This window comes from Dendrobates tinctorius, unplaced genomic scaffold (genome assembly GCF_039654945.1).
Source record: "Dendrobates tinctorius isolate UK_male_01 unplaced genomic scaffold, ASM3965494v1 ptg000038l, whole genome shotgun sequence".
Taxonomy (NCBI): domain Eukaryota; kingdom Metazoa; phylum Chordata; class Amphibia; order Anura; family Dendrobatidae; genus Dendrobates; species Dendrobates tinctorius.
The window spans coordinates 20,612,662-20,901,019 of NW_027361706.1; the positions used below are offsets into that span (position 1 = coordinate 20,612,662).

General features: G+C 44.9%; 1 long non-coding RNA gene across 1 annotated transcript; it reads right to left on the minus strand.

Moving 5' to 3' along the window:
- Positions 1–48,024: 48,024 nt before the first annotated feature.
- LOC141088367 (uncharacterized) lies at positions 48,025–49,095 on the minus strand. The gene is made up of 3 exons (XR_012231929.1): positions 48,960–49,095; positions 48,696–48,812; positions 48,025–48,210 (listed from the first exon to the last, which is right to left on the minus strand). It is a non-coding gene; the product is annotated as an uncharacterized lncRNA (long non-coding RNA).
- Between the last annotated feature and the right edge of the window lie 239,263 nt (positions 49,096–288,358).

The window sequence follows — 288,358 nt, forward strand, 5'->3', positions numbered from 1 at the left end:
TTAGCAAAATTAGTATTATTTAGTCTAGAAAAAAGACGACTGAGGGGCGATCTAATAACCATGTATAAGTATATAAGGGGACAATACAAATATCTCTCCGAGGATCTGTTTATACCAAGGAAGGTGACGGTCGCAAGGGGGCATTCTCTGCGTCTGGAGGAGAGAAGATTTTTCCACCAACATAGAAGAGGATTCTTTACTGTTAGGGCAGTGAGAATCTGGAATTCCCTGCCTGAGGAGGTGGTGATGGCGAACTCAGTCGAAGGGTTCAAGAGAGGCCTGGATGTCTTCCTGGAGCGTAACAATATTGTATCTTACAGTTATTGTTAGGTTCTTTAGAAGGACGTAGATTTGGGGATTTATTCTGACAGAATTTTATAGGCTGAACTGGATGGACTAATGTCTTTTTTCGGCCTTACTAACTATGTTACAAAATAACCGTTAATCGACATCGATCTGGGGCACCATGGAAAATCTCACCTTGTGGGGTATCGTTAATCATGAGGAAGGTGAGAGATCAGCCTAAAACTACACAGGGGGAACTTGCTATTGATCTCAAGGCAGCTGGGACCACAGTCACCAAGAAAACCATTGGTAACACATTACGCCGTAAAGGTTTAAAATCCTGCAGTGTGGGCAATGTCCCCCTGCTCGAGAAAGAGAAAATGGAAAACGATCTTAGGAGCACAGGAAAGAGACTCAGACAAGAGATGTGTTTAAACCACAACGCGTTTCGACGGAGGATCGGTCTTCATCAGGTGGAAGTTTATCACTGATTCTTATTCACTTAGAATCATAGAATCGTAGAGTTGGAAGGGACCTCCTGGGCCATCTGGTCCAACCCCCTGCTCAGGATTCTCTAAATCATCCCAGACAGATGTCTGTCCAGCCTCTGATTGAAGACTTCCATTGAAGGAGAACTCACCACTTCTCGTGGCAGCCTGTTCCACTCATTGATCATTCTAAAGGGCCTGTCACACTAAGTGATATTGCTAGCAATATCGCTATAACGTCACTGGTCTTTGTGACGTAGCAGCGATATTGCTAGCGATATCGCTATGTCTGATACTTACCTCCGACCGCTTCCCCGCTGGTTATCGCTGATTGCGCGAGAACGTCCTGGACCCTTTCTCGTCATCAGCTTCCTGCTGGGCTTCCTGCTGTGGAGATGAGCAAAGCGTGGACGCGGGCGGGAGGACGTCAGGATCGCCTCGTCTGACAGGTAAGTAGTGACCACCGACCCCTGCGATGTCGCTGGTGAGATCTGCCTGTGTGGCAGCTCACTAGCGACCACTTAGAGATGCACCAGCGATCCTGACCGCGTCATATCGCTGGTCGGGATCGCTGGTGCATCGCTAAGTGTGACAGTACCTTAACTGTCAAAAAGTTTTTTTCTAATATCTAATCTGTGTCTCCTCCCATTCAGTTTCATCCCATTGCTTCTAGTCTTTCCTTGTGCAAATGAGAATAAAGATGATCCTTCTACAATGTGACAGCCCATGAGATATTTGTAGACAGCTATTAAGTCTCCTCTCAGTCTTCTCTTTTGCAAGCTAAACACTCCCAAATCATGCAGCCTTTCCTTATAAGACAGGGTTTCCAGACCGGTCACCATTCTGGTCGCTCTTTTCTGAACTTGCCCCAGTTTGTTGATGTCTTTTTTAAAATGTGGCTCCCAAAACTGGACACAATATTCCAGATGAGGTCTGACCAAAGAGAAGAGGGCAATAATGACTTCACGTGATCTAGACTGTATGCTTCTGTTAATACATCCTAGAATTGCATTTGCCTTTTTTGCTGGTGCATCACACTGTTGACTCATATTCAGTCTGTGATCTATTAGTATACCCAAGTCTTTTTCACATGTGCTGCTGCTTAGCCCTATTCCTCCCATTCTGTATATGCCTTTTTAATTTTGACACCACTTGGTGTTACATAGGATAAGGTCACAGTCATGTGACTGATAACGTGAGCTGGGAGGGCTTCTGTTCTGGAGTGTGCTGTGCATAGTGGGAATTGTATGGTGATCGGTACACAACCCCTTCTGAAATGACAGGTGGACGTGGTGGCTGATTTGCAGTGCAGGAAAACTACAATCCCGGCCGGGATAGCGGGTGGGAGTGTCAAAATTGGGACTGTCCCGCCGGATCCAAGACAGTTGGGAGCCCTGCTGTGTTATCTGCAGTGTTAAAATAAAAATTAAGAGGGGGGTTGGGGGACAACTCTTTGTCTTGGGGCTTGGGCCCCCCAATCTTTTCTGACCCTAGCAACGCTCCTGTGTAATGCTAATAGAGGCAGACCCGTTGGCTGATATAAGGCCCCTGAATATAGGGGCCACAGTGCCAGCACAGACCCCTCTGCCACCTGTATCCACATCCTGCTCATGTAATGTAACCTAAATGTGTGATTTTACAATGTTAGCATTTGGGGCCCCACTTTAAACTTTTGCCTAGGGCCCCACTTTGTCTAAAACCGGCCCTGCTCCTGACATGTGTGCAAACCTCATCATCAACTACAAAAAACGTCTGACTGCTGTGCTTGCCAACTAGGGTTTTGCCACCAAGTATTAAGTCTTGTTTGCCAAAGGGATCAAATACTTATTTCTCACTGCAAATTGCATATAAATTTATATAATTTATACAATATTTTCTGGATTTATCTCTCAATGCTAAAATTAACCTAAAAATTATAGTCTGTTCATGTCTTTGTGATTGGGCAAACTTACAAAATCAGCAAGGGATCAAATACTTATTTCCCCCACTGTAGACATCATATGGCGGTATTATCCTTGCTGGTCTTTGTATAGTGGTTTTTTTAGTAGTAGTAGGGTCATCTACTGAGGTTCTCCTACATCTACTATTATTGTACGCCACCATAGTTGTAATCAGGGTTACCTGGTTAGGGGCAACCTCCGAAGTTTCTCCCCCCATGAACCAAACCCCTAGCTACGTCTCTGGTTTAAACTGATAGTATTCCTTAGAGTACTAGTATAATTTGCCTAAAAGGCAAAACAAAAGCTGTTTAGTAGCCGTTGGATAATTAAATGCTGATCACTTGGTTGTTGCTCAGTCCCAGTCTGGCACCAGCCCTCCTATTGGCCCGGCAGAGGTTGGCATTTCCTTTCCTTTACGCCAATAAAAGAACTAAAAGAAAACCATCAAGGCTATCATGTGATATCAATAATAGTACACCGTTCTACAGCCAAATTGGTTCAGAGGCAATAGGTGAACCTAATTTTGTACTGCTGAAAACGAATATGATGCTTAAATGTACTGATTGACTGTAATTTCCAAGATCCAGAGGAGATTGTAATTACTTATGACATCTTTCATGCAGGCTTATTGAAGAATTGCATCTTTATTCTTTCATCATCATTATTGCATTGTTAGTAACTCGTCTATCACATCATCTACTTAGTCTATTGCGCATTCAATATTCTATCATCTTAGGGTGACCTATCAAAAACGCCAACTCAGCTCTGATGACATAATCCTAATCACAGTTCCATCACCTACTTTTATAAATGCTCTCTGTGTAAGGTATACAGTTTTATGATTTCTTAGCTCAGTTTCTTAGCATATTGACATGTTTCTATGTGTTTTTTTTCAGATATGCCTTGTTCTTGGATTAACAAAGCAGATAGTCTTTCCCACATATGGGGAGAAGTCACTTTTGTGTCACACAGACGAAACTTGACTGCCATGATATGAAAGCAGAATAGATTTAGACAAGTGTTGGGCTCCACACTCCATGCTGCAATAGATGTATGTGGGTAGAGGCAATCTATGCCTTTTGCAATTCTAATGATCTGGAGAGAGGCAACCGATCACACTACCAATTGCTATTTCTGCTTGGTGTCCTCCATTAGGAAATCAGTTTCAAGGAAGAAGACATGGACTTCACAGTATAATGGCAATGCACTAGGTCCAATTCCAGTTGGTTGTGCAGTCCATATGAAATAAACCTATGACCACATGAAACAGCTGATGAGGTGCCTGAGCTATGACCAGCATTTGTGGCTCCTCTGTGATGACATAAAGTTGATTGCCCTCTTAGGCTAGTTTCACACTAGCGTTTAAACGACGCGCGCACGGCGCCGCTAAGCCACGCCCCCTGCCGGCTCCCTGCCCGCCCCTTCCTGTTATCTCCTCCTCAGAGGGCTGCATGCGTTATGCGCACCCTATCTTTAGCATAGGGTGCGCAGGCCGTGAGCAACTATGAATATAGCGTGCGCTGCGCATTTTTGGAGGTGCGCCGTGCGCGCCGAACGCAGCATGTTGCATTTTGGCGCGCACGGCGCACATTCAAAAATGCGCAGCGCACGCTATATTCATAGTTGCGCACGGCCTGCGCACCCTATGCTAAAGATAGGGTGCGCATAACGCATGCAGCCCTCTGCGCTCGGAGGAGGCGATAACAGGAAGGGGCGGGCAGGGAGCCGGCAGGGGGCGTGGCTTAGCGGCGCCGTGCGCGCATCGTTTAAACGCTAGTGTGAAACTAGCCTTACTTGGTTTCCAGGGTGGATACACAAAGTACTGCTGCTTTCTGTGTGAGTGGGATAGTCGTACAACCGAATATGCTTTGGCACAAATGGGGGCGGCGCGGCGCACGTGTGTCTGGAGCCAGGAATGCGCTGATTCTGTTGTGACAGCGCATTCTGTGGGCAGAGAGAGCACACTCTGCTGTCCTGCTCGTGACCATGGTGACGTTGCAGCGGCGGCCCTGGTGACGCTGTAGCCGCAGCCCTGTTGACGCTGCAGCCATGGCCCAGCCAGAGCAGCAGGTAACAAGGCGAGTGTCTTTCTTTTTTGTAAATCAAACAGTATTATGTAGGGGACAACAGGTGGGGCCAGTGTTCTGTATGGGGCATGACATGTGCGGCCAGTGTAATGTATGGGGGATGATATGTGGGGTCAGTGTACTGTATGGGGCATGACATGTGGGGCCAGTGTACTGTATGGGGCATGACATGTGGGGCCAGTGTACTGTATGGAGGATGACATGTGGGGCCAGTGTACTGTATGGATGATGACATGTGGGGCCAGTGTACTGTATGGGGCATGACATGTGGGGCCAGTGTACTGTATGGAGGATGACCTGTGGGGTCAGTGTACTGTATGGGGGATGACATGTGGGGCCAGTGTATTGTATGGGGGATGACATGTGGGGCCAGTGTACTGTATGGGGCATGACATGTGGGGCCAGTGTACTGTACGGGGATGACATGTGGGGCCTGTGTACTGTATGGGGCACGACATGTGGGGCCAGTGTACTGTATGGGGGATGACATTTGGGGCCAGTGTACTGTATGGAGGATGACATGTGGGGTCAGTGTACTGTATGTGATGGTGTCTCCGCGGCTTGTGTTTTGCATATATTTACATATTTTCCATAAGGGTGGGGGCATTGCCCTACAATCACTGCGTTGAGAAACATGTGATGGTGTCTCCGCAGTGTTGGATGTTGATCTCCATGAGTTCATTCATCCTCATTTTCACAGTCTTCTACTAGGCATTGCTCCTACTGGCCAGATTCCTACTCCACACTGATGAGGGGCAATACCCCGAAACAGCTGTCTGTGGATGGATACCATGTTTTGGCATAGGTGGTTTCCTTCATTGGAGACTGCCCTTCCCGTGGTTGTTCCTTCCCGGGGAAAGACCTGGCTAGTCATTGCTTGCTTTGAGAAACATGTGATGGTGTCTCCGCGGCTTGTTTTGCATATATTTACATATTTCCCATAAGGGTGGGGTCATTGCCCTAGAATCACTGCGCTGAGAAACATGTGATGGAGTCTCCGCAGTGTTGGATGTTGATCTCCATGAGTTCATTCATCCTCATTTTCACAGTCTTCTACTAGGCATTGCTCCTACTGGCCAGATTCCTACTCCACACTGATGAGGGGCAATACCCCGAAACAGCTGTCTGTGGATGGATACCATGTTTTGGCATAGGTGGTTTCCTTCATTGGAGACTGCTCTTCCTGTGGTTGTTCCTTCCCGGGGAAAGACCTGGCTAGTCATTGCTTGCATTGAGAAACATGTGATGGTGTCTCCGCGGCTTGTGTTTTGCATATATTTACATATTTACCATAAGGGTGGGGCCATTGCCCTAGAATCACTGCGTTGAGAAACATGTGATGGTGTCTCCGCAGTGTTGGATGTTGATCTCCATGAGTTCATTCATCCTCATTTTCACAGTCTTCTACTAGGCATTGCTCCTACTGCCCAGATTCCTACTCCACACTGATGAGGGGCAATACCCCGAAACAGCTGTCTGCGGATGGATACCATGTTTTGGCATAGATGGTTTCCTTCATTGGAGACTGCCCTTCCCGTGGTTGTTCCTTCCCGGGGAAAGACCTGGCTAGTCATTGCTTGCTTTGAGAAACATGTGATGGTGTCTCCGCGGCTTGTTTTGCATATATTTACATATTTCCCATAAGGGTGGGGTCATTGCCCTAGAATCACTGCGCTGAGAAACATGTGATGGAGTCTCCGCAGTGTTGGATGTTGATCTCCATGAGTTCATTCATCCTCATTTTCACAGTCTTCTACTAGGCATTGCTCCTACTGGCCAGATTCCTACTCCACACTGATGAGGGGCAATACCCCGAAACAGCTGTCTGTGGATGGATACCATGTTTTGGCATAGGTGGTTTCCTTCATTGGAGACTGCTCTTCCTGTGGTTGTTCCTTCCCGGGGAAAGACCTGGCTAGTCATTGCTTGCATTGAGAAACATGTGATGGTGTCTCCGCGGCTTGTGTTTTGCATATATTTACATATTTACCATAAGGGTGGGGCCATTGCCCTAGAATCACTGCGTTGAGAAACATGTGATGGTGTCTCCGCAGTGTTGGATGTTGATCTCCATGAGTTCATTCATCCTCATTTTCACAGTCTTCTACTAGGCATTGCTCCTACTGCCCAGATTCCTACTCCACACTGATGAGGGGCAATACCCCGAAACAGCTGTCTGCGGATGGATACCATGTTTTGGCATAGATGGTTTCCTTCATTGGAGACTGCCCTTCCCGTGGTTGTTCCTTCCCGGGGAAAGACCTGGCTAGTCATTGCTTGCGTTGAGAAACATGTGATGGTGTCTCCGCGGCTTGTGTTTTGCATATATTTACATATTTCCCATAAGGGTGGGGGCATTGCCCTAGAATCACTGCATTGAGAAACGTGATCGTGTCTCCGCAGTGTTGGATGTTGATCTCCATGAGTTCATTCATCCTCATTTTCACAGTGTACTGTATGGGGCATGACATGCGGGGCCAGTGTACTGTATGGGGATGACATGTGAGGCCAGTGTACTGTATGGGGCATGACATGTGGGGCCAGCGTACTGTGTGGGGCATGACATGTGGGGCCAGCGTACTGTATGGGGCATGACATGTGGGCCCAGTGTACTGTATGGGGGATGACATGTGGGGCTAGTGTACTATTTGGCGGATGACACAGGTGGGGCCAGTGTACTATATGGGGGATGACACAGGTGGAGCCAGTGTACTGTATGGTGGATGACACAGGTGGGGCCAGTGTACTATATGGGGGATGATGCAGGTGGGGCCAGTGTATTATTTGGTAGATGACACAGTTGAGGCCAATGTACTATATGGGGGATGGCACAGGTGGGGCCAGCGTACTATATGGGGGATGACACAATTGGGGCCAGCGTACTATATGGGGGATGACAGGTGGGGCCAATGTACTACATGGGTGACTACAGGGGTCAGCTTACTATATGCCACAATCTGCAGCAATCTGGGTCACTGGATAAGTTAGGATTCTATCCCATCCCAGAGACAAATTTGGTAAATATAAAGAGAATGTCCACTATTTTAACATTGACAATCTGGCCAGACTGAACCATATGGGGGGGATTATGAAAAGGGGATTTTTTGGGATATGCAGATGGGATTGGAGATTTATATACAGGCTTTTGGACTATGGTCAAAGAGGCGGTAAAAGGTGGTGGCTATGTTATTTTGTAGAAACCCAGTCACCGATTCCCTTTAACCAGCATTTTGTGCACTGGGATGCGGGGCCAGTCGAAACAATTGTGGAAAATCTTACATGAAGCCGATAGGTGGTCATTTAACAGCTGCGGTCAGTCCAAGTAAATGGGCCCTAAGAAACTACTGTCCGGTTATCAGCAAGAATCTCCCAGCTGTTTGGTCAGGTTATATTGCTATTCGCGTCATTGCCTGATATGCCGTTGCCAAGAGGAAATCGCCCTAAAATGGCCCTATAATGTTTACTGTTGTGTGTCACGCATATAAAATCTATTAATATGTAACCATTTCATTTTCTTTTGACAACAGTACACCCCGGCCATAGGAATATTTTGTAAATTCTACTCCCATTATTGCTGAAACACTGTAGTTGTGGGAGAACCAGCCTCTTACCGGACACATTTATTATATGCTCTGCTTTAAAGGTCTCGTTGATGACACAATGGTCTCCGTCACTGTCCAGTCTCCAATTACGCTTTATGAGATTTTTTTATTTTTATTTCATTTTTTTGTTTTACTATGTTTCGTGTGAGCAAGTCATTCTGCAAGGCTGTACAAGAAGATATTGACAGTGTAATTTAATTCAGGAACATGCTGGATGATTCATGGGATAATGCATTGCATTAACAAGACTGCAAGGAAAAATCTGAGGTTGAAGACAAGATTGCTGCAGGCTATGCAATGCTTATGTAGGACGTTTAAAGAAGTTTTCCAGTTTCAGACAGCCTAAAAAAAAATTCTTTATTCACCCTCCCGGGGTCCAAATGCTGAGTCTCTTCCTTTGCTTCTGTTCTCTGTTATTGCCTGCGGCAGTGATGTTACATTGCCAGCACTGCAGCGCCTCTGCCCAACAAGACAGCACAAGCCGTTCAGAGGCGCTGAGCTCACTCATTGGTGGCAGTGCTGCCAATGTGACATCACTGCTGCAAACAAATACCGAGCAGTGATAGAGAGACGATGCTGGACCTGGGGAGGGTGAGTAAGCTTCAAGGTTTGTTTTTTAAAAACAAGCTGTGTTTGAGGACATAGGATTTCTGAAAGCAGAAAACGTGTTTAGGCCGTGTTCCCACAATGAGCTTTTGGTGCGTTTTTGATGCTGCATATTTTTGATGCATCAAAACCGCAGCGTCTTACAGTTCCACAAAGTGGATGGGATTTATACAGCTCTCTTACCCAATGCGCTTCTTTTTTTTTTTTACTTAGCGTAAACTGATCTACGGTGCATGTTTCAAATCCGCAACATGTCAGTTTCTCTTACTGGTATCTTTTTGTACGGATTTTACAGATTCTTGCTGGAGTTTTCTGTGCGGATTTTACCCATAGACTTGCATAGAGGCATAAAATCCGAAGGTAAAAAAATGCAAATGCGTTTTTAGCGAGTTTCCGTGGCGGAAACATACAAAAAATGCATGTCATCCTAAGTATATCAGTAAAGTTTTATTAAAGCCAAATACCAAGAAGAATCAAAAACAAAGCAGCTTTATTTATAGATTGACACACCAACAAGAGACAAAAAACGCATAGTAAAAAAAAAAAATATGTTAAAATAGACACACACAAAACGCAATAAACAATGGCAAGTAACCTAATTTAAAGAATAGGTGTCAGGTCCGCTGGGCGGGGCTTATTCACCTGCTCCCCCTCCCTGTCTTGCTCTACGCATTTCTTCTTGTATAGAGCAAGACAGCGAGGGGGGGAGCAGGTGAATAAGCCCCGCCCATTGGACCGGACCGTGGCAGTTTACATACATCTGAACCGATATAAAAAAGGTATTTATGCATGAAAGGTGCTGGGTCAGGGGGAAGCAAAAGTACTAAGAGAATCCTTATGTGACACACAATTGAATGATATCATTATATGATATCTCAAAAAAGGGGTGACAGATTCCCTTTAACTTGCATTTTTACTCAACTCGTTTCTCTTCTTCAGGAAACAACCACACACCTATACCGCACACATAGGTATGTGGTTGTTTCCTGAAGCAGTAACTGTCACTTTGAATGGCGTTGATCCTAATAATCATTGGTTTTGACAACCCATGGATCCGCAACAGCTGAACATCAACTTAATTAAAACGCTTAATACTACGGATCAGGTCTGCACAATCTGATCAAAATTCTTATAATGTTTGTGGCATAAGACCCTACTTGGGCTACTCTCACCCTAGTGTTTTATCTTGCATTGCAATCACTGCCCGAAATACATTTTCTGGCATAGTTTTTAATTTGGTCCATTTTAAGACTAACATGTGACTTTTTTAAGGTTTTGCTCCTTTTGAAGCTAAAAGTCGCAAAAAAAGTTAAAGATAAAAATAAAGAGCATTTTTGATTTTACACCAAAAAAGTCAACAAATGCCACAAGAGACAAAAAAGAGAAATGACTACAATAAATCGCAAATGATCAATCGGGGACATAAAGTCCTGCCAGTTTCCCTTTCAGCCTCATATATGGTGGTCAGACAGTCATGGCATATGTATACTCTAATGAATGTTAAAGAAGCTGTAAAGCACATTGCATCAATATAAAAGAATATATTAAAATAAAATGAAAGTCGCGTTCTCTATTACAGTTGCTAACAATTTTATTTAGTCATTTCTTTGGCGACATTCATACAATGCATATGTACAGGACAGTCTTTTGCCGTATATGCTTATGTGTCCATAGGCAAACAAATGCTAATGGTGGTCTTAAGCCCCCGTTACACACTGCAATATCGCTAGCAATATCGCTGTAAAGTCACCAATTTTGTGACGTTGCAGCGATATTACTAGCGATATCGCTGCATGTGATACTTACCTCCGACCGGCTCCCCCGCTGGTTATCGCTGATCGCGCGAGAAGCTGCTGGACCATTCCTCGTCGTCCACTTCCTGCGGCGCTTCCTGCTGTGACGACAAGCGACGCGTGGAGCCGGGCGGGAGGACGCAGGATCGCCGCGTCTGACAGGTAAGTAGCGATCCCCGTCCCCTGCGATGTCGCTGGTGAGATCTGCCTGTGTGGCAGCTCACTAGCCACCACTTAGCGATGTACCAGCGATCCTGACCGCGTCATATCGCTGGTCGGGATCGCTGGTCAGTCGCTAGGTGTAACGGTACCCTTAGTCTTGAATGCCAAACCTGACTGTTGAAAAAGTACTACAGACAAAAAGATGACCTCATTCTTTCCTACGAAGTTGATGGGAAAATGTCACTTTGTTTGGCTCAGTTCACATTGTCGGGGGCCCAGTTTGGAGCCCCATCATTGTTCCCTTCGGATTTGATGCCTAAAGGAAAAAAAAAAGTTAAATCATCAGTTGTATATAGTAAATTATATCACTAAATAATATTTTTATTTAATCTCCAATCCTCTTAAAATCACTCCATAAAAGTAGTTTAGCTTCCAATTCTGTCTTTGACACAGGACAGTATTTCCAGCAGCAGTGTGTGAAGGGGGCTGTCTGTCTGCATGTTTTATTTGCTAAACCAGCCCCATTCCTGGCTTAAAGTGGAATCTGTCAACAGGTTTTTGCTGCTCCATATGAGAGCAGCATAATGTAGGGCCAGAGACCCTGATTCCTCCAATGTGTCACTTACTTTACCAGAGCCTGTAGTTTAGATTAAAAACCATTTTATCTGCTGCAGATCTATCAATTATATGACTGCTGAGCTCTGTATAACCCCGCCCACACCACTGATTGACAGTTTTCCATGTGCACTCTGCAAAGGCCAAAAGCTGCCAAATTAGCGATGGGGGCGGGGTTGGACTACCTGGCAGCAGGTTGGCTAGTCTTCTAGTAATAATCTCCTGCTGACAAAACAATTATTTTATAAATCTACAGCAAGCAGCACAGAAAGTGACACATCGATGGAATCAGGGTGTCTGCCCCAACATTTTACTGTTCTCAGATAAGGTAGCAAAATCCTCACGAGAGATTCCCTTTAACAAACTGTAAAGGTCATATACAAATATAGAGACTGCAGTGGTGAGAGGAAGCTGTTACATGAGAATCAGGGTAAGTGGTCTGGCAGGGAGGAGTCTGGCAGTGGCTCTCTCAAAGAGAACATAGGAGAGCTCGGCTCATGGTCTTTAGATGTCTCTGCCAAAGGGAGTTAATTCCAATGCCCATTACCACTGATGCCGCCGCCACCACACAGGCGCAACGAGATTACATCTATAGCTTTATAGGATATCGGCAATTGCATAATACACTGCAATACTTCTGTATCGCAGTGTATTGTATAAGCGACCAAGTGATCTCAGGTTCGATTTCCCTAAAGAGACCATTAAAAAATGTAAAAAACATTAAAAAAAAACTATAAAAAATCCCCAAAAATATAAATGTTTAAATCACTCCTTTTCCTCAAAACATAAATAGCAAAATCTCTATATATAAAAGTGAATGTATGTATGTATGTGTGTATCACCAACCAATCACAAAGCATCTTTCATTTTACCAGAGCTGTTCAAAAGAAGCTGAGCTGTGATTGGTTGCTATGAGCAACAGTTCTCCTTGCAACCAATCACTAAGCATCTCTCATTTCACCAGAGCTGGTTAAAAGTAGCTGAGCTGTGATTGGTTGCTATGAGCAAGTTGTCCCATGTGGCGCCCCTGAGGCTCAGTCGCCACAGAGGTACTCCACCTTCTCCTAAGGTGTAGTGCCCCACCATCCAGGTAAGGTGGGAACTCCTTTCCGCGCTCCAACACTCGCACCCCACACAACAGGGTAGTTCTGCACAACCACATTGCGGCTCAGTGCTTAGAGAGTAGCAGAGCACCTCTGGTGGTTCCCTGCTTGGAACTCTGGATGTGCTGGGAGGTGGGTGGAGTTGAGATATATAAAAGAGTGGGAAAGTGTAGGATTACAGGTTCAGTCTGACAAGGTCAGTGAGGAAAGAAGCCACTCGGGAGGAGTGGGGATCCCTGGAAGAAGGGATGGAGGAAGGAGTGCTGCAGCTGCCTCAGTGATCTGAGCCAGCTGGCACGGGAAAGGAACAAGGGGAAAGACGTAGAACTGCAACCTAAGCTTCCATAAGAGAGAGAAGGATCAGTACGGAATGAAGGAGTAGGAGAACAGAGAGGAGACGTGGGTTGGAAGAGGAATCCTGCCTATAGGTTCTCAGCGCAAGGCCGGGGCCCGGTCCCCGAGGTTGTATGGACACTTATGGTTCTGCAGCAGACACCGGTGGAGTAGTTGGCTGTAAATGCACTACTCCCAACTAAGACTTAGGGCACAACATCAACTGAATAGAGAGCCAGGACTCCGGAGAAGGGAGTCTCCGAGAGAGGCTACAGCTGTCTGCCATACGAGTAGAATTGTTAGGAACATCTGACAGGAGGAACTTCAGAGTACCACGGTACTGGAGATCTTCACACCTTAAGGTGCAATAGAGGAGTCGTTCAGGAAAGGTACATATTGGCGGAGTGTTGGAGAGGAGTTTTCCATCTGTCCTGGAGGTTGGCTGAGTCTCTGACCCGGAGGACACGGCCCGGAGGTAGTCACCCTTGTGTACTGCAGACTGTGAGCAAAGCTTTGGAACTGCAAGCCTCGGTGTCCTCCATTCACTCTTGCGCCAACCCATTCAGCACTGCTACATCTGGGTATCATCCTTTACACTGCCTGCGCCTTTCCACAACCATTACAACTATGCCCTGGGACATCAGCCCTGCCTGTGGAGGGCTATACCATCACTGCTGCATCCTGCCATCTGTCCCAGAGGATCTGTCTGCAGCGTCGGCTTGACACCTCCCTTGCCGGACTGTAAAATGGACATTAGAAATGGCCGCTGGCGCAGAGAAGAAGGGCGTGAAGAGATAGGAGGTCCTAGGAAAAGACCGCGAAGAGTCTTGGGCCTCCCCTGCCTGAATTACTATGTGACAGCGACATGGCCCACCCCCCGTGGGGTTCGTGTACTGGCTTGGTATGAAGGCGCTGGAAGAAGACGCCGCCCCCGGAAGGAGGGGCAGAAGAAGCCAGTGGCGGGAAAGGGGCCGAGGCAGGAGGAAGAACGCCAGAACGCCATTTTGGAGAGTGAGGGAAGGAGGCCTGCGGAGCACGGGGAAACAGATCTCCCTGGCGCCATGGCTGAAGGCTTCGACCCGATCACAGAGATGAACCGCCAGCCGCTGGGGGACGAAATCACCCGGCTGACGTGCCGCCTGCGACTGAGGCAGGAGGCCTTATGGAGGCTGAGCAGGCCGCACGCCCAGGAGGGACCTACATCTGCGGTGAATGCCGCCGCTGCACCGGAGCAGAGACCACACCGCCAGGAGGCCCCAGGTACGTCTGATGTCCTGACAACTGGGAAGGCCCTGGGGTGCACCACGGTCGCAGCGGCTGGCCAGGTCGTGCTAGATCTGGTCTGGGACCGGGATATTAGTCCCTGGGGGGAACACTGGAACCCATGAAGGTGGTGCCGCAGTACCATACCAGCCTGGATCGGTCCCGTGAACTGCGGGAGGAAGAGGAGAACTGGGCCCAATGTCAAGCCACTATCCAGCAACTGGCAGACTTCCTATTGAACTAAGGGATCATGAACTTGGAGTGATCCAAAAACTTTTATTGTAAATAGTTGCACCTCTTTAGGTGCCCTCTCTTGGTTTTACATAAAAGACACTTTGCGAAGATGATGTCAAGATTTTATATAAGGACATTTTGCGAAGATGATGTCTACCTCAAAGGACACTGCAAGAGATCCCGTCTGGGAGCGGTGTCCAGCACTTACAAGAATAATTGTTGAATGTTTGACTGTAAAGTATTTGATAATGTGTTTTATAAGAGTATTAGTAATTGAGAAATGGCTTTTAGATAGAGTGAGAAATGTTTTGATAGAGGATTAAGAATAAAGAATTGAACATGACAGGTGACGGACCAGGTACTTGCGGTCAGCGTCTTGCGTCTAGAAGAGAGAAAAATGATAAAGAAACGTGTACTAGACAAGGAAAGCTGAATAATACTGAAGTGATAGTGAGTCACAGATAATGGCACTTAGAACTTTTTGACTTGAAATTTAGATAGTTAAATAAGAATTGTTTGTAACGTTCAAGAATAAGTACCTCCTATACTAGGAAGTTTAGTATAAGAATTGTTTATACAGCCTTATAAAAATTTTTGTATGTTCCAGTACTGTCAACTTTGTTGTCTTGCAGCCTGCGGACATGCTGTGTTTAACGGGGGGCGTCACGAACTATTCCATTCCACTTAATCTACATCACATTCCGCCATTGACTTGGGCACCCAGGGCCACGGACCGGGTCACCGCTGCTGTGACACATTCCCCTGACACCGGCCCGGTACCGAGTACCCCACAGCCCTGGGAGGGCGACCCACCCACTTGACAACACCTCAGCAGACAGTGACATGGTGGGAGAAATCTAGCATCCCTGGGAACATAAGCTCCCAGCCATTGTCTGCCCCCCCAGAAAGGAGCAGAGAGCACATGACAGAAATGAATCCCCCTCCCTGCCCATATCCCCATCACACATCCTCCATCCCGTAGTCACATCTTCTCTCTTAAAGGGATCATTGGTATGGAAGTCAGAGCAAATCCATCCAGGGCTTTGGTTTTGACCCCATGCCTCTCTTAAAGGGATCCCTGGTATGGAAGTTAGGACCATTCCACTCAGCTCTGTGGTTCTGACCCCAGGGTCTCTTAAAGGGATCATTGGTATGGAAGTTAGGGCAAATCCACTCTGCGCTTTGGTACTGACCCCAGGTCTTTCCTAAAGGGATCTCTGGTATGGAAGTTAGGGCAAATCCACTCTGCGCTTTGGAACTGACCCCAGGTCTTTCCTAATGGGATCTCTGGTATGGAAGTCAGGGCAAATCCATCCAGCGCTTTGGTTCTGACCCCAGGCTCTCTTAAAGGGATCTCATGTATGGAAGTTAGGGCAAATCCCTCAATGCTCTGATTCTGACCCCAGGGTTCTATTAATGGGATTATTGGTATGCAAGTCATGGCAAATCCACTTAGCGCTCTGATCCCAGTCACTCTTAAAGGGATCCCTGGTATGGAAGTGAGGTCAAATCCACTCTGTGCTTGGGCACTGACCCCAGGCCTCTCTTAAAGGGATCTCCGGTAAGGAAGTTAGGGTAAATATCTCAACTCTCTGATTCTCACCCCAGACTTCTATTAAAGGGATCATTGGTATGGAAGTCAGGACAAATCCACTCAGCGCTCTGGTTCTGACCCCAGGCCTCTCTTAAAGGGATCTCCGGTATGGAAGTTAGGACCATTCCACTCAGCGCTCTGGTCCTGAACCCAGGCTGATGGGATGATGTGGGATATTAGGGGTAGTAGTCTGTTGGCTCTGGCTGACGGAATGATGTGGGCTATTAGGGGTAGTAGTCCAGCGGCTGTGACGGGATGATGTGGGATATTAGGGGGAGTAGTCTGGTGGCTCTGGCTGATGTGGTATATTAGTGGTTGTAGTCCGGTGGCTCAGGCTGATGGGATGATGTGGGATATTAGTGGTTGTAGTCCGCTGGCTCTGGCTGACGGGATGATGTGGGATATTAGGGGGAGTAGTCCAGCGTCTGTGATGGGATGATGAGGGATATTAGTGGTAGTGGACTGGGGGCCCTGGTTGACGGGATGATGTGGCATATTAGGGGTAGTAGTCCTGTGGCTTTGACAGGATGATGTGGGGTATTAGGGGTAGTAGTCCGGTGGCTCTGGCTGACGGGAAGATGTGGGATATTAGGGGTAGTAGTCCGGTAGCTCTGGCTGACGGGATGATGTGGGATTTTCAGGGTAGTAGTCCGGTGGCTCTGACGGGATGATGTGGGATATTATAGTGAATGTGGTTATGCGGAGTGGGCGTGGCTCTACACTCAGCTTTATATATATATATATATATATATATAGATATAATCATTATAACTTGTTATAACTAACCGTAGTTAGTTACTATGCCCGGGCAGCGCCGGGCTCTTCAGCTAGTCTAAAATAAAAAAAATGAACATATTAGGTATCACTGAGTGTGTAATTGTCTGAACAAAACATCAAATATTTATCCCATACAGAGAATGCTGAAATGGAAAAAGGATCGAAATGGACATTTTTTTTTTTTAAAGATCAGAAAGTTGTTTTAATCCCAAATTTGCAGCTCACCCTTCCCCCCCCAAAACCCCAATCCTTTATACTGCTCTACCAACTGAAAAATAAAAACATTTTTATGGTTCTAAGAATATTGCTGCTGAAGCAAATTTTTTCTTGAAGTTTTTTTTTTACATTTTTTAAGAAGCTAAAAAAAAATCTTTATATATTTGCTGTCACGATAACCATACTGACCAGCAGAACAAAGATTTATTTTTAATTTCATTGCTCTAATTGCACTCATGTGGAGAATCATGATGGCAGGTGATTTTTTTTCCCCGACACATTGAAAACCATGAAAACAGAACCCCAAAAAACAATTGTGGAATTACATTTTTTTTTGTCAATTTCACCCAATTTTTTCCTATTTTACAGGACAGTGAATGGTGTCATTAAAGCTTTCATATGGTTCTTAACCCCTTCATGACCCAGCCTATTTTGACCTTAATGACCTGGCCATTTTTTGCAATTCTGACCAATGTCCCTTTATGAGGTAATAACTCAGGAACGCTTCAACGCATCCTAGCGATTCCGAGATTGTTTTTTCGTAACATATTGGGCTTCATGATAGTGGTAAATTTAGGTCGATAATTTTTGCGTTTATTTGTGAAAAAAATGGAAATTTGGCGAAAATTTTGAAAATTTTGCAATTTTCAAATTTTGAATTTTTATTCTGTTAAACCAGAGAGTTATGTGACACAAAATAGTTAATAAATAACATTTCCCACATGTCTACTTTACATCAGCACAATTTTGGAAACAACATTTTTTTTCGTTAGGAAGTTATAAGGGTTAAAAGTTGACCAGCAATTTCTCATTTTTACAACAAAATTTACAAAACCATTTTTTTTAGGGACCACCTCACATTTGAAGTCACTTTGAGGGGTCTAAATGGCAGAAAATACCCAAAAGTGTCACCATTCTAAAAACTGAACCCCTCAAGCTACTCAAAACTACATTCAAGAAGATTATTAACCCTTCAGGTGCTTCACAGGAACTAAAGCAACATGGAATGAAAAAATGGACATTTTAATTTTTCCAACCAAAATTTTATTTTAGCATCAGTTTTTTCATTTTTACATGGGTAACAGGATAAAATGTATCCTAAAATTTGTTGGGCAATTTCTCCTGAGTACACTGATACCTCATATGTGGTCATAAACCACTGTTTGGGCGCACGGCAGGGCTCAGAAGGCAAGGAGCGCCATTTTACTTTTTGAATGTAAAATATGCTTGAATGTTTAGCGGTTGCCATGTCTTGTTTTAAGAGTACCTGTGTGCCTAAACATTGGAGCTCCCCCACAAGAGAGCCCATTTTGGAAACTAGACCCTCCAAGGAACTTATCTAGATGCATAGTATGCACTTTGAACCCCCAGGTGCTTCACAAATTGATCTGTAAAAAAAAAAGTACTTTTTTTTTTTTTCACAAAAATTTTATTTAGCCTCAGTTTTTTCATTTTCACATGGGCAACAGGATAAAATGGATCCTAAAATTTGTTGAGCAATTTCTCCTGAGTACATCAATATCTCATATGTGGTCATAAACCACTGTTTGGGCGCACCGCAAGGCCCGGAAGGGAAGGAGCGCCATGTGACTTTTTGATTGGAAAATTAGCTCCAATCGTTAGCGGACACCATGTCGCATTTGGAGAGCCCCTGTGTGCCTAAACATTGGAGCTCCCCCACAAGTGACCCCATTTTGGAAACTAGACCCCCGAAGGAACTTATCTAGATGTGTGGTGAGCACTTTGAACCCCCAAGTGCTTCACAGAAGTTTATAACGCAGAGCAGTGAAAATAAAAAAATAATTTTTTTTCCTCAAAAATGAATTTTTAGCCTGCTATTTTTTATTTTCACAAAGGTAACAGGATAAATTGGACCCCAAAAGTTGTTGTCCAGCTTGTCCTGAGTACGCTGGTACCACATATGTGGGGGGGACCACTGTTTGGGCACACGTTGGGGCTCAGAAGGGAAGTAGTGACGTTTTGAAATGCCGACTTGATGGAATGGTCTGTGGGCGTCATGTTATGTTTGCAGAGCCCCTGATGTACCTAAACAGTGGAAACCCCCCACAAATGACCCCATTTTGGAAACTAGATCACCCAAGAAACTAATATAGATGTGTGGTGAGCACTTTGAACCCCCAAGTGCTTCACAGAAGTTTATAACGCAGAGCCGTGAAAATAAAAAAATATTTTTTTTTTTCCTCAAAAAATTATTTTTAGTCCACTATTTTTTATTTTCACAAGGGTAACAGGATAAATTGGACCCCAAAAGTTGTTGTCCAGTGTGTCCTGAGTACGCTGGTACCCCATAAGTGGGGGGGGGACCACTGTTTGGGCACACGTTGGGGCTCGGAAGGGAAGTAGTGACGCTTTGAAATGAAGACTTGATGGAATGGTCTGTGGGCGTCATGCTACATTTGCAGAGCCTCTGATGTACCTAAACAGTGGAAACCCCCCACAAGTGACCCCATTTTGGAAACTATATCACCTAAGGAACTAATCTAGATGTGAGGTCAGCACTTTGAACCCCCAAGGGCTTCACAGAAGTTTATAACGCAGAGCTGTGAAAATAAAAAAATATTTTTTTTTCCTCAAAAAGTGATTTTTAGCCCACTATTTTTTATTTTCACAAGGGTAACAGGATAAATTGGACCCCAAAAGTTGTTGTCCAGTTTGTCCTGAGTACGCTGGTACCCCATATATGGGGGGGACCACTGTTCGGGGACACGTTGGGGCTCGGAATGGAAGTAGTGACGTTTTGAAATGCCGACTTGATGGAATGGTCTGCAGGCGTCATGTTACGTTTGCAGAGCCCCTGATGTACCTAAACAGTGGAAACCCCCCACAAGTGACCCCATTTTGGAAACTAGACCCCCAAGGAACTTATTTAGATGTGTGGTGAGCATGTTGAACCCCCAAGTGCTTCACAGAAGTTTATAACGCAGAACCGTGAAAATAAAAAAATCTTTTTTTTCCACAAAAATAATTATTTTAGCCCCCATTTTTTTATTTTCCCAAGGGTAACAGGAGAAATTAGACCCCCAAAGTTGTTGTGCAATTTTTCCTGAGTACCCTGATACCCCATAAGTGGGGGTACACCACTGCTTGGGCACACATGGGGGCTCGAAATGGAGGGAGCACCGTTTGACTTTTTGAACGCAAAATTGGCTGGAATAAATGGTGGCTCCATGTCGCGTTTGGAGAGCCCCTGATGTGCCTAAACAGTGGAAACCCCTCAATTCTATCTCCAACCCTAACCCCAACACACCCCTAACCCTAATCCCAACCCTAATCATAACCCTAACCACAACCCTAATCCCAACACACCCCTAACGAAATCCCAACTCTAACCCTAACCACAAGCCTAACCGTAATCCCAACCCCAACCCAACCCTAATCCCAATTCCAACCCTAACCCTAAATTCAACCCTAACCCTAAGTTCAACCCTAACCCTTAGTCCAACCCTAACCCCTAGTCCAACCCTAACCCTTAGTCCAACCCTAACCCTTAGTCCAACCCTAACCCTTAGTCCAACCCTAACCCTAGCCCTAACCCTAGCCCTAGCCCTGGACGTAACCCTAATGGAAAAAAAAAATATATATTTTATTATTTGTCCCTACCTATGGGGGTGATAAAGGGGGCGGTGATTTACTTTTTATTTATTTTGATCACTATGAGTTTATCATAGTGATCAAAATAAATGAATGAATCTGCAGCGTTGCAGATTCGATTCGGCGCACTGCGCATGCGCCCGCCATCTTGCAAGATGGCGGCGCCCATGACGCTGGACGGCAGGACACCGGGATGGATAGTGGGAGGTCGGAGGCACAAAGGAGGGTGAGAGTGGGTGATCGGAGGGGCGATCGGAGGGCTGGGGGGGCGGAGGAAAGGCGGAGGGGCAGATCATGACGGCGGCTGCCGATCGGTGCCGTCAGACGGTGGCGGCAGCCGATCGGTGCCGTCAGTCGGTGTGGGGGGGTCGGGTCTCGGTGTCCAGCCATGTCCGATGCTATTTCAGCATCGGCCATGGCTGGATTGTAATATTTCACCAATTTTCATTGGTGAAATATTACAATCGCTCTGATTGGCAGTTTCCCTTCTAACAGCCAATCAGAGCGATCGTAGGCATGTGGGGGCTAAGCCACACCCCCAGGTGTTACCTCTGAAGGGTCCTTTGTGTGCGGGTCGGGTGACCTTTCAGTGACCCCGGTCACCCGACCCGCAGGGGGGCTATTTATAGCATGACGCCTACGTAGGCGTCATAGGTCGTTTGGGCACTGCTTTTCATGACGCCTACGTAGGCGTCATAGGTCGTGAAGGGGTTAAAAGGCGAGTAGGAAAAAAAAAAAAAAATTAAAATTCCAGGGGGGTTAAACATACTGACAATTTAATTTAATTGTGAATTCACGCCTTAAAAAAGTACTCTAAAGTGGCAAGAAATGGGCAATGGTGCTGTCATAAAAAAAGAGCAAAAAGTTTTTAGTTTAAAAAATATGCAAAAGCAATAAATATGTCTTTGTGTTATATTTTAGATTGCATGATCCAAAAAATACGGCCGAGCCAGTGTTAGAATTCAGACCTTTATACAAACATCATTAAAGAATAGATGTTTTGCCATGCCAAGGAATGTTCTCAAAATATGAGATTTTACAATTAAAAATTGTTGTGGTACGTGGCTTCTTAACCTGCAAACATATTATAGAATGAAACAATCCCCAGGGGACGCATCAAACTTTTCCTGCTACCATAAAAAACACGGAAACATTGCAAATACAAGAAACTGGATATGTTTTGCAGAGAGGATGTTATCTTAGAATGAGGGTGATATGTATTTTGGCAAATTAATCATTTTTTTTTTTTTTTAATTGCAGCAAGAAAAATTGCAAAATTGAAAACTCCGTCTGATCCTCACGTATTCGCTTAAGTAAGGATCTTTCTTCATTTCTGCTAGATTTCTTTGGCTTTCAGAGTGCTGTGCAACAACTACATTTTGGGGGTGAATTTGTGGGTTTATGATTGTCAATATTTTTCTCCGGGTTAGTATTATTATAGTGATACCAAACTTGTATAGTATTGTTTTTATTTTTGCAAAATCAGAACTTTGTAACAATTAAAAAAAAATTAGTTGGGGGCGTGGCCTGCTTGCTAATGGCACCGGTCACTTAGCTGCTGAGCTCCAGCCACTTCGACTCCTAATCGGCTCATTGCGGCTCGCCAGCGGCACCAATCTCTCTGCACACGGGGGGGGAGTGCTGCGGAGGTATCCAGGATCGTAGCATGCCAAGGGGAAAATCCCAGAGGAAGCCGTCCCCGGCGAAAGTTACAGACTTCTTCTCCAGCACGGGGCGAGGGAAAATGGCGGCAGCATCCTCCTCCACAGGTTCCTCACGCTCATCCAGGAGGGGATCCACAGCAGGCCCAGACTTGGACACAGACGCTGCAGATATACCGCTTACCAAAGGTACAATGCAGAAACTGCTCAGTGCCCTCCGCTCATCACTGCAGCAGGATTGGAAAGATATGGTGGCTGAGCTGAGGGGAGATATCACTGCCATAGGCAGCCGTACAGCACATATTGAATCTAAAATGGGGGAGCTGACAAAGTCACACAATAGCCTCATTGATGCCAATGCAGCACTGGAGGAACAAGTGCAAAAGCTCCATACCAAGGTCTTGGATTTAGAGGACAGGTCCCGCCGAAATAATATAAGAATCAGAGGAATTCCAGAGGCCATACCAGACAAGGGGCTGCAGAGTTTTCTGGGCTCCTTGCTGCAGGAGCTGCTCCCAGACCTGACTGCAACTGATTTCCTGGTGGACAGAATACACAGAGTCCCTAAGCCTAAATCCCTCAGTGCTGATGTCCCTCGGGACACTTTAGCTCGCCTGCACTTTTACAAGACCAAAGAAGCCCTGCTGCAAGCCCTGAGAAAGAGACCCCCTCTGTCTGAGCAATTCCGGCACCTGTCCATTTTTCCAGATCTGTCTGCAGGAACCCTGGCAAAAAGGAGGGAATTTGCTCCTTATACCAAAGTTCTCAGGGATGAAGCTATATCCTATAGATGGGGTTTCCCTGTAAAGATCCTGCTTTTCCGAGCAGGAAATACCCACGCCTGCCATTCCCCACAGCAGTTGGCAAAGCTCCTATCCTCATGGAACTTGGCAACTCTCCCGGCCAGATCTTCAAGAGCTACAGGGTCATCCCAACAGGATAAAGTGAATGAAGATTGGTCCGTCGTGTGAGTTATGTGATATGTTTGAGTCGCGGCTGAGACTTAGTTGCTACTTTTAAGGTCCGCTGGTTCTGTTCAACCAGGACCCTGAACCCCCATGGCGGTAAATTTCCACCATACCGCAGGCCCCTTTTTTGGGCTTTTTTCTTTGTGGACTGATGCTCCCTACATCAGTAATGTTAGTGATGTCAATATTGTTAGTGTTATCTCTTTCCTGCCTAACCTTCCTTTTCCCCCTGCAGCTCTAGGCAAGAGACTTTTTTTTCATGTACAATGGTACTGAACTGTATGTCTATAAATGTTAGGGGTCTGAACTCGCCAGCCAAGAGATCCATGTTTTGGCGGGAAGTGGTTAAATCCAAATGTGATGTAATATGTGGTCAGGAGTCTCATCTCCTCCAAGGGGACTCGCACAGGTTAAATAATGCTAAATTTCCTTTCATACTGCTGGCTTGTGGAAAAAAAAAAAGGCTGGAGTATTCATTTGTGTAAAAAATACTGTTGCGTTCACACTACATTCACAACATTTAGACCCTGACGGTAGATACGCCATTATTAATTGCTCCATAAATGGATCTAAGTATACTATTGCAACCGTTTACGCCCCCAACTCTGGTCAGATCAGCTTTTTGCGGAGGTTTCTTTCCAAGCTTTCATCCGTTAAAGAGGGTAAGCAAATAATCTGCGGGGATTTTAACATGGTAATGTCCAGCACTCTGGATTGCTCCAATACTGCTGTAAAGAGGAAGGAGATGAGCACAATAATTTCAGAAAGGCATCTCCATGATATATGGAGATACCAACATGCAAATGAGAGGGACTACACATTCTTCTCGCCTCGGTTCACCTCTTACAGCAGATTGGACTACTTTCTGGTTGATAGCTCACTTATTATGGATTGCTCAGATTCAAAAATTGGACTTATAGCTTGGTCGGACCACGCCCCCATATTCCTGACAGTTCAGGAGCAAAACCGCGCGCCTGTTTTTGCCCGGTGGCGCATGAATGACTCCCTCCTAGCCTGTAGACAAATCTCTGAGGAGTTGCAGGCCGACCTCGCAGAGTTTTTTAACTTTAATGATAACAAGGAGGTGACAGAGGAAACGCTTTGGTCTGCACACAAGGCCTATATTAGGGGGTCATTCATCAAAATTGCCACTAGGGAGAAAAGGAGGCGTCAGGCAACTTACAAAGCTCTACTGTCCCACATAGTACTTTTGGAAGCCCACAATAAATCTGCCCCAAACTTGTCGACATCTGACGAACTCAGGAAACTAAGAACACAGCTCCGCCAGGTGTTGATGGCAGACTATGAGAAAAACTTAAGATCCCTCAAACAGCGGTACTATGTGATGGGTGACAGGGCGGGTGCCTTACTAGCCAGGAGGGTTAAAAAACGAGAAATGCAAAATAAAATTGAATACCTCGTGACGGGTTCTAATGCCACAATACGCAACCCAACGGAAATAGCCAACGCATTCGCTGACTTTTACCAGTCTCTCTACAACCTTAAAAATGACCCCACTGCCCCAAAGCCTACCCAAACGGCAATTAATTCCTTCTTAAACAATATTAATCTTCCTCGGTTATCTGCAGTACAGCTGGAGCAACTAAATTCCCCTTTTTCTCTGGAAGAGGTTCGCCAGGCGGTGACCACAGCCAAAAGAAATTCAGCTCCAGGCCCAGACGGCCTCACTAACTCCTATTATAGGCAATTCACTGAAACCCTGTCTCCTTTCCTCCTGAGACTTTTCTCCTCTTGGCGAGCCACAGCAGATATTTCACCAAATAATCTAGAGGCCATTATAACTACCCTGCCAAAACCAGGAAAACCCCCTATTTCACCAGGAAACTTCAGGCCAATATCCCTCCTAAACTGCGACTTAAAATTGTACGCCAAAATAATCTCAGCTAGAATACATAAAGTTCTTCCATCACTGATTTCCCCGGATCAAGTGGGGTTTGTGGCGGGGAGGCAGGCGAAAGATGGGACGAGACGTATGCTGGATCTGATTGCGGTGGCTGAGGGGAGGAAAATCCCCAGTGTATTCCTGTCCCTGGACGCAGAGAAGGCGTTCGACAGGGTGCACTGGGGATATCTGAAATCTGTTCTGGCCAAGTTTGGTTTCAAAGGCCCCATACTTAATGCCATAATGACGCTGTACTCTAACCCTAACGCCAAAGTTCTGGCATCCGGATTTATATCTCGGAGTTTTGAATTAACCAATGGGACACGCCAGGGGTGTCCGCTCTCCCCTATCATCTATGCCCTTGCTATAGAGCCTCTGGCGCAGACTATCCGTGAATGCCCTCGGATCTCGGGGATTCGAGTGGGGAGTATAAATCATGTGGTCAGTCTATATGCAGATGACGTGATTTTATCTTGCACTAATGTAGAGGTGTCCCTACAACACGTAATGGAGATCCTGTCCTCCTTCGCTCAAGTCTCGTATTACAAGCTTAATATTACCAAGTCCTTAATTTTTCCGCTCTTCTTGCCAGCCTCTACCAGAGCCACTCTTTCTCATCTTTACCCTTTCAAATGGGAAGACGAGGGAATCCCCTACCTGGGTATTATACTGGCCCCGCTACACTCCGTGATCCGGAAAAATCTGCTGACCCTGGATAAAGAACTTACTCGCCTTTCTCTTCTCCCGCTCTCTTGGGTGGCGAGAATGCAGACTTTTAAAATGATCTGTCTCCCAAAAATTATCTACTTACTTCGGTGCCTGCCCCTAACAATTCCGCAACGGTATCTCATCAAAATTCATTCGCTAATGAGTAAATTTATATGGGCTGGGAAAAAACCTAGAATAGCCCTGAGATGTATGCATGCCCCGTTCAGTGGTGGAGGAATGGGTATTCCTAATATTCTAACATATCACAGAGCTGCTATCCTGGAACCGGCTCGAGATTGGTGGAAGAATGATTCAGACTTGAGATGGTTACAGATTGAGTACACCTGGGCACAGGCCCACTCCCCTAAACAATTCATAGACTCCCTGCTCCTAACCCCTTCGCCCCCCGGCGATCTTCTACCCACCACAGCAGCTCTAAAGAAAGCTTGGTCCTTATGGAGCAAGCCAGTGTCACAGGCTCTAGGTCCCAGCCTTCCCCTTAGATCGCTGGAAGCCTTCATTCCGAATTTGAATCTTGCCGCCTGGACACGTGGAGGTCCAATTACCCTAGCAGATCTCTATAGAGAAGGCGTCCTACTCCCGTACTCAGAAATGTGTGTTAAATTTAACCTCCCCCGACACAGTTTATTCCAGTTTTTTCAAATACGTCACTTCCTTCAGTCCGCTCCTCACCTACCGGTTCCCACAACAGCCGACCACGCCGCAATTAAAAAATTCTTTCAAAATAGCAAAATCAAAGGCCTTTCATACATCCATAACCTGCTAAACTCCCCGGAACCGGACAAACAATTGCCGTATATGCTCAAATGGGAAAAAGATCTAGCCTCTCAGCTTCCGTCGCAAGAATGGTTCGCGGCCTCAAAATGGATCCACAAATTCTCTTCATGTCTCAATCACATAGAGCAATTAAAAAAGGTTCATCTGTGGTGGTACAACTCCCCTACTAAACTGGCTTCTTTTTCCCCACATATGTCACCTTTGTGCTGGAGGGGATGCAACCACAGGGGCACCTTGTGTCATATGTGGTGGTTTTGCCCTAAGTTATCTAACTTCTGGCAGGAGGTGTTCAATCTAATCCATGAGGTTACTAGTCTCCGTCTTTCCCCAAACCCAACCTTAGCGGTGCTACACATTGGCCTAGATGGGATCCCGGATCTTTTAAAAAATATCATTTCTCACATTCTCATAGCCGGCAGGTACTGTGTGGCATACAAGTGGAGGTCGGTGAGCCCCCCTACAAAAACAGAACTAATTGAGAGGACCAACCTACACTGGCTATACGAAACCAACTTGACCCCCAATCTAGAGAAGAGAACGGTGAGACTTAAACAATGGCATCCGTGGGCCACTTCCCTTTATGCAACGGCCCTCCCCCAGATACAGACACCTACACCATAAATAAATTGATTGTGCCTAAGAATGCCATGCATGTAGAGCTGCTTCCCCTTCCCCCTCCCCCCCCCCTCTCCCCGCTTCTATGTTCAAGTTGTTGTTGGAAGGGGTATTTAATGTCCCAGATTGATATTCTAATAATGGCTCGAGGTTATTCCACCTCTTGCTACTCATTGCTCCTGTTCTTGATGTTTTTGTATGAGAAGTTTGTATTTTTTCTGAAAACTCAATAAAAACCTTTATGATAAAAAAAAAAAATTAGTTGCGCTGCCAAATTTTTTTATTATTCCTTTGAAAGAGCTGTGTGAAGATTGGCTTTTGCTGGCAAATTGTAGTTTTTGTAGGCAGTATTTCAGGGTATATACAATATTTTGCTTGCTCTTTATTGCAGTTTTTAGAGGCGGTGCGCTGACTGTAAAACAGCAATTTTAGCCAGAATTTCCATTTTTGTTTTCTTTTTTTTTTATTGCATTTACTGTACTGGATAAATAGTTTTTATGTTTTGAAAGATGAGACTTTTGTAGGCATGGAATGCCGAATACGTTGTTCTAAACAATACAGATCAAAAGTTTGGACACACCTGTTCATTCAATAGTTTTCCTTATGCTTATTGGAACTTGCACATTGTAAATTCAGACTGAAGGCAGCAAAACCACAAAGGAACTCGTTTGGAAACAAGGAGAAAAGAAACATGTCTGAAACAAACCAGAATATGTGTTTAACCTTAGATTCAAAGTTACCACCTCTTTTTACTCTAATAATGGCTAAGGCCACATTCACACATCAGTATTTGGTCAGTATTTTACATTGTATTTGTAAGCTAAAACCAGGAATGGAGCATGTGGAAGAGAAAAAGAACAGTGTGGGCCATTTATATGGATACACCTAAATAAAATGGGAATGGTTGGTGACATCAACTTCCTGCTTGTGGCACATTAGCATATGGGAGGGGGGAAACTTTTCAAGATGGGTGGTGACTATGGCGGCCATTTTGAAGTCAGACATTTTGGATCCAACTTTATTTTTTCCAATGGGACGAGGGTCATGTGACACATCAAACTTATTGAGAATTTCACAAGAAAAACAATGGTGTGCTTGGTTTTAAGGTAACTTTATTCTTTCATGAGTTATTTGCAAGTTTATGATCACTTATAAAATGTGTTCAAAGTGCTGCCCATTGTGTTGGATTGTCAATGCAACCCTCTTCTCCCACTCTTGACACACTGATAGCAACACGGCACAAGAAATGCTAGTCTAAAGGGGTCAGATTCCTTGTAGGAATGCTCGGACCTGACACCCATAATGTAGTGGTGCACCATTTTGCTAGAAAAACTCAGGTAACATGCCATCTTCAGTGCATAAAGAGGGCAACACATCATCATGTAGCAATTTCAGATATCCAGTGTCATTGAGGTTTCCATTGATGAAGAATGGCCCCACTATCTTTGTACCCCATATACCACACCATACCATCAATTATGGGTGTCAGGTCCGAGCATTCCTACATGATCAGTTTCCTGGAAAGTGGATTGTTCGTCATAGGCCAGTTGAATGGCCACCAAGGTCTCCCGATCTGACCCCCTTAGACTTTTATCTTTGGGGTCATCTGAAGGCAATTGTCTATACTGTGAAGATACGAGATGCGCAGCATCTGAAACAACGGATACTGCAAGCCTGTGCTAGCATTTCTTCTGCGGTGTTGCTATCAGTGTCTCAAGAGTGGGAGAAGAGGGTTGCATTGACAATCCAACACAATGGGCAGCACTTTGAACACATTTTATAAGTGGTAATAAACTTGTAATAACTCATGAAAGAATAAAGTTATGTTAAAACCAAGCACACCATTGTTTTTCCTGTGAAATTCTCAATAAGTCTGATGTGTCACATGACCCTCTTCCCATTGAAAAAAATAACGTTAGATCCAAAATGGCCGACTTCAAAATTGCCACCATGGTCACCACCCATCTTTAAAAGTTTCTCCCCTCCCATATACTAATGTGCCACAAACAGGAATTTGATATCACCAACCATTCCCATTTTAATTAGATGTATCCATATAAATGGCCCACCCTGTATAACAGGAATACGAGCACCACTTCTGCATTTTTGACCTACTTGATTTTGGTTTACAAGTACTGATGTGAAATACTGACCAGATACTGCCGTGTGAACATGGCCATACATATCCTTCCATTCTGTCAAGCAAAGCAGCTTTTTAAAGTAGTCACTGGGAATGGTTTTCAATGGATAGATACGCCTTGTCAAGAGTCAATTTCCTTTAGAAAGTCTTTGGGCCTATCAAGGGTGTTTCATACAGTCTTGAGCCCTATTCCAGAACTGTTCCAAGCCAGGACATGGAAGGAAGCATTCAAGTAAAGAGACCGATACTTTAAGATATGAAGGTCATTCAATGCGGAAAATTGGTGGAACCTTGAAGAAGCTTGAAGATGATCTCAAATGCAGTCATAAAAACCATTAGCTTTTGATGAAACTGGCTCTCATAAGGACTGCCCCAGGAAAGGAAGATCAAGAATTACCTCTGCTGCAGAGGATAAGTTCATCAGAGTCACCAGCCTCAGAAAACACAAATTGACAGCACGTCAGATAACAGCCCACATAAATGATGTATAGACATCAAGTAGCAGACACATCTCAACATCAGCTGTCCAGAGGAGACTACGAGAAGCAAGCCTTTATAGTCGAATTGCTGCAAAGAAGCCGCTACTGAGGACCACAAATAAGACTTGGTGCAAGCAACAGAAGGACTGTACATTAAATCAGTGAAAATCGGTACTGCTGTTCGATAAGTTAAAATTTACGATTTTTGGTACCAACCACCATATCTTTGTGAGATACAGAAAAGATGAGCAGATGGTCTCTACATGTGTAGTGCCTATTGTTAAGCATGGAGGGAGACGTGTGATGGCGTGGGGGTGCTTTGCTGATGTCACTGATGGTGATTTATTCCAAATTCAAGGATCACTCACCCAGCATGGCTACCACAGCATTCGGCGACGACATTACAATACCTCTACTTTATACTCAACAAGAACAAGATTTGTGTTGTTAGAGGACATTGACCTTGACACACCTCCAGGCTATGTAAGTGACCAAGAACAAGAGGTAAGGAGTCCTGCTATATGGCCTCCACAATCACCCGACCTCAACCCTATTGAGATGGTTTGGGATGAGTGTTGCTTCATGGTTTTGCTGCCTTCAGTCTGAATCTACAATCTGCACATTCCAATAAATACAAGAAAAACCATTGCATGGACTGGTGTGTTCAAACTTTTCAGTGGTACAGTGCAGGTTTATGCAAAACGTTATAGCTATACTATTTTTTGTTTTGTACTTGTAATTTTAAAAGATTTGCTCCTCCCCAGTAGCAATGTATCTTACACTGACAGATGAACAATGAAAAGAAGTAGCATAATGTTAGTATTTTCTCACCTCTTATAAAAGGAGAAGGGCATGAGGTTGACCCCACCAAAATGGGTCACCTACTCCCCCCCCCTTTTCCATACGACCAATTGTTTTTCCACAGACCGTTCCCACCATGACAAGCATGAATGACACCTTATGCGTGCATGTCCCGCCACACCTTGACTGCGTTTTCCAGGCCATCCCTTAAACCCAGTTCCCAGAGATGAATTTTTATAAGAGACAAATGAACCCCATTCTGTCTCAAATGCTCCCTGGATGGTGTTTCCAACTCCTGATGCCTCGTTATATTAGCCCCATTTCTAGCCAGGAAAAGGGCTACTTACCTGTTAACTTTAATGCGCGCCTTATTTAAACACTCAATAGACCGACCATGTTGCCATGCAAGCCTGCCCACAATGTCAGACCAAACAATCACCATAACCGGGTGTGAAGAAATGAGAGGCAAACAATCAAGTCTCCTTATGTCCTCACACCCATGACATGTTCCCCCAAGTGTATAATTAAAATATCTTGGGACCTGTCCAGGATTGAATGGAAATAAAATTCCGGCTTGAGTCTCGTTCACAACATACAACTAACCCCAATCCATCGGACTGTGGTCTGTTCTTTTAGAAGGCCCAGCTGAGGACTGGATGGCTTGACATCTGCCCTCAATGCTCCCCATACTACAAAAGAACGCTCCCCATTCAAGCAGATCTTTTTTGCTCTCAAAGTCTCTTATCTGCATTCCATTAACATTGTGTCTATTTTAATTCCCATGAAACTTAACCTAGTAAATAATAACTGTGTGGGTGGACGAGTAGTTAACGAAAAGCACCTCCAATGTCTATTTTAGTCAACAAGGCCCCTCTCCCCAGCCGTGGGACTCATTCCACAGCTCTATCAAAGGATACATATGATACATGAACCAACTCTGGACTTATCCCATTGTTTACTGATGACCCCTCCAGCTTCGATAAATGATGTATCATCCGGAATTTGTTAGGCTCCTTCTTGGGGACCAACCCCAAAGGAAAAAACCTCATATTTGGTAAAGGGGGTCCGTAACGTTGCCGACTTTCAATTACGTACTTCCATAGAAACTCTGTTTACCTCGGAAGGAATTCTAAAACATAACTAAAACCATCACTAAAAATACTGTCTGGCTCTCTGTCTGGGTATCTATTTAGATGATGCTGCATCCGATTTATTCTTATTGGCGCCCTCCCTTTTACTAGCAACCTCCCCAGACTTTCCATTCCCTTTTTTAAAGCATTTTACAAAACTATGGTTCCCTTCGCAACCTGAACTTTCATGCTTAAATCTACATAATTTCCATATTTTCTTTCTAACATCTTGTTTCAAGAGTGCCCAAAAGGCCCATCAAAACAAACGTAGACCTTGCCTCATACTCTATCATCCATACAAACCAAGTCAAACGTTGCGATAGATGATACCACAGGGATATCCAGCCCTGGTGGAACCACCACCTGTTACTGGAGCACTCTCTAATACCGCTGTTGTCCCCATTGACCCTAACTCTCCAGGCCCTACTGGGGAACACTCCTCTGCCACACAGCTGCCAGGGAGGACCTTGCTGCACCAATCCCATCCGCTACCTTCCATGCAGCTGTAAGAGGACAAAGCAGGTTGTCTGATGCAGTGAGTAGCCGGAGACAGAGAAGGGATAACAGTTTTTTACTAAACAGTAGTTCACAACAATACTCTTCACAGGGAGGCAATGAAATAGGGTAACAGAGATATACAAAATAAACAGTGCACTTATCGATTGAAGTTCTGGCAGGTGGAAGGCTGGAATATCTCAGGCGGCATCGCAAATGGGACACAAAGTCTCTGGCTCTGTTCCACAAGAAGGAATAGCACTGTCACCCGACAGTGTCAAAGGATGCAGTCCTCTTTGTCTTTAATGTGCTGTAGCGTGGAATCAATCCTCTGGATGAATGTCTCAGGAATGGCACCGGGCACGGGCTGCAAGCTCGTGCACAGTACACAACAGTTTGCGGTCTCTCAGAGTAGTTTCTAGGCTGTGCCGATGGTATCCTAGCCGAAACAACAGTGTCATGGTTTGAACAGGTTTCTTGCCCTGCACTCACAGGGTTAAGTGTTCGTGGCCTCTTTCTGGATCTGGGAGGGGTATTTATACTCACTCTTTACCAGGGTTCTCTGTCAGCTATACTGTTGTTCTGGTGTGTCTGACCCCTGGTGTGCGTGTATTCTGCATTGCTTGTTTGCTTCCCGTGTATGACCCGGCCTGTTTCCTCACTCTGTACTCCGTCTCTCGCTTTGGTACTACTGTCTTCTCCGGTTCTGACCTCCTGGCTTGGCTATCGTTACTCCGTTACAGTTTGTCCCTATTGTACCGTCTATTGCCCGTTCTGGTTTTCTGACCTATTGCTACGTCCTGACTATCCTTTCTGTCTAAACCCCGTGGTACTGTATTGCTATCTGGTGCTTTGACCCTGGCTTCGTCTGGTTTCTGTCTCTGTCTATGCCCCTTGGTAACATTGCCCCGTAGTTACCTTTCTAGGAGTTTCCCTGCAGCTCCTAGATCTGTGGAGCTTAGACCACGCCCCCAGCTGTCATGTGCTTCAGGTCCTGATACTCTCAAGCACGCATCGTCACCGCTGCTGCCCTGCTCCACAGGTATCTGTGAGTACTGTCTTTGTACTCAGGACACCCGCACTGGCACAGTGAGCAAGTGCAGTGCGGGGCTCCTGACATTATAGCTGACCGTTTCAGTTTTTTTTTTTCCCCCTCTGAGGAAAAAAAAAAGTGTTATCCTCATGGATCCCATACAAGCTTTGGCTGGTCAGGTCAAGCACCTGACCCAAATGTTCCACAAACTTAATGTGGAACAGCGCACGATGGCCCAGACCCAGCAACAGTTGGTGGATACGGTACAGGGGGCTGCCGCTACAGGGGATTCTTGTGCTGGGGATAGAGATGTGTCATTGGCATTCCCAGAATCTCCGGTCAAATTGCCAGACCTTTTCTCAGGGGATAAAAAGGAGTTCAGGTCTTTCAGAGAAGGATGCAAGCTGTTTTTTTCTCTGAGGCCCCGCTCTTCCGGGGATGAGTTCCAGAGGGTGGGGGTCGTCATTTCCCTACTTCGGGGGGCTCCACAGGCATGGGCTTTCTCTCTCTCTTCCTCTGCTCCTGAACGCATGTCTGTGAATTTGTTCTTTGAGGCTCTGGGGCACATTTATGATGAGCCTGATAGAGTGCGTCTGGCAGAGGATATGGTGATGAGTGTGACACAGGGAAGGAACTCTGCTGAATGGTTCTGCTCTGATTTCAGACGCTGGGCAGCGGAGGTCTCCTGGGATGACGCTGCCCTCCGGGGTTTGTTCTGTAGAGGCCTGTCCGAACGTTTGAAAGATGCCCTAGCCCTTCATCCTCCACCGGATTCTTTGGAGGACGCTATGATCCAGGCCGTCCGCATGGACCGCAGGCTGTGGGCAAGAGGGGTCATGCTGCAGGAGACCCCTTTATTCTCCAATCTGAGAGACTCTGCATCTAGTCCTGAGCCCATGGAGGTTGGTGCCACGTCATTGGAGGAAAAAGAGAGGAGACACCGAAGAAACAATCAATTGTGCTTTTACTGTGGATCCGCTGGACATTGGAGAAGGAACTGTCCTTCTTGCCCTTCTTCAGTGAAGCCGTCAGGAAAACGACTGAGTCTGGGTAACAATCGAGGAGGTTGCCCAGACTCCCAGGTACCCTTTTACTCGCTTACTAAAATTCTGCTTCCGGTGGAACTGGAACTTACAGGCGGTCCGGTTGGGACTACCGCCTTTGTTGACTGTGGTTCTTCTATTAATCTGATCGATGCCAAAGTTGTGACTTTTCATAAGATAGGGACAGTCAGGTTAAAAGATCCTGTTAAAATCGTGGCAATTGATTCTTCTCCTATCACCCAGGAGGGAATTTGTTTCATGACTGATACCTTTTCTCTGAAAGTGGGTTCCACTCACGTGGAAAAATTAAGATGTTTTGTCATAAATAATCTGCCAGCTGGACTGATACTGGGTATGCCTTGGCTTCAACGTCACAATCCTACTATTGACTGGGTCACAGGGGAGATCATTCAGTGGGGTTGTATGGCTAACGGTCTATGTTGTAACTTGACAACCCTTGTCACCCCAGTAAAATCTGTGTCAGTGTCGTCTGTCGATCTGGAAGGTATTCCGGAGTGCCTGAAAGATTTTGAAGACGTATTTTCTGAAAGTGAGGCTGAGGCGCTACCACCACATAGACCCTTTGATTGTGCCATTAATCTAGTCCCTGGAGTCAAGTTACCCAAGGCTCGCCTGTTCAATTTGTCCGGGCCCGAACGTCTAGCCATGAAGGAGTACATTACTGAGAGTCTCCGCAAAGGGCATATTAGGCCTTCTGTTTCACCTGTGGCAGCGGGCTTCTTTTTTGTTAAGAAAAAAGATGGTGGTTTGCGGCCGTGCCTCGACTTTCGGGAATTAAACAAAATTACTGTGAAAAATACATACCCTCTCCCCCTAATTCCTGATCTATGTATCCAACTCACCGGGGCCAAGTGGTTCTCTAAACTGGATTTACGTGGGGCATATAACCTTATAAGAGTCCGTGAAGGGGACGAATGGAAAACAGCATTCCTGACGACTGAAGGGCTGTTCGAAAACTTGGTTATGTCCTTTGGTCTCACCAACGCTCCTGCTGTTTTTCAGAATTTTATTAATGTAATTTTCTCTGATTTAATCGGTCGTTTTGTGGTTATCTATTTGGATGACATTCTGGTGTACTCGGTGGACAGTCAATCTCACTTGCACCATTTGCGGATGGTTCTCATGAGACTGAGGGAGAATCATTTGTATGCCAAGCTGGAAAAATGCTCATTTTTCATGCAAGAAGTATCCTTTCTGGGGTTGATTGTGTCAGGGGAGGGGTTCTGCATGGATCCTAAGAAAGTCCAGGCTGTTACGGAGTGGGTGCAACCTCATGACTTGAAAGGGTTGCAACGATTTTTGGGCTTTGCCAACTTTTATAGGAAATTTATTAAGGGCTTTTCGCAGGTGGTAAAGCCTCTAACGGACCTCACTCTCAAGGGAGCTGATGTAAAAAATTGGTCTGTAGCTGCAAAAAACTCTTTCATGACATTAAAAAAGTGCTTTTCTTCAGCCCCTGTATTGGTACAACCCGACCCGTCAAGACCTTTTGTCGTGGAGGTTGACGCCTCGGAAGTGGGGGTGGGGGCAGTTTTGTCTCAGGGTCCTCCTACCCTTACTAACCTGAGGCCTTGCGCCTTCTTCTCTAAAAAATTTTCCTCTGCCGAGAGAAATTATGATGTCGGCAATAGAGAGTTGTTGGCGGTAAAGTTGGCTTTTGAAGAATGGAGGCATTTCCTGGAGGGGTCTGTTCATCCCATTACAGTCATCACTGATCACAAAAATTTGGCCTATATCGAGTCTGCCAAGAGATTGACCCCCAGACAGGCTCGGTGGGCGCTTTTTTTTTCTCGTTTTCAGTTTACCATCACATTCCGCCCGGGATCTAAAGACATCAAGGCTGATGCCTTATCCCGAAGCTTTGATTCGGTGTCCCCTCCAGAACCTCCCTCCTCCATTCTTCAGCCAGGAGTAGTGGTGGCCGAAATCTCATCTGAGTTACAGAGAGGGATTTTGGAGGCCCAGGCTCGGGCTCCTGGTGGTAAACCCCCGGGTAAATTGTTTGTACCGGAACGTTTTCGTCTCGGACTTATGCAGGAATTTCATGATTCTGTGTTGAGTGCTCATCCTGGGATTGCAGCTACCCGGGGGGCAATTGCGAGGGATTTCTGGTGGCCCTCTATGGTAACAGATATTAAAAAGTTTGTGACTGAATGTGGGGTGTGCGCTCGTTCTAAAAGTTCTCAGGTTCGGCCGGCCGGGGAATTGGTGCCTTTGCCAATTCCGGATAGACCATGGACACATTTGTCCATGGATTTTATCACAAATCTTCCTCCTTCCAGGGGCAACTCGGTGATATGGGTGGTGGTGGATAGGTTTTCAAAACAAGCTTACTTTGTACCTCTCCCCGCGTTACCATCTGCTGAAACCCTGGCCCGCTTATTTATGCAGAATATAATTATGAATGTGGTGTCAGACAGAGGGGTACAGTTTGTAGCCAGGTTCTGGAGGGCTTTTTGCAAAAAGCTGGGGATTTCGTTGTCCTTCTCCTCTGCCTACCACCCAGAGTCTAATGGACAGACGGAGCGCACGAACCAATCGTTGGAGCAGATTCTGAGATGCTTGGCCTCTTTCAGGCAGGAGGACTGGTGTGAGGTATTGCCCATGGCAGAGTTTGCATTCAACGGTCGTGTGAGTCAGTCTACTGGGAAATCTCCTTTTCAGGTCAACTATGGCTTTAACCCACATTTTGGAGAGTTTTCCCGTATGGATTCAGGTTGTCCTGGTGCTGAGGATGTGACACAACGTCTTAGAATTCTTTGGAGGGAGGTTCAGAGGAATATTTCCAAGGCCCAGGAAAACTATAAGCGGTTTGCTGACAGGAGGAGGGGGCCAGGTCCAGCATTTGCAGTAGGGGAGAAGGTGTGGCTATCCACCCGCAATCTCAAGCTTAAGATACCTTCTATAAAGCTGGGCCCCAAGTTTATTGGCCCATACAAAGTTGTGGAGGTTGTTAACCCAGTAGCCTACCGACTGCAGCTGCCCACCTCCTTTAAAATTTCTAATGTCTTCCACAGGTCCCTGTTAAAGCCTGTGGGGACGGTGAGAGAGGATCCCTCATCAAATGCTCCGCCAGTGCTGGTAGAGGGGCAGCTGGAGTATGAAGTAGGGCGCATTGTTGACTCCCGGTGGGTGCGCCGGAGACTCCAATATCTGATACACTGGAAGGGGTACTCTCTGGAGGATCGGTCATGGGTTCCGGCCAGTTCGGTGCATGCGGATCGTCTGGTGCGGGCTTTCCACGCCAGATACCCAGACAAGCCTGGGGGTCCAGTGGCCCTCCGTTAAGAGGGGGGTACTGTCATGGTTTGAACAGGGTTCTTGCCCTGCACTCACAGGGTTAAGTGTTTGTGGCCTCTTTCTGGATCTGGGAGGGGTATTTATACTCACTCTTTACCAGGGTTCTCTGTCAGCTATACTGTTGTTCTGGTGTGTCTGACCCCTGGTGTGCGTGTATTCTGCGTTGCTTGTTTGCTTCCCGTGTATGACCCGGCCTGTTCCCTCACTCTGTACTCCGTCTCTCGCTTTGGTACTACTGTCTTCTCCGGTTCTGACCTCCTGGCTTGGCTATCGTTACTCCGTTACAGTTTGTCCCTATTGTACCGTCTATTGCCCGTTCTGGTTTTCTGACCTATTGCTACGTCCTGACTATCCTTTCTGTCTAAACCCCGTGGTACTGTATTGCTATCTGGTGCTTTGACCCTGGCTTCGTCTGGTTTCTGTCTCTGTCTATGCCCCTTGGTAACATTGCCCCGTAGTTACCTTTCTAGGAGTTTCCCTGCAGCTCCTAGATCTGTGGAGCTTAGACCACGCCCCCAGCAGTCATGTGCTTCAGGTCCTGATACTCTGAAGCACGCATCGTCACCGCTGCTGCCCTGCTCCACAGGTATCTGTGAGTACTGTCTTTGTACTCAGGACACCCGCACTGGCACAGTGAGCAAGTGCAGTGCGGGGCTCCTGACAAACAGTATCCGATGGTTTGCTCACCGACGGTAACTCAATAGCGTCAGGAGAAATCTCTAAGTCAGTACACGGATGCCTGGAAGCAGAGGAGTCATCAGTAGGAGCTGCGGAGAGGGAGTCAACCATCTCCTGTCGCCTTCCCACCAAGTCTGCCCCGTTCCTGCGCTCAGTCCCCTTAAGTACCCCGTGCCCCCTGCTGTCTGACCAGATGGTTTCTCCTGCTCAGGTGAAATCTCCCCCGCTAGATTCTGTCTTGACACATCTTTTTACACAGCAACCACACTCCCCTTGCATGCTGACGCACAGTGACCATGTTTCTTACAAGGCTGACTTTGAGGTCATCTTGGAAAAGCCGTTGCATGTGTCCCCCATGCATGCGTCTCTCCCTCTTCATCCGATGATATCAGTCCATCCTCTTCATCCAACATGTCTGATGGCTCACCCGCAACCAATGGTTCCTCAGTTCCTGTTGCGTCGTCACTGTGGTCCTCAGGTCCTGTTGAACGACATCCAGTAGCAGGGATCAGCACTTCAGCTGCACGCCTGCAACCAGCAAAACAATGATAGTCGTGTCCCCCTTCTGTGTCCCTTTTGTGTGGTATACTATGACTCCTGGAATTGTTCTTTCTAGACCTCTTCTCATTTTGCTTGCCACCCTGTCCGGGTGCAAGCGGTCTGTCATCCTCTTCCTCCCCAGGGCCAGACTTCTGCGCGCGTGATGACGTCACCATACCATCGTGTGGTGATATCAGTACGCCGTTGCATGGTGATGTCAGCGTCTCCTGATGCATGCGCACTGTCATAGAGGTGGCGAGTCTCCGATGCAGATTCCTCCCAGACCTCAACGCAACTGAGTGGCTTTCGCAATCCACTGTCGATTCCGCAGGGTCCCTATAGATCCCTCTCTCTGCTGCACCCTCGGAATCATCTCTGGGCTCAGCCGCACAGGAGGCCCGAACCTCTTAAGGTGCTTGGGAGGCCCAGTTACCTCAGCCGCCTCGCAGCCCCGCCGTTCAGCATCCTTAAATGCTGCTGGAGCCATCCTGGACCTTTTTCAGCCGCCAGAGCCTTGCAGATTTCAAGTAGCCCCTCCATTACAGCCCAGGTGTTCTAACGTGGATCCACCAACAGACTGTGACTATCCCGCCTCCGGCTCTAATATATACCTAGAGCCCCCTTCCAATCAGGTAAGCTCCCATGGGAGGACCCTCTTGTGGACCTCACCCCAAAATTACCCTGAAACCCTGCCTCACAATATCAAAAACGCCATCTTAGATTTCCCCTACATAATGTTATCCCTAAAATTAACCTTGACTGAGGCCTAGCAGGCATCCTAGTCACGTGGCCTTGCATTTTCACTTTGGGCTTGCATTATGTGCCCTTCTTTCCCTACACTTGATGGCTGATTTAATGTATGTATAGCACAGGCGATCAGATTTAAGTCTCCTAAAAGAACTATTAAATACAGTAAAAAAGAAAGTTTTTTAGAAAAATATTTAAAAAATAAAAAAGCACAAAAGTTCAAATCACTCCTTGCCCCATTACAAAAAAAATACAAATATTTGGTATTGTTACTTTCAGAAATATTCGCTCTATCAAAATATTAAAGAAATTAATCTAATTGGTAAACAGTGTAATGAGAAAAAAAATCAAACCGCCAGAATTGCGTTTTTTGGTTGTATTAAAATACAATAGAGGAGATCAAAACATCATATCTACCCCAGAATGGTATCAGTAAAAACGTCAGCTCAGGCCGCAAAAAAATAAGCCCTCACCCAGCCCCATACCCCTTGAAATGAGAATGTGACAAGTCTCTGAAAATGGCGACAAAAGCAAAAACAAAATTTTGACAAATTTCGGAATTTTTTTTCACAACTTAAATAAAAAAACCTATACATGTTTGGTATCTGCGCACTCATACTGACCTGGAGAATCATATTACCAGGTCAGTTTTTACACTGGCCAGAAAAAAATGAAGTTGACCACCCTGAATAGTAATAAGGCTTGAGGACGAAGCGGTAACTACAGCACATATGATACATATAACGGTAGAAGAGAAATGTCAGTAACCTCAGCTCTTATTCTGACCCGCTCTTGACTCGGTCATTTCTGCTGGGTTAGATATGAGAATAAGTTGGTGAGGTGACAGATTTAACCCTCCGTCAGGCGCAATATAGATTCTCCTCAGTTCATGCGCAATGTGCCTGACAAGCACAGGTCAGAAAACCACCTATAGTAGCTACATATTTCAATTTCAGGACTATAGAAGTAGTCAGTGACCTTCATAGGAATGTATTAAAAGAGATTACACCAAATCAGATGCAAAAAAACCCATTTATTAACCATAAACTTATTAAAACTAAAAGTACCACTTTTCGGTAGTACCGCCAAATAGGCTCCAGTTATCTTTACTTAACTATTGCTTAAATATAAAATTATGGAAAAAAACTTAAAGGATATTGCACTTAGATGTTACTTAATTATTTTCTACTCATCTTCAGTGGTTTCAATTGCAGCAGAAGCAGCACAGGTACACTTAGAAAAGCAAGGCTGGCAGACGAAAGTTGCATGGGAAAGGCAGATTGATTCTTTACATATTTTGCAGTCATATTTAGAAAGCCTTCTGAAACCAGATACAAATGAGCAGGTAGTACAACTGCGTCTTTTAGAAGGTGGTAGAGTCGGTGTTTGTTCTGGAACGTCCTTGGGACGTCCTTTGTATTTTTATCTTTGCCCAAATAATAAGCTAGATCTGTGTCTGTTTCCTCTGTATCAGTGTCATCACCATCCTGCTCTGTTCCAGAATCAGTGTTACATTCTGCTACCTCATCTTCAGATGAAATGTCACTAGATTCCTCTAAATCCTCAGTTACTGCTGGTTCTTCCTCATCATCTTCTAACAAAAAAATCTTCATTTCTTCTAAATGAAGGGGTTTAGATGAATCATACTGTTTTCTGGCGATTGCAGCAGAAAATCTGAAGCAAGAGAGAAAGAGTATGTGTTAGGGCGCAATGTGCCTTAGAAGCCACCCTCCTTTTGTCTAAGAAAACAGTACTTATGTACACTAACTTAGCATTAATCCTTCATAACACAAGCTAAATACACAATCGTGATGAATAAAAAAAGAAAATACTAACCTTTCAATTTGTGTTGAAATCAGGCGCAATGTGCCTGAGAAGCCAAAGTGTTGATATCTGCTCACTAGAAGGTCTGCTGAGTCACTGTGATATCAGGTTTCACAGAGCCTGTAGAGTCAGGAGATAACTAGGAGGGGTGGGGTTTTCTGATAAGTGGGCAAGGAGAGAGAAGTGAAACTAATTACTGTGTGCCTGTCAGATCTATTGCGCCTGACGGAGGGTTAAAAAAAATGGACAGATCATGACATCTAGTGGCCAGGCATAGGCATAGCATGCAGACTGGGGGACTAAGGACAACTGATGTGTGATCAATCCATGACATCTAACCCCTTTATCCCCAAGGGTGGTTTGCACGTTAATGCCCGGGCCAATTTTTGCAATTCTGACCACTGTCCCTTTATGAGGTAATAACTCTGAAACGCTTCAATGGATCCCGGTGATTCTGACATTGTTTTCTCGTGACATATTGTACTTCATGTTAGTGGTAACATTTTATTCAAATAACTTGGGTTTATTTGTGAGAAAAAAAACGGAAATTTGGCGAAAATTTTGAAAATTTAGCAATTTTCCAATTTTGAATTTTTATGCCCTTAAATCACGGAGATACGGCACACAAAAAACTTAATAAGTAACATTTCCCACATGTTTACTTTACATCAGCACAATTTTGGAACCAAAATTTTTTTTTGTTAGGAAGTTATAAGGGTTAAAAGTTGACCAACGATTTCTCATTTTTGCAACACCATTTTATTTTTACGGACCACATCACATTTGAAGTCACTTTGAGGGGTCTATATGATAGAAAATACCCAAAAATGACACCATTCTAAAAACTGCACACCTCAAGGTGCTCAAAACCACATTCAAGAAGTTTATTAACCCTTCAGGTGCGTCACAGGAATTTTTTGAATGTTTAAAAAAAATGAACATTTAACTTTTTTTCACAAAAAAATTACTTCAGGTCCAATTTTTTTTATTTTACCAAGGGTAACAGGAGAAACTGGACTGCAAAAGTTATTGTGCAATTTGTCCTGAGTATGTTGATACCTGATATGTGGAGGGGAACCACTGTTTCGGCACATGGCAGAGCTCAAAAAGGAAGGAGCGCCGTTTGACTTTTTCAATGCAAAAATGGCTGGAATTCAGATCGGAAGCCATGTCGCGTTTGAAGAGCCCCTGATGTACCAAAACAGTAGAAACCCCCACAAATGACACCATTTTGGAAACTAGACCTCCCAAGGAACTTATCTAGATGTGTGGTGAGAACATTGAACCCCCAAGGGCTTCACAGAAGTTTATAACGTACAGCCGTATAATTAAAAAATCAAATTTTTTCCACAAAAATTATCTTTTCACTTTCAATTTTTATTTTTCCAAGGGTAACAGGACCCCAAAAGTTATTGTGAAATTTGTCCTGAGTATGCTAATACCCCATATGTGGGGGGTAAACCACTATTTGGGTGCATGGCAGAGCTCGGAAGGGAAGCAGCACCATTTGACTTTATTGGCTGGAATTGGGATTGAACGCCATGCCGCGTTTGGAAAGCCCCGATGTGCCTAAACAGTGGAAACCCCCCACAAATGACACCATTTTGGAAACTAGCCCCCCCAAGGAACCTATCTAGATGTGTGATGAGCACTTTGAACCCCCAAGGGCTTCACAGAAGTTTATAATGCCCGGGCGTGAAAATAAAAAAATCATATTTTTTCCACAAACATGATCTTTTAGTCCCCTATATTTTTATTTTCCCAAGGGTAACAGGAGAAATTGGACCCCAAAAGTTGTTGTCCAATTTGTCCTGAGTAGGCTGATACCCAAAATGTGGGGGTAAAACACTGTTTGGATGCATGGCAGAGCTTGGAAGGGAAGGAGCACCGTTGGACTTTTTCAACGCAGAATTGGCTGGAATTGAGATCAAACGCCATGTTGCGTTTGGAGAGCCCCTGATGTGCCCAAACAGTGGAAACCCCCCAATTCTAACTCCAACCCTAACCCAACACACCCCTAACCCTAATCTCAGCCATAACCATAGCCCTAACCCTAATGGGAAAATGGAAATAAATACATTTTTTTATTTTATTATTTTTCCCTAACTAACTAAGGGGGTGATAACGGGGGTTTGATTTACTAATTATGACGGGTTTTTATGTTTGGCAGCTGTCATACGCTAAGGCTGTGTGCCCATGATGCGAATTTTAAGCGTTTTTGCCGCGATCGGCGCGAAAACGCTGCGAAAACATATAAAAATCGTGTACAGAACGCCCCCCATGCATTCCTATGGCATTCCGCACATGCTGTGCTAATGCTGCGCTTTTTTCCGCGGCGGAATCGCATAACGGAAAAAATCGCAGCATGGTCATTCTTTTGTGCGGGATCGCAAAGAATTGCCGCGATTCCGCACCCATAGGAATGCATGAGAATCGCTTACTTCCCGCATGTGGCTATGCCCACCATGCGGGAAGTTAAGCGTCTCATGTGCGGTTGGTACCCATGGTGTGGAGGAGAGGAGACTGCCCTCCAGGCCCTGGGTACCATACCCCTGTAAAAAAAAGAATAAAAAATCGGGGTATATTTACCTTCCGACGTCCCGCGCTGCATTCCCGGCCTAAGCGTTCCCAGTAATGCCTTGCGGCAAGGTCCTGTGATGACGTAGTCTTGCGTGACTCTAGCGGTCTCGCGAGATCGCTATAGTAACGCGAGACCAACGTCATCACAGGTCTCGCAAGGCATCGCTGGGAACGCTGAGGCCCAGGAATGCAGCGCGGGACGTCGGAAGGTAAATATACCCCGATTTTTTATTTTTTTATCATTTTATCTTTTACTATTGATGCCGCATAGGCAGCCTCAATAGTAAAAAGCTGCTCACACTCGTCAAATACTATGCTTGACGAGTGTGACCAACCTGTCAATCACTTTCCAAGCGATGCTTCAAATCGCTTGGAAAGTGCTTGAGAAAATCAGGGCAAAATCGCAAACAGAATCGCTGTGAAATCGCGCGGAAAAAAACGAGCGATTTCTGGGAAGGAGTCCAGTTTTTAGTGTGCGTTTTAACACGCAACGTGGGCACATAGCCTAAAAGACGCTTTTTATTGGAAAAATAGTTTTTGCATCACCACATTTTGAGAGCTATCATTTTTCCATATTTTGACCCACCGAGTCATGTGAGGTCTTACTTCTTGTGGGATGAGTTGACGTCTTTATTGGTACCATTTTCGGGCACGTGACTTTTTTGATCGCTTTTTATTCCGATTTTTGGGACGCAGAGTGAACAAAAACCAGCATATCAAGAGTTTGTTTTGGGGGGTGCGCTTACACCGTTCCGCGTGTGGTAAAATTGATAAAGCGGTTTTATTCCTTGGGTCAGTACGGTTACAGCGATACCTCATTTATGTCTTTTTTTATATTTTGGCGCTTTTATGCAATGAAAACAATTTTATATAAAAAATAATTAATTTTGCATCGCTTTATTCTGTGAGCTATAACTTTTTTATTTTTGCGCTGATGACACTGTCTGGCAGCTCGTTTTTTGAGGGACAAGATGACGTTTTCAGCGGTACCATGGTTACTTATATCCGTCTTTTTGATGGCGCGTTATTGCACTTTTTGTTCGGCGGTATGATAATAAAGCATTATTTTTTGCTTTGATTTTTATTTTTATTTTTTAAGGGGTTCGCTAAAGGGGTTAACTAATGGGACAGTTTTATAGGGAGGGTCACTACGGACGCGGCGATACCAAATATGTGTACTTTTATTGTTTTTTTTTTATTTCCAATAAATGAATTTATTAGTGATTTTTTTTTTTTTAATTATTTTTACACTTTTTTTTTTTTAACTTTATTACATTGTCCCAGGGAGGGAGTCAAGTATTCCCCTGAGGTGCACTGAGTCTATGCGTAACCATAGAGACAGGACATGTGGAAGCTATATTAGCTTTTAGCAGATTTGTAGAGGTGTCCCAGGACTTCCTTAATAAGCTCTCAACTTTTTTGATCCATTGGATCTTTGAGCTGGGAAGAGTCCTCAAAGGGAAGGGCTGCTAAGGCCTTTTTCAGGGAGGCCTCCTTTTATGGAGGACCAGATTCTGTATGTTCTCGTGTACAGGAAACCCCTTCTTTGGGCTTCAGCCCAACATCTCGTCCTGTACCGTGTATTTAACTTCTTCCTCCTCCACCCCTATTGTGCTCCTAACCATACTGATTAGCTCACCCATATCCTCAGAACCAAAGTAAATTTTCTTTTGTTCCCTGATTTAGGGGTGGGTGTGGAAGAGGAGCCCTCAATCTCCCGAGCGTCCTCTGAATCCGAGGACTGAATTACGCCTGAGTCTGAGTCAGATTCTATCGGAGCTTTCTTCCTCCTCCTAGAGGGAGGCGGTTGTGGCACTGGAACCTGGGAGAAGGGAGCCATGGAGATGTGAACCTCCTGTATTATGAGGGATTTGATGCTATCCAGGAGACAGGGCTGCTCGGCGCGAAGGACCTCTCTGTTCCGGACTAGCAGAGCTTTTTCCCGTATGTAGAGGGAGTCTGGCAGCACACATTTTACACTTGTGGCTGGTCCTCTTAGGGTCAGAGACCTTTTTTACCTATAAGAGAGAGAGGGAAGGTATGCTAAGCCATTTCAGGGAATAAATGCTGGATAGCCAGGGCCAACGCCTGCTACTTAAAGTAGGAGGGGTCAAAACCACAAAAAAGAGTACAAAGACCTGTATAGAATATCATAAAAATGCCAAATTTTATTAATATTACTTCATAGAAAATATATTATTTGGACAACACATAGTTCAAAAAATAAAAAGGACATGAACAGTGACAAAAAATGTGGTATAGATAGTTCATATAGGGACTGGATAAAGAAAAATCCAAGTAAAATTGTATATATGTATATTGCACAAAAATGTGTTCCGCATGTGTGCACAGCCCCCTGAGGAAGCCCAGGTGAAACGCGCGTTGGGGCTGCTTTGCGTGTGGCATATTTGGACTCATTTGGGTAAGAACTCTCCGTTGTGATCATATTATGGCACCTTAATAAGTTGGAGTTAATAATTTTGTGTATAGGTGATCACTAATAATGAACTCTTTCATATAGGCTATTCTCCTATTTTAAGTAGCCATATATGTACCGGGACACATTTTTGTGCAATATACATATATACAATTTTACTTGAATTTTTCTATACCCAGTCCCTATATGAACTATCTATACCACATTTTTTGTAACTGTTCGTGTACTTTTTATTTTTTGAACTATGTGTTGTCCAAATAATATATTTTCTATGATGTATTAATAAAATTTGGTATTTTTATGATATTCTATACAGGTCTTTGTACTCTTTCTTGTGGTTTTGATCTATCTATTCTGAGTATACCTGTTTACCTGGTATTATAGCATTTGTTTCTTGGTTGTTTTACAGTAGGAGGGGGTACGCTGGGTTCCACAGACGCAGAGAGAGAGGGCTTGTCACCATCCATGGCCATCTATAGTCAGTGTCAGACAGGTGTCTTACCTGGTGATCTCCTCACCAGGACCTTTAAAAAGATCGAGGGTCCAGCGTTGTTTGTGCACCTCCTCCCTTTGGCCCAATGGGGGGAACCACTTGAGAACACCCCAGAATGTGACCGCCGGTCCCAGGCCAGGAGCAACGCTCCCGTCGGCGCATGTGTGCGCTCCACCGTGGAACGCATAGGGACAGCCCGGTAGTGACGCACACCCCTAAGAGGCGCGCGCCCCAGTGGAACGCCCAGTAATGCCCAAAGTGGAGGAACGCCACCCCCGGCCAGCGTGAGCCCCAGGAACCGGCAGCACGGAGGAGGAAGCCGGGGAGCTACTGGAGGCCCCCAGTGCGCACATCACCACCTCGCTTTACCCCTGGAGGAGGCGCAGGAGAGGCGGGAGGGTCCCGAGTTTCACCATGCAGGCGGAGACGGGAGCAGCCATCGGAGGAGGAGAGCAAGGCCCCTGACCTCGGCTGCCCAGCATCTCACAGGAATCTCCAGCTGGTCTCCCATACTGGACGTGGGGTGCTCCCGATCGCCGGCCACAGCAGCACCATCATAGACCTCTTCATGCCCCATAGGGGACAGGAAAACACTGGTGGTTGCAGGAAGGAGAGGGGTATTTAACCTCTTTGTGTTCCTGTCCCCAATTAGGGCGGGGAAGACATCATTCGATGTAGCTGTCGTGGAAGGTGACTAGGGAAATCACATATTTACTGTCATGTGCCCGGCACTGCAGACTCTTCACAGTGGGCAGTACGCGCAATGTGAGGATTCACAAGTTTGCAGTCACATAGAGTAACTGCAGACTTGTAACCTAAGGCCGGACAATCCCTACAGAGCAACACAAGACACAGACATGGATGAAAAAGACTTTCTAGCGTAAATGCCAAGTAAGAATCACCTTCACTTTTTTACCTTCAGCCTGACAAAGAGATGAGCTTGTGCAAGGACCCAGAACGGTTCTGACATCAGTTCGATTACTGCAGAAAATCCAAACGCCAGAACCCCGGTGCCATAATGTGGGATAATCGCTGGATCGGGGACCTCCAACATACTCAGCCATATCCCCCCTAGTATTACAGACCAGCAGATGCCTAGCGGGACTCTGCAAATACAAGAGCACAATACATTCTTACCTTTAGCAAAAATTCAATTGTTACACTAGTGGCGTCAACTCGGGCGGAGCTCACCGATTGGCTGCAGCACCGTCGATATCACTTCAGTGCTGCAGACAATAGCAGAGCCTCAGCGTTGGACCTGGGGAGGGAGCTTGTTTGTAAAAAACAAACTGTAGCTGGAGGGAACAAGCATTTTAAAAAAGTGGAAACCCCTTATCATGTGTATCAGCTAGAGCCGCTGGCCAGTCCGAGCACTGCGTTGCGATCCCCGTCTGACTCTTCCCTATAACAAGCCTATATATTGCAGTGCGATGACAGACTGCAGACTGTATTCAGAAACCACGTCCCGCTGCCACAATATATACTGGAATTGTTATTCTAGCAATTTTCTAATATAAACAGATTTTTCATCAAGTCTTTAGCGCTACAAGACTGCAGCAGAGTTCTGATCCGCGCCGTCGGCAATACTTACGCCAACCAGATGAGGTGGATGGTGTGTCTCCAGCTCTGCTGTGTAGAATGGCTCAGACAGGCTTTACGGAAAGCTTCACGGGCGAGAAACACGACGGTGGTGTAAAGGAGGGTGAGACTGAGGCGAGAAAGAAGAGGAATGAGCGCAATGTATGTAGGAGCCAGGTTTCATACGGGCACTGGAATCCAAGCACAAAGCAGCTCACTCTGCATACAAGAAAATAACTATTAAAAATGGCATTTTTTTAAGTTGAGCTATACTCACCATCCCCAGGTCCAACACTGAATCACTCACAGTAGCAGTGGTTATCTCCAGTGCATCGACAGCGCTGCAGCCAATCAGTGAGCTCAGCAGCTCTAAGTAGTTTGTGATGTAATCCAGATAATAACAGACACTGGGAGGAGATTCGTCTTTGGACCTGGGGAAGGTGAGTATAGATTTTTTTAATAAACAAACTGCAGCCGGGGTAAAGGAGTTTTCCAAAACCAGAAACCCTCTTTAAAGAATACCTGCACTTTCCGATAACTTCTGGCATATCATAGAGAATTGTTCCCCTCCGAGACTGAAGAGGGGCTCAATACAAAGCCAATGGGGCTGATTCATGAAGATTGGGGTAGCACTCACCAGTCTTACTGAAGGGATGGAGTACAATGTGCCAAATTCCTTAAACGGGTTGTCCAGGTCAAAGCTACAGTTCTGCAGTTCCTCTATGTGACTGCAGACTTATGAGTAGAGATGGGCAAACCTGAACAGTAAAGCTCGGCATCCATATGAACACTTACTGTTCAGGCACAGACACCGAACACAGAATTCACCAGGAAGTCCGTGTTACTGTTCGGGTTCGGCTGCCCAAACACCGGTTGTTTGTCGCACTGTCGGGGGTTTGGCAGCACGCCAAACACCGCTTCTAATCGGAGGGAAATCATCCCTGCCGGTCAGAGAGCCACAGTTCCCACGCTGTCAAAAGAACAGGTGCACGCTCAGCTGTGATCTGAGGTGTAACGTTTACCTCCAGTCACTGGTGTCAGCTGATGGGACTACTGTTCCCATCATCCAACACCTGCAGCCAGTAATAACAGCGGGAGTAATGGATAGGTGTCATATAGACACCATTCCATTACTAAGCCGTGGGCTTGATGTCCCCTGACAAGCCAAAGGTGACATCAACCCCACAAATATGAACCCCTCTTGCCACTGCTACAGGGCAAAGGGGAAGAGCTGGACAAAGCGCGACAATTGGGGCATCTAATAGATGTGCCTTTTCTGGGCGACTGCAGGCTGCTATTTTTAGACTGGGGGGGCCAATATCCATGGACACTTACCAGCCTGAGAATACCAGCCCCCAGCTGTCTGCTTTAGCAAGGCTGGTTGTCAAAAATGAAGGGGGGAACACCACACCATTTTTTTTAAATTATTTATTGAAATAATTAAAAAATATATGGGCGAGGGGACCCCTCTATTCTTGAGAACCAGCCTTGTTGAAGCAGACAGCTGAGGGTTGCAGCCCACACCTGTGAGTTTTGTCTGGCTAGTTAGCAAAAATACAGGGGAACCCATGCCGTTTTTTTTTAAATTATTTATTTACAGCGCAGGAGCAGCGGATGAATACTCCCATCCGCCACTCCTGCTCTCACTGTAATTAGCGGCAGCAGGTGTCGAATGATGGGATCAGTAGTCCCACCACCTGACACTAGTGACTACAGGTGAGATTTATACCTCCGATCACAGCTGAGCTTCTTGCTGTCTCTTGACAGTGTGGGAACCGCGTCTCTCTTACTGGCGGGGATGATTGCACCGCCGATCAAAGGCAGTGTTTGCCTCGCTGTCATGCACATAACAGCGCAGCAAACACTGGATGTTCTGGCCCCCATTCAGGTGTATGGAGCCCGCGTTCGGGTCCTGTTCTGGTACCCAAACATCCAGGAGTCCGCCCATCTCTACTTGAGGGTACTGGTGAAATATTACAATCCAGCCATGGCCGATGCTGCAATAGCATTGGACATGGCTGGACACCGAGACCCGACCCCCCCCACACTGACTGGCGGGGGCGATCAGCCCCCACCACTGACGGACGGCGGCGATCGGTCGCCGCCGTCATCATCTGCTCCCCCTCCACTTCCCTCTGCTCCCCCCCTCCCTCCGATCCCCCCCTCACCCCCCCGGTACCTCCGATGTCCTGCTGTGGCTCCCGGGGTCCGGCCATCCCCAATCATGGGCGCCGCCATCTTGGAAAATAGCCATTTTCCAAGATGGCGGCGCCCATGAATTTGCCAGCTGCCCATTCATTTTCAGCACTGTGATAAGCTCTCACAGTGATCAAAATGAAAAAAAAAGTAAATACACCCCCCGTTTATCACCCCCATAGATAGGCACAAATAATAAAACAAAAAAAAAAAATTATTTTTCCATTAGGGTTAGAATTAAGGTTAGCTTTGGAATTAGGGTTAGGGTTGGAGATACAGTTAGGGTTTGAGATAGGGTTAGAGATAGGGTTAGGGTTAGAATTAGGGTTAGGGTTGTGATTAGGGTTAGAATTAGGGTTAGGGTAGGAATTAGGGTTAGGGTTGGAATTAGGGTTAAGATTAGGGTTAGGGTGGGTTGGGGTTGGGATTATGATTAGGGTTAGGCTTGTGGTTAGGGTTAGAGTTGGGATTAGGGTTAGGGGTGGGTTAGGGTTGTGGTTAGGGTTATGATTAGGTCTGATATAGGGGTGTGTTTGGGTTAGAGTTGGAGTTAGAATTGAGGTGTTTCGACAGTTCAGGCACATCAGGGGGTCTCCGAACGCGACATGGCGCCACGATTTATTCCAGCCAATTTTGCATTCAAAAAGTCAAACAGCGCTTCCTCCATTCCGAGCCCCGACGTGTGCCCAAACAGTGGTTTACCCACACATATGGGGTTACAGCTTACTCAGGAAAAAATGCACAACAACTTTGGGGGTCAAATTTCTCCTGTTACCCTTGGGAAAATAAAAATTGGGGGCTAAAAAAATGATTTTTGTGGAAAAAAAATGATTTTTTATCTTCATGGCTCTGCGTTATAAACTTCTGTGAAGCACTTGGGGGTTCAAAGTGCTCACCACACATCTAGATAAGTTCCTTGGGTAGTCTAGTCTCCAAAATGGGGTCACTTGTGGGGGGTTTCCACTGTTTAGGCACATCAGAGGCTCTGCAAACGTAACATGACGCCGGCAGACTATTCCATCAAGTCGGCATTTAAAAACATCACTACTTGGCTTACGAGCCCTGACGTGTGCCCAAACAGTGGCTCCCCCCACAAATGGGGTACCAGCGTACTCAGGACAAACTGAACAACAACTTTTGGGGTCCAAATTCTCCGGTTACCATTGTGAAAATAAAAAATAGCGGGCTAAAAAATCATTTTTTTTAGGAAAAAAAATATTTTTATTTTCACTGCTCTGCGTTATACACTTCTATGAAGCACCTGGGGGTTCAAAGTGCTCACTATGCATCTAGATAAGTTCCTTTGGGGGTCTAGTTTCCAAAATTGGGTCATTTGTGGAGGAGTTCCAAAGTTTAAGCACACGGGGGCGTGGTTTCCAGGGGCCAGGAGCAGTCGTGCTTTGCAGGAGCTCCTGTGGTTCCCCTAAAACAAAGCAACTTTAATCTTACAAATAAGTGGATTCCTGTGATTATCTGCTGTGGAAGACCTGTGAGAACATGCCTGGAACTAAAAAAATGAAGACTGAGAAGAATTTGATGGATAAGAAGCTTCCTGTAGCGCCGGGGGAGCAAGCGGCCTGAAGTTGCTGAGTCATCCCCCTGTCTAGCTGGAGGAAGATGGCGGCTGCAGGGAATCCTGTGGTGAAGAAGACGACCAAAGCAGTGCCGCTGGGGAAGTCTGCCGGGGCAACAATTAAGCAGCCGGAGCATCGGCAATGAACCAGGTAGAAAAGTGGTGACATCATCACCGGTTGTCAGCGGCGGGAGGAGAGGCGGCGGCATTGGTGCAGCGGCAGAGCAGAAAAGGAGTGTGGAGGCGGTGATGTCATTGCCAGCGGTCAGCGGTGGGAGAATGGGGGGTCCTGTGCAGCAGCGATGCAGAAGAGGAGCACGGAGGCAGTATCGCTGGGGAAGCCTGCCGGGAGATCTTTATCAGGCCAGAGTGTGAGGAGCAGACCAGGAGGAGAAGCGGTGACATCATCACTGAAGATCAGCAGTGGGAGGAGAGGTGGTGATACTGGTGCAGCAGTGAAACAGAAGAACGTGGAGGCAGCATCGATGGGGAAGCATACCGGGACATCTTCAGCAAGTCGGAGCGTGAGGAGTAGACCGAGGAGAGAGGAGGTGACGTCGTTGGCGGCTGTTAGCGGTGGGAGAAGAGGTGGTGGGACTGGTGTAGTGGTGGTACAAAAGAGCAACACAGAGGGAGAGTCAGTAGGGGCTTCCTGGAGCGACCAAGGTGCAGGAGGAAGGCTGAGATGCGACACGCCAGTGTTTGTGCCGAGCGCACATGCAGAAGCTAGATCGCAGTCATTGGAGGCAGTGGTGCAGGGAGCGACAGAGGAGGAGCAGGGGACTGCATTGATAGCTCACCACCTGACAGGGGTCTCTCACTGGACTGTGGGGGAATTTTCAGAAGCGCATTCTGGAAGACAGGATCTGGGGCAGAAAAATAACGCTTTATCAGGAACTGATGAGGATTGTAGGAGCCAGATATTAGCTCCGGTAAGCAAATCGCCGCTACCTGTTCTCATACCCCCTCTGGAAAAGAGATGTACCAATGCTAAGCCTTTGTTTCACGTGAATAATGGGGGACTGCATACGGGATCACTGAATGGGGGGGACTCTCCTACTGATTCGTTTAACCCTTCATTACATACTACTAATACTAATTTCAAAGATTTGAACTCCCCTCATCATACCACTATTCACCTTCAGAACGGGATATTTAAAGAGACACTCATAAGAAAATCTCAGGCTCATGAGAAGAGCTCAACTAAGAGTGTTATCCCTAACTCAAGTTCTTATAAGGCTATTGACATACCTACACAAGATTTCACTTATCCTTTGAAGGAGAGTGTCTCATCCTACAAAATCAAGGATCAGAATGTTCTTGAGGATAACAGTGATAATGAAGCTTTGACAGATCACTCCGATGGCTCTCTTAATTCACTGGAGGGTCTTGAAAGCGTACACTCAGAAGATTTATGTGATGATATGGAATCACCCGAATACAGGGAAAGTGACTTTTCCAATGATAGTTCAGAGGAGATTCTTTCTACATCCTCGTCTGCAAGTAACCCAGATACACAGGAGAATTCAGAGCATACTGAAGATTATCTATTACAAGCCGGCAAGGTTGATCTGGATCATGAGAGATCCTATATGAATCGGGGGCAGTCTTTCTCTAACCCACTATCTATACATGAGATTCCAGCATCTGATCACCTCCCTACAGAGGGGTTTATGGTGAAAATGTTAATGGCCCTTTTAAACTCAGTTGAATTTTTTGGAAAGGATGCTAAGGGAGAGGGCGATCGGGAAATACTATATACCAAAGTCCAGCTGTCTGACTCCAATCAAACAGATAAACACAAAGCTTCTGAACCTTTTATTAAGAAGCTTTTTAAGGACACATCAACAATACTGGCCGATGATACTCATTCAATTTCTTCAAACGTTCTGGGGGGCTATCCTCATGATTCAAAGATAACCAATTCAACCAAAATTAAAAGTGACATACTACAATCAAGCGACTCTCAAACGTTTTCCATGCTATCAGACTCATTGAATAAAATTAAAAAGGACATTGCCGCTTTCAACTCCACCATGGCCAACTATGAGGATTTCAGAAGGAAAAATAATGTTAAAATACGAGGGATCCCTGAATCAGTTCAAACCTTTCATTTAAAGAGCTATATATCTTCAATGATCACCTACTTGATTCCCAATACCAATGAGAATTATCTGATTGATAAAGCTTTTCGAATACGCAGGCCACTCGGCCTTCCGCAGGATTTATCAAGGGATGTTATTGTGTCGTTCCATCCAAATTGGATAAGGAGTGCGCTTCTTGGAATATCTAAAGAGCCAAAATTCAACTCTTCTCCCTACAGTCATTTATCGTTCTTCAAGGACTTGTCGAAAAATACCTTGCAAAAAAGGAAAGCATTCTCCTCTACTACATGGGAACTTCTACGCGCCGGGATACCATATTTTTGGACTCAATCTTCGACCCTCCTAGTGAAATATCCAGCAAAGTTAATTCCTATTTCTTCTCCGGACGAAGGGAATGACATTTTAGAATGTGCAGGAATTAAGACGTCCAAGATCTCCCCGGGACTCTCTTCTTCTTCGAGATCGGACGTTCACCGCAACTCAAAGGAGTCTATTTAACTGTTCTTTATTCATTTCAGGTTTCCATACTAGTTTTTATAAGTATTTTCCACTTTCATAATATTCTGGGATTGAACCGGACTTTCCCCCCAATCGGTCCCAGGGGCATCACTGGATACCCCGGACAGGGCAGGCTACTATACCTCCTATACTCTACTTTACATATGTTTACTAATTGACACATTGGAGGCAAACGAGAATAATTCTTTTTTTTTTAGGTATTAATACGAAGATTTCTAAACCATTATTATAAGCCTTTTTACTTTATTGCAGAGAAATGAAGCAACTGGATAGTAACGTTGAGTATGGAGCTTTTTCTTAGCTAACAGAGATATGCAAACATTACAGCATATTTCTGTCCACTGATTTCTATTTCTTACTGATACTCAACTTTGATGATCACTAAAAAGACTCTTTGTATTATTCAAGGTTAATATGTAAAACTTTGTGGTCTCTGATGTGTTATGTATATAGCCTGTCTATTCCCCCACTCTCTGGGGGATTTCCCTGTCTTCACAGGGAAATTTCTTTTCCCTATCCCATCCCTTTGTTTTTGTACCCTTTCTCTTCGCTCAAAAAATTCTTTAAAAATCTAACAAAGATTATTGGAAAACAAAGTTTAAGCACACAGGGGCTCAGGGGCTGGCATTTTTCAGCCTGGGGGCAATCACAAGGCAGTGGCCCTCCAGTTGCGGTGCTTTTGCCCTGCTTATCTCTGGCCGCTGCATTAAAGAAGCAGAGATAACAGGCTTTAATAACAGGCTGGTACATAGATATGGGAACAGAATGAAGCTAGCTGCATATATATGGAAACAGAACCAAGTTTGCTGCCTACGTAGATACTGTAACAGAAGCAAGCTGACTACATAGACCCAAGACCGGAACCAAGATTGCTACATAGATAAGGAAACTAACTGAAGCTTACTACAGATATATGGGGGCAGAACTGAGCTTACTACTACAGAGATATGGGAGCAGAACCGAGCTTACTTCAGAGGTATGAGAGCAGAACCGATCTTACTTCAGAGGTATGAGAGCAGAACCGAGCTTACTTCAGAGGTATGAGAGCAGAACCGAGCTTACTTCAGAGATATGGGAGCAGAACCGAGCTTACTACAGAGATATGAGAGCAGAACCGAGCTTACTTCAGAGATATGAGAGCAGAACCGATCTTACTTCAGAGATATGAGAGCAGAACCGATCTTACTACAGAGATACGGGAGCAGAACCAATCTTACTACAGAGATACGGGAGCAGAACCGAGCTTACTTCAGAGGTATGAGAGCAGAACCGAGCTTACTTCAGAGGTATGAGAGCAGAACCGAGCTTACTTCAGAGGTATGAGAGCAGAACCGAGCTTACTTCAGAGATATGAGAGCAGAACCGAGCTTACTTCAGAGGTATGAGAGCAGAACCGATCTTACTACAGAGATACGGGAGCAGAACCGAGCTTACTACAGAGATATGAGAGCAGAACCAATCTTACTACAGAGATATGAGAGCAGAACCGAGCTTACTTCAGAGATATGAGAGCAGAACCGATCTTACTACAGAGATACGGGAGCAGAACCGATCTTACTACAGAGATACGGGAGCAGAACCGATCTTACTACAGATATATGAGAGCAGAACCGAGCTTACTACAGAGATATGAGAGCAGAACCGATCTTACTACAGAGATAAGGGAGCAGAACCGATCTTACTACAGAGATAAGGGAGCAAAACCGAGCTTACTACAGAGATATGAGAGCAGAACCGAGCTTACTTCAGAGATATGAGAGCAGAACCGATCTTACTACAGAGATAAGGGAGCAGAACCGAGCTTACTTCAGAGATATGAGAGCAGAACCGAGCTTACTTCAGAGATATGAGAGCAGAACCGATCTTACTACAGAGATACGGGAGCAGAACCGAGCTTACTTCAGAGATATGAGAGCAGAACCGATCTTACTACAGAGATACGGGAGCAGAACCGATCTTACTACAGAGATACGGGAGCAGAACCGAGCTTACTTCAGAGATATGAGAGCAGATCCGATCTTACTACAGAGATATGGGAGCAGAACCGAGCTTACTACAAAGAAATGGCAGCAGAACCGAGCTTACTACAGAGATATAGGAGCAGAAATGAGCTTACTACAGAGATATGGGAGCAGAACGGAGCTTATTAGAGATATGGGAGGAGAATCAAGCTTACTACAGAGGTATAGGAGCAGAACGGATCTTACTACAGAGATATGGGAGCAGAGCCAAGTTTACTACAGAAGTATAGGAGTAGAACGGAGCTTACTAGAGATATGGGAGCAGAGCCAAGCTTACTACAGAAGTATAGGAGCAGAACGGAGCTTACTACAGAGATATGGGAGCAGAACGGAGCTTATTAGAGATATGGGAGGAGAATCAAGCTTACTACAGAGGTATAGGAGCAGAACGGATCTTACTACAGAGATATGGGAGCAGAGCCAAGTTTACTACAGAAGTATAGGAGTAGAACGGAGCTTACTAGAGATATGGGAGCAGAGCCAAGCTTACTACAGAAGTATAGGAGCAGAACGGAGCTTACTACAGAGATATGGGAACAGAACGGAGCTTACTACAGAAGTATAGGAGCAGAACGGAGCTTACTACAGAGATATGGGAACAGAACAGAGCTTACTATAGAGCTATGGGAAAACACAGAAAATTGGAGCAAAACATCCCTATATATTACACAGATCAATGTCAAGCTTATTTTTATTAGTACAAAAATCATTAAAAAGTCATCACAAAGTGTTACACACAAGGACAAAGTCATTTAACACAGGTCAGAATGCACTAGAGTAAAAAATAAAAAGCGTGCTGCACAATTGCCATCACAACAGAAAAGGTAAGGCCGGCATGTTACCGTACCCTAAGAATCCCACATATATCCAAAACAATTGCTTTGTTAATACGGCGTACAGTGACAATATCATCAGCAACCCAAGTAAATGGGAACAATATAGTGGGATCCAGTCACTCCTCCACCTTCTAAACCCCCACAGATATAGTCAATAATAGCAGCAATAGTACCCTAACAGAATATGTCCATATTTGGCCCAAAGAGGGGAATCCATAGTTAATAGAGGGTTTCAGCCATTACCCGTGCTGATGTCCATGTGCGAGCGCGTACACTAGTGGCTCAGTGGTGTATAAATATATATATATATATACACACACACACCTGCAGTGCATGCAGAGGCAGGGCCCCCTCCACCCTCCACAGTGCGTGCAGCCGGGCCCCCCTCCCTAAGGTGCAAAGTGCAGCCAGAGCCATTGTAAATGTAAAGTGCCAGGCTGCCAGCACAATGAGGGGACACATTTAACAAAAAAAATCCACCCCCAGCCGGGCTCACCGTCTCCCTGAGTGAGAGAGGCTCATGAATGTTTTCTGCTTCCTGCAATGCACGTGTGCTGCTCTCTGGCTGCCAGGAGGAGTGCCGTTCTTATGCAAATCCAGCCAGAGATTTCAGCCAACTGCTGACCAGGAAACAAGGAAAGGGGAGCTTCAAGGGGCCAGGGGGTATACGGCGGCCGACGGCCGGCGCATACATTTAATTAAAGGAGATAGTACTGTGCAGCACAGCTGCCAAACCGCAGCGGCCTCATCCATCCGGGCCCCATAGCAGCTGCGTGGTCCTCCACTATTGATGGTACGCCGCTGCTTACTATAGAGATATGGGAGTGGGTCGCCCTCCTGGTCCATTCCTGGGCAAATGGTGAACTATTTACAAAGGAAAGTTTTTGACCACACACAGTCCTGTGGTTCAGTGTCCATGAAACAAGGTAAAAACGGGAAAATTCAAAGGAAACTCTTACAGATTTCCTGTAGGCACAAAACTTGAAAACAGTTACATATATACATACAATTTCAACATTTACTTATCTATACACGATATCTGATGGGCGGTATACCTTGTGTAGTACGGGTGGACCTGCATAATACTGGTGTGACTGAAAATCTCTCTGGTTGTCCGGTGCTCACTACTGGTGTAGTGTGTAATGTACTGGATACACTACTGGTGGTTCTGTGTAGCACGGGGATACTAGATAGTCTAGGAACTCTTAGACTCACCATGGGTATAACAGATTCACCACTGGCAGGGCGAAGGTTCTCTGGCTCCACTGCTGGTGTGGCATCTGCTCCCTGATTTTCCTGATCTTCAGGATTTTCTTGAGTCACGTCTTCCTGTGCTACCAATTGGGGAAATGTCAACACTGGCACCACTATAGCATCATTTACTTTAGTCCAATTTGCAGGGAATTCTCCAAGTATAGTGCTGACCTTTTCTTCTTCTATGGGTTGGATGTTATTTTGTTCTTCCTTTCTTTCTCTTAACTGGTCAGGGCATAATTTCAAATGATACCTTGATATGGCTGCTGAGGTTTCTCCTCCGTCTTTACTAATAAGGCACACCTTGGTATTGTCGAAATTTGAGGGTAGAATGGTGTAGGGTTCAGCTTCCCATTGGTCATCCAATTTATGCAATCTTCTTTTCCTTCTTAAGACTTGTTCTCCTGGTGACAAGGGAACGGCAGGTGCATTTTGATTGTAAAGCTTTTCCTGCTTTTATCTTGCCTCTGCTAGACTCTTTTCTGTATCCCAATCAGCATCTGGTGATGTTACTTCAGGTGTCAGGACTCCCATGTCCAAATCAATAGGCAGCTTATCAGGTCTTGCTCTCATTAGGTAGGCTGGGGTACAGTTGGTGGAATTCACTGGGATATGGTTGTAGAGGTCTACCAGATCTGGCAACTTTTCTGGCCACAGATTTCTCTCCTCCAAAGGCAATGTCTTCAGTAGGTCAATCACTACCTGGTTCATCTTCTCACACATGCCATTGGTCTGTGGATGGCAAGGGGTTGTCCTGATCTTCTTGCAACCATTCAAGTTACAGAATTCCTGGAACACTTCTGCTTCAAAAGCTGGACCTTGATCTGTAAGTACTCTTTTGGGATATCCATGCGGTCTGCAAGAGTGCTGTTGGAATGCTCTGACTGCTGTCCTGGCTGTTTGATCTTTGATAGGTACAACTACCAGGAATCTTGAGTAGTGGTCCACGATAGTAAGAGCATAGATGTAGCCTGACTGGCTGGGAACCAGCTTCACATGGTCCATGGCCACCAACTCGAGTGGCTGTTTGGTTACAATTGGCTGCAGAGGAGCTCTCTGGCTGTTTCGATCCTTTCTGCGCAGGTTACATTGTCCACACTCCCGGCACCAGTTCTCAATGGCTTTTCTCATACCAGCCCAGTAGAATCTTTCCCGGAGCAAGGCTTCCAACTTCTTCCATCCGAAGTGTCCAGCTCCATTGTGCTATGCTTCCAAGACCTTTGATGCCTCTCTCTTTGGGACTATCACCTGCCAGACCAGCTCATGAGTCCGGGCATTGATACTCCTCTGACACAGCTTTCCTTCATAGATGAACAGCCGACCTCTTTCCTTCCACAACTGCTGGGTTTCTTCAGGAGCATCCGACTCTGGGCGGGAGTCAGCTTGTGACAGTAGCTCCTTCACCAGGTGAACTGCAGGGTCACTATCTTGCGTTTCTGCCCAGTCATGATGAGGCAAGGGGTTTAAGGTGACCTCTTTCAAGCCAGACCGTCTGTTTCTCACTCACTGAGCACGTTGGGCCGAAAGTGGCCAGTGGAAGGGAGGCAACTCTATTTCTTCAAGAGCCTCCGGGCCTTCTCCTGCATCTGGCAGATTAGGCATTCTGGACAACGCATCAGCATTGGCATTCTTGTGCCCTGCTCGGTACTTGATGGTGAATTCATAGTTATATAGCCGAACCATCCATCGCTGCTCCATTGCACCCAGTCTTGCAGTTTCCAGGTGAGTCAACGGGTTGTTGTCCGTGAAGATGGTAAACTTGGCTGAAGCTAGGTAATGCTTGAATCTTTCAGTGACAGCCCAGACTATGGCAAGGAACTCCAGCTTGAAGGAACTGTAGTTGTCCGGGTTCCTTTCAGTGGGACGCAGCTTCCTGCTGGCGTAGGAGATCACTCTTTCTTTCCCATTCTGTACCTGCGACAGTACTGCTCCTAGTCCCACGTTGCTGGCATCAGTGTACAACACAAAAGGCTTGTCATAATCTGGGTAGGCCAGAACTTCATCACCTGTGAGAGCCATCTTCAGTCGAGTGAATGATCTCTCCAACTCCTCGGTCCATTCAAAGGTGGAATTTGTCTGTTTGCTCTTCTTGGACTGCCCTACCAGAAGATTTTGCATAGGGGTGGTGGGTCACCCTCGCATACTCAGGGCAGCGGGGTACTCGGTACCGGGCCGGTGTCAAGGCGGGAATGTGTCACAGCAGCGGTAACCCGGTCCGTGGCCTTGGGTGCCCAATATCAATGGCGGTGATGTTAATGGTGTTAGAGTTTATATGAATAGTTCGTGATGCCACCCGTGGTGTTTGGCAAGTAAGATGGTAAGCCAACGCTGCATACAGATCCGCTGGGACTGATGGTGTGGTGCAGCAGAGATGGTATAGCTCCCCACAGGTGGAGCTGTAGTCCCAGGGCAGTGTAGGTGCAATGGATGAGGAGAGGCGCAGAATGGTATGGAGGCTGGTACCCAGGTGTAGTGGTGCTGGAATAACTGGAGGACACCAGAGTAGGCGGTTCCAAAGCTTTACTCACTGTCTGCAGTTCACACAACTGCCTGCCTCCGTACTGTGTTCTCCAGGTCAGGGCTCCAGCCAACCTCCAGGCAGGATAGGATTCTCCCTTCCACACTCCGCCAACATTTACCTTACTGAACGACTCCTCCAATGCGCCTTTAGGTGCAAAGCACTCCAGTACTTAGTTACCCTGGAATGCCTCTCTCTAGGTGTTCCTAGTCTTTACTTGTATGACAGAAAGCTGTAGCCTGCTTCGGGGACTCCTCACTGCGTCCCGGCTCTCTATTCAGTTGCTGTTGTGTCCCAAGTCTATGATGGGAGCAAGGCGTTAGCGGCTCACTACTCCTCCGGTGTCTGTTGCCGGACATAAAGATCCAATCAACCTCGGGGACCGGGCCCCGGCCTTTGCGCTCTCTGCACTGGAAAGGCTCTCTCTCTTTCTCAACCTGCTTCCCACCGTCCTTCTATTCTCCTTCGTTCCGATCTGTTCTCTCTCTCTTATGGAAGGTTAGGTTATCAATCTTATCAGTCTCTTTTTCTGGTCTTTCTCGTGCCAGCAGCCCAGATCACTGGGACCTGCTGCAGCAGGTCCCTCAGACACCCATCTTCTCTCTTCTCTCTCCTCTAACCAACTAGCCCATAACTTTCACTGTTCCCACTCTTTTGTATCATCTTACTCCACCCGCCTCCCAGCACATCTCGTGTTACGAAGCAGGGTTCCATGAGGGGTGCTCTGCTAACCCCCAGCATGAAGCTGTTAGGTGGCCCCACTGACCTATCCTGTGTGTGGAATGCAGGTGTGGAGCGTGGTCAGGAGTTCCGACCTTACCTGGATGGTGGGGCACTACACCTTAGGAGAAGGTGCAGTACCTCTGTGGCGACTGAAGCCTCAGGGGCGCCACAGTGGCTATTTCAGTAAAGCCTTTGATGAATCTTCTTTTGTAGCCTACCTGTCCAAGGAATTGGTGTACTTCATGGAGGTTGCTGGGCTTCGGCCTCATCTCGGATGACTGTGACTTTGTCCGGATCTGGCGCCACTCCTTCTGCACTCACCACATGACCGAGGTACTGTTCCTTGGGTTTCAGGAGGTGGCACTTGGAAGGTTTCACCTTCAGGCTAAAGTTGGACAAGGCTTCAAACACCTCAGCCAAGTGTTCCAGATGGTCTTCATAAGTCTTGGAGAAGACAATGACATCATCAAGGTACAACAGGACTGTCTCAAAGTTCATGTGTCCAAGGCAGCACTCCATCAGCCGTTGAAATGTTCCTGGGGCGGTGCAGAGCCCGAATGGCATATAGTTGAACTCACAGAGACCCATTGGAGTGGTAGAGGCTGTCTTTTCCTTGTCTGCCTCTGCCACGGGAACTTGCCAATACCCACTAGTGAGATCCAAGGTGGAAAAGTAGTTAGCAGTTTTAAGTGCAGCTAATGACTCCTCAATTCTAAGGGGTAGGCATCTTTATATGTAATGCTGTTAATTTTCCTGTAATCAACACACATTCTCATGGTACCATCCTTTTTCTTTACAAAAACTATGGGAGCTGCCCATGGGCTACAACTTTCTCTGATAACCCCAGCTTCCTTCATCTCTCTCAACATACTCTTAGCACATTGGTATTGTGTTGGGGGTATAGGCCAGTACCTTTCTTTAATGGGTGGATGATCTCCAGTGGGGATATGATGTTGAACCCCTTCTGCCTGCCCAAAATCTAGTGGGTGCTTACTGAATACCCGCTCATATTCTTGTGTCACTCTGTAAACCCCATTTTTCTGGTATGAAGGTGTAGAGTCAGTCCCCACCTGCAGTTGCTGGCACCACTCCTCCAGCTGCTTCACAGAGCCATTGTCCTCCACCTGATTGGATGAGACCAAGGGCTCTGCTGCCTGCAATGAGTTGTTATTAACAGTGAGCAGCTTAGCAACTGTGGCGTACCGAGGTATTGTGGCCTCCTCCTCCTCCCCACAATTCAAGAGGCGTACAGGCACTCTCCCTTTTTGTACATCAACCACCCCTCTGGCTGTCAGGACAGTGGGTCTGCTATCAGAGTATACCGGCTCTACCAATGCCTGGTAATCTTTCCCTCTGAGACCTATGGCTTCCCGACACCAAATCAACATTTCACATCTGGGGGGTATTGCAATGGGGAAAGCATCACTCACTCTGACAAAGCCAATTTCTCTGCCAGAGCGTTCTACCTGTTGTCTGTGCATCAGGGCCTTGATCTCCTTCTGCAGGACTCGTTGTTCACTGGAACCAGCAGTCTCAGCCACCTGTTGCAACAAGACAATAACCTCGGAAAGACAGTTTTCAATTACATTGGTATGAAGAGTCATCATGGGATTACATTCACGTCGATCAATATCCACAACTATCCGGCCTTAAGATTTTAACTCTACTCTATCCACTTTAACAGTAATTTCTTTACATCATACTTGGGGTAAAGACTGGCCATTACTGGCAACTACTGTCAGTTCATCAGTTGGGCCTCGGGTGAGTTCAGAGTCAGCCCAATACCGCTTGTAGAGGATATAGGGCATAGTGGTCACCTGCGAGCCAGTGTCCAGCAAAACGTTCATGGGGATGCCGTCAATCACCACTGGAAGGATTGGTCTCCCTCCAACATACTTAGCTCTCCAGTTCTTTGGGCCTGGGGATCCTATTCCTGGGGGTTGGCCCTCTGCCCCAGGGGTTGCTCGTCTAAATGACAGTACCTGGCGATGTGGCCTGGCCTGCGACAGTTACGACAAATGGGACGTCCATCCTGGCCATAGCGATCGTTGGTTCTCCCTCGGAGTGGCGGAATCCTCTTCTTCCAGAGCCACGGGACATCCTCTGGACTGGAGGCAAGCTGGATCTTCTCCTTGGAGGACACTTGCAAGGACTGCACAGTTTTAGTAAGTGCAGCCATTCCTTTGGTCAACTCCTGGACCTGGAGACGCAGCTCTTCAGTTGGATCTTTATCCAGAGTCTGTGCATCAGCTTCCACAGGGAAGGAAGGGAAAGATGTTGCTTCCTGAAGGTAGGTGATCGCTGGGCGCCTAGAGGGCGCTGGACGGTTGTCATTTGGCTCCTGCAGTACCCGAATAGCCCTGTCCTTGAAATCAGCAAAGTCCAGATCAGGGTTTTGCAGGGTTATGATGCGCAGCTGTCCTCTGTGGGTACTGGATAGGAGTCCTTCAATGAACTGCTCCTTTAACATTTTATCTTCCTCCTTCACACTGTCAGGATCCATTTGTTTAACGGCTCTCAGCGCCTCCTGCAGGTTAAGAGCATAGTCCCTTATACTGTCCTGCGCCTTCTGTTTACACCCAAAGAATCTCATCTAGATTTCAGCTGCAGTGCGGGTGTCAAAGGTGCTCCTTAGCTTGGCCAGAATCTTTGCAACAGTCTCTTTATCAATGTCCTGCCAGGCTTTCACATCTCTCTGTGCTGCACCCGTTAGCTGTCCAATAAGGATGTTCACTTTCTGGCTTTCAGACAGGGGGTATACTTCAAACAAACTGCACAGTCTCTCTTTAAATTCACTCAGGGTATGTGACTCACCTGAGTGCTGCGGTAGCCAGGCCACTCCCGGGAGGTTAGGCATAGACAGCGGCATTATGGGGACCGCTGCGGTGGGCACTACTCCTTGCGGCGCTGAGGGGTTGGCGGCAGCGTCCGCCGCTGCATTGCTGCATGGCGCAGACATTCTCTTCCCCCCCTAGTTAACATTTGCCAGGGCCGGGGGTTGAGTGAGCTTACCGGTGGCCGCTTCGCAGGCCCAATGCTCCAGGCTGTAGGCCTCAGCTCCTCCCACTTCTCGCACGCTTTTCCTCTTCCCGCGCGGGACTTCACCGCTTCGCGCTCTCGGAGGGGCCCCGCCCACGAAGGCCAGCCTCTTTGGTTTCCCGCACGCGCCAAGCAGCTCGGCAATGGCTGCAATTGGCGCCAACACAGTCTTTTACACCAACACAGTCTATGGTACACAGGACCCGGGGGTACCGGGCTCCGTAATCCTGTTCGTGATGCCAAGTTGGGTCGCCCTCCCAGGGCTGTGGGGTACTCGGTACCGGGCCGGTATCAACGGGATGTGACACAGCAGCTGTGACCCGGTCCGTGGCCCTGGACGCCCAAGTAATAGGGGAAATTCAATGGTGGAATGTAGTTAATTGAATGATAGTTTGTGACGCCACCTGTGGTGTTCAGCAAGGGAGGTGTTAAGCCGACGCTGCATGCAGATCCGCTGGGACTGGTGATATGGTGCAGCAAAGATGTAAAAGCTCCCCACAGGTGAAGCTGTAGTCCCAGGGCAGTGTAGATGTGGTTGGCATGGGGATGTAGCGGTGCCGGAAGGGTTGGAAGCAGACAAAGACACAGCGGGGTGCAGTTTCTGTACCTTTACTTGATAAATGCAGTCCAGGGTCCTGGTTACAGATGGTACCGGAGCAGGTTAGCCTGGAAGCATCTCAGGGATTCTCTCTCAGCAGATGGGCTGTGCAATCTCCTTCCTAGCGGTTGCTTGAGTTGTCTCCAGTACCGAGTTACACTGAAGATCCTCCTTATTATCGTTTCTCTGAATACCTCGTATGGCAGACAGCTGTAGCCGCTATTTCTCTCTTGGCTCACACCGTGCTGTTGTGCCTCCGAGTCTTAGGTGGGAGTCGAGTATTTACAACTTCCTACTCCTCTGGTGTCTGTTGCAGGACCATTAGTATCCATACAACCGTGGAGACCAGGCTCCAGTTCGTGCGCTCTCACTAGAGATGAGCCTTTTCTCTCTGCTCGATCTCCGTGCTTCTTCCACACGTCTGCACACCTCACCCTCCTCAGACTAACTACTTACTCCTTCCTCTTGGCCCTTAGAGAGCACTCCTCCCCTTAATTCCGGTTCAGAGTCCCCCCTGCTGACCTGGAGTGGAACTGTGTTGCATGAATAGGTTAACTGCGAGAGAGACCCTTCATTGCCTCCAAGCCTGGCATTACCCTCCCTGGAGGAAGGCAAAGCCACTGTGGCAGCCATACTCCTGGGGGCGCCACAGTAGTTTTCAGCAACACCATTCACTTTATCATATAATTAGTAATGAGCGAGCCCTAAAATTATTGGCTGCTCTTACTCGTAACAAGCTTTCCATAATGCTCGAGTGTTCGTCTCTAGTAACGAGTATAACAGAGCTTACTACAGAGATATGGGAGGAGAACCAAGCTTAATACAGAGATATAGGAGCAGAACTGAGCTTACTACAGAGATATAGGAGCAGAACCAAGCTTGCTACAAAAGTATAGGAGCAGAACGGAGCTTGCTACAGAGATATGGGAAGAGAACCAAGCTTACTTCAGAGATATGGGAGCAGAACGCAGCTTACTACAGAGATATAGAAGCAAAACGGAGCTTACTATAGAGCTATGGGAGTAGAACTAAGCTTACTACAAAATTATGGGAGCAGAACCAAGCTTACTACAGAAGTATAGGAGCAGAGCAGGACTTACTACAGAGATATGGGAACAGAACGGAGCTTACTATAGAGATATAGGATCAGAACCAAGCTTACTACAGAAGCATAGGAGCAGAACGGAGCTTACTACAGAGATATGGGAGGAGAACGGAGCTTACTACAGAGATATGGGAGCAGAACCTAGCTTACTACAGAAATATAGGAGCAGAACCGAGCTTACTATAGAGATATGGGAGCAGAACAGAGCTTACTACTGAGATATGGGAGGAGAATCAAGCTTACTACAGAGGTATAGGAGCAAAACTAAGCTTACTACAGAGATATAGGAGGAGAACCAAGCTTACTACAGAAGTATAGGAGCAGATCGGAGCTTACTACAGAGATATGGGAGGAGAACCGAGCTTACTACAGAGATATAGGAGCAGAACTGAGCTTACCACAGAGATATAGGAGCAGAACCTAGTTTACTACATAAATATAGGAGCAGAACGGAGCTTAGTACAGAGATATGGGAGGAGAACCGAGCCCTAAGAAAATAATAATGGAACCTGAGTGCCCCTATCAAAACTAATAATGTCCCCATTTACAACAAATAATGTCCTCTGAGTGCCCACAAAACTCTGAATATAAAGAATGATTGCCCTACTTACCACAAAACAAAATACGATGGTCCCGAAAGCCCTTTATTATACATTGAGGACCCCAGATCTCCCTATATATAGTAAAATGACTACATAGCCCCTATATAAAATAAGATGTTCCCATGGCCCCTAAATATAGTATGATGGTCCCTAATGACCCTATATACAGCATGAAGGACCCCCTGCCCCCTATATCTAGTATGAAGGTCCCTACTGCTCCCTGTATATAGTATGAAATCCCCACTGCCCCCTATGTATATACAGTTGAAACCAGAAGTTTACATCCATCATATACTGTATAAAAATACAAATCTGCATGTTTTTCTCTATCTGACATGAAATCAGAATAAACCTTTCCCGTTTTAGGTCATTTGTGTTTTTATATGGTGTATGGAAACTTCTGTTTTCAACTGTATAGCATGATAGCCCCACTGCCCTGTATATATAGTATAAAGGTCCCCACTACACCAAATAAATAGTTTGGTGGCCCCAGTTGCCCCGTGTATATAGTAGGATGGTCCCAGTTCCCCCATATATATAGTATGATGAACCCAGCTCCCTAATATATAAAGTACTAGCTGAATAGCCCGGCGCTGCCTGGGCATAGTAACTACAGTAGCTGTGGTTAGTTATAACAAATTATAATTATCCTCCATCCCATAGTCCCGTGCCCATATACCCATCATACATATCCACCATCCCATAGTCCCGTGCCCATATACCCATCATACATATCCTCCATCCCATAGTCGAGTGCCCATATACCCATCACACATCCTCCATCCCATAGTCCTATGCCCATATACCATCATACATATTCTCCATCCCATAGTCCCATGCCCATATACCCATCATACATATTTGCCATTCCATAGTCGAGTGCCCATATACCCATCACACATCCTTCATCTCATAGTCCCATGCCCATATACCCATCATACATAGCCTCCATCCCATAGTCCCGTGCCCATGTACCCATCATACATATCCGCCATCCCATAGTCCTGTGCCCATGTACCCATCATACATATCCGCCATCCCATAGTCCCATGCCCATATACCCATCATACATATCCTCCATCCCATAGTCCAGTGCCCATATACCCATTATGGCATCATCACCATGGCAACCGTTATGACATAACCATCACCATTGCAACCTATTAAGACATCATCATCACCATGGCAACCATTGTGACAGCATCTTCGCCATTGCAACCTATTATGACATTAGCATCGCCATGGCAACCATTATGACATCATAATGAGGGGCGGGGCTTGTAACCTATGATGACATCAGTGTCACCATGGCAACCATTATGACATCATAATGAAGGGCGGGGCTTGATGTACACACACTTTTTCCCCATTATGCAGATAGGGGCAAAATAATTTGGTGAATTGGAACACGCGGGGTTAAAATTTCGCCTCACAACATAGCCTATGACGCTCTCGGGGTCCAGACGTGTGACTGTGACAAATTTTGTGGCTGTAGCTGCGACGTTGCGGATGCCAATCCCGGACATACACACACACATACACACACATTGAGCTTTATTTATTAGATGATGGTCCCACAGCCCCATATATATAGTATGGAGGCACCAGTTCTCCCCATATATATAGTAAGATATCCCCAGCTCACCCCATATATATGATGACCCCCAGTCCCCATATATATAAATAAAGCCCTGACACATGTAGGTGAAACAGAAAAACCAGGATCCTCGGAACAGCCCACCCAAACCCAACCTGAGCAGAACACCAATCACAACAACCTGACAAAAGCCGGAATCAGGAAGATGGTAGACGAAGGCCAGGAGAGGTACGTAAGTGAGTGGAAGAACGACATCATCAGAGAACGACATCATCAGCTCACAGAAACTGACCATCTACCAGAGTCTACAGAGAGACTACAGACTGGCCCCATACCTGGAGAAACTCCCGCACCCCAGAGACCGCAAGATCCTGAGCCGGTATAGACTCAGTGCCCACAGTCTGGCCATCGAATCCGGCCGACACAGGCAGAGCTACAAGCCCAGGGAGGAAAGACTGTGCCAATACTGTGACCTGGAGGCCCTGGAGGATGAGACCCACTTCCTGCTACACTGCTCCAAATACTCAACAGGGAGGGACACTCACATCAGGAGACTCTCACATCTCTTCCCAGATTTCATCACCAGGAAGGAGGAAGAGAAAACATATATCCTGCTGGGGGAAGAAGAGAGAGCAGTGGAGATAGCAGCGCAATATGTGAGCGAATGTCATAGACTGCGAGAAAGAGAACTATGATATGCCATGGACTTCTATGGCCCCCACCCTGGATCTGCCCCATGCCCCTCATTCACCTTCCCTATGCCATGGACTTCTATAGCCCTATCCTGGATCTGCCCCTACCCAACATTCCTACAGTCCCTATCCCTATTCCCTTTTGTACACTTGCTTTGGCAAAACTAATGTGTATTTAGTCGTGCCAATAAAGCTTCTTTGAATTGAATTGAATTGATATATATATATATACACACACACAGTATATATATATATATATATATATATATATATATATATATATATATATAGTGGGGAAAAAAAGTATTTAGTCAGTCAGCAATAGTGCAAGTTCCACCACTTAAAAAGATGAGAGGCGTCTGTAATTTACATCATAGGTAGACCTCAACTATGGGAGACAAACTGAGTAAAAAAAATCCAGAAAATCACATTGTCTGTTTTTTTTTTTCATTTTATTTGCATATTATGGTGGAAAATAAGTATTTGGTCAGAAACAAAATTTCATCTCAATACTTTGTGATATATCCTTTGTTGGTAATGACAGAGGTCAAACGTTTTCTGTAAGTCTTCACAAGGTTGCCACACACTGTTGTTGGTATGTTGGCCCATTCCTCCATGCAGATCTCCTCTAGAGCAGTGATGTTTTTGGCTTTTCGCTTGGCAACACGGACTTTCAACTCCCTCCAAAGGTTTTCTATAGGGTTGAGATCTGGAGACTGGCTAGGCCACTCCAGGACCTTGAAATGCTTCTTACGAAGCCACTCCTTCGTTGCCCTGGCGGTGTGCTTTGGATCATTGTCATGTTGAAAGACCCAGCCACGTTTCATCTTCAATGCCCTTGCTGATGGAAGGAGGTTTGCACTCAAAATCTCACGATACATGGCCCCATTCATTCTTTCATGTACCCGGATCAGTCGTCCTGGCCCCTTTGCAGAGAAACAGCCCCAAAGCATGATGTTTCCACCACCATGATTTACAGTAGGTATGGTGTTTGATGGATGCAACTCCGTATTCTTTTTCCTCCAAACACGACAAGTTGTGTTTCTACCAAACAGTTCCAGTTTGGTTTCATCAGACCATAGGACATTCTCCCAAAACTCCTCTGGATCATCCAAAGGCTCTCTAGCAAACTTCAGACGGGCCCGGACATGTACAGGCTTAAGCATTGGGACACGTCTGGCACTGCAGGATCTGAGTCCATGGTGGCGTAGTGTGTTACTTATGGTAGGCCTTGTTACATTGGTCGCAGCTCTCTGCAGTTCATTCACTAGGTCCCCCCACGTGGTTCTGGGATTTTTGCTCACCGTTCTTGTGATCATTCTGACCCCACGGGGTGGGATTTTACGTGGAGCACCAGATCGAGGGACATTATCAGTGGTCTTGTATGTCTTCCATTTTCTAATTATTGCTCCCACAGTTGATTTCTTCACTCCAAGCTGGTTGGCTATTTTAGATTCAGTCTTCCCAGCCTGGTGCAGGGCTACAATTTTGTTTCTGGTGTCCTTTGACAGCTCTTTGGTCATCACCATAGTGGAGTTTGGAGTCAGACTGTTTGAGGGTGTGCACAGGTGTCTTTTTATACTGATAACAAGTTTAAACAGGTGCCATTACTACAGGTAATGAGTGGAGGAAAGAGGAGACTTTTAAAGAAGAAGTTACAGGTCTGTGAGAGCCAGAAATCTTGATTGCTTGTTTCTGACCAAATACTTATTTTCCACCATAATATGCAAATAAAATGAAAAAAAAACAGACAATGTGATTTTCTGGATTTTTTTTTCTCAGATTGTCTCCCATAGTTGAGGTCTACCTATGATGTAAATTACAGACGCCTCTCATCTTTTTAAGTGGTGGAACTTGCACTATTGCTGACTGACTAAATACTTTTTTGCCCCACTGTATATATATATATATATATATATATATATATAGTAGAATGGCTCCAGTTCCCCCATGTATATAGTGAGGTGGCCCTAGTTCTCCCATATACTGTATATAGTATGATGACCCCAGTTCCCTTATATATATATAATATGATGGCCCCAGTTCACTCATATATATAGTATGATGGCCCCAGCCCCCATATATACAGTATGGTGGTCCCAGTTCCACCCCATATACATAGAAGGAGGTCCCCAGCCCCCATATATAAAGTATGATGGCCCCTCAGCCCGTTCATATATACAGTATGATGGCCGCAGTTTCTCCCCATATATACAGTATGATGGCCGCAGTTTCTCCCCATATACAGTTGTGGCCAAAAGTATTGACACCCCTGAAATTTTGTCAGCTAATACTCAGTTTCTTCCTGAAAATGATTGCAAACACAAATTCTTTGGTATTATTATCTTCATTTAATTTGTCTTTAATGAAAAAACACAAAAGAGAATGAAGCAAAAAGCAAAACATTGATCATTTCACACAAAACTCCAAAAATGGGCCAGACAAAAGTATTGGCACCCTCAGCCCTCAGCCTAATACGTGGTTGCACAACCTTTAGCCAAAATAACTGCGACCAACCGCTTCCGGTAACCATCAATGAGTTTCTTACAATGCTCTGCTGGAATTTTAGACCATTCTTCTTTGGCAACCTGCTCCAGGTCCCTGATATTTGAAGGGTGCCTTCTCCAAACTGCCATTTTTAGATCTCTCCACAGGTGTTCTATGGGATTCAGGTCTGGACTCATTGCTGGCCACCTTAGAAGTCTCCAGTGCTTTCTCTCAAACCATTTTCTAGTGCTTTTTGAAGTGTGTTTTGGGTCATTGTCCTGCTGGAAGACCCATGACTTCTGAGGGAGACCCAGCTTTCTCACACTGGGCCCTGTATTATGCTGCAAAATTTGTTGGTAGTCTTCAGACTTCATAATGCCATGCACACGGTCAAGCAGTCCAGTGCCAGAGGCAGCAAAGCAACCCCAAAACATCAGGGAACCTCCGCCATGTTTGACTGTAGGGACCGTGTTCTTTTCTTTGAATGCCTCTTTTTTTCTCCTGCAAACTCTATGTTGATGCCTTTGCCCAAAAAGCTCTACTTTTGTCTCATCTGACCAGAGAACATTCTTCAAAAACGTTTTAGGCTTTTTCAGGTAAGTTTTGGCAAACTTCAGCCTGGCTTTTTTATGTCTCGGGGTAAGAAGTGGGGTCTTCCTGGGTCTCCTACCATACAGTCCCTTTTCATTCAGACGCCGACGGATAGTACAGGTTGACACTGTTGTACCCTCGGACTGCAGGGCAGCTTGAACTTGTTTGGATGTTAGTCGACATTCTTTATCCAACATCCGCACAACCTTGCGTTGAAATCTCTTGTCACTTTTTCTTTTCCGTCCACATCTAGGGAGGTTAGCCACAGTGCCATGGGCTTTAAACTTCTTGATGACACTGTGCACGGTAGACACAGGAACATTCAGGTCTTTGGAGATGGACTTGTAGCCTTGAGATTGCTCATGCTTCCTCACAATTTGGTTTCTCAAGTCCTCAGACAGTTCTTTGGTCTTCTTTCTTTTCTCCATGCTCAATGTGGTACACACAAGGACACAGGACAGAGGTTGAGTCAACTTTAATCCATGTCAACTGGCTGCAAGTGTGATTTAGTTATTGCCAACACCTGTTAGGTGCCACAGGTAAGTTACAGGTGCTGTTAATTACACAAATTAGAGAAGCATCACATGATTTTTCGAACAGTGCCAATACTTTTGTCCACCCTCTTTTTTATGTTTGGTGTGGAATTATATCCAATATGGCTTTAGGACAATTCTTTTTGTGTATTATATGAAGATAATAATACCAAAGAATTTGTGTTTGCAATCATTTTCAGGAAGAAACTGAGTATTATCTGACAAAATTGCAGGGGTGTCAATGCTTTTGGCCACAACTGTATACAGTATAATGGCCCCTCAGGCCTTTCATATATGCAGTATGATGGCCGCAGTTTCCCCCCCATATATACAGTAGGATGGATGCAGTTTCTCCCCATATATACAGTATGATGGCCGCAGTTTCCCCCCATATATATAGTATGATGGCCTCAGTTTCTCCCCATACACACAGTATGATGGCCGCAGTTTTCTCCCATATATGCAGTATGATGTCCTCAGCCCCCATATATGCAGTATGATGGCCTCAACCCCAAATATACAGGTGGATGGCCGCAGTTTCTCCCCATATACACAGTATGATGGTCGCATATTCTCCCCATATACACAGTGTGATGGCCCCAACCCCATATATACAGTAGGATGGCCGCAGTTTCCCCCCCATATACACAGTAGGATGGCCGCAGTTTCCCCCCCATATACACAGTATGATGGCCTTTGTTTCTCCCCATATATACAGTATGATGGCCGCAGTTTCTCCCCATATACACAGTAGGATGGCCGCAGTTTCCCCCCCCCATATACACAGTATGATGGCCTTTGTTTCTCCCCATATATACAGTATGATGGCCGCAGTTTCTCCCCATATACACAAGTAGGATGGCCGCATTTTCCCCCCATTACATATACTCAGTAGGATGGCCGCAGTTTCCCCCCTCCATATACACAGTATGATGGCCGCAGTTTCTCCTCATTTACACAGTATGATGGCAGCAGTTTTCTCCCATATATGCAGTATGATGTCCCCAGCCCCCATATATGCAGTATGATGGCCCCCGTTTTCCCCCATAAATGCAGTATGATGGCCCCAGCCCCCATATATGCAGTATGATGGCCCCCCTTTACCCCATACATGCAGTATGATGTCCTCAGCCCCCATATATGCAGTATGATGGCCCCCGTTTTCCCCCATATATGCAGTATGATGGCCTCAACCCCAAATATACAGGTGGATGGCCGCAGTTTCTCCCCATATACACAGTATGATGGTCGCAGATTCTCCCCATATACACAGTGTGATGGCCCCAACCCCATATATACAGTAGGATGGCCGCAGTTTCCCCCCCATATACACAGTATGATGGCCTTTGTTTCTCCCCATATATACAGTATGATGGCCGCAGTTTCTCCCCATATACACAGTAGGATGGCCGCAGTTTCCCCCCCCATATACACAGTATGATGGCCTTTGTTTCTCCCCATATATACAGTATGATGGCCGCAGTTTCTCCCCATATACACAAGTAGGATGGCCGCATTTTCCCCCCATTACATATACTCAGTAGGATGGCCGCAGTTTCCCCCCCCATATACACAGTATGATGGCCGCAGTTTCTCCTCATTTACACAGTATGATGGCAGCAGTTTTCTCCCATATATGCAGTATGATGTCCCCAGCCCCCATATATGCAGTATGATGGCCCCCCTTTACCCCATATATGCAGTATGATGTCCTCAGCCCCCATATATGCAGTATGATGGCCCCCGTTTTCCCCCATATATGCAGTATGATGGCCTCAACCCCAAATATACAGGTGGATGGCCGCAGTTTCTCCCCATATACACAGTATGATGGTCGCAGATTCTCCCCATATACACAGTGTGATGGCCCCAACCCCATATATACAGTAGGATGGCCGCAGTTTCCCCCCCATATACACAGTATGATGGCCTTTTTTTCTCCCCATATATACAGTATGATGGCCGCAGTTTCTCCCCATTACATATACTCAGTAGGATGGCCGCAGTTTCCCCCCCCATATACACAGTATGATGGCCGCAGTTTCTCCTCATTTACACAGTATGATGGCCGCAGTTTTCTCCCATATATGCAGTATGATGTCCCCAGCCCCCATATATGCAGTATGATGGCCCCCGTTTTCCCCTTCATATGCAGTATGATGTCTCCAGCCCCCACATATGCAGTATGATGGCCCCCGTTTTCCCCCATATATGCAGTATGATGGCCCCAACCCCATATATACAGTAGGATGGCCGCAGTTTTCTCCCATATATGCAGTAGGATGGCCGCAATTTCCCTCCCATATACACAGTAGGATGGCCGCAGTTTCCCCCCATATACAGTAGGATGGCCTCAGTTTCTCCCCATATACACAGTATGATGGCCGCATTTTCTCCCCCATATACACAGTATGATGGCCGCAGTTTCTCCCCATATATGCAGTATGATGGCAGCAGTTTCTCCCCATATATACAGTATGATGGCCGCAGTTTCCCCCCATATAAACAGTAGGATGGCCGCAGTTTCCCCCCATATATACAGTAGGATGGCCGCAGTTTCCCCCCATATACACAGAAGGATGGCTGCAGTTTCCCCCATATACACAGTAGGATGGCCAAAGTTTCTCCCCATGTACACAGTATGATGGCCGCAGTTTCCACCCATATACACAGTAGGATGGCCGCAGTTTCTTCCCACATACACAGTAGGATGGCCGCAATTTCTCCCTATATATACAGTAGGATGGCCGCAGTTTCCCCCCATATATACAGTAGGATGGCCGCAGTTTCTTCCCATATACCCAGTAGGATGGCCGCAGTTTCCCCCCATATATACAGTAGGATAGCAGCAGTTTCCCCCCCATATAAACAGTAGGATGGCAGCAGTTTTCTCCCCATATATGCAGTATGATGGCCGCAGTTTCCCCCCATATACACAGTAGGATGACCGCAGTTTCTCCCCATATATACAGTATGATGGCCACAGTTTCCCCCCATATATACAGTAGGATGGCCGCAGTTTACCCCCATATGCACCATATTTTGTATGCAGGTGAAAATGGGCCCCCAGAGTCATTGTTACTGGTGGGACGTTGGCACCTCAGTCCGACACTGCATAAGTATGTACAGTTGGCACATGCTGCTGCATTATACCCTATGAGGGGGCTGCATTATACCCTATGAGTGGGCTGAATTATACTCTGTGTCTACATTATATTCTATGTGGGGGTGCATTATACTACATTGAGAGGGCTACATTATACCCTATGAGGGGGCTCCATTATACCCTAAGAGGGGACTGCATTATATTCTATGAGGGGGCTGTATTATACCCTATGAGGGGGCTACATTATATTCTACAGGAGAGCTGCATTATACCTTATAAGTGAGCTGCACTATATTCTGTGAGGGGGGCTACATTATATTCTATGAGCCGGCTGCATTATACTATATAAGGGCTTCATTATATTCTAAGAGGGGGCTACATTATACTATATGAGGATTGCATTATATTCTATGACAAGGCTACATTATATTCTATGAGGTGGGCTACCCCAACCCCTGCTATATCATTAAGACGTGTACTACCTTATATTATACCCTGATATTGGAGTGTTCCACCCCAGAAATTGTGATCTTGTATTTATTTTTATGTATCTACATAGTGGGCCCAAGGTGTTCTAGTCTGACGCTGTGCTCATGCATCTTCCCCATGCTGTTCTCATTCCATTTGAGCACTTTTTCCATCTATTTCAGCAATTTTAATGCCCCCCAAACCTGCAGGGAAGGTCCGCCAGAAAAATGCTCGCGTTTCCCATTGACTTCAATTATACTCGTTACTAGAGACAAACACTCGAGCATTATGGAAAACTTGTTACGAGTTAGAGCAGCCAATAATTTTAGGGCTCGCTCATTACTAATTATCATTATAATTTATCATTACTAATTATATGATAAAATGAATGGTGTTGCTGATAACTACTGTGGCGCCCCCAGGAGTATGGCTGCCACAGTGGCTTTGCCTTCATCCAGGGAGCATAATGCCAGGCTTGGGAGCAATGACGGGTCTCTCTCGCAGTTAACCTATACATGCAACACAGTTCCACTCCAGGCCAGCAGGAGGGACTCTGAACTGGAATTAAGGGGAGGAGTGCTCTCTGAGGGCCAAGAGGAAGGAGTGGTCAGTGAGTCTGAGGAGGGTAAAGTGTGCAGACATGAGGAAGAAGCCCGGAGATTGAGCAGAGAGGAAAAGCTCATCTCCAGTGAGAGCGCATGAACTGGAGCCTGGTCTCCATGGTTGTATGGATACTAATGGTCCTGCAACAGACACCAGAGGAGTAAGAGGCTGTAAATGCACTACTTCCATCTAAGACTTGAGTGCACAACAGCAACATTGATAGTGAGCCGGGACTTAGGAGCAAGGAGTCCCCGAAACAGGCTACAGCTGTCTGCCGTACAAGTAGAGTTCTTGGGAACATGTCAGGAGGAACTCCAGTGTAACTCAGTACTAGGAGATTTCCCCTGCAGTTTTACACCTGCGGATTTCTATAATGGAGCAGATGTAAAACTGCATCAGAACTGCACAAAAAGAAGTGACATGCTGTAGTTTTAAATCCGCAGCATGTGCACAGCTTTTTTTGTTTTACATAGCCTTAAAGGGTACTGTACATCACTTGCAGTTCTGCTGGGCCAAATCTGCTGCAGAACTGCAGTAGAATCCGCACCGTGTGCACACACCCTTAGGCGTCAGGTTCCTGCCACTGCACAGCAGGAATACAGAGCCTTGCACTCAGTGGTCTCCTATTCTCCTTCGGCCGCAGTGGAGCCTGCTCAGCAGACTCGTCAGTCCCAGCGCTCTGCCCAGACCAGCAGTGTAGGATCGGTTGCTGCTGCCACCTCTGGTTTAGGTTTGACAATGCAGCCTGGCCAGCAGCAAAAGACTCCAGAATCTAAGTCCCTCCGTCGCTCCACTGAGCATGCTCATGGGACAATTCCCCATTGGGGATCAGGAATCACATGCTCAGGTCCTTCTCCAGTTCCGATTGGTCAATCAGGGGGATCTGGAAGGTTCTGGAAGGTCTCGGCTATAAAAGTCGCATGGCCGTTCGGCTATGCACTAGTATAGACTCTTGTTATTATGTGTGTGAGTGAAGATGGATGCATGAGACTGGTGACTGACTTATTATGATTCCCCTCCCTTGGATATTACGAATGTGGTTAGGGGATTAGTAGTCAGAGTCAGCGCCAGCAGTGGCTTAATCTATGTGCCACTGAGCACCCCGCTCTCCACATGAGCGTTAGCGTCACAGTGCCAATCAGCACAAGGCACCCTTGCACCGCACTAGCAGCCGCGTTCCTTATAGTGGCGCCGTGCACAAGTTAAGTGCTTTCCCCCACTCTAGAGGTTAGTGGCGTCCACCAAGGCGGTGCAGTGCACACCTGGTGCAATTCCTGACTCAGCAGTTGTGGTGTCGAGCACTTGTGGGTCTAGAAGGACTCTACCCAGTGTCTCAGGGGCAGATCCTGTGACCTTACACTAGTGCTCCTATAGTTGAGCTCTGTGAGCACAAACAGGCTCCGGCGTTTATGTTCAGCGGTAGTGCGGCTCTGTGAAGCAACAGAGTCCGCCCCTGTACACACCGGGTGACGTAACCCACATGTGTTTCTCTAGTATACCGCCCTATAGCGTCCGCTGTTACTGAGCAGCAGTTTACCACCCCTGCACGGTGGACCCCGGGCTGCAAACACACCTTATTACCATCTTTATTATTTGGTGCGTTCCGCCAGCCCTGACAAGTAGACTGACAAATGGGAGGAGTTGTAGGAGAGTGCAGCACTGTGGAGAGCTTTGTGGGAGAGTGCGATGACTGGTACTGAGTGGAGGCATCGGTGTAACTGCTAGACAGACATATGAGCCTGACTGCTGCATTCAGGATAATTACAAATGCATTTAGTGACAAGAAGAGCAATTAGTGACTTACAATTAGTTGTGAGTTCAAGATGAAATGGAATCCGAGCAGCAGTAGCGGCTTTTAGTTATTTTTTTAGTAATAAAGAGTGATTGTGCGCCCTTCGGGAGCGCGTAGGAATTACGAACCACGCAGTGGGGTGTAACCACGCATCAGACTGACCTCGCAATGAGGTATAACCACGCACCAGCCTGGCGTATGTGCAGACTAACAGCAAATATAAATACCTGGTGTACCTCTCCAGCCACTCCTACCTTGTGTATAAAAAAGCTCTGATGTTAATACTGTTCGGGTACAGCTATCCGATAGCGCTATCCATGAAGAAAGTGCACGGGTAGAGCTATCCCATAGCTTTATTCCTAAAGGAAATGAACGGGTAGAGCTATCCGATAGCGCTATCCATGAAGAAAGTGCACGGGTAGAGCTATCCCATAGCTTTATTCCTAAAGGAAATGAATGGGTAGAGCTATCCGATAGCGCTATCCCTCAATGTTGCTGAGCGTAAGCTATTTCACATGGTTGAGCGCACTTGGGATCTGCCCCCAAGGCCCTGCCCATGCCCAATGTTTGGTCCGTAGACCGCGGCTAGGAGTTAGTCCCGCTATTGTGTCCAGCAGTGATGGTGGATCTGCTGGGCTTCAGGGCGCTAGATGTTGAGGTTTACTGTCTTTCAGATTGTTTTAGGGCAGAAACAACCTGAAAATACTTGCGCAGCCCTGGATAATCGACGCCGGCAGGATGATAAGATCCGGCGGAGGCGGGAACCTATGAGAAGAGAAGTAAATATAATGTAAGTGATGGGACTCCATATAACATGATACTACTGTGCGGTCACTGTGGCCGGACGTCAGAGGAATCTTATCACACAGAGGTCAGAGATCATCGTCACCCATCATACATGTGACAATCCCATCAATGACAGATGTCATCTCACCCACATGAATTATTCTCACTGACTGACAGCACACAACATAGAGCTGATTCTCACACTTACGTCGTCTCTTTCCCTTTTGTTCTTCATTTTTTGAGCTTTGTTGCTCCATACTCAGATTTTTTTCCTCCTGAGCTGGAAATTCTGGTCAGAAAGTAAAAAAAGCTCAGTAACAATATATTCTTATAGGATTTGCTTTGTATCTATACTGTAAGTAAAGGGACTCGATGTTACATGATACTATTGTGCGGTCACGGTGGCCGGACGTCAGAGGAATCTTATACAGAGGTCAGGGATCATTGTCAGCCATCATACATATCCCATCACTGACAGATAACATCTGCTCCTCATGAATTATTCTCACTGACTGACATCATATAACATGGAGCTGATTATCACACTTACCTTGTCTCTTTTCAGAATTTTCTTCATTATTTGAGTTTTCTTGGTCTAAACTCAAATATATGGAAGAATCACTTTCCTCATCAGCAGGAATATCTGATCAGAAAGTAAAAAAAAACCTCTTAGTAACAATATATTCTTATAGGATCTGCTTTGTATCTATACTGTAAGTAAAGCGACGACTTATTACATGATAGTACTGTGCGGTCACTGTGGCCGGACGGCAGAGGAATCTTATACAGAGGTCAGGGATCATTGTCAGCCATCATACATATCCCATCACTGACAGATAAGTTATTCTCACTGGCTGACATCACATAACATGGTGCTGATCCTCACACCTACCTTGTCTCTTTTCCTCCATTTCTAGCTCTATACTGGAATATATTGATTTTCTTTCCTCGTCAGTTTCATTTTCTATTCAGAAAGTAAAAAATAAAACACCTCTTAGTATCAGAATATTCATTTAGGATCTGCTTTGTATCTGCTTACAGCATAAGTGTGCAAAACAAAAATTTTGTCAGGTGCCAAGGTTTTTTTAATAGATTTATGGTATTTCGAGGGTGTTGAAATAAAAAATCTCATGGCATTACATAACTTACTCCCAATACCTATACAGCGCATAAAATAATACAACTATGACACATTGACTTAGTAGCTAAAAATTGGCCACCAAAGAATTAGCCAAAACTTGAACCAATCCCCGCAGCTTGGCCAAAAGGCTCAAGGCCGTTTATCCGAGTGACTGAATGACTAACCCTAAGGCCGTGAGAAAATGAATGGCGGGGCAACACTTCTGCTAGGAAAACGCCAGAGGTCAGACAGGGACCCGTGCCGCTACCCTCTTTTATCCCACTCTCCTTCTTTACTAATACATTCACCAATCAGGGACCATTCACAGGAAAGGAAACCTTTTCTTCCCCCTGCTACGGTCCCCTGACTGGCCAGGTTTACTAGCCAACCACCTGCAAAGCTCTTGTACATATGTACCATGGCAAAAACAGAGGGAAAGATTTTTTCCCCACCATTTAACCCTTTCAGGACGGGGATATATAGAAAATAGGGCAATGCCATGTGTTCTCCTCCTGAAGGTCCATTAATCTCCATTACTGTTGCTGAATTGGTTCTAGTTTTTGAGGTGATTGTCACAAGTGTGTCACGTCCTCCTGAGATATCGGGGGTTAGAAGATCACTACGTATTGTGAATCGTAAATCTTCCATTTAACCTGTGTGTTCGTGTCCCATATTCAATGGATTTAGTTTCATCCATGAAAATAATGATTTCTCCCAAGGCGACTTGTGTGTGATAACCAATGCAATAGCTTTTGGTGTTTGGGTCGCTCTTTCGACTCTAACAGCATCTCAGGTAATGAAATATCCTATATAATTATTTTATATTTCAATTTGTAGGCTTACAGTGCCATAAAAGCGACTTTTTGAAGCCAGAATTCTATTGTGATTAATTAACTATTAAATATTTCAGAAACTAGAGGGAATCTGGCAAAACCAAAGTAATATTTATAATCAGCACCATAAACTAAATATAAAACCGTTCAGACATTGTTGGCACCAAAATCAGTTTACCAGTGCAATGTAAGTAATGGGACGCCTTATAACATGATACCACTGTGCGCGAACGGCAGAGGAATCTTATCATATAGAAGTCAGCGATCATTGTCAGCCATCATACATGTGACAATCTCATCACTGACAGATAACATCTGCTCCACATGAATGATCTGGTGACCTTGGAAAACTGTGCAAAATTAATGAAATGTATGGGCAACATAATTGGGATCCATGAAACATGGATAACATAGGGTACAAATAACAGAAAAACCATGTGGAAATATTGGAGACTTTAAGTCAACATTCTCATGTTTTGTCCCGTAGACACGTACATACCTGACAACGGGGACGAGGATGGCAAACTGGTAATGGCATCGTCACTAATAGATACAGGAAAAGATTCTTTCTGCCTGTTTGGAAGAAGAAAAACATGTAAATCACAAGTAAATCCAGTATAAAAGGGGTCGTCTCAGTAGATTAACACCAACTATAAGGCCCATTAGGACATATGACAGCTACAGTATGGAAAATAGAGCAAAAAAATACAAAGAATGGCGGGCATGTAGTAGTACATCTCTCCTACAGTGTGGGCAGCACTAACAGTGCATGACTGGCTGCAATTATGGGATGTTACCGTCAGCAGTTTCTGAAGCCAAGAGAACAATGACTACTAATATTTGATATTATGGAATTTATGTCCTATATTTGGGGTTGGGCACATATCTCAGCCTGGAGCTCCAAGTAATGACCCTATAATCTACTCACTCTTCTGAGATGTCTGTGTTGGATTCTGGGGTACAATCTGGAGGGGACTCGGGATCCTCCTTGTTCATCCTCCTGGTAGCGTTGGTACAGAGCTAAATGCAGACAACAAGAAGATATTAAATACATTTATTTTACTTTCAGAGGTATTTTTTTTTATTTATTATCTATTGTTCCCATACTTACTTTAGAAAGCCATTCAGAAGAAGATGTAAAATTTGGGTAGTTAAAGCTCTCATTGTCCTCCTCATCCTCTGAGACCAGATGTTCATGATCTACAAGACATAGGTTATAAAATATTTTTAGAGGCTCTCAATAAAACACAGTAGCCATTTATCTGTAATATTAATGACAACCACTTGTCCTGGTGTGGGATTATTGGTATCTCACCACCTGGCACCGTGTATGCCACTGGGGTTTTCTGTATCCACCACCGATAGATGTAGATTATTCCACACTGAGACTTCGGTACGTATTCTTTGCAGTAACGGGCTCAAGTTGAGTTCCCCAAACCTCGTCAGTGGAAGCACCATATGGTTCCCAAGTACTTAAATTGCTGAACTACCTTTAATTTAGTACCTGCCTCCACCTCCCCAGTACAATTGTCATCTCCATCAATCGGCAAAACACACGATTTATCACAGTTAATCATCAATCCCGAAATCAGACCAAAACCTTCAATTAATATCATTACCCTTCTTAAGGACTCCCCGGACTCTGCCAAGAAAAGCAGCAAATCGTCGCCGTACAGAGCGATCTTCTGCGCCCACATTTGCCGTAAGCTGAGGAATGTACATCGGCTTCTGACTTAGAAGGTTGTTAAAGTCTAAGTCTCTCAGGAATGGATGACTCTTGATCTCAAATGCTCCTGCTGGAAAAGACAAAACCAAAGTGTTGCGGAAATTGTCAGAGACTGTTCCATATCTGAACTGTTTAACTTAATCTGAACTAATACAATTTCTGAGCAAACATGAAGGAAAATTACTGAAAGTCATATTATGAAGAATTAGAAATGTATGAGCTGATAAAGTGCTGATTGTCATGGACATGGGCGATATGTCCGTTGTGTAATAAGCAAATTGTTACCTGTCCCAAGTCTTTGTTCAGGATTTTTTCTGAGCAGTCCTGTGATGAGGCACTGAGCATCAAAGGGATGAACGGGATCACAATCCCAACGTATGTCTCCTATTATATAGAAAATTACAGAAAATAAAACATCTTTATTGGACTGTAAGCTAAAGCAAAGGAAATAAGTAAAACAATGTAACCAATCAAAGCAAATGATTGGATTATTCCACTTACCATTGACAATATTTTTAAAAATCTCAGCGTCGGATTTCGCATAAAATGGTTCACGCCCCACAAGAAATGTATATAGTATGATCCCCATTGACCACCAGTCCACAGGTCTTCCATAGTATTTTCCCAGGATGATCTCTGGGGCCATATAAGATGGGGTGCCAGCAACCTGGAAAGCAACAGAAGAAGGAGATGAGATTGATGATACCATTATTATGACAAGTTCTCACATAAAAACACAATGACAGAAGATAAAATATCAGTGGAAAAGTTCTCTAGAAATGAAGAATGCAGAGGAGAAACAACAGTGTGATGAGATTAGTAAGAACAAGTCGCGTTTCTGTAAGTGATGCCGACCTCATGGTCCCGGAACTCTCTGCTGATGTCCTTTGCTAATCGCTTGTAGGTGTTGGTTTTTGGTGTCATGACACCAACTTTTGAAAGCCCAAAATCGGTAACTTTTATGTGTCCGGCAGATGTTATCAGGAGGCTGTGAAAGAAAAGATGGTTTTAACCTTGCAGACTATATGATAATAAATGATAACTTCCATTATGATACTACAGGGGGCACTTACTTCGCTGGCTTCAGGTCTCTGTGCACCACCCCATGGCTGTGCAAGTATTCTACAGCAGCAACCGCTTCTGCAAAGTACAAGCGGGCCAAGGGGACAGGTAAATGACCCATGGTGTCTAATAGGGTCCGACAGTCTCCACCTGTAGAAAAAAGGAAATATGACCGGTGAGGGGTTTATAAAGCAGACCACCATGATGTGTAATGAGAAGTGAGCAGAGATATTTGGCAGGAAAGACTGTGTACAGTTATAATGAATAGTGCACATAATATTAGACATAACATTAGACTAAAGTAGTGGTGAAGTGTGCTCCATGTAACTAATAACATAAAGTGACATCTTGTCTACAGCTGAGGAAACTGGAGATACTGGCTTGCTCAGTGTGGACATACGGGGGAGATCACACAGACAGTGGCGAACATAAAAATCACAGGGCCCCATAGAAAAAGTTCTAATTAGGCCCCTAAAAATAATATCTATCGAAGCCCCTTTGTGTTCTCACCAGCAATACACTTTTTATGGCCATTTCAAAGTATGATGCCCTCAAGCGTGCCCCCACCCACAAACACGGAGTATGGTATCCCCACAGTGAATCCTCCTGCCTACCGTATCACCCCACATATACAGTGTCAGTATGATGCCCCCACTTAGTATAGTGGCGCCCACAGTGCCTATACTCAGTATAACGTCCCACATAGACACACAATATAATGGTCCCAACATGTCTCCACTCAGTATAATGGCCCCTCACACATAAATTTGGACCCTAACACAGAATGAGGACCCCCACACAGAATAAAGACCCCCCCACAGCACACCACTCAGCATGAAGACCGCACCCAGTATAGGGGCATTCACAGCCGGCAAATCAGTATCGTGGTATTAGCAGGCTCCCATAGCCTCTCACACAGTACTATGTCCCCCACAGCCACCCAATCAGTATTATCACCCCTACAAATGCTGACATTAAAAAAGCACTATTCCCCTGGCCCCATTCCCACGGCACGCTGCTCTGGTCAGTACAGTGTGAGTACTGAGACTCCACACTACAGGCGGGATGCTGTGACTACTTTACACCTCCAGTGTACGGAGTCTCAGACCACAGTCTCACAACCACGGGCTGAATGGTGGATCGGGGGGCTTTTGGCTTTCTGATGCACCATTCTGTTCCTCAGTATTCTCATTCTGAGGATGCGGCTGCTCTGAAGTTGTGATGATAGGAGGAGTGATGTGGCCCAATGCCGAGTGGCGCCAAGCCTCCTCTGACTCATGGGCCCCATAGTTCCCTTGCACACTGAGCAATGGATTTCCGTGCAGCTAGGTAATATACAACCTATAGTAAATGCTCTGTGGTGATGGAACCAACCACCTGGACAAATCCTAATTATATGTGCGGTGATAAGATGTGAGCAGACATGGAGTGACTAGAATATAATGCATATGTGTCCTACCTTCCACATACTCCATGACCATACAGAGGTGAAGTTTAGTTGGAAAGGAGCAGAGCATGGAGACCACAAAGGGACAATCAGCGAATGTTAAGATGTCCCTCTCCATATAAGCCAATTCCACCTTTGTTGGAGTATTCAGGTTCTGCTTGGCCATTGTCTTCATTGCAAAGACCTGCTGCAAGTCTTTATGGCGCGCTAAGTAGACGGACCTGGAGAAAAGGACAATCCATGGTTAGTAATCAATCCTTAATAACAGTCCAGCTATAGAAATCATTATACGATCTTCTGTGCTAATTCTTGAAGTCTGTCCGTCACTGGAAATACATTTCTAGAAATTAATAAAATAGCAGCTCATAGCTCAGCTATGGAGCTGTGCACAATGCCATGTCACACAAGTCACATAGAGAGGAGAGAATCTTCTTGGGCAGATTCTCTATAATTGACCACAAGATACGATTCTGTCCAGGTAAAATTTAGTCCAAATTGAAATTCCCCCAATTGCTGTAAGAAGTTTATTCTGCTCCTCCCTAAGGCGTAATAAATGGAGGGGATGGAAGTAACCAAATAATAACCACCTGTCCGAGGCTCCCACCTGTCCATCACTGCAGGTCTCTATCCTCTGTGCCAGTCTTTGGTTGTTCTGGCGCCCCCTTCTGGTGCTGAGGCCAGTGATTGGACTCACGTGGTCATGGTGGAGGGTGTTGGGTGCAGATGTCATTGACGTCAGTATCGTGTCAGTCCTCACGTGACCATGTGTAGCCAATTACCCTTATCTGCTCCATAATGGCGCCCCCAAAAAAACAAAGTCCACTGAGGAGGAAGCTCTGGTGGAGGCGGCAACATGAGAACAGATGGGGTCTAGGACAGGTGAGTGGGATATATTACTTTAATCCCTTTCCATAAGGGGATGTGCCCATATTAAGTATTTGCAGCAGAAATTTTTACACCATATCTGCATTTCTAAGTAGAAAAACGATGCGCAGAATAGCCGCATTTTTGTCGCGTTTTTGATACGTTTTTTTCCTGCGTTTTTGTCGCAGATTTCCCCCTCATTATTATATGTGACATCTGCAGAATAAATGCTGAAAGAACTGACATGTGCAGATTTAAATGGAAAGATCAGCATCGTGTGCATGAGACTCCAGGAATCTCAGTCACTTTTCTGGCATCATGAAATCCCTCAGGTTTTGTAACAAATCGGAGCAGAAAAAACACAAAAAAGCGACAAGTCTGCAATGTGTGCACAGGTCCTTCCAGTGTCACCTGTTATGGGTCAGAATGCTCCGCTGTCTATAAATGAGCTGAATAGCGAGAATTAGATGTGGACAGTGATGTGGACTCCGATTATTTCCCTATGATAACACTGAATGGCAGAGCACAGAGGCAGAAGTGTTGTCATAGGGAACCCTGAGAAATGTGGATTATACCAACAGAAATCTCACCCAAAAGCTCCAGCGCCGATCAGTTTGGATGCTTTGAAGTCGCTTATACGCGGCTTTGTCGCTGGGATCAATGATTCGATCGCTCCCTATAAGAAAATAAGAAATGATATTCAGATAAAAAAGCTGCAAGAAAAAAGCTCCAGATACAAAAACGTCTCCCTCCAATATTATGTCCCAGCTGATATACAGCGATTGGATGTAGGGGCCGATACAAGCAGAACGCTCCGCAGACACGGATGTCATTTAACCCCTTAACAACCCGGGGTATTTCCGTCCTTGCGTTTCCGTTTATTGCTCCCCTTCCTCCCAGAGCCATAACTTTGTTACTTTTCGGTCACTATGGCCATGTGAGGGCTTGTTTTTCGCGGGACAATTTGTAGTTTTGAACGACACCATTGGTTTTCCCATAACCTGTACTGAAAAACGGGATAACTATCTAAGTGCAGTGAAATTGCAGAAAAGTGCAATTCCACAATTGTTTTTTTTACCATGTTCACTAAATGCTTAAATGCTACAACTGCCCTGCCATTATGCTTCTCCAGGTCACTACAAGTTCCTAGATACCAAACATGTCTAGGTTCTTTCTTAAGTGGTGAAAAAAAAACATCCAAAGTTTTGTATAAAAAAAATGGCGCTGTTTTCCGAGACCCGTAGCATTTCCATTTTTCGTGGTCTGGGTCGGGGTGAGGGCTCATTTTTTGTGCTGAGCTAATATTTTTATTGATACCATTATTGGATAGGTACGATGCTTTGATCGCCCGTTATTGCATTTTATTGCAATGTTGCAGCGACTAAAAAAGTGTAATTCCGGCATTTTGATTTTTTTCTCATTGCGCCATTTACAGATCGGATTTCTTCGTGTTAGACGTTGATAGATCGGGTGTTTCCGAACGCGGCGATATCGAATAGGTGTATTTTATAAATTATTTTCAATGGGGCAAAGGGGGGGGTAATTTCAACTTTTATGTTTTTTTAAATCCTTTTTTTCTACTTTTTACTTGCTTCAATAGTCTCCATGGGAGACTAGATGCTGCGATCATCCGATCGCTTGTGTTACACAAAGCAAATATGCTCATCTGCTCTGAGCGTCGACCGCTGGGCGCCAATGGGCGGAGCTAAATCGCGCTTCTGTAGCAGCCATTTAAATATACCGATGTCAGAGTTTGACAGCGGCATTTAACATGTTAGCAGCCACGGGTGGATCGCAATTCCTCCCACGGCTGTTAGGACCACATGACAGCTCATCAGATGAGCTGTCATGTGCTGGAAAAGATGAGGGAGGCCTCGGGCAAAGCATGTCATAGGTCGTTAAGGGGGATGCTCCATACACCAGAATCATTTAACAGTGCTGATTAATATGGGTGATGACAGATGAAAACTTAAAGGGAATGTCTCAGCAGGTTTTTATATGTAATCTAAGAACAGCATGATGTAGGGGCTGAAATCCTGATTCCAGTGACGAGTCACTTATTAGGCTGTGTGTCATTTTATTAAAATCAGTGTTTAATCATCAAGAGATTATCGCTATAGGAATAGTCTTGTGTTACGTAGTCCTACTGCTCTATGTAACACTGCTCCCACCACTGATAAGAGGATTTCTGCCTATTCACAGTGTACTGTACACCAGCCAATGGTGTGGGCGGGGTTATAAATGGCTTAGGATTCAGAGATCTGTTAGATCTGCAGCAGAGAAGAGTGTGATTTTTAACACAACTGCTGCACCCAGAAAAGAAGATGACATTGTTGGAATCAGGGTCTCTGCCCCTACATCATGCTGCTCTCAGATGGGTAGCAGAAACCTGGTGCCAGATTCTGTTTAGTATAAGTGCTATTATCTAACACAATAGTGTCATCTACATTTAGAACAGAGATCTCCCATGGTTATATGGGGGATAATACTGGACGTGTCATTCACACCCCATGATCTGGTGATGTACAGACATCCCCTTCTATGATACTCACAGCGGCAGGTTCTTGGATCTCCGGGATCTCATGGATTCCACTATCAGGAATCGCCAGCACAGTTGGATCTATAATAGTGATGAAGAGATGAAGAAATAAAATGTATTAGACGACATCAATCCTACATCCACAATACAGCAATATAACGGAGAAATGGCGGGACGTCTGTAATTGGGATTATTACTAATTATATGGGGATTCTAAATATGAGGCAGTCATCGGCCTCACTGTACATGTGAGTGATGGGAAGAGAGAGCTCCAGCAGAGAAGCCATATGCATATTAGCCTGTAAGTGCACTAGGGGCGTGTCACTGCACTCAGACGCTTTCTTCCACGCCCCAGTGCACTTCTACCCAGGTTTGTGTATGGCTTCTACGTTAGATTTCTCCTGACTGAGATTTTCATTAGAGGGTAATGGGCTGTACAGTCAGACCGGCACTTCATATGTAACATGTGCTGACAGGTTCCCTGTACACAGAGTACAGTAGATCCACCATTATCCCCTGTTCTCTATAATATCTGGAGATTCCTTCTAGAAGGTCGGGTGATCGGCTTACCTGTGGTCAGATCGCTGGTCAGTTCCCGCTGACTCGCATTAGGGTCAGGGGTCATTCCCGGGTGTAGATTTTGCCCATCTTCGGTGTCGCCTTCTGCTGTTTCCTAATAGTTATAATATATAGATTTAATATGTGGAAGATTTCACTAAATCACCAAATCCATAAATCAGGAAGAACTGAACCTGCATTTACAGATGCAGCAATTGTAACTATACAGATAACGCGCCATAAAAGATCAAGTTTTAAAAATTAGTGTGCAGACACAATTCATAAAAAATAAAAAAGAATACATAATTTGGATCTGTGTATACAGAGAGATTGGGGCACTAATAACCAGGAGAATGAAATAGATGTGGAGGTCCCAGTATATAGCACTAGTGACACCTATATCTAGTGATGAAACGCTGCGTTGGGTGGGCGCGCTCCAGGAGGCCAGGTGGGCACTATATTTGTAAGGCATTGTATTTTATTATGATGATATCACCTCCATGTACTATGTACGTCCATTCCTGGTCAGTGACCCCATAATATGTGGATTTAGTGACATCTCGTGGTGCCTTCATATTACACCTCGCATTGCTATTACCTTTGCCATTAGCTTTATTCATTGGGCACTTTCAGCACACGCTGTTATATATCTTTTGCACTATTTGCACTTTATCAGATGATTTTTCAATTTTATACTTTTTATTAAATATATATTTTTTTAAGCACATAATTTTGTCACATGCACTTTATATACAATTAATGATTTTTTTTGTATTGCACATTATGTTACACATTTGCTGCATATAAATTGGTTTCGTCACTAAATACAGGTGTCACTAGTGCTATATACTGGGACCTCCACATCTATCTTATTCTCCTGGTTATTAGGGCCCCAATCTCTCTGTATACACAGATCCAAATGATGTATTATTTGTTATTTTTTATGAATTGTGTCTGTAAACTAATTTTTAAAACTTGATATATTTACATTAATACTAAAATTTACAATTCTTACATATTGGACTTGTAGTCTTATTTTTGCTTTTCTGGTGCTTTTAAGTGGGTTCCCATGGTCCTGTTTTATCTAGGTCCATTTTTTTGCCTCTGGAGCCAATTTTAAGCAGTGATTTATATTTGATTCTACAATCGGACTGTTTATATATATATATATATTTATAATAAAATACATCACATAATTTTGGCATTTTGGGCTTAAGGTCCCCAATCCTTGTTATTTATATAATGCGCCATGTTGAGAACTTTCCTCATTCTGTCATTTAGGTGGATTAAGATAAATTAAGATTGAAAAATCAAACGTTCAGTGTAAACTTTGACTTCTCTGCCCTGTGACCCCAGAGCCGTGTTACCTGCGCTCCTTATATCAGGGGTACTTCATTCATTACAGTATTAGGGGGAATTGCTTTACACTGCAGCTCTTCTCCACAAGTCCAGATTAATATACTTTATAAGAGACTTGTATGCAGAACATTTCTGTAATATTATCTCAGCTGCAGCATTTACAATCAGGAAGATAGTAGCGCTAGACAGAGGTGGAAATACAGACGTCCCGCCACTGAGCTGTGACTACAGAATACAGACTGCCATCACAGGGGAGGGAGCAGCAGAGACTAGCGGCCATAAATATGCTGTGCCTGCCAGGAGCTGACAGGGAGGCCTGTAAGATCTAACACCAGATCTTCTGATCTCTGACTGGTGATCTGGAGAAGATGAGAAAGCAAGGACGTGTGATAGAGAAGAAGACGGCTCCTTACCAGGCGTTCCGATGAGCGGGCCGGACGTTCCAGTACAGACAGGACTTTTTGGGCGAGTTCCTTAATTAAAGACAAATCACCATGTTGAAATCTTTCTTCAGCCTATAAAAAAGAAAAGAAATAAAAATGAAAATCCTGAGATGAAAAAAGTTAAAATGGAGGCGGCCATTTTATGTGACATTTGCTCCACTGTCTGCAGATAAAATGGCGCCATATCTGGGGATTCGTCTTGTTTGGTATAGGAGAAAAAAAGAAACTTCTATCCCGCCATTATTATCTATTATTATGGAGAAGATTTGTGCGGAGCGTCCGCCACTTACCTGCTGCAGTAACATCCTGATGTTCTGAGGTAAATCGCTCAGATACTCTGAGGTTAGGTGACCTTTGTAGTGTTTGGTCAGGCAGTCCTTTACCAGCCCCATCACCAGCCGGTGAGTGAAGCTGAGGACGCCATCGGGTGGTAGAAGCGCAGTGTCGGGGTTATTGCTGAGAATAATCACCCATAGTGCGGCTACCTGAGCGTTATCTAGAAGATAGTCAGCCATAGCGAGTAAGTGCAAGTGCGCACAGTCCACTAGCTATAGAACCAAAAAATGGCACCAGTGACACTGTGTACATTGTATAAGTAGAGCCTGGGTTCCGTGATGTCATAATAGCCAACATCATGAGTGATGTCATAATGGCCAACATCATGTGTGATGTCATAATGGAATCTGGGGATAGAATCTTCATGGGCGACTCTGTATGAATAGATGCTGCCTAGTAATTCTGACAGTGGAAAACCATGGAATGTATTATGTCTCCATGTTATTACGGCCGTTCTATGTTATTTCCAAATAGAACACAACCAGGATAAGGCTATGTTCACATGTTAGAAATAAAACACAAGAAAGGGGGACTCAAACCCAGAGTGCCAAGAACAATGGGGTTATTACTTATATAGATATAGTAGAAAAGTATAAATATAGTAAAATAAATCCCACATTTCATTAGCAGTGCTGCGAAAATGGACCTTAGATGCAGATTGGACATTCGGAAAGAAACAACATAAAACCACTTTTGATACTTTAGACTTTTAGTCGGTTTTTCTCTTGTGGTTTTATATGTTCACATGTTGCATTTTTGCAGGATTTTATTCTTGCCCTAAAACCAAAGTGGTAGCAGGAAAATCGCTGCGTACAATCCTCGTGTTTTTGCAGCATTTTTAATTGTTTCATTTTTTCATTCATTCATTTGAATTGGTGAAAAACACTGCAAAACTGAAAGAATTGACAAGCTTCAGATAAAAAATGGAGAAAAAGAGATGCAGCGTGTGACTGAGAGTTTAGAAATCTCTTCTCTAAGCTGGTACAGTATCAGCTGGACATGGAACAAAGTGATAATGGAAGGCTGACATGACATTGGGAGGGCAGGACGACATAGGTACAGCTAGGGAAGGGGAGGTGATGGAGGATGAGCATAGGGTGGGGGTCAAGAGTAAAAGGGGATATGACATAGGTCGTAGAGGTGGGGTTAGGTGGACGAAAGGACTGACCGGGGTTAGTAAAGCCCTCTTTGACCTCCGGACGACGGGACATCAAAAATTAACATAACTTTTTTTCACAAAAAAATTACTTCAGGTCTAATTTTTTTTATTTTACCAAGGGTAACCGGAGAAATTGGTCCCCAAAAGTTGTCCAATTTGTCCTGAGTACACTGATACTACTGTATGGACACACGTCGGGGCTCGGAAGGGAAGTAGTGACGTTTTGGAATGCAGACTGTGATGGAATGGTCTGCGGGTGTCATGTTGCCTTTGGAGAGCCCCTGATGTACCTAAACTGTGGAAACCACCGACAAGTGATCCCATTTTGGAAACTAGACCCCCCAAGGAACTTATCAAGATATGTGGTGAAAACTTTGAACCCCCAAGTGCTTCACAGAAGTTTATAACGTACAGGTGTACAATTAAAAAATGATATTTTTTTCCACAAAATGATATTTTTGCTCAGAATTTTTTATTTTCCCAAGGGTAACAGGAGAAATTGGACCCCAAAAGTTGTGCAATTTGCCCTGAGTATGCTGATACCCCATATGTGGGGGTAAACCACTGTTTGGGTGCATGGCAGAGCTTGGAAGGGAAAGAGCACCATTTGCCTTTTTTAGGCTGGAATTGAGACTGGACGCCATGTCGCGTTTGGAGAGTCCCTGATGTGCCTAAACAGTGGAAACCCCCCACAAATGACACAATTTTGGAAACTAGACAGCCCAAGGAACTTATCTAGATGTGTGGTGAGAACTTTGAACGCCCACGGGCTTCACATAAGTTTATAACGTACAGCCGTAAAATTTAAAAAATCCTATTTTTTCCACAAAAATGATCTTTTCATCCTCAATTTTTATTTTCCCAATTGTAACAGGACCCGAAAAGTTGTGCAATTTGTCCTGAGTATGCTGATACCCCATATGTGGGGGTAAACCACCATTTGGGCGCATGGCAGAGCTCGGAAGGGAAGCAGTACCATTTAACTTTTTTGGCTGGATTTGAGATCGGACGCCATGGTGAGAGAGCCCCTGGTGTGCCTAAACAGTGGAAACCCCCCACAAGTGACCCCATTTGGGAAACTAGACCTCCAAAGGAACTTATCTAGATGTGTGATGAGCACTTTGAACCCCCAACTGCTTCACAGAAGTTTATAACGCCCGGATGTGAAAATAAAAAAAATCATATTCTTTCCACAAACATGATCTTTTAGTCCCCAATTTTTTTATTTTCCCAAGGGTAACAGGAGAAATTGGACCCCAAAAGTTGTTGTCCAATTTGTCCTGAGTACGCTGATACCCCATATGTGGGAAAAAACTACTGTATGGGCACATGTCGGGCTCGGAAGGGAAGTAGTGATGTTTTGGAATGCAGACTTTGATGGATTGGTCTGTGGGTGTTATGTCACGTTTGGAGAGCCCCTGATGTGCCTAAACTGTGGAAACTCCACACAAGTGACCCCATTTTGGAAACTAGACCTCCCAAGGAACTTATCTAGATGTGTGGTGAGCACTTTGAAGCCCCAAGTGCTTCACAGAAGTTTATAACGCCTGGGCGTGAAAATAAAAAAATCATATTCTTTCCACAAAAATGATATTTTTGCACAGAATTTTTTATTTTCCCAAGGGTAACAGGAGAAATTGGACCTCAAAAGTTGTGCAATTTGCCCTGAGTATGCTGACACCCCATATATGGGGGTAAACCACTGTTTAGGCACATGGCAGAGCTTGGAAGGGAAAAAGCACCATTTGACTTTTTCAACGCAGAATTGGCTGGAATTGAGATCAGACACCATGTTGCGTTTGGAGAGCACCTGGTGTGCCTAAACAGTGGAAACCCCCAATTCTAACTCCAACCCTAACCCCAACACACCCCTAACCCTAACATCACCCCTAACCTTAGCCATAACCCTAACCCTAGCCCTAACGGGAAAATGGAAATAAATACTTTTTTTAATTTTATTATTTTTACCTAACTAAGTGGGGTGATAACGGGGGTTTGATTTACTATTTATGGCGGTTTTTATATTTGGCAGCTGTCACACGCTAAAAGACGCTTTTTATTGTAAAAATAGTTTTTGCATCACCACATTTTGAAAACTATAATTTTTCCATATTTTGACCCACAGAGTCATGTGAGGTCTTATTTTTTGCGGGACGAGTTGATGTTTTTATTGGTACCATTTTTGGACACATGACATGACATTTTTTGATTGCTTTTTCTTCCGATTTTTGAGACGTAGAATAAACAAAAACCAGCATTTCATGATTTTCTTTTCAGGGAGGGGGGGCGTTTACACCGTTCTTGTGTGGTAAAATTGATAAAGCGGTTTTATTCTTCGGATCAGTACAATTACAGCAATACCTCATTTATATATTATTTTATGTTTTGGCGCTTTTATACAATAAAATTTTATATAAAAAATAATTATTTTTGCATCGCTTTATTCTGCGAGCTATAACTTTTCTATTTTTTCGCTGATGACACTGTCTGGCAGCTCGTTTTTTGAGGGACAAGATGACGTTTTCAGCGGTACCATGGTTATTTATATCCGTCTTTTTGATTGCGCGTTATTGCACTTTGTTCCGCGTTTGATAAAGCATTTGTTTTTTGTTTTGTTTTTTTAAGGGGTTAACTAGTGGGACAGTTTTATAGGGCGGGTGGTTACGGACACGGCGATACTAAATATGTGTATTTTTATTGTTTTTTAATTTACAAAAATAAAGAATTTATTAGGGATTTTTTTATTATTTATTTAGGAATTTTTTATTAATTATTTTTACACCTGAATTTTTTTTCACTTTACTATATTGTCCCGGGGGGACATTACAATAAAGTGTCAGATCGCTGATCTGACACTTTGCAGTGCACTGTGTCAGATCTGCGATCTGACAGGCGCTGCAGAGGCTTTCTCTGTGTCTGCTCTCAGCAGGCACTGAGGAAGCCGCCTCCCTGCAGGACCCCGAAGGTCCCCGCGGCCATATTGGATCTGGGTGCCTGCAGGGAGGAGACCCTCGGAACAGCACCAGCACATCACGCTACTCCGAGGGTCTCAAGGAAGCATGCATGGAGCCCCATCTGATTCTACCCTGTGCCCCGGTGCACTGCGATCATGTTTGATTGCAGTGTGCCAGGGGTTAATGTGCTGGGAGTGGTCCGTGACCGCCCATGACACATAGTGCCAGGTATCAGCTGTGACAATCAGCTGACACCCGGCCGCGATAAGTGGCGCTCCCCCGTGAGCGCCGCTGATCGCGATGACGTACTATCCCATCCCCGGTCATATGGGCCTGGGTACCATGGACAGGATCGTACATCGGATGTCAGAAAGGGGTTAATGATCGGGCCAATTTTTACAATTCTGACCACTGTCCCTTTATGAGGTAATAACTCTGAAACGCTTCCATAGATCCTGGTGATTGTGACATTATTTTTCTCATGACATATTGTACTTCATGTTAGTGGTAAAATTTCATTCATATAACTTGCGTTTATTTGTGAAAAAAATGGAAATTTGGCAAAAATTTTGAAAATTTTTCAATTTTCCAACTTTCAATTTTTATGCCCTTAAATCACAGAGATATGGCACATGAAAAACTTAATAAGTAACATTTCCCACATGTTTACTTTACATCAGCACAATTTTGGAAGCAAAATTTTTTTTGTTAGGAAGTTATGAGGGTTAAAATTTGACCAGCGATTTCTTATTTTTACAACACCATTTTTTTTTTAGGGACCACATCACATTTGAAGTCACTTTGAGGGGTCTATATGATATAAAATACCCAAAAGTGACACCATTCTAAAATCTGCACCCCTGACAGAGTACAAAACCACATTCAAGAAGTTCATTAACCCTTCAGGTGCTTCACAGGATGTTTTGAATGTTAAAAATAATGAACATTTAATTTTTTTTCACAAAAAAATTACTTCAGGTTCAATTTTTTTTATTTTACCAAGGGTAACAGAAGAAATTGGACTGCAAAAGTTAGTGTGCAATTTGCCCTGAGTACGCTGATACCTGATATGTGGGGGGAACCACTGTTTGGGTGCATGGCAGAGCTCGGAAGGGAATGAGTGTCGTTTGACTTTTTCAACGCAGAATTGGCTTGACGCCATATCGCTGTCACGAAGTGACTGGCCCTGTGTGACATGACCCAAAAAACGGTCGGTCACAAAACGGAAAACAAACAAGGGAACACCGGGGACACAATTACAATAGTGGGCCATGCGATAGGGAACGGGAAAATGGACACCTCCTGCACTCTCCTGAGGCTGTGCCCTGGTCTATCCTGATGTCTCTATTCGGTTTATTTCAAATCATCGCTGAGCAGGATACCTTAGCCCTCACTTGCCCTGCACCTATCCCTCAATAGGGAATTGACAAGTGCGGACACTAGTCCCACCGCTGCACTAATCTAACACCAAGGGAAAACATACAAGCGAGGTAAGACAAACAACAACTAGCTTTATCTGCTGCAATGCACCGCAGAGTTAGGCACCAGATCACAGCATTCAGCTGAAGCACCACTGCACTCAGCCAGCTCCTGACTCCAGCTTGGTTGGTCTCCAAAGAGGAAGTGTATCATCAACAGTTAGCTGAAGCATCAGGAGACCTTTTAAAGGAAGGTAGGAGTGGTCACTACCAGCATCAGCAAACTGACCAACCATGTTATCACACCAGCGGCCACCGGGGAAAAAAACTGATATTAACCTCCGATGGCCTGAAAGGAGAAAAAAGGTTTAATATGCAAAGCGCAATCTGCCACAGATCCAAAAATGGATCGTGACAATCGCATTTGGAGAGCCCCTGATGTGCCTAAACAGTGGAAACCCCTCACAAATGACACCATTTTGGAAACTAGACCTCAAGGAACTTATCTAGATGTGTGATGAGAACTTTTAACCCCCATGGGCTTCACATAAGTTTATAACGTACAGACGTAAAATTAAAAAATCCTATTTTTTCCACAAAAATGATCTTTTCACCCCCAATTGTTATTTTCCCAAGGTAAACAGGACCCCAAAAGTTGTTGTGCAATTTGTCCTAAGTACGCTGATACCCCATATGTGGTGAAAACCACTGTTTGGGTGCATGGCAGTGCTCGGAAGGGAAGGAGCGCAGTTTGACGCCAAATTGGCTGGAATTGAGATCGGACGCCATGTCGCGTTTGGAGAGCCCCTGATGTGCCTGAACAGTGGAAACCCCCCACAAGTGACCCCATTTTGGAAACTAGACCCCCACAAGGAACTTATCTAGATGTGTGGTGAGCACTTTGAATTCCCAAGTCCTTCACAGAAGTTTATAACGCCCAGGAGTGAAAATAAAAAAAATCATTTTTTCCACAAACATGAGCTTTTAGTCCCCAATTTTTTATTTTCCCAAGTGTAACAGGAGAAATTGTGAAAAAAGAGGATGAATGAACTCATGGAGATCAACATCCAACACTGCGGAGACGCCATCACATGTTTCTCAACGCAATGATTCTAGAGCACTGCCCCCATCCCTTATGGGAAATATGTAAAAACATGCAAAACACAAGCCGCGGAGACACCATCACATGTTTCTCAATGCAAGCAATGACAAGCCAGGTCTTTCCCCGGTAAGGAACAACCACGGGAAGGGCAGTCTCCAGTGAAGGAAACCACCTATGCCAAAACATGGTATCCATCCACAGACATCTATTTCGGGGTATTGCCCCTCTCAGGCCGGGATCACACATGCGAGGAATACGGCCGAGTCTCGCATGGTAATACCCGGCACTGCTGTCAGCACACGGGAGCAGAGCGTGCGGCTCCATTTATTTCTATGCAGCCGCACGCTCCGCTCCGGAGTGCCGGTGCCAGAGCTTGGGTTTAACCTGGAAGACTCGGCCGTATCTCGCTGTAGTGTGACTCCAGCCTTAGTGATGAGCGCGCATGCTCGACACATCATGATACTCGATCGACTATCGGGGTGTTCGGGCACGCTCGTTATTCGATCGATTATCGCGGGTGCACGAGCGCCATGCTCAAGTCCACGGCTGTGAAGGAAATATATAATCAATAAGGGAAAATCATACCAGCAGTAGAGTTACATTTAGGTGACAAAAGGGTGAAACTGAATATACCAGTATTGTAAGCACAAAGGGGCTTTTGCTGGAGATGTTAAACCTGGCACCTTAGCTCTTGGATTTTGAGCTTCAAGGGGTTAGCAAATGGTCTGTACTAAGCAGAATATTTCCTATTGTCTGTACTGGGTGAAATGGGAGATTTCAAATGCCACATCCTTAGTCATTCGTCCACTTACAAACTCCATCCGTTAAAATGGCAAGTTCGGTTCATCCTGGAAATATGAGCCTATGATCAGGACTATAGAAAGTTGGGTGATACAAAGAGAAGTGTTCACATGTGAGGGCAGCCCGTGCCCCATAATTCACTTCTCCCTACGATAACTGTATATGGAAACATTTAGTTATTTCTGTTATTTCTCCCTTTTTATTTTATAACTGTTTTGCATGTTTGTGTGTCGTATTTTTTTACCTCCGTTATATATTTATTGTTAGCACTGTATATTTTTATATTAATTTACATTAAAGCTTGCAAATAGTCTCTTCAGAGAGGAAGAGGACTGAACTCTAGTGCCACTTATAGGATGTAGCAACCCTAAGGCAATGTGCCCACGTTAGCATTTTTAAATGCTCAGGAAACTGATCTCCTTCCCAAAAAACGCGCGTTTCTTGAGTGTTTTTTGCACAAAAAACGCACGTTTTTGACGCGTTTTTTTCCACGTGTTTTCTGGGAACATTGGAAATAGCTAAAAACGCCCAGCTATGTGGAAATTAATGAGCATGCTGTGTTTTTAGCCGTAAGCGTTTAAAAACGCAAGCATTGGCACAAGAAGCCAAAAATGGATTAAATTTCATTGGATGCTTCTTTTAAGCGTTTCTGCGGCGTCTGATCCGGCACAAATGCTGCGGAAACGCTTAAAAAAACGCAACGTGGGCACACAGCCTTACAGTCAATATCGACTATGTTGACTTTTAGGATTGCTACTTCCTATAAGTGGCACTAGAGTTCAGTCCTCTTCCTCTCTGAAGAGTTAATTTGCATATTTCCCAGAGGAGCATTGCAGTTTAAGGGTGTGTGCACACGCTGCAGATTGGGGTGCGGATTTGGCCGCGCGGATTTTGTAAAATCTGCAGGAGATGGCAAACCGCAGCGGAATCCGCAGAAAGAATTCACATGTCAATTCTTTCTGCGGTTTCAAAACCACAGAAAAACCACGCGGAAAAATCCACACCGTCTGCACTGCGGTTTTGTATTCCCATAGGGAATAATGGTACTGTCCACCGCAGCAAAAACCGCTGCGGAACCGCAGCAGAATCCGCAGCGTGTGCACACACCCTAAGGGTATGTGCACACATTGAGGATTTGCCTGTGGAATTTTCTGCGCAGATTCTGCCTCTCTTGGCAGAAAACGCAGGTAAAAATCCGTGTGTTTTTGATGCGGATTTTCATGCGTTTTTGCTATTTAACACAAAAAAGAATTGTGATGTCACTTCTTTGTCCAACCTCTTCTTTTACGTACTCCATTGAAGACCATAATATCATCACATACTATGTTCACATATAATGTTTACACACGAAAAAACAAATATTAGTGAATATCTATAGATAGATAGGTAGATATATGTATAGATAGTGTGAGGCAGTGACCGGGTACATATGTGAGGGTCACTATGTGTCCACCAGGATGTGCTCAGAAGCATATTAGATCCGCTGGAGTGCCTTGTGGTCACAGCAGTATGCCTGTGAGTCACATGGCAGAATAAAAGTAAGTTTGAACCTGGTCAAGTTATTTTGACTAAGGAGCTTGTTCAGGAAAACCCAGTATAATAATCATCTTTATATAGTGCTAACATATTCCACAGTGATTCACAGTTTGCAAACATTATCATTGCTGTCCCCGAAGGGGCTCACAATCAAGAATCCCTATCAGTATGTCTTTGGAATGTGGGAAGAAACCAGAGTACCCAGAGGAAACCCATGCAAACATGGGGAGAATATACAAACTCCTTGCAGGTGTTGCCCTTGGTGGGATTTGACCCCAGGACCCCAGCGCTGCAAGCCTACAGTGCTAACCACTGAGCTACCATGCTGCCCTATGGGCTTTTTTTTTTTTTTAAATGGACTGCAGGAAGGTAGTGGGGTCCAGTCCGTTTCCTCCAGCCCAGATCTTAAAAGTGGCCTATGGCCACAGATTGGCGTGAAGGACAAAAACCCTGCAGGAAGAGTTTGGGTGTGTCAGTTTTGGTCCTGCAAGCAGACAGAGCAGTTGGTCTGCAGAGCACTCCCTGTGTGAGGCAACACAGGGCCAAGTGGAGCCAAAGGGTCTGGCACACCTGCATACACGATAGTGCGGTTGCTCATGGCAACCGGTCACAGACTGTTTTGTGTTTTCCCGGCTGCGATCCGGAGGATACAGCGTACTGAGCACTGTGTGATTTTCTGGACATTAAACATGTTTTGGTTTGAACTTGCTTGGGTCACTGCCTCATCACTGCACAGCGTGGACACTAGTGATGAGCGAGCACGAAAATGTTCGGGTGCTCGTTGTTCAGGTCGAGCAAATTGTAATACTCGGGTACTTGGCCAGAACAACAAGCCCAATTTAAGTTTATAGGAGACCCGAGCATTTTTGCCACGATCCCCCGTGGGTCCTTTTAAGGCTACGTTCACACGTAGAGGAACTCTCGCGGAAATTACAGCGAGAATTCCGAATTCCATTCCGCGGGAAAAATCGCATTTTAAATTCCCGCAATTTTCCTGCGGAAAAACTAGCGATTTGCAAGAGTAATTAGCTTGCAGAATGCTGGCGTTTTCCAAGATATTTGTAGCATCGCTTGGAGAACTGATTGACAGGTTGGTCACACTCGTCAAACATAGTGTTTGACGAGTGTGACCAACTTTTTACTATTGAGGCTGCCTATGCGACATCAATAGTAAAAGATAGGATGTAAAAAACAATAAAAAAAATAAAAAATATTGTTATTCTCACCTTCCGGCGTCCCGCGCAGCCTTCCCGCCTCTCTCCACGCTCCCGGTCCCAGTAATCCTTTGCGAGCGATGACGTCCATTCTCGCGGGATTGCGATGACCGCGAGAACGGACGTCATCGCGGTCATTCTCGCAAAGGATTACTGGGACCGGGAACGTGGAGAGAGGCGGGAAGGCTGCGCGGGGGGCGCCGGAAGGTGAGAATAACAATATTTTTTATTTTAAATTCTATTTTTTACAGGGATATGGTACCCACAGCCTGGAGGACAGTCTCCTCTCCTCCGGACCGTGGGTGCCATCCGCAAATGTTCTGCTTACTTTTCGCATGGTGGGTACAGCCACATGCAGAAAGTAAGCAGAACAATGCATTCCTATGGGTGCGGGATTGCTGCGATTCCGCTAAATTAATGAGCATGCTGCGTTTTTTTTTACCACGAAGCGATTCCGCCGCGGTAAAAACCGCAGCATTAGCACAGCATTGCGGAATCCCATAGGAATGCATGGGATGCTTATTTTTCGCAGCAAAATCGCTGCTCTCTCTCCCCCCCATCTCCTGGTGTCCTGTCAGCAGGTCTTCAGGCAAAGCTATCAGAGCATGCGTGTGAGCTCCCCTGGCTTCTTAAAGGGACAGCGTGCATTTTTCAAATTTGGTAATTATCCATTTGCAGCGCACTGACTACTATTTCTGGTCTCTCCTCCATAGGGAGAGCGCCGGAGCAATGAGTATCTATCATGGCTACATCCGGTTCTGTTCCTGACCTGTCTGTGCTGCGTTAGCAGTCTCTGTGCATCTTCTCATGCTATCTGTCTCCACAGATTATCTGTATCCTGCAACCCTTGGCAATCCCTGCAATCACCTGTGCAAGTGCCATCCCGTTCCGCCATCAGCCATCCATGTCTGTGGACTGTGGCGAGGTTACTAGAGCCTGCTTGCTACCAAGTACCCAGATCCAGGACCTGCCTCACCTGTGTCTACTTCTCTACGGACTCTGCTATTGTATCTGTTACCCCTTTTGGTCCCGCTGGGACAGCTGCCACGTGTCCAGGGTCTAACTGGAGGTAGCACCTGTGTCCTCCGGGTATTCCATTCTGGTCCTGTCTGAAGGACTTTACTACGGGTACCCGGGGCTCACTAGTTACGCCCCCTTCGGAGCCCCCGGACCGTGGTCCCGAGGTTCCACTTAGAAAATAAAAAACGAAAGTGAACTTCACCATCTCTGCCTCCGCTTCCATTCGTTACACCGATTATTTAAAATCCTTGCAAGACTATAAAGTTTACTAATGTGACACAAAATCGTGTATGTTTTCAATTAAGCTTTTGAGAACAACCAGCAATGCAGTCTGAATGACGTGATTGGAGACAGGAGACTGTTTGTAGAAAAAATTTTAAAAAAAGTGTGTACCATGAAACCTCAAGCTGTCAAACCCTTTCTTGGTTTTCAAATTTTAATGGGATCACAACAATATGTTGAGAGCAGGATGCACTACATTGAAGGACAATCAACTTTTCGTATTTTTTAATGGTATGATGGTTCCCTCTTTGCAGAATTATGTAATGGATAATTTTGCTAGTTTATTTGACAATTTTTTAACAATAAGGTTCAGATATGGCTTTAAAGATGGCTAATACTTGCAATATAACACTTTTTTATTTCAAAGTACAAAATTAAAGGAATAGTATGACTGAATAGTATGAGTGCGTACACTTTTGTATATTTTAATATGCAAAGGTTAAGTATGTGGCGCCCCTGAGGGTTCAGTCGCCACAGAGGTACTGCACCTCCTCCTGAGGTGTAGTATCCCACTCTCCAGGTAAGATGGTAACACCTGACCAGCCTCCAACACCTGCATCCCACACAACATAGTATTGTAGCAAAGCACCTTTGGTGGCTCCCTGCTTGGAACACGAAGAGTGCTGGGAGGTGGGTGGGGCTTAGACTGCACAAGAGAGCGGAGAATATTAGGAAAAGGTGAGTCTGTGAGAGAAGATCCCCAGAGAGGGATGGAGTGAAGGAAGTGCTGCAGCAGACTTCAGTGTCCTGGAGCTGCTGGCACAGGAAAGAGCCATAGAAAGCCTGATTCTTCAGAATGAAGACAGTTTAGTACGGAACGTAAGGAGAAGAGAACTAAGGACTAGGGTCAGAGCAGAACCCTTCCTGAAGTTTGAAGCGCATGGCCAGGGTCCGGTCCCCGAGGCTGTTTGTGAAACTAATGTTCCAGCAGCAGACACCGGAGGAATAGGAGCTGTGACCACTCTATTCCCACAACAGACTTGAAGACACGATGGCAACCTATGTGTGATCTGGGACATGACGGATGGAGTCCCCGAAGCAGGCTACAGTCACTTGTCATGCGAGTAGAGTTCCAAGGAACATCTGAGAGGAGGAACTTAGGTTTAACACAACTACAAGTACTTCAGTTTAAGCGCTAGAAAGGAGACGTTCAGAACAGGCACACGAAAGGGAGAGCTGGAAAGGTTAATTCCGTCTGCCTGGGAGTTGGCTGAGCCCCTGATCTGGAGACCGCGGCATTGAAGCGGGCACCTGTCTGTGCCAAGAACGTGAGTAAAAGAACTGGAACTGCATTCTTCTGTCTCATTGCCTTCTTCCTGCGCCAACCCACTGCTACATCTCTGTGCCTAATACTACACCAACTACTTCTCACTATCTCCTCATTTGCCAACCTCATCTACTCTGCCCTGGGACTACAGCCCTACCTGTGGAGGGCTACAACATCATTGCTGCACCACACCATCTGTCCCAGAGAAGCAACCCTGCAGCGCTGGTCAAACTGACCAGAAACCACAGGTGGCGTCACGAATCATCTCAACAACTTTATCCCCATCACTTTACCCCTTTTACATTGACCGCCTGAGGCCACGGATCGGGTCACTGCCACTGTGACATCTCCCATTGAAATCAATGGGCCCGACTCCGAGTACTCCACGGCCTCTGGGGGCGAGTCAAGTACATGTAGAGATTAAATACATCTAATGATTAAGTATATATATAAAGATTAACTACATACAGTATACTTACATCATCACCAAGAGGCTTTTAAACATCATCCATCTGGAATATCAGAGAAGCAACACCAAGACCGAGAACCCCTGGGAGATTCAATACACTGCATGGGCATCCCCAATTATGCAGGTATGATCACACTGTACAGGTACCCCAGTTTTGGCATCTGTCTTTGTCATGTTCTCTGGTCTTATATAGTGATTTACACTATGTAGTAACTCAAGTTTCCCTCAGCCCTTCAAGTGGCCAGCTTTCAAGGTCAGATGAAACCCAGCCTATTAAAATTGGCCCACAGCTTTCTGCTTAACCTTTACTGATTATTAAGAAAATGGGACCCTATAAAAATGACATGCGATCTCTGCTATTTTTAATAACCAGCAAAGGCTAAGCAGACATCCACTGGCTGTTATTAATAGGCTGTGAAGGTTCATGGATATTGGTTCCTTCCCAGGCTAATTCGACTAGCCCTCAGACGCCCCAGAAATGACATCCATTAGATGCGTCACTTCTGGCACTTAGTCTCAGCTCTTTCCAGTTGTCCTGGTGCAATAGCAATCAGGGGAATGGTTTTGGTGTTGATGTCAGCTGTGTAATCCAGAGGAAGGCAAAAAAAACCCATGTGGCAACAGTAAGCTTCACATTGGGGAAAAAAATTCCTTCCCGACTCCACATACGCAATCAGACTAGCTCCCTGGATCAACGCAATATTAAGGAGACTAGAGTATATACCCTTTAATATTATACTTTTCAAGAAAGGCATCCAGTCCCTTCTTAAATTTTAGTAGTGAATCACTCATTACAACATCATATGGCAGAGAGTTCCATAGTCTCACTGCTCTTACAGTAAAGAATCCGCGTCTGTGAGTATGCTTAAACCTTCTTTCCTCCAGACGTAGAGGATGCCCCCTTGTCCCCGTCACAGGTCTAAGAGTAAAAAGATCATTAGAAAGGTCTTTGTATTGTCCCCACATATATTTATACATTGTAATAAGATCACCCCTAAGCCTTCGATTCTCCAAACTAAATAACACCAAGTGTAATAACCTGTCTTGGTATTGCAGACCCCCTAGTTCCCTAATAACCTTGGTCGCTCTTCTCTGCACCCGCTCCAGTTCAGCTATGTCTTTCTTATACACCGGAGACCAGAACTGTACACAGTATTCTAAGTGTGGTCGCACTAGTGACTTATATAGAGGTAAAATTATGTTCTCCTCATGAGCATCTATGCCTCTTTTAATGCATCCCATTATTTTATTTGCCTTTGCAGCAGCTGCTTGACTCTGGCCACTAAATGTGAGTTTGTCGTCCACCCATACACCCAGGTCTTTTTCAGTGACTGTTTTGCCCAGTGTTTTACAATTAAGCACATAATTATACAACTTGTTCGTTCTACCCAAGTGCATGACCTTACATTTATCCCCATTAAAGCTCATTTGCCATTTATCAGCCCAAGCTTCTAGTTTACATAAATCCTCCTGTAATATAAAATTGTCCTCCTCTGTATTAATTACCCTGCAGAGTTTAGTGTCATCTGCAAATATTGAAATTCTACTCTCTATGCCCCCTACAAGGTCATTAATAAATATGTTAAAAAGAAGCGGGTCCAAAACTGACCCCTGTGGTACCCCACTGCTAACCGTGACCCAGTCCGAGTGTGCTCCATTAATAACCACCCTTTGTTTCCTATCCCTGAGCCAGCTCTTAACCCACCTACACATATTTTCCCCTATCCCCATTGTTCTCATTTTATGTATCAACCTTTTGTGTGGCACCGTATCAAAAGCTTTTGAAAAGTCCATGTACACCACGTCCACTGCATTCCCTTGGTCCAGTCCGGAACTTGCCTCTTCATAAAAGCTTATCAGATTAGTCTGACAGGAACGGTCTCTTGTAAACCCATGTTGATATTGGGTCATAAGGTTATTCTTCTCCAGATACTCCAGTATAGTATCTCTTAGAAAACCCTCCAGGATTTTACCCACAGTTGAGGTTAAACTTACTGGCCTATAATTTCCAAGTTCAGTTTTTGTCCCCTTTTTGAATATTGGCACCACATTTGCTATACGCCAGTCCTGTGGTACAGACCCTGTTATTATGGAATCTTTAAAGATTAAAAATAGTGGTCTATCTATGACTGTGCTTAATTCCTGCAGTACTCGGGGGTGTATCCCATCCGGGCCCGGGGATTTGTCAATTTTAGTGATTTGTAGACGCCGCCGTACTTCCTGCTGGGTTAAGCAGGTGACATTTAATGGAGAATTTTTATCCCTGATCATGTTATCCGTCATGGGATTTTCTTGTGTAAATACTGTTGAAAAAAAGTCATTTAGCATATTGGCTTTTTCCTCATCCTCATCCACCATTTCACCCAGACTATTTTTAAGGGGACCAACACTATCATTTTTTAGCTTCTTACTATTTATGTAGTTAAAGAATATTTTGGGATTATTTTTACTTTCTCTGGCAATGAGTCTCTCTGTCTCAATCTTTGCTGTCTTGATTTGCTTTTTACAGAATTTATTTAATCTTCTGTATTTATTTAATGCCTCATCACTACCTACTTGCTTTAATTCTCTAAATGCTTTATTTTTGTCCCTTATTGCGCCCCTTACAGCTCTATTTAGCCATAGTGGTTTCCTCCTATTTCTCGCATGTTTATTCCCATACGGTATATATTGTGCACAGGTCCTATTCAGGATGCTAATAAACGTCTCCCATTTTCTTTGTGTATTTTTATGTCTCAGGATATCGTCCCAGTTAATTGCACCAAGATCATCTCTCATCCGTTGGAAATTTGCCTTCCTGAAGTTTAGTGTCCTTGTAACCCCTCTACTACACATCTTATTAAAGGATACATGAAAACTTATTAATTTGTGATCACTATTACCCAAGTGACCCCCAACCCTTACACTTGATATGCGGTCTGGCCTGTTGGTTAATATTAGGTCTAGCAGTGCCCCCCCTCTTGTTGGGTCCTGAACCAGTTGTGAAAGGTAATTGTCTCTCATAGTAGTCAAAAACCTATTACCCTTGCTGGAACTGCAGGCTTCCCCAATGTATTTCAGGGTAGTTGAAGTCCCCCATCATAATGACTTCTCCTTGAGTCGCTGCTTCATCTATTTGCTTTATGAGGATATTCTCTGCTGCTTCCATTATTTTTGGAGACTTATAACAAACCCCTATCAGTAATTTATTATTCTTCCCCCCTCCCCTTATCTCTACCCACAGGGACTCTACATTTTCATTAGATTCATATATATTATCACGAAGGATGGGTTTTAAGGATGATTTTACATATAAACACATGCCTCCCCCTCGCTTATTTGTACGGTCATTTCTGAACAGACTATAGCCCTGTAAAATAACAGCCCAGTCACGGCTCTCATCCAGCCATGTCTCAGATATCCCCACCATGTCATAATTATGTTCCAACAACATTAACTCCAATTCCTCCATCTTGTTGGCGAGACTTCTGGCATTAGTATACATGCACTTTATGTATCTCTCTGTACCTCTATTCTTTCTTAAATTATTAACTGTTCTAACCCCACCCCCCATGCCACCCCCACCCCCAATGTCATTAGTTACAGCTCTTGGAAGAAGGGGAGGAAAAAAAAAACCCTTTCCGACATTGGGCATAATAGTATGCTCACGTCACAATCCCTCCTTTTAATATGTGCTCCGGTGGTGAGCCCACATCTTTCCCGGCACATGTCAGCTGTTTTGAACAGCTGACATGTGCCCGGGACAGCTGCGTGTGGAATTGCGATCCACCCGTGGCTATTAACCCATTAAATGCTGCTGTCAAACTCTGACAGCAGCATTTAACATGCAATTGCGCCGGAAATCCGCCCATCAGTGACCCCCATCACGTGTTCGCATGGTCACCATGGGTTGGCATGACAACTGGAGATCTCAAGCAGACCTCTATGGTTGTCAGTGCCAGATTGCCCGGTGCTCATAGCAAGTGAGTAATCCTGCTATATAGAGGCGATCTGATCATATATAGAGCCGATCGAGTTATGGCAGCTTCTAGTCTCCTATGGAGGCTATTGAAGCATGACAAAAGTAAAAAAAAAGTTTTAAAAATATTAATTTTTTTTAAAAAATATAAAAGTTTAAATCACCCCCCTCTCGCCCCATTCAAAATAAAACAATAAAAAAAAAAATCAAACCTACACATATTAGTTATCGCCGCGTTCAGAATCTCCCAATCTATCAATATAAAAAGGATTAACCTGATCGCTAAACGGCGTAGCGGGAAAAAAAGTCAAAACACCAGAATTAGGTTTTTTTGGTCACCACAATTTTAAAATGCAATAATGGGCGATCAAAAGATCGTATCTGTAACAAGATGGTATCAATAAAATCGTCAGCTCGGCGCGCAAAAAATAAGCCCTCACCTGATCCGAGATCGCGAGGAATGGAGATGCTACGGGTCTCGGAAAATGGCGCTATTTTTTTTTTTAAACTTTGTATTTTTTTTTCCACCACTTAGATAAGAGAGAAGCGAGACATGTTTGGTGTCTGTGAACTCGTAATCACCTGGAGAATCATAATGGCCGGTGTCAGTTTTAGCCTTTAGTGAACCCAGCAAAAGAGCCAAACAAAAAACAAGTGTGGGATTGCACTTTTTTTTTGCAATTTCACCGCTCTTGGATTTTTTTTCCAACTTTCCAGTACACAACATGGTAAAACCAATGGTGTCGTTCAAAAGTACAACTCGTCCCGCAAAAAACAAGCCCTCACACGGCCATAGTGACGGAAAAATAAGAAAGTTATGGCTCTGGGAAGGAGGGGAGCGAAAAACGAAAACGCAAAATCGAAAATACCTCCGGTCGTGAAGGGGTTAAAGCGCAAAAAAATGAAAACAGGAGATTATTCAGGGTTCAGTGCAGCAATTCTGTCAGCCGCCAACTTGCTGATGGTTTCCAAGTAACCGGTAAAGATTTTTGCAGTGTGCCATTAGTCAGGCTCTATGCATTGCTCTCTACTGCTAGCTCTGCTGCCTGTCTCTCCTCTCCTTCATGGGCCTCTGCTTTCCTAATGCACAGATTATACAGGACAAGGGAGGAAGGCACCCAGAAGGCGCGTATAATCCAGACAATACGGCAGAGGCTGCGTCTCCTGCAGAGACATTACGGTAAGGTCACATGACTCGTGTAGGCGTGGTCTGGGTGGCAGCACGTGGTGCTTCCTGAGTGTCTCCATGGTTGAGGCTAAATCCAAGTCACCTAAAGGACCTGGTCCCTCCTCTAGGAAATAGCCGACTCAGTATAGAGAAAGCTAAATCCGAGTCAGCTAAAGGACCTGGTCCCTCCTCTAGGAAATAGCCGACTCAGTATAGAGAAAGCTAAATCCGAGTCAGCTAAAGGACCTGGTCCCTCCTCTAGGAAATAGCCGACTCAGTATAGAGAAAGCTAAATCCGAGTCAGCTAAAGGACCTGGTCCCTCCTCTAGGAAATAGCCGACTCAGTATAGAGAAAGCTAAATCCGAGTCAGCTAAAGGACCTGGTCCCTCCTCTAGGAAATAGCCGACTCAGTATAGAGAAAGCTAAATCCGAGTCAGCTAAAGGACCTGGTCCCTCCTCTAGGAAATAGCCGACTCAGTATAGAGAAAGCTAAATCCGAGTCAGCTAAAGGACCTGGTCCTTCTGTGCACTGGGATTTAGCTTTCTCACACAGAGTCGGCTATTTCCTAGCTGGCAGAGGGACCGGGCCCTTTAGCTGACTTGGATTTAGCCTGCTCTATATAAGAATGCTGAATACCAGGAGACAGAAGGACACTTATTGTATATAGATAGATAGGAATCCTGTCATGTCATTTTTTGCAGTAATACTGAGCCGCAGACTGGATCTGACATCTGATTACACATTTATATATATGTGACATTTATACTCCAGAATTTTCCCCTTAATTCCAGTTTGTACAATATTCTGCGCCAATCTCATCCGCCTCCTGTTTTATTTACTGGTGATCATTTTTGTAGATCACACAACCACAGATTTTTTTTCCATGCATGCACCTAGTAGTGTTTTAACCCTCGTGCGATTTAACGTTTTGTTTTTTTTCCTTCCCATAACTTTTTTATTTTTCCATCCACATCACCGTTGGGATTTTTTTTTCTTTTCGCGGGACGTTCTTATTGATACCAGTTTGGCGCGGATGCCATGTTTTGATCACCTCTCGTTTCATTTTATTGCAATGTTGCGTCGACCAAAAAAATGTATTTATGGCTTTTCGTTTTTTTCTCGTTATGCCGTTTACCGATCAGATTATTTTAGATTTTGATTAGCCAGACCTTTCTGAACACGTCAATTCCAAACTTGTGGGGTTTTTTTAATGGAGCAAAAAATACATAATTATGGCGTTTTATTCTTTTTCTCATTAAGGCCTGTTTCACACTTCAGTTGTTTGCCGTCAGTTGCAATCTGCCAAAGTGTGAAAAAACGGATCCGTTTCCGTTTTGCAATGAACGGATGCCACCGGATCCGTACTTGAAATTTAAAGGAACTGATAGAGAGAGAAAGAAAAAAAGCGTTACATTGTCCGTCTACTCCGGCCGGCGGACGCTAAAATTCAAACGGAACTGTCAAAAAACGGATGTGACGGACAACCATCAGTCAAAATCCACCGGTAATGCAAGTCTATGGGGGAAAAAAACGGATCCGCCAAAAAATGGCGGATCCGTTTTTTTATAAAAACGGCAGATTTTGACTGACGTCAAATAACTGAAGTGTGAAAAAGGCCTATGCCGTTTACCGATCAGATTATTTTAGATTTTCATTGATCAGACCTTTCTGAACACGTCAATTCTAAATTTGTGTATTTTTAAAATGGAGCAAAAGCGATTTTTTTTGTCTTATACCGGGTGAGTCATAAAGGACGGATGTATTTGAAGTGGCTATAACTCACCACCAGGTGGAGGTAGAGATGTGCGGGAGGCGGGGTTATGTTTGTGAGGTGAAAGCATTGTTTTTATTTTAGTTTCAGTTTAAGCTATGGTGCCGTGGACGATAGAACATCGCGTTTTTGCGTACGACAGTTTTGTCAAGAATAATGAGTGTATCACAGCCGTTCAGCGTGAGTTTCGGCGTCATTTCAATATTCACAGAAATCAAGCTGTTCCCGCTCGTAACACTATCCTACGTTGGGTTGAAGCACTCCGTACACGAGGTACACTAATGAACAAACGACCACCGGGGGCTCCACGAACGGCACGTACCCCTGAAAATGTGGAACGCGTCAGGCAAGCCATGCTGCGTAGTCCGAGTCGATCTGCTCGGAAACATTCTTTAGAACTTGCCCTCAGTAATCGTACAGTAAGGCGTATTTTGCATTTAGACCTGCATTTCCACCCCTATAAATTGGCCATTGTGCAACAGTTGGAGCGCGGGGATTACGCAGCGCGACTGAAGTTCGCACATGAGATGGAAGCAATTATTGAGCAAAACGACAACCTTATTTTATTCATGAGTGATGAAGCTCATTTCCATGTCAATGGCATGGTTAATCAGCAGAACTGCCATTATTGGGCCTATGAAAATCCGAAAGAATTACATGAACGACCGCTGCACAGCCCTAAGGTAACGGTGTGGTACGCTATGGGCAAATATGGCGTGATCGGTCCGTACTTTTTCGAAGGCGATAATGGCAATACTGTTACCGTGAACTCACAACGTTATATCGCCATGATAAATAACTTCTTTGTTCCTGAGTTACGACGGCAACATATCCCCATCTCTAGTGTGTGGTTTCAACAAGATGGGGCAACGGCCCACACAGCCGGAGCAACAATGAACGTTCTTCGCCCTCTCTTCCCTGGTCGCATCATTTCCAGGTTTGGCAATATTAATTGGCCTCCTAGGTCCCCAGACCTGTCCATGTGCGATTATTACTTATGGGGTCACCTCAAATCACGTGTATACAAGCTTAAGCCTCGATCATTACAAGAACTGAAGGAAGCTATTCGAGTGGAAGTTGCCCAAATCGACAGAGTTGTGTTGGAACGTGTTGATGCCAACTTCCAAGAACGCCTTTGGAAATGCATCACTGATAATGGCCACCACATGGCAGATGTTGTTTTCCACACTTGAATTTGTCAAATATTTGTCAGTATACGTAACCAAATCTGTGAATACATTTATATTTAAAAAATATTTAACGATTTTATGATTAGTTTAAAAACGTCCGTCCTTTATGACTCACCCGGTATTTTTATGATATATGACGTAACTGAATCATACGTTGTGAAGGGGTTGCTACTATAACTATTGGCCAAATGGACCAGGTCCTTCTGCCAACTTGAATTTAGCCTGCTCTCTGTGAGAAAGCTAAATCCCAGTTGGCTAAAGGACCAGGTCCTTCAACCAACTTGGGTTTAGCCTGCTCTCTGTGAGAAAGCTAAATCCCAGTTGGCTAAAGGACCAGGTCCTTCAGCCAACTTGGATTTAGCCTACTATCTGTAAGAAAGCTAAATCCTAGTTGGCTAAAGGACCAGGTCAGTGAGAGTGTTTTAATACTAGACCTGGCAGGCTAAAGGACCAGGTCCTGTGAGTGTTTTAAAACTAGACCTAGGAGGCTAAAGGACCAGGTCCTTCTGCCAACTTGAATTTAGCCTGCTCTCTGTGAGAAAGCTAAATCCCAGTTGGCTAAAGGACCATGTCCCTGTGAGTGTTTTAATATTAGATCTAGCAGATTAAAGGACCTGGTCCTTCTGCCAGCTTGGATTTAGCCTGCTCTCTGTGAGAAAGCTAAATCCTAGTTGACTAAAGGACCAGGTCCCTGTGAGGGTTTTAATATTAGATCTAGCAGGCTAAAGGACCAGATCCTTCAGCCAACTTGGATTTAGCCTGCTCTCTGTGAGAAAGCTAAATCCCAGTTGGCTAAAAGACCAGGTGCATGTGAGTGTTTTAATACTAGACCTGGCAGGCTAAAGGACCAGGTCCTGTGAGTGTTTTAAAACTAGACCTAAGAGGCTAAAGGACCAGGTCCTTCTGCCAACTTGAATTTAGCCTGCTCTCTGTGAGAAAGCTAAATCCCAGTTGCCTAAAGGACCAGGTCCTTCTGCCCACTTGAAATTAGCATGCTCTCTGTGAGAATGCTAAATCCGATTTGGCTAAAGGACCATGTCCCTGTGAGTGTTTTAATATTAGATCTAGCAGATTAAAGGACCAGGTCCTTCAACCAGCTTGGATTTAGCCTACTCTCTGTGAGAAAGCTAAATCATAGTTGGCTAAAGGACCAGGTCCTTGTGAGTGTTTTAATACTAGACCTAGTAGGCTAAAGGACCAGGTCCTTCTGCCAGCTTGGATTTAGCCTGCTCTCTGTGAGAAAGCTAAATCCCAGTTGGCTAAAGGACCAGGTCCCTGTGTTTTAATACTAGACCTAGCAGGCTAAAGAACCTGGTCCTTCTGCCAGCTTGGATTTAGCCTGCTCTCTTTGAGAAAGCTAAATCCCACTTGGCTAAAGGACCAGGTCCTTCAGCCAACTTGGATTTAGCCTGTTCTCTGTTAGAAACCAAAATCCCAGTCACCTAAAGGACCAGATACCTGTGAGTGTTTTAATACTAGACCTAGGAGGCTAAAGGACCAGGTCCTTCTGCCAACTTGAATATAGCCTGCTCTCTGTGAGAAAGCTAAATCCCAGTCGCCTAAAGGACCAGATCCTTCTGCCAACTTGAAATTAGCATGCTCTCTGTGAGAATGCTAAATCCCAGTTGGCTAAAGGACCATATCCCTGTGAGTGTTTTAATATTAGATCTAGCAGACTAAAAGACCAGATCCTTCAGCCAACTTGGATTTAGCCTGCTGTCTGTGATAAAGCTAAATCCCAGTTGGCTAAAGGACCAGGTCCCTGTGAGTGTTTTAATACTAGACCTAGCAGGCTAAAGAACCTGGTCCTTCTGCCAGATTGGATTTAGCCTGCTCGCTTTGAGAAAGCTAAATCCCAGTTGGCTAAAGGACCAGGTCCTTCAGCCAACTTGGATTTAGCCTGCTCTCTGTGAGAAAGCAAAATCCCAGTCACCTAAAGGACCAGGTCCCTGTGAGTGTTTTAATACTAGACCTAGCAGGCTAAAGGACCAGGTCCTGTGAGTGTTTTAAAACTAGACCATGGAGGCTAAAGGACCAGGTCCTTCTGCCAACTTGAATTTAGCCTGCTCTCTGTGAGAAAGCCAAATCTCAGTCGCCTAAAGGACCAGGTCCTTCTGCAAACTTGAAATTAGCATGCTCTCTGTGAGAATGCTATATCCCAGTTGGCTAAAGGACCATGTCCCTGTGAGTGTTTTAATATTAGATCTAGCAGACTAAAGGACCAGATCCTTCAGCCAACTTGGATTTAGCCTGCTGTCTGTGAGAAAGCTAAATCCCAGTTGGCTAAAGGACCATGTCCCTGTGAGTGTTTTAATACTAGACCTAGCAGGCTAAAGGACCAGGTCTTTCTGCCAGCTTGGATTTAGCCTGCTCTCTGTGAGAAAACAAAATCCCAGTCACCTAAAGGACCAGGTCCCTGTGAGTGTTTTAATACTAGACCTAGCAGGCTAAAGGACCAGGTCCTGTGAGTGTTTTAAAACTAGACTTAGGAGGCTAAAGGACCAGGTCCTTCTGCCAACTTGAATTTAGCATGCTCTCTGTGAGAAAGCTAAATCCCAGTTGGCTAAAGGATCTTGTCCCTGTAAGTGTTTTACTATTAGATCTAGCAGACTAAAGGACCAGGTCCTTCAGCCAACTTGGAATTAGCCTGCTGTCTGTGATAAAGCTAAATCCCAGTTGGCTAAAGGACCAGGCCCCTGTGAGTGTTTTAATACTAGACCTAGCAGCCTAAAGGACCAGGTCCTTCAGCCAACTTGGATTTAGCCTGTTCTCTGTTAGAAACCAAAATCCCAGTCACCTAAAGGACCAGGTACCTGTGAGTGTTTTAATACTAGACCTAGGAGGCTAAAGGACCAGGTCCTTCTGCCAACTTGAATATAGCCTGCTCTCTGTGAGAAAGCTAAATCCCAGTCGCCTAAAGGACCAGATCCTTCTGCCAACTTGAAATTAGCATGCTCTCTGTGAGAATGCTAAATCCCAGTTGGCTAAAGGACCATATCCCTGTGAGTGTTTTAATATTAGATCTAGCAGACTAAAAGACCAGATCCTTCAGCCAACTTGGATTTAGCCTGCTGTCTGTGATAAAGCTAAATCCCAGTTGGCTAAAGGACCAGGTCCCTGTGAGTGTTTTAATACTAGACCTAGCAGGCTAAAGAACCTGGTCCTTCTGCCAGCTTGGATTTAGCCTGCTCGCTTTGAGAAAGCTAAATCCCATTTGGCTAAAGGACCAGGTCCTTCAGCCAACTTGGATTTAGCCTGCTCTCTGTGAGAAAGCAAAATCCCAGTCACCTAAAGGACCAGGTCCCTGTGAGTGTTTTAATACTAGACCTAGCAGGCTAAAGGACCAGGTCCTGTGAGTGTTTTAAAACTAGACCTTGGAGGCTAAAGGACCAGGTCCTTCTGCCAACTTGAATTTAGCCTGCTCTCTGTGAGAAAGCCAAATCTCAGTCGCCTAAAGGACCAGGTCCTTCTGCAAACTTGAAATTAGCATGCTCTCTGTGAGAATGCTATATCCCAGTTGGCTAAAGGACCATGTCCCTGTGAGTGTTTTAATATTAGATCTAGCAGACTAAAGGACCAGATCCTTCAGCCAACTTGGATTTAGCCTGCTGTCTGTGAGAAAGCTAAATCCCAGTTGGCTAAAGGACCATGTCCCTGTGAGTGTTTTAATACTAGACCTAGCAGGCTAAAGGACCAGGTCCTGTGAGTGTTTTAAAACTAGACCTTGGAGGCTAAAGGACCAGGTCCTTCTGCCAACTTGAATTTAGCCTGCTCTCTGTGAGAAAGCCAAATCTCAGTCGCCTAAAGGACCAGGTCCTTCTGCAAACTTGAAATTAGCATGCTCTCTGTGAGAATGCTATATCCCAGTTGGCTAAAGGACCATGTCCCTGTGAGTGTTTTAATATTAGATCTAGCAGACTAAAGGACCAGATCCTTCAGCCAACTTGGATTTAGCCTGCTGTCTGTGAGAAAGCTAAATCCCAGTTGGCTAAAGGACCATGTCCCTGTGAGTGTTTTAATACTAGACCTAGCAGGCTAAAGGACCAGGTCTTTCTGCCAGCTTGGATTTAGCCTGCTCTCTGTGAGAAAACAAAATCCCAGTCACCTAAAGGACCAGGTCCCTGTGAGTGTTTTAATACTAGACCTAGCAGGCTAAAGGACCAGGTCCTGTGAGTGTTTTAAAACTAGACTTAGGAGGCTAAAGGACCAGGTCCTTCTGCCAACTTGAATTTAGCATGCTCTCTGTGAGAAAGCTAAATCCCAGTTGGCTAAAGGATCTTGTCCCTGTAAGTGTTTTATTATTAGATCTAGCAGACTAAAGGACCAGGTCCTTCAGCTAACTTGGAATTAGCCTGCTGTCTGTGATAAAGCTAAATCCCAGTTGGCTAAAGGACCAGGCCCCTGTGAGTGTTTTAATACTAGACCTAGCAGCCTAAAGGACCAGGTCCTTCAGCCAACTTGGATTTAGCCTGCTTGCTGTGAGAAAGCTAAATCCCAGTTGCCTAAAGGACCAGGTCCTTCTGCCAACTTGAATTTAGCCTGCTCTCTGTGAGAAAGCATAATTCCAGTCGCCTAAAGGACCATGTCCTTCTGCCAACTTGGATATAGCCTGCTCTCTGTGAGAAAGCTAAATCCCAGTCGCCTAAAGGACCAGGTCCTTCTGCCAACTTGAATTTAGTCTGCTCTCTGTGAGAAAGCTAAATCCCAGTTGGCTACCAGGTCCCTGTAAGTATTTTAATATTAGATCGAGCAGGCTAAAGGACCAGGTCCTTTTGACAACTTGAATTTAGCCTGCTCTCTGTGAGAAAGCTAAATCCCAGTCGCCTAAAGATCCAGGTCCTTCTGCAAACTTGGATTTAGCCTGCTCTCTGTGAGAAAGCTAAATCCCAGTTGGCTATAGGACCAGGTCCCTGTGAGTGTTTTAATACTAGAGCTAGCAGGCTAAAGGACCAGGTCCTTCAGCCAACTTGGATTTAGCCTGCTCTCTGTGAGAAAGCTAAATCCCAGTCGCCTAAAGGACCAGGTCCTTCTGCCAACTTGGATTTAGCCTGCTCTTCTGTGAGAAAGCTAAATCCCAGTTGGCTAAAGGATGAGGTCCCTGTGAGTGTTTTAATACTAGACTTAGCAGGCTAAAGGACCAGGTCCTTCTGCCAACATGGATTTAGCCTGCTCTCTGTGAGAAAGCTAAATCTCAGTTGGCTAAAGGACCAGGTCCCTTGGGGTAGTATAACACCAGACTTAGTAAGCTAAAAGACCTAGTCCTTCTGCCCACTTGGAAATAGCCTGCTCAAACTGAGAAAGCTTAATACAAGTGGTTTAAATGATTAGGTCCCTCTGTCCACTGGGAAATAGCCGTTTCTCACTGAGAAAGCTAAATCCAAGTGGTTTAAAGGACCAGGTCCCTCTGGCCACTTGGATTTAGCTTTCTCACAGTGAGCAGGCTAAATCCAAGTGGGCAGAAGGACCTGGTCTTTTAGCTTACTAAATCTGGTATTAAACCTCTTCAAGGGACCTGGTCCTTTAACCCACTGGGATTAAGCTTTTCTTGGTGAGCAAGCTAAATCCAAGTGGGCAGAAGGACCTCTTCCTTTTGTCCACAAAGTCTGGTGTTAAACCACTCCAAGGGACCTGGTCCTTTAGCCCACTTGGATTTAGCTTTCTCAGTGAGAGTCGGCTATTTCCAAGTGGGCAGAAGGACCAGGTCCCTCTAGCCACTTGGTTTTAGCCTGCTCACTGTGAAAAGCTAAATCTCAGTGGGCTAAAGGACCAGGTCCCTTGGAGTGGTTTAATACCAGACTTAGTAAGCTAAAAGACCAGGTCCTTCTGCCCACTTGGATTTATCCTGCTCACCGTGAGAAAGCCAAATCCAAGTGGCTAGAGGGATCTGGTCTTTCTGCCCACTTTGAAATAGCCGGCTCACAATGAGAAAGTTAAATCCAAGTAGCCAGAGGGATCTCGTCCTTCTGCTCACTTGGAAATAGCCGGTTCACACTGAGAAAGCTAAATCCTAGTGAGTTAAAGGGTCAGGTCCTTTGGAGTAGTTTAATACCAGACTTAGGTGGTGGCTTCCATCCCACCCTTTGTGTGTGTACGGCAGACATGGGTAGAGGTCATGTTTTATGATGTCTCTGTGGCCTCTATGTATTGGAACCGGGGATCATCTTGGGACATTGATGTGGATTACGCAAGACCTTGTGAATTACATTGGACCTGCAGGTGTGGTTTTTGGGTAAATATATGGGTGAAAGATGGTGTCTGTTTTTATATTTAAAATCCTTGTTTTTTATCTGTGTGTTAATTTTTACTTACAGTGTTTCATAGACACCTCTCTTACTAACCCTAGGGTTGATGTAAGCTGTGATTTTTTACAAATAACAGCTGGAATTATACTTATAGATTACCCCAATTGTCACTGCACAAAAGCAATCAGGAAGAGCTGAGGTAAAGCACAAGAATCAGCACATCTAATAGATTATCCATTTATCATGCAGCTGAGGACTAGTTTTATTAGTGTGGGAAGGGGCCAATATCCAAGGCCCGTCACAGATTTTTAATATCAGCCCTTAGCTGTCTGTTTTGCCTTAGTTGTTTATTAAAAATGGAGGGAACCCTAATTAATTTTTTTGGGGAGTCCATTCATTTTTTAATAACCAGCAAATAAAAAGCAGACAGCTGTTGACTGATTAATAGGCTGAAAAGGTTCATGTTTATTGGGCCATTCCCAGCTTAATGAGACCAGATCTCAGCCAATAGAGGTCAACGTGGTCTCGAACTTTCGTGCTGCAAAATGGGGGTATCAAGGGGTAAAGCTGAAAAAGGGAACAACATGGGGGTAAGCAGGACAATAGCCCTGAAAACAAATGTGAATATTGAGATTACTTAAAATAACAGAGAATAGAATTTTTTTTTATAATTTAGAAAAAAAGGGGCGTAGGTCCAAATGTAGGAGAAGGTATAGTAGGTGGATAAGCTTGAGTTGGACGTGGCGATGAAGGTGGAAGAGGCAGGGGATGAGGTATCCAACACAGTTATTGTGTTGTTGTTTTTTTATTACTTTATCTATTAGGGGCAGCACTTAAAAGAACATAGTATAAAATAAAATAGAACAATGTAGATACAGTAGTCGGATGTCCAAGTGGAGGAGGAGGTGGTGTAGGTGGACGAGCAGTAGGTGGAAGAGGCAGGGCAGATGGTATCCAACATTATTTTTGTTGATTTTTTTTCTCTTCATTTTTGGTGAGGCCCTAAAATAAATTGAATGGCAAAGAGAGTATAACAATGTCTGGGTGCAGATGGTACATTTGTCTAGTCAACCAACAGTACAGACAAGTCCTGTGTGCTCCACTCCTGGTTTATTTTAGTGAATGCGAAAGTGCCCACGTTGGCTTTGGACAGGTGGATGCGCCTATGTGTGATTACATCCCCCGCTGTGATAAACACACGTTCCGACATTACACTTGCCATGGGGCTTGCCAGGACTTACAAGTAAAAAAAGGACAAGCCTAGGCCATGTGTCCAGTTTGGAAACCAACAAGTTAAATGGGCAGACCCATCACTTAGTACCTGCAGACATGTGGACATGGACAAGTACTCTTCCACCATGTTGTTATAATGCTGGCACCTGGTTGTACGGACACCGTATCAGATGGTGGTGGTGGATGTTGTGGCGTGCTGATGATTTTTTTTCATATTTCAGCCATGCTAACCCTCCCTTCCAAGGTGGTTCCCCAGGTGCGTTGGCGACTTCCTCCTTCTCATGTGCCATGTGTTTCATCTGTCAGGTGGGAACGCCGTCAGTAGTGCCTCTACCAGCGTGTGCTTTCATTCACACATTTTGCCATCCCGCTCCATTGTTGGAAGTAATGATGGTATTTTGTCTTTGCAGCAGGGATCCAGCAGGGTGGCAACCCAGTAATCAGGAGGGGTATGATCGGGCAACTCTGCGGTCATTGCACAGGCACAGCAGCATGTATTGGCTCATTTGTGCCAGGCTGCCCAGAGGCAAAGACGAGCTGTTACTCTGTGGGAGGTGTTTGGTCTGTGTCCTATATCCTCCATGCCATGCTCCAGTGATGCTCGTGAGTGACTCTGAGGGCCACCCTGTTGTGTTCACTACATGATGGTGAAGTGGTGTTGTTCCGTAGAGCGACTCACCCGTGCGTGCTGCAGTTGACACTCCATTATTGCTTGCTTCTGCTCGCAGTGTCTACAGCGTATTCAACTCTTGACTTCCACCTTGTTGATACGTCGCATATGAGGCGCTGAGCAAGAAGGCAGAAGTGACGCTACAGGACAGACAGGTGAGCAGCTGCAGGATGTAAACGCCGTAAGTTTGCACAGACCTACAATTTCTGCAGCAGCTCTAACATATGGGTAATTTTTAATAAAGATTTGCACCACTAAATTTAACACATGTGGCAGGCAAGGGATGTACATCAAACAGGCTAGGCCTAGAGCTGCTATCAGATTTCACACATTATCACACACCACCAGGCCAAGACTTATGTTCAGCGGCCCCAACCATTCATTGGTCTCTTCTTTAACCCCTTTCTGCCATTAGACGTACTATCCCGTCCATGTGCCCTGGGACTTAATTCCCAAGGACGGGATAGTACGTCTAATGCGATCAGCGGCGCCCACTTGGTGAGCGCCGCTGATCGCGGCCGGGTGTCAGCTGATTATCACAGCTGACACCCGGCACAATGTGTCAGGGGTGGACACGGACCGCCCCCGACAAGTTAACCCCTTGTACACCGCAATCAAACACGATTGCGGTGTACCGGGGGTTAAAGGGAAGCATCGGCAGGGAGGGAGCTCCCTCCGTGCTTCCCTGAGCCCCCCACGGCAGCGCAATGTGCAGCGCTGCTGCAGGGGACTCCTTCCCTACAGGCCCCCGGATCCAAGATGGCGACGGGAGCCTTCAGGGGCCTGTAGGGAGCTGACTTCCTCACTGCCTGCAAAGCGCAGGCATGAGGAAGTCTTCAGAACTGCCTGTGACAGATTGCTGATCTGTCACAGTGATCTGTGATGTGACAGATCGCTGATCTGTCACAGGACAGTGATGTCCCACCTGGGACTATGTAATAAAGTAAAAAAAAAAAAGTGTAAAAATAATTTAAAAAAAATCGCTAAATAAATTAGTAAAAATAATATATATATTCCCCAATAAATTCATTTTTTGAAAATAAAAAAAACAAACAATAAAAGTACACATGTTTGATATCGCCGCGTCCGTAGCGACCCGCCCTATAAAACTGACGCATTAGTTAACCCCTTTAGGGAACCCCTTAAAAAATAAAAAATGAAGCAAATAATAATGATTTATTATCACACCACCGAACAAAAAGTGCAATAACGCACGATCAAAAAGACGCATATGAATATCCATGGTACCGCTGAAAACGTCATCTTGTTCCGTAAAAAATGAGCCGCCATACAGCATCATCCGCAAAAAAATAAAAAAGTTATAGCTCACAGAATAAAGCGATGCAAAAATAATTATTTTTTATATAAAATTGTTTTCATTGCAAAAAACCGACAAAACATAAAAAAAGACCTAAATGAGGTATCGCTGTAACCGTACCGACCCGAAGAATAAAACCGCTTTATCAATTTTACCGCACTCGGAACGGTGTAAACGCCCCCCCCCAAAAGAAATTCATGAAAGAAATTCATGAAACGCTGGTTTTTGTTCATTCTGTGTCCCAAAAATCGGAATAAAAAGCGATCAAAAAATGTCACGTGCCCGAAAATGGTATCAATAAAAACGTCAACTCGTCTCGCAAAGAATAAGACCTCACATGACTCGGTGGGTCAAAATACGGAAAAATTATAGCTCTCAATATGTGGTGATGCAAAAACTATTTTTACAATAAAAAGCGTCTTTTAGCGTGCGACAGCCGCCAAATATAAAAACCGCCATAAATAGTAAATCAAATCCCCCGTTATCACCCCCCAGGTTAGGGAAAAATAATAAAATAAATAAAATTGTATTTATTTCCATTTTCCCATTAGGGTTAGGGCTAGGGTTAGGGTTAAGGTTAGGGCTAGGGTTAGGGCTCAGATTAGGGTTAGGGGTGTGTTGGGGTTAGGGTTGGAGTTATAATTGGGGGGTTTCCACTGTTTGGGCACATCAGGTGCTCTCCAAATGCAACATGGCATCTGATCTCAATTCCAGCCAATTCTGCGTTGAAAAAGTCAAACGGTGCTCATTCCCTTCCAAGCTCTGCCATGCGCCCAAACAGTGTTTTACCCCCAAATATAGGGTATCAGCATACTCAGGACAAATTGCAAAACAACTTTTGGGGTCCAATTTCTCCTGTTACCCTTAGAAAAATAAAAAATTGGGGGCTAAAATATCATTTTTGTGGAAAAAATTATTTTTTTATTTTCACGCCCAGGCGTTATAAACTTCTGTGAAGCACTTGGGGGTTCAAAGTGCTCACCACACATCTAGATAAGTTCCGTGGGGGGTCTAGTTTCCAAAATGGGGTCACTTGTGGGGAGTTTCAATAGTTTAGGTACATCAGGGGCTCTCCAAATGCACATGACACCCGCAGACCAATCCATCAAAGTCTGCATTCCAAAACGTCACTACTTCCCTTCCGAGCCCCGACGTGTGCCCATACAGTAGTTTTCTCCCACATATGAGGTATCAGCGTACTCAGGACAAATTAGACAACAACTTTTGGGGTCCAATTTCTCCTGTTACCCTTGGGAAAATAAAAAAATTGGAGACTAATTGATCATGTTTGTGGAAAAAATATGATTTTATTATTTTCATGGCTGGGCATTATAAACTTTTGTGAAGCCCTTGGGGGTTCAAAGTTCTCACCACACATCTAGATAAGTTCCTTGGGGGGTCTAGTTTCCAAAATGGTGTCATTTGTGGGGGTTTTCCACTGTTTTGGTACATCAGGGGTTTTCCAATCGCAACATGGTGTCCGATCTCAATTCCAGCCAAAAACGTCAAATGGCGCTGCTTCCCTTCCGAGCTCTGCCATGCGCCCAAATAGTCATTTACACCCACATATGGGGTATCAGCGTACTCAGGACAAATTGCACAATAACTTTTAGAGTCCTGTTACCCTTGGGAAAATAAACATTGGGGGTGAAAAGATCATTTTTGTGGAAAAAATATGATTTTTTAAATTGTACCGCTGTACGTTATAAACTTCTGTGAAGCCCTTGTGGGTTCAAAGTTCTCACCACATATCTAGATAAGTTCCTTGGGGGGTCTAATTTGCAAAATGGGGTCACTTGGGGGGGTTTCCACTGTTTAGGTACATCAGGGGCTCTCCAAACGCGACATGGCGTCCGATCTGAATTCCAGCCAATTTTGCATTGAAAAAGTCAAACGGCGCTCCTTCCCTGCTGAGGTCTGCCATGCGCCGAAACAGTGGTTTCCCCCCCACATATCAGGTATCAGCGTACTCAGGACAAATTGCACAATAATTTTTGCAGTCCAATTTCTCCTGTTACCCTTGGTAAAATAAAAAAAAATTAACCTGAAGTATTTTTTTAGTGAAAAAAAGTTAAATGTTCATTTTTTTTAAATATTCAAAAAATTCCTGTAACGCACCTAAAGGGTTAATAAACTTCTTGAATGTGGTTTTGAGCACCTTAAGGGGTGCAGTTTTTAGAATGGTGTCACTTTTGGGTATTTTCTATCATATAGACCCCTCAAAGTGGCTTCAAATGTGATGTGGTCCGTAAAAATAAAATGGTGTTGCAAAAATGAGAAATCGCTGGTCAAATTTTAACCCTTATAACTTCTTAACAAAAAAAATTTTAATTCCAAAATTGTGCTGATGTAAAGTAAACATGTGGGAAATGTTACTTATCAAGTTTTTTGTGTGCCGTATCTCTGTGATTTAAGGGCATAAAAATTCAAAGTTGGAAAATTGCGAAATTTTCAAAATTTTTGCCAAATTTCCATTTTTTTCACAAATAAACGCAAGTTATTTGAATGAAATTTTACCACTAACATGAAGTACAATATGTCACGAGAAAACATTGTCAGAATCACCGGGATCCATGGAAGCGTTTCAGAGTTATTACCTCATAAAGGTACAGTGGTCAGAATTGTAAAAATTGGCCTGGTCATTAACGTGCAAACCACCCTTGGTGCTTAAGGGGTTAATCACTATCCACAGATCCTGTGCAGTAACGTCCCTTCCCGTGCTTACTGTTCCACGTATCGGTAGTTATCTGTACCTTGCCACTGATGGCGTTGCGCAGTGCACACCTGATTTTGGCTGCAAAATGTGTGTGCTGGACAGGGATGGCCCTGCATGAAAAATTAGTGGTGGATGGGAACCATGTACTGCACAACAGCCACCACCATCACTTTTTTAACACTGTTTTTCTCCAATAGATGCAGCGTTTCAAAAGCCATGAATTTGTAAATGCTGTTATTCAGGACCAGGGCCAGTGGGCGGGTGATGTATTTAATCTTTCTCTATAGGGTTTGGGTGATGGAGAGCTGAACACTTCCATGGGACGGGGTGGAGATGCTCGGTGACACTGCTGGTGGTGGTGCTGTTGTAAGGACGAAGACCGAGCTGTGGGTACCTGTACCGAGCCTGGTCCGGAACTGTTGAGGCTGCCTCCCATGTTGCATGGGGCAGTAATGAGGAGCCGGACCAACCTCATGATCCAGGGTGGCGGGGTAAGATAAAAAGAAAAGCGCGGGCTGCAGCAGTCAGTTTGGCGATAACCAGAAGCAGCGCACAGCTGAGAGAGCAACGAGCTCCATCCACCGAGCATCGGCACTGCGGCAGGCTGCGTTCGCTGTCTGCAGCGGGACCGCGGGAGATAAAGGTGCCTTGCGCCCCATGACAGAAACCGAGAAAGGTGCTGTGAAGAAACCAGAGTATATCTTAATTGCCCAGATGGCTATGTTTTTGCAGGCCTGGAGGAATTGACTTTGTATATTTGGCTTGTGGATTTAAGTGTGGATTCTGGTGGGTCAAGAAGACCGACTTGCACAAAGATATATCATGTAAAATAGTGTGTGCTTATCTGATGTTTGTTTATATTCTGGAATCAGTTTGTTAACTTTGAATGTAGATAGGGAAAGGATGTGAGGGTGTACTGAAGAACACTGGGTAGTTCTAAAAATAACTTATCTGCCTGAGATATAAAAAGACCCTGAGACAGAGAGTCGGGGTCTCATCTCATCACAAACAGCCACCAGCCGGACATTCTGCTAAACACTCAACGGACAAGAAACTCTTCAGGATCCCAGCTGAGGGTATGTCAGACTCGGCTGAAAGAACACAGGACTTCTTTCAGTTATCTCCCTACGCCTGTCGTGACCTCCTTTCTGTGCTATCACAGGTGGAATAGCAACCCTGAGAGCTCTGACATAACATCCACTAGCATCCCGGTGAGTCAGTGGAAGGGTGAGACCTTGTAATGTGCACCATCTTGGGGAAAGTGCTGGAATTGTTCTGTTTACTTGTGGGTGTTGTGGTTCAATAAAGCTTGGCCACACTATTTTACCCTAATCCTGCATTGTCTGTGTAGTGTTCTTCCCACAAACAGATAGAGCGGGGGTTCAGTGGTATGAGCCCTGGTCCATGCAGTCTTGCTAATGACAGCCGGGCCAGAGGGCATGAGCACCCACTAACCCCGTTTCTCCACAGGTGCTGTGCACTCCGTGACTGTGAATACCGCACACGTGCAGAGGAGAGAAAGCTGAGCACCGGACATACGCTTGCGGCCTTCCCTGCCAATCGCTGCACTGCCATTTACGCATCACTCTGGGAGTGCTGCATGTGTTTATGGACTAGACTAGAGGCTCAGCAGAAGGTACCGGAGACCGACCGCTGCTGCCAGAAGATGGCTCACTAATGCCCTTTCTGTCTTCCAGTCCTTTATGAATAATTTCCGTGACTTTGTGGATAAGTTTTTGATCATCTATCTGGATGATATTTTGATCTTTTCTAGTGATTGGGATTCTCATGTGGAACACGTCCGGACTGTGTTCCGGATTTTGAGGGAGAATTCCCTGTTTGTTAAGGGATCGAAATGCCACTTTGATGTCACCCTTTTTCTGTAATTTTGGGTTTCATCCTCGATTCTCTTCAGGGCAAGTGGAATCTTCATCCTGCCCAGGTGTGGACACTGTGGTTGAGAGAATGCAGCAGATATGGGACCTAGTGGTGGATAACTTGTCACTCTCTCAGGAAAAGGTCCAGTGATTTTCCAACCGGCATAGGACCATTGGTCCCCGGTTTAAAGTGGGTGATATGGTTTGATTGTCGTCTAAGAATATTCCTATGAAGGTTGCATCTCCAAAATTTAAGCCAAGATTTATTGGACCTTATAAGATTTTGGAGATTCTAAATCCTGTTTCTTTTCGATTGGCTCTTCCAGTTACGTTCAAGATCCATAACGTATTTCATAAATCTCTGTTGAAGAGGTTTGTTGAGCCAGTGGTTCCTATGGCAGCACCTCCTGACCCTGTGTTGGTTGAAGGCAATATGGAATATGAGGTAGAGAAAATATTGGATTCTCGTTTGGTTAGACGGAGACTCCAGTATTTGGTCAAATGGAAGGGTTATGGCCAGGAGGATAATTATTGGGTCTCTGCCTCTGATATTCATGCCAATAGATTGGTTCGTGCTTTTCACCGGGCCCATCCTGATCGGCCTGGTGGCGTGGATGAGGGTTCGGTGACCCCTCCTCAAGGGGGGGGTACTGTTGTGAGTTCATTTTCTGGTCTACCAGTTGTGAGTTCTCCTTCCTGGCTCCCTCTTGTGGTAACAGGAGGTAGTGAGGCTGATTTAATCAGTAGAGATTTGCCACCTGATAAGGAGGATGACGATTGGACCTCAGGAATCTCAGACTAGATTTAAGACAGCCGACGCCCTAGTCTGGTGCTGGTGATTCCTTCTGGCTTGTCAAGTCTTGGTTCTCAGCTCTGTTCCAGTCAGCTCAAGCTAAGTTTTTCTGCTAATGTTCACACTTGATTTTGTTGGTCTATTCAGTTCTTTGTGTAGTCAGCCAGCCCCGGCTGGGGCTGTGCCGAATTTCCACTCTTACTTATCTGTATTGGCCAATTTGCTTTTTTTCCCTTATTAGATTGGCCTCTTTTTGCGCTGCCTCAGAATATTTCAGAGTGCTGATATAGTGGGAGAAGTCTAGTGACTTCAGGGTTAATTTTGTTATCAGAAGTGTTGGACATTATTTTTGTAAGGTTTTTGGCAGATTGCAGACAGTGTCTTTCCTTTCTGGTTAGTTTGGGACCCATCGTTTGCTCATCCTATTTTCCTGCCTGTTTGTGTTTTCATCTTGTTTCACCGTCAATACATGTGTGGGGGCTGTCTATTCCTTTGGGGTCTGCTCTGGGGCAGTTAGTTTTCCCCTTTCCTTGCTTTAGGCTTATTTAGTCCTCCGGCCGTGACAAGGCGTCTAGGTTCATCGTAGGTACGCTCCACGGCTGCTGATAGTTGTGTGGTTAGGATCAGGGATCTGCAATCTGCATAGTTACCAACCTCTCTGGTTTTTCTGGGACTTAGCTTGTTTAGGTTTTTCCTTCACGGTGACCCATTCATAACACTCAACCATCTGCTCACTCTTTCTATCCTCCTTCTCCTAGTCGCAGCACACATTGCTCCCAACCCTGGTCCCCCCTGTTATAGAAAGTCAAACCCCCCAACTGCTACACTCAGAAACCCCTCTAATCTTATTAATATTCCCTGCATTCCTTCTGTCTCTCTTAATTGTGCCCTTTGGAATTCTCGCTCAGTGTGTAATAAACTCTCCTTCATCCATGACTTCTTCCTTTCTAATTCTCTTAACCTCCTGGCTCTTACTGAAACCTGGATCCAGCAGTCAGACACTACCGCTGCTGCTGCTCTTTCATATGGGGATTACACTTCTCTCATACCCCAAGATCAGACAAAAGAGCAGGTGGAGGCGTTGGTCTGCTTCTATCACCAAAATGTACCTTTCAGGTTATCCCTCAAGTATCCTCACTAGTCTTCCCTTCTTTTGAGGTCCATGCTGTCAGACTCTACACCCCCTTCTCCATGCGAGTGGCGGAAGTGTATCATCCTCCCGGCCCCTCCCATCAGTTCCTGGATCATTTTGCCACTTGGCTTCCACATTTTCTCTCCTGTGACATCCCTACCCTCATCCTGGGAGATTTCAACATGCCCATTGCTCTTCCCCTCTCTCCATCTGCTACTCACCTTTTAGCTCTAACCTCCTCGTTTGGCCTGTCACAGCTTACTAATTCTCCAACGCATGAAGACGGAAACTCCCTTGACTTGGTCTTCTCTCGGCTTTGTGCAGTGGATGATTTCACAAACTCCCCTCTCCCGCTCTCTGATCACAACCTTCTTTCATTCTCTATCAAGAACTGCCAGGCCGCTCAGGTCACCCCCACTGTCCATACTTATAGAAACATACAGGCCATTAACACCCAGAAACTTACAATGAACTTGCGGTCTTCATTGGCCCCTATCTCCTCCCTCTCATGTCCTGATTCTGCACTGAAGCATTACAATGAAACACTTCAAAGTGCCCTGGATGATTTTGCACCCCCTATAAATAGAACACCACAACACAGACGGCGACAACCCTGGCACACCCTGCAACCACGTTTCCAGCAGCGGTGCTCCAGGTGTGCTGAACGTCTATGGAGAAAATCCAATCTATACGAAGATTTCATCCATTATAAGTTCATGCTTAGAACATACAACACTACCCTTCACCTCTCCAAACAAACCTATTTCAACACCCTCATCACCTCACTGTCCAATAACCCAAAACGTCTCTTTGACACTTTTCATTCCCTGCTCAACCCAAGAGTGCAGGCCCCAACCACAGAGCTTCGAGCTGACGATCTGGCCCATTACTTCAAAGAAAAAAAATTGATCATATCCGACAGGAAATTATCTCCCAATCATCTCATACCATGCACCGTCCTCCCTCCCCCACTGCGTCTAGCTCACTCTGAGTTTGAACCAGTCACAGAAGAAGTAAGCAGGCTCCTTGCATCTTTCCCTCCTTATTTAAGTATGCCATCATACATCCACTACTTAAAAAACCATCCCTCGACTAAAACTGTACCGCTAAGTATACACCTGTTTCTAATCTTCCCTTCATCTCTAAACTCCTGGAACGCCTGGTCCACTCCCGTCTGATCCGCTATCTCTCTGATAATTCTCTTCTCGACCCTCTCCAATCCGGTTTCCGCTCTCTACACTCTACTGAAACTGCCCTCACTAATGTCTCTAATGATCTACTAAGAACTAAATCTAACGGTCACTACTCCATGCTAATTCTCTTGGATCTCTCTGCAGCATTCGACACATTGGATCATCAGCTCCTCCTCACTATGCTCCGTTCCATTGGCCTCAAGGACACCGTTCTCTCCTGGTTCTCCTCCTATCTCTCTGACCGCTCCTTTACTGTATCTTTGGCTGGCTTCTCCTCTCATCTTCCCCTTACTGTTGGGGTTCCTCAAGGATCGGTTCTAGGCCCCCTCCTCTTCTCTTTGTACACTGCCCCTATTGGTAAAACAATCAGTAGATTTGGGTTCCAGTACCATCTCTATGCTGATGACACCCAATTATACTCTTCTTCTCCTGACATCAAGCCAGCCTTTCTAGAAAACACCCGTGATTGTCTAAATGCTGTGTCTAACATCATGTCCTCACTATATCCGAAACGTAACCTGTGAAACACTGAACTCCTTGTGTTTCCTCCGTCTACTAATACACCTATACCCGACACTGTCATTTCCGTGTGTAGTTCCACTATTACTCCCTAGCAACATGCCCGCTGTCTTGGGGTCATACTTGACTCCGAGCTTTCATTCACCCCCCACATCCAATCACTGGCTCGCTCTTGTTATCTGCATCTCAAAAACATTTCTAGAATTTGACCTTTTCTTACCTTTGACTCTGCAAAAACTCTTACTGTTTCTCTTATTCATTCTCGTCTGGACTATTGTAAGTCTCTTCTAATCGGTCTCCCTCTTACCAAACTTTCCCCCCTCCAATTTGTCTTGAATGCTGCAGCCAGGATCATATTCCTCGCCAATCGTTACACCGATGCCTCTACCTTGTGCCAGTCCTTACACTGGCTACCCATCCACTCCAGAATCCAGTACAAACTTATTACCCTCACCCACAAAGCGCTCCATGGCTCAGCACCACCTTACATCTCCTCCCTTGCTTCACTCTACCACCCTACCCGTGCCCTCCATTCTGCTGATGACTTGAGGTTAGCATCCTTGATAATCAGAACCTCCCACTCCTGTCTCCAAGACTATACACATGCTCTGCCAGTTCTTTGGAATGCACTTCCCAGGTCAATACAAGTAGTCCCCAATCCCTGCAATTTTAAGCGTGCCCTGAAAACTCATTTATTCAGACTGGCCTACCGCCTCAACACATTAACCTAACTATCCCTGTGTGGCACAGTCAAAAGTTTTACCATAACCAGGTTCCCCGCATCATGTTCCCACATGCTTTATTCATCTATTAGCCCTCTGTGTCCGTACTGTTACACACTTAACATTATGACTGGTCCAAACAATCAGGGCAATTGTTACCTCCCACCTTTCGTGTCACCCCTTTTTCCCTCATAGACTATGTTTGCGAGCAGGGCCCTCATTCCTCTTGGTATTTGTTATAATCTATGTGATTATTGTTATGCTGTAATGTCTATCGTCTGTACAAGTCCCCTCTGAAATGTAAAGTGCTGCGGAATATGTCGGCGCTATAGAAATAAAAATTATTATTATTAACTATCAATATGGGAGAGTGATAGTGGTGGCCATAAATATTGGGGCAGTTCATAGATAAGGAGTGAGGTTTTAGGGTCTGTGCACACGCTGCAGATTTCCTGCAGATCCACAAGTGATTTACAGTACAATGTTATTCTATGGAGAAAAAAAACCCGCTGTGCGCATGCTGCAGAAAAATCTGCGCGGAACCGCAGCGGGTTTTTTTCCGCAGCATGTCAATTCTTTGTGCGGATTCCGCAGCGTTTTTACATCCATTCCATTATAGGAATCTGCAAGTGAAAAAACGTAGGCCAAATCCACACTAAATCGGCATAAAAACGTGAGGATTTTGCCCTGCAGATTCTGCCAAAAGATGCGGAAAATTCCGCCCAGCAATCTGCAACGTGTGCACATACCCTTATTGTCCTGTAATTTTAGGTCTGATCCAGGGCTATGAAGTCTCCAGGAGGTCTGAGGAGCACATTCCTTCATTGATGTAGCAAGACATAAATCCATGCGACACATTCATTCCAGCTCTGTCACAGGTCGTCAGAATTTTGTAAACCATTAGTATCCAAAAAATAAAATGTGAATATTGCCTAACATTACAAAGATATTTTTTCCTCTGGAAAATCTGCCATAGCCTGTCCCATCAGTGGTGACAGCAGCAGTCAGACCCTCAGCGAGAAGCAGCTTATGTATTTTTAAGATAAAACAATTATGGACTAAAAAAAAAAACAAAAAAAACATACAACTGGTCCGGCTGTATGGGCTCCATGGAAGTGCGGGTCTGGTCTACTGGTGAGGACTTCCCTGCAGATAGTTCCCCCAATAAACCACAATGTGTGGACACAGCCCGATACAGATCCAAATGCAGTTACTGTATTTTTCGGAGAAAAATAAGAAAAACATTTTTTTAATTAAACAGTGGTGCTTTTTATAATCCATGCATCTTATTGCTTAGCCGGGGGTCGTGGCTGCGGTGAAGCGGTGTCCCAGGGTCGCTGCTGGAGGAGGCAAGAGTGGGGTGATTCTGCAGGTCGCAGGTAGGGATGAGGGGGTGCTCTGATGTGCAGCGCGCTGGTGTGGGGGCCTTTGGCGGTTGCTGGCCGCTGCTGCTGGTCTCTCCGGTGCCCAGCGGTGCTGCGTGGGTGCCCGGCCCTGCCCGGGGCTCTGCCGACATTTTACGACATGCCAGAGCCCCAATACTTCCACGTTTCCCTGTGCGTGTGCAGTGGACTCCGATAATTTGTTCACCCACGCAGCACCGCTAGGCACTGGAGACACCCGCAGCAGCGGCCAGCAACCGCCGGGCACCCGCACCCCCCCCCATCCCTCGGCCTACACCCACAGTATCAGTAAGGCATGTACGCTTTATAAGACGCACCTGAATTTTCACACCTTTGGAGGAAAAAAGTGCGTCTTACAAAGCGAAAAATACGGAAATCCACTAATGTCACACCGAGCTTTATCATTCTAGAAATGAAAATTCAACTCATATCTGTCAAACTATTTTATTACAAGTCAAATAGAACTAAAATATATAAATATATGTATACATACAAATGAATGATGAGTTTTAGAAATCAAAACAATGAATTAAGGCACATTAAAGATTAATGAAAAAAAACAAAAACATTTTGTACCAAAGTCCCCAGCGCTTCAGCTGCAAAAAATAGGGATTTTTGTGTATTCACCGAAAAATCCTTTTCTCCAAGCCAATCATTGGGGGACACAGACAGTGGGTGTTATGCTGCTTGCCACTAGGAGGACACTAAGTAAACCAGAAAAAAAAGTTAGCTCCTCCCCTGCAGTATACACCCTCTCGCTGGATGAGATTTCTCCAGTTCAGTGAAAAAAGCAGTAGGAGCATAAACAGTGAACAATAACCATAACTATGTCAAAACCTAAGGATGCTACAGTGAGCCAATAGGCTAAACAGGGTGGGTGCTGTGTCCCAAATGATTGGCTCAGAGAAATGGATTTTACGGCGAGTACACAAAAATCCCTATTTCTCCTATGCCTCAATGGGGACACAGACAGTAGGATGTCCTAAAGCAGTCCCTGGGCGGGGAGCATACATCTGCTAATACCCCATGTACCACTGAGTCAACACTGTGGTACTGCCGATTGCAGGATGCATCTGCCGAGAGCTGCATCTGCAGAGGCCTGAGAATGAATTTGGTAATCTTTTGTAAAAGTATGCAGACTGGACCAAGTCGCAGCCTTGCAGACCTGTTCTGCCGAGGCCTGGTGCCGAATGGCCCAAGAGGCGCCCACTGAGTGGGTAGAGTGTACCTTAATCCCTGCTGGGACAGGCACGTTCCTGACGGTAAAATTCCTGAATTGCCAAGCGAATCCACCTGGCTAGGATTGCTTTTGAAGCGGCTAGACCCTTGCTATACCCCTCTGGAAGTATGAACAGGGCATCGGACTTGCGGAATGGAGCTGTCCGCGAGATGTACCGTCTCAGAGCCCTATCCACATCCAGGGTGTGGAGGGCCTTCTCAATGTGATGGACTGGTGCCGGACAAAAGGAAGGCAAAACAATTTCCTCATTGATATGGAAAGAGGAGACGACTTTGGGCAGGAAGGACGGGGACTTCCTGAGAACTGCCTTGTCCTGATGAAAATTCAGGAACGGAGGACGGCAGGACAGGGCCGCCAATGCCGAAACTCGTCTAATTGATGTAATTGCCACTAGAAAAACCACCTTCCAAGAGAGAACGGTAAGTGGCACGTCCTGCAGCGGTTCGAAAGGAGCCTCCTGTAAGAACCAGGTTAAGGTCCCATGATTACAATGGCCTTCTATAAGGAGGCCCCACATGGGAAATTCCCTGAATGAACGTCTTGACCTGAAGTTTGGTGGCAATTTTGCGTTGGAATAGCACTAACAAGGCCGAAATTTGGCCTTTGAGGGAGCTAAGTGTGAGGCCTGACTTTCATAGAATCGTAGAGTTGGAAGGGACCTCCTGGGCCATCTGGTCCAACCCCTGCTCAAAGCAGGATTCGCTAAATCATCCCAGTCAGATGTCTGTCCAGCCTCTGTTTGAAGACTTCCATTAAAGGAGAACTCACCACTTCTCGTGGCAGCTTGTTCCACTCATTGATCACTCTGTCAAAAAGTTTTTTCTAATATCTAATCTGTGTCTCCTCCCATTCAGTTTCATCCCATTGCTTCTAGTCTTTCCTTGTGCAAATGAGAATAAAGTTGATCCTTCTACAATGTGACAGCCCTTTAGATATTTGTAAACAGCTATTAAGTCTCCTCTCAGTCTTCTCTTTTGCAAACTAAACATTCCCAAATCCTGCAACCTTTCCTCATAAGACAGGGTTTGCAGACCGGTCACCATTCTGGTCGCTCTTTTCTGAACTTGCTCCAGTTTGTTGATGTCTTTTTTAAAATGTGGTGCCCAAAACTGGACACAATATTCCAAATGAGGTCTGACCAAAGAGGAGTAGAGGGAAATAATGACTTCATGTGATCTAGACTGTATGCTTGTTAATACATCCTAGAATTGCATTTGCCTTTTTTGCTGCTGCATCACACTGTTGACTCATATTCAGTCTGTGATCTATTAGTATACCCAAGTCTTTTTCACAAGTGCTGTTGCTTAGCCCTATTCCTTCCATTCTGTATATGCTTTTTTCATTTTTATTGCCCAGATGTAGTCCTTTGCATTTTTCCCTGTTAAAATCCATTCTGTTATTTGCTGCCCACTTCTCCAGTTTATTTATATCTTTTTGAATCCTCTCTCTCTCTTCTCTAGTATTAGCTATCCCTCCTAGCTTTGTGTCATCAGCAAATTTAATCAGTTTATCAACGATTTAGATGAAGGAATTGAGGGTAAAGATGTTGAACAATACAGGGCCCAGGACAGAGCCCTGTGCTACCCCACTTGAGACATTCTTCCAACTGGATGTGCAGCCATTTACGACCACTCTTTGGATCCGATCGCTAAGCCAGTTATGAATCCACCTAACAGTTGCCTTGTCCATTCCATACTTGGTCATTTTTTCAATAAGGATTGTATGAGATACTTCGTCAAATGCTTTGCTGAAGTCAAGATATACTATATCTACAGCATTTCCTTGATCCACCCAATCAGTGATTCCATCATAGAAGGAAATTAAGTTAGTCTGACATGACTTATTAGACTTTAATACGGATTGAAGGAATTCCAATATGGCCGGAATGGAAAACACCAGAGGGGGATCGACCATGATCCTTGCACCACGAAAAGAAGGTTTTCCAGGTGCAGTGATAGATGCGCATGGACACAGGCTTCCTAGCACTAATCATGGTGGAAATCACATCATGAGAGAACCCAAAAGTTTCACCATAACCAGGTTCCCCACATCATGATCCCACATGCTTTATGCATCCATTAGCCCTCTGTGTCTGTACTGTCACACGCTTAACATTATGGCTGGTCCATACAATCAGGGCAACTGTTACTACCCACCTTTCATGTCTACCTCTTTCCTCATAGACTGTAAGCTTGCGAGCAGGGCCCTCATTCCTCTTGGTATTTGTTATAATCTATGTGATTATTGTTATGCTGTAATGTCTACTGTCTCTACAAATCCCCTCTGAAATGTAAAGTGCTGCGGAATATGTCGGCGCTATAGAAATAAAAAATGTATTTTTATTATAACCCAGCCTGTGCTAAAATCTAAGATTCAACGGCCACGCCGTCAAAGACAGGTCCCCGTACTCCTGGTGGTAAATCAGGCCCTGTGAGAATAGATCCATGCGATCTGGAAGTCGCCAGGGTACGTCGGCGACTAGTTGAATTAGTTCTGCGTACAATGCTCGGCGCGGCCAATCTGGCGCGACTAGGATCACTGGTACTCTTTCCATTCTGATGACCCTCGGAAGCAAGGGAAGAGGGGGAAAGATGTACGGGAACCGGTGCCACGGCAAAACTAGGGCATCCGCACCGATGGCGCATGGATCACGCGATCGGGCAATGAATTGAGGAACCTTGTTGTTTAGTCTTGAGGCCATGATATCCACATCCGGAGTCCCCCAACGATGACAAATCTGCTGAAAGACTTCCGGATGAAGAGACCACTCTCCCGCGGCAAGGCCTTGGTGACTGAGAAAATCTGCCGCCCAATTCTTTACGCCCAGGATGTGGATTGCTGAGATGGGCGAATGGTTGGTCTCGGCCCAATGGAGGATGTGACTCACTTCGTGCATGGCCATCCTGCTCAGAGTACCTCCCTGGCGGTTGATCTACGCTACAGTCTTGGCGTTGTCGGATTGGATCCTGATGGGTTGACCTGCGAGGAGATAGTGGAAACTCCATAGAGCTAACCTGATCGCTCGTATCTCCAAAATGTTGATGGGGAGACGTGACTCTCGAGTTGACCAACGACCCTGTGCCGTGTGGTGACGAAAGACCACACCCCAGCCTAGAAGACTTACGTCGGTGGTTACTACTAACCATCTTACTGGGAAAAAAGACCTCCCTTGATTTAGGGAGGACTTCAGTGTCCACCACTTGAGGGCTTATGTGACCCGCAGGGACAGAAAGAAGGAACCGACGGTCCAGGGAGAACGGGTTCTTGTCCCAAGCTAACAGCAACGCATATTGTAAGGGACGGAGATGGAACTGTGCGATTGGGACTGATTCAATCGCTGCCACCAGCTTTCCGAGAACTCTCATGCTGAAACGAATGGTATGAGAAGTCGGTCGGGAAAAAGTCCGCGCTGCCTGTTGTAAGGCTAGGGTCTTTTCTGGAGGGAGAATGACCAACCCGCGGGAAGTGTTCAAGATCATTCCTAAAAAGGAAATCTGTTGAGCCGGTTTTGGGAAAGACTTTTTTATCTGCCATCCCAGGCGAGAAAGTGTATTTACTGTTATATCCACGGATTCCTTGCAGGCTGGAAGGGACAGACCCTTGATGAGCAGGTTGTCCAGGTATGGTAACACCACCACTCCCCGAGTGTGGAGAATGGCCATGGACAGTCGCCATGACCTTGGTAATGACCCTGGAGGTGGTGGCGAGTCCGAAGGGCAAGGCAACGAACTGGAAGTGTTCCTTATGAATTGCAAAATGCAGGAAATGTTGGTGGGAAGGGCAGATCGGAATGTGAAGGTAAGCGTCCTTGATGTCGATGGATGCTAGGAACTCTCCTTATTCCATGGAAGCGACAACTGATCAGAGAGATTCCATTCGGAATCTCCGTACCTTGACAAACTGACTTAACAGTTTGAGATCCAGAATGGGCCGCATCGTCCCGTCCTTCTTTGAAACCACAAAAAGGTTTGAATAAAAACCCCTGAACCTTTCGTGCTGAGGGACCGGAATGATGATTCCGTTCCTTTGCAGAGCCCGAACAGCCCGAAGGAATGCTCTTAGAATTTTCTTCCCCCCCCAAGAAAAAGACATCTCGTATCCGGAGGCCACCAGCTCCCTAACCCACTTGTTGTTGACGACCGCGAGCCAGGTGTGACTGAAGGAAAGTAGACGACCGCCTATTTTGTCGGTGTCCGCCGGATACTGCAAGTCATTGCGTAGAAGATCTACGAGATCTGGCTCCTCTAGATCCAGATGCCCTAGGCCTGGGCTTCCAAGAGCGGTTAGGTCTGGGATCCTCTGTCTCCTCGCGGGGACCGACCTGAACCGGAAGAGACTGTAGAAGAGGACCAACTGGAGTTGTTGCGAAGAGATCGAAAGCGCGTCGGCTGTTGGTTCCGAAATGGCCGAACAGCCTTTTGTTGAGGAAGGAATTTACTTTTTCCCCCGGTAGTATCAGAAATGAGCTGGTACAGTTTCTCTCCAAAAAGACGACCAGTTTGATAGGGCAGAGAAGTAAACGATCTTTTAGATGTGGCATCTGCCCGCCAGTCGCTGAGCCATAGGGCTCTTCTAATGAAGATCGCATTAGCGGCAGTTTGAGCAGCGCAATTGGCGGCATCTAAAGAAGCGTGCACTACAAAGTCCGCTGCGTGAATTATCTGCCTGGCGACACTGGTTGCCTCCGGAGGAAGACTGGTGCCCTGGAAGGCTGTAATTAAGACTTATGCCCAAGCGGCTAATTGCCTTAGTGACCCAAGTCGCCGCGAAAGATGAAAAAAGCGCCACTCCTGAAGGTTCAAAAACTGAGCGGGCAAGGTAGTCAATTTGACGATCGGAGGGGTTTCTGACTGAGGAGCCCTCACAAATGGATAGGAGCGTTTTAAAAGCAAGACGCGATACAGGAGGGTCCACCAAAGGGGACTGTAACCAATCCTTCATTAGGTCTGGAACAAAAGGGTATTTTGCCTCAGTAGACTTTTGCCCTGTGAACCGCTTATGTGGCCGATCCCTATGTTTCTGGACAATGTCCTTAAACTCCGGATGGCTGGTAAATAACCTGTATACACGTTTGGTTCTCTTAAATGAGATAGCGTGTGCTGGAGCGGGAATATTTTCCTTATCCAACTCCAGAATCCTGTTGACTGATTCTATAAGAGAATCAAGCGACTCTTGGTCATTTGGGGGATTCTGAGGGGCTGACGTTTCAGATTCGAATTCAGAGTCGTGCTCACTGCGAACATTAGGAGAGGGAGAGCGAGAGACAGAACTCGCCGATGCTGAAGCGTGACTAGAGGACGCGTCATGGGTCCGCTTTCTAGAGACCTGACCATCCCTTGAACGAGTACGGCCCCTGCTGGTGGACAGTTCCCGGCCGTCGCCAGAGCCCTCCTCGGGAGGTAAAGACACTTTCTGCCTTAAAGAGGTCTCCCTGAGTGAGTCTATAGCCTGGGTCAGTGACTCCACCGACCGTGACAGGGACGTAGCCCACTCAGGGGATTAAACGCAGGAAATCCGTCAGCAGCGGTGGCGGCGAGGGACGTTTGAGCGCAAGCCGGGTCACAGCCCGTGCATAAGGGATTAGTCTGGGCACTGGGCAAGGCAGTCTTGCAAGTGGTACACAAGGTAAAAAACGCGGCGTTCTTCTTAGCAGCCCGTTTAGCCTCCTTAGATTGAGACATAGCGCTCCTGAAAGGGTTAAAAGCAGAGTCTGGTCTGCAGCTGCAGGGAATGTGCCGAGAAGGGGTTAAGCTTTGTTCCTATGTGCTGTCCCCGGGAGGAATAGCGGTGGCCCTGTGGTGTCACCCGATATCCAGCAGAGTGCGCGCCTCACATTCCGAGTCCAGAGAAGGCTGAAGTAAATGACATGGCCCCCGAGACTAGGATTGCGCGTCTCGTAAGGGACGAGAGGCGCCAAGGAGGGGGGACAGCGGCGCAAGCGTGTGCGGCGTTATTCAAATTGCGGTCTAGTAGGCCGGAAAAGCCGGGTACTACATTTTTGGCCTACCCGCGGTAAGCGCCGAGTTTGGGGGGGCGCCTGTGCACCTCCGCTGAGACAAAGTCAGCACCTCTCCCATGAAACAGGACCCGACCCCATACCTCTACTCCAGTGCTCAGGCCGGCCACGCTGTCCGGGGCCATCCATGCAGGTCTTCTCATCCTCCTGGGCTCATGTAGCAGAGCTGGAGGCGTTCTTAAAGGGGTATGCTCAATCGATCCTCCCTATGGGCAGGGGGATGGAGAGCTATGGGGTTGATTTAGGGCATTCAGAAGCGCTGTTCCAGTCTTTTCCATTGCACTCCATGCTTCGTCTGTCGCGCTCCAGAGCCCTCCTCGTGCCCTCGTATCTGTGGATTACCGGGACCGTAAAGGAAGCATCGCCAGAGGAATCAGCCCCGTTTGTCGCAGGAAAGTGTACGGGGAGGTATACTCCGAGTGCTTGCCTGTTGCTGGTTCAGGGGAGAGCGGGCCGTAGAAAGGAACAGTCGCCCCCTTCACTCCGTTAATTAAAAAATTACAGAAAAATCAAAAAGGAAAAAACGGTGGGGTCTGAAGCCAGATCCAAGTGCCTCCTACAGACACTAAGCAAGAACTGGAGAAATCTCCTCCAGCGAGAGGGTGTATACTGCAGGGGAGGAGTTACATTTTTTTCTGGTTTACTTAGTGTCTTCCTAGTGGCAAGCAGCATAACACCCACTGTCTGTGTCCCCCAATGAGGCGTAGGAGAAATTGTATTGCATTACTTAACACAAAATTAATTTCTCATTGAATACACTATAGGACATGAAAATGAGTAAAGGGAAGGGGATCTAGGTGGGCCCTATGCCATAGATAACACGTCCTAGGATGACCCATAAAACAAAAAAAAAAACATAAAACAAAGCCCCAAAAAAAGACATAGGGAAGCATCAAAGTACAGACAGTGTAAGGCAACTATGGCAAAGGTGAGAACTAAATATTGGACAAAGGAAATCAAAAGGTGGTAGACCCCCACAGGACCAACCCTAGCAAGCCGTCGGAAGAGGGGAGGATAATTTCAGAGATCTTAGACTCCTCAATTGGACATCGGAGTGGCGCTGGGTCACACCTATTTTGGCAGAACATGGATGGAGGAACCAGCACTCCACTTGGTGGAGAGATGACAAATGAAGAATTGGCATCCAAAGAGGTTACTGTGGAGGGCACGGCGAGAGAAGATGGAGGAAACCCACAACACCTAGAAGAAAATAAAGACATTTATGTAAGTAAAATCTTGCCTAAGGTACAAAAAGCCACGGCCGCCCCTCCCAATATTCACACCGTGATCTAATGCCAATCAGCTAAAATGTACAACCTGAACATGAGGTTATTACTTTACATTCTGATCAGACTGTATGAAGCCCACTACCACGTCACAGCGACCAAAACAGGGGGGCCCTAGCCTTAAAGGTGCAGCGCCGGGGGAAAACCTTGGTTACAGCGGCAGAGCGAGCGGCAGCGTACTTCCTTCCCTAGGCAGACCCCGAGCACGAAGTCCCATGCAACCTACACCCACTTCCCCAGTCAGACTCCCAGCATGCAGTCCCATGCAAGCAACATCATCCCCTTCTTCCCAGGCAGACCCCCCCTTCAGCATGCGCACGCAGCCCCAAGCAAGCAACATCACCCCCTTCTTCCCAGGCAGACCCCCCTTCAGCATGCGCACGTAGCCCCAAGCAAGCAACATCACCCTCTTCTCCCCAGGCAGACCCCCCTCCAGTATGAACATGCAGCCCCATGCAAGCAACATCACCCTCTTCTCCCCAGGCACACCCCCCTCCAGCATGCACATGCAGCCCCATGCAAGCATCATCACCCTCTTCTCCCCAGGCAGACCCCCCTCCAGCATGCACATGCAGCCCCATGCAAGCATCACCCCATTCTCCCCACGCAGACTCCCCTCCAGCATGCACATGCATCCCCATGCAAGAAACATCACCCCCTTCTCCAAGGCAGACCCCCTGCAGCATGCAGCCACATGCAAGCATCATCACCCCGTTCTCCCCAGGCAGACTGCCCTCCAGCATGCACATGCAGCCCCATGCAAGCAACATCACCGCCTTCTCCCAGGCAGATCCGCTCCAGCCCCATTCAAGCATCATCACTCCCTTCTCCCCAGGCAGACCACCCCCCATAACGCACATGCAGCCCCATGCAAGCAACATCACCCCCTTCTGCCCAGGCAGACTCCCCCCCAGCATGCACATGCAGCCCCATGCAAGCAACACCACCCCCTTCTCCCAGGCAGACCCCCTCCAGAATGCACATGCAGCCCCATGCAAGCAACATCACCCCCTTCTCCCAGGCAGACCCCCTCCAGCATGCAGCCCCATGCAAGCATCATCACCCAGCTCTCCCCAGGCAGCCCGCCCTCCAGCATGCACATGCAGCACCATGCAAGCAACATCACTCCTTCTCCCCAGGCAGACCACCCAGAAAGCACATGCAGCCGCATGCAAGCAACATCACCCCCTTCTTCCAGGTAGACCCCCTCCAGCATGCACATGAAGCCCCATGCAAGATTCATCACTCCCTTCTCGCCAGGCAGACCCCCCTCCAGCATGCACATGCAGCGCCATGCAAGCATCATCACTCCCTTCTCCCTAGCCAGACCCCCCCCTCCAGCATGCACATGCAGCGCCATGCAAGCATCATCACTCCATTATCCCTAGCCAGACCCCCCTCCAGCATGCACAAGCAGCCCCATGCAAGCAACATCACCCCCTTCTCCCCAGACAGACCCCCCCTCCAACATGCATATGCAGCCCCATGCAAGCATCACCCACTTCTCCCCAGGCAGACCCCCCCCTCCAGCATGCACATGCAGCCCCATACAAGCAACATCACCCCCTTCTCCCCAGGCAGACCCCCCCTCACGCATGCACATGTAGCCTCATGCAAGCAACATCACCCCCTTCTCCAAAGCATCCCCCCCCTCCAGCATGCAGCCCCATGCAAGCACCATCACCCCGTTCTCCCAAAGCATCCCCCCCTCCAGCATGCACATGCAGCCCCATCACTCCTTCTCCCCAGGCAGACCACCCAGAAAGCACATGCTGGGTGGTCTGCCTGGGGAGAAGCAACATCACCCCCTTCTCCCAGTCAGACCCCCCCGTCCAGCATGCACATGACGCCCCATGCAAGATTCATCACTCCCTTCTCCCCAGGCAGACCCCCCTCCAGCATGCACATGCAGCCCCATGCAAGCAACATCACCCCCTTCTCCCCAGGCAGACTCCCTCCAGCATGCACATGAAGCCCCATGGAAGATTGATCACTCCCTTCTCCCCAGGCAGACCCCCCCAACATGCACATGCAGCACCATGCAAGCATCATCACTCCCTTCTCCCTAGCCAGACCCCCCGTCCAGCATGCACACGCAGCCCCATGCAAGCAACGTCACCCCCTTCTCCCCAGGCAGACTCCCTCCAGCATGCACATGAAGCCCCATGGAAGATTGATCACTCCCTTCTCCCCAGGCAGACCCCCCCAACATGCACATGCAGCACCATGCAAGCATCATCACTCCCTTCTCCCTAGCCAGACCCCCCTCCAGTATGCACATGCAGCCCCATGCAAGCATCATCACTCCCTTCTCCCTAGCCAGACCCCCCGTCCAGCATGCACACGCAGCCCCATGCAAGCAACATCACCCCCTTCTCCCATGGCAGACCCCCCTCCAGCATGCACATGCAGCGCCATGCAAACATCATCACTCCCTTCTCACTAGCCAGACACCCCCTCCAGCATGCACAAGCAGCCCCATGCAAGCAACGTCACCCCCTTCTCCCCAGGCAGACCCCCTTCCAGCATGCACATGCAGCTCCATGCAAGCAACATCACCCCCTTCTCCCCAGGCAGACCCCCCCCCCCCAAGCAAGCACATGCAGCTCCATCACCCCCTTCTCCCCAGGCAGGCACCCCCTCACGCATGCACATGCAGCCCCATGAAAGCAACATCACCCTTTTATCCCCAAGCAGACCCCCCCAGCATGCACATGCAGCCCCATGCAAGCAACATCACCCCTTTGTGCCCAGGCAGACCCCCTCCAGCATGCACATGCAACCCCATGCAAGCAACATCACCCCCTTCTCCCCAGGCAGACCCCCTCTCCAGCATGCACATGCAACCCCATACAAGCAACATCACCCCCTTCTCCCCAGGCAGACCCCCCCAGCATGCACATGCAGCCGCATGCAAGCAACATCACCCCCTGGTGCCCAGGCAGACCCCCTCCAGCATGCACATGCAGCCCCATGCAAGCAACATCACCCCCTTCTCCACAGGCAAACGCAGCCCCATGCATACAACATCACCCCCTTCTCCCCAGGCAGACCCCCCCTCCAGCATAAACACGCAGTCCCATGCAAGCAACAAAGCCCCCTTCTCCCCAGGCAGACCACCCAGCATGCAGCCCCATGCAAGCAACATCACCCTTCTCCCCAAGCAGACCGCCTTCCAGCATGCACGCAACATCACCCCTTTCTCCCCAGACAGACCACCCAGCATGCACATGCATCCCCATGCAAGCAACATCACCCTTCACCCCAAGCAGACGCCCTCCAGCATGCACATGCAGCCCCATGCAAGCAACATCACCCCCTTCTCCCTAGCCAGACCACCCCACCAGCATGCACATGCAGCCCCATGCAAGCAACATCACCCCCTTCTCCCTAGCCAGACCACCCCACCAGCATGCACATGCAGCCCCATGCAAGCAACATCACCCCCTTCTCCCAGGCAGACCCCTTCCAGCATGCCCCATGCAAGCATCATCACCCCGTTCTCCCCAGGCATCCCGCCCTCCAGCAAGCACATGCAGGCCCATGCTAGCAACATCACTCCTCCCCAGGCAGACCACCCAGAATGCACATGCAGCCCCATGCAAGCAACATTACCCCCTTCTCCCCAAGCAGACCCACCCTCCAGCATGCACATGCAGCCCCATGCAAGCAACATTACCCCCTTCTCCCCAGGCAGACCCCCCTCCAGCATGCACATGCAGCCCCATGCAAGCAACATCACCCCCTTCTCCCCAGGCAGACCCCCCCTCAAGCATGCACATGCAGCCCCATGCAAGCAACATTACCCCCTTCTCCCAGGCAGACCCCCCCTCCAGCATGCACATGCAGCCCCATGCAAGCAACATTACCCCCTTCTCCCCAGGCAGAACCCCCCTCCAGCATGCACATGCAGCCCCATGCAAGCAACATCACCCCCTTCTCCCCAGGCAGACCCCCCCTCAAGCATGCACATGCAGCCCCATGCAAGCAACATTACCCCCTTCTCCCAGGCAGACCCCCCCTCCAACATGCACATGCAGCCCCATGCAAGCAACATTACCCCCTTCTCCCCAGGCAGAACCCCCCTCCAGCATGCACATGCAGCCCCATGCAAGCAACATCACCCCCTTCTCCCCCAGGCAGACCCCCCTCCAGCATGCACATGCAGCCCCATGCAAGCAACATTACCCCCTTCTCCCAGGCAGACCCCCCCTCCAGCATGCACATGCAGCCCCATGCAAGCAACATTACCCCCTTCTCCCAGGCAGACCCCCCTCAAGCATGCACATGCAGCCCCATGCAAGCAACATCACCCCCTTCTCCCAGGCAGACCCCCCCTCAAGCATGCACATGCAGCCCCGTGAAAGCAACATCACCCCCTTCTCCCCAGGCAGACTCCCAGCTCTTGCATGAACATCCACCTACCTGATCTGTGACCCCAAAACACTCCAAATCCCGCTATGACACGTGCTCTATGGAGAATGACCCCAAACCACTCCAAATACCGCACAAAATGCTCCAATTCCCACCATGACATCCGCAGCTTCCTCTGTCTGCTCTGCTGCTCTACGTGGAGGAAGAGGCCCCGCCCCTTGTGGTCACATGGGCATGACGTCAGCAGAGGTCCTTTAGCCGACTTGGATTTAGCCTCTACCGTGATCTCTGGGGAAAGTGGTTGTCACGTGGTGCAGTGCGCATGCGGAGTTGTGTATGAGACGAAGTGGGGCCGTGCGTGCGTAACGTGGGTACGGCGGAGCCGTGCGTGCGTAACGTGGGTACGGCGGAGCCGTGTGCGTGCGTGCGTAACGTGTGTACAGCGGAGCCGTGTGTGTAACGTGGGTACGGCGGAGCCGTGTGTGGGCGTGCGTAACGTGTGTACAGCGGAGCCGTGCGTGCGTAACGTGTGTACGGCGGAGCCGTGTGTGTAACGTGGGTACGGCGGAGCCGTGCGTGCATAACGTGTGTACAGCGGAGCCGTGTGTGTGTGTAACGTGGGTACAGCGGAGCCGTGTGTGTGTGTAACGTGGGTACAGCGGAGCCGTGTGTGTAACGTGGGTACAGCGGAGCCGTGCGTGCGTGACGTGTGTACAGCGGAGCCGTGTGTGTGTGTAACGTGGGTACAGCGGAGCCGTGTGTGTAACGTGGGTACAGCGGAGCCGTGCGTGCGTGACGTGTGTACAGCGGAGCCGTGCGTGCGTAACGGTACAGCGGAGCCATGTGTGTGTGTAACGTGTGTACGGCGGAGCCGTGCGTGCGTAACGTGTGTACAGCGGAGCCGTGTGTGTGTGTAACGTGGGTACAGCGGAGCCGTGCGTGCGTAACGTGGGTACAGCGGAGCCGTGCGTGTGTGTAACGGTACAGCGGAGCCGTGTGCGTGTGTAACGTGGGTACAGCGGAGCCGTGTGTAACGTGGGTACAGCGGAGCCGTGCGTGTGTGACTTGTGTACAGCGGAGCCGTGCGTGCGTAACGTGGATACAGCGGAGCCGTGTGTGTAACGTGTGTACGTAACCTGTGTACAGCGGAGCCGTGTGTGTGTGTAACGTGGGTACAGCAGAGCTGTGCGTGTGTGTAACGTGGGTACAGCGGAGCCGTGCGTGTGTGTAACGTGGGTACAGCGGAGCCGTGCGTGTGTGTAACTTGGGTACAGCGGGGCTGTGTGTGTGTTACGTGGGTACAGCGGGGCCGTGTGTGTAACGTGGGTATAGCGGAGCCGTGCGTGTGTGTAACGTGTGTACAGCGGAGCCGTGCGTGTGTGTAACGTGGGTACAGCGGGGCCGTGCGTGTGTGACTTGTGTACAGCGGAGCCGTACGTGCGTAACGTGGATACAGCAGAGCCGTGTGAGTAACGTGTGTACGTAACCTGTGTACAGCGGAGCCGTGTGTGTGTGTAATGTGGGTACAGCAGAGCTGTGCGTGTGTGTAACGTGGGTACAGCGGAGCCGTGTGTGTAACGTGGGTACAGCGGGGCCGTGCGTGTGTGTAACTTGGGTACAGCGGGGCTGTGTGTGTGTTACGTGGGTACAGCGGGGCCGTGTGTGTAACGTGGGTACAGCGGAGCTGTGCGTGTGTGTAACGTGTGTACAGCGGAGCCGTGCGTGTGTGTAACGTGTGTACAGCGGAGCCGTGCGTGTGTGTAACGTGGGTACAGCGGAGCCGTGTGTGTAACGCGGGGCCGTGTCTGTGTCTAACGTGGGTACAGCGGAGCCGTGTGTGTAACGCGGGGCCGTGTGTGTGTGTGTAACGTGGGTACAGCGGGGCCGTGTGTGTAACGTGGGTACAGCGGAGCCGTGTGTGTAACGCGGGGCCGTGTCTGTGTGTAACGTGGGTACAGCGGAGCCGTGTGTGTAATGCGGGGCCGTGTGTGTGTGTAACGTGGGTACAGCGGGGCCGTGTGTGTAACGTGGGTACAGCGGAGCCGTGCGTGCGTAACGTGGGTACAGCGGAGCTGTGCGTGTAACGCGGGGCCGTGTGTGTGTGTAACGTGGGTACAGCGGGGCCGTGTGTGTGTGTGTAATGTGGGTACAGCAGAGCCGTGCGTGCGTAACGTGGATACAGCGGAGCCGTGTGTGTAACGCGGGGCCGTGTCTGTGTGTAACGTGGATACAGCGGAGCCGTGCGTGTGTAACGTGGATACGGCTGAGCCGTGCATGTGTAACATTGATGTGATGCTGAGCTGCTTGCAGACACGTGATATAGATATAGTGGAGCTGAGTTTGTGTTTATGTATATAGTACAGCAGCGCATTAAACCGTTGGTCGTCAAGAGGCCTTATTCCAGATCGCTGTTTTAAAACTATGATCAGCAATAAGTGAATAGTGCCCCCCGCAGGCGACAGCTGCATATTATGTCGGCCCCAACTGATTTTGGAGCCGATCGGGGTTGATTGGACCATTAAATAATAAGGGTCTAGGCATCTATGTGGCTAAGAGGGGGTTAAAAGGACCCCCATTGTGCGGTCCAGTTCCACCTATTAGCCTTGTATAACTGACAAATTTGAGGCAAATTACATTTTTACCACTAAAAAGTACTTAACCCCTTAACGACCATGGGGTATTTTTGGTTTTGCATTTTCATTTTTCCCTCCCCTTCTTTCCAGAGCCATAACTTTTTTATTTTTCCGTCACTATGGCCATGTGAGGGCTTATTTTTTGCGGGACGAGTTGTACTTTTAAATGACACCATTGGTTTTACCATGTCGTGTACTCGAAAACGGGAAAAAAATTCCAAGTGCGGTGAAATTGCCAAAAAAGTGCAATCCCACACTTGTTTTTTGCTAAGGCCTCTTTCACACTTCAGTTATTTGCATCAGTCAAAATCCGCCAAAAGGGCGGAAAAGCGGATCCGTCTGTAACTGATGTGAACGGATGCAATAGGATCCGTTTTATGACGGATCCGCAGAATGAAGAATTTTAAAGGAGCCACTGGCCGGGAAGGGGAGACAGAGAAGAGAGAGAGATTTTGTTTTTTTTGTCCGGCACCCAGACAGAATTTCGGGTTAAATCAGTGTGTGGAGGATCCGCTGGCCAAAAAAACGTTGCAAGCTCCGTTTGGAAGTCTTTGAGGATGTTGACGTACAGTAACATTTTGGCGGATCCGAACAAAAACGGATGCAACGGACGGCAATCCGTCAAGATCCGCCATTAATGAAAGTCAATGGGTAAAAAAACGGATCCGCAAAGAAAAATAGCGGATCCATTTTTTTTCCAAATCGGCGGATCTTGACTGATTGTCAAAAACGGAAGTGTGAAAGAGGCCCAAGTTCACTAGATGCTAAATCTGACCTGCCATTATGATTCTCCAGGTCATTACGAGTTCATAGACACCAAACATGTCTATGTTCTCTTTTATCTAAGTGGTGAAAAAAAATTCCAAAGTTTGCTAAAAAAAAAAAAACTTGCGCAATTTTCCGAGACCCGTAGCGTCTCCATTTTTCATGACCTGGGGTCGGGTGACAGCTTATTTTTTCCGTGCCGGGCTGACGTTTTTAATGATACCACTTTTGTGCAGATATGTTCTTTTGCTCGCCCGTTATTGCATTTTAATGCAATGTCTTGGCGACCAAAAAAACGTAATTCTGGCGTTTTTAATTTTTTTCTCACTACGCCGTTCAGCGATTGGGTTAATGCTTTTTTTTTTTATTGCTAGATTGGGCGATTCTGAACGCGGCGATACCTAATATGTGTATGTGGGATTTTTTTTTTAATGTTTTATTTTGATTGGGGCGAAAGGGGGGTGATTTGAACTTTTAGGTTTCTTTAATTTTTTTTTTAAACATTTTTTTTTTTTTTTTTTTTACTTTTGGCATGCTTCAGTAGCCTCCGAAGGAGGTTAGAAGCATGCGCAACCCGATCGGCTCTGCTACATATGGGCGATGAGCAGATCGCCCATATGTAGCAGATTTACTGCTGTGCTTTCAGCGCCGACCACCGGGTGGCACTGAAAGCCATATGCCTGGAACAACCATAGAGGTCTCATAGAGACCTCTGGTTGTCCATGCAACATGACGCTGACCCCCGATCATGTGACGGGGGTCGGCGATGACATCATTTCCGGCCCGGCGGCCGGAAATGCTATTTAAATGCCCGCTGTCAGCTTTGACAGCGGGATTTAACTAGTTAATAGGCGCGGGCGGACGGCGATTCCGCTCGCGCCTATTGCGGGCACATGTCAGCTGTTCATGACAGCTGACATGTCCCGGCTTTGATGCGGACTGTGTCCGTCATTAGACATTAAGGGGTTAAAGGAAATCTGTCACCTATCAGCTGCCGACACTGACATCAGGGGCTTATCTACAGTATTCTGTAATGCTGTAGCTAAGCCCCCAGTGTAACCTGAAAGATAAGAAAAAAGAGTTAGATTATACTCACCGGGGGGCGGTCCGGTCTTGGTCCGATGGGCTTTGTGGTCTGGCGCCTCCCTTCTAACAGTGACTTCTTTGCTGCCTGTTGTGGCTCCTGCGCAGGCGCACTGCTCTGCCTTGTTGAGGGCAGAGCAGAATACTGCAGTGCGCAGGCGCCGGACCTATCCTGGTGCCTGCGCACTGCAGGACTCTGCTCTCAACAGGGCAGAGCAGTGCACCTGTGCAGGAGCCACGACAGGCAGCAAAGAAGAGGACGTCACCGTTAGAAGATGGGAGGTGCCGGACTGGACGGCGACACCCATCGGACCGGACCCAACGCCGGGGTGAGTATAATCTAACTCTTTTTTTTTTCTTTCAGGTTACATCGGGAGTTCTTTTTCTGGTAATCCATGGTTTATGTAGAGTATTTCGTTGTTTAACCATGCTGTTTTCATTGATCCTGAATCCCAGCTGTGTTTTCATCTGCCCTCAACAGAGCAGAAAATTACGCCTGTGTAGGAGCCGCGACAGAAGCAAGGATGAGGACGTCATCACTAGAAGATGGGAGGCACCAGAGCCGCGACACCCATCGGACCCGGCCGCACCAGGTTTTCAGGTTACATCGGGGGCTTATCTACAGCATTACAGAATGCTGTAGATAAGCCCCTGATGGCGATTGCCGCATCTCATAGGGAAAAAAAATAGGTGACAGATTCCCTTTAGTTTACTGAGGTAATCTGGAGAAATTCAGCCCATGCTTCCAGAATCCCCTCCCACAGGTTGGCTTGGCTTGATGTGCACTTTTTGCGTACTATACGGTCAAGCTGCTCCCACAACAGCTCAATGAGGTTGAGATCTGGTGACTGCGCTGGCCACTCCATTACAAATAGAATACCAGCTGCCTGCTTCTTCCCTAAATAGTTCATGCATAATTTGGAGGTGTGCTTTGGGTTATTGTACTGTTGTAGGATGAAATTGGCTCCAATCAAGCGCTGTCCGCAGGGTATGGCGTTGCAAAATGGAGTGTTAGATGTTGGGTTCCTGTCGCTGCACAGCAGGAATCCCGAGCTTTGCCTTCGGCGGTCTCCCATTCCTCTCCGACCACAGTGGAGCCTGCTCAGCAGACTCGTCGATCCCAGCGCTCTGCTCACACGAGCATTGTAGGTTTGGTTGCTGCTGCCACCTCTGGCTCAGCTATAGCAACGCATGCTGGTCAGCAGCGATCTACTCCAGGGACCAAGTCCTCCTGTCAGTCCACTGAGCATGCCCGTGGGACGATCTCTCATTGGAGATCGGAAGTCACATGCTCAGGTCCTTCTCCAGCTCGGATTGGACCATCAGGAAGGTCCCGGAAGGACGCTGCTATAAAAGGTTCGCATGGCCGCTCGGCCATGTGCTAAGATAGACTTTTGTTGAGACTTGTGTGAGTGATGATGGATGCATGTAACTGGTGACTGACTCATTAACCCCTTCCTTTGATACGTATGTGTTAGGGTTAGTTCAGCCTGAGTCAGCGCCTCATGGTGGCAAAGCATGTGCCACAGTGCTCCAGTCTAGCACAAAGGTTAGCGCCATAGTGCCGCCATATCTCCCATGCCTCTGGGTGGTAGGAGTCTATCCGCTGCACTCTGTGACAGCTAACAGGGCACAGCACTTTCCTAGCGTCACTCTCTAGCACCGCTGCAGCGGCTCTGAGCACAAGTGGTTCTAGAAGGACTCTGACTCCATGCCTCTGGGCAGAGTTCTGTGACCACATCGCTTGCGCTCACATTATATTAGTGCGACCTTGTGAAGTAACAGGGTTCGCCTCGCACACTCCGGGTGAGGTAACCCGAGCGTGCTATTATCTGCCATTGTCTAGCAGCAGTTTCCATCGTTGCACGGTGAACCCCAGGCTGCGAACGCACCTCATTAACATCTATATTACTTGGTGCGTTCCGCCAGCCTAAAATGGAGTGATAACCTTCCGTATTCAAAATCCCTTTTACCTTGTACAAATCTCCTACTTTACCAGCAGCAAGGCAACCCCAGACCATCACATTACCTCCACCATGCTTGACAGATGGCGTTGGGCACTCTTCCATCATCTTTTCAGTTTTTCTGCGTCTCACAAATATTCTTCTGTGTGATCCAAACACCTCAAACTTGGATTCGTCTGTCCATAACACTTTTTGCAATCTTCCTCTGTCCAATGTCTGTGTTCTTTTGCCCATATTAATCTTTCCCTTTTATTTGCCAGTCTCAGATATGGCTTTTTCTTTGCCACTCTGCCCTGAAGGCCAGCATCCCGGAGTCGCCTCTTCACTGTAGACGTTGACACTGGCGTTGTGTGTACTATTTAATGAAGCTGCCAGTTGAGGACCTGTGAGGCGTCGATTTCTCAAACTACAGACTCTAATGTACTTGACGTGTTGCTCAGTTGTGCAGCGCGGCCTCCCACTTGTCTTTCTACTCTGGATAGAGCCTGTTTGTGCTCTCCTCCGAAGGGAGTAGTACACACCGTTGTAGGAAATCTTCAGTTTCTTGGCAATTTCCCGCATGGAATAGCCTTCATTTTTAAGAACAAGAATAGACTGTCGAGTTTCACATGAAAGTTCTTTTTTTCTGGCCATTTTGAAAGTTTAATGGAACCAATAAATGTAATGCTCCAGATTCTCAACTAGCTCAAAAGAAGGTCAGGTTTATAGCTTCTCTAATCAGCCAAACTGTTTTCAGCTGTGCTAACATACCCTTGTGCAAGTATTCTAACCATCCATTAGCCTTCTTACACAGCAAACACAAAGTACCATAAGAACACTGGAGTGATGGTTGTTGGAAAAGGGCCTCTATACACCTATGAAGACATTGCATTACAAACCAGATGTTTGCAGCTAGAATAGTCATTTACCACATTAACAATGTATAGAGTGTATTTCTGTATAATTTAATGTTAGCTTAATTGGCAAAAACAGCTTTTCTTTCAAAATAAGGGAATTTATAAGTGACCCTAAACTTTTGAACGGCAGTGTGTATGTATGTATGTGTGTGTGTGTATATGTGTGTATATATATATATATATATATATATATATATATATATATATATATATATATACACTCACTGGCCACTTTATTAGGTACACCATGCTAGTAACGGGTTGGACCCCCTTTTGCCTTCAGAACTGCCTCAATTCTTCGTGGCAGAGATTCAACAAGGTGCTGGAAGCATTCCTCAGAGATTTTGGACCATATTGACATGATGGCATCACACAGTTGGCGCAGATTTGTCGGCTGCACATCCCTGATGCGAATCTCCCGTTCCACCACATCCCAAAGATGCTCTATTGGATTGAGATCTGGTGACTGAGGAGGCCATTTGAGTACAGTGAACTCATTGTCATGTTCAAGAAACCAATCTGAGATGATTCGAGCTTTATGACATGGCGCATTATCCTGCTGAAAGTAGCCATCAGATGTTGGGTACATTGTGGTCATAAAGGGATGGACATGGTCAGCAACAATACTCAGGTAGGCTGTGGCGTTGCAACGATGCTCAATTGGTACCAAGGGGCCCAAAGAGTGCCAAGAAAAAATTCCCCACACCATGACACCACCACCACCAGCCTGAACCGTTGATACAAGGCTGGATGGATCCATGCTTTCATGTTGTTTACGCCAAATTCTGACCCTACCATCCGAATGTCGCAGCAGAAATCGAGACTCATCAGACCAGGCAACGTTTTTCCAATCTTCTACTGTCCAATTTCGATGAGCTTGTGCAAATTGTAGCCTCAGTTTCCTGTTCTTAGCTGAGAGGAGTGGTACCCAGTGTGGTCTTCTGCTGCTGTAGCCCATCTGCCTCAAAGTTCGACGCACTGTGCGTTCAGAGATGCTCTTCTGCCTACCTTGGTTGTAACGGGTGGCAATTTGAGTCACTGTTGCCTTTCTATCAGCTCGAACCAGTATGCCCATTCTCCTCTGACCTCTGGCATCAACAAGGCATTTCCGGCCACAGAACTGCCGCTCACTGGATTTTTTTTCTTTTTCGGACCATTCTCTGTAAACCCTAGAGATGGTTGTGCGTGAAAATCCCAGTAGATCAGCAGTTTCTGAAATACTCAGACCAGCCCTTCTGGCACCAACAATCATGCCACGTTCAAAGGCACTCAAATCACCTTTCTTCCCCATACTGATGCTCGGTTTGAACTGCAGGAGATTGTCTTGACCATGTCTACATGCCTAAATGCACTGAGTTGCCGCCATGTGATTGGCTGATTAGAAATTAAGTCTTAACACACAGTTGGACAGGTGTACCTAATAAAGTGGCCAGTGAGTGTATATATACATACACACAGCTGTGGCAAAAATTAAGAGACAACTGCACAGTTTTATAAAAATCAGCTTCTCTACATGTCTCACAGTCATTCCATTCCAGTGTCACTTGAATTCCAACCAGACTACACCTCATTCTACTCAATGTGCTTCTGATTAGGTGATCACCTGAACCAAATCTTATTTAACAAAGGAAAGTATAAAAACCCTGCTGCGGTGTTCACAATCCTTTTGCAATAGGACAAGCTGGATGGCAAAACAAGTGCTAGTAATATCCCAAAATTAATAGGAATGAAAAAATAACTTTTAATCATGCCGAAGGAGTTGAAAAGACAAGTCTTGAGTGAGGAAAAGAAGAGCTCAATTCTGGCTTTACTAGCAGAGGGATTTATTCCCTGACTCACCTCCTGGGGAAGGGGGTTGGGTGTTTAGCTCAGGGCTAAACAGGAGATAGGGACAGGTTGGGGACTTGGGCCTCCCTACCATCAAGTGTATCCCCAAGTTAAGGAGAGCCAGGGCACCCCCTTTAGCCTGAGGGGCAGTTCAGGGGCCCTGGTTCCACGTCTCCTGTTTCCCCGCAACTGCCCCATGACATTATTACCAGCACCCATTTTTTTTCTGGTGAGCCATGGCCCTAATGCAGACCTATCTCCAATTGCTGCAGACCCTCACTGAGGAGCGTGGGGTGCTGCACGGTGTGGTGGAGCAGCAGCTGCAGCAGTTCGTGGGGTTCGGGGCCTCAGCTCAGGTTCAGGCTCAACCAGAACCCAAGTTATCTCTCCCAGACAGGTTATCTGGAGGGAGAGATAATTTTTTGTTTTTTTCAGGAGGCCTGCAAGCTACACTTCAGGCTCCGCCCTCGTTCATTAGGGAGTGAGGAACAGCGGGTGGGATTCATCATATCTCTCCTTAAAGTTGTTCCCCTATCCTGAGCCTTCTCCCTGCCGGCCGATTCATCATCTCTACGGTCGGTGGATGAGTTTTTTGCGGCTTTGGCGAATTTGCCCCCTGTAGTCCTTGCTAGGGAGGAGGACTCAATGGTGCAGTCGGACGAGCCCAGGCAGGTGGGAGGAGTTTGTTCCCCAATGGTGCTGCCTGCGGTTTGTCATGGTTTGTGGGCATGTTTTAGCTGTGAGCAGACTGGTCATTTTATCATGGTCTGCTCAGCTTGCGCCAAACTTCCGTACCACCTAAGAAGCCGCGTCCCCCTGGTCGTGTGGAGGGAGGCGACCAGGGAGTGTATATTTCCTCCATTTTGCCCACTCTGTGTACTTTGTCAGCAGAAGTGGTGGTTGGCAGGGTACCTGAGGGCATACCGGTGTTTGTGGACAGTGGAGCTGGAGTCAATCTGCTGGATGCTCACTTTGTCCAGACCCATGGCCTGAGGTGTAGGACGCTGGCCAAACCCCTTAGCGTCCAGACCATTGACTCTGTCCCACTGAGCCAGGGGAGGTTGACCCAAGTCATGGAAAAAATACATTTGCGTATAGGGACATATCATGTAGAGTCCCTGTCATGCTACGTCTTGGGGGTGAATTCCATCAACCATCGTTTTAGGCCTCCCTTGGTTGAAAAAACACAACCCAATCATAGATTGGCAGTCTAGGGAAGTAGTCAGCTGGGATCAGTCGTGTGATGGTTGCTGCCTGGGGGCTACTGTCTCTGCCATCTTTCTACAACCGTCCCCTTCTTCTCCAGTGGGGGCAGCAGAGGTGCTGCCAGGGAGTAGGGGCAAGTCTCTACCCTCACCACATGCTAACCCTGGGTGTCTGAGTCCTCTTAGGAGGAGGCGTCAGAGGAGTCAGTCATCTGTGTCAGAGTCCGGATGCTCTGATATAAACGTTTTTCCTTTCAGGCCATCGGGAGTTAATATTAGTTTTTCCCTCCAGTGACAGCTGGTGTTACTACAACTGTAGTTGGTCGGCTGCTGGGTTATCCTCACCCCGGTGGCTGCTGGTGTTACTACATGTTTAGTTAGTCAGCAGGTGGTGACTACTCCCACTTCCCTTTATAAGGCCACCTGGTGCTGCAATTCACTGTTGGTAATACTGGTCATTTGCTAACCAACCTTGGTGAAGACTGGGACCTGCCTGGTGCAGAGGGGGTTCAGCTTATCTGGAGCAGTGGTGATGCTGCTGGATGCTGATCGGGTGCCTTACTCTGCTGGTGGGAGCATTGGCAGCAGATAAAGCTAAGCTTTGGTTTTTAGTTGCTTTAACCCCGTGGTGTCTGTTTTATATTTCCTTTCGTGTTATTGGTGCGGTGCAGTTCACTTCCCTGTCTTACTTCCTGGGGAGGGGGTTGGGTGTTTAGCTCAGGGCTAAACAGGGGACTTGGGACTCCCTACCATCATGTGTACCCCCAAGTTAAGGAGAGTCAGGGCACCCCCTTTAGCCTGAGGGGCAGTTCAGGCAGGGGACCTGGTTCCACGTCTCCTGTTTCCCCGCAACTGCCCCGTGACAAGGATTGGACCATAGAGGACTGGAGTAAGGTAATCTTCTCTGATGAGTCTAATTTTCAGCTTTGCCCAACACCTGGTCGTGTAATGGTTTAGATGGAGACCTGGAGAGGCGTACAAGCCACAGTGTCTTGCACCCACTGTGAAATTTGGTGGAGGATCAGTGATGATCTGGGGATGCTTCAGCAAGGCTGGAATTGGGCAGGTTTTTCTTTGTGAAGGACGGATTAATCAAGCCGCATACAAGGTTATCCTGGAAACACAGTTGATTCCTTCTGCTCAGGCAATGTTTTCCGACTCTGAGGACTGTTTTTTTCCAGCAGGGCAATGCGCCATGCCACACAGCAAGGTCAATCAATGTGTGGATGAAGGACCACCACATCAAATCCCTGACATGGCCAGCCCAGTCTCCAGACCTGAACCCCATTGAAAACCTCTGGAATGTAATCACGAGGAAGATGGATAGTCACAAGCCATCAAACAAAGAACAACTGCTTAAATTTTTGTACCAGGAGTGGCAAAAGGTCACCCAAAAGCAGCGTGAAAGACTGGAGGAAAGCAGCCCAGACACATGAAAGCTGTGATTAAAAATCATGGTTATTCCACAAAATATTGATTTCTGAACTCTTCCTGAGTTTAAACAGTTGTTTCTAAATGAACTTGTTTTCTTAGCATTATTTGAGGTCTTCAAGCACTGCATTTTTTGTTATTTTGAGCATTTCTCATTTTCAGAAAATAAATACAAAATTTAGTGCTTGGAAATTCGAAGCTATGTTGTCAGTAGTTTATAGAATAAAAGAGCAATTTACATTTTACTCAAAAATATACCTATAAAGGGAAAAATCCAACAAACTGAAAATTTTGCTGTAGTCTCTTAAATTTTGCCAGAGCTGTATTAGGGCAGTAAAAAATTGCTGAGTTAGTAAAGTGACATGGTAAAGTTTTAAAAAAAAATGTCATCCACAGTGGAGGCCTTCTCAATATCCAACACGTGCTCCCTCACTCTAAATTTAAGTTCCCTTGTGGTCAGCCCGACATATACTTTCCCACACAGGCATTCAGCGTGATATATCACCCCCTTGGAACTACATGTGAGGTGTTTCCGAATATCGTAAAGACGTGATCCATCAAAATTTTTGCATTTCTTGGATTTGTTCAGAGTCAAACAAGCCTTACATAGGCCACATGGGAAGAACCCTGGGCCTAGGGACCTACTGCTGGAGACTCTTGGGGGATTGTAGTGACTATGCACCAAAAGATCTTTAAAATTGGCCGAACGTCGAGCTACACACTGGGGGGAAGGAGGTAAAGCCCTTTTCAAAATGGGGTCCGTAAGGAGGACATTCCAATGTTTATTGATTAATTTTTCTATGTTATGCCACTAACTATTAAAGGTGGAGATAAATCTTACCTGTTTGTTGTTCTCTTTATCTGCAATTTGGTAACTATATAGCAGTTCATTCCTAGATGTTGCAACCGCTCTTTTGTACCCCCTCCTGATCATCCTTCGACTGTAGCCCCTATACTCAAATCTCCTGGTCAGTTCTGCTCACTGTTTCTCAAACCTTATTGAATCCGAACAAAATCTCTTAGCATGTAAAAACCGACCTATAGGGATACTACGGATGATGCTTGCTGGGTGGGCAGAGCCTGCTTGTAAACACGAGTTTGTGGCTGTCGGCTTCCTGTATACATCTGTATGGATCATCCCATCATTGGAAGCTTCAATCCAGATGTCAAGGAACTGCAGGGGCGTGTTTTACTGAATAAAAGTAAGGCTGTACCTTTGTTTTTAATATCCAGAGCGGTTTATGTCATTTTAATAAACTCGCTTGGATATTTCCACAATACTGCTTCCTATGCCTACCTCAACAGCAGCCTACAGCCTAACGTCTTCCACAAATCTCTACTGAAACCTTTTGAAGCAGTCCGGGGAGACTCCGAGTCTGCTGCTTCTCCTGTTTTGGTCGAGGGGCAGGTGGAGTACGAGGTTGGTCATATCGTAGATTCCAGGTTGGTACGGCGGTCGGTACAGTACCTGGTTCATTGGAAGGGGGTATGGACCGAAAAACAGGTCCTGGGTACCGGCCCGGTTGATGCATGCTGATTGCCTGGTGCGGGCTTTCCACGCTAAGTACCCGGGCAAGCCTGGGGGTACAGAGGTCCCCCCGTTGAGAGGGGGGTACTGTCATGATCTCAGTGCGGGTTTGACTCGCACACGTGGGGTTAATGTCTGGAACCAGTGCTGATGACTGGCATTTCTGGGGTTAAAGGTTGTGATCCCTGTGCAGGCTTACCTGCACACCTGGGGCTATGATTGTGGCCTCTCCCTGGTTTTAGGAGAGGCTTCTTATAGCCTCAGGACGCTCCCATCCCTGTCAGTTATACTCTTGCCCTTGGCATAGTGTGGTGACCCCCGAGAGTGTTAGTGCTGTGTTCTGGTTGCTTGATAATCTGTGTATGACTCGGTCTGTTCTCTGGATATTGCTTTGGATTCTGCTTGGTACCTTCTATGTCTGTTTGGTTTTGACTGCTGCTTGGCCCTGACTATCCACTCTGTCTCATCCTTGGTACGTTACGGCTATCTCTGTGTGTGAACCCCGTTTTGCCTGACTCTGAGTAATTCTGTATAGTGTCTTTCCATCTCGCTAAGCAGGACGCTAAGCCCCGCCCCCTTGCAGTCACATGACCGTAGGTCCCGTGTCTGCTTGCTAAACTTCAGCATCCACAGGTCCTGTGCATCGGTACTTTCTGGCTGTACCTGACCCCGGTACCCCTACAGTGCGGGTGAGTCCCTGCTCAGCGGAGGCTGCACGCCGGCGCTGACAGGATCCTGACACTCAGTGAGCAAGTACAGTGCGGTGTTCCTGACAGGTATGTTTTTTGGTGCATCGGGAAAAATGGCATGAAACTCTGACAACATTGTTTAAAGCTGTGAACTAGGTATCAGGAATGCTTCCAGGAGCGATCCCCATGATGTCCCTGTGTCATTTGAGCAGTGTTTCCATCATTTTCTGACGTTTTTAGATGTTAAAAGGACCCAAGGGGGGATTGCGGTAAAAATGCTCGGGTCACCCATAGACATTACATTGGGCTCGTTGTTCTGTCCGAGTACCCGAGTATTCCAATTTGCTCGAATCGACCAATGAGCACCCGAGCATATTGATTATCAGATTTCAACCAAAGTGCAGTGTACACAGAAGTCTGTCAAACAGTGGTTTAGGCAGAGCTCAGCATTCAGATAACTGTTAGAGCTCCATCAGATGAGACAGTGATTTTATCAAAATAACAGCAAGAAATCCAGTGAGTGGCATATTGCTTGAATAAGGGTCTCTGCCCCTGCATTATGCTGCTTTCAGATGGGGTAGAAAAAAACTGGCAACAGATTTCCTTTAAAAAGGGGTTGTCCAGTAGTGGAAACAATCTTTAAAGCTATAGCCTTATTTGAAACTGCAAGGTAGCTAGAGCCCTCGTAAAGTAAAAACACTCGTCCATATATACTGTATATTTATTTTAGTTTTATTTTTGTGAGGGATATTGTGTACCTGATTATTTTTTTACCAATATTCAATCTATATTTGTCATGATCCCAGTGCAGGTTTTTGAGCGGCACGTCAGGGGTTAGTATCTGGAGCTCAGTGCAGGTTTTGACCTGCACACCTGAGGTTAATGATTGTGGCCTCTCTTTGGTTCTGGGAGAGCTTCTTAAACCCCTGGGAAGCTCCAATCCCTGCCAGTTATACTTTTGCCTTTGGCCGAGTGTGGTGACCTCTGTGTGCCTGTTCGTTGTTATAGCTTGTTTATATGGTTCTGACCCGGTTCTGTTCCCCGTTGTGAGTTTGCCTGTTGATTCTGTACTGCGCTACCCTCTCTGTGTATGACTCATTGCCTGTGATCTGACTACGCTCTGCTCTCCCCTCTTGTACCTTGCAGCTATTTCTGTGTATGACTCATTGGCTACGTCCTGACTATCCTCTCTGTCTATGCCCCTTGGTAACTTTGTCTCGCAGTTACCCTGCTAGGAGTTCTCTTGCAGCTCCTAGCTCTCTGGAGCTTAGGCCACGCCCCTAGTAGTCACGTGCTTCAGGTCCTGCTGTTCTGAAGTACGCATCTACTCGGCTGCTGCCCGCTCCACAGGTATGTTTGAGCACAGTTCGCTTTACTCAGGACTCGCGCACTGGCTCAGTGAGCAAGTTCAGTGCGGTGTTCCTGACAATATTCATGTTTAAATGTAAAATTCTTAATTTGTAAAACTATCATTTTGAAAAGGTGTGGGGGAGAAGCTGCCCGAGAGAATTTGTTTGCTTAGTGTACAAGTCTGATTACCCAAATAAGTCACCTTAAGTGTAAATTATATATCAACTCCCAAAATTTCTCTTCTCATAGCGATATAAGATTTCTCAGTCTTTTGCATAGTGTAAGATTTTTATCCCTTTGAGAAAGAGTTTTAATCATTCAAAAGGGGATAATCAGAATAAGTCCTGACAATACTCAGACGTTTTGTTGGTGATTCTTTTTTCTGCTGTTTTCCTTGAGAAGATCTTCTCTGTCTTTAAGAAAGTCTGATGCTTGTTCTGCTGCTGAAAATGTTTGTGTTCTTCCTCCAGGTAAAAACACTTTAAGATTCGCCGAGAATTGTAATGAGAAGCGGGTTCTCTTCTATACTAGCTCAGTGCATATTCCACTAAAGACGCGTCTTTCTTTGTTACTTCCACCGAGTAGTCACTGAAAATTAACGCTCTACGTCCATCGAGCACCAGGGGTGGAGATGATTTTCTGTACCGTTGTAAGATGTCCACTTTGTCTGGCTCAGGTATTTCGCAGTACCAGGCCCGGGCTTATAAGCAGGGGATTCTTGTGGAGGTGGTGGTGGTGGGCCGACTCTGTGAGCGCATTTCACCTTCAATGGTGTATTAAGGCCCAGAGCGTTTGGTAGGTCTAGTGTGCATATACTTGTAAGCTGGCTACAGGTCATAGATTCTGGTAAACCCATAATCACAAGATTGCTTCTGTTCTCCAGAACATCATATGCAGCAAGATCACATCTTTAATATGCATTTAATTCATTTATTTGCTGATATAAATTTATTCAGATGAAAGTAAAATTCTCTCTCAAATTGGCACCGGCCGCGCCTGCGCAGTAGCATCTATTGGATCACCAATCTTGGAGGAGACAATTTTTTTTTCTCTAACAAACCGCCGGCGCCTGCCTGCTGAATGTGATTTTTTTTTCAAAACATATAGTCAGTGTGTAAAATAGGGGGCAGATCACTGAGGGTATGAAAAGCTAAGAAGAGCACCACATGAAGCCTCCCCACAGGCCCGCCCCGGAGTGGAAAGAGATGAAAACATTCTCCACAAGAATTGGCCTGTACTAAAAACAGACCCAATTCTGGCAGCACAATTACCAAAAAATCCCCTTATAACGGCCAGGAGGGGTAGGAGTCTGAAGGACATGTTACTGAGGAGCCACTATACTGCCAAGGTGTCCAATCCCTTCACCTCTTCTGAAAGTAAACCGAGACGGGCTGTTACCCCTTTGGTGACTGTCGGGCCTGTGAAAATATCATCAGGAGTACAGAATTTATGTCCTCTGATGGGTCGTTATCTTGACATTTTAAGGTTTTTCATGGATGTGATACGAAAACTCTAACGGTAAGGGGGATTGATTGTGTTAATGGGGGAATTAGGGGTTGTGATTTAAAACAGATATTGGCACAATTAGAATGCCAATGGATCAGTCATTTGGAATCCATGGCCCCCCAAATGCTTAACTGAAAAATGAAGCTTTCTCCCATTTCTTTGAATAATCCATTAACATCAACAATGTCCATTGTATAGGGAATATTCAAGGTTCCTGATATCTCTGCGCTTTTATTTTAATTGTGTGTTTTTTGTCTGTTTGTAGCTGATACATTATTGAAGATTTATCTTTTCCTTATGGCTATTCATGAAATGTATGTGTGATATGGGATTCTTGTGTGACCATCATATGAGGACCCCTCTGGTGTCAGGATGAACACTTCTGAACACTTCATCTAGAACGCCATGTTATTGGTTGACACAGTAATGATAGTGTTGTTGATGTACTCTTGTATATATAGCTTTTTACATTTTTGCACATATGCACCTTAATTATATATTTTTTTAAATGCCGCACTTTATAATGCTATGGTATATTAGTGGATTCCAATACAATAATGTTGTTTTCTCTATTTGAGTATATTAAGCACATGTGCACTTTATTATACCTAATATTACCCATTGTGTGACATACTTTCATTAATGTGACTAGTGGGTATGATTTTACACTGGCACTTGTAATATCTGTTGTTTTCATTATCTAATATGGTGATTTATTTTACCCCACTAATAATGGTAGACTCCATGGGACTCCTTAAACATGTCCGCTGGCTGAGAGTTCACTCCTGAACGCTGGTCCGTCCTTCCTGGAATCCAACTTGACAACGCACCTGTCTGTGACGCCATCGGGAGATTTCCCCGGACGTGCACTTTAGATATATCCATATGAGCCACCATTACACATTACCTCTCTTAGGATAAGTATATATAGAGAAGCTATGGATGTACTTGACTCATACTGATAACTTTTTGTCTGCTGTGATTATTTTCCTGTCTTTTGAGGTGATGTATGTTTATCTGCTGGATTTATAATATCCTTTATATACTTTCAATTGTTCCTCTGTTCTATGAGAGCCCAAGTCTGTGAGTGCTCCCCAGGTGACACTTGTTGTTTCTTTCTTGATGTACAGCCTGTATATATTTTCTTTATTACTGATTTTGATTAAATAAGAAACATATATTTGTTTATATTTATGAAGTCAGCATTCAATTTTTTCTTCAGTTTCATTTATTATACCCTGGAGACCAGTGAACAAAAGCACAAGAGGGAGGACACAGACTGAGTCTGGGCCCTCCCTCTTGTGCTTCTGCTCACTGGATCCCTCACAACAGTGAGGACAGTAATGCTCTGATGGCGGTCCTGTCCACACATAAAAGTATAAAATAAAGACTCTGACACATCATGGAAAGTTTAAATAGTGGGAAGTTTATTATATGCTTTATTATATATTATTTATTATATTTATATATTATCTATTTATATATTTATTTATTATATATTTAATATATTATATTTATATTATATATTTATTATATTATATTAAATTATATTATTATTTATTATATATATTAATCTATTATATATTTAACATATTATATTTATATTATATATTTATTATATTATTTTAAATTATATTATTATTATATATATTTTAATATATATTTAACATGTTATATTTATATTATATATTTATTATATTATATATTATATTTTACTATATATTTATTATATTAAATTATATTATTATTAATTATATATTTATTATATTATATATATTAATCTATTATATATTTAACATATTTATATTCTATATTTATTATATTATATTAAATTATATTATTATTTATTATATATATTTATTTTATATATATTAATATATTATATATTTAACATGTTATATTTATAGTATTTGAGGTTGAAGGGAGACATTAAGTCCATCTAGTTCAACCTATAGCCTAACATGTTGATCCAGAGGAAGGCAAAAAAAACCCATGTGGCAAACAGTGCCACATTGGGGAAAAAAATTCCTTCCTGACTCCACATACGGCAATCAGACTAGTTCCCTGGATCAACGCCCTATCAAGGAATCTAGTCTATATCCCCTGTACACCATACCAGCATACTTCTCTACTTTCTCCAATTCTTCATCCGTCACGTCTTCTATCTGTTCTTCTAGGACCGTCAGCCATGTTTCTCTTCCAGCCATGTTCTTCTCCTTGTAGGTCCTGCAGCTCTGTTTCCAGGCATCAGTGGATATTCCTCTCTCTCTTCCATGCCCAGTGGTCAGGGTCTTCTGCCATGATCTAGAATAAAATAAGTGATTATAATCAGAGTGTAAAGGGCATATGTCACCATTAATCATAATCTAATTTGCATATATTTTAGGCCTGATGATACTGGTGTGTGATGACTGAAAATCCATGGCAGAATGACTTTATAATCACTTATTAAAGTTTTGTTGCTTGACATTAAAGCAAGCATGTCATGAGTCCAGCTATGGCTGCAGTCATAAAATGCTCTGCCTAATATCAGGATTACATGACCATTTTGACGTGGCTTTACAGAGTAAGTACAAGTGCCTCATCAGGTCTAAGGGATTTACTTAAGCATACTATTTATATTGTGATCTCTATTTACAGATCAGCTTTATATTATTACTGTCTATATTACTCACCAGATCACATGTGTCCCGATCCACCCAAGCCCGGAATCCCATCCTGGTGAGCAGAACATTGCGGCATTGTAGCAGTTGGTCCTTCTTCATCCTCCACTTCCGTCCAAGGGCCCAGCGGTAGATCTTCTGTCGATATCGCACCTCTTCTTGCTCAAACTGGTTGGCTAAAAACCTTGGAGGGAAGAGAAATGAAACCAAATAAATTACAATCCACTTCAGAAGAAAATACAGACAACAACAACAAATGCCATTATCATGTATTTAGCCGAGTGGCCGAAAAGAGATTTTGGTTTTACAATAAAATAAAACAATGTTATTTATAGACGTGAATGTGTAATAATAAAAGAGACTCACAGAGCTGGAAAGAAGAAGGTTCCATATTCTGAAGATGGCAGTCCTGCTCTCCTGAAGTAAGCGACGACCATGGCGAGGAGATACTGGAGGGAGGAGAAGCCGAGTTAAGGTCCTGTCACACTAAGCGATATCGCTAGCAATATCTCTATAACTTGTGACGTTATAGCGATATTGCTAGCGACATCGCGGTGTCTGATACTTACCTACGACCCGCTCTCCCGCTGGTTATCGCTGATCGCGCGAGAACATCCAGGACTGTTTATCGTCGTCAGCTTCCTGCGGCGCTTCCTGTGGAGAGACGAGCGTGGAGCCGGGCGGGAGGACGCAGGATCGCCTAGTGTGACAGGTAAGTAGCGACCCCCGTCCCCAGCGATGTCACTGGTGAGATTTGCCTGTGTGACAGCTCACTAGCCACCACTTAGCGATGTACCAGCGATCCTGACCGCGTCATATTGCTGGTCGGGATCGCTGGTACATCGCTAAGTGTGACAGCACCTTTAGAGGGATATATAACACAGCACATATCTGTCAGTAGATTCCTAGGTTTGGTCATATCTGGCCACTATTACATAAGAATAAGCCCTTTATTTCCCTATGATGGATCTTCTCAGATCTGGAGGATTTCTTATCCTTCACTACAATAATACCTTGTCCGAAATCTTTAGACAGCTGTCCCTGGCTAAAAAACATCTGATGTGTTCTTCTTCTACAAAAATAAGGAAAATAGAATTATTTCACTATGAACTTTGTAATGAAATCCTGTTTAATCCTATTAATTCTAAATTAATGGGGTTGTAGGGCTCCTCATCAATGATGGATTATCCTCAGGATCGCTCATCAGTGTCAGATTGGTGGAGATTTGGCGCCTGACACCCACTGATCAGATACTGAAGAATTGTCCTAAAGACATGCCATCAGTATTGAGGAGACACCAAAGCCCCGACACTGCTCACCACATAGTGTCTGCTGTATCATACTAGGTGTGACTATAAGAGGAGGAGGGAGAACACTTCCCTACATGTTTCTCCACCATAATACACATAAAATAGATTATATGACATGTATTTTATATTAATCTAACACTTTGGGTCTGGAAACCTTGGAAGGTGCAATGAGTCTTACCAAGGAGTGCGGTGAAAGCTGCCCGCTCTTCCGGCTGGGGGATGTCCTCTTCTGTCTTCCTCCTCTTGGCCTCTTCCTGGGCGGCAGACCGTGAGCTGTAATAGAAGAGGTAGATATTATAGTATTAGGCCTCACGCGCATGGCCGTACTGTGGCTACACATAACTCACATCCTGATGGGTGTTCTCCTCATGGGGATCTGACATTAGTTTGGAGCTGTACATGGGATAAATATGTGTAGTGGTGGTGTGTAATGGTCACTATGGACTTTCCGGTTTAAGAGTATGGATTGTGATGACCGCAGTGATGGAACCTCATCTACTTACCACTCCTCTTCATACTGGGCGATCAGTTCTCTCTTCCGCTTCCTCATGGCCATTCTTACTCTTCTTCCTGGAAACTACCATACAGCAAAAAGGAAAACCTGAGTATGCAGAGGATGGCGCTTTCTATAGGATCTCTAGTAGAGTAATGCTATCAACCTAATGTGTAACCAAAAACATAACTACCACGGCTTGAATTACATGTGCTCCAGTATTGCAGCTTTATTGCCTCGATTGGTATTTAGTTGTAATACCCAACATGACCCACTGACAGAAGTGGCGCTGTAGCTAGTAAACAAAGCAAACCCTATTTTCTACTTAAAGCGCCACTCCAGTGTTTTGTTTTGTTTGTACTGCTGAAGAGGCGATTTAAATGTAAGCCCCCCTTATACCGACGGTGCTCCGCTGCTGTGGTGCCATCTCGTGCCCGTAACTTCTGACTGGCTGCAAATGAGAAGTTACGTCACAAGATCTCAATGCAAGTCTATGAGCGCCAGAACTAGGCTCTCATACAGATGTATTGAAAAGTGACCCCTGCGCCGCTCCATGAAACACTGGAGCTGATGGTAGGTCACTTTTCACCAGAGACTGATAGGAACAACACTGGAAAAGGATTAAAGTAGCGACAGATGAGGATGAGGCAGGGGCCAGGAGAATCACATATAATGCACCACTCCTGCGGTGCACTAAAGAGAACCGCTGGAGTGGTGCTTTAAAAAAAAAAATATATATATAATGTATATATATAATCGGTTATCTATGTCTAACCAGATTGATTTTATGTCCTATGGTAAGAGAAGACTACACATATCTACACTTTACTGACTGCACTGTGACCCGCCATATAAACCTCTGCATATATCCGCTACCTCCCTGTATAGTAACTGAGGAGCCAGTAACATATTCTTCATATCTCCACTATATGTATTATATAACTATTATATACAGGCTAATAATGGCCATGCACTTCTAAATATTGGATCTGGGAATTTCTAGGAGAAATATGTGGCCCCGTATTTTTCAGATTAATCTTTACACATCATTATCCACATTGTAAATATTTACTCAGAATCCCCATATTTTATCCCATTTATCCATTATCACCCCGTTATCTATATTTGGGTCTTTATGGTGAAATCATTTCCTTTTTTCTATGTGTTGCTTCCAGTATAGATCCCAACTGTCAGTATCCGGGATGAGATAAGTCGGCAGTTTACTCCTCACACAATGATTCTCACCTCTGTAGAGCGGCCGGTGGCGGCTGTCTCTCCCAATCAGCAGGTAACGATCCGGGTATCAATGCAAAAAGTGTCGCTTCTAGGAATCAATAAGGAGCCGGTCTCTTCTCTAATAGAGCAATCGCAGACTGGCACCAACTGACGTTTTTTTTCTTTCTTTGAATTCAAATCCTGCGATGTGATTGGTTGATGGTTGAGACACATGATGCATGCAGCGCTAAATTTAAAGGGACAGCGCATTCTAGTAATGTTATAAGCTGATGCAGTGTATGACTTTTATCTCTATCTTTGTAGTTTCCCTCTTTACTCCAGTGAGTGTTATTTGGGGAAGTTGTCATGTTATTCCATTTATTAACTGATGTTTGGGAAATGGCAGCAGTGAAAGCCCCATGTAATAATGATGATACTAAAGTCATGTGATGAGAGAAGTGTGATGTGTAACATGTTCACTAGATCGTCCAATGGAAGAGAGTAATTGTCATCTGCTTTCTTGCTCCCTGTAAAGTCATTATTTAAGCCCCTTAATGACAAGGTGAATTTTCATTTTTGCGTCTTTGTTTCTTCCTCTTCTTTTCCAAAACTCATAACTTTTTTTATTTTTCTGTCCACATAGCCCTATGACTGCTTCTTTATTGGGGGGAGAAGTTGTACTTTTGAATGACACCATTCATTTCACCACATAGTGTACAGGAAAACATAAAAAAATTCCAAGCAAGGAGAAATTGTAAAAGCAAAAAATAAATTCTCACATTGCTTTTAGAACTGTAGGATGCATTATACTGTATTAACTGTTGGGTGCATTATACTGTATGGACTATAGGGTGCATTATATTGTGTGGATAACTATGTGGTGAATTATACTATGGAAAAGACACCAGGCTGCATTATACTGCATGGATTATTGGGTGCATCATGCTTTATGGACCATCTGGTGCTTTATGCTGTATGGATTATGGGGTGCATTATACTGTATGGATGACTATGGGGTGCACTATACTATGCAGAGGACAATGGGGTACATTATACTATATGGATTATTGGGTGCATTATGTTGTATAGACTATGGGATGCATTATACTTTGTGGACTATGGGGTGCATTATAATATACAGAGGACAGTTAGAGTGATCAATGAGTGGAACAGGCTGCCACGAGAAGTGGTGAGTTTTACTTCAATGGAAGTCTTCAAACAGAGGCTGGACAGATATCTGTCTGGGATGATTTAGCGAATCCTGCTTTGAGCAGGGGGTTGGACCAGATGGCCCAGGAGGTCCCTTCCAACTCTGCGATTCTATGATTCTATGACTAATGGGGTGCATTATATTATACAGAGGACTATGGGTGCATCATACTATACAGATGACTATGGGTGCATTATGTTGTATAAACTATGGGGTGCATTATGATGTATGGACCATGTATTGCATTATGTTGTATGGACTATGGGGTGCATTATGCTGTATGAACTATGGGATGCATTATACTATACAGAAGACTTTGGGGTGCATTATACTGTATAGAGTATGGGGAGCATTATACTATACATAGGACAATGGAATGCATTATGCTGTATGGAGTACGGGGTCCATTATACTATACAGAGGACTATGGAATGCTTTATGCTGTATGAAGTATGGGGTGCATTATACTATACCGAGGACTATGGGGTGCATTATACTCTAGGGAGCATGTGGTGCATTCAATTATGAAGAGGACAAAGTGATGCATTATACTGTGTGATCATTGTGTGAGGGTCACAGGTGATCATACAATGTAGGGGACATCATACTTTTCTGGGTGAGTTGTGGGTTGGGGTGCAGTAGGGTCATCATACTGTGCGTGTGGACGGTACTGTGGAGGAATTCACTGTGGTGGCATCTTACAGTGCCTGTGGGACACTTTTTTGACATCATACTTTGAGTGCAATCATAGGGCTCCAGTACGAGGAATATTAGGGGACACACAGTACCAAACAGGTGCAGAAATAGGGACACATACGGCAGCAGTGGCTCAGCATTGGGTTATCAGCAGGATAAGGAGTTTGTGCAGGTCCGGGTTAGATGTGGATGATGCCTGAAATGTGAGAAATCATATGTATTTTTGTTGTAATCTCTGCAGCCGAGTCCTGGCTGGAGCAGTTGTCATGTCGGTCTGGGCCCGATGAAAAAGACGGGAAAAGTAAATGACTCCAGCAGAAAGAACGTCAGCTGTAACTCAGCATCCATAACTGTACTGTAATCCCTTATATGTTCTGCAGGACTGGTACTGGTATCTACCACTATATACAGTGGTGGAAATAAGTATTTGCCCCCTTGCTGATTTTGTAAGTTTGCCCACTGACAAAGACATGAACAGTCTGTATTTTTAAGGGTCGGTTAATTTTAACACTGAGAGACAGAATATCAAAAATAAAATCCAGAAAATCACATTGTATAAATTACATAATTTTATTTGCATTTTGCAGTGAGAAATAAGTATTTGATTCCTACCACCCATTAAGAGTTCTGGCTATTACAGACCTGTTAAACGCTCCAAATCAACATCGTCACTTGCATTAAAGACAGCTGTCTTACATAGTCACCTTTATAAAAGACTCCTGTCCACAGACTCAATCAGTCAGACTTTAACCTCTACAACATGGGCAACACCAAAGTGCTTTATAAGGATGTCAGGGACAAGATCATAGGCCTGCAAAAAGCTGGAATGGGCTAAAAAAACATAAGTAAGACACTGATTGAGCAGGACACAACTGTTGGTGCAATAGTAAGAAAATGGAAGAAATACAAAGTCACCGTCAATCGACATCGATTTAGAGCACCATGCAAAGTCTCACCTTGTGGGGTATCCTTAATCATAAGGAAGGTGAGAGATCAGCCTAAAACTACATGGAGGGGAACTTGTTATTGATCTCAATGCAGCTGGGACCACAGTCACCAAGAAAACCATTGGTAACACATTACGCCATAAAGATTTCAAATCCTGCAGTGCAGGCAATGTCCCCCTGCTTAAGAAGGCACATGTGCAGGCCTGTCTGAAGTTTGCCAACGAACACCTGGATGCTTCTATGAGTGATTGGGAGAAGGTGCTGTGGTCAGACGAGACAAAAAATGAGGTCTTTGACTAACTCAACTCACGGTGTTTGGAGGAAGAGAAATGCAGCCTATGACCCAAAGAACATACTGTCAAGCATGGAGGTGGAAACATTATGTTTTGGAGGTGTTTCTCTGCTAAGGGCAAAGGACTACTTCACTGCATCAGTGGGAGAATGGATGGAGCCATGTACCGTAAAATCCTGAGTGACAACCTCCTTCCCTCTGCCAGGACATTAAACATGGGTCGCGGCTGGGTCTTCCAGAAAGACAATGACCCAAAACATACAGCCAAGGCAACAAAGGAGTGGCTGAAAACGAAGCACAATAAGGTCATGGAGTGGCCTAGCCAGTCTCCAGACCTTAATCCCATAGAAAACTTATTGAGGGAGTGAAGCTCTGAGTTGTCAAGTGACAGCCTCAAAATCTTAATGATTTAGAGATGATCTGCAAAGAGGAGTGGACCAAAATTCCTCCTGACATGTGCGCAAACCTCATCATCAACTACAAAAAACTTCTGACTGCTGTGCTTGCCATCTAGGGTTTTGCCACCAAGTATTGTCTTGTTTACCAGAGGGATCAAATACTTATTTCTCACTGCAAATTGCAAATAAATTTATATAATTTATACAATGTGATTTTCTGGATTTTATTTTTGATATACTATCAATGCTAAAATTAACGTACCCTTAAAATTATAAACTGTTTATGTCTTTGTGAGTAGGCAAACTTACAAAATCAGTAAGGGATCAAATACTTATTTCCCTTGTGGTACTCGCAGGTTCCCAGGACGCAGTGACGAGGCGCAAGACGGTTTAGTGCTTTTAGTATTAACGTTTATAGGCCTAGAGGTAACTGTCCTCAGTTGTAGCCTAACCAACCAAAGAGGTAACAAGAATTGCCCTCGCAGGGGCTCTATACAAGCAAACACAAACGGGGTAGAACACGACTACGTCCGGCAAGAGCCGGTCACTATAGGGCCGCGGTATGGCCGACTACGGGTCCTTAATTATATAGCCAACTTAGCCGTCCAGATGTCCCTCGCCGTTCGGGATGGTGGTCTTTCAGCGTAGCAGTCGCTGGGCCCAGTTGCTGAAGCGTTGACAAATTCTTCGAGCGCTCCGGCGCTCCGATGACACTGGAGCACCACAGGCCCCAGAGGAGTCCTTGGGCGGATGGGCCACAGCCCCCGGACTGGGGTAAGCGGCAGCGATGTGGGGTGGCGTGGGGCAGGCAACATGCACAGCTACGACGGAGAATCTGCGGCGAGCAACGGCCCCGCCCTTGCCGCGAACCGTAGCGGGACAGTGGTGGCCGGCGGTGGCACTGGACTTGCCGCGGCCACGGGTAAGAGCAGGGCGGCCGCGGGTGGCGGGGCACAGGCCGCAGCCGCGGGCCGGAGCGAGGCGACAACGGCCGTGAGCGACCGCGGGCGGGCCGCAAGCAGAGGCGAGGCGGCAGCAGCCACGAGCGACCGTGGGCAGGCCGCAGCCACGGGCAGAGGCGAGGCGGCCGCGGGCAGAGGCGAGGCGGCCGTGGGCAGAAGCGGGGTAGCGGCTCTCGGACGGTCATCTGGGCGCTGTCCCTCTGATGTGTTCCTGGAGCGTCTCTCCTGGCTCTGATAAGTCGCTCTGGTTCTCTGTCGCTCCCACGGTCTCCTGCTGCTACTGTCCCAGTCTACTGACTCACGGTGACTAGCGTTCCCCGCCCCTTTTATACTGGCTCCTCCCCCAGCCCATCTGTCCATCTCAATGGTCCGTCCCTGAACTCTGTCCCCCAGGAACAATTTCCCCCGGAACCTAGGTGACGGTCCCCTTGGTTCCGGCCTGGACACTCGGCAGGGGCCATTCTTCCCACACCCTCACTGTAGTCATCATATGACGGTACTAGCTGTGTTGGTCTTTGTATAGAGTCTTTTTTTTTAGTAGTAGTAGGGTCATCTACTGAGGTTCTCTTACATCCACTATTAATGTACGCCACCATAGTTGTAATCAGGGTTTCCTGGTTAGGGGCAACCTCCGAAGTTTCTTCCACCATGAATCAAACCCCTAGCTACGCCTCTGGTTTAAACTGATAGTATTCCTTTGAGTACTAGTGTAACTTGTCTAAAAGGCAAAACAAAAGCTGTTTAGTAGCTGTTTGATAATTAAATACTGATCCCTTGGTTGTTGCTCAGTCCCAGTCTGGCACCAGCCCTCCCAATGGCCCGGCAGAGGTTGGCATTTCCTTTCCTTTACGCCAATAAAAGAACTAAAAGAAAAAATATCAAGGCTATCATGTGATACCAATAATAATACACCGTTCTACAGCCAAATTGGTTCAGGGACAACAATAGGTGAACCTAACTAATTTTGTACTGCTGAAAACGAATATGATGCTTAAATGTACTGATTGACTCTAATTTCCAAGATCCAGAGGAGATTGTAATTACTTATGACATCTTTCATGCAGGCTTATTGAAAATTTGTGTCTTTATTTGTTCATCATCATTATTGCATTGTTAGTAACTCGTCTATCACATCATCTACTTAGTCTATTGCGCATTCAATATTCTATCATCTTAGGGTGACCTATCAAAAACGCCAACTCAGCTCTGATGACATAATCCTAATCACAGTTCCATCACCTACTTTTATAAATGCTCTCTGTGTAAGGTATACAGTTTTATGATTTCTTAGCTCAGTTTCTTAGCATATTGCGGAGAAATCACTTTTGTGTCACAAAGATGAAACTTGACTGCCATGATATGGCTGCCGAATAGATTTAGACAAGTAATAAAAGAATATGCACAAAGGCGCAAAGTGCTACGTACTAATACCTGCAGCTGCAAATATAGACAAAAACCACCCTATTTGTCCTACAATAAACGTCAATATATATAAATTAGTTATTTGCGCTAGCAGGTTAAATACTAAACAAAACATAAAAAATAAATATGTAAACTAAGTACACTCTTTCCTTCTCCCACACAGGATAATGCCGTTAGAAATTGACCATAGTCAAGCTGGTTCAAAAAACTTGCATAGCAATACCTTCGATCTAGTAGGTTATGAGCTAGTGAAGGGATCCGTGCTGGAGCGGTGTCTCCTTACAGGAATGGCGGTTCAGTCAGTGGTAACGATAAGGGTACAAGTCTTCAAATTGTTGACCCTCAGGTGGAGACCGTAGGTACGGGACGCTGTTCCGGCCGGTAACAGACGTCCGTCTAGTCGCGTGACCGCCGCCGCTGCCCGGCGAAAGTACCGCGCGAATAGATTCAAAGCCAGCAAGGTAGCAGAACCTGCAGGACCTTGCGTGACGTCACGGTCACGTGGAGAGCCACGTGACTGGCTAGTGAGCGCAAGTTTGACCAAAAAGCTGTCTTACGCGTTTCGGAATCACCGGATTCCTTCCTCAGAGATGGTCTATAGGAATCAAATAGGCTCTTATATACCCACAGTGTCCAGCCTCTATATTCATTAATTAAAAGCAAACAATTCAATCTCACTATTCAAGCCATTAGGGACCAATGTGTTCATTTCAAAGATCAATCTGCTTTCTTCCCTTGACATTTGTTGGATAAAGTTCCCTTTCCGCCAGCTTTTTTTAACCACTCTAATGCCGGTAAATTTAACGTTCTTAATAGAGCCCCCATTATAATTACTAAAATGGTGTGAAAGTGGGTGACCCGTAAATCTATTTCTAATATTCCGCAGATGTTCGGCTATCCGGACATGCATTGGACGTATTGTGCGTCCTATATACAATTTCCCACAGGGACATGTGATACCATATATGACCCCTGTAGTTTCACATGTTATAAAGTCTTTAATTTGTACCTCCACAGATTTATTTGTGATCACTACTTGTTTTTTAGAGGTCAATTTTTTACAGGGGCCACACTTTCTACAAGGAAAAAACCCCACTGGTAGTTTTTCTAAATTTGATGTACCATTACTTAGAGGCTTGGATATAGAGGGAGCTATCAAATTGCCCAAATTCTGAGCCTTCCTGAAGATGAACCTGGGGTATAGTGGTAAAGATTCCCCTATAACCTTATCATTTCTCAAGATGTTCCAATGTCTCCTAACAATTTTTTTTAAGAATTATACTGTTGGCATTGTATTGTGTGATTATGGGGATTTCTTCCATAAGGGGATTGCCCTTTTTACTCTTCCGTTGTTCCAGTAATTGATCCCTTGGAATCTTCTCCACTAATTGTTTCGCTTTTAATAGAGACATTGAATCATAACCTTTATTAGAGAACATCTTCATCATTATCTCTGCCTCTTTATTAAAATCCTCCCTTTTCGAACAGTTACGATGAGCTCTAATTAGTTGACTTTTTGGAACATTTAGCAGCCAGCTAGGTAAATGGCAACTATCAAGTGAAATGAAATTATTAGAATCAGTAGGCTTATGATATAGTTGTGAGCCAATAGTGTTATTTTCTACAAAAATTTTTAAGTCTAAAAAGTTTATTTCTTTTGAACTGGTGGTCATCTCAAGGATAGCACCCATATTTTGGGTATTTTAAAGAACATAAAATGGTGTGACCATTATATTATGGGCACACTTGATATCACTTCTTTGTATACAGTTATCCAGCATAAAAAGGGCTGTGAAGCAGTGGAACACTTCTTGAGGATGGATGGTTTATTACCGTGTGATCAAATTGAATATCTTCTTGAATGTATAAATTTTATTTTAACTCATAACTTCTTCCGTTATGGGATGAACTACTACCCCCAGCATTGGGGTACAGCCATGGGCACGAGGTTCGCTCCTAGCTACGCAAATCTTTACGTGGGGAGATGGGAGCAGGAAACCATCTATCCCGACGGCAGGCTACTAGCTAACCTAGTGCTATGGCATCGATTCATAGATGACATTGTTTTTATATGGTCTGGTGGTCCTCTTTTATTGGAACAATTTTTTTTTTTGAACCAAAGATTTTTTATTATATTCAAATGCCGTTTACATTACATGCAGGCAAAAGCCTATGCAAAATCCAGAACATATACAAAAAAAAATATACGACATTCGAGTTACCCCCCTCATAAGAAAGCCCCCCCTCCTCCCTCCTCCCTCGCCCCCCCAGCCTAATTGCCATAAGACATTCTCAATAAGGTTGACTCTACTGCAACCACTTAGACCAAAGTTTTTCAAAATGCACCTCTTTGTGTCGTCGTCTATAAACTCTTTCTTCTAACCGAACTACATTGTTCACTCGTACAATAAATTCCCCAACCGTCGGGGGCTCGGCATCGATCCATTTTTGTGCGATCAGTTTACGGGCAACATATAAAAGTTTTGCTATAATTGGCTTATATGCATTTCCCACAGACACTTCCTCCACATACCCCAACACACACGTTATGGGGTCCCTTCCCACTCCACATTGGTATATCTTCTCAATTTGTTCAATAACCTCCCCCCAATATGAGGAGAGTCTTGGGCAGGACCAGAGCATGTGTAACATTCCCGCGGGCTCAACTCTACATCTTGGACATTCCGCATTGTCCCTCAGGCCCATTTTTTCCATAAGTTCCGGGGTTTTATACGTTCTATGTATGATGTACAGCTGCGATATCCTACCCGGTTCACTCAATGAAAGTTTGGGTATATATTCTAATATAGTGTCCCATATTTCATCTTCTATCTGTCCCACTTCCCTCTCCCATTTAGCTTTTGCCTTTAGGGGAAACCTAATCATGTGGGAGTACAATAGGTCCCGGTAAATGGTGGAAATAACTCCCCTCGTACCCCCAGACGCGCACACATAATCCAACACAACATCTTTTTGTACCGTCATATGTGTCATATGTTTCTGTGCCTGGAATGCATGCCTGAGACCGAGGTATCGAAACTCCCCGCTGCTCGAGAGCCCAAACTCCTCTTTTAATACAGAAAATGGCTTGATTTCCGTCCCCTCCAGTAACTGCCACATATATTGCAATCCTTTCCTCTCCCAATCACCAAAATCCTTCAATTTACACAGTTCTGATAGGCTTGCATTATCCCAAATAGGCGTGTATATCGTCAATTCCCCAATTCCTCTGAGACTCTTAATATTTTGCCATATTTTAAGCATTAACCTAAAAGTAGGTAGTCCTTTTCCATGACTCACAAAGCATCCCGCCTCCAGACTCTGTATTAATATTTTTTTATTGGTCAGTTGGGCCAAAATTTTTCCCATAACATTTAAATTTCCCTCCTCTTGCCAACCTCTGAAGTGCTGCGCTTGCATTGCTGTAAAGTATATCCATGGGTTTGGTGCCGCCAGCCCTCCTTCCTCCTTCCCCCTTTGGAGCACTTCCAGTTTAAGTTTTGCTTGTTTTTTCCCCCAAATTAGTTCCCTAAAAATAGTATTAATTTTATAAAATCTTCTCTTTGGGATCCACACCGGGGTATTATGGAGAATATACACCAACTGAGGCATCATTATCATTTTAAGTAGGTTCGTCCTCCCTACTATTGACAATACTAGTTTACACCATGCTGTCATCTTGGCTTTAAGTTTAACTAATAAAGGATCCAGGTTTAATTCGAGAAATCTAGATATAGGCATTGATACCCATATTCCGAGGTATTTAAATTCATTAACTACTTTCAGCTGTCCATCCACCCCACCTATATGTGGACATCCCAATTCCCGGTCAATCCCCATGATACATGATTTGTCCCAATTAATTCTCAATCTGGAAAAGGATCCAAATCTTTCTATAAGGGCCATAACCTTAGTCAACGAATCTCCCCCATCTTGCAGAAAAAGGAGTATGTCATCTGCATATAGGGCAATCTTTTCCTCCAGATTCCCATATCTGAAGCCCTGTATTTCTGTGGAGTTATGAATTTTAATCGCTAATGGCTCCATCGCCACCGCAAATAGCAACGGCGATAAGGGGCATCCCTGACGAGTTCCTCTGAACAACCCAAACGACTCCGAGGTCTCCCCGTTAATCCTAATGTACCCTTTTGGATCCGCGTATAATAATTTAATCCAGGAAATAAATCTATGTCCGAATCCCATTAACTTCAATACTGCCCATAGATAATTCCACTCTACCCTATCAAATGCCTTTCGTGCATCCAGCGAGGCCACCACCCTTTCCCCTACATTATCTGCCGGGAGTTGTATATTAAGAAAGAGTCTACGTAGGTTAATGGCGGTAGATCTATTTTGTAAAAAACCCGATTGGTCTGGATGTATCAATTTTTGAACAACCCCAGACATTCTTATCGCCAACATTTTAGCTAATATTTTAACGTCTGACGTCAATAACGAGATGGGTCTATAGGATTCAACGGATGAGGCATCTTTCCCCTCCTTAGGAATAACCACAATTACGGCCTCCCTCATAGACCTCGGCAAAGCCCCTCTCTCCGCTGCATCTTCAAATACCTCCTTAAGTTTAGGTGCTACGACCTCTATTAGTTCCTTATATGCTTCTCCCGGGATACCGTCAGAGCCAGGTGACCTATTATTTGCCAATGACAGAATAGCCTTCTCCACTTCCTCTACAGTAAATAATTCTTCCAGATTCTGTTTATCAGTATCATCTAACTTAGGTATCTCTATCTCTTGTAAATATCTATCCATTTCTTGTTCTCTAACCCCCAATTCTGAGGTATATAATTTTACATAGTATTCCCGGAAACATTCCAATATCCCAGAGGTGGCTTTATGAGTTACCCCATCCTCCTTGACAATTTTATATATCTGTGTGGACCCTTTCTGCGCCGCAGATATCACTGACAGTAAGTGTCCCACCTTTTCCCCTTCGTCATAGAACAGTGCTCTCTGGAATGCCCTTTTCTTGTCTATCCCTTGTAAATATAACTTATTTACTTCTTCTTGTGCTTCTTTTAATGCCTTTTTAGTGGCGATACTGGGCCTACGTATCATTTCCTCCTCTGCCCTGCTCAATCTGTATTGGAACAATTTTTTAATTCATTAAATAAAAATTCTTATTTTTTAAAATTTTCTATGACCACCAGTTCAAAATAAATAAACTTTTTAGACTTAAACATTTTTGTAGAAAATAACACTATTGGCTCACAACTATATCATAAGCCTACTGATTCTAATAATTTCATTTCACTTGATAGTTGCCATTTACCTAGCTGGCTGCTAAATGTTCCAAAAAGTCAACTAATTAGAGCTCATCGTAACTGTTCGAAAAGGGAGGATTTTAATAAAGAGGCAGAGATAATGATGAAGATGTTCTCTAATAAAGGTTATGATTCAATGTCTCTATTAAAAACGAAACAATTAGTGGAGAAGATTCCAAGGGATCAATTACTGGAACAACGGAAGAGTAAAAAGGGCAATCCCCTTATGGAAGAAATCCCCATAATCACACAATACAATGCCAACAGTATAATTCTTAAAAAAATTGTTAGGAGACATTGGAACATCTTGAGAAATGATAAGGTTATAGGGGAATCTTTACCACTATACCCCAGGTTCATCTTCAGGAAGGCTCAGAATTTGGGCAATTTGATAGCTCCCTCTATATCCAAGCCTCTAAGTAATGGTACATCAAATTTAGAAAAACTACCAGTGGGGTTTTTTCCTTGTAGAAAGTGTGGCCCCTGTAAAAAATTGACCTCTAAAAAACAAGTAGTGATCACAAATAAATCTGCGGAGGTACAAATTAAAGACTTTATAACATGTGAAACTACAGGGGTCATATATGGTATCACATGTCCCTGTGGGAAATTGTATATAGGACGCACAATACGTCCAATGCATGTCCGGATAGCCGAACATCTGCGAAATATTAGAAATAGATTTACGGGTCACCCACTTTCACACCATTTTAGTAATTATCATGGGGGCTCTATTAAGAACGTTAAATTTACCGGCATTAGAGTGGTTAAAAAAAGCTGGCGGAAAGGGAACTTTATCCAACAAATGTCAAGGGAAGAAAGCAGATTGATCTTCGAAATGAACACATTGGTCCCTAATGGCTTGAATAGTGAGATTGAATTGTTTGCTTTTAATTAATGAATATAGAGGCTGGACACTGTGGGTATATAAGCGCCTATTTGATTCCTATAGACCATCTCTGAGGAAGGAATCCGGTGATTCCGAAACGCGTAAGACAGCTTTTTGGTCAAACTTGCGCTCACTAGCCAGTCACGTGGCTCTCCACGTGACCGTGACGTCACGCAAGGTCCTGCAGGTTCTGCTACCTTGCTGGCTTTGAATCTATTCGCGCGGTACTTTCGCCGGGCATCGGCGGCGGTCACGCGACTAGATGGACGTCTGTTACCGGCCGGAACAGCGTCCAGTACCTACGGTCTCCACCTGAGCCTCAACAATTTGAAGACTTGTACCCTTATCGTTACCACTGACTGAACCGCCATTCCTGTAAGGAGACACCGCTCCAGCACGGATCCCTTCACTAGCTCATAACCTACTAGATCGAAGGTATTGCTATGCAAGTTTTTTGAACCAGCTTGACTATGGTCAATTTCTAACAGCATTATCCTGTGTGGGAGAAGGAAAGAGTGTACTTAGTTTACATATTTATTTTTTATGTTTTGTTTAGTATTTAACCTGCTAGCGCAAATAACTAATTTGTATAGATTTAGACAAGTGTTGGGCTCCACACTCCATGCTGCAATAGATGTATGTGGGAAGAGGCAATCTATGCCTTTTGCAGTCCTAATGATCTGGAGAGAGCCAACCGATCACACTACCAATTGCTATTTCTGCTTGGTGTCCTCCATTAGGAAATCAGTTTCATGGAAGAAGACATGGACTTCACAGTATAATGGCAATGCACTAGGTCCAGTTCCAGTTAGTTGTGCAGTCCATATGAAATAAACCTATGACCACATGAAACAGCTGATGAGGTGCCTGAACTATGACCAGCATTTGTGGCTCCTCTGTGATGACATAAAGTTGATTGCCCTCTTACTTGGTTTCCAGGGCGGATACACAAAGCACTGCTGCTTTCTGTGTGAGTGGGATAGTCGTACAACCGAATATCACTACATTGAAAGAGACTGACCTCTCTGACATTCACTTTAGCCAGGGAGTAGAAATGTCCTGCATTTGACCCACATGAGATTTTGTTACCACCGTTGCACATCAAGTTGGGTTTAATGAAGAACTTTGTAAAGGCAATGGATAAAAATGCAAAAGCATTCAAGTGTCTCACTGATAAATTTCCAAGGTTGAATGAAGCAATGATAAAGGAGGGAGTCTTTATTGGAGCTCAGATTCATAAGCTTCTTCAAGCTGAGGAGTTTCTCCATTCATTGTAGGAAAGACTGCATGGGTAGCATTCGCATTAGTGGTAACTAATTTTTTGGGAAATACAAGAGCAGATAACTGTGAAAAATTGGTAGAAAACACATAAGGATCTTGGCTGTAACTTGTCCTTCAAGATTATTGTCTTACTTTAGCATCTAGACATTTTTCCACCAAGCAGTGAGCGATGAGCACAGTAACAGATTTCACCAAGATATCGCGGCTATGGAGAAAAGATGTCAAGGAAAATGAAATCCATCAATGCTTGCAGATTACTGTTGGACGATTGTAAGAGATGATCTGCTGCAGGAGTACAAGAGACAAGCAAAAAATTGTCACTAAATGAAGACCAAATTTGTGGTGCAATTTCTGTAACTGTTTAGAATTCGCAGCAGGGTTTACACAGGTTTTAGTCATTTGAAATGTTGCCGAGATTCCTCAGAATAAATAACACAAAAGTGGCATAACAATCTTTATATTTGCAAAAATAATAATGTTTCAAAGTAATTAAACTTTTCTGCATTAATGATATGTAGCAGTAAAGGGAAGACTCTTTGATACAGAAAAAAAAGCCAACTAAAAATTTTTATAGTCAGATTTTCATTCAGGATGTCAAAATTATTAAGAAATGGCTCATCTCATCACTGAACCTGACAAGTTTTGAAAATATGAAGAACATAATCAATGGGGCCTCTGCACAAGTGATGAAAATGTATACTTGAATTCTGTTTCTTTCTCTAAATGTGACAGGCAAATGGAATATACAGAAATGTGTACATGGCCTTACTTTAATAAATCAATATTTTCTTTAAATACAACCCATGTTCATAGGGACTAAGGGTTTCAAGCGTTGGATTCGTGGAAGGGATATGAGACAGGTTAGGGGTGCAGAATACTTGCCAAGCCCCATGCGCTAGCAACCCACACTAGGTCACTGATGTCATCTCCCTATTATCTATGGACCTTACACAAGCCTGACCTTGTTACAAATATCTCCAGTCCAACCTTCTCTGAAGTGGCTGCCATTGTTATATCATTGCACATTTTATATCCATATTGGCTCAATAGCTTGTGATAAGTGAATTTAGTGTTATATATAATCCTCTTGTCTCCACAAATGGATGCTCCTTTGGTCGTTTAGAACTGAACCATGCACCTACTGGATGTACCACGTTCTTTTGTCTCATTGTTTGGTAATTTGTTTCTATGGCTCGTCGTTTTACTTACTTTTTATCTCCTCAATTATAAAGCACTACTGTATATAAAAGTGCAATATAGATTAAAATCGCATCTCATTGACACAATATCCACGTTAGAGATGAGCGAATATGTTTGGAAAACGATCGACAAACATAAATTTGGCACGAATATGGTAGATTCGGATTGGTGATCGGTAACTTGAGCATTTTTCTTAAAATTGGAAAAAGTCGGTAACAGCGCAGGAAAATAATTGTGCTGACAATAAAGTATTTTAAAGTAGATGATAACTTCTGTCAGGGAGTGTATGTCACATATCCATGTTACGTAAATAAAAGCTTATAACCTGACGTTAAATTCATCCATTGGTTGTATAAATTATTCTTTTGAAAGCTGAAACCCTCCGAAATGTGGTTTAGGTTAAGAAAATAAATTGCCATAAATGCAGAAATATTGATCATATAATGGACACAGAATGGTCAGATTTTGGCAAGACAAAAGTTTTGTAACCTGGTCATATAATGCACCCAATCCTAGTTTACATCCTCACCTGTGACAGTAAATGATCGGTTAATTAGTGGGTGTGTATAAAAAGAAACCCAGCACCCCAGACCTTCACTTGAGCTGCAACTTGAGCTCTAACAACATGCCAAAAATCCACCCTGCGACCAAAGCCTGGATTATCAAGAGGCTGAAGACCAGATCCACTGCAGAGGTGGCTGGCACCTTTAATGTGTCTCAGCGTCAAGTACAAAGAATTAAAAAAAGATTAGAAGAGACTGGAGATGTGTTTGACAAGCCCAAGTCCGGCAGACCCTGCAAGACAACTGCACAGGAGGTTTGTTGGTTAGAAAATCCAAAGCAAGCCCTTCTTCCACTGCAGCAGAGCTCCAACAGGCCTGGTCACCTCAAGTCCCTGTGTCAGCTAGAACAGTTTGTAGGATTCTGTCTCGAAATGGCCTCCATGGTCGAATCAGTGCCCAGAAGCCAGCACTAAACAAAAGGCAAATAAAAAACCGTGTGGCATTTGCAAAGTTCCACAGCCTGCTAAACAGATGGACGCTGGAAAAGTGGCAGAAGATGGGTTTCTCTGATGAATCTTCAGTAGAATTACACCACAGTAGCCACAAATACTGCAGGAGACCTACTGGAGCCCGTATGGATCCAAAATACACCCAGAAAACAGTTAAATTGGGTGGTGGAAAGATCATGGTCTGGGGTTACATTCAGTATGGGGGTGTGCGAAACATTTGCAAGGTGGAAGGCAATATTAATAGCCTAAAATATCAAGAAGTATTAGCTACCTCTTATATTCCAAATCATAAAAGGGGTCAAATTCTGCAGCAGGATGGTCCTCCATCTCATACATCCATCTGTACAACAAAGTTCCTCCAGGCAAAAAAGATCAAGGTGCTCAAGGACTGGCCAGCCCAGTCACCAGACATGAACATCATTGAGCATGTTTGGGGTAGGATGAAAGACGAAGCTTGGAAGACAAAACCAAAGACTCTAGATGAACTCTGGGAGGCATGTACGACTGCATTCTTTGCTATTCCTGATGACTTCATTAATAAATTGTATGAATCATTGTTGAACTGCATGGATGCAGTCCTTCAAGCTCATGGAAGTAACACAAAATATTAAATATGACTCTAATAGCACCACAGCTTCATTCACCAATGTGATGCAACATATATTTGTATATTAAGTTAATTATTTGTTTGAATATCACATTACTTTCTGTGGCCGACAAAACTTTTGTCTTGGTAAAATCTGACCATTCTGTGTCCATTAAATGATCAATATTTCTGCATTGATGGCAATTTATTTTCTTAACCTAAACCACATTTCGGAAGGTTTCAGCTTTCAAATTAATAATTTATACAACCAATGGATGAATTTAACGTCAGGTTATAAGCTTTTATTTCCATAACATGGATAAGCGACATAACTTCTGTCAGGGAGTGTAGATAGATAGATAGATAGATAGATACAGTCATATGTAAAAGTTTGGGCACCCCTATTAATGTTAACCTTTTTTCTTTATAACAATTTTGGTTTTTGCAACAGCTATTTCAGTTTCATATATCTAATAACTGATAGACTCAGTTATATTTCTGGATTCAAATGAGGTTTATTGTACTAACAGAAAATGTGCAATCTGCATTTAAACAAAATTTGACTGTGTAAAAGTATGGGCACCCTTATCATTTTCTTGATTTGAACACTCCTAACTACTTTTTACTGACTTCCTGAAGTACTAAATTGGTTTTGTAACCTCATTGAGCTTTGAACTTCATAGCCAGGTTTATCAAATCATGAGAAAAGGTATTTAAGGTGGCCTCTTGCAAGTAGTTCTCCTATTTGATTCTCCTATGAAGAGTGGCATCATGGGCTCCTCAAAACAACTCTCAAATGATCTGAAAACAAAGATTATTCAACATAGCTTTTCAGGGGAAGGATACAAAAAGTTGTCTCAGAGATTTAACCTGTCAGTTTCCACTGTGAGGAACATAGTAAGGAAATGGAAGAACACAGGTGCAGTTCTTGTTAAGCCCAGAAGTGGCAGGCCAAGAAAAATATCAGAAAGGCAGAGAAGAAGAATGGTGAGAACAGTCAAGGACAATCCACAGACCACCTCCAAAGACCTGCAGCATCATCTTGCTGCAGATGGTGTCACTGTGCATCGGTCAACAATACAGCGCATGCATAACGCCTTTTTGTATGACCAAACAACTCAATCTTTGTTTCATCAGTCCACAGGACCTTCTTCCAAAATGTAACTGGCTTGTCCAAATGTGCTTTTGCATACCTCAGGCGACTCTGTTTATGACATGCTTGCAGAAACGGCTTCTTTCGCATCACTCTCCTATACAGCTTCTCCTTGTGCAAAGTGCGCTGTATTGTTGACCAATGCACAGTGACACCATCTGCAGCAAGATGATGCTGCAGGTCTTTGGAGGTGGTCTGTGGATTGTCCTTGACTGTTCTCAGCATTCTTCTTCTCTGCCTTTCTGATATTTTTCTTGGCCTGCCACTTCTGGGCTTAACAAGAACTGTACCTGTGTTCTTCCATTTCCTTACTATGTTCCTCACAGTGGAAACTGACAGGTTAAATCTCTGAGACAACTTTTTGAATCCTTCCCTGAAAAGCTATGTTGAATAATCTTTGTTTTCAGATCATTTGAGAGTTGTTTTGAGGAGCCCATGATGCCACTCTTCATAGGATAACCAAATAGGAGAACTACTTGCAAGTGGCCACTTTAAATACCTTTTCTCATGATTTGATACACCTGACTATGAAGTTCAAAGCTCAATGAGGTTACAAAACCAATTTAGTGCTTCAGGAAGTCAGTAAAAAGTAGTTAGGAGTGTTCAAATCAAGAAAATGATAAGGGTGCCCATACTTTTGCACCGGTCAAATTTTGTTTAAATGCAGATTGCACATTTTCTGTTAGTACAATAAACCTCATTTGAATCCAGAAATATAACTGAGTCCATCAGTTATTAGATATATGAAACTGAAATACCTGTTGCAAAAACCAAAATTGCTATTAAGAAAAAAGGTTAACATTAATAGGGGTGCCCAAACTTTTACATATGACTGTAGAAAGCAAAAAACAGTGCGTTTTGATCTATTTCACTATAATTTTGTTAATAATTACAATTTGTAAATCCTATAAGTGTTTGGCATTTGTTATATGCTCACTGCTTGGAAAAGGTTCGCCATATGAACCTAAATGTCGCACTTATGGGTTAAATAAACAGCTCTTATTTCACTCAGAAAAAAACGGTGTGCTGTTCCTGTTTTTTGGATTCTTGCATTGAAAAGGTTTGGTTTATGCCTTTGGGAGCGCCTGCACCCGGACTCTCTCTTTTTGCGCTGCTCTGTTTTTTGCTTTCTACAGTGAATACTGGATATTAATGTCTTCTCTCTATTTACAGTGGATTCTGACCCTCATTTTGTGATAAATGTCCCTGAGAAGAGTGACGCCCTGTGCTTCAATATTCAGGAGAAGCCGGGTGTGACCCTGAATCTTATCGAGGATAGACAGCCAGGTATGTCGTGGAGCTTTCCGCTTTACACTTTTAGCATTTACTACATTTTCATGTGATGAGAGCAATGTGGGTCACATTACAGAACAGCAGAATGGAATAATACTTTTCGGTTAAGATAAAACTTCATGCAGTTTAGAAGATACTTTCCCTTTTTTCAAACTTTTCCCCACTCTGAAAACCTGAACGTCATTCAATACATGTGGAGGAGGTTTCCAAAATCCCATCTACATATAAACTTCCCTCCTTCTATGCTGCAGGAACACTACTACATAGCACGAGAGGTCTAAGGGGTAAAGTTTAACCTCAAGTGCGTCGAGTCAGTGTAAGGAGACTTCTAGGCCACGCAATGCTCCTATAGCAATTTAAATATGCAAATAGCCTCTTCAGAGAAGAAGAGGACTGGTGTTCTAATGCCACTTATTAGATGTGGCAATCCAGCCCTCTTCCTCTTTGAAGAGGTTATTTGCATATTTAAAGGGAATCGGTCACCAGGTTTTTTTCTATGTAATCTGAGAGCAGCATCCTGAAGGGTTAGAGACATTGATTCCAGTGATGTATCACTTACTTTACCTGGTACTACAGCTTTGATTAAAAACTGTTTTCTCTGCTGCAGATCTACCTGTTCTGTGAATGTTGAGCTCTGTATAACCCCGCACCCACAACTGATTTGCAGCTTTCTGTGTTCACTATGCATAGGCATTAAGCTGTCAATCAATGGAAAGGATGTGATAGAACTACCTAGCAACATGACAAATAGTCCTCGAGTAATGGTCTCCTGCTAATAAAACAATGATTATATATAAACTGCAGAAAGCAGCCCAGTATATATGAAGTAAGACATCGGATCACAGACATCAAGGAATCATTTTATTCAGCTTTCTTTGACCTGCATCCCCACGTAGACGGCTTAGGAGGGTTGATCCTACTAATAGATTTATCTTTAAAGGGGTTTAAATGCAATGTTATGCAGAAAAATGATGGCCGCCCCGTATGTTTTAGAAAGAAGACCATGATCCATTAGAGTAGTACTGGTTGTATTGCCCTGATGGTGACCCAGGGACCAATCCAGGACCCAACGTCTGGATCTCTCAGATTGTGTATGACAGTGACAGTGAATATGCAATCTTCTCTCTACTTCTGACATAGAAAGCAAGACATTGTATGCAATATGAGCCGCTCAGATGCAGTCAGGAGTCATATCAGGGTTCCGTATGTTGTGGCCGGTCAGCTACCATTGTACTAGGCAGTTTGCTAACATATAACACAGCGATTTTTAGGGTAGGTTGGGGTAATTTATTTATTACATCACTGATCATGTTTCATTTCATATATACTGTAATCATGGTTAGAAATATACTTATGCATATGCACTTCATTGAAAACAAAAAAAAAAAAAATATATATATATATATATACTAGATGGTGGCCCAATTCTAACGCATCGGGTATTCTAGAATATGTATGTAATTTATTTATGAAGTTTTAATAATAATGCAATAATGCACCCCTCAATCCTGATATGCGTGGTACCCCTCACCCCCCAATCCTGGTAAGCATAGTCCCCTCACCCTCCAAACCTGGAATGCATGGTCCTCTCACCCTCCAATCCTGGTATGCATGGACCTCTCACCCCTCTTTCCTGGTAAGCATGGTCCCCTCACCCCCCTTTCCTGATATGCATGGTCCCCCTCACACCCTTTCCTGGCATGCATGGTCCTGTTACCCCCCTTTCCTGGTATGCATGGTCCCCTCATGCCCCAATCCTGATATGCATGGTCCCCCCACCCCCCAATCCTGATATGCATGGTCCTCTCATCCCCCAATCCTGGAATACATGGTCCCCTCACCCTCCAATCCTGGTATGCAGGGTCAACCTCAACCCCCTATCCTGGTATGCATGGTCACCCTCACCCCCCTTTCCTGGTATGCAGGGTCAACCTCACCCCCCTTTCCTGGTGTGCATGATCAACCTCACCCCCCTTTCCTGGTATGCATGGTCACCCTCACCCCCCTATCCTGGTATGCATGGTCACCCTCTCCCCCCTTTCCTGGTATGCATGGTCAACCTCACCCCCTATCCTGGTATGCATGGTCACCCTCACCCCCCTTTCCTGGTATGCATGGTCACCCTCACCCCCCTATCCTGGTATTCATGGTCACCCTCACCCCCCTTTCCTGGAATGCATGGTCACCCTCACCCTCCTATCCTGGTATGCAGGGTCACTCTCACCCTCCTATCCTGGTATGCATGGTCAACCTCACCCCCCTATCCTGGTATGCATGGTCACCCTCACCCCCTTATCCTGGTATTCATGGTCAACCTCACCTCCCTATCCTGGTATGCATGGTCCTCTCACCCCCCTTTACTGGTATGCATGGTCCCCCCTCTTTGCTGGTATGCATGGTCCCCTCACCCCCCCTTTGCTGGTATGCATGGTCACCCTCACCCCCTATCCTTGGTATGCATGGTAACCCTCACCCCCCTATCCTGGTATGCATGGTCAACCTCACCCCCCTATCCTGGTATGCATGGTCACCCTCACCTCCTATCCTTGGTATGCATGGTAACCCTCACCCCCCTATCCTGGTATGCATGGTCAACCTCACCCCCCTATCCTGTTATGCATGGTCCTCTCACCCCCCTTTACTGGTATGCATGGTCCCCCCTCTTTGCTGGTATGCATGGTCCCCTCACCCCCCTTTGCTGGTATGCATGGTCACCCTCACCCCCTATCCTTGGTATGCATGGTAACCCTCACCCTCCTATCCTGGAATGCATGGTCAACCTCACCCCCCTCTCCTGGTATGTATGGTCACCCTCACCCCCCTTTGCTGGTATGCATGGTCCCCTCCCCCTTTGCTGGTATGCATGGTCCCCCTCCCCCCCTCCTTTACTGGTATGCATGGTCCCCTCATCCCCCTTTACTGGTATGCATGGTCCCCCCCTCTTTGCTGGTATGCATGGTCCCCTCACCCCCTTTGCTGGTATACATGGTCACCCTCACCCCCCTATCCAGGTATGCATGGTCACCCTCACCCCCCTTTCCTGGTATGCATGGTCACCCTCACCTCCCTTTCCTGGTATGCATGGTCCCCTCACCCCCTTTGCTGGTATACATGGTCACCCTCACCCCCCTATCCAGGTATGCATGGTCACCCTCACCCCCCTTTCCAGGTATGCATGGTCCCCTCACCACCCCTTTACTGTTATGCATGGTCCCCCCCTTTCCTGGTATGCATGGTCCCATCACCCCCTTTCCTGGTATGCATGGTCAACCTCACCCCCCTATCATCTGTTAAAATAAAAAATAGTTATATACTCACCATCCGACGGCCCGCGATCTCCACTCCACGCGCCCGGCCTCGAGGTCCCAGTAATGCATTGTGCGAAACACCACTGATGACGTCGCGCTCTCGCAAGAGTGACGTCATCTCCAGTCTAAGGCGCAAGGCATTACTGGAACCGCGAGGCCGGGCGCGTGGAGTGGAGATCGGACTCCGTCGGAAGGTGAGTATAACCTTTTTAATTTTAATTTATTTATTTTAAATTCTATTTACAGATGCGCTGCGCCCGATTGAGCGCTGCACCCGACTGTGCCTGCCGCTGATTGGTCGCGGCCTGGCGCGACCAATCAGCGGCAGGCGCAGCTTACCGTTACAAACAGCTGCGCAGTCAGCGCGGCGGGATTTCGGTTACAGACAGACAGACAGACATGATAAGACGATTATATATAGATATCCTTTGATTACGGTATGTTCACTATTATTATGCTCTTATGTCGGTTTATGAATTATTTATTGATTACATGATCCCATTTCTTATATTGCCACATATGACCGCTCTTGTGTTTGATATATTTTCTTGGGATAGAAGATAGATAGACTGTAAATATATATATATATATACATACTGTATATATATGTGTGTGTGTTTGTGTGTTTTTTTATATTATGGAATATATGTTTTAAACACATTTCATAAATAGTAATGGTACTTTTTTCTTGTAGCATTTATGATTTACTTGTACCTATTTACCTTTTTGTGTGAATCGGTTATCTATGGGCCCATCACTTGGATGCAGTGTACAGGAAGGGCCACAGTAGGCTTTATCTGCTCAGAAGGCTGAGAGCCTTCGGAGTTAGGGGGGCACTCCTTGCATCCTTCTTCAACTCTGTTGTGGCATCAGTCATCTTCTTTGGTGTGGCGTGCTGGGGTAGTGGCATATCAACCAGGGACAGGAATAGGCTGGACAAACTGATTAGAAGGGCCAGCTCTGTCCTGGGATGCCCCATTGATCCAGTTCAGGAAGTAAGCGACAGGAGGATACTGGCCAAGGTGAGCTACATGGTGCAGAATGATTCCCATCCCATGCATGAGACCGTGACAAAGATGTGCAGTACTGTCAGTGACCGGCTACTTCATCCTAAATGTGAGAGGGAGCACTATCGAAAGTGCTTCCTTCCTGCTGCAGTTAGGCTGTATAACCAGCACTGTGCAAAACGGTGAACGACCTAAACAGTGAACTGATAGATCCAAAGTTGTGATAGTCCGGTTACATCTTTTTTTTCATATATGTTTCTACCTACTGTCAATGTAATGCCTTTATGCATCTGTATCTGTACTTGTTCCTGCATTGCTGCTGTAATGCTCTGAATTTCCCCATGGTGGGACGATTAAAGGATTATCTTATCTTATAGTAAAGAATCTGAATAAATATTTCTGCATTTATTCTCTTCCAGGTTTAATCTGGAAGTCAACAAAAGAAGTAATGTGACCTTTTCATTCAGAGAAGGAGCGACACTTTATCATTATTCTGCATAAAGTGTAGAAAGGTCATCCTCTACACAGGGATTTCGTAGGTTTTTACACATTGGATGATCATACATTTTCTGAAGGAGCCCATGGACTGCTAGGTAAACTTTGTTCCTATATTATACAGTATATACTGTGACTCTCAGAGTTTATTAGTGTGTTGAGTCATTTGAACAAGGCAAATATGTATCCGGCTTTCACTCAACATGTCATTGTTTAATCCTTTTGCAGCTAAAGATTTCTGGGCAATTGAAAATCCTATTACCTTGGGTTATTTTTACATGTCAGATATGAACTGTAAAAATCATTGCCAAATGCCTACTCACCTGCCTGTTTTGCCCAGATCTCTGCTGGCACAGAGCAGTCACTCCTGGCAGTGATTCTGCAACATCCGCTGATGTCACATCGACTGAACAACGGCTCCTCTTCTTCTCTGCTCTGTTGATGAGGTGTTAGAGATGGGCGAACCCGAACAGTAAAGTTCAGAATCTGTACCGAACACCTACTGTTCAGGCACGGACACCAAACACAGACTTCACCAGGAAGTCCGTATTACTGTCCGGGTTCGGCTGCCCGAACATCGAGTGTTTGTCACGCTTTCAAATGCATGACAGCACAGCAAACACCTCTTCTGATTGTCAGCGGATGGGACTACTGCTTCCATCATCCGACACCTGCTACCGCGAATAACAGCAATAGCAGGAGCAGCTGATGGGAGTAAGCATTAGCCGGCTCATGCGCTTTAAATACATTTAAAAAATAAAACGGCATGGGTTCCCCTGTATTTTTGATAACCAGCCAGGTAAAACGCAAGCTGGGGGCTACAACCCTCAGCTGTCAGCTTCAGAAAAGTTGATTATCGAGATTAGAGGGATCCCCACACTGTGTTTTTTAATTACTTAAATAATTTAAATTGCTTGGGGTCCTCCCATTTTTGACAACCAGCCTTTCTAAAGCAGACAGCTGGGGACTAGTATTTTCCCCGCAGCCTAAAAATAATAGCCCGCAACCTTCCAGAAAAGGCGCATCTATTAGATGTGCCAATTCTGGAGCTTTGCCCGGCTCTTCCCACTTGCCCTGTAGCGGTCACAATTTTGGTTAATATTTGTGATGTTGATGTCACATTTTTATTGTCAGGTGACATCAAGCCCACGGCTTAGTAATGAAGAGGCATCTTTGAGACACCTATCCATTACTAATCCTATAGTTATATGGTAAATAAAGACACAGCCAGAATAAAGTCCTTTATTAGAAATAAAACAAAACCAAAACACACTTTTACTTTTTTATTTAAAAATAACAAACACAATTAGGTGAGTATAACCCCTTATTCCACCAAAGCCCTTATTCTCCTATAATAAAACAAAAATAAAAAAAACAACAATATCCCTCAACTCTCCGTTGTTGTGTCCCACGCCATAATCCATGTCTGGGGATAAACAGTTAAGAATCACTGGTTACTGAACTGCTGCAAGCGCAACCTCAGTGACCAGCGTTGACGTCATCAAGGTTACCTCCGGTCACTGAGGATGAGTTCTCAGCTGGGCTGAACTACGGTGACCTCGGTGAGATCCCCGCTAGCACCGTGAGAAAAACTCTCATTATGAGTCGGCTAATAAATACACCCAAGCGCCACTCCTGCTCTCGCTGTTATTAGCAGCAGCAGGTGTCGGATGATGGGAGCTGTAGTCCCATCCACTGAGACCAGTGACCGTAGGTAAACTTTATACCTCTGATCACAGCTGAGCACTCACACTGTCTTTTGACAGCGTGGGAACCATCTCTCTAACCAGCGAAGAGGATTTCACTGTGGATCAGAAGCGGTGTTTGCTGCGCTGTCTTGCACATGACAGCGTAGCAAGCACTGGATGTTCGGGCCCCCCATTCAAGTGAATGGAGTCTGAGTTCGGGTTCAGATCCAGGTACTGTTCTGGTACCCAAACCAAAACTTCTTGTAACCCGCCGGACTCTAACATCCCGGTGTCCGCCCATCTCTTCTGCTGATGTCATGCTGATTGACAGTCAGCTCCCTGCAGTTAATCAGCATGACACTGGCAGTGACACCGATTGATAGGGCAGTACAGAAGATCTCCTCTCTTGACGTTGGGCAGCTGAATCACTGGTAGGAGCTGTCAGTGACCACACTGAGCTGGCGATGAGTTAAAACAGGCAGGTAGTTAGAAGCCACCTGACTGTTTTTCTTTATTTGGATGGTAATATTTGAACTGACCAGCGGGTTCCCGACTTGAGCATGACAGCGGCATAGCCACATATTCAGCTGTCATGCATGGGGTGGAAAAGCCAGTCCGTGCACTGCGTTCTGATCTCAAATGGATTTACATGCCCGTCTGGATGCACTTATACCAATGTATTAGACCATTGTGTCCACACAATAGAATGATATATGCTTTGGATTAGACCTATATATTGCTGCTAAGTTAACTAACTACATGAGAACTAAACATAGGGTCAGTCATGTGATCTCGCACAAATAATGTCCGCCCGGGCATTCTGTACAAATACTGGGCTCACACATACCCGACTAGAACTAATATTGATATTTTATTTATGGTAAGCTTTTCTTTTGTCCAACTAAATGACTTTCATTGATCATCTAACCTTTTTTATTTGCATGATGCTTTGAAATCACTCTGATGTTGCAATTTAGCATTTTCGACAAAAATTTGATTGATTAAAGGATTTGATAACTTGTACAAACGTTCAACCCCGGGGCTAAACAAGGACAGGATCGTGCTCACCTATCCAAAGTGTCTGCACTTACCCAGCCATAAACATGTTTTCACATTTTTGTATTCAGTAAACCAACTTTCAATGTCTTGACTTTTTAAGGACAATTTTTTCATGGAATCAATTATGAAATTGACAACATTCATGAAGCTAATAATCCAGAGTAACCAGATGCAACAATGAAGGTGAAGGACAAGTTGCTGAATGTGACAAGGTAAGGAATATTTACAGTTAAATACAACCAAAGTAGGCAATCAGTTGATCCAGATCTGCTGGTAAATCTCTGACTGAACTTGAGATTCTCAACAATGAAGTCTCTTCAGTTCATGGTCTTAAAATGAACACTACCTGTGCGCAAGCAATGGTGGTGGTGTTGGACGGGGCAGTGAAAAGCATTATGAAGGATACCTATTCCAGCGTCGTCCATATCACCTAAATTCAGCATGTATTGATAGTGATATTAGGTCTGCAAGTGCACTGCTGTTGCCATCTTCTTCTGTCTCTGCAGTCAGTCAAGAAGTGGAGGGCAGCACCAGATCAATAAAGGCTAAGAGGTGCCACATGCTGGAAGTGCACTGATACATGCACTAGTGCATTTGCACACCTAATTTGCATATTATTAAAACCCAAATTTCTGCATAACGCTGCAGCAGATGGCATTGAAATAGGTATCTTTCATATGTGATGGGCGTTGCCACTTCGCTATGGCAGTGACAAAAAGAAGTGAACGTTCATGACGTCAGGGTGCAGGTAATTAACCTCTGCTTCCTGGTAGTGTGATGTAATGTGGTGCACTGCAAATAGTCCAGAAAAACTATGCCTGAGGAAGAGGCCTAAGAATCTCGAAAGATTGCTTTGTAACATCATTTATTTTATTTTTGTTACCCATTAAAATTCATCATAACCACAAGATTATCTTGTTTTTCCCAATGAGAGCAGTCTAGATGCCCTGACACATGCCTGATGGGCTCCTGTATGGGGAAACTTTTCATTTACGGAAATGGGCTCACAATTTTACCTAAAAGCACTACTATGAATAAAGCCTTTCCCCACTGCCTGTAATCAGTCTCAGTAAAGCCCCCGTCACACACAGCGAGATCGCTGTGTGTGACACCTATCAGCGACCGGCCCCCTGCCGGGTATCGCTGATCGTGCTCAAAAGCCCTGGACTTTTTTTTGATCGTTGGTCTCCTGCTGGCCAGCACGCATCGCTGCGTGTGGCAGGCGGGAGAGCAACGATCAGCGAGCTCCCAGCTCGTATCCAAGGTAAACAGTGGTTTCTTAGTGCAGTGCGGCACTTAGAAACCCGCAGTGTACCTTAGATACCAACGCGCTGGTGCAGGGAGCTTAGAAACCTGCTGTTTACCTTGAATACGAGCTCCCTGCAGCAGCCCGCTGGTATCTAAGGTACACAGCGACCCGAGCGCTCGTCGTTGCTGGTGCTGATCGCTGGTGAAGCTGTCTGTTTGGCAGCTCACCAGCGATCATGTAGCGACTCACCAGCTATCCTGACAAGTTCAAATCCTAGTCGGGATCGCTGGTGAGTCGCTATGTGTGACGGGGCCCTAACTCTGCTGCTAAAAAGGATGAGGAAGACAAAAAGATATAGGTAGAAGTAAAGAGAATACTTTGATGGCTGGCACATTGTAGTGATTTGTTTTGGAATGCAATCGTAATCTTGGGTAAATAAAGCACTTTGTAATTTTGCACCAGAATAGTCAAAGTTTATTGAAATGACAGTTTCTGTTTAACTATAAATAAATAGTATATCTCTATTTTACATATATTTTCTTCACCATTATTGCTGATTTATTATTAATGTGTTTTACTTTTAGGGGTGTACAAAAAGACTACCGAAAAGACCCCAAGAATGGCATCAAAGTTCCCTGCTGGTTTGTGCATTTCACCAGAGAAGGCCTGATTGATGGAAACCATACTGATTACATTGTACCTGATATTTTTAGTTTTGGTTGTTAGAAGAGATTGTACTCATCTGCATTGAATCTCAGAGTTTTCATCACTTAATTAACAATATAGTGAATTTTGTACTTAAACGGAATCTATCAGAAGGTTTTTGCTATTTAATCAGAGGACAGCCTCATGTAAGGGCTGGGACACAGATATCAGGGTCTCACTTATTTGCCTGTGTGCTGTTGCTTTCATACAATGACTGTTTTATCACCGGGAGATTATCACTGCCTGGACTGCAGCTCATGTAGGTCATCCCACCACACCCTTCCTCAGATAAGCAGCTCACTGTCAATAGACAATGTACACAACAAGCTGTTGGTTAGCTTTCTGAGCTAAGCTACTTGTTATGTCTAAAAATTCTGATTGTGTCACAACTTCTGCACCCAGTAAACTCCGTGATACATTGTTGGAATCAGGGCCTCTTTTCTTATATTATGCTGCTATCAGATGAGATAGCAAACCCTGGTGGCAGATTCCTTTTAAAGATGCACTCCAGCTATTTTAATGTATTTATACAGTATAGTGCAGTGTAGGCTATGTTAGAATAGAAAAGAATACTGCTGATATTGGCCAATCAGAGAGCAGCTTTTGTTTTTCATGAGAAGAATACAAAATGAAAGCTGCATTGTGATTGGTTACTATAAGCAGCAAGAACAGGGATTTGTGTAGACCGCTCCATAAGTCATCAGTTACATCTTTAGCTGCATGGGAGGCTTTACAGAAAGGCAGGGAAGGTGGAGCAATATAGTGAGGATAGGCGTCTGACGACTGTCAAGAGGGTTTTGATAGATGGTGACTTTGGTGGGTAGATTTTAGCTCATGAATTGAACTGTTTTTTTTACTTGACATCATATGACTCAATTTCCTATATTGAAGGAGAGAAGAAGGTATAAGTGTAGCAAAAGTGGGATATAATTAAACAATGACTATACTGATGGTAAGTACGCAAAGAAAAGTACCTGAAATATTTCTTTACGCTGTGTGCCCAGGAGTTTTTGATGCTGCAAATTTTCCCTGCTTCAAAAATCTGCCATCTTACAGTTCCAGCATAGTGGATGGGATTTATAGAAACTCTCACTCCCACTGTACTTTTTTTCATATACTTTGTAAACTGACATGTGGTATTTGTTTCAAATCTACAACATGTGCAGACTACATATATTTTTACCCGAGGATTTTCCACATCTAATGCAATTCTCTGGGGAACATTTGCACAAACAGTGGAGAAAAAAAGTATTTAGTCAGCCACCAATTGTGCAAGTTCTCCCACTTAAAAAGATGAGAGAGGCCTGTAATTGACATCATAGGTAGACCACAACTATGAGAGTCAAAATAAGAAGCCAAATCCGGAAAATCACCTTGTCTGATTTGGCAAGATTTATTTTGCAAATTATGGTGGAAAATAAGTATTTGGTCTTCACAAGGTTGGCATACACTGTTGGTGGTATGTTGGCCCATTCCTCTATGCAGATCTCCTCTAGAGCAGTGATGTTTTGGGCCTGTCACTGGGCAAAACACACTTTCAACTCCCTCCAAAGGTTTTCTATGGGGTTGAGATCTAGAGACTGGCTAGGCCACTCCAGGACCTCCATATGCATCTTACGAAGCCACTCCTATGTTGCCCTGGTGGTGTGCTTGGGATCATTATCATGCTGAAAGACCCATCCACGTTTCATCTTCAATGCCCTTGCTGATGGAAGAAGGGTTTACACTCAAAATCTCACGATACATGGCCACATTCATTCTATCATGTACACGGATCAGTTTTCCTGGTCCCTTTGCAGAGAAACAGCCTCAAAGCATGATGTTGCCACCCCCATGCTTTACAGTAGGTGTTGTAGATTTTTGATTGATATAGATATATATCTCTGTGTGTGCTGCGGCCTGTCCTAATTAGACAGAGTCTTATTGAGCGCTCAGAGGAAAAGAGGAAGCTACACTTGGTTAGCAACAACTCATTCCAGCAGAACTCTGTCAGTTTATTCACATTCATGGTTTTTTATCAGTTCGTACAAAGGATTAGTTACTCACTAACATAAAGGCTGAACTTCTAATCTAATTGGTCAGTTTAAATACATGAACATATATGGGCGTCCGACCTAAGGTGACTTAAGAATCAGATGATATACTGCTGTCCCTTGTCTTACAATGTCAGCAATGTTCTGATATTGGCTGGCACATCTGGCCTTACTTCCTCTTCTGTATGTCTGCTAGATATTTCTCATGGCACAAGACAATGCTATCACGTAGGTTGTCCAGACAGGCTTCATGGGGTTAGGTCATCTTTAGCCACTGATTATAAAGTTCAAACTGTAAATATGTATCTGTGTGCATATAAGAGTATATAAGTATATAGCAGTATATGCAGTATATAGCCTATAGCAGGCAAGTGAGATCTAGATGGAATACATATATATTTCTGTTATGAATGAGTCACCGTAGGAGGCAAAAACAGAACTGCTAGCTAAGTCCAGAAAACCAGAGAGGTTGGCAGCTATCGGATTGCAGACCCCTGATCCTATCACAACAACTAACAGTAGCCGTGGGGGGTTCCTACGATGCCCTAGACCCCTCGATCACAGCCGGAGAATTAAATAGGCCTAAAGAAAGAAAGGGGAAATCTAAACTGCCCCAGAGCAGACCCCAAAGCAATAGGCAGCCCCCAACATATAATGACGGTGAAGCAAGATGAAAACACTAACACAGACAGAAAGATAGACTGAGCCAAGACGGGGCCCAAACTACCTAGATAGGAAAGGATAGGAAGGCTGCTATCTGCAATCCGTGAAAAACCCTATGAAAATAAGAGCCAACAGACTGACAGTGAAAAAGGCCCTGAAGACGCTAGGCTTCAAAAAAGCTATGTCAGTACTCCGGAATATTCTGAAGACAGAGCAACCGGCAAAAGGAGATTCAGCTCATCCCAGCAGGGAATGGCAGAATCCAGAAAAGCAAGGAAAACAAAAACAAAACATAAATGCAAACAGGCAAAGCAGAAAACTTAGGTTTAGGGAAGCAGGAATCAGACTGGTGTCCTAGAAGTCCACAGAGAAATCACCCGCAGGGCAGAAGGGCGTCGGCAGCCTTATATCCAGTCAGTGACTCCACTCAGCCAGTCATCCTCACTAGACTCAGGTGCCTGATAATCAGGCTCATCACCTTCCTCCACCAGAATAGGGAGTTCACCACACCTCAGTGACGAAGGGGAAAACAAACTCACAACAGTACCTCCCCCTTGAGGAGGGGTCACCGAACCCTCAACCATGCCACCAGGGCGATCAGGGTGAGCCCGATGAAAGGCACGCACCAATCTTTTGGCATGAATATCAGAGGCAGAGACCCAGAAATTATCCTCCTGACCATAACCCTTCCACTTAACCAAATACTGGAGTCTCCATCTAGCCAGACGGGAATCCAGTATTTTCTCTACCTCATATTCCATGTTCCCTTCAACCAATACAGGGTCTGGAGGTGCCACCCCAGGAACAACTGGTTCAACAAACCTCTTCAACAAGGACTTATGGAACACATTATGGATTTTAAATGTGACCGGAAGAGCCAAACGAAAAGAGACCGGATTAATAATCTCCCAAATCTTGTAAGGTCCAATAAATCTAGGCTTAAACTTAGGAGAAGCCACCTTCATAGCAATATTTTTTGATGATAACCACACCATATCACCAATCTTAAACTGGGGACCAATGGTCCTATGTCGATTAGAAAACCGCTGGGCCTTTTCCTGGGAGAGAGATAACTTATCCACCACTTGGTCCCAGATCTGGTGCATTCTCTCCACCACAGTGTCAACACCTGGGCAGGCATAAGGCTCCACCTGCCCTGAAGAGAATCGAGGATGAAACCCAAAGTTACAAAAAAAAGGTGACATCAAAGTGGCAGAACTAGCTCTATTATTTAAAGCAAATTCGGCCAAGGGCAAAAATGAAACCCAATCATCCTGATCAGCGGAAATAAAACATCTCAAATACGACTCCAAGGTCTGGTTTGTTCTCTCTGTCTGCCCATTGGTCTGAGGGTGAAAAGCAGAGGAGAAGGACAACTGAATTCCCAGCTTGGAACAGAAAGTCCTCCAAAATCTAGACTCAAACTGAACTCCTCTGTCAGATACAATGTTCTCAGGAATCCCGTGCAAGCGAACCACCTGTTGCAAAAACAGGGGCACCAACTCAGAGGAAGATGGCAACTTAGGGAGTGGTACAAGATGAACCATCTTAGAGAACCTATCACAAATCACCCAAATAACAGTCATTCTTTGAGAAACCGGCATATCAGAGATGAAATCCATTGAAATATAGGTCCATGGCCTCCTGGGGACCGGCAAAGGCATCAACAACCCACTAGCGCGAGAACAAGATTTAGACCGGGAGCAAGTCCCACAGGACTGCACAAAATTCCTGACATCATGAGACAAGGTGGGCCACCAAAAAGAGCGACTCACCAGATCTCTAGTACCACAAATACCTGGATGACCAGCCAATGCAGAGCAATGAACTTCAGACATCACTCTCTTCTTCCACTGGTCAGGAACATACAACTTTCCACTGGGACAACGCTCAGGTTTGTCCTCCTGGAACTCTTGCAGAGCAAGTCTCAAATCGGGCGAGATGGCAGAAAGAACTACCCCTTCGCCTAAGATGGTAGCAGGCTTGGTCACCACAGGAGAATCAGCAAAGAAACTCCTAGAGAGGGCGTCTGCCTTGACATTCTTAGTTCCAGGAAGAAAAGAGACCACAAAATCAAAACGTGTAAAAAACAAGGCCCACCTAGCCTGTCTAGGGTTCAAGCGTTTAGCCTACTCTAGGTAAATCAAATTCTTGTGGTCAGTGAGGACCACAACTTGATGTTTAGCTCCCTCCAACCAATGTCTCCACTCCTCAAATCCCCATTTCATGGCCAACAGTTCCCGATTCCCCACATCATAGTTACGTTCAGATGGAGAGAACTTTCGGGAAAAGAAAGCACAGGGATTCATTTTAGATGTTACAGGATCCTTTTGGGACAAAACAGCTCCTGCACCAATCTCAGAAGCATCCACCTCTACCTGGAACGGGAGTGAGACATCAGGTTGCCGCAAAACCGGGGCGGAGGTAAATCTTCGCTTCAGCTCCTGAAAGGAAGCAACAGCCTCCGGAGACCAATTCAACACATCAGCACCCTTCTTAGTCAGATCAGTCAATGGCTTGGCAATACTAGAAAATTTTGCTATAAATTTCCGATAAAAACTAGCAAAACCCAAAAACTTCTGGAGGGCCTTCAAAGAAGTGGGCTGAACCCAATCATAAATGGCCTGTACCTTGGCCGGGTCCATTTCAATAGTTGACGGAGACAAAATAAATCCCAAAAATGAAATCCTCTGTACTCCAAAAAGGCATTTCGATCCTTTGACATACAGGGAATTCTCCCTCAAGATCCGGAACACAGTCCGAATATGTTCCACATGAGAATCCCAATCCTTGGAGAAGATCAAAATATCATCCAGATAGATAATCAAAAATTTATCGACAAAGTCTCGGAAAATATCGTTCATGAAGCACTGGAAGACAGAAGGGGCATTAGTGAGCCCAAAAGGCATCACCAGGTACTCAAAATGTCCCTCCGGAGTATTAAACGCCGTCTTCCATTCATCCCCCTGCTTAATGCGGATAAGATTATACGCCCCCCTGAGGTCAAGCTTGGTAAACCAGCAAGCACCTCTAACTCTAGAGAATAGATCCGAAATCAGGGGTAACGGATACTGATATAGAATCATAGAATCATAGAATCGTAGAGTTGGAAGGGACCTCCTGGGCCATCTGGTCCAACCCCCTGCTCAAAGCAGGATTCGCTAAATCATCCCAGTTAGATGTCTGTCCAGCCTCTGTTTGAAGACTTCCATGGAAGGAGAACTCACCACTTCTCGTGGCAGCCTGTTCCACTCATTGATCACTCTAACTGTCAAAAAGTTTTATCTAATATCTAATCTGTGTCTCCTCCCATTCAGCTTCATCCCATTGCTTCTAGTCTTTCCTTGTGCAAATGAGAATAAAGTTGATCCTTCTACAATGTGACAGCCCTTTAGATATTTGTAGACAGCTATTAAGTCTCCTCTCAGTCTTCTCTTTTGCAAACTAAACATTCCCAAATCCTGCAACCTTTCCTCATAAGACAGGGTTTGCAGACCGGTCACCATTCTGGTCGCTCTTTTCTGAACTTGCTCCAGTTTGTTGATGTCTTTTTTAAAATGTGGTGCCCAAAATTGGACACAATATTCCAGATGAGGTCTGACCAAAGAGGAGTAGAGGGAAATAATTACTTCACGTGATCTAGACTGTATGCTTCTGTTAATACATCCTAGAATTGCATTTGCCTTTTTTGCTGCTGCATCACACTGTTGACTCATATTCAGTCTGTGATCTATTAGTATACCCAAGTCTTTTTCACATGTGCTGTCACTTAGCCCTATTTAATAGTAATTTTATTGGCACGATAATCAATACAAGGCCTTAAAGAACCATCCTTTTTGGCCACAAAAAAACCCCCGGCACCTAAGGGTGAAGAGGATGGTCTAATATGACCCTTCTCCAACGCCTCCTTAATATAGGACCGCATAGCCTCGTGCTCGGGTACAGATAAATTGAAGAGCCGACCCTTGGGAAATTTACACCCCGGGCTTAGTTCAATAGCACAGTCATAACTCCTATGAGGAGGCAAGGACGCAGACTCATTCTCACTAAATACATCATAAAAGTCCGCCAAATAGTCAGGAACATCATGCGACTGAGGAGAGGTGGAAAAAACCGGAGCCTCACTAAAGGCACACCGACAACCCCAACTCACCACAGACACAGACTTCCAATCCAAAACTGGATTATGAATTTGCAACCAGGGAAACCCCAGAACAACGGCATCATGCAGACCATGCAACACCAAAAATCTGCAATTTTCTTGATGGTCTGGGGCGACCCGCATGACCACCTGGGTCCAAAACTGAGGTTTATTTTTAGCCAAAGGAGTAGCATCAATCCCCCTCAAAGGGATAGGCGTCTGCAGAGGTGTCATCGGAAATCCACAACGTTTAGCAAAATCCAAGTCCATTAGGATTAGCGCTGCTCCCGAATCCACAAAAGCCTTGGCGGAAAATGTGGACAGGGAGCAGATCAGAGTAATTGCCAGAAGAAACTTAGGTTGAACACCACCAACAGAAAACGCGTGTGCAAAGCGTTTCTCTCGTTTAGGCAAACAGAAATAATATGCGAGGCATCTCCACAGAAAAAACACAGCTTATTAAGCCTTCTGAACTCCTGACGTTGCGCCTTAGACAAAACTCTATCACATTGCATAGGTTCAGACGTCTGTTCAACCGGTGGCAACACCTCTCGTGCAATCCTGCGTTCACGTAAACGCCGATCAACCTGAATGGCTAATGACATAGAATCGTCCAGACCAGAGGGAACAGGAAATCCCACCATAGTATCTTTTACGGCTTCTGACAAACCCTTCAGAAAGAGAGCATCCAAGGCATTATCATTCCAGGTAGTAAGGACCGCCCACTTTCGGAACTTTTGACAGTACAACTCTGCAGAATCTCGACCCTGGTTTAATGCCAACAGGGTCTTTTCAGCCTGATCAATAGCATTAGGTTCGTCATACAACAACCCCAAAGCTTGAAAGAATGCGTTCACATTAGTCAGAATAGGATCATCTGGTTTCAAAGAAAACGCCCAATCCTGGGGATCGCCACGCAGCAAAGAGATGACAATTTTAACCTGCTGCGCAGAGCTCCCTGGTGAGTTAGGCTTCAAGGCAAAAAATAATTTACAATTATTTTTGAAACTCAAAAATTTAGATCGATCCCCAAAAAATACATCATGTGTAGGGATCTTTGGTTCAACAGCATGCGAACGAGCAAGGTAGGCGGAAATTCCCAGCACTTCCGCAGCGAGCTGCTCCACACGATCAGACAATTGCTTTATCTCCATTGAGAGAAAAAAAAAATTCCCCCTACGGCCTCAGAGATATAGAGGAAAGAATATACACACACTTTTTTTTTTTTAAAACCCAATTCTTTCCTGCTATTGAGTACCCTAGGATCTGCGGTATGGCGGGTGATTCTGTTATGAATGAGTCACCGTAGGGGGCAAAAACATAACTGCTAGCTAAGTCCAGAAAACCAGAGAGGTTGGCAGCTATCGGATTGTAGACCCCTGATACTATCACAACAACTAACAGTAGCCGTGGGGGGTTCCTACGATGCCCTAGACCCATCGATCACAGCCGGAGAATTAAATAGGCCTAAAGAAAGAAAGGGGAAATCTAAACTGCCCCAGAGCAGACCCCAAAGCAATAGGCAGCCCCCAACATATAATGACGGTGAAGCAAGATGAAAACACTAACACAGACAGAAACATAGACTGAGCAAAGACTACCAAACTACCTAGATAGGAAAGGACAGGAAGGCTGCTGTCTGCAATCCGTTAAAAACCCTATGAAAATAAGAGCCAACAGACTGACAGTGAAAAAGGCCCTGAAGACGCTAGGCTTCAAAAAAGCTATGTCAGTACTCAGGAATATTCTGAAGACAGAGCAACCGGCAAAAGGAGATTCAGCTCATCCCAGCAGGGAATGGCAGAATCCAGAAAAGCAAGGAAAACAAAAACAAAACATAAATGCAAACAGGCAAAGCAGAAAACTTAGGTTTAGGGAAGCAGGAATCAGACTGGTGTCCTAGAAGTCCACAGAGAAATCACCCGCAGGGCAGAAGGGCGTCGGCAGCCTTATATCCAGTCAGTGACTCCACTCAGCCAGTCATCCTCACTAGACTCAGGTGCCTGATAATCAGGCTCATCACCTTCCTCCACCAGAATAGGGAGTTCACCAGACCTCAGTGACGAAGGGGAAAACGAACTCACAACATATTTCCATAACATAGGTATGGTGTTCTTTGGATGCAACACAGCATTCTTTCTCCTCCAAACACGACGAGTTTTGTTTCTACCAAACACTTCTAATTTGGTTTCATCAGACCATATGACTTTCTCGCAATACTCTTCTGGATAATTGAAACTTCAGACGGGCCCGAACATGTACTGGCTCTTTTTATATGTTCTTTTTGTTTGTGTAGAACAGCATTATTGAATTTGATCTAGATGCCATAATTTGATTTATGTATACTTCTAGGAAATCATTGTTTGATTGGAGTAGTTAGACATACTTCTTGCTTATGTTTTGCATCTCCTACAAGGGATTAACTTTTGTTGATGTACTAGCTTAAGCAGGGGGACACGTCTGGCATTGAAGGATTTGAGTCCCTGGCGGCGTAGTGTGTTACTGATGGTAGCTTTTGTTACGGTGGTCCCAGCTCTATGCAGGTCATTCACTAGGTCCCCGTGTGGTTCTGGGATTTTTGATCACTGTTCTTGTGATCATTATGACCCCACAGGGTGAGATCTTGTGTGGAGCCCCAGATCGAGGGAGATTATCAGTGGTCGTGTATGTCTTCCATTTTCTTATTATTGAACCCACAGTTGATTTCATCACACCAAGCTGCTTCCCTATTGCAGATTCAGTCTTCCTAGCCTGATGTAGGGCTACAATTTTGTTTCTGGTGTCCTTCGACTACTCTTTGGTCTTCACCATAGTGGAGTTTGGAGTGTGACTGTTTGAGGTGGTGGACAGGTGTCTTTTATACTGATAACAAGTTCAAACAGATGCCATTACTACAGGTAATGAGTGGAGGACAGAGGAGCCTCTTAAAGACGAAGTTACAGGTCTATGAGAGCCAGAAATCTTGCATGTTTTTAGATGACCAAATACTTATTTTCCACCATAATTTACTTAGTAACATAGTTATTAAGGTTGAAGGGAGACTTTAAGTCCATCTAGTTCAACCCATATCCTGTCCTAATCTGCCCTAACATGTTGATCCAGAGGAAGGCAAAAAAAACCCATGTGGCAAACAGTAAGCTTCACATTGGGGAAAAAAATTCCTTCCCGACTCCAGATACGGCAATCAGACTAGCTCCCTGGATCAACGCAATATTAAGGAAACTAGTGTATATACCCTGTAATATTATACTTTTCAAGAAAGGCATCCAGTCCCTTCTTAAATTTTAGTAGGGAATCACTCATTACAACATCATATGTCAGAGAGTTCCATAGTCTCACTGCTCTTACAGTAAAGAATCCGCGTCTGTGAGTATGCTTAAACCTTCTTTCCTCCAGACGTAGAGGATGCCCCCTGTCACCGTCACAGGTCTAAGAGTAAAAAGATCATTAGAAAGGTCTTTGCACTGTCCCCGCATATATTTATACATTGTAATAAGATCACCCCTAAGCCTTCGATTCTCCAAACTAAATTACATAGTTACATAGTTACATTGTTTTGAAGGCTGAAGGAAGACCTTATGTCCATTTAGTTCAGCCTGTTTTTAGTGCAGCTGTTCTGCATTGTTGATCCTGGGGAAGGCAAAAAACCCACAGAGTAGCAGCCTATTTTCTCCATAGAGAAAAAAGTTCCTTCCCCTAAGCTGGGTCAGCCATCTACCTATAATATTCTGTTATTCGTAACCTTCTATACTGTTACTCACAGAAAAGCCTCCATTCCTTTCTTAAATTCATTCAGTGAGTTGGCCATCACCACTTCCTCAGGAAGAGAATTCCAGAGCCTCACTGCTCTTACCGTGAAGAACCCTCTTCTATGCTGGTGCAGAAATTGTCTTTCCTCCAAACGAAGCGAATGCCCCCTTGTTCTTGTCACAGTCCTTGGTACAAACAGTTCATTGGAAAGATGTCTGTATTGCCCTCTAATATACTTGTACATATATATTAAGTCTCCCCTAAGTCTTCTCTTTTCTAGAGTAAATAGACCTAATTTTGATAACCTTTCTGGGTATTGTAGTGAACCAACTCCATTTATCATTTTAGTAGCCCGCCTTTGAACCCTTTCAAGTTCAGTAATGTCTTTCTTGAGCACCGGCGTCCAAAATTGCACACAATACTCCAAGTGTGGTCTGACGAGTGATTTGTACAGAGGGAGAATTATGTTTTCATCTCGTGTCCCCAGACCTCTTCTAATGCATCCCATGACCCTATTTGCTTTGGTGGCAGCTGCCTGACACTGGGCACTCAAATTTAGCTTCTTATTGACTAAGATGCCTAAGTCTTTTTCCATGTCTGATTTCCCCAGCAGTTTCCCATTTAGTAAGTAATTGTAGCATCTGTTTTTCCTTCCCATGTGCATAACCTTACACTTATCTGTGTTAAACCTCATTTGCCATTTTTCAGCCCAATTCTCCAATTAACTCAAATCTGTCTGTAGTTGCAAGCTGTCCTCCTTTGTGTTAACTACCTTACATAGTTTTGTATCATCTGCAAATACTGATATTTTACTGTGTAAGCCATCCACTAGATCATTAATAAATATATTAAATAGTAGGGGGCCCAATACAGACCCCTGTGGTACCCCACTAGTAACCCTGGCCCAATCTGAGTATGCCCCATTAATAACCACTCTTTGTTTTCTATCACTAAGCCAGCTACCTACCCATCTACACACATTTTCCCCTAGCCCAAGCTTTCTCATCTTACTTACCAATCTTTTATGTGGGACAGTGTCAAATGCTTTAGAGAAGTCGAGATAAATGACATCCAATGATTCTCCTTGGTCCATTTGAGAGCTTACATCCTCATAGAAGCTGATCAGGTTAATTTGACAGGAGCGATCCTTCATAAATCCATGTTGATATGGAGTTAAACATTTATTAACATTGAGATATTCCATAATGGTATCCCTTAGAAACCCTTCAAAAATTTTACCCACAACAGATGTTAAGCTTACCGGCCTATAGTTTCCAGGTTCCCTTTTACACCCCTTTTTGAATTTTGGTACCACATTTGCTTGCCGCCAATCAAAAGGAACAGACCCTGCTTCTATAGAGTCTTTAAATATAAGGAATAGAGGCCTGTCTATGACATTACTTAACTCCCTTAACCCCTTCCTGACATCCGACGTACTATCCCGTCCACGGTACCCGGGCCCGTATGACCGTGGACGGGATAGTACGTCTACCGCGATCAGCGGCGCCCACGTGGTGAGCGCCGCTGATCGCGGCCGGGTGTCAGCTGATTATCACAGCTGACACCCGGCACTATGTGTCAGGGGCGGTCACGGACCGCCCCCGACACGTTAACCCCTTGCACACCGCGATCAAACATGATCGCGGTGTACCGGGAGTTAAAGGGAAGCATCGGCAGGGAGGGGGCTCCCTCCGTGCTTCCCTGAGCCCCCCACGGCAGCGCAATGTGCAGCGCTGCTGCGGGTGACTCCTATCCTCCAGGCCCCCCAATCCAAGATGGCGACGGGGGCCTTCGGGGACCTGAGGAAGCTGGCTTCCTCAGTGCCTGCAAAGTGCAGGCAAGAGGAAGTCTTCTTCAATGCCTGTGACAGATTGCTGATCTGTCACAGTGATCTGTGATGTGACAGATCAGCGATCTGTCACAGGACAGTGATGTCCCACCTGGGACTATGTAATAAAGTAAAAAAAAAATTAAAAAAAAATGTAAAAATAAATTTAAAAAAATCGCCAAATAAATATTCCCTCAATAAATCCATTTTTTGGAAATAATAAAAAAAAACTAATAAAAGTACACATATTAGGTATCGCCACGTCCGTAATGACCCGCCCTATAAAACTGTCCCATTAGTTAACCCTTTTAGCGAACCCCTTAAAAAATAAAAATAAAAAACGAAGCAAAAAATAATGATTTATTATCATACCGCCAAACAAAAAGTGTAATAACGCACGATCAAAAAGACGCATATAAATATCCATGGTACCGCTGAAAACGTCATCTTGTCCCGCAAAAAACGAGCCGCCACACAGCATCATCAGCGAAAAAATAAAAAAGTTATAGCTCACAGAATAAAGCGATGCAAAAATAATTATTTTTTATATAAAATAGTTTTCATTGCATAAAACCGACAAAAACATAAAAAAACGACCTAAATGAGGTATCGCTGTAACCGTACTGACCCGAAGAATAAAACCGCTTTATCAATTTTACCGCACGCGGAACGGTGTAAACGCACCCCCCCAAAAGAAATTCATGAAACGCTGGTTTTTGTTCATTCTGCGTCCCAAAAATAGGAATAAAAAGCGATCAAAAAATGTCACGTGCCCGAAAATGGTACCAATAAAAACGTCAACTCGTCCCGCAAAAAATAAGACCTCACATGACTCAGTGGGTCAAAATACGGAAAAATTATAGCTCTCAAAATGTGGTGATGCAAAAACTATTTTACAATAAAAAGCGTCTTTTAGCGTGTGACAGCCGCCAAACATAAAAACCGCCATAAATAGTAAGTCAAACCCCCCGTTATCACCCCCTTAGTTAGGGAAAAATAATAAAACTAAAAAAAAAGTATTTATCTCCATTTTCCCGTAAGGGTAAGGCTGTGTGCACACGCTGCGGATTAGGTGCGGATTCATCCGCACGGATTTTGTAAAATCCACAGGTGAAACCGAAGGTCAAAAGACCTGCGGTTTTACCTGCGGATTGCTCTGCGGTTTTGTCCTGCGGTTTTTCATCTCCTCAATAGAGGAGATGGCAAACCGCAGGAGAATCCGCAGAAAGAATTGACATGTCAATTCTTTCTGCGGATTGAAAACCGCAGATAATCCGCGCGGAAAATTCCGCACCGTCTGCACTGCGGTTTTTGATTCCCATAGGGAATCATGGTACTGTACACCGCAGCAGAAACTGCTGCGGGTCCGCAGCAGCCAAAACCGCTGCGGAACCGCAGCAAAATCTGCAGCGTGTGCACACAGCCTTAGGGTTAGGGCTAGGGTTAGGGCTAGGGTTAGGGTTAGGGTTAGGGCTAGGGTTAGGGCTAGGGTTAGGGCTCAGATTAGGGTTAGGGGTGTGTTGGGGTTAGGGTTGGAGTTATAATTGGGGGTTTCCACTGTTTGGGCACATCAGGGGCTCTCCAAATGCAACATGGCATCTGATCTCAATTCCAGCCAATTTTGAGTTGAAAAAGTCAAATGGTGCTCCTTCCCTTCCAAGCTCTGCCATGCGCCCAAACAGTGTTTTACCCCCACATGTAGGGTATCAGCCTACTCAGGACAATTTTTGGGGTCCAATTTCTCCTGTTACCCTTAGGAAAATAAAAAATTGGGGGCAAAAATATCATTTTTGTGGAAAAAAATGATTTTTTTATTTTCACGTCCGAGTGTTATAAACTTCTGTGAAACACTTGGGGGTTCAAAGTGCTCACCACACATCTAGATAAGTTCCGTGGGGGGTCTAGTGTCCAAAATGGGGTCACTTGTGGGGAGTTTCAATAGTTTAGGTACATCAGGGGCTCTCCAAACGCACATGACACCCGCAGACCATTCCATCAAAGTCTGCATTCCAAAACGTCACTACTTCCCTTCCGAGCCCCGACGTGTGCCCATACAGTAGTTTTCTCCCACATATGGGGTATCAGCATACTCAGGACAAATTGGACAACAACTTTTGGGGTCCAATTTCTCCTGGTACCCTTGGGAAAATAAAAAAATGGTGACTAAAAGATCATGTTTGTGGAAAAAATACGAATTTTTTATTTTCACGCCCGGGCGTTATAAACTTCTGTGAAGCACTGGGGGGTTCAAAGTGCTCACCACACATCTAGATAAGTTCCTTGGGGGGTCTAGTTTACAAAATGGTGTCATTTGTGGGGGGTTTCCACTGTTTAGGTACATTAGGGGCTCTCCAAAGGCAACATGACACCCGCAGACCATTCCATCAAAGTCTGCATTCCAAAACGTCACTACTTCCCTTCCGAGCCCCGACGTGTGCCCATACAGTAGTTTTCTCCCACATATGGGGTATCAGCATACTCAGGACAAATTGGACAACAACTTTTGGGGTCCAATTTCTCCTGGTACCCTTGGGAAAATAAAAAAATGGTGACTAAAAGATCATGTTTGTGGAAAAAATACGAATTATTTATTTTCACGCCCGGGCATTATAAACTTCTGTGAAGCACTGGGGGGGTCAAAGTGCTCACCACACATCTAGATAAGTTCCTTAGGGGGTCTAGTTTCCAAAATGGTGTCATTTGTGGGGGGTTTCCACTGTTTTGGTACATCAGGAGTTTTCCAAACGCGACATGGTGTCCGATCTCAATTCCAGCCAAAAACGTCAAATGGCGCTGCTTCCCTTCCGAGCTCTGTCATGCGCCCAAATAGTGGTTTACCCCCACATGTGGGGTATCAGCGTACTCAGAACAAATTGCACAATAACTTTTATGGTCCTGTTACCCTTGGAAAAATAAGAATTGAGGGTGAAAAGATCATTTTTGTGGAAAAAATATGATTTTTTAATTGTACGGCTTTATGTTATAAACTTCTGTGAAGCCCATGGGGGTTCAAAGTTCTCACCACACATCTAGATAAGTTCCTTAGGGGGTCTAGTTTCCAAAATGGTTTAATTTGTGGGGGGTTTCCACTGTTTTGGTACATCAGGGGTTTTCCAAACGCGACATGGTGTCCGATCTCAATTCCAGCCAAAAACGTCAAATGGCGCTGCTTCCCTTCCGAGCTCTGCCATGCGCCCAAATAGTGGTTTACCCCCACATGTGGGGTATCAGCGTACTCAGGACAAATTGCACAATAACTTTTAGGGTCCTGTTACCCTTGGAAAAATAAGAATTGAGGGTGAAAAGATCATTTTTGTGGAAAAAATATGATTTTTTAATTGTATGGCTTTATGTTATAAACTTCTGTGAAGCCCATGGGGGTTCAAAGTTCTCACCACACATCTAGATAAGTTCCTTAGGGGGTCTAGTTTCCAAAATGGTGTCATTTGTGGGGGGTTTCTACTGTTTTGGTACATCAGGGGTTTTCCAAACGCGACATGGTGTCCGATCTCAATTCCAGCCAAAAACGTCAAATGGTACTGCTTCCCTTCCGAGCTCTGCCATGCGCCCAAATAGTGGTTTACCCCCACATGTGGGGTATCAGCGTACTCAGGACAAATTGCACAATAACTTTTAGGGTCCTGTTACCCTTGGGAAAATAAAAATTGGGGTGAAAAGATCATTTTTGTGGAAAAAATATGATTTTTTAATTGTACCGCTGTACGTTATAAACTTCTGTAAAGCCCTTGTGGGTTCAAAGTTCTCACCACATATCTAGATAAGTTCCTTGGGGGGTCTAGTTTCCAAAATGGGGTCACTTGTAGGGGGTTTCCACTGTTTAGGTACATCAGGGACTCTCCAAACGTGACATGGCGTCCGATCTGAATTCCAGCCAATTTTGCATTGAAAAAGTCAAACAGCGCTCCTTCCATTCTGAGCTCTGCCATGCGCCGAAACAGTCGTTCCCCCCCACAAATCAGGTATCAGCGTACTCAGGACAAATTGCACAATAACTTTTGCAGTCCAATTTCTCCTGTTACCCTTGGTAAAATTAAAAAAATTGAACCTGAAGTATTTTTTTTGTGAAAAAAAGTTAGATGTTCATTTCTTTTTAAATATTCAAAAAAATTCCTGTGACGCACCTAATGGGTTAATAAACTTCTTGAGTGTGGTTTTGAGCACCTTAAGGGGTGCAGTTTTTAGAATGGTGTCACTTTTGGGTATTTTCTATCATATAGACCCCTCAAAGTGGCTTCAAATGTGATGTGGTCCTAAAAATAAAATGGTGTTGTAAAAATGAGAAATCGCTGGTCAACTTTTAACCTTTATAACTTCCTAACTAATTTTGGTTCCAAAATTGTGCTGATGTAAAGTAAACATGTGGCAAATGTTACTTATAAAGTTTTTTGTGTGCCGTATCTCTGTGATTTAAGGGCATAAAAATTAAAAGTTGGAAAATTGCGAAATTTTCAAAATTTTTGCCAAATTTCCATTTTTTTCACAAATAAACGCAAGTTATTTGAATGAAATTTTACCACTAACATGAAGTACAATATGTCACGAGAAAACATTGTCAGAATCACCGGGATCAATGGAAGCGTTCCAGAGTTATGACCTCATAAAGGTACAGTGGTCAGAATTGTAAAAATTGGCCCGGTCATGAACGTGCAAACCACCCTTGGGGGTGAAGGGGTTAATACTCGAGGGTGAATGCCATCAGGGCCTGGTGATTTGTCAATTTTAATCTTACTAAGGCGGTTCTGCACTTCTTCCTGGGTTAGGAAGGTAATACTTAATGGGGAGTTTACATTATCACTCTGCATTTCCCCTGGCAAATCCTTTTCCTGTGTGAACACTGTTGAGAAAAAAGTATTTAAAACATTTGCTTTTCCCACATCGCTCTCTATGATTTCACCCTCATTATTCTTTAAAAGGCCGACACCATCAATTTTAATCTTTTTACTGTTTATATAATTAAAGAATAGTTTGGGGTTTGTTTTACTTTCCTTAGCAATGAGTCTCTCAGTTTCCACTTTTGCTAAATGTATTTGTTTTTTACACATTTTATTTTTTTCTCTATAACTTTTTAATGCTTCTTCATTGCCTTCTTGTTTTAGCTTCCTAAATGCCTGGTTCTTGTTATTTATTGCCCTTTTTACATCCTTATTTAGCGACATTGGTGTTCTCCTGTTCCTAGCCCTTTTATTTCTGTACGGTATGGCTAGCTCGCAGTGGGTGTGTAAAACTGATTTAAATATTTCCCATTTATTTTCTGTGCTCCTATTTTTGAGGACATTGTCCCAATCAATTTGGCGAAGGTCCTCTCTAAGCTGATCAAACTTTGCTTTCCTGAAATTCAGCATTTTTGTAACCCCCTTCCAGGGCACCTTACTGAAGGACAAGTGGAATTGTATTATATTGTGGTCACTGTTCTCTAGGTGCCCATCGACTCGTACTTCTGTTATTCTATCTGGCCTGTTGCTTAAAATTAAGTCCAGAAGGGCTGTCCCTCTAGTTGGGCCGTGCACAAGTTGTGACAGATAATTATCCTTGGTCAGTGACAGAAATTGGTTTCCTTTCTGAGATACGCAGGTTTCAGTTTCCCAGTCTATGTCGGGGTAGTTGAAGTCCCCCATAATAATCACCTCATTGTGATTTGCTGCTTTGTCTATTTGTTTCAATAATACATTTTCAGTGGTTTCTGTTTTTCCTCCCATCCCCTCTTCTTCTAGTTTAAAGCCCTCCTGATGAGTGTGGCAAGTCTTCTGGCGAATGTGTGTTTCCCAGGTTTTGTGAGGTGTATCCCATCTCTTGCGAGAAGTCCATCGTAGAGGTAATTCACGCCATGGTCCAAGAATCCAAATCCTTGCTGCCTATCACCACCGTCGTAGCCAGTTGTTCACCTCTAGTATCCTATTCCATTCCTATTCCATCTTCTGATGCCATGGCCATCGACTGGGAGAATTGATGAGAAGTGTTAAGATTTACAAGTAATATTTATAGCATACTAGTGTAAATATGTCCTTACTTTTCTATATCTCCTGTGGGCTCAAAAGATCCAAAAAATGTGACACAAGGTGACCCCACCTTTGGAAAAAAAAATATTTTGAGTCACTCTTGGGAGTGGTTATGCTTTACAATGGGGAAAATACGGTAAATATTTGATACATTGCCGATTTTGCAAGGTTTCCCACCTACAAATAATGGAGAGGTCTGTAATTTTATTGTAGATAGACTTCAACTGTGAGAGACAGAATCTAAAAATAAAAAAACTGAAAATCACATTGTATGACTTTTAAATAATTAAATTGCATTATATTGCATGAAATAAGTATTTGATCTCCGACCAACCAGCAAGAATTCTGTCTCTCACACACCTGCTAGTTTTTCTATAAGGAGCCTCCTACTCTGCACTCATTACCTGTATTAGTTGCACCTGTTTGAACTTGTTACCTGTATAAAAGACACCTGTCCACACACTCAATCACACTCCAACCTCTCCACCATGGAAACTACAAAGAACTTTCTAAAGACAAGGGGACAAAATTGTAGACCTGCACAAGGCTGGGACTGGCTACAGGACACTAGGCAAGCAGCAACAACTGCAGGTGCAATTATTAGAAAACGGAAGAAACACAAGATGATTGTTAAAATTCCTCGGTCTGGGGCTCCATGCAAGATCTCTCCTCTTGGGGTTAGGATGATTTAGAGAAAGATAAGGAATCAGCCCCGAACTACACAGGAGGACCTGGTCGATGACCTGAAGAGAGCTGGGACCAGAGTTTTAATCCTTATCGTTACAAAACAGTGGTCATTCCTGAAGAAGAAGAAGTCACGTGTACTTCGAAATGCGTTGAATAAATCACTGTTTTGTTTAACCTCACTGGGATATATGTCTCAAAAACTTATCAGCAAGTGCAAAAACCATCCACTAATCCCTTTCATCCTTGAAATCATACAGATAGTGATGAAGTGGCCCTTGACATGCTCCTCGGTGGCATTTGGTTGTCATTAAAGGTATTTTCTTACTGCACTCACTGATTACTCATCAATAAGATCTGCCATAGATGTAAGAACAGACCTTCATGAATCCCAAAAATAGTTATGCCCTGTAGTGTAGGACGCAAAAAAGATCGCTTTATCCCTAATGAGAAAACCAATATTATTAAAGTTGGTGGACCTGCTAGAGATTTTGCATTGGGGCCCAGAAGCTTCAAGATGCAGCCACATCCGGGTTCCTCATAATGTGATGATAAACTAATAATAGTATAATCAGTGTTGTTAAAAACAAAAAATGAGAAAGTCGATAATTATTTTCTAGGTATTGCAGTCAATGGAGAACTTATCGGAAATAAGAAAACTGACAAGAATGTCATATCAAGTGAAACTTATTTTGGAAGAATTGGGATTGTAAACAGAGCATTGAAGATAATAATTGAGGTGACTACTGAGAAAGTCACAGTCCTGAACCATAAACACAGAGAAACCGTCTTATGGCAGAAAACAGCTTCTCTAAGTGAGGAAGGGTAAGAAACTTCTAATTCTGTACTATTCCTATAACCTGTCCTTAAAATACAAAATAAAATAAAAAAAGTCAGCTGACCCGTGCAGGTTCCCGACGTTTTAGGGGCACAACAAAAACAAGAAAAAAAGAGGATTTATACATTTAGTCATCGAGAGCAATGTTCGCTGTGAAAGTGTCATATTTTAGTCACTCAAGAGGTTAACCCTTACTTTCAAACTTATAATTAATGGGACATGGGTGGTTTAAGAAATAACAGGTGTACTCACTTCTTGGACTAGCACCTCTCTTCTGCACTCGCTATTGTGTCCCCTCTCTGTTGCCAGTCTGCTAGCATCAACATATGTCATGGGGCATTGCATAACTGCTGCAGCCAACCAATGGCCACTGATCGACTGTAGTCTTCTCATTTCATATCTCACTCCCAACTCCTTTCCCCCTCTCTTTCCATTCCTTTCTACTTCCCTCTCCCCATCCCTTACCACTTCCCTCTCTCCTGTAAAGTGGTGCGGGGCGGTAGCAGTTGTCGAGGTTCTCATCTTCTACGCCCCAGAATGTTACACGAAAGTGGAAGTCCTGGCTGGGTGTGTGGACTTGTGTTGTGAGGGCACATATAATCGATGATGCTGGTTTGCCAGCACCATGTTTTACATTGAAAAATTAACTTTTTACTGAACAGGAAATTGGTAGGGAATATCTACAGAAGATAGCAGGTACACAAATTTATGGAGATTTCCTTCACAACTCGGAGCATTTTCCACACAGTTTCAAATCATTTCTCTTTACTTGTCCTCTGTATTCCCTATTCTCAGTACTTCATCACAACTCAACTCAACACTATAGTTCCAATTAGGAAGAGTCCTTTACCCAACCCGCGGTTCCGCATATCCTTTCTCCTTAGAGGATCTATGGTGCCAGCATGACCAGTACTTATCTTCTCTTATGCTAATGCTCTGGAACTCCTGCCCTGGGCACTCTATTCCTCTTGTGTACTCTGTCTTGTCAATGCCTGTTACCTTTAGGAGTAATAAACTCTGGGCCATACTGCTAGGCATCATCAGGGTGAGCCCGATGAAAGGCACGCACCAATCTTTTGGCATGAATATCAGAGGCAGAGACCCAGGAATTATCCTCCTGACCATAACCCTTCCACTTAACCAAATACTGGAGTCTCCGTCTAGCCAGACGGGAATCCAGTACTTTCTCTACCTCATATTCCATGTTACCTTCAACCAATACAGGGTCTGGAGGTGCCACCCCCGGAACAACAGGTTCAACAAACCTCTTCAACAAAGATTTATGGAACACATTATGGATTTTAAATGTGACAGGAAGAGCCAAACGAAAAGAGACCGGATTAATAATCTCCACAATCTTGTAAGGTCCAATAAATCTAGGCTTAAACTTAGGAGAAGCCACCTTCATAGCAATATTTTTTGATGATAACCACACCATATCACCAACCTTAAACTGGGGACCAATGGTCCTATGTTGGTTGGAAAACCGCTGGGCCTTTTCCTGGGAGAGAGATAACTTATCCACCACTTGGTCCCAGATCTGGTGCATTCTCTCCACCACAGTGTCAACACCTGGGCAGGCAGAGGGCTCCACCTTCCCTGAAGAAAATCGAGGATGAAACCCAAAGTTACAAAAAAAAGGTGACATCAAAGTGGCAGAACTAGCTCTATTATTTAAAGCAAATTCGGCCAAGGGCAAAAATGAAACCCAATCATCCTGATCAGCAGAAATAAAACATCTCAAATATGACTCCAAGGTCTGGTTTGTTGTCTCTGTCTGCCCATTGGTCTGAGGGTGAAAAGCAGAGGAGAAGGACAACTGAATTCCCAGCCTGGAACAGAAAGTTCTCCAAAATCTAGACACAAACTGGACTCCTCTGTCAGATACAATGTTCTCAGGAATCCCGTGCAAACGAACCACCTGTTGTAAAAACAGGGGCACCAACTAAGAGGAAGACGGCAACTTAGGGAGTGGTACAAGATGAACCATCTTAGAGAACCTATCACAAATCACCCAAATAACAGTCATCCTCTGAGAGACAGGCATATCAGAGATTAAATCCATTGAAATATGGGTCCATGGCCTCTTTGGGACAGGCAAAGGCATCAACAACCCACTAGAGCGAGAACACGATTTAGACCGGGAGCACGTCCCACAGGACTGCACAAAATTCCTGACATCACGAGACAAGGAGGGCCACCAAAAAAACCGACTCACCAGATCTCTAGTACCAAAAATACCTGGATGACCAGCCAAAGCAGAGCAATGAACTTCAGACATCACTCTCTTCTTCCACTGGTCAGGAACATACAACTTTCCACTGGGACAACGCTCAGGTTTGTCCTCCTGGAACTCTTCCAGAGCACGTCTCAAATCGGGCGAGATGGCAGAAAGAACTACCCCTTCGCCTAAGATGGTAGCAGTCTTGGTCACCACAGGAGAATCAGCAAAGAAGCTCCTAGAGAGGGCGTCTGCCTTGACATTCTTTGTTCCAGGAAGAAAAGAAACCACAAAATCAAAACGTGTAAAAAACAAGGCCCACCTAGCCTGTCTAGGGTTCAAGCGCTTAGCCAACTCTAGGTAAATCAAATTCTTGTGGTCAGTGAGGACCACGACTTGATGCTTAGCTCCCTCCAACCAATGTCTCCACTCCTCAAATGCCCATTTCATGGCCAACAGTTCCCTATTCCCCACATCATAGTTACGTTCAGATGGAGATAACTTTCGGGAAAAGAAAGCACAGGGATTACTTTTGGATGTTACAGGATCCTTTTGGGACAAAACAGCTCCTGCACCAATCTCAGAAGCATCCACCTCTACCTGGAATGGAAGTGAGTCATCAGGTTGCCGCAAAACCGGGGCGGAGGTGAATCTTCGCTTCAGCTCCTGAAAGGAAGAAACAGCCTCCGGAGACCAATTTAACACATCAGCACCCTTTTTAGTCAAATCAGTCAATGGCTTGGCAATACTAGAAAATTTTGCTATAAATTTCCGATAAAAATTAGCAAAACCCAAAAACTTCTGGAGGGCCTTCAAAGAAGTGGGCTGAACCCAATCGTGAATGGCCTGTACCTTGGCCGGGTCCATTTCAATAGTTGACGGGGACAAAATAAATCCCAAAAAAGAAATCCTCTGTACTCCAAAAAGGCATTTAGATCCTTTGACATACAGGGAATTCTCCCTCAAGATCCGGAACACAGTCCGAATATGTTCCACATGAGAATCCCAATCCTTGGAGAAGATCAAAATATCATCCAGATAGATAATCAAAAATTTATCGCCAAAATCTCGGAAAATATCGTTCATGAAGCACTGGAAGACAGAAGGGGCATTAGTGAGCCCAAAAGGCATCACCAGGTACTCAAAATGTCCTTCCGGAGTATTAAACGCCGTCTTCCATTCATCCCCATGCTTAATGCGAATAAGATTATACGCCCCCTGAGGTCAAGCTTGGTAAACCAGCAAGCACCTTTAACTCTGGAGAATAGATCAGAAATCAGGGGTAACGGATACTGATATTTAACAGTAATTTTGTTGAGGGCACGATAATCAATACAAGGTCTTAATGATCCATCCTTTTTGGCTACAAAAAAAACCGGCACCTAAGGCCTCTTTCACACATCAGGTTTTCGCCGTCAGGTGCGATCCGGCGCTTTTGACAAAAACCGGATCCGGCGAAATGCAATGCCGGATCCGGTTTCCCCCCCTTTGACTTGCATTTGCGCCGGATCGCGCCGGATGGCCATGCGTTTCATCCGGTTTTCGCCGAATCCGGCATTTTGTCTCAATCCAGCGTCTGGAAAAAACGGCTACTGTAACGTTTTTTGTCTCCGGCGAAAAAGCCGGACACGCCGGATCCGGCGCGTCTGGCTTTTTCACACAATGAAAGCCTATGAGCGCCGCAATGCGCCGGATCCGGTATTTTTGGTCTGAGCATGCTCAGTAGCTCTGCCCACAAGACACATATATAAAAGCAAGACAGTGGGACCCTCAGCCACACCCAACATGCCACCCAAGACAGCAACCAGGCGCAGGAGAAGGCAGGAGACCACTGCAGCACCATCAGCACCACCACCATGCCAAATGGAGCAGCAAATGGAACATGCTGAGGAGGGGAGTCCAGCAGCAGATGAGAGACGGTAATTATCAAATCCCCCATTCCTCCAAACTAGGGCCATGGAATATCAAGATATTCATTGGCCCTTTGTTTCTCTTTATTCAACAGCCGCCCAAGAGATGCAGCAGCAGCAGAAATGGCATCACTGGCAGCAGCAACAGCAGCAGCAATACCCACAGCCATGGAGTCTGGCCATCAACAGGACAGCACATCTTCTTCTGGGAGCCCTCCCTCGCATCGTCAGCGTTTGACGGTAAGTTTTTATTTCCAAAATCCATCATCTCTGTTATATATGTCTATTCATTGCCTTTTATTTCAAAACAGGAATCACAAGATGAAGAGGAGCTCCCAGAAGAAGAAGGAAGGGGTGGACAGACACCTGGAGTGGGCTCACAATTGGTAAGTTTTTGGCATCAAACGCAGAAACACAACATCACACTACACACAACACATAGAAAACAATGTTCTGCAGACCACACACAGCAAACAAATGCCTACATCCAAAGACATAACATTTTTTGTTTTCTTCTCTAGTTTTCCCAATCTGGTGCTCGGCCAAGAGGTCCTCGCAGTGCCTCCCAGGGTCGTCGGCGACAGCAACGCGGCGGTCACCAGCGTGTAAGTATAAATATTTTTGCTTTGTTTTTTTGCACTTTTTATTTCATTTCTTTTGTGGAGGCTAATTATGTTATTTTTGTCTTTTTCTTTAACAGCCTTCACAGCGTGCTCCCGACTCTGACGGTGAGGATGGAGGGATTGACGTGGACCGCCTCATCGATCTCGTCAGAGAAAGGGAGCCGCTCTGGAATATGGCTGACCGCCGCCACGCTGACCTGATCGTTACCCGACGACTCTGGGAGGAAATCTGTTCGCTCCTTGTGGGCCGCTGGGAGGACCTCGATGCTCAGGCCCAGATTGAAGAGCGTAAGTATATACAGTACCGGTTGCTTGATGTAAACCAGTGTTTCCCGAACTCCAGTCCTCGTGGTCCCCACGGATCATGTGTTCAGGATTTCTATTTACTATGGAAATCCTGACAACATGACCCCTGGGGACCATGAGGACTGGAGTTTGGGAAACACTGATGTTGTATTCTAACCACTCCTTTCTCGTTTCAGGGAACAGAATTGTGAATCGGTGGTGGTCTGTGAGGGATCGTTTCAAGAAGGAGTTCAATAAAGAGATGCGGGCCCCGAGTGGATCTGGAGGACGCAGGAGCAAGTACAAGTACGCACAAGCCCTGTCGTTCCTCCAGGAAACAATGGTCACTAGAAGGTAAATATTACACACCACATGTGAAAAAAAATGTTAGATGTAACTTTTTTTTTTCAGCCAGGGCCATACCATGTCACTATTTTAATTGTTTTTTTTTCTCTTTATTCCACAGCACGGTGAGCAGCACTCGGGAGCCTGCACGATTGGACCCTTCTGAGGCGATCCCTGAGGAGACCGGCACCGAGGGACACTTCGACCGCCCCGGTACATCTGCACCTTCCCAGCCTTCCCACACATTCGACCCATCTGTCCCATCCACCAGCACAGGAGCATCGTGGCCGCCTGCATTACATGAAGCTGCTGGTGAGGAGATCGCTTTCCCTTTACCCCACCCTTCTGCCCCTGCCACCTCTAGTACACCTGCGGGTACTGGGCGGCAGCGGCAGAGGGGTCAGGAAAAGACTTATGCGCCAGAGTTCTTGCATCTGAATGCATCTTTCCAGAACTGTCTAAAAGTCTTGTCAGAGCAAATCTCCGCAGGCTTTCAGCAGATCAACTCCAGCATTCTGGAGGTGAAGACACTTCTGCAAACCATGCATTCAGAAGCAAGATCTTCGCCAAACCACACCTTTTTCAGGTCTGTTGTGGAGCGCATGGAAACGCTATCTCCTACCCAGCAGATGCATGTAATGCATTCATGCCACGGTGCTCTCCAGCAAGTTACCACCAACCTCCTCCTCCCACCACAGTAGTTCCTCCACCTGCACCCCCTCCAGCCACTTTCCATCCTCCCCCTCCTATTACATCTGCACCCCCTCCAGCCACTTTCCATCCTCCCCCTCCTATTACATACCATCCACCTCACCAGTACCAGCAACCTCCCCAGTACCAGCAACCTCCCCAGTACCAGCAACCTCCCCACTTCCAGCAACCTGCCCCGTACCAAACTCCTTCCCTGTACCAAACTCCTTCCCCATACAACTTGCCATCAACATCATCTGCTCCTACAGTCCCTGCCCAACCCTCCACTCCACCGCCCACCACCTCTTCTGCCTCCCACATGTCCACCCATTCTGTAGCTTTTTCCACACCATCACCTCTAACTGTTCCTTCCCCACCACGATCCCAATCCTCTCTCCACACTCCCAGTGTCGAAGTGTCCCGCAGCCCCTCCAGCAGTATTTCCACCCCACACTACACAGATTTATGATGTGTTTTGTAATAAAAATGCCCAGTTGGTTTCAAACCTTTATTAAAACAGTTTTTTTAACTTTAAAAACAGTTTACAAAAAAAAAATATTTTAAATAAAAGTTAAATTATTGTTTACACTGGTTGTCTGTCATTTTTTTCTGCGGCGAAATATGTTTAAAAAAAAGGTTAAATACAGGGTATTTAAAAGGTAAAAAGGTATTCAAAACCAGGTATATAACTGTGGGTAAATTTTAGCTTTTTGCCACAGTTGTGTTCCTGGTTGTGTTTGAAGCAAAGTATTTCACCTAAAAAGTTGTGTTTATTGTTGGTGATTTCCTAACAATGTACACAACTTTTGTTAAAAGGTGAAATACTTTGCATAAAACACAACCAGGTACACACCTGTAGCCTAAAGCTAAAAATAGAGACCATGACAAGATAGCCAACTTTGGTTGGCAAAGGTATATACTGTTGGTACAGAAGGTACACAAGTTTGGTTGGGCACAAATCTTTCACACTCTGTCATCCTGCCAGTGTACTCTGCCTTGAGGTGACATAAAGTATAGTGCAAAATTGTCCCTCATTACTGAAACCGTCACAGAACTTCTAGTGGTAATGTCATGGTAATCTTGCAAGGTGGTTTCTTCAGAGGTGTCCTCAATGGAAATGGGTTCCTTGCAGATAACAAAATTGTGGAGTACCACGCAAGCTTTGATCACCTCGTCCACAGTTTCTGTCTTGAGGTTGATCGCAGTCAATAGGACCCGCCATTTGGCTGTCAGTATACCAAAGGTACATTCAACCATTCTTCTTGCTCTTGTGAGGCGGTAATTAAAAATGCGTTTTGTTCTTGTCAATCCTCTGCTAGACTACGGTTTCAAAAGGTGTTCTGACAGCTGGAAGGCTTCATCCCCTTCACAGACAAATGGCATAGGTGGACCAGATGTTTGCGGCAGCGGTCTAGGGGGTGGGAACTGGAAGGTGTTTCCATACAGTTTACGCCCCATGGCAGACAGTTTGAAAACTTGAGAGTCATTGGAGCGGCCATGGGCCCCAATATCAACAGCAATAAATTTGTATTCCGCGTCAGCGATGGCCATGAGGACAATTGAAAAATATTTCTTGTAATTGAAATATTCCGATCCCGATCCGGCTGGCTTTACAATGCGGATATGTTTCCCGTCCACAGCGCCCAAGCAGTTGGGAAACTGACATATCTGTTGAAACTTTTCTGAAATTTCAATCCACCTCTCTGTTGTGGGCTCTGGTAAAAACTCTTCAGCTAAGGAGTCCCACAGTGCACGGCATGTGTACTTCACTATTCCAGATATGGTGGAAATCCCGAGTCTGTACTGGAAATGCAGTGACGAAAGGGATTCTCCAGTTGCAAGAAATCTGTGGGGAATTAAAAAACAATCAATTAGTTTTAAATCACAGCATTACATACCAAAACTCAGCTATAACACTTGGAGATACAAACTACCACCAACAAGATTGCAGTGAAAGTGTGCTCTGATGCGAGCATATCCAATAAATGTGGCTTACCTTAAAGTCACCATCAGACGCTCTGCGGGTGAAACAGAGAAGCGGCAATAGGTGTCTGCTTTTCTTATGAGGTGTGCAATGCGCTCCACCAAGTAATCAATATTCTCCATTTTCATTCGAACATATCCCAAAAATTTATCTGGGTTTCGTCGAAGGTCCATGCAGAGTGTAGAATAGACACCACGCGTCATTCTCTTGGCTGTGATGGGGTGGATCCACAAACGTCGTCTACGATGCCTGATGCGCTGCTGTCTCGCTCTCTCCTTCTCCAGAACAATCACCCTCAAACGATTCGCCTCCGCTGTAAAATCCGCCAAATTCTTCAAAATATTTCCAATGACAACATCCATCTTCGCCAGTACATGCTCTTCTCTCCAACCTGCACTTTCTCCTCTACAACCTGTCAAAGAAGGGCTGTAGGAACACGCTATATATAGTTTTCCAGTAGCCAATCCCGTTCGGAAGGCCACAAGGGGTGTTTTTAAAAACCGGATCCGGCGTAATCCGTCGAAAAACAGATAGAAAAACGGATGAACCGGATGAGACGGATCCGGTTTTGTCTGTCAAGAACAAGACGGATCCGGCAGAAAACCGGATCCGTCACATCCGGTTTTACAAAACATTTGCCGGATCCGGCGTTCCGGCACGACGCCGGATCGCGCCTGACGCCGAAAACCTGATGTGTGAAAGTAGCCTAAGGGTGACGAGGATGGTCTAATATGACCCTTTTGCAACGCCTCCTTAATATAGGATCGCATAGCCTTGTGCTCGGGTACAGATAAATTGAAGAGCCGACCCTTGGGAAAGTTACACCCCGGGCTCAGTTCAATTGCACAGTCATAACTCCTATGAGGAGGCAGAGACGCAGACTCATTCTCACTAAATACATCATAAAAGTCCGCCAAATAATCAGGAACATCATGCAACTGAGGAGAGGTGGAAAACACCGGAGCCTCACTAAAGGCACACCGACAACCCCAACTCACCACAGACACAGATTTCCAATCCAAAACTGGATTATGAATCTGTAACCAGGGAAACCCCAGAACAATAGTATCATGCAGATTATGCAACACCAAAAATCTGCAATTTTCTTGATGGTCTGGGGCGACCCGCATTACCACCTGGGTCCAAAACTGGGGTTTATTTTTAGCCAAAGGAGTAGCATCAATCCCCCTCAAAGGGATAGGCGTCTGCAGAGTTGTCATCGGAAATCCACAACGTTTAGCAAAATCCAAGTCCATTAGGTTTAGGGCTGCTCCCGAATCCACAAAAGCCTTTGCGGAAAATGTGGACAGGGAGCAGATCAGAGTAATAGCCAGAAGAAACTTAGATTGAACACCCCCAACAGAAAACGTGTGTGCAAAGCGTTTCTCTCGTTTAGGACAGACAGAAATAATATGCGAGGCATCTCCACAGAAAAAACACAACTTATTACGCCTTCTGAACTCCTGACGCTGCTCTCTGGAAAAAACTCTATCACATTGCATAGGTTCAGACATTTGTTCAACAGGTGGCAACACCTCTCGTGCAGCTTTGTGTTCGCGCAAACGCCGATCAACCTGAATGGCTAATGACATAGAATCGTCAAGACCAGAGGGAACAGGAAATCCCACCATAGTATCTTTTACGGCTTCTGACAACCCCTTCCGAAAGAGAGCAGCCAAGGCATTATCATTCCAGGTAGTAAGTACTGCCCACTTTCGGAATTTTTGACAGTACAATTCTGCAGAATCACGACCCTGGCTCAATGCCAGCAGGGTCTTTTCAGCCTGATCAATGGCATTAGGTTCGTCATACAACAACCCCAAAGCTTGAAAGAATGCGTTCACATTAGTCAGAATAGGATCATCTGGTTTCAAAGAAAACGCCCAATCCTGGGGATCGCCACGCAGCAAAGAGATGACAATTTTAACCTGCTGCGCGGAGCTCCCTGACGAGTTAGGCTTCAAGGCAAAAAATAATTTACAATTATTTTTGAAATTCAAAAATTTAGACCGATCCCCAAAAAATACATCAGGTGTAGGAATCTTTGGTTCAGCAGCATGTGAATGAGCAAGGTAGGCGGAAATTCCCCGCACTTCCGCAGCGAGCTGCTCCACACGATCAGACAATTGCTTTATCTCCATTGAGAGAAAAAAAAAAATTCACCCTACGGCCTCAGAGATATAGAGGAAAAAATATACACACCTTTTTTTTTTTTTTTTTTTTTACAATTCTTTCCTGCTATTGAGTACCCTAGGATCTGCGGTATGGCGGGTGATTCTGTTATGAATGAGTCACCGTAGGAGGCAAAAGCAGAAATACAAGCTAAGTCCAGAAAACCAGAGAAGTTGGCAACTATCAGATTGCAGACCCCTGAACCTATCAACACAACTAGCAGTAGCCGTGGGGGGTTCCTACGATGCCCTAGACCCCTCGATCACAGCCAGAGAATTACATAGGCCTAAAGAAAGAAAGGGGAAATCTAAACTGCCCCAGAGCAGACCCCAAAGCAATAGGCAGCCCCCAACATATAATGACGGTGAAGCAAGATGAAAATACTAACACAGACAGAAAGATAGACTGAGCAAAGTCAGGGCCCAAAACTACCTAGATAGGAAAGGACAGGAAGGCTGCTGTCTGCAATCTGCCAAAACCCTATCAAAGACATAAGCCAACAAGCTGATATGAAAAAGCCCCTGAAGCAGCTAGGCTTCAAAAACTAAATCAGCACTCAGGTATTTTCAGAAGACAGAGCTAAATGAATTCAGCACACCCCAGAAGGGAATGGCAGAAATCCAGAAAAACAAAGCAAAACAAAGTCAAAGCACAAAGCAAAAGGCCGAGCAGCAAACTTAGCTTTAGAGGAGCAGGAATTCAGACTGGTCTCCAAGGATCCCACAGAGAAATCACCCGCAGGGCAGAAGGGCGTCGGCAGCCTTATATCCAGTCAGTAACTCCACTCAGCCAGTCATCATCATCAGCCTCAGGTGTTTGATAATCAGGCTCACTACCTTTCTTTACCAGAAGAGGGAGTTCCTCGGGCCTCAGTAATGAAGGGGAAAATGAACTCACAACACTTTCCCCTCACTAAGGAGGGAATTCTCTGTATGTCTGACGTGTTTTCGCTCAGAGTGGGCGCTACTCATGTGGAAAACCTAAGTTGTTTTGTGCTGGACAATCTCCCTGCAGGGTTGGTGTTGGGCATGCCCTGGTTACAACGCCATAACCCAGTTATTAACTGGAAAACGGGGGAGATTGTTCAATGGGGTTTAATGATTTTGAGTTATGTGATAAATCCGCACTTCTGGTTGAACCTGTTAAATCTGTGTCTGTATCATCTGTCGAGCTGGAAGGTATTCTGGAATGCCTGAAGGACTTCGAAGATGTATTCTCCGAAAGCGAGGCCGAGACGTTACCGCCACATAGACCCTTTGACTGCACTATTGAGCTGGTCCCGGGGGCTAAATTACCTAAAGCCCGTCTGTTTAATTTGTCCGGTTCTGAGCACTTGGCTATGAAGGAGTACATTGTTGAAAGTCTGCGCAAAGGACACATACGTCCTTCAGTCTCACCTGTGGCGGCAGGTTTCTTTTTTGTAAAGAAAAAAGATGGCGGGTTACGTCCCTGTCTCGACTTCCGGGAGCTTAATCAGATTACTGTACGGAATACGTACCCCCTTCCGTTGATTCCCGATTTATGTAACCAACTATCAGGGGCAAAGTGGTTTTCTAAACTGGATCTTCGGGGGGCATATAATTTGATAAGGGTCCGAGAGGGGGATGAATGGAAAACCGCGTTCCTCACGACTGAGGGACTATTTGAAAATTTAGTCATGCCGTTTGGTCTTACCGACGCCCCGGCCATATTTCAGAATTTTATCAACGTGGTATTCTCGGATCTCATTGGTCAGTTTGTCGTTATCTACTTAGATGATATTTTGATATACTCCCCGGACAAGCATTCTCATTTTGAACATGTACGAACTGTTCTCCAAAGACTGAGAGAAAATCATCTGTATGCCAAATTGGAGAAATGTGTATTCTGTGTGCAAGAATTGTCTTTTTTGGAGTTAATTGTATCCGGTGAGGGTTTTCGCATGGATCCCAAAAAGGTGCAGGCCATTGCGGATTGGGTGCAATCCCGAGATCTTAAGGGTCTTCAGCGCTTCTTGGGGTTCGCCAATTATTACCGCAAATTTATCCGGGGGTTTTCGCAAGTGGTCAAACCTCTCATGGATCTAACATGCAAAGGTGCGGATGTGAGAAATTGGTCCTCGCTCGCAAAAGGGGCCTTTGCGACGCTGAAAAAATGTTTTATGTCTGCTCCTGTCTTGGTACAGCCAGATCCTTCCAAGCCATTTGTGGTGGATGTGGACGCCTCCGAGGTGGGGGTGGGGGCGGTGTTGTCCCAAGGGCCTGCCACTCTAACCAAACTCAGGCCATGTGCCTTCTTTTCCAGGAAGTTCTCTGCTGCTGAAAGAAATTATGATGTAGGCAATAGAGAGCTTCTTGATGTTAAGTTGGCGTTTGAGGAATGAAGGCACTTTTTGGAGGGGGCCAGTCACCCGGTTACTGTTATCACTGATCACAAAAATTTGTCTTACATCGAGTCTGCTAAAAGATTAACGCCCAGACAGGCCCGTTGGTCACTTTTTTTTTCTTGCTTCCAGTTTACTATTACATTCTGTCCCCAGGGTCAAAGAATGTCAAGGCTGACGCCTTATCTCGTAGTTTTCACCCTGTGTCTGTCCCTGAGCCACCGTCCTACATTATGCACTCTGGGGTGGTGTTAGCAGGGATCTCGTCTGAATTGGAACGGGAAATTGAGGGGGCCCAGTCGCTGGCTCCTGCGGCCAAGCCAGGGGGCAAGTTGTTTGTACCAGAGCAACTTCGCCTTAAACTCTTGCAAGAGTTCCACGAATCCAAGTTGTGTGCTCACCCTGGTATATCAGCCACGTGACTGGCGGTGGCTAGGATCTTCTGGTGGCCTTTTCTGGGTTCTGATATAAAGAAATTCATTTTGGTTGTGGGGTCTGCGCTCGTTCTAAAAGCTCCCATAGCCGGCCGGCAGGGGAACTGATGCCCTTGGAAGTCCCCGAAAGACCGTGGACCCATCTGTCCATGGATTTTATTACCAATCTTCCCTCTTCCAGGGGTAATACGGTGGTATGGGTAGTGGTGGACAGATATTCTAATCAGGCTCATTTTGTACCCCTGTCCGCATTACCTTCTGCTGAGATCTTATCCAGATTGTTTGTGCAGCATGTGGTCCGCTTGCATGGGGTACCCCTGAATGTGGTGTCTGATCGTGGTGTGCATTTTATGGCTACGTTTTGGCATGCTTTCTGCAAAAAATTAGGGATATCTCTGTCTTTTTCATCTGCATGCCATCCTGAGAGTAATGGTCAGACAGAACGTACTAATCAGTCTCTGGAATAGATCCTCAGATGTCTGACTTCTGCTAGACAGAATGACTGGTGTGATATACTGCCGTTGGCTGAATTTGCCTTCAATAGTCGGGTGAGTCAATCCACTGGTATGTCCCCTTTCTTGATCAACTATGGGTTCAGTCCTCATTTTGGTGAGTTTTCTTGTCTGGATTCGGGGTGCCCCGGGGCTGAGGACTCTGTTCAGCGGTTAAAAGATACATGGGCAGAAGTCCAGCAGCGTATATCTAGGTCTCAAGGCAGGTATAAGTTTTTCGCGGACAGGAAACGAACACCTGGTCCCATGTTTCGGGTGGGAGAGAAAGTTTGGCTCTCCACGCGAAACATTAAGATAAAGATTCCGTCAGCCAAGTTGGGCCCCAAATTCATTGGCCCATACAAGATTGTGGAAAAAATCAACCCAGTAGCGTACAGGCTGTGCCTTCCACCCTCTTTCAAGATCCCTAACGTCTTCCATAGATCTCTACTGAAGCCGTTTGAAGCAGTCCGGGGAGAATCCGAGTCCGCTGCTCCTCCGGTTTCGGTTGAGGGACATGTGGAATATGAGATTGGTCACATCGTAGATTCTAGGTTGGTACGGCGGTCAGTACAGTACCTGGTTCATTGGAAGGGGTATGGGCCGGAGGACAGGTCCTGGGTGCCGGCCTGGTTGATGCATGCGGATCGTCTGGTTCGGGCTTTCCATGCTAGGTACCCGGGCAAGCCTGGGGGTCCGGAGGCCTACCGTTGAGAGGGGGTTACTGTCATACCAGTGCTGGGTGACCGGCACTTCTGGGGTTAATGTTTTGATCTCAGTGCAGACTCTCACCTGCACACCTGGGACCTATTATGGTGGCCTCTCATTGGTTCTGGGGAGGCTTCTTATAGCCTCAGGAAGCTTCCATCCCCCGTCAGTTATACTTTCGCCCTTGGCATTGTGTGGTGACCCCTGAGTGTGTTAGTGCTGTGTTCTGGTTGCTTGATTCCTTGTGTATGACTTGGTCTGTTCTCTGGATATCGCTTTAGATTCTGCCTGGTACCTCCTTTGTCTGTTTGGTTTTGATCTCTGCTTGGCCCTGGTTATCCGTTCTGTCTCCTCCCTGGTACTGTACTGATTTCTTGTGTATGACCTTTGGCTTTGTCTGACCTCCCATCTGTTTGTCCCTCCTGTACCTCGCTGGTCTGTACTGTGCATGACCTCTGCTTTGCCTGACTCTGGGTTCTCTAGCTTCTCTGAAAGCAGGATGGTAAGCCCCGCCCCCTTGCAGGTACATGACCATTCACATGACCATAGGTCCTATGCCGGCTTTCTGAACTTCAGCATCCACAGGTCCTGTGCTTCAGTATTTTCTGGCTGTATCTGACCCCGGTTCCCCTACATTGCGGGTGAGTCCCTGCTCAGTGGAGGCTGCACGCCGGCGCTGATAGGATCCTGACACTCAGGACACACGCACTGGCTCAGTGAGCAAGTACAGTGCGGTGTTCCTGACACCCCATTTCTCCCTCACTGGTGATTGATAGGACTGAATTGCCTGCAGTGTTCAATCCAGGCACAGCAATGCTGTCAGTTATCAGTGAGATATCGGGGACATGTTATATCAGTGGGCGGAATAGTGCACTGAGTCTTCGGGGCACGCTAATGGTGCACTGAGCTGTCATATTTGATTAATCTTCAATTTCTGCAGAACTAAAGCAGCTATTAAAATTACTACAGGTATGATATTTATAAAGGCTATATCTCCTAAAACGCGTAGTTTATACTGTCAGTTGCGGTTGACAGGCTCCCTTTAATAGTAGTTCAGTTCTGGGACAGGAAGGCATAAGGTATAAATGAATAGTGGTATATTTCATATCACACTTTAATTCTTTCATTATAAATGGTAAACATTATGGCTTACTGTATATATTATATGTTTATTGATTTATTATATTTATTATTGTTGTGTTTTATTTTAGGGGTGTACAAAAAGACTACAGAAAAGACTATAAGAATGGTATTAAAGTTCCCTGCTGGTTTGTGCATTTCAATGGAGAAGGCCTGATTGATGGAACTCATGCCGATTACATCGTACCCGATATTTTCAGTATTGCTTATTAGAATTGATTTACTGGGAAATTTGGTATCTAATAGTATAGTTAGTGCTCCCTTTTTATTAATCAATAGTTTTTAGCTGCTGTCATGAGAGCTCTATCCTTTTAATCTGTACCGCCTGGCGAATTAAACTTTTGAAGTCAAGTTGTCCTGTGAGTAAATCTGCAGTGGCATCTGATGATTATGATTCTAGAGTCCGCCTGTCTTTCCTTAATCCAGAACCGAATGCATTTGGCTTCAAATTTCATGCTAAATTGGAAAAACAACAACATACTCTTTACTTTTCTCTGCACCAAAGCCCTAATATCTTGCTAATTTGAACAGATAATATCACCTATATTATTTTTCAATGTTTAAAACAAGGTATTCAAAAATAGTCTTTTTTTGGTTATTTTTTATTTTTCAATTGTAGAATTTGTTTCCTATTGTCAATGCATGAATACGGGGGCAGTCATTTTGCTTAAACACACAGCAGCTGCAGAGAGAATGTAACTTCATTTTCTCTCTGTAGCTGCACTTACAATTAGTCTACCGAACGTTTTTTAAGAGAACCTGTCATGTCATGATAATCAGTGTATATAATGAACAAATAAAGAGGATGTATATAAAGTTTCAGGTTTCAGCGGCCACATGGTCCCGCTCATTAAAGTCATGAATATGCGCATATTCATGACTTAAATGAGCAGTACCTCGTGACCGCTGAATGCAGGAAGAGCTGGGTCGCCAAGACCATGAAAGAAGCAGGGGGGCTGCAGAGACCGCGCCAAGAGGGGCTGAGTATGATCTCTGACACCCGCGCTCCCGCTCCCCCACTGACCCCTGGTATATGACTTGAGTATAATCCGAAGCCGAGAGGGGCACTTTCACCCTTAAAAATGGGCTGAAAATCTCAGCTTATACTCAAGTATATATGATATATTATATTTTTATTTATATCCCTGTCTCTGAGCTGTTGCTAGGGACAAACATATCTCGATGAGCACTTTCTGGCTTCATATCTATGAACATGTGTTCACCTCTCCCTTTTGTTATTTTCTTTCATAGGTGGATTCACATTTTTTATTTATTTGTTTGATTTCAGTATGATTTATCATTATGTCTCCTCATTCTCCAACACTAGATCTACAGGGTTAACATGTTCTGTGCTACTACAGGCAGTCCAGTTTTTGGGCCTGCCCCTGACGCTCCCTGTATAGGGGGGTGGTCGTCACTAGGTCACCTCGCCCGGGGCGGGCTGATTTCATGGCCCAGAGAGTCCACTCCAGGAGTCATCACACGAACAAGGGTGGGTGGTTTTGCTGGGCGTAAAAGACTTGTTATGAAAAAGGTTGAGGTGTACCCCACAGGGGAACATGTTTGCCAGCCAACACACTTAGTGTATGGGCATTACAAGTCTAGGAGGCACGCTCCTTTTTAATGGGACATTTTTTGTTAAGCGGCCCTCCTTCATGTTTCTTCCAAGGGGGGAATGGGGTTATTGGGGTGCATATGACTTGGTAGCAGGGCAGGTCTTGCATTCAATGCAACATTTTTTAGGGAAGCCCTCACGGACATCTCGTGAAAGGGGTATTGGGATGTGTCGTAATTCTTGGCAGCCCATCCACTCACTGCATTGGCTATAACAGTTTAGGAGACCCACTGTTTAATAATGGCCCTTTAAGGAGATTAATGCTGCCTGATGCCCCGGTAAAAATAAGCTCTGTGACTTTAAGAGTCCCTCTTTCATAAATGAAACAAGATATGTCTGCTTATTTGTCACACACCACATGGCCAGCTAGGGTTGGTAAATGTTATAATGACATTTCCCAGTGAATGCATTTGTTTTGGTTGAAAGCAATGCTAAAGTTGAAAAACACTTCAAAAACGCTGCGTCTGCACATAGCCCAAGTGGGAGAGGAACATTTTGGTCTGGGGTTAATTATTTTGCCTTATATATAAGTCATTAACCTGGAAAGGATGAACATTAACATATTTCGCAGCAAAATCCGTTTTGGTTTTGTTTTTGGTATGTTTTTTGGTGCACCGGGAAAAATGGCATGAAACTCTGACAACATTGTTTAAAGCTGTGAACTATGTACCAGGAATGCTTCCAGGAGCGATCCCCATGATGTCCCTGTGTCATTTGAGCAGTGTTTCCATCATTTTCTGACGTTTTTAGACATTAAAAGGACCCAAGGGGGGATTGCGGTAAAAATGCTCGGGTCTCCCATAGACTTACATTGGGCTCGTTGTTCTGTCCGAGTACCCGAGTATTCCAATTTGCTCGAGCCGAGCAGCGAGCACCCGAGCATATTGATTATCAGATTTCAACCAAAGTGCAGTGTACACAGAAGTCTGTCAATCAGTGGTTTAGGCAGAGCTCAGCATTCAGATAACTGTTAGAACTCCATCAGATTAGACAGTGATTTTATCAAAATAGCAGCAAGAAATCCAGTGAGTGGCATATTGCTGGAATAAGGGTCTCTGCCCCTGCATTATGCTGCTTTCAGATGGGGTAGAAAAAACCTGGCGACAGATTTCCTTTAAAAGGGGTTGTCCAGTAGTGGAAACAATCTTTAAAGCTATAGCCTTATTTGAAACTGCAAGGTAGCTAGAGCCCTCGTAAAGTAAAAACACTCGTCCATATATACTGTATATTTATTTTAGTTTTATTTTTGTGAGGGATATTGTGTACCTGATTATTTTTTACCAATATTCAATCTATATTTGTCATGATCCCAGTGCAGGTTTTTGAGCTGCACGTCAGGGGTTAATGTCTGGAGCTCAGTGCAGGTTTTGACCTGCACACCTGAGGTTAATGATTGTGGCCTCTCTTTGGTTCTGGGAGAGCTTCTTAAACCCCTGGGAAGCTCCAATCCCTGCCAGTTATACTTTTGCCTTTGGCCGAGTGTGGTGACCTCTGTGTGCCTGTTCGTTGTTATAGCTTGTTTATATGGTTCTGACCCAGTTCTGTTCCCCGTTGTGAGTTTGCCTGTTGATTCTGTACTGCGCTACCCTCTCTGTGTATGACTCATTGCCTGTGATCTGACTACGCTCTGCTCGCCCCTCTTGTACCTTGCAGCTATCTCTGTGTATGACTCATTGGCTACGTCCTGACTATCCTCCCTGTCTATGCCCCTTGGTAACTTTGTCTCGCAGTTACCCTGCTAGGAGTTCTCTTGCAGCTCCTAGCTCTCTGGAGCTTAGGCCACGCCCCTAGTAGTCACGTGCTTCAGGTCCTGCTGTTCTGAAGTACGCATCTACTCGGCTGCTGCCCGCTCCACAGGTATGTTTGAGCACAGTTCGCTTTACTCAGGACACGCACACTGGCTCAGTGAGCAAGTTCAGTGCGGTGTTCCTGACAATATTCATGTTTAAATGTAAAATTCTTAATTTGTAAAACTATCATTTTGAAGAGGTATGGGGGAGAAGCTGCCCGAGAGAATTTGTTTGCTGAGTGTACAAGTCTGATTAGCCAAATAAGTCACCTTAAGTGTAAATTATATATCAACACCCAAAATTTCTCTTCTCATAGCGATATAAGATTTCTCAGTCTTTTGCATAGTGTAAGATTTTTATCCCTTTGAGAAAGAGTTTTAATCATTCAAAAGGGGATAATCAGAATAAGTCCTGACAATACTCAGACGTTTTGTTGGTGATTCTTTTTTCTGCTGTTTTCCTTGAGAAGATCTTCTCTGTCTTTAAGAAAGTCTGATGCTTGTTCTGCTGCTGAAAATGTTTGTGTTCTTCCTCCAGGTAAAAACACTTTAAGATTCGCCGAGAATTGTAATGAGAAGCGGGTTCTCTTCTATACTAGCTCAGTGCATATTCCACTAAAGACGCGTCTTTCTTTGTTACTTCCACCGAGTAGTCACTGAAAATTAACGCTCTACGTCCATCGAGCACCAGGGGTGGAGAGGATTTTCTGTACCGTTGTAAGATGTCCACTTTGTCTGCATAGCTCAGGTATTTCGCAGTACCAGGCCTGGGCTTATAAGCAGGGGATTCTTGTGGAGGTGGTGGTGGTGGGCCGACTCTGTGAGCGCATTTCACCTTCAATGGTGTATTACTGCCCAGAGCGTTTGGTAGGTCTAGTGTGCATATACTTGTAAGCTGGCTACGGGTCATAGATTCTGGTAAACCCATGATCACAAGATTGCTTCTATTCTCCAGATCATCATATGCAGCAAGATCACATCTTTAATATGCATTTAATTCATTTATTTGCTGATATAAATTTATTCAGAGGAAAGTAAAATTCTCTCTCAAATTGGCACCGGCCGCGCCTGCGCAGTAGCATCTATTGGATCACCAATCTTGGTGGAGACAATTTTTTTTTCTCTAACAAACCGCCGGCGCCTGCCTGCTGAATGTGAATTTTTTTTTGCAAAACATATAGTCAGTGTGTAAAATAGGGGGCAGATCACTGAGGGATCAGTGACCTGACAGAAGCCATCGGTATGAAAAGCTAAGAAGAGCACCACATGAAGCCTCCCCACAGGCCCGCCCCGGAGTGGAAAGAGATGAAAACATTCTCCACAAGAATTGGCCTGTACTAAAAACAGACCCAATTCTGGCAGCACAATTACCAAAAAATCCCCTTATAACGGCCAGGAGGGGTAGGAGTCTGAAGGACATGTTACTGAGGAGCCACTATACTGCCAAGGTGTCCAATCCCTTCACCTCTTCTGAAAGTAAACCGAGACAGGCTGTTACCCCTGTGGGGACTGTCGGGCCTGTGAAAATATCATCAGGAGTACAGAATTTATGTCCTCTGATGGGTCGTTATCTTGACATTTTAAGGTTTTTCACGGATGTGATACGAAAAGTCTAAAGATAAGGGGGATTTGATTGTGTTAATGGGGGAATTAGGGGTTGTGATTTAAAACAGATATTGGCACAATTAGAATGCCAATGGATCAGTCATTTGGGATCCATGGCCCCCAAAGGCTTAACTGAAAAATGAAGCTTTCTCCCATTTCTTTGAATAATCCATCAACATCAACAATGTCCATTGTATAGGGAATATTCAAGGTTCCTGATATCTCTGCGCTTTTATTTTAATTATGTGTTTCTTGTCTGTTTGTAGCTGATACATTATTGAAGATTTATCTTTTCCTTATGGCTATTCATGAAATGTATGTGTGATATGGGATTCTTGTGTGACCATCATATGAGGACCCCTCTGGTGTCAGGATGAACACTTCTGAACATTCATCTTGAACGCCATATTATTGGTTGACACAGTAATGATAGTGTTGTTCATGTACTCTTGTATATATAGCTATTTACATTTTTGCACATGTGCACCTTAATTATATGGGTTTTTTTAAATGCCGCACTTTATAATGCTATGGTATATTAGTAGATTCCAATGCAATAATGTTGTTTTCTCTATTTGAGTATATTAAGCACATGTGCACTTTATTATACCTAATGTTACCCATTGTGTGACACACTTTCATTAATGTGACTAGTGGTTATGATTTTACACTGGCACTTGTAATATCTGTTGTTTTCATTATCTAATATGGTGATTTATTTTACCTCACTAATAATGGTAGACTCCATGGGACTCCTTAAACATGGCCGCCGGCTGAGAGTGCACTCCTGAACGCTGGTCCGTCCTTCCTGGAATCCAACTTGACAACGCACCTGTCTGTGACGCCATCGGGAGATTTCCCCGGACGTGCACTTTAGATATATCCATATGAGCCACCATTACACATTACCTCTCTTAGGATAAGTATATATAGAGAAGCTATGGATGTACTTGACTCATACTGATAACTTTTTGTCTGCTGTGATTATTTTCCTGTCTTTTGAGGTCATGTTTATCTGCTGGATTTATAATATCCTTTATATACTTTCAATTGTTCCTCTGTTCTATGAGAGCCCAAGTACTGTGAGTTCTCCCCAGGAGACACTTGTTTCTTTCTTGATGTACAGCCTGTATATATTTTCTTTATTACTGATTTTGATTAAATAAAAAACATATATTTGTTTATATTTATGAAGTCAGCATTCAATTTTTTCTTCAGTTTCATTTATTATACCCTGGAGACCAGTGAACAAAAGCACAAGAGGGAGGACTCAGACTGAGTCTGGGCCCTCCCTCTTGTGCTTCTGCTCACTGGGTCCCTCACCACAGTGAGGGCAGTAATGCTCTGATGGCGGTCCTGTCCACACATAAAAGTATAAAATAAAGACTCAGACACATCATGGAAAGTTTAAATAGTGAAAAGTTTATTATATGCTTTATTATATATTATTTATTATATTTATATATTATATATATTTAATATATTATATTTATATTATATATTTATTATATTATATATCTATGATATTAAATTATATTATTATTTATTATATATTTATTATATATATTAATCTATTATATATTTAACATATTATATTTATATTATATATTTATTATATTATATTAAATTATATTATTATTATTTATTATATTATATATTTTAATATATTATATATTTAACATGTTATATTTATATGATATATTTATTATATTATATATTTATTGTATTTTACTATATATTTATTATATTAAATTATATTATTATTTATTATATATTTATTATATTATATATATTAATCTATTATATATTTAACATATATTTATATTCTATATTTATATTATATTAAATTATATTATTATTTATTATATATATTTATTTTATATATATTAATATATTATATATTTAACATGTTATATTTATAGTATTTGAGGTTGAAGGGAGACTTTAAGTCCATCTAGTTCAACCTATAGCCTAACATGTTGATCCAGAGGAAGGCAAAAAAAACCCATGTGGCAAACAGCGCCACATTGGGGAAAAAAATTCCTTCCTGACTCCACATACGGCAATCAGACTAGTTCCCTGGATCAACGCCCTGTCAAGGAATCTAGTGTATATCCCCTGTACACCATACCAGCATACTTCTCTACTTTCTCCTGTTCTTCTAGGACCGTCAGCCATGTTTCTCTTCCAGTCATGTTCTTCTCCTTGTAGGTCCTGCAGCTCTGTTTCCAGGCATCAGTGGATATTCCTCTCTCTCTTCCATGCCCAGTGGTCAGGGTCTTCTGCCATGATCTAGAATAAAATAAGTGATTATAATCAGAGTGTAAAGGGCATATGTCACCATTAATCATAATCTAATTTGCATATATTTTAGGCCTGATGATACTGGTGTGATGACTGAAAATCCATGGCAGAATGACTTTATAATCACTTATTAAAGTTTTCTTGCTTGACATTAAAGCAAGCATGTCATGAGTCCAGCTATGGCTGCAGTCATAAAATGCTCTGCCTAATATCAGGATTACACGACCATTTAGACGTGGCTTTACAGAGTAAGTACAAGTGCCTCATCAGGTCTAAGGGATTTACTTAAGCATACTGTTTATATTGTGATCTCTATTTACAGATCAGCTTTATATTATTACTGTCTATATTACTCACCAGATCACACGTGTCCCGATCCACCCAAGCCCGGAATCCCATCCTGGTGAGCAGAACATTGCGGCATTGTAGCAGTCGGTCCTTCTTCATCCTCCACTTCCGTCCAAGGGCCCAGCGGTAGATCTTCTGTCGATATCGCACCTCTTCTTGCTCAAACTGGTTGGCTAAAAACCTTGGAGGGAAGAGAAATGAAACCAAATAAATTACAATCCACTTCAGAAGAAAATACAGACAACAACAACAAATGCCATTATCATGTATTTAGCCGAGTGGCCGAAAAGAGATTTTGGTTTTACAATAAAATAAAACAATGTTATTTATAGACGTGAATGTGTAATAATAAAAGAGACTCACAGAGCTGGAAAGAAGAAGGTTCCATATTCTGAAGATGGCAGTCCTGCTCTCCTGAAGTAAGCGACGACCATGGCGAGGAGATACTGGAGGGAGGAGAAGCCGAGTTAAGGTCCTGTCACACTAAGCGATATCGCTAGCAATATCTCTATAACTTGTGACGTTATAGCGATATTGCTAGCGACATCGCGGTGTCTGATACTTACCTACGACCCGCTCTCCCGCTGGTTATCGCTGATCGCGCGAGAACATCCAGGACTGTTTCTCGTCGTCAGCTTCCTGCGGCGCTTCCTGTGGAGAGACGAGCGTGGAGCCGGGCGGGAGGACGCAGGATCGCCTAGTGTGACAGGTAAGTAGCGACCCCCGTCCCCAGCGATGTCACTGGTGAGATCTGCCTGTGTGACAGCTCACTAGCGACCACTTAGCGATGTACCAGCGATCCTGACCGCGTCATATTGCTGGTCGGGATCGCTGGTACATCGCTAAGTGTGACAGTACCTTTAGAGGGATATATAACACAGCACATATCTGTCAGTAGATTCCTAGGTTTGGTCATATCTGGCCACTATTACATAAGAATAAGCCCTTTATTTCCCTATGATGGATCTTCTCAGATCTGGAGGATTTCTTATCCTTCACTACAATAATACCTTGTCCGAAATCTTAAGACAGCTGTCCCTGGCTAGAAAACATCTGATGTGTTCTTCTTCTACAAAAATGAGAAAATGGAATTATTTCACTATGAACTTTGTAATGAAATCCTGTTTAATCCTATTAATTCTAAATTAATGGGGTTGTAGGGCTCCTCATCAATGATGGATTATCCTCAGGATCGCTCATCAGTGTCAGATTGGTGGAGATTTGGCGCCTGACACCCACTGATCAGATACTGAAGAATTGTCCTAAAGACATGCCATCAGTATTGAGGAGACACCAAAGCCCCGACACTGCTCACCACATAGTGTCTGCTGTATCATACTAGGTGTGACTATAAGAGGAGGAGGGAGAACACTTCCCTACATGTTTCTCCACCATAATACACATAAAATAGATTAATAAAGAAATACAGGTCATATAATCTAACACTTTGTATCTGGAAACCTTGGAAGGTGCAATGAGTCTTACCAAGGAGTGCGGTGAAAGCTGCCCGCTCTTCCGGCTGGGGGATGTCCTCTTCTGTCTTCCTCCTCTTGGCCTCTTCCTGGGCGGCAGACCGTGAGCTGTAATAGAAGAGGTAGATATTATAGTATTAGGCCTCACGCTCATGGCCGTACTGTGGCTACACATAACTCACATCCTGATGGGTGTTCTCCTCATGGGGATCTGACATTAGTTTGGAGCTGTACATGGGATAAATATGTGTAGTGGTGGTGTGTAATGGTCACTATGGACTTTCCGGTGTAAGTGTATGGATTGTGATGACCGCAGTGATGGAACCTCATCTACTTACCACTCCTCTTCATACTGGGCGATCAGTTCTCTCTTCCGCTTCCTCATGGCCATTCTTACTCTTCTTCCTGGAAACTACCATACAGAAAAAGGAAAACCTGAGTATGCAGAGGATGGCGCTTTCTATAGGATCTCTAGTAGAGTAATGCTATCAACCTAATGTGTAACCAAAAACGTAACTACCACGGCCTGCATTACATGTGTTCCAGTATTGCAGCTTTATTGCCTCGATTGGTATTTAGTTGTAATACCCAACATGACCCACTGACAGAAGGGGCGCTGTAGCTAGTAAACAAAGCAAACCCTATTTTCTACTTAAAGCACCACTCCAGTGTTTTGTTTTGTTTGTACAGCTGGAGTGGCGCTTTAAATGTAAGTCGCCTGACCACGTTCTTATACCGACGGTGCTCCGCTCCTGTGGTGCCATCTTGTGCCCGTAACTTCTGACTGGCTGCAAGTGAGAAGTTACATCACAAGATCTCAATGCAAGTCTATGAGCGCCAGAACTAGGCTCTCATACAGATGTATTGAAAAGTGACCCCTGCGCCGCTCCATGAAACACTGGCGCTGATGGTAGGTCACTTTTCACCAGAGACTGATAGGAACAACACTGGAAAAGGATTAAAGTAGCGACAGATGAGGATGAGGCAGGGGCCCGGAGAATCACATATAAGGCACCACTCCTGTGGTGCACTAACTAGAAAGAGAACCACTGGAGTGGTGCTTTAAAAAAAAAATATATATATAATCGGTCATCTATGTCTAACCAGATTGATTTTATGTCCTATGGTAAGAGAAGACTACACATATCTACACTATACTGACCGCACTGTGACCCGCCATATAAACCTCTGCATATATCCGCTACCTCCCTGTATAGTAACTGATGAGCCAGTAACATATTCTTCATATCTCCACTATATGTATTATATAACTATTATATACAGGCTAATAATGGCCATGCACTTCTAAATATTGGATCTGGGAATTTCTAGGAGAAATATGTGGCCCCGTATTTTTCAGATTAATATTTACACATCATTATCCACATTGTAAATATTTACTCAGAATCCCCATATTTTATCCCATTTATCCATTATCACCCCGTTATCTATATTTGGGTCTTTATGGTGAAATCATTTCCGTTTTTCTATGTGTTGCTTCCAGTATAGATCCCAACTGTCAGTATCCGGGATGAGATAAGTCGGCAGTTTACTCCTCACACAATGATTCTCACCTCTGTAGAGCGGCCGGTGGCGGCTGTCTCTCCCAATCAGCAGGTAACGATCCGGGTATCAATGCAAAGTGTCGCTTCTAGGAATCAATAAGGAGCCGGTCTCTTCTCTAATAGAGCAATCGCAGACTGGCACCAACTGACGTTTTTTTTCTTTCTTTGAATTCAAATCCTGCGATGTGATTGGTTGATGGTTGAGACACATGATGCATGCGGCGCTAAATTTAAAGGGACAGCGCATTCTAGTAATGTTATAAGGAGATGCAGTGTTTGACTTTTATCTCTATCTTTGTAGTTTTCCTCTTTATTCCAATTAGTGTTATTTGGGGAAGATGTCATGTTATTCCATTTATTAACTGATGTTTGGGAAATGGCAGCAGTGAAAACCCCATGTAATAATGATGATACTAAAGTCATGTGATGAGAGAAGTGTGATGTGTAACATGTTCACTAGATCGTCCAATGGAAGAGAGTAATTGTCATCTGCTTTCTTTCTCCCTGTAAAGTCATTATTCAACCTCCTTAATGACAAGGTCAATTTTCATTTTTGTGTCTTTGTTTCTTCCTCTACTTATCCAAAACTCACAACTTTTTATTTTTCTGTCCACATAGCCCTATGATTGCTTCTTTTTTGGGGGGAGAAGTTGTACTTTTGAATGACACCATTCATTTCACCACATAGTGTACAAGAAAACATTAAAAAATTCCAACCAAGGAGAAATTGTAAAAGCGAAAAAGGAATTCTCACATTGCTTTTAGAACTGTAGGATGCATTATACTGTATTGACTGTAGGATGCATTATACTGCATGGATTATGGGGTGCATTATACTGTATGGATGACTATGGGGTGCACCATACTATGCAGAGGACAATGGGGTGCATTATACTGTATGAATTATTGGGCGAATTATGTTGCATAGACTATGGGATGCATTATACTTTGTGGACTATGAGGGGGCATTATAATATACAGAGGACTATGCAGTGCATTACATTATACAGAGGACTATGGGGACATCATACTATACAGAGGACTATGGGTGCATTATGCTGTATAAACTATGGGGTGCATTATGCTGTATGGACTATGGAATGCATTATGCTATATGGAGTATGGGGTTCTTTATACTATACAGAGGACTATGGAGTGCATTATGCTGTATGAAGTATGGGGTGCATTATACTATACAGAGGACTATGGAGTGCATTATGCTGCATGAAGTATGGGGTGCATTATACTATACAGAGGACTATAATGACTGTGTCTTTATAGGTCATCATACTGTGAGTGTGGAGGGTACTGTGGAGGGATTCACTGTGGTGGTATCTTACTGTGTCTGTGGGGTACTTTTTTTGATATCATACTTTGAGTGCAATGATAGGGCTCCAGTTGGAGGAATATTAGAGGATACACAGTACCAATCAGGTGCAGAAATAGGGACACATACGGCAGCAGCAGCTCAGCATTGCGTTATCAGCAGGATAAGGAGTTTGTGCAGGTCAGGGTTAGATGTGGATGGTGCCTGAAATGTGAGAAATCATATGTATTTTTGTTGTAATCTCTGCAGCCGAATCCTGGCTGGAGCAGTTGTCATGTCGGTCTGGGCCCGATGGAAAAGACAGGAAAAGTAAATGACTCCAGCAGAAAGACCGTCAGCTGTAACTCAGCATCAATAACCGTACTGTAATCCCTTATATGTTCTGCAGGACTGGTACTGGTATCTACCACTATATACAGTGGGGGAAATAAGTATTTGACCCCTTGCTGATTTTGTAAGTTTGCCCACTGACAAAGACATGAACAGTCTGTATTTTTAAGGGTCGGTTAATTTTAACATTGAGAGACAGAATATCAAAGATAAAATCCAGAAAATCACATTGTATAAATTATATAATTTTTTTTGCATTTTGCAGTGACAAATAAGTATTTGATCCCCTACCAATCATTAAGAGTTCTGGCTCTTACAGACCTGTTAGACGCTCCAAATCAACTCATTACATGCATTAAAGACAGCTTTCTTACATAGTCACCTTTATAAAAGACTACTGTCCACAGACTTAATCAGTCAGACTTTAACCTCTACAACATGGGCAATACCAAAGAGGTTTATAAGGATGTCAAGGACAAGATCATAGGCCTGTAAAAAGCTGGAATGGGCTAAAAAAAACATAAATAAGACGCTGAGTGTGAAGGACACAACTGTAGGTGCAATAGTGAGAAAATGGAAGAACTAAGTAATGTAATAGACAAACCATTATTTCTTATATTTAGAGACTCTATAGCGACGGGGTCTGTTCCACAGGACTGGCGCATAGCAAATGTGGTACCAATATTCAAAAAGGGCTCTAAAAGTGAACCTGGAAATTATAGGCCAGTAAGTCTAACCTCTATTGTTGGTAAAATATTTGAAGAGTTTCTGAGGAAAGTTATTGTGGATGATCTCAATGAGAATAACTGTTTAACGCCATATCAGCATGGGTTTATGAGGAATCGCTCCTGTCAAACCAATCTATTCAGTTTTTATTATGAAGCGGTAAGCTATAGACTGGACCAAGGTGAGTCATTGGATGTGGTATATCTTGATTTTTCCAAAGCGTTTGATACCGTGCCACACAAGCGATTGGTACACAATGAGAATGCTGGGTCTGGGGGAAAATGTGTGTAAATGGGTAAGTAACTGGCTTAGTGATAGAAAACAGAGGGTGGTTATAAATGGTATATTCTCTAACTGGGTCACTGTGACCCGTGGGGTACCGCAGAGGTCGGTGTTGGGACCTGTTCTCTTCAACATATTTATTAACGATCTGGTAGAAGGTTTGCACAGTAAAATATCGATATTTGCAGATGACACAAAACTATGTAAAGCAGTCAATACAAGAGAAGATAGTATTCTGCTACAGATGCATCTGGATAAGTTGGGAACTTGGGCCGAAAGGTGGCAGATGCAGTTTAACAATAATAAATGTAAGGTCATACACATGGGAAGAAGGAATCAGTATCACCATTACACACTGAACGGGAAGCCACTGGGTAAATCTGACATGGAGAAGGACTTGGGGATCCTAGTTAATGATAAACTTACCTGGAGCAGCCAGTGCCAGGCAGCGGCTGCCAAGGCAAACAGGATCATGGGTTGCATTAAAAGAGGTCTGCATACACATGATGAGAGCATTATACTGCCTCTGTACAAATCTCTGGTTAGACCGCACATGGAGTACTGTGTACAGTTTTGGGCACCGGTGCTCAGGAAGGATATAATGCAACTAGAGCGGGTACAAAGGAGGGCAACAAAATTAATAAAGGGGATGGGGGAACTACAATAACCAGAGAGATTAGCAAAATTAGTATTATTTAGTCTAGAAAAAAGACGACTGAGGGGCGATCTAATAACCATGTGTAAGTATATAAGGGGACAATACAAATATCTCTCCGAGGATCTGTTTATACCAAGGAAGGTGACGGTCACAAGGGGGCATTCTCTGCGTCTGGAGGAGAGAAGATTTTTCCACCAACATAGAAGAGGATTCTTTACTGTTAGGGCAGTGAGAATCTGGAATTCCCTGCCTGAGGAGGTGGTGATGGCGAACTCAGTCGAAGGGTTCAAGAGAGGCCTGGATGTCTTCCTGGAGCTTAACAATATTGTATCTTACAGTTATTGTTAGGTTCTTTAGAAGGACGTAGATTTGGGGATTTATTCTGACAGAATTTTATAGGCTGAACTGGATGGACTAATGTCTTTTTTCGGCCTTACTAACTATGTTACAAAATAACCGTTAATCGACATCGATCTGGGGCACCATGGAAAATCTCACCTTGTGGGGTATCGTTAATCATGAGGAAGGTGAGAGATCAGCCTAAAACTACACAGGGGGAACTTGCTATTGATCTCAAGGCAGCTGGGACCACAGTAACCAAGAAAACCATTGGTAACACATTACGCCGTAAAGGTTTAAAATCCTGCAGTGCGGGCAATGTCCCCCTGCTCGAGAAAGAGAAAATGGAAAACGATCTTAGGAGCACAGGAAAGAGACTCAGACAAGAGATGTGTTTAAACCACAACGCGTTTCGACGGAGGATCGGTCTTCATCAGGTGGAAGTTTATCACTGATTCTTATTCACTTAGAATCATAGAATCGTAGAGTTGGAAGGGACCTCCTGGGCAATCTGGTCCAACCCCCTGCTCAGGATTCTCTAAATCATCCCAGACAGATGTCTGTCCAGCCTCTGATTGAAGACTTCCATTGAAGGAGAACTCACCACTTCTCGTGGCAGCCTGTTCCACTCATTGATCATTCTAAAGGGCCTGTCACACTAAGTGATATTGCTAGCAATATCGCTATAACGTCACTGGTCTTTGTGACGTAGCAGCGATATTGCTAGCGATATCGCTATGTCTGATACTTACCTCCGACCGCTTCCCCACTGGTTATCGCTGATCGCGCGAGAACGTCCTGGACCCTTTCTCGTCATCAGCTTCCTGCTGGGCTTCCTGCTGTGGAGATGAGCAAAGCGTGGACGCGGGCGGGAGGACGTCAGGATCGCCTCGTCTGACAGGTAAGTAGTGACCACCGACCCCTGCGATGTCGCTGGTGAGATCTGCCTGTGTGGCAGCTCACTAGCGACCACTTAGAGATGCACCAGCGATCCTGACCGCGTCATATCGCTGGTCGGGATCGCTGGTGCATCGCTAAGTGTGACAGTACCTTAACTGTCAAAAAGTTTTTTTCTAATATCTAATCTGTGTCTCCTCCCATTCAGTTTCATCCCATTGCTTCTAGTCTTTCCTTGTGCAAATGAGAATAAAGATGATCCTTCTACAATGTGACAGCCCATGAGATATTTGTAGACAGCTATTAAGTCTCCTCTCAGTCTTCTCTTTTGCAAGCTAAACACTCCCAAATCATGCAGCCTTTCCTCATAAGACAGGGTTTCCAGACCGGTCACCATTCTGGTCGCTCTTTTCTGAACTTGCCCCAGTTTGTTGATGTCTTTTTTAAAATGTGGCGCCCAAAACTGGACAAAATATTCCAGATGAGGTCTGACCAAACAGAAGAGGGCAATAATGACTCCACGTGATCTAGACTGTATGCTTCTGTTAATACATCCTAGAATTGCATTTGCCTTTTTTGCTGCTGCATCACACTGTTGACTCATATTCAGTCTGTGATCTATTAGTATACCCAAGTCTTTTTCACATGTGCTGCTGCTTAGCCCTATTCCTCCCATTCTGTATATGCCTTTTTAATTTTGACACCACTTGGTGTTACATAGGATAAGGTCACAGTCATGTGACTGATAACGTGAGCTGGGAGGGCTTCTGTTCTGGAGTGTGCTGTGCATAGTGGGAATTGTATGGTGATCGGTACACAACCCCTTCTGAAATGACAGGTGGACGTGGTGGCTGATTTGCAGTGCAGGAAAACTACAATCCCGGCCGGGATAGCGGGTGGGAATGTCAAAATTGGGACTGTCCCGCCGGATCCAAGACAGTTGGGAGCCCTGCTGTGTTATCTGCAGTGTTAAAATAAAAATTAAGAGGGGGGTTGGGGGACAACTCTTTGTCTTGGGGCTTGGGCCCCCCAATCTTTTCTGACCCTAGCAACGCTCCTGTGTAATGCTAATAGTGGCAGACCCGTTGGCTGATATAAGGCCCCTGAATATGGGGGCCACAGTGCCAGCACAGACCCCTCTGCCACCTGTATCCACATCCTGCTCATGTAATGTAACCTAAATGTGTGATTTTACAATGTTAGCATTTGGGGCCCCACTTTAAACTTTTGCCTAGGGCCCCACTTTGTCTAAAACCGGCCCTGCTCCTGACATGTGTGCAAACCTCATCATCAACTACAAAAAACGTCTGACTGCTGTGCTTGCCAACTAGGGTTTTGCCACCAAGTATTAAGTCTTGTTTGCCAAAGGGATCAAATACTTATTTCTCACTGCAAATTGCATATAAATTTATATAATTTATACAATATTTTCTGGATTTATCTCTCAATGCTAAAATTAACCTAAAAATTATAGTCTGTTCATGTCTTTGTGATTGGGCAAACTTACAAAATCAGCAAGGGATCAAATACTTATTTCCCCCACTGTAGACATCATATGGCGGTATTATCCTTGCTGGTCTTTGTATAGTGGTTTTTTTAGTAGTAGTAGGGTCATCTACTGAGGTTCTCCTACATCCACTATTATTGTACGCCACCATAGTTGTAATCAGGGTTACCTGGTTAGGGGCAGCCTCCGAAGTTTCTCCCCCCATGAACCAAACCCCTAGCTACGTCTCTGGTTTAAACTGATAGTATTCCTTAGAGTACTAGTATAATTTGCCTAAAATGCAAAACAAAAGCTGTTTAGTAGCCGTTGGATTATTAAATGCTGATCACTTGGTTGTTGCTCAGTCCCAGTCTGGCACCAGCCCTCCTATTGGCCCGGCAGAGGTTGGCATTTCCTTTCCTTTACGCCAATAAAAGAACTAAAAGAAAACCATCAAGGCTATCATGTGATATCAATAATAGTACACCGTTCTACAGCCAAATTGGTTCAGAGGCAATAGGTGAACCTAATTTTGTACTGCTGAAAACGAATATGATGCTTAAATGTACTGATTGACTGTAATTTCCAAGATCCAGAGGAGATTGTAATTACTTATGACATCTTTCATGCAGGCTTATTGAAGAATTGCATCTTTATTCTTTCATCATCATTATTGCATTGTTAGTAACTCGTCTATCACATCATCTACTTAGTCTATTGCGCATTCAATATTCTATCATCTTAGGGTGACCTATCAAAAACGCCAACTCAGCTCTGATGACATAATCCTAATCACAGTTCCATCACCTACTTTTATAAATGCTCTCTGTGTAAGGTATACAGTTTTAGGATTTCTTAGCTCAGTTTCTTAGCATATTGACATGTTTTTATGTGTTTTTTTTCAGATATGCCTTGTTCTTGGATTAACAAAGCAGATAGTCTTTCCTACATATGGGGAGAAGTCACTTTTGTGTCACACAGACGAAACTTGACTGCCATGATATGAAAGCAGAATAGATTTAGACAAGTGTTGGGCTCCACACTCCATGCTGCAATAGATGTATGTGGGTAGAGGCAATCTATGCCTTTTGCAATTCTAATGATCTGGAGAGAGGCAACCGATCACACTACCAATTGCTATTTCTGCTTGGTGTCCTCCATTAGGAAATCAGTTTCAAGGAAGAAGACATGGACTTCACTGTATAATGGCAATGCACTAGGTCCAATTCCAGTTGGTTGTGCAGTCCATATGAAATAAACCTATGACCACATGAAACAGCTGATGAGGTGCCTGAGCTATGACCAGCATTTGTGGCTCCTCTGTGATGACATAAAGTTGATTGCCCTCTTAGGCTAGTTTCACACTAGCGTTTAAACGACGCGCGCACGGCTCCGCTAAGCCACGCCCCCTGCCTGCTCCCTGCCCGCCCATTCCTGTTATCGCCTCCTCCGAGCGCAGAGGGCTGCATGCGTTATGCGCACCCTATCTTTAGCATAGGGTGCGCAGGCCGTGAGCAACTATGAATATAGCGTGCGCTGCGCATTTTTGGAGGTGCGCCGTGCGCGCCGAACGCAGCATGTTGCATTTTGGCGAGCACGGCGCACATTCAAAAATGCGCAGCTCACGCTATATTCATAGTTGCGCACGGCCTGCGCACCCTATGCTAAAGATAGGGTGCGCATAACGCATGCAGCCCTCTGCGCTCGGAGGAGGCGATAACAGGAAGGGGCGGGCAGGGAGCCGGCAGGGGGCGTGGCTTAGCGGCGCCGTGCGCGCGTCGTTTAAACGCTAGTGTGAAACTAGCCTTACTTGGTTTCCAGGGTGGATACACAAAGTACTGCTGCTTTCTGTGTGAGTGGGATAGTCGTACAACCGAATATGCTTTGGCACAAATGGGGGCGGCGCGGCGCACGTGTGTCTGGAGCCAGGAATGCGCTGATTCTGTTGTGACAGCGCATTCTGTGGGCAGAGAGTGCACACTCTGCTGTCCTGCTTGTGACCATGGTGACGTTGCAGCGGCGGCCCTGGTGACGCTGTAGCCGCAGCCCTGTTGACGCTGCAGCCATGGCCCAGCCAGAGCAGCAGGTAACAAGGCGAGTGTCTTTCTTTTTTGTAAATCAAACAGTATTATGTAGGGGACAACAGGTGGGGCCAGTGTTCTGTATGGGGCATGACATGTGGGGCCAGTGTAATGTATGGGGCATGACATGTGGGGCCAGTGTAATGTATGGGGGATGATATGTGGGGTCAGTGTACTGTATGGAGGATGACATGTGGGGCCAGTGTACTGTATGGGGCATGACATGTGGGGCCAGTGTACTGTATGGAGGATGACATGTGGGGCCAGTGTACTGTATGGATGATGACATGTGGGGCCAGTGTACTGTATGGGGCATGACATGTGGGGCCAGTGTACTGTATGGAGGATGACCTGTGGGGTCAGTGTACTGTATGGGGGATGACATGTGGGGCCAGTGTATTGTATGGGGGATGACATGTGGGGCCAGTGTACTGTATGGGGCAGGACATGTGAGGCCAGTGTACTGTACGGGGATGACATGTGGGGCCTGTGTACTGTATGGGGCACGACATGTGGGGCCAGTGTACTGTATGGGGGATGACATTTGGGGCCAGTGTACTGTATGGAGGATGACATGTGGGGTCAGTGTACTGTATGTGATGGTGTCTCCGCGGCTTGTGTTTTGCATATATTTACATATTTTCCATAAGGGTGGGGGTATTGCCCTACAATCACTGCGTTGAGAAACATGTGATGGTGTCTCCGCAGTGTTGGATGTTGATCTCCATGAGTTCATTCATCCTCATTTTCACAGTCTTCTACTAGGCATTGCTCCTACTGGCCAGATTCCTACTCCACACTGATGAGGGGCAATACCCCGAAACAGCTGTCTGTGGATGGATACCATGTTTTGGCATAGGTGGTTTCCTTCATTGGAGACTGCCCTTCCCGTGGTTGTTCCTTCCCGGGGAAAGACCTGGCTAGTCATTGCTTGCGTTGAGAAACATGTGATGGTGTCTCCGCGGCTTGTGTTTTGCATATATTTACATATTTCCCATAAGGGTGGAGTCATTGCCCTAGAATCACTGCGCTGAGAAACGTGATGGAGTCTCCGCAGTGTTGGATGTTGATCTCCATGAGTTCATTCATCCTCATTTTCACAGTCTTCTACTAGGCATTGCTCCTACTGGCCAGATTCCTACTCCACACTGATGAGGGGCAATACCCCGAAACAGCTGTCTGTGGATGGATACCATGTTTTGGCATAGGTGGTTTCCTTCATTGGAGACTGCTCTTCCTGTGGTTGTTCCTTCCCGGGGAAAGACCTGGCTAGTCATTGCTTGCATTGAGAAACATGTGATGGTGTCTCCGCGGCTTGTGTTTTGCATATATTTACATATTTACCATAAGGGTGGGGCCATTGCCCTAGAATCACTGCGTTGAGAAACATGTGATGGTGTCTCCGCAGTGTTGGATGTTGATCTCCATGAGTTCATTCATCCTCATTTTCACAGTCTTCTACTAGGCATTGCTCCTACTGCCCAGATTCCTACTCCACACTGATGAGGGGCAATACCCCGAAACAGCTGTCTGCGGATGGATACCATGTTTTGGCATAGATGGTTTCCTTCATTGGAGACTGCCCTTCCCGTGGTTGTTCCTTCCCGGGGAAAGACCTGGCTAGTCATTGCTTGCGTTGAGAAACATGTGATGGTGTCTCCGCGGCTTGTGTTTTGCATGTATTTACATATTTCCCATAAGGGTGGGGGCATTGCCCTAGAATCACTGCATTGAGAAACGTGATCGTGTCTCCGCAGTGTTGGATGTTGATCTCCATGAGTTCATTCATCCTCATTTTCACAGTGTACTGTATGGGGCATGACATGCGGGGCCAGTGTACTGTATGGGGATGACATGTGAGGCCAGTGTACTGTATGGGGCATGACATGTGGGGCCAGCGTACTGTGTGGGGCATGACATGTGGGGCCAGCGTACTGTATGGGGCATGACATGTGGGCCCAGTGTACTGTATGGGGGATGACATGTGGGGCTAGTGTACTATATGGCGGATGACACAGGTGGGGCCAGTGTACTATATGGGGGATGACACAGGTGGAGCCAGTGTACTGTATGGTGGATGACACAGGTGGGGCCAGTGTACTATATGGGGGATGATGCAGGTGGGGCCAGTGTATTATTTGGTAGATGACACAGTTGAGGCCAATGTACTATATGGGGGATGGCACAGGTGGGGCCAGCGTACTATATGGGGGATGACACAATTGGGGCCAGCGTACTATATGGGGGATGACAGGTGGGGCCAATGTACTACATGGGTGACTACAGGGGTCAGCTTACTATATGCCACAATCTGCAGCAATCTGGGTCACTGGATAAGTTAGGATTCTATCCCATCCCAGAGACAAATTTGGTAAATATAAAGAGAATGTCCACTATTTTAACATTGACAATCTGGCCAGACTGAACCATATGGGGGGATTATGAAAAGGGGATTTTTTGGGATATGCAGATGGGATTGGAGATTTATATACAGGCTTTTGGACTATGGTCAAAGAGGTGGTAAAAGGTGGTGGCTATGTTATTTTGTAGAAACCCAGTCACCGATTCCCTTTAACCAGCATTTTGTGCACTGGGATGCGGGGCCAGTCGAAACAATTGTGGAAAATCTTACATGAAGCCGATAGGTGGTCATTTAACAGCTGCGGTCAGTCCAAGTAAATGGGCCCTAAGAAACTACTGTCCGGTTATCAGCAAGAATCTCCCAGCTGTTTGGTCAGGTTATATTGCTATTCGCGTCATTGCCTGATATGCCGTTGCCAAGAGGAAATCGCCCTAAAATGGCCCTATAATGTTTACTGTTGTGTGTCACGCATATAAAATCTATTAATATGTAACCATTTCATTTTCTTTTGACAACAGTACACCCCGGCCATAGGAATATTTTGTAAATTCTACTCCCATTATTGCTGAAACACTGTAGTTGTGGGAGAACCAGCCTCTTACCGGACACATTTATTATGTGCTCTGCTTTAACGGTCTCGTTGATGACACAATGGTCTCCGTCACTGTCCAGTCTCCAATTACGCTTTATGAGATTTTTTTATTTTTATTTCATTTTTTTGTTTTACTATGTTTCGTGTGAGCAAGTCATTCTGCAAGGCTGTACAAGAAGATATTGACAGTGTAATTTAATTCAGGAACATGCTGGATGATTCATGGGATAATGCATTGCATTAACAAGACTGCAAGGAAAAATCTGAGGTTGAAGACAAGATTGCTGCAGGCTATGCAATGCTTATGTAGGACGTTTAAAGAAGTTTTCCAGTTTCAGACAGCCTAAAAAAAAATTCTTTACTCACCCTCCCGGGGTCCAAATGCTGAGTCTCTTCCTTTGCTTCTGTTCTCTGTTATTGCCTGCGGCAGTGATGTTACATTGCCAGCACTGCAGCGCCTCTGCCCAACAAGACAGCACAAGCCGTTCAGAGGCGCTGAGCTCACTCATTGGTGGCAGTGCTGCCAATGTGACATCACTGCTGCAAACAAATACCGAGCAGTGATAGAGAGACGATGCTGGACCTGGGGAGGGTGAGTAAGCTTCAAGGTTTGTTTTTTAAAAACAAGCTGTGTTTGAGGACATAGGATTTCTGAAAAGCAGAAAACGTGTTTAGGCCGTGTTCCCACAATGAGCTTTTGGTGCGTTTTTGATGCTGCATATTTTTGATGCATCAAAACCGCAGCGTCTTACAGTTCCACAAAGTGGATGGGATTTATACAGCTCTCTTACCCAATGCGCTTCTTTTTTTTTTTTACTTAGCGTAAACTGATCTACGGTGCATGTTTCAAATCCGCAACATGTCAGTTTCTCTTACTGGTATCTTTTTGTACGGATTTTACAGATTCTTGCTGGAGTTTTCTGTGCGGATTTTACCCATAGACTTGCATAGAGGCATAAAATCCGAAGGTAAAAAAATGCAAATGCGTTTTTAGCGAGTTTCCGTGGCGGAAACATACAAAAAATGCATGTCATCCTAAGTATATCAGTAAAGTTTTATTAAAGCCAAATACCAAGAAGAATCAAAAACAAAGCAGCTTTATTTATAGATTGACACACCAACAAGAGACAAAAAACGCATAGTAAAAAAAAAAAAAAAGTTAAAATAGACACACACAAAACGCAATAAACAATGGCAAGTAACCTAATTTAAAGAATAGGTGTCAGGTCCGCTGGGCGGGGCTTATTCACCTGCTCCCCCCTCCCTGTCTTGCTCTACGCATTTCTTCTTGTATAGAGCAAGACAGCGAGGGGGGGAGCAGGTGAATAAGCCCCGCCCATTGGACCGGACCGTGGCAGTTTACATACATCTGAACCGATATAAAAAAGGTATTTATGCATGAAAGTTGCTGGGTCAGGGGGAAGCAAAAGTACTAAGAGAATCCTTATGTGACACACAATTGAATGATATCATTATATGATATCTCAAAAAAGGGGTGACAGATTCCCTTTAACTTGCATTTTTACTCAACTCGTTTCTCTTCTTCAGGAAACAACCACACACCTATACCGCACACATAGGTATGTGGTTGTTTCCTGAAGCAGTAACTGTCACTTTGAATGGCGTTGATCCTAATAATCATCGGTTTTGACAACCCATGGATCCGCAACAGCTGAACATCAACTTAATTAAAACGCTTAATACTACGGATCAGGTCTGCACAATCTGATCAAAATTCTTATAATGTTTGTGGCATAAGACCCTACTTGGGCTACTCTCACCCTAGTGTTTTATCTTGCATTGCAATCACTGCCCGGAATACATTTTCTGGCATAGTTTTTAATTTGGTCCATTTTAAGACTAACATGTGACTTTTTTAAGGTTTTGCTCCTTTTGAAGCTAAAAGTCGCAAAAAAAGTTAAAGATAAAAATAAAGAGCATTTTTGATTTTACACAAAAAAGTCAACAAATGCCACAAGAGACAAAAAAGAGAAATGACTACAATAAATCGCAAATGATCAATCGGGGACATAAAGTCCTGCCAGTTTCCCTTTCAGCCTCATATATGGTGGTCAGACAGTCATGGCATATGTATACTCTAATGAATGTTAAAGAAGCTGTAAAGCACATTGCATCAATATAAAAGAATATATTAAAATAAAATGAAAGTCGCGTTCTTCTCTATTACAGTTGCTAACAATTTTATTTAGTCATTTCTTTGGCTACATTCATACAAAGCATATGTACAGGACAATCTTTTGCCGTATATGCTTATGTGTCCATAGGCAAACAAATGCTAATGGTGGTCTTAAGCCCCCGTTACACACTGCAATATCGCTAGCAATATCGCTGTAAAGTCACCAATTTTGTGACGTTGCAGCGATATTACTAGCGATATCGCTGCATGTGATACTTACCTCCGACCGGCTCCCCCGCTGGTTATCGCTGATCGCGCGAGAAGCTGCTGGACCATTCCTCGTCGTCCACTTCCTGCGGCGCTTCCTGCTGTGACGACAAGCGACGCGTGGAGCCGGGCGGGAGGACGCAGGATCGCCGCGTCTGACAGGTAAGTAGCGATCCCCGTCCCCTGCGATGTCGCTGGTGAGATCTGCCTGTGTGGCAGCTCACTAGCCACCACTTAGCGATGTACCAGCGATCCTGACCGCGTCATATCGCTGGTCGGGATCGCTGGTGAGTCGCTAGGTGTAACGGTACCCTTAGTCTTGAATGCCAAACCTGACTGTTGAAAAAGTACTACAGACAAAAAGATGACCTTATTCTTTCCTACGAAGTTGATGGGAAAATCTCACTTTGTTTGGCTCAGTTCACATTGTCGGGGGCCCAGTTTGGAGCCCCATCATTGTTCCCTTCGGATTTGATGCAGGAAGCCTAAAGGAAAAAAAAATGTTAAATCATCAGTTGTATTTTTATTTAATCTCCAATCCTCTTAAAATCACTCCATAAAAGTAGTTTAGCTTCCAATTCTGTCTTTGACACAGGACAGTATTTCCAGCAGCAGTGTGTGAAGGGGGCTGTCTGTCTGCATGTTTTATTTGCTAAACCAGCCCCATTCCTGGCTTAAAGTGGAATCTGTCAACAGGTTTTTGCTGCTCCATCTGAGAGCAGCATAATGTAGGGCCAGAGGCCCTGATTCCTCCAATGTGTCACTTACTTTACCAGAGCCTGTAGTTTAGATTAAAAACCATTTTATCTGCTGCAGATCTATCAATTATATGACTGCTGAGCTCTGTATAACCCCGCCCACACCACTGATTGACAGTTTTCCATGTGCACTCTGCAAAGGCCAAAAGCTGCCAAACTAGCGATGGGGGCAGGGTTGGACTACCTGGCAGCAGGTTTGCTAGTCTTCTAGTAATAATCTCCTGCTGACAAAACAATTATTTTATAAATCTACAGCAAGCAGCACAGAAAGTGACACATCGATGGAATCAGGGTGTCTGCCCCAACATTTTACTGTTCTCAGATAAGGTAGCAAAATCCTCACGAGAGATTCCCTTTAACAAACTGTAAAGGTCATATACAAATATAGAGACTGCAGTGGTGAGAGGAAGCTGTTACATGAGAATCAGGGTAAGTGGTCTGGCAGGGAGGAGTCTGGCAGTGGCTCTCTCAAAGAGAACATAGGAGAGCTCGGCTCATGGTCTTTAGATGTCTCTGCCAAAGGGAGTTAATTCCAATGCCCATTACCACTGATGCCGCCGCCACCACACAGGCGCAACAAGATTACATCTATAGCTTTACAGGATATCGGCAATTGCATAATACACTGCAATAGTTCTGTATCGCAGTGTATTGTATAAGCGACCAAGTGATCTCAGGTTCGATTTCCCTAAAGAGACCATTAAAAAATGTAAAAAACATTAAAAAAAAACTATAAAAAATCCCCAAAAATATAAATGTTTAAATCACTCCTTTTCCTCAAAACATAAATAGCAAAATCTCTATATATAAAAGTGAATGTACAGCATGTATGTATGTATCACCAACCAATCACGAAGCATCTTTCATTTTACCAGAGCTGTTCAAAAGAAGCTGAGCTTTGATTGGTTGCTATGAGCAACAGTTCTCCTTGCAACCAATCACTAAGCATCTCTCATTTCACCAGAGCTGGTTAAAAGTAGCTGAGCTGTGATTGGTTGCTATGAGCAAGTTGTCCCATGTGGCGCCCCTGAGGCTCAGTCGCCACAGAGGTACTCCACCTTCTCCTAAGGTGTAGTGCCCCACCATCCAGGTAAGGTGGGAACTCCTTTCCGCGCTCCAACACTCGCACCCCACACAACAGGGTAGTTCTGCACAACCACATTGCGGCTCAGTGCTTAGAGAGTAGCAGAGCACCTCTGGTGGTTCCCTGCTTGGAACTCTGGATGTGCTGGGAGGTGGGTGGAGTTGAGATATATAAAAGAGTGGGAAAGTGTAGGATTACAGGTTCAGTCTGACAGAAGGTCAGTGAGGAAAGAAGCCACTCGGGAGGAGTGGGGATCCCTGGAAGAAGGGATGGAGGAAGGAGTGCTGCAGCTGCCTCAGTGATCTGAGCCAGCTGGCACGGGAAAGGAACAAGGGGAAAGACGTAGAACTGCAACCTAAGCTTCCATAAGAGAGAGAAGGATCAGTACGGAATGAAGGAGTAGGAGAACAGAGAGGAGACGTGGGTTGGAAGAGGAATCCTGCCTATAGGTTCTCAGCGCAAGGCCGGGGCCCGGTCCCCGAGGTTGTATGGACACTTATGGTTCTGCAGCAGACACCGGTGGAGTAGTTGGCTGTAAATGCACTACTCCCAACTAAGACTTAGGGCACAACATCAACTGAATAGAGAGCCAGGACTCCGGAGAAGGGAGTCTTCGAGAGAGGCTACAGCTGTCTGCCATACGAGTAGAATTGTTAGGAACATCTGACAGGAGGAACTTCAGAGTACCACGGTACTGGAGATCTTCACACCTTAAGGTGCAATAGAGGAGTCGTTCAGGAAAGGTACATATTGGCGGAGTGTTGGAGAGGAGTTTTCCATCTGTCCTGGAGGTTGGCTGAGTCTCTGACCCGGAGGACACGGCCCGGAGGTAGTCACCCTTGTGTACTGCAGACTGTGAGCAAAGCTTTGGAACTACAAGCCTCGGTGTCCTCCATTCACTCTTGCGCCAACCCATTCAGCACTGCTACATCTGGGTATCATCCTTTACACTGCCTGCGCCTTTCCACAACCATTACAACTACACTGCTCTGGGACATCAGCCCTGCCTGTGGAGGGCTATACCATCACTGCTGCATCCTGCCATCTGTCCCAGAGGATCTTTCTGCAGCGTCGGCTTGACACCTCCCTTGCCGGACTGTAAAATGGACATTAGAAATGGCCGCTGGTGCAGAGAAGAAGGGCGTGAAGAGATAGGAGGTCCTAGGAAAAGACCGCGAAGAGTCTTGGGCCTCCCCTGCCTGAATTACTATGTGACAGCGACATGGCACACCCCCCGAGGGGTTCGTGTACTGGCTTGGTATGGAGGCGCTGGAAGAAGACGCCGCCCCCGGAAGGAGGGGCAGAAGAAGCCAGTGGCGGGAAAGGGGCCGAGGCAGGAGGAAGAACGCCAGAACGCCATTTTGGAGAGTGAGGAAAGGAGGCCTGCGGAGCACGGGGAAACAGATCTCCCTGGCACCATGGCTGAAGGCTTCGACCCGATCACAGAGATGAACCGCCAGCAGCTGCGGGACGAAATCACCCGGCTGACGTGCCGCCTGCGACTGAGGCAGGAGGCCTTATGGAGGCTGAGCAGGCCGCACGCCCAGGAGGGACCTACATCTGCGGTGAATGCCGCCGCTGCACCGGAGCAGAGACCACACCGCCAGGAGGCCCCAGGTACGTCTGATGTCCTGACAACTGGGAAGGCCCTGGGGTGCACCACGGTCGCAGCGGCTGGCCAGGTCGTGCTAGATCTGGTCTGGGACCGGGATATTAGTCCCTGGGGGGAACACTGGAACCCATGAAGGTGGCGCCGCAGTACCATACCAGCCTGGATCGGTCCCGTGAACTGCGGGAGGAAGAGGAGAACTGGGCCCAATGTCAAGCCACTATCCAGCAACTGGCAGACTTCCTATTGAACTAAGGGATCATGAACTTGGAGTGATCCAAAAACTTTTATTGTAAATAGTTGCACCTCTTTAGGTGCCCTCTCTTGGTTTTACATAAAAGACACTTTGCGAAGATGATGTCAAGATTTTATATAAGGACACTTTGCGAAGATGATGTCTACCTCAAAGGACACTGCAAGAGATCCCGTCTGGGAGCGGTGTCCAGCACTTACAAGAATAATTGTTGAATGTTTGACTGTAAAGTATTTGATAATGTGTTTTATAAGAGTATTAGTAATTGAGAAATGGCTTTTAGATAGAGTGAGAAATGTTTTGATAGAGGATTAAGAATAAAGAATTGAACATGACAGGTGACGGACCAGGTACTTGCGGTCAGCGTCTTGCGTCTAGAAGAGAGAAAAATGATAAAGAAACGTGTACTAGACAAGGAAAGCTGAATAATACTGAAGTGATAGTGAGTCACAGATAATGGCACTTAGAACTTTTTGACTTGAAATTTAGATAGTTAAATAAGAATTGTTTGTAACGTTCAAGAATAAGTACCTCCTATACTAGGAAGTTTAGTATAAGAATTGTTTATACAGCCTTATAAAAATTTTTGTATGTTCCAGTACTGTCAACTTTGTTGTCTTGCAGCCCGCGGACATGCTGTGTTTAACGGGGGGCGTCACGAACTATTCCATTCCACTTAATCTACATCACATTCCGCCATTGACTTGGGCACCCAGGGCCACGGACCGGGTCACCGCTGCTGTGACACATTCCCCTGACACCGGCCCGGTACCGAGTACCCCACAGCCCTGGGAGGGCGACCCACCCACTTGACAACACCTCAGCAGACAGTGACATGGTGGGAGAAATCTAGCATCCCTGCGAACATAAGCTCCCAGCCATTGTCTGCCCCCCCAGAAAGGAGCAGAGAGCACATGACAGAAATGAATCCCCCTCCCTGCCCATATCCCCATCACACATCCTCCATCCCGTAGTCACATCTTCTCTCTTAAAGGGATCATTGGTATGGAAGTCAGAGCAAATCCATCCAGGGCTTTGGTTTTGACCCCATGCCTCTCTTAAAGGGATCCCTGGTATGGAAGTTAGGACCATTCCACTCAGCTCTGTGGTTCTGACCCCAGGGTCTCTTAAAGGGATCATTGGTATGGAAGTTAGGGCAAATCCACTCTGCGCTTTGGTACTGACCCCAGGTCTTTCCTAAAGGGATCTCTGGTATGGAAGTCAGGGCAAATCCATCCAGCGCTTTGGTTCTGACCCCAGGCTCTCTTAAAGGGATCTCATGTATGGAAGTTAGGGCAAATCCCTCAATGCTCTGATTCTGACCCGAGGGTTCTATTAATGGGATTATTGGTATGCAAGTCATGGCAAATCCACTTAGCGCTCTGATCCCAGTCATTCTTAAAGGGATCCCTGGTATGGAAGTGAGGTCAAATCCACTCTGTGCTTGGGCACTGACCCCAGGCCTCTCTTAAAGGGATCTCCGGTAAGGAAGTTAGGGTAAATATCTCAACTCTCTGATTCTCACCCCAGACTTCTATTAAAGGGATCATTGGTATGGAAGTCAGGACAAATCCACTCAGCGCTCTGGTTCTGACCCCAGGCCTCTCTTAAAGGGATCCCCGGTATGGAAGTTAGGACCATTCCACTCAGCGCTCTGGTCCTGAACCCAGGCTGATGGGATGATGTGGGATATTAGGGGTAGTAGTCTGTTGGCTCTGGCTGACGGAATGATGTGGGCTATTAGGGGTAGTAGTCCAGCGGCTGTGACGGGATGATGTGGGATATTAGGGGGAGTAGTCTGGTGGCTCTGGCTGATGAGATGATGTGGTATATTAGTGGTTGTAGTCCGGTGGCTCAGGCTGATGGGATGATGTGGGATATTAGTGGTTGTAGTCCGCTGGCTCTGGCTAACGGGATGATGTGGGATATTAGGGGGAGTAGTCCAGCGTCTGTGATGGGATGATGAGGGATATTAGTGGTAGTGGACTGGGGGCCCTGGTTGACGGAATGATGTGGCATATTAGGGGTAGTAGTCCTGTGGCTTTGACAGGATGATGTGGGGTATTAGGGGTAGTAGTCCGGTGGCTCTGACGGGATGATGTGGGATATTATAGTGAATGTGGTTATGCGGAGTGGGCGGGGCTCTACACTCAGCTTTATATATATATAGATATAATCATTATAACTTGTTATAACTAACCGTAGTTAGTTACTATGCCCGGGCAGCGCCGGGCTCTTCAGCTAGTCTAAAATAAAAAAAATGAACATATTAGGTATCACTGAGTGTGTAATTGTCTGAACAAAACATCAAATATTTATCCCATACAGAGATGAAATGGAAAAAGGATCGAAATGGACATTTTTTTTTTTTAAAGATCAGAAAGTTGTTTTAATCCCAAATTTGCAGCTCACCCTTCCCCCCCCAAAACCCCAATCCTTTATACTGCTCTACCAACTGAAAAATAAAAACATTTTTATGGTTCTAAGAATATTGCTGCTGAAGCAAATTTTTTCTTGAAGTTTTTTTTTTACATTTTTTAAGAAGCTAAAAAAAAATCTTTATATATTTGCTGTCACGATAACCATACTGACCAGCAGAACAAAGATTTATTTTTAATTTCATTGCTCTAATTGCACTCATGTGGAGAATCATGATGGCAGGTGATTTTTTTTCCCCGACACATTGAAAACCATGAAAACAGAACCCCAAAAAACAATTGTGGAATTACATTTTTTTTTGTCAATTTCACCCAAGTTTTTCCTATTTTACAGGACAGTGAATGGTGTCATTAAAGCTTTCATATGGTTCTTAAGAGGCGAGTAGGAAAAAAAAAAAAAATTAAAATTCCAGGGGGGTTAAACATACTGACAATTTAATTTAATTGTGAATTCACGCCTTAAAAAAGTACTCTAAAGTGGCAAGAAATGGGCAATGGTGCTGTCATAAAAAAAGAGCAAAAAGTTTTTAGTTTAAAAAATATGCAAAAGCAATAAATATGTCTTTGTGTTATATTTTAGATTGCATGATCCAAAAAATACGGCCGAGCCAGTGTTAGAATTCAGACCTTTATACAAACATCATTAAAGAATAGATGTTTTGCCATGCCAAGGAATGTTCTCAAAATATGAGATTTTACAATTAAAAATTGTTGTGGTACGTGGCTTCTTAACCTGCAAACATATTATAGAATGAAACAATCCCCAGGGGACGCATCAAACTTTTCCTGCTACCATAAAAAACACGGAAACATTGCAAATACAAGAAACTGGATATGTTTTGCAGAGAGGATGTTATCTTAGAATGAGGGTGATATGTATTTTGGCAAATTAATCATTTATTTTTTTTTTTAATTGCAGCAAGAAAAATTGCAAAATTGAAAACTCCGTCTGATCCTCACGTATTCGCTTAAGTAAGGATCTTTCTTCATTTCTGCTAGATTTCTTTGGCTTTCAGAGTGCTGTGCAACAACTACATTTTGGGGGTGAATTTGTGGGTTTATGATTGTCAATATTTTTCTCCGGGTTAGTATTATTATAGTGATACCAAACTTGTATAGTATTGTTTTTATTTTTGCAAAATCAGAACTTTGTAAAAATAAAAAATAAATTAGTTGCGCTGCCAAATTTTTTTATTATTCCTTTGAAAGAGCTGTGTGAAGATTGGCTTTTGCTGGCAAATTGTAGTTTTTGTAGGCAGTATTTCAGGGTATATACAATATTTTGCTTGCTCTTTATTGCAGTTTTTAGAGGCGGTGCGCTGACTGTAAAACAGCAATTTTAGCCAGAATTTCCATTTTTGTTTTCTTTTTTTTTATTGCATTTACTGTACTGGATAAATAGTTTTTATGTTTTGAAAGATGAGACTTTTGTAGGCATGGAATGCCGAATACGTTGTTCTAAACAATACGGATCAAAAGTTTGGACACACCTGTTCATTCAATAGTTTTCCTTATGCTTATTGGAACTTGCACATTGTAAATTCAGACTGAAGGCAGCAAAACCACAAAGGAACTCGTTTGGAAACAAGGAGAAAAGAAACATGTCTGAAACAAACTAGAATATGTGTTTAACCTTAGATTCAAAGTTACCACCTCTTTTTACTCTAATAACGGCTAAGGCCACATTCACATGTCAGTATTTGGTCATTATTTTACATTGTATTTGTAAGCTAAAACCAGGAGTGGAGCATGTGGAAGAGAAAAAGTACAGAGTGGGCCATTTTTATGGATACACCTAAATAAAATGGGAATGGTTGGTGACATCATCTTCCTGTTTGTGGCACATTAGTATATGGGAGGGGGAAACTTTTCAAGATGGGTGGTGACTATGGTGGCCATTTTGAAGTCAGACATTTTGGATCCAACTTTATTTTGACCAATGGGAAGAGGGTCATGTGACATATCAAACTTATTGAGAATTTCACAAGAAAAACAATGGTGTGCTTGGTTTTAAGGTAACTTTTTTTTATGTTAAAACCAAGCACACCATTGTTTTTCTTGTGAAATTCTCAATAAGTTTGATGTGTCACATGACCCTCTTCCCATTGAAAAAAATAACATTAGATCCAAAATGGCCGACTTCAAAATGGCCACCATGGTCACCACCCATCTTTAAAAGTTTCCCCCCTCCCATATACTAATGTGCCACAAACAGGAATTTGATATCACCAACCATTCCCATTTTATTTAGATGTATCCATATAAATGGCCCACCCTGTATAACAGGAATACGAGCACCACTTCTGCATTTTTGACCTACTTGATTTTGGTTTACAAGTACTGATGTGAAATACTGACCAGATACTGCCGTGTGAACATGGCCATACATATCCTTCCATTCTGTCAAGCAAAGCAGCTTTTTAAAGTAGTCACTGGGAATGGTTTTCAATGGATAGATACGCCTTGTCAAGAGTCAATTTCCTTTAGAAAGTCTTTGGGCCTATCAAGGGTGTTTCATACAGTCTTGAGCCCTATTCCAGAACTGTTCCAAGCCAGGACATGGAAGGAAGCATTCAAGTAAAGAGACCATTACTTTAAGATATGAAGGTCATTCAATGCGGACAGCACGTCAGATAACAGCCCTCATAAATGATGTATAGACATCAAGTAGCAGACACATCTCAACATCAGCTGTCCAGAGGAGACTACGAGAAGCAAGCCTTTATAGTCGAATTGCTGCAAAGAAGCCGCTACTGAGGACCACAAATAATACTTGGTGCAAGCAACAGAAGGACTGTACATTAAATCAGTGAAAATCGGTACTGCTGTTCGATAAGTTAAAATTTACGATTTTTGGTACCAACCACCATATCTTTGTGAGATACAGAAAAGATGAGCAGATGGTCTCTATATGTGTAGTGCCTATTGTTAAGCAAGGAGGGAGACGTGTGATGGTGTGGGGGTGCTTTGCTGATGTCACTGATAGTGATTTATTCCAAATTCAAGGATCACTCACCCAGCATGGCTACCACAGCATTCGGCGACGACATTACAATCCCTCTACTTTATACTCAACAAGAACGAGATTTGTGTTGCTAGAGGACATTGACCTTGACACACCTCCAGGCTATGTAAGTGACCAAGAACAAGAGGTAAGGAGTCCTGCTATATGGCCTCCACAATCACCCGACCTCAACCCTATTGAGATGGTTTGGGATGAGTGTTGCTTCATGGTTTTGCTGCCTTCAGTCTGAATCTACAATCTGCACATTCCAATAAATACAAGAAAAACCATTGCATGGACTGGTGTGTTCAAACTTTTCAGTGCTACAGTGCAGGTTTATACAAAACGTTATAGCTATACTATTTTTTATTTTGTACTTGTAATTTTAAAAGATTTGCTCCTCCCCAGTAGCAATGTATCTTACACTGACAAATGAACAATGAAAAGAAGTAGCATAATGTTAGTATTTTCTCGCCTCTTATAAAAGGAGAAGGGCATGAGGTTGACCCCACCAAAATGGGTCACCTACTCCCCCCCTTTTCCATACGACCAATTGGTTTTCCACAGACCGTTCCCACCATGACAAGCATGAATGACACCTTATGCGTGCATGTCCCGCCACACCTTGACTGCGTTTTCCAGGCCGTTCCTTAAACCCAGTTCCCAGAGATGAATTTTTATTAGAGACAAATGAACCCCATTCTGTCTCAAATGCTCCCTGGATGGCGTTTCCAACTCCTGATGCCTCGTTATATTAGGCCCATTTCTAGCCAGGAAAAGGGCTACTTACCTGTTAACTTTAATGTGCGCCTTATTTAAACACTCAATAGACCGACCATGTTGCCATGTAAGCCTGCCCACAATGTCAGACCAAACAATCACCATAACCGGGTGTGAAGACATGAGACGCAAACAATCAAGTCTCCTTATGTCCTCACACCCAGGACATGTTCCCCCAAGTGTATAATTAAAATATCTTGGGACCTGTCCAGGATTGAATGGAAATAAAATTCCGTCTTGAGTCTTGTTCACAACATACAACTAACCCCAATCCATCGGACTGTGGTCTGTTCTTTTAGAAGGCCCAGCTGAGGACTGGACGGCTTGACATCTGCCCTCAACGCTCCCCATACTACAAAAGAACGCTCCCCATTCAAGCAGATCTTTTTTGCTCTCAAAGTCTCTTATCTGCATTCCATTAACATTGTGTAGACACAATGTTAATGGAATGTAGACAAGAGACTTTGAGAGCAAAAAAGATAGATTTAAATAGATTTTAATTCCCATGAAACTTAACCTAGTAAATAACAACTGTGTGGGTGGACCGGTAGTTAACGAAAAGCAGCTTCATTGTCTAATTTAGTCAACAAGGCCCCTCTCCCCAGCCGTGGGACTCATTCCACAGCTCTATCAAAGGACACATATGATACATGAACCAACTCTGGACTTATCCCATTGTTTACTGATGACCCCTCCAGCTTCGATAAATGATGTATCATCCGGAATTTGTTAGGCTCCTTCTTGGGGACCAACCCCAAAGGAAAAATCCTCATATTTGGTAAATGGGGTCCGTAACGTTGCCGACTTTCAATTACGTACTTCCATAGAAACTCTGTTTAACTCAGAAGGAATTCTAAAACATAACTAAAACCAACAATAAAAATGCTGTCTGGCTCTCTGTCTGGGTATCTATTTAGGTGATGCTGCATCCGATTTATTCTTATTGGCGCCCTCCCTTTTACTAGCAACCTCCCCAGACTTTCCATTCCCTTTCTTAAAGCATTTTACAAAACTATGGTTCCCTTCACAACCTGAACTTTCATGCTTAAATCTACATAATTTCCATATTTTCTTTCTAACTTCTTGTTTCAAGAGTGCCCAAAAGGCCCATCAAAACAAACGTAGACCTTGCCTCATACTCTATCATCCATACAAGCCAAGTCAAACGTTGTGATAGATGATACCACAGGGATATCCAGCCCTGGTGGAACCACCACCTGTTACTGGAGCACTCTCTAATATCGCTGTTGTCCCCATTGACCCTAACTCTCCAGGCCCTACTGGGGAACACTCCTCTGCCACACAGCTGCCAGGGAGGACCTTGCTGCACCAGTCCCTTCTTACATCATCCGCAGCAATTGTGACGCCTCACTCTCATCTGCTTTGGCATCCGCTACCTGCCATGCAGCTGTAAGAGGACAAAGCAGGTCGTCTGATGCAGTGAGTAGCTGGAGACAGAGAAGGGATCACAGTTTTTTTACTAAACAGTAGTTCACATCAATACTCCTCGCAGGGAGGCAATGAAATAGGGTAACAGAGATATACAAAATAAACAGTGCACTTATCGGTTGAAGTTCTGGCAGGTGGAAGACTGGAATATCTCACGGCGGCATCGCAAATGGGACACAAAGTCTCTGGCTCTGTTCCACAAGAAGGAATAGCACTGTCACCCGACAGTGTCAAAGGATGCAGTCCTCTTTGTCTTTAATGTGCTGTAGCGTGGAATCAATCCTCTGGATGAATGTCCCAGGAATGGCACCGGGCATGGGCTGCAAGCTCGTGCACAGTACACAACAGTTTGCGGTCTCTCAGAGTAGTTTCTAGGCTGTGCCGATGGTATCCTAGCCGAAACAACAGTATCCCATGGTTTGCTCACCGACGGTAACTCAATAGTGTCAGGAGAAATCAGTACAGTACACGGAGGCCTGGAAGCAGAGGAGTCATCAGTACGAGCTGCGGAGAGGGAGTCAACCGTCTCCTGTCGCCTTCCCACCAAGTCTGCCCCGTTCCTGCGCTCAGTCCCCTTAAGTACCTCATGCCCCCTGCTGTCAGACCAGATGGTATCTCCCGCTCAGGTGAAATCTCCCCCGCTAGATTCTGTCTTGTCACATCTTTTTACACAGCAACCACACTCCCCTTGCATGCTGACGCACAGTGACCATGTTTCTTACTAGGCTGACTTTGAGGTCATCTTGGAAAAGCCGTTGCATGTGTCCCCCATGCATGCGTCTCTCCCTCTTCATCCGATGATATCAGTCCATCCTCTTCATCCAACATGTCTGATGGCTCACCCGCAACCAATGGTTCCTCAGTTCCTGTTGCATCGTCACTGTGGTCCTCAGGTCCTGTTGAACGACATCCAGTAGCAGGGATCGGCACTTCAGCTGCACGCCTGCAACCAGCAAAACAATGATAATTGTGTCCCCCTTCTGTGTCCCTTTTGTGTAGTATACTACGACTCCTGGAATTGTTCTTTCTAGACCTCTTCTCATTTTGCTTGCCACCCTGTCCGGGTGCAAGCTGTCTGTCATCCTCTTCCTCCCCAGGGCCAGACTTCTGCACGCGTGATGACGTCACCACACCATCGTGTGGTGATGTCAGTACACCGTTGCATGGTGACGTCAGCATCTCCTGATGCATGCGCACTGTTGTAGAGGTGGCGAGTCTCCGATGCAGATTCCTCCCAGACCTCAACGCAGCTGAGTGTCTTTCGCAATCCACTGCCGATTCCGCAGGGTCCCTATAGATCCCTCTCTCTCTGCTGCACCCTCGGGATCATCTCTGAGCTCAGCCGCACAGGAGGCCCGAACCTCTTAAGGCGCTTGGGAGGCCTAATTACCTCAGCCGCCTCGCAGCCCCGCCGTTCAGCATCCTTAAATGCTACTGGAGCCATCCTGGACCTTTTTCAGCCGTCAGAGCCTTGCAGATTTCAAGTAGCCCCTCCATTACAGCCCAGGTGTTCTAACGTGGATCCACCAACAGACTGTGACTATCCCGCCTCCGGCTCTAATATATACCTAGAGCCCCCTTACAATCAGGTAAGCTCCCATGGGAGGACCCTCTTGTGGACCTCTCCCCAAAATTACCCTGAAACCCTGCCTCACAATATCAAAAACGCCATCTTAGATTTCCCCTACATAATGTTATCCCTAAAATTAACCTTGACTGAGGCCTAGCAGGCATCCTAGTCACATGGCCTTGCATTAGCACTTTGGGCTTGCATTATGTGCCCTTCTTTCCCTACACTTGATGGCTGATTTAATGTATGTATAGCACAGGCGATCAGATTTAAGTCTCCTTAAAGAACTATTAAATACAGTAAAAAGAAAAAAAAGAAAGTTTAGAAAAATATTAAAAAAATAAAAAAGCACAAAAGTTCAAATCACTCCTTCTTGCCCCATTAAAAAAAACCAAACAAATATTTGGTATTGTCACTTTCAGAAATATCCGCTCTATCAAAATATTAAAGAAATTAATCTAATTGGTAAACAGTGTAATGAGAAAAAAAATCAAACCGCCAGAATTGCGTTTTTTGGTTGTATTAAAATACAATAAGAGGAGATCAAAACATCATATCTACCCCAGAATGGTATCAGTAAAAACGTCAGCTCAGGCCGCAAAAAAATAAGCCCTCACCCAGCCCCATACCCCTTGAAATGAGAAAGTGACAAGTCTTTGAAAATGGCGACAAAAGCAAAAACAAAATTTTGACAAATTTCTGAATTTTCTTTCACAACTTAAATAAAAAAAACCTATACATGTTTGGTATCTGCGCACTCATACTGACCTGGAGAATCATATTACCAGGTCAGTTTTTACACTGGCCAGAAAAAAATGAAGTTGACAACCCTGAATAGTAATAAGGCTTGAGGACGAAGCGGTAACTACAGCACATATGATACATATAACGGTAGAAGAGAAATGTCAGTAACCTCAGCTCTTATTCTGACCCGCTCTTGACTCGGTCATTTCTGCTGGGTTAGATATGAGAATAAGTTGGCGAATAAGTCTCCTTACTTTGACAAGCCACAGCTGGCATGTCACTCTCCGCAAGGAGAAACCTTACTTCTTAGACCCTAGTCCAGAGCCTCTCACCTTGCCAAATCAGATCTCATACTTTGCACTGACGAGAGCCAACAGCTCGAAACACCGTGTCTGCAAATTGAGATTCTGATTTGGCTTGTATCCTAAGTCATACTACAAGACTCGTTAAAGGGTTGATTGTGACTTGTAGGATCGCTACTACCAATAGGTGGCGCTGTAGAGTAAAAGTCCTCTTTCTTTCTGAAGAGGCAATTTGCATATTATTTTCCCAGAGGAGCATTGCACGGCGAATAAGTCTCCTTACCTTGACAAGCCACAGCTGGCATGTCACTCTCCGCAAGGAGAAACCTTACTTCTTAGAGAATAAGTTGGTGAGGTGACAGATTTAAAAAAAATGGACAGATCATGACATCTAGTGGCCAGGCATAGGCATAGCATGCAGACTGGGGGACTATGGACAACTGATGTGTGATCAATCCATGACATCTAACCCCTTTATCCCCAAGGGTGGTTTGCACGTTCATGACCGGGCCAATTTTTGCAATTCTGACCACTGTCCCTTTATGAGGTAATAACTCTGATCCCGGTGATTCTGACATTGTTTTCTCGTGACATATTGTACTTCATGTTAGTGGTAAAATTTCATTCATATAACTTGCATTTATTTGTGAAAAAAACGGAAATTTGGCGAAAATTTTGAAAATTTTGCAATTTTCCAATTTTGAATTTTTATGCCCTTAAAACACAAAAAACTTAATAAGCAACATTTCCCACATGTCTACTTTACATCAGCACAATTTTGGAACCAACATATTTTTTGGTTAGGAAGTTATAAGGGTTAAAAGTTGACCAGTGATTTCTCATTTTTGCAACACCATTTTATTTTTACGGACCACATCACATTTGAAGTCACTTTGAGGGGTCTATATGATAGAAAATACCCAAAAGTGACACCATTCTAAAAACTGCACCCCTCAAGGTGCTCAAAACCACATTCAAGAAGTTTATTAACCCTTCAGGTGCTTCACAGGAATTTTTTGAATGTTTAAAAAAAATAAACATTTAACTTTTTTTCACAAAAAAATTACTTCAGGTCCAATTTTTTTATTTTACCAAGGGTAACAGGAGAAACTGGACTGCAAAAGTTATTCCGCAATTTGTCCTGAGTATGTTGATACCTGACATGTGGAGGGGAACCACTGTTTCGGCACATGGCAGAGCTCAAAAAGGAAGGAACGACGTGTGACTTTTTCAATGCAAAAATGGCTGGAATTCAGATCGGAAGCCATGTTGCATTTGAAGAGCCCCTGATGTGCCAAAACAGTAGAAACCCCCCACAAATGACACCATTTTGGAAACTAGACCTCCCAAGGAACTTATCTAGATGTGTGGTGAGAACATTGAACCCCCAAGGGCTTCACAGAAGTTTATAACGTACAGCCGTATAATTAAAAAATCAAATTTTTTCCACAAAAATGATCTTTTCACTCTCAATTTTTATTTTTCCAAGGGTAACAGGACCCCAAAAGTTATTGTGCAATTTGTCCTGAGTATGCTAATACCCCATATGTGGGGGTAAGCCACTATTTGGGCAGAGCTCGGAAGGGAAGCAGCACCATTTCACTTTATTGGCTGGAATTGGGATTGAACGCCATGCCGCGTTTGGAAAGCCCCTGATGTGCCTAAACAGTGGAAACCCCCCACAAATGACACCATTTTAGAAACTAGTCCCCCCCAAGGAACCTATCTAGATGTGTGATGAGCACTTTGAACCCCCAAGGGCTTCACAGAAGTTTATAATGCCCGGGCGTGAAAATAAAAAAATCATATTTTTTCCACAAACATGATCTTTTAGTCCCCTATTTTTTTATTTTCCCAAGGGTAACAGGAGAAATTGGACCCCAAAAGTTGTTGTCAAATCTGTCCTGAGTAGGCTGATACCCAATATGTGGGGGTAAAACACTGTTTGGGCGCATGGCAGAGCTTGGAAGGGAAGGAGCACCGTTTGACTTTTTCAACGCAGAATTGGCTGGAATTGAGATCAGACGCCATGTTGCGTTTGGAGAGCCCCTGATTTGCCTAAACAATGGAAACCCCCCAATTCTAACTACAGCCCTAACCCAACACACCCCTAACCCTAATCTCAGCCCTAACTCTAGCCCTAACCCTAATGGGAAAATGGAAATAAATACATTTTTTTATTTTATTATTTTTCCCTAACTAAGGGGGTGATAATGGGGGGGTTTGATTTACTAATTATGACGGGTTTTTATGTTTGGCAGCTGTCATACGCTAAGGCTGTGTGCCCACGATGCGATTTTTAAGCGTTTTTGCTGCGATTTTTGGCGCGAAAACGCTGCGAAAACATTTAAAAATCGTGTACAGAACGTCCCCCATGCATTCCTATGGCATTCTGCACATGCTGTGCTAATGCTGCGCTTTTTTCCGCGGCGGAATCGCATCACGGAAAAAATCGTAGCATGGTCATTCTTTTGTGCGGAATCGCAAAGAATTACCGCGATTCCGCACCCATAGGAATGCATGAGAATCACCTACTTCCCACATGTGGCTATGCCCACCATGCGGGAAGTTAAGCGTCTCATGTGCGGTTGGTACCCACGGTGTGGAGGAGAGGAGACTGTCCTCCAGGCCCTGGGTACCATACCCCTGTAAAAAAAAGAATAAAAAATAAAAAATTGGGGTATATTTACCTTCCGACGGCCCGCGCTGCATTCCCGGCCTCAGCGTTCCCAGTAATGCCTTGCCTTGCCTTGCGAGATCGCTATAGTAACGCGAGACCAACGTCATCACAGGTCTCGCAAGGCATCGCTGGGAACGCTGTGGCCCGGGATGGCAGCGCGGGACGTCGGAAGGTAAATATACCCCGATTTTTTATTTTTTTATCATTTTTAACATTTTATCTTTTACTATTGATGCCGCATAGGCAGCCTCAATAGTAAAAAGCTGCTCACACTTGTCAAACACTATGTTTGACGAGTGTGACCAACCTGTCAATCACTTTCCAAGCGATGCTTCAAATCGCTTGGAAAGTGCTTGAGAAAATCAGGGCAAAATCGCAAACAGAATCGCTGTGAAATCGCGCTGAAAAAAAACACGCGATTTCTGGGAAGGAGTCCGGTTTTTAGTGTGCGTTTTAACACGCAACGTGGGCACATAGCCTAAAAGACGCTTTTTATTGGAAAAATAGTTTTTGCATCACCACATTTTGAGAGCTATCATTTTTCCATATTTTGACCCACCGAGTCATGTGAGGTCTTACTTCTTGTGGGATGAGTTGACGTCTTTATTGGTACCATTTTCGGGCACGTGACTTTTTTGATCGCTTTTTATTCCAATTTTTGGGACGCAGAGTGAACAAAAACCAGCATATCAAGAGTTTCTTTTGGGGGGGTGCGTTTACACCGTTCCGCGTGTGGTAAAATTGATAAGGCGGTTTTATTCTTTGGGTCAGTACGGTTACAGCGATACCTCATTTATGTCTTTTTTTATGTTTTGGCGCTTTTATGCAATGAAAACAATTTTATATAAAAAATAATTAATTTTGCATCGCTTTATTCTGTGAGCTATAACTTTTTTATTTTTCGCTGATGATGCTGTTTGGTGGCTCGTTTGCGTGACAAGATGACGTTTTCAGCGGTACCATGGTTACTTATATCCGTCTTTTTGATGGCGCGTTATTGCACTTTTTGTTCGGCGGTATGACAATAAAGCATTATTTTTTGCTTTGTTTTTATTTTTATTTTTTAAGGGGTTCGCTAAAGGGGTTAACTAATGGGACAGTTTTATAGGGCCGGTCGTTACGGACGCGGCGATACCAAATATGTGTACTTTTATTGTTTTTTTTTATTTTCAATAAATGAATTTATTAGTGAATATTTTTTTTTTATTATTTTTACACTTTTTTTTTTAACTTTATTACATTGTCCCAGGGAGGGAGTCAAGTATCTCTTACCCTGAGGAGCACTGAGTCTATGCGTAACCATAGAGACAGGACATGTGGAAGCTATATTAGCTTTAAGCAGATTTGTAGAGGTGTCCCAGGGCTTCCTTAATAAGCTCTCAACTTTTTTGATCCATTGGATCTTTGAGCTGGGAAGAGTCCTCAAAGGGAAGGGCTGCTAAGGCCTTTTTCAGGGAGGCCTCCGTTTATGGAGGAACAGATTCTGTACGTTCTCGTGTACAGGAAACCCCTTCTTTGGGCTTCAGCCCAACATCTCGTCCTGTACCGTGTATTTAACTTCTTCCTCCTCCACCCCTATGGTGCTCGTAACCATACTGATTAGCTCACCCATATCCTCAGAACCGAAGTAAATTTTTTTTTTTGTTCCCTGATTTAGGGGTGGGTGTGGAAGAGGAACCCTCAATCTCCCGAGCGTCCTCTGAATCCGAGGACTGAATTACGCCTGAGTCTGAGTCAGATTCTATCGGAGCTTTCTTCCTCCTCCTAGAGGGAGGCGGTTGTGGCACTGGAACCTGGGAGAAGGGAGCCATGGAGATGTGAACCTCCTGTATTATGAGGGATTTGATGCTATCCAGGAGACAGGGCTGCTCGGCGCGAAGGACCTCTCTGTTCCGGACTAGCAGAGCTTTTTCCCGTATGTAGAGGGAGTATGGCAGCACACATTTTACACTTGTGGCTGGTACTCTTAGGGTCAGAGACCTTTTCTCCCTATAACAGAGAGAGGGAAGGTATGCTAAGCCATTTCAGGGAATAAATGCTGGATAGCCAGGGCCAACGCCTGCTACTTACAGTAGGAGGGGTCAAAACCACAAAAAAAGAGTACAAAGACCTGTATAGAATATCATAAAAATACCAAATTTTATTAATATTACTTCATAGAAAATATATTATTTGGACAACACATAGTTCAAAAAATAAAAAGGACATGAACAGTGACAAAAAATGTGGTATAGATAGTTCATATAGGGACTGGATATAGAAAAATCCAAGTAAAATTGTATATATGTACAGTATATTGCACAAAAATGTGTCCCGCATGTGTGCCTAGCCCCCTGAGGAAGCCCACGCGAAACGCGCGTTGGGGCTGCTTTGCGTGTGCTATATTTGGGACTCATTTGGATAAGAACTCTCCGTTGTGATCATATTATGGCACCTTAATAAGTTGGAGTTAATAATTTTGTGTATAGGTGATCACTAATAATGAACTAATTCATATAGACTTTTCTCCTATTTTAAGTGGCCATATATGTACCGGGACACATTTTTGTGCAATATACATATATACAATTTTACTTGGATTTTTCTATACCCAGTCCCTATATGAACTATCTATACCACATTTTTTGTCACTGTTCATGTCCTTTTTATTTTTTGAACTATGTGTTGTCCAAATAATATATTTTCTATGATGTAATAATAAAATTTGGTATTTTTATGATATTCTATACAGGTCTTTGTACTCTTTTTTGTGGTTTTGATCTATCTATTCTGAGTATTCCTGTTTACCTGGTATTATAGCATTTGTTTCTTGGTTGTTTTACAGTAGGAGGGGGTACGTTGGGCTCCGCAGACGCAGATAGAGAGGGCTTGTCACCGTCCATGGCCATCTATAGTCAGTGTCAGACAGGTGTCTTACCTGATGATCTCCTCACCCGGACCTTTAAAAAGATCGAGGGTCCAGCGTTGTTTGTGCACCTCCTCCTCCCTTTGGCCCAATGGGGGGAACCACTTGAGAACGCCCCAGAATGTGACCGCCGGTCCCAGGCCAGGGGCAACGCTCCCGTCGGCGCACGTGTGTACTCCACCGTGGAACGCATAGGGACAGCCCGGAAGTGACGCGCACCCCTAAGAGGCGCGCGCCCCAGTGGAACGCCCAGTAATGCCCAAAGTGGAGGAACACCACCCCCGGGCCAGCGTGAGCCCCAGGAACCGGCGGCACGGAGGAGGAAGCCGGGGAGCTACTGGAGGCCCCCGGCGCGCACATCATCGCCTTGCTTTACTCCCGGAGGAGGCGCAGGAGAGGTGGGAGGGTCCCGAGTCCCACCATGCAGGCGGAGATGGGAGCAGCCATCGGAGGAGGAGAGCAAGGCCCCTGACCTCGGCTGCCCGGCATCTCACAGGAATCTCCAGCTGGTCTCGCATACTGGACATGGGGAGCTCCTGATCGCCGGCCACGGCAGCACCATCGTAGACCTCTTCATGCCCCATAGGGGACAGGAAAACACTGGTGGTTGCAGGAAGGGGAGGGGTATTTAACCTCTTTGTGTTCCTGTCCCCAGTTAGGGCGGGGAAGACATCCTCCTATGTAGCTGTCGTGGAAGGTGACTAGGGAAATCACATATTTACTGTCATGTGCCCTACACTGTAGACTCTTCACAGTGGGCAGTACGCGCAATGTGAGGATTCACAAGTCTGCAGTCACATAGAGTAACTGCAGACTTGTAACCTAAGGCCGGACAATCCCTACAGAGCAACACAAGACACAGACATGGAAAAAGACTTTCTAGCGTAAATGCCAAGTAAGAATCACCTTCACTTTTTTACCTTCAGCCTGACAAAGAGATGAGCTTGTGCAAGGACCCAGAATGGTTCTGACATTAGTTCGATTACTGCAGAAAATCCAAACGCCAGAACCCCGGTGCCATAATGTGGGATAATCGCTGGATCGGGGACCTCCAACATACTCAGCCATATCCCCCCTAGTATTACAGACCAGCAGACGCCTAGCGGGACTCTGCAAATACAAGAGAACAATACATTCTTACCTTTAGCAAAAGCTCAATTGTTACACTAGTGGCGTCAACTCGGGCGGAGCTCACCGATTGGCTGCAGCGCCGTCGATATCATGTCAGTGCTGCAGACAATAGCAGAGCCTCAGCGTTGGACCTGGGGAGGGAGCTTGTTTGTAAAAAACAAACTGTAGCTGGAGGGAACAAGTATTTAAAAAAGTGGAAACCCCTTATCATGTGTATCAGCTAGAGCCGCCGGCCAGTCTGAGCACTGCGCTGTGATCCCCGTCTGACTCTTCCCTATAACAAGCCTAGATATTGCAGTGCGATGACAGACTGCAGACTGTATTCAGAAACCACGTCCCGCTGCCACATTATATACTGGAATTGTTATTCTAGCAATTCTCTAATGTAAACAGATTTTTCATCAAGTCTTTAGCGCTACAAGACTGCAGCAGAGTTCTGATCCGCGCCATCAGCAATGCTTACGCCAACCAGGTAAGGTGGACGGTGTGTCTCCAGCTCTGCTGTGTAGAATGGCTCAGACAGGCTTTACGGAAAGCTTCACGGGCGAGAAACACGACGGTGGTGTAGAGGAGGGTGAGACTGAGGCGAGAAAGAAGAGGAATGAGCGCAATGTATGTAGGAGCCAGGTTACATACAGGCACTGGAATCCTAGCACAAAGCAGCTCACTCTGTATACAAGAAAATAACTATTAAAAAGGGCATTTTTTTATGTTGACCTATACTCACCATCCCCAGGTCCAACACTGAATCACTCACAGTAGCACTGGTTATCTCCAGTGCATCGACAGCGTTGCAGCCAATCAGTGAGCTCAGCAGCTCTAAGTAGTTTGTGCCGTAATCCAGATAATAACAGACACTGGGAGGAGATTCATCTTTGGACCTGGGGAAGGTGAGTATAGATTTTTTTAATAAGCTGCAGCCTGGGTAAAGGAGTTTTCCAAAACCAGAAACCCTCTTTAAAGAATACCTGCACTTTCCGATAACTTCTGGCATATCATAGAGAACTGTTCCCCTCCGAGACTGAAGAGGGGCTCAATACAAAGCCAATGGGGCCGATTCATGAAGATTGGGGTAGCGCTCACCAGTCTTACTGAAGGGCTGGAGTACAATGTGCCAAATTCCTTAAACGGGTTGTCCAGGTCAAAGCTACAGTTCTGAAGTTCCTCTTCGTGACTGCAGACTTATGAGTAGAGATGGGCAAACCTGAACAGTAAAGCTCGGCATCGATATGAACACTTACTATTCGGGCACAGACACCGAACACAGAATTCACCAGGAAGTCCGTGTTGCTGTTCGGGTTCAGCTGCCCAAACACCGGTTGTTTGTCGCACTGTCGTGTGCTTGGCAGCGCGCCAAACACCGCTTCTAATCGGAGGGAAATCATCCCCACCGGTCAGAGAGCCGCGGTTCCCACGCTGTCAAAAGAACAGGTGCACGCTCAGCTGTGATCTGAGGTATAACGTTTACCTCCAGTCACTGGTGTCAGCTGATGGACTACTGATCCCATCATCCAACACCTGCAGCCAGTAATAACAGCGAGAGTAATGGATAGGTGTCATATAGACACCATTCCATTACTAAGCCGTGGGCTTGATGTCCCCTGACAAGACAAAGGTGACATCAACCCCATAAATATGAACCCCTCTTGCCACCGCTACAGGGCAAAGGGGAAGAGCTGGACAAAGCGCGACAATTGGGGCATCTAATAGATGTGCCTTTTATGGGTGACTGCAGGCTGCTATTTTTAGACTGGGGGGCCAATATCCATGGACACTTACCAGCCTGAGAATACCAGCCCCCAGCTGTCTGCTTTAGCAAGGCTGGTTGTCAAAAATGAAGGGGGGAACACCACGCCATTTTTTTAAAATTATTTATTTAAATAATTTAAAAAATATGGGCGTGGGGACCCCTCTATTCTTGAGAACCAGCCTTGTTGAAGCAGACAGCTGAGGGTTGCAGCCCCCACCTGTGAGTTTTGTCTGGATGGTTAGCAAAAATACAGGGGAACCCATGCCGGTTTTTTTTAATTATTTGTTTACAGCGCAGGAGCGGTGGATGAATACTCCCATCCGCCACTCCTGCTCTCACTGTAATTAGCGGCAGCAAGTGTCGGATGATGGGATCAGTAGTCCCACCACCTGACACTAGTGACTGCAGGTGAGATTTATACCTCCGATCACAGCTGAGCTTCTTGCTGTCTCTTGACAGTGTGGGAACCGCGTCTCTCTTACTGGCGGGGATGATTTCACCGCCGATCAAAGGCAGTGTTTGCCTCGTTGTCAAGCACATAACAGTGCAGCAAACACTGGATGTTCGGGTCCCCATTCAGGTGAATGGAGCCCGCGTTCGGGTCCTGTTCTGGTACCCAAACATCCAGGAGTCCGCCCATCTCTACTTGTGAGAACTGGAGAAATATTACAATCCAGCCATGGCCGATGCTACAATAGCATCGGACATGACTGGACACCGAGACCCGACCCCCCCCACACTGACTGGCGGGGGCGATCAGCCCCCACCACTGACGGACGGCGGTGATTGGTCGCCGCCGTCATCATCTGCTCCCCCTCCCCTTCCCTCCGCTCCCCCCCACCTTCCGATCCCCCCTCACCCCCCGGTACCTCCGATGTCCTGCTGTGGCTCCTGGGGTCTGGCCGTCCCCGATCATGGGCGCCGCCGTCTTGGAAATTAGCCATTTTCCAAGATGGCGGCGCCCATGAATTTGCCAGCTGCCCATTCATTTTCATCACTGTGATAAGCTCTCACAGTGATCAAAATGAAAAAAGTAAATACACCCCCCGTTTATCACCCCCATAGGTAGGCACAAATAAAAAAAATTAAATTTTTTTTTTATTTTTCCATTAGGGTTAGAATTAGGGTTAGCGTTGGAATTAGAGTTAGGGTTGGAATTAGGGTTAGGGTTGGAGATAGAGTTAGGGTTTGAGATAGGGTTAGAGATAGGGTTAGGGTTAGAATTAGGGTTAGGGTTGGAATTAGGGTTAAGATTAGGGTTAGGGGTGGGTTGGGGTTGGGATTAGGATTAGGGTTAGGCTTGTGGTTAGGGTTAGAGTTGGGATTAGGGTTAGGGGTGGGTTAGGGTTGTGGTTAGGGTTATGATTAGGTTTGGGTTAGGGGTGTATTGGGGTTAGAGTTGGAGTTAGAATTGAGGTGTTTCGACTGTTCAGGCACATCAGGGGGTCTCTGAACGCGACATGGTGCCACGATTTATTCCAGCCAATTTTGCATTCAAAAAGTCAAACAGTGCTCCCTCCATTCCGAGCCCCGACGTGTGCCCAAACAGTGGTTTACCCCCACATATAGGGTAACAGCTTACTCAGGAAAAATTGCACAACAACTTTGGGGGTCTAATTTCTCCTGTTACCCTTGGGAAAATAAAAATTGGGGGCTAAAAAAAATGATTTTTGTGGAAAAAAAATGATTTTTTATCTTCATGGCTCTGCATTATAAACTTCTGTGCAGCACTTGGGGTTCAAAGTGCTCACCACACATCTAGATACGTTCCTTGGGTAGTCTAGTCTCCAAAATGGAGTCACTTGTGGGGGTTTCCACTGTTTAGGCACATCAGAGGCTCTGCAAACGTAACATGACGCCCGCAGACTATTCCATCAAGTCGGCATTTAAAAACGTCACTACTTCGCTTACGAGCCCTGACGTTTGCCCAAACAGTGGTTCCCCCCACATATGGGGTACCAGTGTATTCAGGACAAACTGAACAACAACTTTTGGGGTCCAATTTCTCCTGTTACCATTGTGAAAATAAAAAATAGCGGGCTAAAAAATCATTTTTTTGAGGAAAAAAAATATTTTTATTTTCACGGCTTTGCGTTATACACTTCTGTGAAGCACCTGGGGGTTCAAAGTGCTCACTACACATCTAGATAAGTTCCTTTGGGGGTCTAGTTTCCAAAATGGGGTCGTTTGTGGAGGAGTTCCAAAGTAAGCACACGGGGGCGTGCTTTGCAGGGGCCAGGAGCAGTCGTGCTTTGCAGGAGCTCCTGTGGTTCCCCTAAAAAAAAACTACTTTAAGCTTACAAATAAGTGGATTCCTGCGATTATCTGCTGTGGAAGACCTGTGAGAACATGCCTGGAACTAAAAAAATGAAGACTGAGAAGAATTTGATGGATAAGAAGCTTCCTGCAGCGCCGGGGAGCAAGCGGCCTGAAGTTGCTGAGTCATCCCCCTGTCTAGCTGGAGGAAGATGGCGGCTGCAGGGAAGCCTGTGGTGAAGAAGACGACCGAAGTGGTGCTGCTGGGGAAGTCTGCCGGGCCACAATTAAGCAACCGGAGCATCGGCAATGAACCAGGTAGAAAAGTGGTGACATCATCACCGGCTGAGGAGAGGCGGCGGCATTGGTGCAGCGGCAGAGCAGAAAAGGAGTGTGGAGGCGGTGATGTCATTGCCAGCGGTCAGCGGTGGGAGAAGGGGGTCTTGTGCAGCAGCGATGCAGAAGAGGAGCACGGAGGCAGTATCGCTGGGGAAGCCTGCCGGGAGATCTTTATCAGGCCAGAGTGTGAGGAGCAGACCAGGAGGAGAAGCGGTGACATCATCACTGAAGATCAGCAGTGGGAGGAGAGGTGGTGATACTGGTGCAGCAGTGGAACAGGAGAAGAACGTGGAGGCAGCATCAATGGGGAAGCATACCGGGACATCTTCAGCAAGTCGGAGCGTGAGGAGTAGACCGAGGAGAGAGGAGGTGACGTCATTGGCGGCTGTTAGCGGTGGGAGAAGAGGTGGTGGGACTGGTGTAGTGGTGGTACAAAAGAGCAACACAGAGGGAGAGTCAGTAGGGGCTTCCTGGAGCGACCAAGGTGCAGGAGGAAGGCTGAGATGCGACACGCCAGTGTTTGTGCCGAGCGCACATGCAGAAGCTAGATCGCAGTCATTGGAGGCAGTGGTGCAGGGAGCGACAGAGGAGGAGCAGGGGAGACTGCATTGATAACACACCACCTGACAGGGGTCTCTCACTGGACTGTGGGGGAATTTTCAGAAGCGCATTCTGGAAGACAGGACCTGGAGGAGAAAAATAACGCTTTATCAGGAACTGATGAGGATTGTAGGAGCCAGATATTAGCTCCGGTAAGCAAATCGCCGCTACCTGTTCTCATACCCCCTCTGGAAAAGAGATGTACCAATGCTAAGTCTTTGTTTCACATGAATAATGGGGAACTGCATATGGGATCACTGAATGGGGGGGACTCTCCTACTGATTCGTTTAACCCTTTATTACATACTACTAATACTAATTTCAAAGATTTGGACTCCCCTCATCATACTACTATTCACCTTCAGAAGGGGAAATTTAAAGGGACACTCATAAGAAAATCTCAGGCTCATGAGAAGAGCTCAACTAAGAGTGTTATCCCTACCTCAAGTTCTTATAAGGCTATTGACATACCTACACAAGATTTCACTTTTCCTTTCAAGGAGAGTGGCTCATCCTACAAAATCAAGGATCAGAATGTTCTTGAGGATAACAGTGAAAATGAAGCTTTGACAGATCACTCCGATGACTCTCTTAATTCACTGGAGGGTCTTGAAAGCGTACACTCAGAAGATTTATATGATGATATGGGATAAACCGAATATAGGGAAAGTTACTTTTCCAATGATAGTTCAGAGGCGATCGGGAAATACTATATACCAAAGTCCAGCTGTCTGACTCCAATCAAACAGATAAACACATAGCTTCTGAACCTTTTATTAAGAAGCTTTTTAAGGACACATCAACAATACTGGCCGATGATACTCATTCAATTTCTTCAAGCGTTCTGGGGGGCTATCCTCATGATTCAAAGATAACCAATTCAACCAAAATTAAAAGTGACATACTAACAATCAAGCGACTCTGAAACGTTTTCCATGCTATCAGACTCATTGAATAAAATTAAAAAGGACATTGCCGCTTTCAACTCCACCATGGCCAACTATGAGGATTTCAGAAGGAAAAATAATGTTACAATACGAGGGATCCCTGAATCAGATCAAACCTTTCAATTAAAGAGCTATATATCTTCAATGATCACCTACTTGATTCCCAATACCAATGAGAATTATCTGATTGATAAAGCTTTTCGAATACGCAGGCCACTCGGCCTTCCGCAGGATTTATCAAGGGATGTTATTGTGTCGTTCCATCCAAACTGGATAAGGAGTGCGCTTCTTGGAATATCTAAAGAGCCAAAATTCAACTCTTCTCCCTACAGTCATTTATCCTTCTTCAAGGACTTGTCGAAAAATACCTTGCAAAAAAGGAAAGCATTCTCCTCTACTACACAGGAACTTCTACGCGCCGGGATACCATATTTTTGGACTCAATCTTCGACCCTCCTAGTGAAATATGCAGCAAAGTTAATTCCTATTTCTTCTCCGGACGAAGGGAATGACTTTTTAGAATGTGCAGGAATTAAGACGTCCAAGATCTCCCCGGGACTCTCTTCTTCTTCGAGATCGGACCTTCACCCCGACTGAAAGGAGTCTATTTAACTGTTCTTTATTCATTTCAGGTTTCCATACTAGTTTTTATAAGTATTTTCCACTTTCATAATATTCTGGGATTGAACCGGACTTTCCCCCCAATCGGTCCCAGGGGCATCACTGGATACCCCGGACAGGGCAGGCTACTATACCTCCTATACTCTACTTTACATATGTTTACTAATTGACACATTGGAGGCAAACGAGAATAATTCTTTTTTTTTTAGGTATTAATACGAAGATTTCTAAACCATTATTATAAGCCTTTTTACTTTATTGCAGAGAAATTAAGCAACTGGATAGTAACGTTGAGTATGGAGCTTTTTCTTAGCTAACAGAGATATGCAAACATTACAGCATATTTCTGTCCACTGATTTCTATTTCTTACTGATACTCAACTCTGATGATCACTAAAAAGACTCTTTGTATTATTCGAGGTTAATATGTAAAACTTTGTGGTCTCTGATGTGTTATGTATATAGCCTGTCTATTCCCCCACTCTCTGGGGGATTTCCCTGTCTTCACAGGGAAATTTCTTTTCCCTATCCCATCCCTTTGTTTTTGTACCCCTTCTCTTCGCTCAAAAAATTCTTTAAAAATCTAATAAAGATTATTGGAAAACAAAGTTTAAGCACACAGGGGCTCAGGGGCTGGCATTTTTCAGCCTGGGGGCAATCACAAGGCAGTGGCCCTCCAGTTGCGGTGCTTTTGCCCTGCTTATCTCTGGCCGCTGCATTAAAGAAGCAGAGATAACAGGCTTTAATAACAGGCTGGTACATAGATATGGGAACAGAATGAAGCTAGCTGCATATATATGGAAACAGAACCAAGTTTGCTGCCTACGTAGATACTGTAACAGAAGCAAGCTGACTACATAGACACAAGACCGGAACCAAGATTGCTACATAGATAAGGAAACTAACTGAAGCTTACTACAGATATATGGGGGCAGAACTGAGCTTACTACTACAGAGATATGGGAGCAGAACCGAGCTTACTTCAGAGGTATGAGAGCAGAACCGAGCTTACTTCAGAGGTATGAGAGCAGAACCGATCTTACTACAGAGATATGGGAGCAGAACCGAGCTTACTTCACAGATATGAGAGCAGAACCGATCTTACTACAGAGATAAGGGAGCAGAACCGAGCTTACTTCAGAGATATGAGAGCAGAACCGAGCTTACTTCAGAGATATGAGAGCAGAACCGATCTTACTACAGAGATACGGGAGCAGAACCGAGCTTACTACAGAGATATGAGAGCAGAACCGATCTTACTACAGAGATATGAGAGCAGAACCGATCTTACTACAGAGATAAGGGAGCAGAACCGAGCTTACTTCAGAGATATGAGAGCAGAACCGAGCTTACTTCACAGATATGAGAGCAGAACCGATCTTACTACAGAGATAAGGGAGCAGAACCGAGCTTACTACAGAGATATGAGAGCAGAACCGAGCTTACTTCAGAGATATGAGAGCAGAACCGATCTTACTACAGAGATACGGGAGCAGAACCGATCTTACTACAGAGATACGGGAGCAGAACCGATCTTACTACAGAGATATGAGAGCAGAACCGATCTTACTACAGAGATACGGGAGCAGAACCGAGCTTACTACAGAGATATGAGAGCAGAACCAATCTTACTACAGAGATATGAGAGCAGAACCGAGCTTACTTCAGAGATATGAGAGCAGAACCGATCTTACTACAGAGATACGGGAGCAGAACCGATCTTACTACAGAGATACGGGAGCAGAACCGAGCTTACTACAGAGATATGAGAGCAGAACCGATCTTACTACAGAGATAAGGGAGCAGAACCGAGCTTACTTCAGAGATATGAGAGCAGAACCGAGCTTACTTCAGAGATATGAGAGCAGAACCGATCTTACTACAGAGATACGGGAGCAGAACCGAGCTTACTTCAGAGATATGAGAGCAGATCCGATCTTACTACAGAGATATGGGAGCAGAACCGAGCTTACTACAGAGATATAGGAGCAGAAATGAGCTTACTACAGAAGTATAGGAGCAGAACGGAGCTTACTACAGAGATATGGGAGCAGAACGGAGCTTATTAGAGATATGGGAGGAGAATCAAGCTTACTACAGAGGTATAGGAGCAGAACGGATCTTACTACAGAGATATGGGAACAGAACGGAGCTTACTACAGAGATATGGGAGCAGAGCCAAGTTTACTACAGAAGTATAGGAGCAGAACGGAGCTTACTAGAGATATGGGAGCAGAGCCAAGCTTACTACAGAAGTATAGGAGCAGAACGGAGCTTACTACAGAGATATGGGAACAGAACAGAGCTTACTATAGAGCTATGGGAAAACACAGAAAATTGGAGCAAAACATCCCTATATATTACACAGATCAATGTCAAGCTTATTTTTATTAGTACAAAAATCATTAAAAAGTCATCACAAAGTGTTACACACAAGGACAAAGTCATTTAACACAGGTCAGAATGCACTAGAGTAAAAAATAAAAAGCGTGCTGCACAATTGCCATCACAACAGAAAAGGTAAGGCCGGCATGTTACCGTACCCTAAGAATCCCACATATATCCAAAACAATTGCTTTGTTAATACGGCGTACAGTGACAATATCATCAGCAACACAAGTAAATGGGAACAATATAGTGGGATCCAGTCACTCCTCCACCTTCTAAACCCCCACAGATATAGTCAATAATAGCAGCAATAGTATCCTAACAGAATATGTCCATATTTGGCCCAAAGAGGGGAATCCATAGTTAATAGAGGGTTTCAGCCATTACCCGTGCTGATGTCCATGTGCGAGCGCGTACACTAGTGGCTCAGTGGTGTATAAATATATATATATATATACACACACACACCTGCAGTGCATGCAGAGGCAGGGCCCCCTCCACCCTCCACAGTGCGTGCAGCCGGGCCCCCCTCCCTAAGGTGCAAAGTGCAGCCAGAGCCATTGTAAATGTAAAGTGCCAGGCTGCCAGCACAATGAGGGGACACATTTAACAAAAAAAATCCACCCCCAGCCGGGCTCACCGTCTTGTGTGTGCGTCCCTCTCCCTGAGTGAGAGAGGCTCATGAATGTTTTCTGCTTCCTAGGAGTGCCGTTCTTATGCAAATCCAGCCAGAGATTTCAGCCAACTGCTGACCAGGAAACAAGGAAAGGGGAGCTTCAAGGGGCCAGGGGGTATACGGCGGCCGACGGCCGGCGCATACATTTAATTAAAGGAGATAGTACTGTGCAGCACAGCTGCCAAACCGCAGCGGCCTCATCCATCCGGGCCCCATAGCAGCTGCGTGGTCCTCCACTATTGATGGTACGCCGCTGCTTACTATAGAGATATGGGAGTGGGTCACCCTCCTGGTCCATTCCTGGGCAAATGGTGAACTATTTACAAAGGAAAGTTTTTGACCACACACAGTCCTGTGGTTCAGTGTCCATGAAACAAGGTAAAAACGGGAAAATTCAAAGGAAACTCTTACAGATTTCCTGTAGGCACAAAACTTGAAAACAGTTACATATATACATACAATTTCAACATTTACTTATCTATACACGATATCTGATGGGCGGTATACCTTGTGTAGTACGGGTGGACCTGCATAATACTGGTGTGACTGAAAATCTCTCTGGTTGTCCGGTGCTCACTACTGGTGTAGTGTGTAATGTACTGGATACACTACTGGTGGTTCTGTGTAGCACGGGGATACTAGATAGTCTAGGAACTCTTAGACTCACCATGGGTATAACAGATTCACCACTGGCAGGGCGAGGGTTCTCTGGCTCCACTGCTGGTGTGGCATCTGCTCCCTGATTTTCCTGATCTTCAGGATTTTCTTGAGTCACGTCTTCCTGTGCTACCAATTGGGGAAATGTCAACACTGGCACCACTATAGCATCATTTACTTTAGTCCAATTTGCAGGGAATTCTCCAAGTATAGTGCTGACCTTTTCTTCTTCTATGGGTTGGATGTTATTTTGTTCTTCCTTTCTTTCTCTTAACTGGTCAGGGCATAATTTCAAATGATACCTTGATATGGCTGCTGAGGTTTCTCCTCCGTCTTTACTAATAAGGCACACCTTGGTATTGTCGAAATTTGAGGGTAGAATGGTGTAGGGTTCAGCTTCCCATTGGTCATCCAATTTATGCAATCTTCTTTTCCTTCTTAAGACTTGTTCTCCTGGTGACAA